Raw genomic sequence first — 288,358 nt, 5'->3', positions numbered from 1 at the left:
AAGATGAGGAGCTTCGGAGATGAACTGGGGAAGTAAAATGTAACTTGAACATCTGAAGAAAACCACTCTAGTTTCTAAATGCATTGACTTTCCTTGAGTTACAGTAAAAAAAAAAAAAAGAAAAGAAAAGAAAAAAGAGAAAGAGAGAAAAGCACATCTTGGAAACTGCTGTGGGTGCACATTTGTACTTTGAAGCCCTCCACCCCAAGACAGTCATGCAAAACATGTCCCAGAAAAGTGAATATAGGCAGCAGGATGAAAGAGGTCCTCCCAGACCACATCCATGTGTCCTCTCCTAGCTCTTTAGTTGGGCATTGAAGTTTCTTCCCCTCTGGTCTGCTTTAAAAGACTTTTTGTTCTTGAACAGAAAATGTCTGGGCAAGAAACCTATACCCTGACTGCTTGGTACCTGGTCTTGGGACAGAAAAGGAGATCACAATCACTTCCTCACCTTGGTATCCAGAGAGGTTAGGATCCTTCCCGACTGGCTTTTATCATCTTCTCTGGAAAACTGAGCCATGCTTTCTAATGACCCACCCCCCATCTTTGGCCACCTTTGACCAACTGTCTGTAGCCATGTCCATGGGAGGTTATAGGAGGCAGAAAATATAAATACTTCCCTGAGGATCTCAGACCTGTTTACCACGAAAAACACTTGAGGTTTGGACTTGCATTTCAGATCCATTGATCCTTGGGTTCCTTCCCCTCTAGCTCTGTCTGAGGAGCAATATACAAGAACACAAACTTTGGTCAAATAGTCCTAGGATCCCAGGAGATCCTAAAATATTCCAGATACAGTAATCTGCAATAAATTTACAAAGCTGAATAAGACAAAGCTCTGCTCTTGAAATGCTTCCAGTCTATTGGGAGAGGAAGGGGGTCTAAGAAAATGTTTTACAACATACTATGAAAAGAACATTTTGGAGGGAGACATGAATCTGAATTAACCTCACCTGTGGTTCTCAGGAGAGCTAGACAGAGATGGGAATGTTTTAAGTGGATTTGGAGTATGAGTAGGTGTTTTAGTTAGAGTTGGCTATTTTATTTTACAGGAACAAAAATTCTCTAAGTGTAAATGGATAAACACAATAAAAGCTTATTCCCTGCTTGTGCAAAGTCTAATTCAGATGTTCCTAGTCAGGCAGCTCTCTTCTCTGCAGTGATCTAAGATCCTAGGCTACATCATTCAATCAGTTCTACTGTTCTTTAGGACCTCAGAATTCTTCTTCTGGATTTTCACTGGATCCTCTTCCTCTTCACAATGAAGACACTGGATATAGACATCTCAAGAGACTTCAGGGGCCAGCCAAAAATTGCCTTATATCACTGTTATCCGCATTATGTTAGCCAGAAATAGTCACATGGCTCCATCTAACTGCAAAGGAAGCTGGGAAATGTATTTTTCCTGTATGCCAAAGGGTGTAGAAAAATGGGTCTGGTTAATTCATAGTACTGATTGTGCCAGAGTAGGATTTACCAAGGAGAAAGGGAAAGACATGTCATGGAAGCTTTAAAAATGCAAGTGTGTGGTTACCCAATGTGAGCACTAAGTAGAACAGTCTCTCAAGAAAAATATATTTGGAAACCAGCCAGGAAAACCAAAGATAAGGCTTGAGATTTTGTGAAAGAGGGTTGCAAAGGGTAAAGTGGAAAGTTGGTCCGGGGGTCAGCTGAGATATAAGCTAAGCTATCCGACTGGGGCCAATTCTTTCCTAAGGAGCCCACGTGGCCTTCTTTCCTCGCACAAAGGGACAAGTCCCCAGAGAAGCTCCCACAAAAGGTGGCTTGGTCTATTTAAAAACAGAAACTATTCTTTCCTTTTCTTTTCACATGTCCAGATCCCAATGCCAGAGACCTAAAGGCCTCCAGGAGAGGCCAGGGCTTACCTCTCAGCGCAGGAGCTTTTACCACTGCCCTGAATCTCATGCAGCTACTCATCCTCGTGTGCGCCTAGAGGGCCTAAAGTCATGAGTACTTGTGTCCTTGAGTCATGGGTACTGATAGCTTCCAGTTGGATCCCAGATGTTGGGTTCAGAACAGGGAACTTTGAAGACCACTGGAAGCATTGTCTGAGATACAGTTCAGAGGCCTTTGCAGGAGAACTCTTTGGAAGAAGATGCAAACCATGGCAACCAGACCGGATACCTACACTCTGTCTTCTCACCCATCTTTGGCAGACTTTGAGATCTGACATATTAACTAACTCTAATTCTCAAATGATCTGTCAAAGAGGATTTTTTAAGTTTAAATGATTATTGACTTTAATTTCTTTTGATAATACAAGATTATTAGATTATTACAAAATTTTTTTCATGTAATACAGAAAAGTATTTTTTTAAGTTACAAAAAATCTCACCACTTAAAAAATGAGCATTGAAAAATCATTTTCCTAGATTTTTATTTATATATAAAGGTGGAAGGAAGAGAGAGAGGGATGGAAAGAAGGAGGGAAGAAGAAAGGAAAAGAATATGTTACAATGGACTGTACTTTTTCCTGGTGTGGTACTTTTATATTTTAAAAAAGTAATATTTATTGACTATTCAAAAAAATGCAAATTCAACCTCAAAGAAACTCTTCAACTCATCCTTCATGTTAATAAGAATTCCTAGACTTCCCTGGTGGCACAGTTTTTGGGAATCTGCCTGCCAGTGGAGGAGACACGGGTTCAAGCCCTGGTCCGGGAAGATCCCACATGCCGCGGAGCAACTAAGCCCGTGCCTCGCAACTACTGAGCCTGTGCTCTAGAGCCCACAAGCCACAACTACTGAAGCCCGCGTGCCTAGAGCCCCATGCACCTCAACAAAGAGTAGCCCCCGCTCACTGCAACTAAAGAAAGCCTGCGTGCAGCAACGAAGACCCAACACAACCAAAAATAATAAATAAATTTATTTTTTTAAAAAAGGAATTCCTTCACCTAAGAATTCTTCATACACTAGCCATGGGAACCACTATGCCATCCATCAATCTTCTGACTTTCTAAATTTCTTCATTGACCAAATAGTTCTTGAGGGCCTACCATGAGCTAGGCACTAGGCTAGTGCAGGGAAAAAGCAGTAAGCAGTCCACATTCTCACAGAACTTAGGAGCAGAAAGGTGTTTCTTGGAGCAAACTTCAAGGTCTTAGGGCATCTGACTTCATGGTATAGTGTGAGCTCCAGGAATCTGCATTTTCCAAGCTCTCCAGGTGATTTGGGTGCCTACTGGAGTTTGAGAACCACTGTGCTTGTAGAGTTGTGTGCTAGTAGAAAGAACATTGCCCAGAAAAGACATGGCAGGAGTATAGGACTGGCCCAAGTCAGGAATCCAGGTCAAGAGTAGGCAAAGGTCAAGGCTGATGGAGCTAGACTGACTACTTTAGATAACCCCATGGTATAATTATGAGTCCAGTCTGATCCATGTGCAGATCAGAGTTACCACTGAAATGGAGAGAAAGCACTTTTGCAGGTAATGGACTTTGGCAGGTGTTCATGGCAGGTTTCATCCTTAGGGTAATCTGGTGGATACATTTTCAAGAATTCTGATGAAGGAATGTAACCCCAACTTTTATGACTATTTGCCAGCAGTGACTTCTTTGTGCCCTGGCAAATGTCCTGAGGACTTAGACTCTTTAGCACAAAGATTCTCAGAGGAAGAAACAGTGAACTGCTAAGGATTAGGGTCAACTTCCCACTAGAATCTGAGTGCTCTCCTTGAAATATGCAGCTAAAAAAAAAATTGTTTTTCCTTCTCTATTTCGTTGAAATGTTAATATCCAAACTAATGTGCAGGAGAGGTTAAGACCCAATGTTTATCCAGGGACCATCCAAAGAGAGGTTTAGGTGAGAGGGGAATTGTGCTTTCCACATTTAAACAACTCTGCTTAACATGGTAACATGAGACCAGGCGGGGAATCCACCCACGGGATTCATGCAATTATGTAAATTGAATTAACACACTATTTGGAGAATATATTATATTCAGATGGCAACACTTAGTTTTTAATCACCCTCTAGCCTTTTAAAGATACATGTTTCTAGAAATATAGATCAATGGAACAGGATAGAAAGCCCAGAGATAAACCCACGCACATATGGTCACCTTATATTTGATAAAGGAGACAAGAGTATACAATGGAGAAAAGACAGCCTCTTCAATAAGTGGTGCTGGGAAAACTGGACAGCTACATGTAAAAGAATGAAATTAGCACACTCCCTAATACCATACACAAAAATAAACTCAAAATATAAGACCAGACACTATGAAACTCCTAGAGGAAAACATAGGAAGAACACTCTCTGACATAAATCACAGCAAGATCTTTTTTGATCCACCTCCTAGAGAAAGGGAAATAAAAACAAAAATAAACAAATGGGACCTAATGAAACTTAAAAGCTTTTGCACAGCAAAGGAAAACATAAACAAGATGAAAAGACAACCCCCAGAATGGGAGAAAATATTTGCAAATGAAGCAACTGACAAAGGATTAATCTCCAAAATTTACAAGCAGCTCATGCAGCTCAATATCAAAAAAACAAACAACCCAATCCAAAAATGGGCAGAAGACCTAAATAGACATTTCTCCAAAGAAGATATACAGATTGCCAACAAACACATGAAAGGATGCTCAACATCATTGATCATTAGAGAAATGCAAATCAAAACTACAATGAGGTATCTCCTCACACCAGTCAGAATGGCCATCGTCAAAAAATCTACAAACAATAAGTGCTGGAGAGGGTGTAGAGAAAAGGGAACCCTCTTGCACTGTTGGTGGGAATGTAAATTGATACAGCCACTATGGAGAACAGTATGGAGGTTCCACAAAAAACTAAAAATAGAACTACCATATGACCCACCAATCCCACAACTGAGCATATACCCTGAGAAAACCATAATTCAGAAAGAGTCATGTACCACAATGTTCACTGCAGCTCTATTTACAATAGCCAGGACATGGAAGCAACCTACGTGTCCACTGACAGATGAATGGATAAAGAAGATGTGGCACATATATACAATGCAATATTACTCACCCATAAAAAGAAACGAAATTGAGTTATTTGTAGTGAGGTGGATGGACCTAGAGACTGTCATACCGAGTGAAGTAAGTCAGAAAGAGAAAAACAAATACCGTATGCTAACACATATATATGGAATCTAAAAAAAAAGAGTGGTTCTGAAGAACCTAGGAGCAGGACAGGAATAAAGATGCAGACGTAGAGAATGGACTTGAGGACATGGGGCGGGGGGGGAAGGGTAAGCTGGGACGAAGTGAGAGAGCGGCATGGACATATATACACTACCAAATGTAAAATAGATAGCTAGTGGGAAGCAGCCACATAGCACAGGGAGATCAGCTCAGTGCTTGGTGACCACCTGGAGAGGTGGGATAGGGAGGGTGGGAAGGAGACACAAGAGGGTGGAGATACTGGGACATATGTATATGTTTAGCTGATTCACCTTGTTATAAAGCAGAAACTAACACATCATTGTAAAGCAATTATATGCCAATAAAGATGTAAAAAAAAAAAAATACATGTTTCTAAAGATTAATTATAGATATTATGTCTTAAATGCTGAAGCTGTAGAGGTCTGTATAAACCTCTATTCGATAATAATATTTATTATTGTAATGAGTGAGTGAATGAATGCTTGAGAAAAGTAAAATTAAAATATCGGAAATTCGTTTTTTAAAAAATCTCTGAAATGTTAAATAATTATCGTGAGCTCAATAGCTTTTTCATACTAGACTATAATTTTTGTTTATACATACTGCTAGCAAGAATTAGTATCTCGGGGGTGGTGGGTGGCGGTGGGATGAATTGGGAGATTGGGATTGACATATATACACTAATATGTATAAAATAGATAACTAATAAGAACCTGCTGTATAGCTCAGGGAATTCTACTTCACTTTGCTGTACAGTAGAAACGAACACAACATTGTAAAACAACAATATTCCAATTAAAATTTTTAAAAAAAGAATTAGTATCTCATTTTTTACTGACATCAGGCTAGGCAAAAGAAAAGTTTAGTGTTTCTAGACTCTAAGAAAATAAATATTGATGGCCACAGGGGGTTTAATTGATAACCTGATAATGAGGGGGAAAAGGAAAAAGTGATAAAAACCAGATTTAAAATTCTAAAGTCACAGATGTCTGGTGGCATTTGGTATAGAGACAAGCAGCCTGAATATCCTCTAGTACAGGGGTCCCCAACCCCAATATCCTCTAGTACAGGGGTCCCTCTAGTACACGGTACCGGTCCATGGCCTGTTAGGAACCGGGCCGCACAGCAGGGGGTGAGCGGTGGGTGAGTGAGTGAAGCTTCATCTGTATGAAGCTTCCCGCTCCCCGTCGCTCACATTACCATCTAAGCTCTGCCTCCTGTCAGATCCGTGGTGGCATTGGATTCTCATAGGAGCGCGAACCCTACCGTGAACTGCGCTTGCAAGGGATCGAGGCTGTGCGCTCCTTATGAGACTCTAATGCCTGATGATCTGAGGTGGAGCTGAGGCGGTGATGCTAGCACTGGGGAGCGGCTGCAAATACAGATTATCATTAGCAGAGATGTTTGACTGTACAGAGACCATAATAAATCAATTGCCTGCAGACTCATATCAAAACCCTAGCAGTGAGCGGCAAGTGAAAACAAGCTCAGGGCTCCCACTGACTCTGCATTATGGTGAGTTATATAATTATTTAATTATATATTATAATGTAATAATAATAGAAATAAAGTGCACAATAAACGTAATGCACTTGAATCATCCTGACACCATCCCACCCCACCCCACCGCCGGTCCGTGGAAAAACTGTCTTCCACGAAACTGGTCCCCGGTGCCAGAAACGTTGGGGACCACTGCTCTAGCAGATTTGACTACATCACACACTGTAATAATTAATATTCAGGTTATCAAGAAAGTTTTGTGATGCAGCCATATATTCTAATTCAAAAGACAGGGAGATGTATATACAATTAATATATCCTTCATGGTTATTTTTGAAAGTTTTGGTATTATATGGGTTTGGCTTCCTTCATGGGTAAAATTCACTTGGCCAAAAAAGCTCTTTCTCCAATGACTAAGGTTGCCAGGTTTAGCAAATAAAAGTACGTGACGTGCAGTTAAATTTGAATTTCAACAAAACAACTAATCACTTTTGGTATAAACAGATCACATCCAATATTTGGGGTTTACTTATGTCCTATGGGATATTTGGTACACATGTATACTAAAAAACATTGCTGTTTATTTGAAATTTACTGTAATTGGGCATCCTGTATTTTATCTGGCAACCCTACCAGTGACTCAGAAGGAACCCAGTGTTGCATCTCAGAGTTAGTACATTCTGGAATTGTTGCATTTGAGAAAGCCTGGCTGATTCTATGAGTCAGCTCTACAGAGCTTTTCAAAAGAAATCTGTAAACTTGAGGATAAAATAACCTCCTAAAACATTAGCTTACCTCTGAAAGTCTCAAGTCAAGCTAGATTAAAGCTTGAAATAGACCTGCAGGTATGCAAATAGAGATAAGCTCTAGGGCAACAGGTTATAAGGAGTAAATTAACTCATTATGGCCCCTTGCAAAATCACCTCCTTTGAACCGAATTCTATAGTGAAAACTTTGGCTCTTACTGATGGAAGCCCCAGGAAAGAGTCGTTACTGCAACTGCCACAGAATGTTGTTGAGGACACTGTGCTCTGTTGTCCCCCTTCAGGCCTGACCTGCCCGCAAGTCTTGTCCAACTCTCCTGGGCTGCTCCCTTTTCTAGAAACCTCCCTTTTAGCCCGAATTCTGTTTCTGTAATTGTCTGTGTTGTCCTCTCGCTAGATTCTTTAAAGGACTAGGAATGTATCTTTTGACTTTGTATTCCCAGTGGTAGAACATTGCCTGGCCTGCAGTAAGTACACAATATGTGTTTGAAAGGATGGCAGAGAGGATAGCTGGATGGATGGATGGATGATTGATGGTTAGACGGATGGATTATACAGTTGAAAATATTACATTGTGTTTATGGAAAGGAAAAAATTAACTCTTCTACTTGTACAAGAATATTTATATTCACTTTATTCATATTAGGTAAAAACTGAAAAATTCAATGTGTCCAAATAGGAGAATGGATAAAAAAACTGTGGTATATTTAACCAATGGAATTCTACCTAGCAATAAAAAGGAATGAACTACTAATACACAACAGGGATAAACTTCAAAAATATTAATATTATGCTAAGTAATAGAAGACACACAAAAGAATACATACTATATGATTCCATTTTTGTGAAAATCTCAACAGGCAAAACTAATTTAGGGTGGAAAAACATATGAAAAATTTGTCTGGGAGGCAGAAGCGGGTGGGGATTGACTGGGAAGGGACATGAGAAAACTTTCTGGGTGATGATATTGTTAAATATTTTGATAGTTATTTGGGTTGCCTACGTGCATTTATTTGTCAAAATGCAATAAATGTACACTTGATATTAATGTGTTTCACTGTAATAAATTTTACCTCATAAGAAGAAAAGTCTGTAAACAAATATTGAACTCTGGTTACATTCAGAAGTATTTAGGAGAAGTAGAGTACTATTTGCAATTTGCTTTGAAATGCACCAAAAAATAGAATGGATTGGCGGCTAGAAAGAAGAATACATCAATATAAGACAAAGCAGGTACAATAAAATGTTAATGGTAGAATGTAGTAGTGAGTATACAGGTGTCCACTGTAAAATGCTTTCAGTTTTGCTATGTTTGAAATTTTTCATAATAAAATGTTGGGATAAAAAGAAACTTCTGGTTCACCTGTCAGCAGGCTTCACTTAGAAAGAACTCTGATGTTCTCTGAAGATGTTTGAGAACTTTTCTCAGGGTGAGCAAATGACATCTGAGGCTTTTTGGGGTATTGGTCCCTCTCTCATGAGAACCCCACATACCATTTGGCCAAATTGAGTACACCTGGTGAAAATTCTACTTAGTTTATTTTTTATCAACTCCAATGATTCCAGCACTTTCTCCCCTGAAAACATAGTACGTTTTACTTAGAAGTAGGAAGAACTCCATCCCCAGGGCTCCCGTCCCTTCTCCTGCATCCATTGGTTTCGATCCTTTACTGTTAGACTGAGGGAGGTGTCAGCATTGATAAAAAGTCGATTAGAGGTGACTGACCCCTGAAGTTCGTGCCAGGTGGAGCTGCTCCTCCTACAGAAGTAGTTTGTCTGAAGATCACTCTCCCTGACACGTTCCTGTAGCTGCTGAAGGAGAGGATTTACTTGGGGGAAATTTAGGCCTCAGGGGGACTTGAACATCATGCTCACAATTAGAAGTGACATGTGACCCAGGATTAAAAGCTGGCTGCCAGAGAAAGGAGTAAGCTGATTCTTTTGAGTTGGTCAGCTTCAGGAAAACGGCCTTTGTAATTCCATCAGTGAAAGGTCCAGAAAGTTTTCAGGGTGATCAGTTAAAAAAAAAAAAAGAGGTGAAGATAAGGAATCCCTTCTAAAAACAAACAAAAAAAAATGTCACAGGCTCCCTATAAAGAGAAGACAGAAGGGTAAAGAGCTCAACCACATGGAAATTATCTGTGACTCTGTGTCTCGCTGTGGCTGTAGGATGTGGAAGGTAAGTCACAGTTGGGAATTTCGTTCTCCAACTACAGAGTCTGCCTCCATCAAGGGAGTTGCACAATCAAGATGCCTAATATTCCAGCACTCTCTTCAGGAAGTCTGGGTCCTGTGACCTATTTGGGGACAGATTTAAGCTCTATCCACTAATGACCTTGGGTAGTGCATCCCATACACTCGGAGGTATTCAAACTGACCCTGGACAGTATATGAGGGATCACTAAAGACAATAAAAGGGCAGAGTGGTATTATGGGCGGAAATGCGTCCCCCCAGAATTCACATGTTGAAGTCCCAAACCCCAGTATCTCAAAATGTAACCATATTTGGAGACAAGGTCTTTAAAGACGTGATTAAGTTAAAATGATGTCATTGAGGTGAGACTCTAGTCCAATATGACTGTTGTCCTTACAAGAAGAGGGAGAGACAGCAGGGGCACGTGCACAGAGCGACAACCAGTGTGAAGAGCTGGCAAGAGGGCCACCATCTACACGCCAAGGAGAGAAGCCTCAGAGAAAAACAACGCTCCCGGCACCTTGATCTTGGACTTCCAGCCTCCAGAACTGTGATAAAATAAATATGTCTAAGCCACACACCCAGTCTGTGGTATTTTGTTATGACAGCCCTAGCAAAATAATCGAGGTGGGGCTTGGAGTAGATGGCTTTCCAAGTTCCATCTTTGAATGTAAGCTGCATAGAGGCAAAATCTGTGGCTTGTTTACTACAGTATTCCAAACACCTACGATACTCATTGACCAATAGGTATTCAATAAATAACGAATAAATAAATTGTATTAGATTTTCCAGGGAACTCTGTTATTGGAAGTTCACTACCAAGCACAGAGCCATTTAAATTTACATGTTGGCCCTTGATATAGTTCTATTGAATTGATTACAGCATGCAACTTACTTTGATTTTAGAAAATGTGAAAATAAAGGCATTAATAAAGAAAATAAAAGTCTTCTGAAATCCCAATCCTAAGATTTAACTATTATGAGCATTTTTGGTTCATTTTCTTAATTCATAAAAATATATACATAGGTAAGTTTAAGCCAAATTGTAAATGCAGTATATTTTCTTCTTTTTTATAGATGATTACATTTTCTTATTTTATTATATATTTTCTCAAATGGGATCTTTAACATATGCATATTATTCCATCATCTAAAAACTGACTGAAACATAACAGAAAGAATGAAATGAATCTATGTCCAAAAAAATCAATTTTTGAAATTATTTTTAGGGAGGTTAAATATTTTCCTGTGTTTTAATTGGATATTTGAATATTTCTTTTGTATTTTATGATTTCTTATTGTTTTATGTTTAGAAAAAATTTCCCCATACCCAATTTTCCCCATAACAGTTAATTAATCACTTCTATTTTCTGTGGGGTATTTCCATTATCAAAACAATATATGTTCATGATACAAATTTTGAAAATATTTGAAAGCTGAAAGAATAAAAAAAGATCATCTATAATATTCTGATCTTTTATTGTTTTCCTTCCCATCAATTAGTAGTGTATATTTTTACATATTTGCTATCATATAGTATCTATAAAATGTATATATTAATTTTAAACTTATCTATATGATTATAAATGAACATCTGATCACTGTATAAAATCTGGAGACTGCACAGTGCTACTCGGAGAAAATAAAAACAACTAAATCCCAATCCCCCAGACAGAGCCACTGTTAACATTTAGTATACAATATTTCCTTCCAGGTCTTTGTTGTATGTATTTTTACATAATTACAGATGTGTAATATACACAAAATTATACTGATTTTAATCTTTTTTTCATCTAATATTAATACATATTCATAGTAGAAAATTGTGTATCTAAATGCATAAAATAGAAAATTAAAATCACTAATAAGAGTACCATTTCAAAGAAAATCACTATTAATAACTTGGCATATTACCTTATAGAGTAATAGTCACATATCTTATTTGAAATGTAACAAAAGATATACATATAAATCATACATATAATACATATGAAGCAATATTCATAGGTTTCCTATATAAGGAAATATAAATAGAAGCTTAGTGATTGGTATAAACTAATGAAGTCATTTAATGTTTGTTCTTTTCCTCTGTATTTGAGTTTCTCAACTTTGCCCTCCAAATTAGTGACTTGATTTTCTACAGAGCAATTCTACTCTCTACTCCCTCCAATAATGATTTTAATTATCATTTTGTAAATTAACTTCCTAGGTCAACAGCTCTTTGCAATGTTTTTCTCCATTTATTTTTGTCTTACGATTTTATGCTCACCATTCAGGGCTCATACTGGGTTTTTTGTTTTTTTGAATTTTTCTGTGGTTTATTTGTTGAAGTTTATTAATTAAACCTTTCATTTTTGATAATTGTGGTTCACATGCAGTTTTAAGAAATAATACAGAGAGATACCATGTACTATGGCCAGCTCCCCCCAGCGTTAACATCTTGCAAAACCATGTATAATATAATCTCCCAATTCCGTATCTTTCTTGTTGTTCTTTTTATACCCACACCAACCTCTGTTTTCCTCTCTCTGTCTCCCTTTACACCTGACCCCTGGCCACCATTAATCTGTTCTTCATTTCTATAATTCTGTCATTATAAGAATATTTTATAAATGGAATCATATATTATGCAACCTTTGGAGGTTGGCTTTTTTCACTCAGCATAATTTCCTGGAGATTCAAGCAGGTTGCTGTCTGTGTTTTTGTGTTTTGAAACATTTACATAAATGATACAAAATTGTGGGGAACAAAGTTTAAGGTGGTTCCCATAATCACCACTTCCTGGTATTCATACATTTGTATAATCCCCTCCCGTTTAGTATGAGCAGGACCTGCAACTTCCTTCTAACCCATGGAATGAGGCAAAGGTGATGTGATGTATGTGATTCTGTTTATATGATTATATAGAGGGTAACACCATCTTGCTAGAGTCTCTTTATCCCTTGCTGTCTTTGAAGAAGCATCTGCCATGAGGAAGAGGCTGTGTTCAGGAAGCACACATGACAAAGAATCATGGGTGGCCTCTAGGAGCTGAAGGTGACCTCCTGCAATAAAAAAACAAACCCTCAGTCTTGCAGCTATAAGGAAATGAATTCTTCCAATAGTCTGAAAGAGCTTGGAAGTGAATCCCTCCCCAGTAGAGCCTTTGATGAAACTGCAGCCCTTGCTGATACTTGGGATACAGCTTGGTGAGATACTGAAACAGAGAACCCAGTTAAGCCATGACCACAATTCTGACCTACAGAAACTGAGATAATGACTATGTGTTATTTTAAACCACTAAGTTTGTGGTAAAACCAATACAATAATCTACTGCAACTCCCTTTCCCACTCAATGTTGTTTTTGAGATTTGATATATTAACAGCTTTACAGAATTTCAATACTTATACAAACCACAACTTCTCCATTCCACCCTTCAAAAAGGATGTATTTCCACTTCTTAGACATTAAAAAGCAAATGCTATAGAGACTATCCTTATACTTCCTCAGTACATATATAACAGCTTCTCTAGAAAATGTATCTTGAAGTAACATAGCTGCGTCAAAGTATATGTGCATCTTTGACATTACTACATATTGCCAATTTGCTCTCAGAAGTGGTTTGGTTGCATACATTTTTTGTAGAGGAGAGTTCCTGATTCCCTACATCTTCACCAACACAGTATAATCACACTAAGTAATTTTTACTGATGTAATCCTTATGAAATGACAGTGCTTTGTTCCATATCTTTGATTACGATGAGGTTGAGCTTTTCATATGTTAATTGTTCTTTGGGGTTTCCTCTTATAAATATCAAAATTAACTATTCATGTCCTTTTCCCTTCTTTCTACTGACCAGCTTTCATTTTTCTTGTTGATTTGTAGGAAGCTCTGTTGTATTCTGAATTTTTAGCCTTTGTTGATTTTGAGTTGGTAGTTTGTGAATGATCTTTTAAGTTGGTTTATGATAGTATGTCTATATTTTTTTTAATTTTGAAGTCAAATATATCAAAATTTTTCTTTATACTCTGTACATTTTGAGTCCTGTTAAGAAATTTTCCCTTCTTCAAAATCATAAAGATATTCTAAACATTTTCAAGTTTGCTCTTATTATGAACTTAGAATTTATAGTTTCATAGTGAAGTAAGAATTTACTTTTGTCTTTCCTCGTGGTTAGCCAATTGTTCAAGCTCCATACATTGAGTAGCTCATTCTTTCTCACTGATATAAATGCTATCTCTGTCAAAGTCCAATTTGATTTTTATATGTGTGAATCTATTTTGATATTCTCTATTTGTTACATCTATCTAATATGTCTATCTGTGAGACAATACCACACTATTTTAATCACTAATATCTTAATAAGTCTTGAAGCCTGGTAAGCTTGGTTCCAAACATTATATGTCTTAAATTTTTACTATATTGGTTTTGACTCTTTATTCACCCATATAAACTTTAGGATCAATTTATCAAGTCTAATAACAAATAAACAAACAAAAAAATCCTGTTGGGATTGTCACTGAAATTACATTTAACCAAAAAATTAATTTGTGGAGAATTGCCAGCATTATGATATTGAGTTTCCTCTCATTTATACATGGGGGCGGTGGTAGATAGAATAGTGGTCCTCCAAAGATGTCAGCTTCCTCTGAATATGTTAGGTTGCAAGGCAAAAGGGAATTAAGTTTACAGTGAAATTAAGGTTACTAATCAGCTGACTTAGAGATGGGGAGATAATTCTGTATTATCTGGGTGGGTCCAGAGCAAACACAAGGTTCTTAAATATGGAGGAAAGAAGTAGAAGGGTCAATGTAAGAGTGATGCAAAGTGAGAAAGACTCAATCAGCTGTTACTGGCTTTGGAGATGTAAGAGGCCATGAGCCAAGAAATACAGGAAACCTCTAGAAGCTGGAAAATGCAAGAAAATCGATTCTAAGAGCATACAGAAAGGAAGGCTCTGACACCTTGATTTTAGCTCAGTGAGACCCATTTTGGCCTTCTGACCTGAAGAAGATAAATGATCAATTGTGTTATTTCAAACCCCTATATTTATGGAAATTTGTTACAGCGGCAATAGAAAATCAATACAGGGAGATATTAGGTAGGTAGGTCGGTAGGTAAGTAGGTAGGTAGATGGATTACAGATCAGCAGTAGGAAACTAACATGTATGTGTAAAAATTTATGGTAATAGTTGACTATCTATTTGCATTTTGCTTAGAGACTATTCTCTTTGTGATATGACTTAAATTTATTCAAGACTAGTCTTGAGGCTAAGCATGTGGTCATGATTTTCATTACAGTAATCTCTCATTTGAGTTTAGGGAGGGTCTACCACTATGTGAGATGACGGATGCGTAAATTAGCTTGACTGTGGTAATCATTTCAAAATATATACGTATATGAAATCATCATATTGTACACCTTAAATATCTACAATTTTTATTTGTCACTTTTACATCCATAAAGCTGGAAAATAATGCCATTTATACCAGACACAGCCCTTTGATATCTGGCATAAGGCTATGTGTGTGAGCGTAAGAACATAAGATTTACTAAAAGTATGTTGACAAATCTGGAGAATCCAGTGGAGTATTATACTCAGTGAATTGTTTTACATAGCATATCGTTGACTACTCAACTTATTCTGAAAAAGGGAATCCAAAGTTTTGTCACCATTTTATAGATGGTAAAATAAACAAGCCATGGCTAGGTAAGTGAAAGACATTTCAAAGGCCATTTCCTTTACTCCTTGACCATATTGGTTCACTTCTGCTTTATTTTTTCAGAAGTCTGTTTTCCCCCTGACCATGCTGAATTCTCTGATGACTGGTTAATGCTGCCAAGTTGGCAACTTGAAACAAAGTAATTTTAAAACCTGCATTCTAATAGTGGGAGCCACTCGCTTTTGAACCTATAACTAATTCAAAAGCAATTGAAATCTCCCAAAGAGAGCACATTGTAGTGGGAAGCAATCCCCCAGCCCCCCAGAGTGAGGCAGTGAGTCAGGCGAAGTCCATCAGCTGGGCATGCAGGCAGAAAGACTCCTAAAAGAGAGGGAGAGAGACCAAAATAGAATGGGGATAGAGTTGATCATCCCATAGTCAGGCTACTTGATTGATCCCCTTAAAAGTCCATGTTCCCACAAAACAAGCCAACCTTGTTGAATTGCACTGCTTGCAAGTGGGGCTCATACATTGGTGCATACTATCAATCAACAAATATTGTTTAAGTGCAGGGCATCCTATGTACTGGATAACAATAGAGACTATATATATAACTGCTCTATATAGTTTTGAGCAGCCCACCATGGTTTCTTTAAAGATTTACTGAGTGACTTCAGTGTGTTTGATACAGTGCTATGTAGGCTTCTCCTACCAATATTGAGATTTCATGAAGATGTACACACGGAAAATAACAATTACCACTAAACATAAGTGTCCTTAACAAAATATATGGAAAGGAATGGGAAAAATCGGCTCTAGCAGAGTAAATGTGTGACAACTTACAGAAAAAAAGAGATGCTATTTGAATGAGATAATTCCCCAAAGCTATGAAAGGTAGTGAAATATCAACTGATTTAGAGATTTTGCTTCTTTGCAGCCCTTTAGACTATCCATATGGCTGGCTTATTGCTACCAAGAAAGGGAAAACAGTTTTCACTGCTCAACTCCAAATTTCAATCCAGACTTATAAGTCTACAGCAAATAGTCTTAAGAGTTATGCTTTCAAAGGAGAGAAAAAGGCTTTCTTAAACCTCCCCAAACTACATGTTTACATATCAGGAAGTACAACTTGGAAAGAATAACCATATAGTATGTCTTGAACATGGAGAGGCATGAAAATGGTGAAAGGAAGTGTCTCCACACAGGAAGGGTTCAGTCATCCCTGTGCTAAAGGGGGACAAAAGAAGGTAAAGAACAAAAGTTTAAAGACTAACGCCTTCCTCTTCACACCTTCGAGGAGGAATAAACCCCAGTGGTCAGGAGTTGAAACATCTAGATCAGAAGGCCAAATGTCACCATGAGGATGCATAAACTCTCCACTGCATTCACATGCTCTCTTAGCAAGGAAGTAAGACAGGAAGGATAGAAAACTAGGTGCAAAGAGAAAGGTCATCATGATGCCTGAGTCATCAACCAGAAAAGAGGGAGGTCATGTTTTAAATGGGTGATATATCCTTAATTGGCAAGAAAAAGTATTGTTCACCAAAAGAGTTCCTGGTGGTTTGAAAACAAGAGAGATCAGTTATAGAAAATAAAAGATACTTGCATTCACTTAGAGATAAAAAATAAGTAATTTAAAACTCAAATTCAAGTATTGGTGAAATGGGGAGCCCTTTGACAGTATGACAAGGCAACCTTAAATTATCTAGATACTTAACCAATCAAAACTTCTCTTCCTTTGGGTTCCCTAAAGAACAGCAGTGCTCAAGAGCATAACAGTAGGTGGGAAAAGCATTTCTTTGCCCCTAACCACAAAACAGAGAATCACATTAACCTGTGATGGATCCGGTGGAGACTACTTTTTTAAAGATGATTAATTCCAATTGGTTTCACACCAAACCATGTCACTGGGGTACAAGAAAAGGTGACCAATACACTAGGTAATTCCCAAGAGAGTGTGCATCAGTTCTCAGTGCCCAATGCTGAGTTAATCCAGAGTGGATAGGGGCAGTGATGCTTTCTGGTTGCCATGTAGAAGCAAAGAGATAGAAGCCTCTGATGGTGAGAACACATGTGATGATACCAGATAAGCCCTAAAGGAAACTCCTGCTGCATGGAAGAGTGAGAAAGCCAGCCCCACTTTCTCAAACTCATTTAATACACAATGACTCCATGCACCACTGTTTCCAAAGATAGCCCCAGCAATTCATTCTTTTCTCCTTCACAATACGAATGTGAATTTCCTGTCATTGAGAGGTGGTTTATTTCCCCTACCTTTGAGCTTGAGTCAGGCTGGCCTTGTGACAGTTTTGACCAATAGAATATCAGTGGAATTGATGCTGTGCAGGATCCCAGCCCACACATCAATAGACCTTGCATTCTCTGGCTTTGTGCTCTTGGATCACTACCCTGAGACCATCATGTAGACCACCAGTCTAGCCTACAAAAGGTAAGAGTTCACATGGAGGTAAACTCAATCATACCAGATGACATCCATCTAAAACACCGATTGCCAGACTTAAGAATGAGACCATAAAGTTTCTTCCAGCTCATTGAACCCCCCAGCTGAAGACTGTCACTTATGTGATCCCAGTTGCAGCCAGCAGAGAAACTTCCCAGCCAACCCACAGAATTATAAGAAAAAATAGATTGTTGTTGTTTTAAGTCACTAAGTTTTAAGGTGGTTTGTTATATAGGAATAGACAAATATAACGACTAGCAAACATGGTCTATTTCCTGTATCTGACCTTTGTGATCAGCACCCTGGATTCTAGAGAGTGATAGTAGGTGCACCAGTAGAGGTAGAAAGATGGGCAGGGAAGGATAAAGCAAAGCAGCAGCTACCACCTGAACAATCAAGAAGGGACAGATTTGGGATTAACTAATAGATGCTGATCAGCTGGATTTTGCACGGGACAGGTTCAAGTTTCCCTTTTACTTTGTTTCTTGGTGAGTGCAGAGAGAGGGACACTAGCTTGGGAGTCAAGATCTGTGAGTTCTAATTACTCACTGTGACCCTTAGATGTCTCACACAAGCCACCTGTGCCTCAGTGTCATCACCAGCAGAATGTCCTCAACCACACTGACTATTTCACAGCAAGGGCTGCTGGGAGCTTCCAATGAGAAAAACTACTCCAGAAATTCTGAAGCATGATGTAAACTTGAGACATTGCTATAAATTAGATCCAATATTATTAATTAGATCCATTGCTATTTATTGAATCCACAGCTCCCTCAAATTATTTGATGGGATTAAAGGAAACATTTTATAGCTGAAAACCATCAGTACCGTCATCTCACAAGTACATGCCTTTACAAAAATTTGTGTCCAGAATTGGAACCCAGAAAACAAAGATCATGATGTCCCAGGAGCATCCCTCAGCCACAGAAAAGAAGAGACTTCTTAGAAACATGAATCATCAGAGCCTCCTGACCTCGTTTCCAGATCTAGAAAATTGGAAGACATAGAGCACTGTTTACAGAGCTCTTGACATGCTCCAGGGATGGAAAATAAATAGAATTGGCCCTCACTCATCACCTGCTATGTGCCAGGTACTCCATGAGATATTTTCTATGTATACTGTTTATTATTCCTTCCAACCACACTGTGAGTTTACAGATTGATTTTTAAGGAGATAGGTAATATTATAAAGTGCAAAGGAGGAAGATAGTAAGATTAGGACAGTTTCTATGGATGATAGAGAATATGAGGTGGTTTCAAAGGTTAGGTAAAGTTTTAAGTGGAAAATAAAGAGTTAGGCAAAACTTATACTGGAGAAGAAACAAGCATGAAATACAACGTGATAAAATAGGATACTCATGGAGGTACAATTTGGCGGCGGATACTTGTGCATAGATAGTAGAGGAAGATGAGATTAGAACATGGGACTGGGACTCTCTGCCAGGGTTCAAAGAGAAAAGCAGAACCAACAACCAATGGGTCACCGAAGAAATCAAAGAAGAAATTTTTTAAAAACACCTGGAGACAAATGAAAACAAAAACACATGATCCAAAAATCTATGAGACAACAAAAGCAGTTCTAAGAGGGAAGTTCATAGCAATACAAGCTAACCTCAGCAAACAAGAAAAATCTCAAAAAAATGATCTAAACTTATACCTAAAGTAACTAGAAAAAGAAGAACAAACAAAGCCCAAAATTAGTAGAAGGAAAGATCGGAGCAGAAATAAATTGAGACTTTAAAACGTTTAGAAAAAATTCAATGAAACTAAGAGCTAGTTCTTTGAAAAAATAAAATTGATAAACTTTTATCAGACTTAATAAGAAAAAAAAAAATAGAGAGAGGCCCCAAATAAATAAAATCAGAAATGAAAGAGGAGAAATTAAAACCAACACCACAGAAATACAAAAGATCATAAGGAATTACTATGAGCAATTATACATCAACAAAATGGACAACCTAGGAGAAATGGATAAATTCCTAGAAATGCACAATTTCTCAAGACTGAACCAGAAAGAAATAGAAAATATAAACTGACCGATTACCAGTAATGAAATTAAATCGGTAATTTAAAAAAAACCCTCCCCCCAACAAAAGTCCAGGACCAGACTGCTTCACAGGTGAATTCTACTAAACATTTTAAAGAAGAGTTATCTCATCCTTCTCAAACTATTCCAAAAACTGAAGAAGGAACGCTTTCAAACTCATTTTATGAGGCCAGAATCACCCTGATACCAAAGCCAGACAAAGATACCACAATAAAAAAGAAAACTACAGGCCAGGATCTCTGATGAATGTAGATGCAAAATCTCAATAAAATATTGGCAAACCAAATTCAGCAGCACATTAAGAAGATCATTCGTTATGATCAAGTGGGATTTATTCCTGGATGTAAGGAGAGTTTAACGTATGCAAATCAATCAGTGTGATACATCACATTAATTGAATGAAATAAAAGAATCGTATGACCATCTCAATATATGCAGAAAAGGCATTCAACAAAATTCAGCATCCATTCATGATAAAAATTCTTAACAAATTAGGCATAGAAGGAACATGTTTCAACATAATAAAGGCCATAAATGACAAGCCCACAGATAACTTCATACTCAATGGTGAAAGAATGAAAGCTTTTCTTCTATGATCAGGAACAAGGCAAGGGTGCCCACTCTCAATACTTCTATTCAGCATAATATTGGAAGTCCTAGCCAGAGCAATCAGACAAGAAGAAGAAATAAAAGGTATCAGAATTGAAAAGGAAGAAGTAAAATTGTCTCTATTTGAAGATGACATAATCTTATATATAGAAAATCCTAAAGACTCACCCAAAGAACTGTTTGATCTAATCAATAAATTCAGTAAAAGCAGGATACAAGCTTAACATACAAAAATCAGTAGCATTTCTATATATTCATAAGGACATTTCTTAAAAAGAAATAAAGAAATCAATCCCATTTACAATAGCATCAAAAAATAAAATGCTTATTAATTAATTTGACTAAGGAGATAAAAGACCTCTATGCTGAAAACTATAAGAAATTGATGAAAGAAATTGAAGACACAAAAAAATGGAAAGGTATCTCATGTTCACGGATTGGAAGAATTACTATTGTTAAAATGTCAATAGTACTGAAAGTCATCAATAGATTCAATGCGATTCCAATCAAGATTCCAATGGCATTTTACAGAAGTAGAAAAAACACTCCTGTAACTTATATGGAAGCATAAATGACACTGAATAGCCAAAGAAATACTGAGAAAAAGAACAAAGCAGGAGGCATTACACTTCCTGATTTCAAGCTATACTATAAAGCTATAGTCATCAAAACAGTATAGTACTAGCATAAAAACAGACAAATAGACAAATGAAACAGCATCAAGAGCCCAGAAATAAGCCCAAGCATATACAATCAACTAATATTTGACAAGTGAGCCAAGATTATTCAATGGAGAAAAGACAGTCTCTTCAATAAATGGTACTGGGATAATTGGATATTCATATGTGAAATAATGAAAATGGACCCATATTTTAGACCACTCACAAAAAATAAATCAAAATGGATTAAATACTTAAATGCAGGGCCTGACATCATAAAACTCCTAGAAGAAAACATAGAAACAAATCTCCTTGACATGGGTCTTGACAATGACTTTTTGGATATGACACCTAAAGTACAAGCAACAAAATCAAAAATAAACAAGTAGGACTACTTCAAACTAAAAAGCTTCTGCACAAGAAAAGAAACCTTCAATAAAGAGAAAAGACAACCTACAGAATGGAAAATATATTGGCAAACCCTGTATCTGATAAGGGATTAATATTCAAAACGTATGATGAACTCAAAAACTCAGTAGCAAAAAAAAAAAAAATTTTTTTAAGGGCAAAGGACCTGAATAGATGTTTCTCCAAGGAAGATATATGAAAGGCCTACAGATACATGAAAAGATGCTCAGTATCACTAGTCATTAAGGAAATGCAAATTAAAACCACAGTGAGATATCACCTCACACTTGTTAGAATGTCTATCACCAAAACGACAAGAGGTAACAAATGTTGGTGTGGATGTGGAGAAAATGGAACACTTTTGTTGGTTGGATTGTAAATCGGCACAGCCGCTATAAAAAACAATATGGAGGATCCAAAAAAATTAAAAATAAAACGACCATATGATCTAGCAATTCCACTTTGGGATATATATCCCAGGTATATTTCCTTGTAATGAAAGGTAACGAAAACACTAACTTGAAAAAATATCTTCACCCCTATGTTCACAGCATCATTATTTATAATAGCCAAGACATGGAAACAACCTAAGTGTCCATCAGTAAATAGATGAATGGATAAAGTAGTTTTTCAGCCGTAAAAAATGATGAAATCTTACCATTTTTGACAACATGGATGGAGCTTGAAGGCATTATGCTAAGTGAAATAAGTCAGACAGAGAAGGACAAAAAACATATGATCTCACTTATATGTGGTATCTAAATTAAAAATAAATAAATAAATAGAAAAAAAGATCTGCCCTGTGGTTACCAGAGGTGGGGAATAGGTAAGGGAGAAGGAATTGAAGGAAGGTGGTCAAAAGGTAGAAACTCCCAGTTATAAGGTAAATAAGTACTAGGGATGTCATGTACAACATGACAAATATAATTAACACTGCTGGATGTTACACATGAAAGCTGTTAGGAGAGCAAATCCTAGGAGTTCATATCACAAGGAAAATTTTTTCATTTATTTTTTCTTCTTTCCTTTTTATTGTATTTTTATGAGAAAATGGATATTAGCTGAACCTATTGTGGTAATCATTCTACAATATATGTAAATCAAACCATCATGTTGTGCAACTTAAACTTATGCAGTGATGTATGTCAATTGTTTCTCAATAAAATTGGAAAAGACAGAGAGAGACAGAAGGAGAGGAGGTGGAGGTGCACCAATCTTATTCTTCAGTATAATATGGAGACTGTTAATATATTGGAGATCAAAGATAAGGTAAAGAAAGAAATGAGAGAGAACACTGAGCTTTTAAAGCTCCAAGACAAAGAAAGCGGGGATACCATTAACAGAGGCAGCAATTCAGGAAAAGGAGCACGTTTGAGCAAGAGATAATGAACCTGAAATCCCTTCTGGAGCTTGCAGGTGATGGTGTAACCCATCTGGAAGTCAAAAAGTTAGGAGAAAAGTCAGAAGTTTGAGATATACTCTCTGAATCAGCCTCCTTGGTGGTCATAGACCAATGGTTCAGACCACCAAGAGGAAAAAGACCCAGAAAGAGCAGAGGAGGAGGGTCACTGAGAGCCTGAGAGGAGCACTCAGAGAAATAGCAAGATAACCAGGAATGCTAGGTATCCCAGAAACCTGACAGTGATCGTGATGGTTAATTTTATGTGCCAACATCCCTGGATCATGGAATGCCCTAATATTTGGAAACATTATTTCTGGGTGTGTCTGTGAGGGTGTTTCTGGATGAGATTAGCATTTGAATCAGTGGACTCAGTAAAGCAAATGTCCCTCCCCAAGGTGGCAGAGCATCATCTAATCCACTAATGCTTGAAGAGAACAAAGGTGGAGAAAGGAAGAATCATACTCTTTTCTTCTGCCTCACTGCTTGAGCTGGAACATAAGTCTTCTCTTGCCCTGGAACTGAGATTTATACCATCAACTCCCCTAGTTTTCTGGCCTTTGAATTTGGACTGAATTACATCACTGGCTTTTTTCTGGGTCTCCAGCTTGCTAACAACAGATCACAGGACTTCTCAGCTTCTATAATCATGTGAACCAATTCCTCATATGTGTATATATACACACACATATATATATGTGTATATATATATGTACACATATATATATGTATATATATATATATATACACACATGTATACATATATACATCCTATTGGTTCTGTTTCTCTGGAGACAGTTGTCTAATTCAATGATGTTTCAAGAAGACATAGGTAATTACTTCCAAAAAATGAAAGCAAGACCAGGGATAAACTGTGGTTAAAACACCAACTAGGTTGGGGCCAAGAAATGATGTAGAATAAGAGGTGGATTTTTTTTTAATCAAGACTCCCATTAAAGAGTTGAGCTCCCAGGTCTATAAATAGAGTGGGTAGACAAGATGTGCAAGGTAGGATGTGCATTACTCGAGAAGAAAAGGAAAATATATTCCAATAGGTGATTTTGTTGATGTTACCCATTAACTATGCTTCCCTGTGTGGGATTTTTGAAGCCACTTAATGAGGGATCCAGATCTGGCTTCTGACACCAATCATGGCAGCAGCTTTGAAGACTCTTCACAGAAAACACAAGTATCAAGAGGGACAGTTGCTTAAGATTCTTGAAGAGCTACAGGGTAGTTTTATAGAATGGTGGAAGGTTAAGCATATTGCAAGGAATCAGAATGGACAGAACTCAGCCCAAAACCAGGATGATGTGGTCTCATTCTGGAAACACTGAGGATATGTTGGAGAAGCTGATGAGATCGCAAAGGTGAGAAACACTGGGAAAACATCAGGGTCCATGGGATTTCTGTATGTGTTTGTCATCCACCCAAAAGGTACAACTCACTCACTGGTCAGGAAAGCTTCAAGTCTTGTTTTCCTCAAGGGAAGCCACATTATTGAGAAAATCATTCTTCCCTGGAAATTCCTGATCCGGATGCCCACTTCTCTAGAAATGATATCTTAATTGACATTTAATCATTTTCATTTCTCAAATTTAATTATCCTCCCCAGTTCCCATCATGGCCGAATCACTCTGCCTGCTTCTGCGTATGTGTGAATGGGTGTGTATGGGTGTGTGGTTTGTGCAAATAAATGTGTACATGCAGCTATAATGACCTGTGGTTTTCCTTCTTGGTCAAAGATAATTGTCACAGTATCGATACTACACATGTGAATAGAGCTGAGAACAACCTTTTGGTAAAGGGAAAAAACATCGGAAAATATCTTCATGCTTGTGTCTAGGGTAGAATTTCCTACATTTTCTCAGTTTATGACATACTTGTCTCAGTAATAATTTCACTGCAACCCTAGGCCAGAAGGAAAACCTGTTCCCTTTACTAAGTTGTTAGATCCAAACACCTTAATAAGTAGTTATGTTCTAACAACTTAGCAGCCATTTGGAAAAAAAACCAATTCATATAAAGGAAGTCCCCAAATCACTTCCATTATCTGCGCTCTCAATCACTCCATTTTGTTCTGTCACTCCTCCCTACCTGAAGCATCCTCCTGCCCGCTTCTTTCCCGACACACAGCTCCTGTCATCATGACACAACTCAAGCATTACCCTACCCGCTTCTCATGCCCTCCCTCCACTCTGCCGTGAGAATTGCTCACACCTTCCTCTACGCTTCCAAAAGACTCTGCCCATGCCCTTAACACACAGCATCACAGTTACACACTGATGATAGACTGCATAGCTTAAAGTGAGGGAACATGTTTAATTCATGGCTCTCTCCTCATCTCCTAACAGGGTCTGCCACCTTATAGGTGCTTGGTACATGTTTATTCATTGAGTGAATGATTGATGTTACCAAACTCACCAAACAACTTTGAAGTGACAACGTGTGAGAACTCTAGGTGCCAACATACGTATAAATGCACAGCTATCTACACACATGCAAGTCTACATATATACTTGCCTTTATAATATACATATGCATGTTGACATAAACATCTGCCCACATCCCAGCTGCCTGGCTATTGGTTGCGGGTCCTCTTCCTGCGCAAAATACAGAGAGACTAAATGACTTACTCAAGGTCACACAGCTCGTATGTGGTAGAATTAGAATTCAAACTCAGGCAAATTAGCTCTGGGTTCTTAACTGATAGGTCTCCTGCCTCTCATTCCTCTTGGCTGAAGTTCTTTCTTAGGAGTGTGTCTATAACCAGGAAGTCCTTCCCAAAACAAGTGAAGTGAACCACTTGTACTTTACCCCCACCCTCTGCCCTGCTGCCCAATACTCCCTGAGATACCCATCAGCATAAAATCTACGAATTCAACACGTTCAGCAAATGGGCAAGTAGAGCCCTAATCTATACCAGGCACAGAGGTACTGATCTCAGCAGAGCACGGCCCCTGCCATGGCGGAGAGGCATTGCAGACATTAGGAAGACAATACACAAGGGGTACTGGGAGCATGGAATAAGACAGAGCAATTCATGCTGTTAAGATCGCAGAAGGCCCCAAAGGAGGACATCAAGCTCCCAGAAAGCAGGGTTCCTATTCAAACCAGCCAGACTGAACTCATTCCAAAATCATTAGTCTAATTCCAAATGAGGCTGGTACATTTGAAGCAACGTCACACTGCCCCAAGACAAGGGGACAGGGAAGCCCACCCAGCTCTTCCAAAGCCTTGAGCTAGCTGTTCCCCAACATTGTGCCTTAGTTTCCTCCCCTGCAGACGCTCCGTGGAGCGGTCTGGACTCTACATACACTGTCTTTAGCTCTAAAACGTCAGCTCATCCTTTATTAGAATCCAAATATGTGATAAAATATTTATCATGGTTCTCCAAAAATAAGGGGAAGGCATATAATTTAAAGTAGTTGCATTTATTTTAATTTTTGGCAAAAGAACCTGGAGGCCAAGGGAAGAGGTCAGTGGCCAAAGAACCCACAGGGACATAGTCTTTCATTCCCGACCCATCACTCTTCTTGAGTAGCAGAGCAAGAACAGTCAGATTGCTCCCTGCTGCCCCCATAGTCCAAAGCTCACCCCCCGATGAGCAATGCTTAATATCACTGAGCATCTCCCCGTGTGGCCAGAATTGTGCTAGACCCTTCATATCTATGTTGCCTTACTTCACCGTCTCAACAACACTGTAAAGAAAGGGTTATCCACGGGGAGTGGGAAGGGTAAGCTGGGACGAAGTGAGAGAGCGGCATGGACATATATACACTACCAAATGTAAAATAGATAGATAGTGGGAAGCAGCCGCATAGCACAGGGAGATCAGCTCGGTGCTTTGTGACCACCTAGAGGGGTGGGATGGGGAGGGTGGGAGGGAGGAAGATGAAAGACGGAAGAGATATGGGGATATATTTATATGTATAACTGATTCACTTTGTTATAAAGCAGAAACCAACACACCATTGTAAAGCAATTATACTCCAATAAAGATGTTAAAAAAAAAAAAAAGAAATGAGTCAATAATAAGGGATATGATCTGAAGACAAAGCCCAGAGAACCCCCAGACTGTATTACCTCAAAGCTTTCACAGCATATTCTGATCCCCTGTTAAAAACATAGCATGCAAAAAGAAACAAACCTGTATTATTCCCTTTCGATGCCTATTTGCTGCTGCCTTGCTTTCTCTCAGTTGCTGTCCACAGCTGTTTTTTGTTGTTGTTTTTTGTCCTCTTCCTTTTTTCACATTTGCTCAAGAAAATGCCTGCCCTGGATGCAAACACCGAGAAGGGCAGCTCCTGGCTCCCTTGAGCGTGGGATAAGGTATACAGAGCATCACACTTAACATTCCACAGTTTGTTAGACCAGCCATTCAAGAGCCAAGGTGATGTGTATCAGTTTATGTCCTCTGAGAAGCAGGCACCAAGGTGGAATCAAACGTGCAAGAGGTTGATTGGGTGACACACCTATAAAGGATAAAAGGGAGAGAGAATGGGAGTAGATTGGGGAGAACCTTCAGACTAGAGGGAGGGAGGGAGGAAGGAAGGGGAGGAAGGAAGGAAGGGGGAAAATCTTCCAAAGGGACAGATCTGTGGAGAATCATCCTCAGCCACAGAGTTCTCCACATAAAAGATGACACTAATATTGATGGAATGAGTGAACCATCTCCGTATTTCATCTACTAACCTTTGATTTAATTGAGGTCTTCTAATTGAGGTCACTCATTCAGCAAGCAGATACGTGCACCTACTATGTGCCAAATATTATACTAGGTGCTGGAGATGCTGAGATCCCTTTCACAGTTCCTGCCTGCAAGACATAAAGAGTGTGAAGACCCTGAGGGTAATCAGAAATGTGAGCAAATGTTTACTTTTCTAAGTGCTCTGATAGCAGGATACACAAGATTTTTAGACGATTGCTATGATTAACAGGCATCTATTGCAAGAAACACAAAACCCAACTCAAGTTGGCTTAAATAGAATGGTTATGCTCTTATAACAGAGTTGTATTTTCCTCTCTTTCTGTGTTTGGAAAGGGCACCTGCAACCTAAACATTCTTATTTACAGACGCTTCCTATTCATGCACCAGCATCTCTATTTTTCCGACCAAGGCCACTAATGCTACAACCTTGATAGTCTCTTTCCCAAAGTGTAAGAGGAAGCTGACTGACCAAGTGGATCCTCTACTATGCCCTTCATCCCACCTCAACGAATTTCACATTTTAGAGTTCGTTATTAACAATGCCTCAATTTATGTACCAAGTTCTCTATCATTTAAGATGCCTTGAGTTGTAAATAATAGGAAATTTTTACTCAAAATGTTTTTTTTTTTTACTATAAAGAGGATACAGTGGTGAAAAATGAAGGCATTATTATTGAATAATGAAGGTATTGATGTAGGTAAGTGTTGGTTTGATTCAGCAGCTCAACAATCTAATCATTTCCATCCCTTTTCTGCTTCCCATGGAGTCAGCTTCATCCTAAGGCAGGTTGCTCTTCATGGTTACAAGATGGCTGCCAACAACTACCAAAGATCCATGCTTTCTTGAATTATACCAAGACAGATGGGGAGGGGATTGCTACTAGAAGCTCTCTAACAGGAATGAGGAAGTACAATTCCAGAAACTCGTAGAAAACATCTCTTCTCATTTCATGAGTCCAAATGGGACCATGAGGCCAGCCCTGAACCAATCACCATGGCCAAGAAATGTGGCTTTACTAATTAAAATAGCCCTGAACCATATACAGCATTCAATCGTTTTCCCCACAAAGTCTATGGATTTGGATAGAAAAGGTGTTGATATCTGAATAAAAATTGGGATTTTTATAAAAGTGGATGTTAGGGAGATAAACACAATTTCCACTACCATGATAATAGCAATAATGACAGCAAACATTTACTGAACCCTTCTATGCATGAGGGCTCTCTAAGAGCTAGTGATCACCAGCATGGAAACATCAATGTTCACAGTATGTTCCACAAGAAATATAGCCAGAGAAGACTGAGCCTAGCCCTTCCGCAAGACTCCTGCTGAAACAAAATCCCAGCGAGGCTCAGCTGAATCTCCTCCACCTCTTCCCCCATCTCTGAGCACCCATATTTCACTGCTTTGTTTGCTTGAAGTGTGAGTCAGACATAATTACTGAATTTAGGCAAGATCCTGAAAGGACAAAAAGGTCTTTTTACCAAAACAAATCATTTGTTCTAATGAGCCTCACTCATCACGTCCTGACCTTGGAGCTCGATTAATTTTTCATAAGAAAAGTGCTGGTGCATCTGACCCCTGCTGTTGAAGATAGTCCCATTACAAAGTCATCACCTCCCTCAGCAGGAACGGGACTGGAAGCTGGCTGTAAGTACTCTATACTCTGGCACTGAAGGCAGGAAACTGGGTTTTCTGAAGCACCTGGGGGAGAAATGGAAATCAGGTTCCACCTGAGCCAGAGTGGCCTCCTCGGTTCAGAAGCATCCTTCTGTCACTAGAGTGCTCAAGGACACCATTGAGAAACAAGGATTTTCCTGGAACTTCCTCCCCATCTCTGCCTCCCTTCCCTTGGCTGACTCCTCTTCATCCTTCAGTACTCACCCTGGTTGTCTCTTCCTTTGAGAAGTCTTCTTGGCTTTTTCTTCAACCTTACAAACTGTGTACATTCCCCCTACAAATTGTGTACATTCTCTCCACCATACATTTAATGTGTGTTAGCAAAATGGCTTGATTACTTGTCTATGACCCCCACTAGATTATTGGTGCCTTAAGAGTAGGAATACAGTTTATTTTATTTTCAACTATATCCTTAACTTCTTAGTGCAGTCTCTGGCACACATTAAAGGCTCAGTAGTTATTGTGGAAGGAAGGAGAGGAATAGATAGACAGATGCCCAGAGGAAGAATGACTTGATTTTCTTTTCACAGTTCCATATCATAGAGCCTCATCATAAAGTCTTGAACTTGGAGCTGTCTCTTTTCAAATACTGCAAACCTTGATGGTGATGAGGAATTGTCTCTGCCTGCTTTCTCCAGCCCTAGAATCTGGGGGCTCAAGGCCGTGTCTGGCAGACGAAGCCTGAAGAGAATTGTGTGATATTAAAATTCAACTGGGAAAACCAGATATTCTACTCCTGGAGGTGTGGAGTGCAGGTGGGGAGTTGCCTGACATCCCTCACTCTTAGAGAGTTCTTTCTCTCTACCTTTCCCACAGGGTAAGGCATTCAGGGGAGAAAAATATTTCATGCCAAACCCAATTAGAGAAACACTAGCTTAAACAGAACTATAGAAGCTTCTATAATGGAGAATTTCTTAGAAGTTTAATATGCTGTGAGATATAAATCTATGAGTGAGATAAGGATAGAAGATTCCATTTATTTCCAAAATTAGTAACCAACTGAATTTTTTTCAGGAGTTTATTTAATCATTGTCCTATAGATTAGTGCTTCTCAAACCATTTGCGGCATAGAACAAGTTTTTTTTTTTAATTTCTAATTTGCAGTGGACCTATACATGGCCTTACTCTGCATGACTGCATGCCATACACCACATGTGTTTGACAACACCTGTACTCATTATACCCTGTTCGAGGAGATGAGTCCATCGCACCTCTCTCTCTCATCAAATCAGATGTCCAATAGTATCTCTTACTTCTCGCTCTCTCTGAGAGGAAAAACAGAGCCAAACAGTGATCTGATAAACCACTACCTCTCCATTCCCCACATTAGGAGCTACTTCTGTATCACCTAATCCAACAGCAGAAACATCTGGAGGAAGAAACAGATTTCCCTTAACCCATCATTTGGGGAGTGAACACCAGGACCAGCACTATGATTTGTTAAATGGCCAGGGTGGCCTGATTTAGTGGGAGTTGAGAGCATCTTTTTTCCTAGGCTCTGCCTTTGGAAGCTTAAGAGGAGAAACCCTCAGACCAAAGAGGCTCTAAAGTAGGATCCTGGAGAGCTGTTATGTGCTCTCATGCCCAGCACGGTGTCTGACGCTTAGGAGAAGTTTGCCTGAGAAGGAGTGAAAAAGGATTAGTTATTAGGTAGAAAATATTTCAGAGTCAAGAAAGGACTAATAGGGCACAGAAGTGCTCATACGTTAAAAGAGGGAAGCCAGAGAGGAGGAGATTTTGTTCTGACTAAATAATGCAGATTATTAGATTATTAAATAATAGAGGCAGTTAGCGTTTAATGGGGAAATTTTCACCTGTTCTCTTGCTGTATTCAAGAGCTAACTGTTGAGCCAGCCATACTTGTGGTAAAGAAAAACTCAACAGTATCTCAGTCCTTCCTATTAATTTCCAGGCTTCCAATCAATTGATTTTTCCTCATTGAAACCCCATAGTAATAAGTAGCTTGTATATAAATATGACAGGTATGCTGGGTGGTTAAGAGTATGCCATGGACATATAACAACAATATAAATGATCTTGTCATCAGTAAAGTTGCAATATTTTAAAAAATTAAGCCTTAAGCATAGCTTGGGTGTGTGTCTGAGACCATCTTTCATGCCTTTAAAAAGTTGCTGATCCTAAAGATTTTTTTTCTCTGAGTTACAACTTGAGCTTCTTTTGATGTTTACCTCTTTGGATATTACTTAAATAATTAAAGAAGGTAACTTTTACCTACTTTACATATGGAAAAGTTTAATTTCCATCGTTGAATTAGAAAATTATTTAATGGCACCTTATTAAATAGAAGATAGATAGATAGATGCTGGATACTTTTATCAAAATGTACATGCCATGAAATCCAGATGGACACAAAGCCCCACTGTGATTTTCTGAAGCCTCCAGGTGCTGACTTCCCACTAACATCAAAGAGAATTGAGGAGGAAGAAAGCCCAGTACCTTGAGAATGCACCTGGTGAGAAGCAGGTTGCAAGGTTCATGTGGCTTATTTCTACTAAAGGACCTGATGGAAAAGTTCATCTGCCTTCATGGGCAGCCCCCAGAGCCAGTTCTGTCAATGAAGAAGGAGTATGGCTACAACCACAGGCCACTTTTGAGTCTCAGCTCTGTCATTTAGCAGCTATGGAGTCCTGGACAAGCCGCCTAACCTCTTTGAGCCTCTGTTTCCTTATTTATAAGATACAGATAATAAAACTGAACATCTAAAGTTGTTCTGAAGAGTAAAAATAAAGTTTTAAAGTGCCCAGACAGATGTTCAGAAAGTGGTATTTATTATCACCATTATGATTATGAATAACGAGGGATTCTCCTCTCTCAATATGAGATCCACAAAGGTCTTCCCCCTTAACCTACTTTTTCATGAAATGCTAACCTTTACACACTCAGTCAGCCCAGCTTCCCTTGACAATGGCAGCCTAGAAGGGACCCACTTGACCATGACTCCAATGTCACTAGCAAAGCTGTTCTCCTTAAAGTGGGTGTGGTGTCTCCTCACTGGTCTTACCCCTCTCTTTCTAGTTTTCAGAAACATTCACTCACTCAACTTAGCTATAGCCTTCTTACTTACAGCCCTGTTGGTGACAACTTGAGTGCACCATGATTTCACCACCTAGGATGCTACTGGAAGATGGTTAGGAGAAACAACTGTGCATGGCATACCTTTCTTCTCATCACTCAGAACAGAACCCAGGGAACTCAGCCCTAAATTTTATGACTGAGGGAAGGGGCTCTTTACCCATTCAGGCAGGAGTGGTCTTTAGTCTCTCTAGTCTCAGGTTCTCTTTCCTGTGTGTAGTGGACAGACACTCATCCTGATGTCCTCTTCAGTTTTTCTCCCCAAATGGACCCCTGGGCAGCCTGTCCTGTTAGGCTATGCTACCCTAAACGAGAACATTAAACTCTCATTGTTATTCATGCATATTCAACAACCAGTTACTGAGGGTCTCTACAATGCCAGGCACAGTTCCAGGCTCTAAAGGAATCAATGATGAAAGGGAAAATAAAAGACACTAACCCTACCCTCATAGGAAAGGCAAGACATTAATCAAATAAATAACAATACAATTGTGTGAACGTGCTCTGGAGAAGATGCACACGCTGCTATTAAAGGAAATAATAAGGGGAGTTGGCCCGGTCCAGGATATCAAGGAAGGCTTGTCCAAGGCAGTGATCCTTGAGCTTCAACCTAAAAGATGCAGAACATGAACTAGATGAAGCGAAGAGGCAAGGTGAGAGATTATTCCAGGTAAAGGAAATAGACATTCAAAAGCCTAAGGCAAGGGGTTATATGGTGTGTGCCATTGAATCACCCAGAAAATGAGGAGGAGACTCACGAGAAAAGCAGGCAGCATCCATATTATGTAAGACTTTGTAGGACGGCTTAAGGATTCTGGTCTTCTGCCCAATAGCAATGAGAAGCCACTGACATGATGTAAGTGGTTGGAGTATGACATGATCAACTTTGCACTTTCAAAAAGATGTTTTGGAGCCTTTTGCTAGTTGGACATCAACCATCTTTACAGATGGACTTCCAAGACCAACCTTTCAGCTGGCTCTGAGACAGTGAACCAGGAGGAAGCCTGAGTCAGGGGCCCCTATAACTGGATGCCACTAATATCTGCTGTCCTGTTGCTGATGACTTGAGTGCACCATGATTTCATCACCTTCCTTATCTTGTTTTCTGGTGCCAAAGAGCTTTCAGCATATCCAACTTCTCTCTGCCTAGAAGGCAAGAAAATCGCCATCCTTGATATCAGCATCTTCCTCTCCTCAGAAAGGGATCAAAATACTGCATTTCAGCCTCATTAAAGGTCAAACCTATTGAGGAGTTAATCCCCTATTAAAAACTTTTATCATTTTGGATTATAGTCTCCCTTGTATTTATTGGCAATAAAACAACATGCTAATAACTAAACCATCAGATCCATGAAAAAGAGACCTCTTTTTGTCCTGTTCTAGTTCCAACCTCCTGTCCAGTAGTTGCTCAATAAATATTTGTTATATAAATGAGCCTTTAAAAAAATTTACAAGAAGTAAAATGAAAAAAATCACTCATCATGCAACCATTTTAAAATAACTTTCTGTTTTAGAATACCTTTGTTTTTATGAAGATAGACATGTATATTGAATTAATATTTTGGCATGTAATCCTAGTTTATATATGATGTACACACTGTTTACAATATTGTCTTATCATAAAGACATGAGTCAAACTGTTAATTAGCTACTTGGATCTTCCTGGTGTGTATGCTGATGGACACGATTTATATGCACAGCAATATATAAAAAGACATGTTTATATGTTTAAAGCTATAACCCCACTACTTCACTGGGGTTTTTTTCTCCACACAGAGGCAAAGAAAATGAAGGATACTTTCAAAGGAAGAAAGAAGAAAAGAACAAACTGAGTTTTAGGAATCATAACCAAAAGTTTATTTTAGTCTTACTGAAAACTTTGTCTTACTGAAAACTTTGTCTTACTGAAAGCTTTTGTCTTACTGAATTTTGTCTTACTGAAAGCTTTGAGCTGACTTGAAAGTATATGTAGCATTCCTGGCAAATACCTGGGGGAAGGTATTTGTAAATACAATCTTAGATAAAGAAAGAGAGATGTCTAAAGAGAAGGACTTGGATTCAAGGGATCAGAGAGATACAAAACTGGTAGGGACTCCCCACTGGCTGCCCTGCCCCCAAAATGTGTGCCTTTCTCTCCCAATGACCTCAACCCTCCCTGGAGCTCTCAATCCTTCACAAATGGCCCCCATCCTCTCCAGGTTAAATGAAGTGAGTTTCTGTTCAGATCCTCAATACATTTGCCGGTTTAAGAAAGGTTCTCAAGATTAACTCTTCCACCCAGAAGACGAGTCTCCCACCTACCCTTCCACACAAGCATACAACTGACCTTGTGGTTAGTGAGGGCGGTGAGCTCAAGTTTACTGTCTAGTGATGACTAAAGCAAGACAAAGAAAGAGGTGTCATGGCCGTCAGCAGTGTGGGGAACTATACCTCCCTAGAAGTCCTCAAAGGCCATACACTGGGGCTTTCCAGGACTGGAGATTAGAATTCAAAGGGGCCAAAGACTGCCCCAATTTCTTATGTCTTTGTAGCTCCAGGGCTTTGACTATCTTAGCTTCCCAGGAGGAGAGATGATGTGAAAAATTCTCAGGAAGTATTGATTGAATGAATGAATGAATGAATGAAGTCCACTGTTTCCCTAATCTCTATAAGCACAAATTACCTCTTCCTTTGAGACAACCGGATGTTACAGTTTTTGATGTCAGGCCACCCTGTGAATCCCAGTTTGGGTGGCTTTAATCTCTCTGAACCTTCTTCCTCATCGGAATAAAGAGAATTATAATCCATCTCAAAGCTCACTGTGAATACTGGAAGGGCTAATTTATCAAAACTACCTGGCACACAGAGGGAGGGACTCAGTGGATGCTGGTTCCCTGATCTGAATTTCCGAGGTCCTAATGCTTGGTACCACTGAGCCAAGGTCAATGCCAAGAGAGCCCTCAAAATCACAGGCTCTGAAAGTCAACTGTTTCCAATTGAATACTAGCTCCATCCCTTACAGCCGTGTGACCTCGGGTAAGTTACTTCACCTCTCTGAACATCTGTTTCTACATCTAAAAGATGGGGATAATAATAGTACTTACCTTGAAGGGATTTCATGAACACATGTAGAGTGTAGAATAATGTCTTGACTTAGAACTGTTCAGTTAGTGTAACTATTATGTCAGGTGTATAAATCTCTACTTGAAATTTAAACTCCTCAAGCCAAGAACTAAAATTTCTCTCTCTCAAGCCTACCATCAGTGCTTTCTCATCTTGTTGACTCCCTATGCATACTCTGGGATTTGGGCTGATGATGGTTTGCTCTACTTTGCCCCGTGCTACCCAACACCCCATCTCCCCAGACCCTAGAGAACTTGGAGCAAGCCCAGGGCCTGGAGTGTGGTGGCCCCAGGGTGAGCCCTGCAGCCTCTCTGCAGCACAGGGAGGCTTGAGTGTCCCCTGAAGCTGCTTCCAGCCACACACTCTGCTCCCTGTTCAAAGAACTCCACAGGTCGGGTCGAGGGTCATGTGGATGGAATTCATGAGATTTTTAGCTCAATGATAGCACCTGAAACTGCAACTCTCCCCTTCCATTTTTCTCTGTGTGTGTATGTGGGTTTTTTTAGGTGAATGGGTGCATGAGGAGACATTAAGGTTTATTAAGTAAGAGGCAGAAATGCTTGCAAACTTTATTGCTCCTCTCAGGCCTGTAAACTATTCCCCTCAATCCTTCTTTCCAAAGCAATAAAAACTAGAGGGAGGTGAGCCCTGGGACCCCGGGATGAGGGTGTGTCTGCTCCCAGCCTGAAGCTGAAACCCAGGTTGAAGTTATGGCAGCCCCTTCACTGCTCCATCCTTCATGGGAGGGGGATTAAGGGGAACCCACAGAGCTAAAACTGCTGGGAGCCCAGAAAGCCTGAGTCCCAGCTTGTATGTAAAAACTAGAGAAGGAGCCATCTCAGGGAGGCTGGAGGCAGTGCAGGGACCCAGGAGGAGCCACTGGAGGCTATGCAGCCACAGTCCTTTATACACAAGAAGGTATATAGCTTGGGGGTTCTGGGGGAGGGAGATTAAGGGCCATGAGTCAGAATGCTGGTCCTGATGCAGGCTCTGTTGCTTACCAGGCAAGTGGCTCTGAGCAAGTGACATAACCTCCTTCAGCCTCAGTTTCCTCATCTGTCATGAAGATAATAAGATATCTGGATGAATGCATAAGGCAATCAATGTAAAGCAACTAACACTATGACAAGACTATAGTATACACTAAAGACATCATGTCAAATCATTACTTAAAATGTGGGTTGAACACACATCCTGAAGGATTTGGAGCATGAAGCCATATGTGGTTAATAATAATCTGAGAGCCCAGAGGAAGCCCCCAAAGATATGGGCAGACATCAGTGGTGCTAAGAAAACAGGCTTGCAGGCTCTCCAGGTGCTGGCACCCGAGGGGTCCACCTGTCATGGCACCAGCTTCCTCCTCTGGCTGCTTCCAGCACCAGGAGGCCCTGATACTGCCCAGTGAGCACTGTGAGGCCAGGGTCCAGGCCTAGGAAGGACTTAAGGTGACTTGTAGCCTGGTGGCAGGCCAAACAGTACCTGATGCACCTTAGCAAGGAGGAATATAAAGATCCACACCTGGGTCCAAAAACATACCTGCACGAAGAGAAAACAGGACCAAGTACCAGCAGCTGAAGTGCAATGACAAAGTTAAAGAGTCCGGGCTCCTGGTGGGCAGTGATTTCTTGTGTGATCCTTGACAGAATTATGTTTCTTACCTCCTATCAGTTTTCATTTGTGGGGCATGTTAACAAAACCACATTTCCTTTCAAATATTCAGGGGATTCTATAATAAATCACTGATGCACTCTTTTTGGAAAAGTGACATGGATATGTGCTCTGCCTAACTGAAAGTTAAAGCAAAAACCAGAGCTCAAAAATGGTATTTAAAAGGCTACTCCTGGGACTTCCCTAGCGGTCCAGTGGTTAGGACTCCATGCTTCCACTGCAGGGGGCATGAGTTCAATCCCTGGTAGGGGAACTAAGATCCTGCATGCCATGCAGCATGGCCAAAAAAAAAAAAAAAAAAAAAAAGCTACTCCAGAGCAATAAAATCTGTTAAAGTTTAAAGTACAGGTAAGATTAAATCATTGTTTTAAGCTTAAGACCATATACTAAAGTCAAAATTATTTTTGCAAGACTCAATATTTAGAGTAAAAGACAACAACAACAATAATAATTCTATACCAATAAGTTGTATCTAAAATTCCTGCTAAGAAAACTGTGAAGTGGAAGAGAAAAATGGGAGAATGGTAGAAAAGAAAGCAAAAGTATGCTAAAACTCCTTCATTCAAACAGGAAAAGCTAAATTTAATGCAGGGTACATAATGGTAAAAGGAAAGGAAAAGAAAAAGAAAGGCATTAAAAACACCCAAAAAAAGCAAGAGAAATCAACGTGATCAAAGAATGAATTTAACAGTTATAATTTTATATGTAAGCGTGACTTTAAAATATATAAAAACAGGGACCTAATCAAACTTATAAGCTTTTGCACAGCAAAGGAAACCATAAACAACCTATGGACTGGGAGAAAATATTTGCAAATGATGTGATCAACAAGGGCTTAATTTTCAAAATATACAGACAGTGCATTCAATTCAGTAACAAAAAAACAAACAACCCAATAAAAAAATGGGCAGAAGACCTAAATAAACATTTCCCCAAATAAGACATACAGATGGGCAATTAGCAAATGACAAGATGCTCAAGGTCGCTAATTATTAGAGAAATTCAAATCAGAATTACAATGAGGTATCACCTCACACTAGTCAGAATGGCCATCATTAAAAAGTCTACAAATTGGGCTTCCCTGGTGGCGCAGTGGTTGAGAATCCGCCTGCCAATGCAGGGGATATGGGTTCGAGCCCTGGTCTGGGAAGATCCCACATGCCGCGGAGCAACTGGGCCCATGAGCCACAATTACTGAGCCTGCGTGTCTGGAGCCTGTGCTCCGCAACAAGAGAGGCCGCGATAGTGAGAGGCCCCGGCACCGCGATGAAGAGTGGCCCCCGCTTGCCACAACTAGAGAAAGCCCTCGCACAGAAACGAAGACCCAACACAGCCATAAAATAAATAAATAAATAAATAAATAAAAGTCTACAAATAATAAATGCTGGAGAGGGTGTGGAGAAAAGGGAACCCTCCTACACTGTTGATGGGAATGTAAATTGGTACGGCCAGTACAGGAAATGGTATGGAGGTTCCTTAAAAAACTAAAAATAAAGTTACCATATGATTAGCAATCCCACTCCAGGGCATATGTCCAGAAAAAACTTTAACTGGAAAATATACACGCACCCCAATGTTCATAGCAACACTATTTACAATAGCCAAGACATGGAAGCAACCTAAATGTCCATTGACAGATGAATGGATAAAGATATATATATCACATATTTATCCATATATAAATATATATACATACATATACATACATAAACACAAAGGAATATTACTCAGCTGTAAAAAAGAATGAAATAATGCCGTTTACAGCAACATGGTTGTACCTAGAGATTATCATACTAAGTGAAGTAAGTCAGACAGAGAAAGACAACTACCATATGATATCACTTATATGTGGAATCTAAAAGATGATGCAAATGAACTTATTTACAAAAGAGAAACAGACTCACAGACATAGAAAACAAACTTATGGTTACCAAAGGGGAAAGGGGGGGATAAATTAGGGGTTTGGGATTAGCAGATACAAACTACTATATGTAAAATAAATAAAGTCCTACTGTATAGCACAGGGAGCTATATTCAATATCTTATAATAATATATAATGAGAAAAAATATAGATGTATAAACAAAGATTCTTCAATTTAATCAGAATCTAAATTTAAACAGAGAGACATCAAAAATTTTAAGTGGATTATGAGTTTAAAATGAAATTTAAAAGGAAACAGTAGTCACAATATTACTATCAGACAAAAGATTAACTAGGGTAGAGAAGTCCACTAACTAAAGATAAGAGTTCAACACACAAAGAGAAAAAAAGGAGAAAACATGAGAAATAATCATCCTTAAAAAAAAAAAAGTTGAGTGTTCATTTTTCAGGTTTTAAATTATGTGAGTTTTATTTTCTTAGTTTGGTTTACCTGCATTTTCTCTATTTTCTTCAATATACACAGAGGAAGAGTTACAATGCCTTCCCTTTACTACTCTCCTCGTTCCCAAAGAAACTAATACAGCTCAAGTGTCTCCTCTTCTAGGAAGCTTCCCCTTATGTTACAAATCCCACTGCTCTATGGACCAGATTATGTGCCCTTTTCAGGAAGGTGCTGAGCCAGCTCCTATGAGCTAGAAAGCAGGGTGTGTACATCTCTTCCCAACTCCATGTGCAGCAATAGAAGGTTGCTAGATTGAAATCTGCCAAGATGGAAGTATTTACACCGTGGAAAGCAGCAAAAGCTACAAATCAAATCAAGTGCCCCCCCCCCAAATCTCCCACCCCCTCACCTTAGAGCCGGTTGTTAATCGTTTATCAACACATTACTGTTTATGTTCCCAGAAGTCCATGCATGACCCTCTATATAGTCTCGGTCGTCTTGTACTACAATGTTTAACATGGTTTTTTCTACCACTAATTTGTGAGCACCTAGTTGGTAGAAGGAAGGAGAGGAGAAAGAAGGAAAGAAGGTCAAATGGAAGAAAGTGAGGGAAGGAGGCAAGGATAAAGGGAGGGAACAAGGAGGAAGGGAGGGAGAGGGGGAAGGAAGGATAACTGTTTTCTTTCCTCAAATGTAATAATATTGCCTAATTATCCCTAAATATCAACCACGGCCCATTCTTTGGAGCATGAAATTCTCCAGCTGTCATCAAGAGGAAGATCTAAGCTTCCTCACCCCTGATTCCTAAGAAGGAAAAGGCAGAGCAGGAACTAGCCTCTGGGACTCCCAGCCAGACTGGTCAGGAAGGTAGAATGAGGCTATTTTTAAAAAGACATCTCTTAATCTCAATTAGGATGGCAAATCCCAGTTTTGCTTAGAACATTTCCTGAGAATTAACAATTCTGAGTCTGTTTCCTCATTCAGCACATGGGAGCCACGAGAACCCTCTTTGTCCATAACTTCTATCATTTCATGGAGGACCAAGTATTAAGAAAGGGCTCCATTCATTAGTGGAAAAACTAGTGAAATCAAATAAAGTTTGTAGTTTAGTTCATAGTATTGTACCAACATCAGTTTCCTAGTTTTGACCAACGTGCCGTGGTTCTCTAACATGTTAACATGTTAACATTTTAACATTAGGGGAAGCTGGATGAAGGGTATATCTCTGTACTATTTTTGTGGCTCACTGGTAAATCTAAAATGATTTCAAAATAAAAAAGCTTTAAAAAAAGGGCTCCATAAACATAAAGTACTTGAAAATCTTACCTATTTGGTTCCTACCCCCTTTCAAAATGTATAGGAATCTCTTCAGGAATCATTTTGCTGTCATAGCTAATTAGGTACATTTTGGTAGATTTATCCAAGGAATGTGCTCATTATGTTAATATACCCTATTATATCATCATTAATGTGAACTCCCTGTCTTCATGAATGTGGAAACCCAGGCCAGAAGAAGCTCAGAGGCCAAGGAACTTGTTGAAGTTAAACTAAACAAAACAGAAAACAGTAGCTAGACCAACTGGCTCAGCCAGTTTTTCTAATACAAACTAGGAACATCCACTAAGCTGTTATTTCCATTGTCCTATTCAAGTTCCTCCAGGTTGAGTGTGCCAGTATGCGTGCATGGCAACTGCTGCTTAGAAGAGAGAAGGAAATGAAAACCACTAATTATTGAGTAGCCGCTAGATCCATTCATTGGTTCAACAATTATTGATGGGACGGTGTGCCCGGCACTGGCCCAGCCCCTGAGGTTACAGATGAATGAAACAAACTTTTGGAGAGTGCAATCCATTGGAGAAATGGGCCCAAGAGAATAAAAAGCCAATAAATAACATAATTACAGATTGTAATAAGCTCTAGTAAGTAAGGAAACAACGAGTTGTAGTACCTTGTAAAGGAGAGGGATGTATGTAGGAGGGACAGGAGAGAGTTCTCTGAGGAGATGACATTTAATGCACAAACAGAGGGATGAGAAGAAGTCGATCATGCAAAGGAGAAAAGCATTCCCAGCAAAGGAAAAAACAGGAGCAAAGGCCTTAAGATGGAGAAGAACTCAGCACATTCAAAGAACATAAAGGAGGTCTGTGAGGCTACAGGAGTAACAAGAATGGGAGTAGGAGATGAAGAGGGAAGGTGGGCATGATAAAGAATTTAGATTTTACGTGCAAAGGGAAGCCATTGATGCATTTGAAGCCACAGAGAGACAAGAGCTGGTTTCAATAAAAGTTTTCCTGTGAGTGTTGAGCAGAGGGCAAAAGACCGGGACTGGGAAGACAGCAGAGAGACCAGTTAGTTGAACTGCTGCATGGAATTCCTTTATTCAGTGTTTGGACTCAGAGGCAGGAGCCATGTTCACTAAATCCAAGTTTTCAAATGTGGATCCATTTGCCCAAATGAAACGTTGGTGTCTTCATGCCTTTCTCATACTTTTAGCTGTGAAATCTTGAAGACATTACATCACCTCTCAGAACCTCAGTGTCTTCATTTGCAAAAGCAGTTTAGCTGAATCTCCCAGAGGATCCAGTAAATGTTATACTCTTTGTTTTCTTGGAAAGGAAAATGACTCATATCTGCTGGAAATAGACCAGGTGGCTCCAGGCAGTTCCCTGGGCCGGGTGACAGCCAAGCTTGGGTGGAGCTTGAAAGGGGTGAGGGTGGAGACCTACAGCAGCCTGGGTACCTCATTATGAAGTGCAAAGTCCCACGTCCCAGGCTGCAAACCCTCAGCTCAGGAATGTTGCTTAGGTGGGGCCTGCGAGCGATGGAAAGAGCAGAGAGAAAACCAGGAGGCCCTGGAAGAAAAAATATAGATGATTATTTAAATAATTATAGGGTGGGGAAACACTGCAAAATTGAAAAGCAAAGGCAGAAGGCATAAAAGCAATTATTGATAGAATTTATTTTATGAAAAATCCAAGATTATCCTATAAATCAAAAATAAAATCATGAGTAAACCAATCAAAAATGTGCAAATGACATGAACAGGCATTTCACAGAAAAAGCATGCATAGTCAGTAAACTTTTGGCAAGTCTTTAAACAGTATTGGTGATCAGAAAAATACAAATCAAGCCGACTGTGATCTATAGTTTTATGCACATTCAATTGGCAAAAGAAAGAAAGTTTACAATACTAAGTTTTGGAGGAGATTTAAAGCTACAGGATCTCTTACACACTTCTGGTGAAGTGTAACATGGTATTATCACTTTGGAAAAGAATTGAGTAGTGTCTTCTAATAACAAATATGTATATGTTCTATGGTCCAGCAATTCCACTCATGGATGTAATTATACATGTATAATCAGGACATACAGCCAAGAGTATTCAAGAGCTACATTGTTCTCAATAGCAAAAACTTGGAAACTATTCAAATATCCATCAATGGGAAAGTGGATCAGCAAAAATGATATATTTAAACAATGGAATAGCATACAGTAGTCAAAATGAATGAAGCATAATGACATGCAACCATATGGATACATTTTGGTAAAATGATATTAAATGAAAAAAGTACCAAAAGATTACAAACAGGTCCTTTAGGCAACTGGAAAAGTTCTTTATTATATGTTGGAATGGGAGATAGTTACATGGGTGTTTACATAAATAAAAAGTTTTTCTCCACCAAAAATTTATTGAACTATATACTTAGTACTTTGTGTATTTTTTTCATTTTTTAAAAAATTTTATTGAAATATAGTTGATTTACAATGTTGTGTTAGTTTTACATGTACAGCAAAGTGATTCAGTTATACATATATATATATATTCTTTTTTATAGTACTTTGTGTATCTTAATATATGTATATTATAAATTAATAATAATTGTCTTAAAAAGGATTACATACGCTGGCTACAAAATTTAAAACCACAACATTTTAAAATCTACCTTTTAATACTACAGCTCTACCTTTATTTAATAAAACTGAATAAAAAGATTCAGGATAATGGAGACCTCAGAGTAGAGGAGGCATGGGATAGATTAGGAGAGGAGAGACAACCATATTCATATGTAGCTTTTTTGTCAAGGGACTAGCTGAATTTAGAGAGGTAGTTCACAGATGTTTATTGCATAACTGAAAGTAACTAACAAAAAAAAATGACAAACACAAACAAAACAACTAAATAAAAGGAGGCTGGGATAGTTAATTTTATGTGTCAACTTGACTGGGCTATGGGGTGCCCAGATATTTAGTTAAACATTATTTCTGGTGAGGGTGTTTCAGAATAAGATTAATATTTGAATCCATAGACTGAGCAAAGCAGATTGCCCTCCCCACTGTGGGTGATCCTCATCCAATCCGTTGAAGGCCTGAGTAGAATAAAATGCTGAAAAAGAAAAAATTCTTTCCCTCTGCTTCACTGTCTTTGAACTTGGACTTCGGTCTTCTCCTGCCTCCAGACTCAGCTCTCTTGGGTCTCCAGCTTGCCAACTGTAAATCCTGGGACTTCTCAGCCTCCACGACAGTGTGAGCCAATTCCTTATAATAAATCTCTTTATATATAGGAGATATGGATATATATACCCTATTGGTTCTGTTTCTCTGGAGAATCCACACTAATACAGAGGCCATGTATGGACAATAAAACAATGTGTCAGAACCAAGGATCATGATTAATTAATTTTGTTCACCTGAGATCTAAAATGAAAAGAAAGAAAGATATGTTTTTCTATGAGAAACAAAAGCAGAATTAAAGCTCATATTCTTAACATCTGTTGAAGAACTCCAAATCACAAAGGAAAAAGCAAACACTTCAACTGATAAAATATGTAAGACATTTGATCCGATATTTTTTTAATAAAATGTAAAAGGCAAAGACAACATGTTAAACCTTATTTGGAAACAAAATAAAAATATCTTTTCCACATATGTCTGAATATTGGGAGCCAGTTTTCTCACTATCATGGATGTTTACAAATATAAAAATGGAAAGGGTAGTATGTTTACACTGAGAGGGCTAGAAGTAATGACACACTCGTAGCTTTCAGATCTTGGCTTCTAAATACCATGCTCCACTAAAAGGAGCGAGGACTCCTTGGGGGAAAAAAAAGACAAGTTCCAAATATGATGCAGGGAAAATAGAAGAAAGCATCCAAAGAATGATAGGGACATACCACAAGGACACAGAAGCCAGTTAGAAGTGACTCTGACTAATGATATTTGCAACAATTTGAGCATCAAAAGTGGATTGTAACGCAGTAAATAAACTAAGAATCTATGAGTCTGTGACAATATAAATACATGCATGCATACCTATATACATTCATACATACCTAGGAGAGATGAGAAAGCTCTTCCTTACAGAAAATCACCAACTAATATGTGTAAACCGAATAATGGAAAGTAGAAAATCATCAATGGATGCTAGAGCTAGAGGTTGAATGTTTGATGTGAAACAGAGTATTTGCATAGGGTCAAAGTATTTACCTACAAAGAGAGTACTAATGAAAAACCAGTAACTTTATGGTGGAGAAACCTGGCAGAAATTCCTTGAGCTAAATGATCAAAGCTAATATCTCTAAAAATCAACAAATGAACATCATGTGCATCCTGATATGCTGTCCCAAGAAGGACACAATATTAATTCTTTAGTTTTTCTACTGAAAATGCATACCCTGAGTCAAATCATGAAGAAATATCAGAGAAACCCAACTTGACAGGCATTCTGCAAAATAACTAGTTTATACTCTTTATAAATATCAAGATCACCTTATCTTTGATAAAGGAGGCAAGAATATATACTGGAGAAAAGACAGCCTCTTCAATAAGTGGTGCTGGAAAAACTGGACAGCTACATGTAAAAGAATGAAATTAGAACACTCCCTAACACCATACACAAAAATAAACTCAAAATGGATTAAAGACCTAAATGTAAGGCCAGACACTAAAAAACTCTTAGAAGAAAACATAGGAAGAACATTCTTTGATATAAATCACAGCAAGACCCTTTTTGACCCACCTCCTAGAGAAATGGATATAAAAACAAAAATAAACAAATGGGACCTAATGAAACTTAAAAGCTTTTGCACAGCAAAGGAAAACATAAACAAGATGAAAAGACAACCCTCAGAATGGGAGAAAATATTTGCTAATGAAGCAACTGACAAAGGATTAATCTCCAAAATATACAAGCAGCTCATGCGGCTCAATATCAAAAAAACAAACAACCCAATCCAAAAATGGGCAGAAGACATAAATAGACATTTCTCCAAAGAAGATATACAGATTGCCAACAAACACATGAAAGGATGCTCAACATCACTAATCATTAGAGAAATGCAAATCAAAACTACGATGAGGTATCACCTCACACCGGTCAGAATGGCCATCATCAAAAAATCTACAAACAATAAGTGCTGGAGAGGGTGTAGAGAAAAGGGAACTCTCTTGCACTGTTGGTGGGAATGTAAATTGATACAGCCACTATGGAGAACAGTATGCAGGTTCCTTAAAAAACTAAATATAGAACTGCCATACAACCCAGCAATCCCACTACTGGGCATATACCCTGAGAAAACCATAATTCAAAAAGAGTCATGTACCACAATGTTCATTGCAGCACTATTTACAATAGCCAGGACATGGAAGCAACCTAAGTGCCCATGGACATGAATGGATAAAGGAGATGTGGCACATATATACAATGGAATATTACTCAGCCATAAAAAGAAACGAAACTGAGTTATTTGTAGTGAGGTGGATGGACCTAGAATCTGTCATACAGAGTGAAGTAAGTCAGAAAAACAAATACCGTATGCTAACACATATATATGGAATCTAAAAAAAAAAAAAAATGGTTCTGATGAACCTAGGGGCAGGACAGGAATAAAGACGCAGACCTACTAGAGAATGGACTTGAGGACATGGGGAGAGGGAAGGGTAAGCTGAGACGAAATGAGAGAGTAGCATTGACATATATACACTACCAAATGTAAAATAGCTAATGGGAAGCAGTCGCATAGCACAGGGAGATCAGCTCCGTGCTTTATGACCACCTAGAGGGGTGGGACAGGGAGGGTGGGAGGGAGACGCAAGAGGGAGGGGATATGGGGATATATGTATACATATAGCTGATTCACTTTGTTATACAGCAGAAACTAACACAACATTGTAAAGCAATTATACTCCAGTAAAGATGTTAAATAACAATAAATAAATAAATAAATAATACCAAGATCAAAAACCTTCAAGAAAAGCAAAGAAATTGTTCCAGATTAAAGACAACTAAAGAGACATGACAACTAACATAGTATGTGTTGCAGGGTTAAATCCTAGACTGGGAAAAACTAAATAGCTAAAAAGAATATTATTAGACAATTGATGAAATATAAATAGAGGCTGTGGATTAGCTAATAGCAATAGTATCAATATTAAATTTCCTGATTTTGATAATCACACTATGGTTATATAGGAGGATGTCCTTTTTCTCATGAAATACACACTGAATTATTTAGTAAATAGTGTCTCCAAACTAACTCTTATATGAATCAGGGGGAAAAATCATATATAGAAAAAGAGATAGAAATATGCATATGTGTTTAGAAAGAAAGAGACAAATACATATATAATGCTTACATGCACATACATGTGAAACAAATGTGAAAAATGGAAGCAATAGGTGAATCAGTGTAAAAGTTATACAGGAGTTTCCTGTACTATTATAAAATTTAAAAGTTACTTTATAATATGTACATGTACATACATACAAATGACTATACCCAAAGTACGTGGGAATTCAAGGAAGTAGGTACTAAAATATACTGCTAGTGGAAGCATATAAGTTGATATTACTTTTCTGAATGTTGACAATTTGGCAATATATATCAGAACCCTATATTTTTGCATATAATTTTCACCTCACAATATAAATATGAACGTGGATGCACATAAATCCAGAGCTACAATTATCATTACACAGGAAACCTGGGAAAACCTAAATGCCCAATAATAGAAAACCAACTGAACAAAATATAAACATCCATTCAATGAAATAGAGGTACAATCCATAAAAGTGCTAGTGCAGAAGACTATTTTATTACATGGAATTTTTTTCTGCACTATATTAAGTGAAAAAAAGCTAGGAACTATAATAACAACAACAAAGAACGTGTAATTTAGCCAATTTTTTCAAAACAAAATTATATGTTATGATAGATTACGTTCTTGGCCCCAATTCTTGACTATTTTCTGATTCTACGCCCTTGGCCCCTAGACCTTGGATGCAGTCATGTGACTTGCTTGGACAAATAGAAGGGGGTGACAACATGTGTGAGCCAGTTTTATCCTAGGTCATCAGAGGCCTTGTACAGTTCCGCTTGTTCTGTCGCATTTCTGCCCGCCTCCATGAGAAGAATATAACTGGGCTGACGTCTGTTCCCAGGAGGAGAATGAGAGCCACATGGGGCAGGGCAGAAGTGCCCAGCCAAATTCGGCCTCGGTCAGCTGACCCCCAGCTGCTCAGATTCATCAGGGATTGCTATGTTAAGGTCTGAGATTCGGGGTGGCACATTTTTCTGGCAATAGCTAATTAATATACATCTGAAGCACATACCTAAAGTATTAGGATTGCATTATTGTAGATAATCTTTATTTTCTTCGTATTTCATTTATTTTCTAAATAAAGTGTACATGTATTACTCTTGTAATAAGGGAAAAATGAGTTAACAAAACAGAGAGAAACAGAAAAACAATGACAAGAGTAAATAATAAGCTCAAATTCAGGATCTCAAAGGATTGCTGGAAAATGTTTCACTACTCAAATAAATATATAGCTTCCACTCATTGAATGCTCACTATAACCCAGACATTTTAATGTGTCGCCCCGCCCTGTTTTGTTTTTGTTTTTTTTGGCTATCATCTTTACTATTTACAAAGTAATAAAGTAAGACAGACTTATTTCCATTTTACAATTGAGACTGAGATCTGTATAAGTTAAGTAGCACACCAAAAGTTACTCAGCTATAAATTATCAGAGCTGAGATTCAAACACATGTCAGCCTGATATGAATTCACCATCCTTGATCAATGTTAGGGAACTCCCAGATCTCTGGTCCTGCCAGAATTCCGCTGCTAACCTTAGGAAATTTATTTTGAGTTCCGTGGTATCCTGAAGGTCTGCCACTGCTCTTTTACTGTGAAGTTACTCACAGTACATGCCAACCTCCCATAAGGGGGAGGGTGATAGAGTAAAGAAAGCCGCAAATTTCCTAGACCAACTAAATGCTGTAGCAATGAGATTCTGGGCTTCTGTGGTGTCCTAAGGAGCCTTGAGCATCCCTCTGGACCTTTTGGAACATTCTTGGAACCCTGCCATCCTGTTCTGAAAAAGTCCAAGGAGCCACGTGGAGAGGTCCACTTGAAGGGAACCGAGTTCCCCAGCTGACAGCACCTGGGGAGCCCCAGCACCAACACCTAGCCCTGAATGTGCCATCTTGTAAGTGAATCCTCGGGCCCCAGTTGAGCTGCCCCAGCTGACAGTGTGCGGCAAAGAAGAGCTGACCCACCAAGCCTTGGCACAGTTGCTGATGCATGAGCAACGTAAATGATTGCTGTTGTTTTAAGCCACAAAATTTGGTGTCATTTCCTATGTAGCAATAGATAACTGGAATAGTGGGTATTTTTTCTTAAGTGATAAAGGAAGAAAAGAAGGAATTAGAGAGGGAGGGAGAGGACAAGGAAGACGTATTTGCCACTTCATTCCATGGAGAAAATTGCATAAATGAATAAAATTCTCTTAGTGAGGAAAGCACGCTGACTCCTGGACCTCTGTGATCCTCTGGGCAGAGAAGGGTGTAGTTTGGCTCTGCATTAGGCTCTCTCTGAGCTGCTCTCCTCGTCCTCAGCAGAATGAAAATGGTGAAAGGACTGAATTCTTAGTGCAATCCTATGCTTACCCAGGCAACAGCAGAGAGGCCGAAGTTTTATTTCTACACTTTCTTGGGTATTTATTTATCCTGTCAAAAGCATTTTCAAACTTGTCATTTTAACCCCAAGGAATTTTTCACCTTTTCGGAATTTCAATCACCATGTCACCGAATGGTGATGGTGATGTAGGGGCAGCCCAGCTCCTTTGAGCAGCATAAATCCCACGGCCTCTGCCTCCAGGTTAGCTAGTCCCTGGTGACCTGCTGCCAAAAGCATTCAACCAAAGGAAACTGGACCCTGGCTATGAAGTGACATTCTTGGGCAAGATGCTCATGTGAATCATGGCTTCCTTCTTCTCCTTGAATTGTGATTAAATCCTAATAAAATAGACTCTCTTCTCGGGGTCTCTAACTTCTGGAGTGGCAAAAGGAACCTAAGAGTCCATCTTTGTCCAGACATCTGACTCTAGGCTGAGAAATAAATAAATATTCCAGGACTCCTAGAATGTCATTCATTTGCCCATCAGATTCATTCCCTAACCTTCCTCTGCTCAGCTCTATATTGTACAGAGCCAAGTCCTGAAAACTGCATTTCCTAAATCTCTCAAAATTGGCTTTTTATTAGGGTTGACCAATCGTAATCAGAGGTACGAGTGGGAGATTGGAGGAGAGAAGGAAGAGAGAAGCCAGAGTTTTTCTCTCCATCACTCTCTTTCAGGCCAGTGACTGGAACTCTTCCATGACTCCCATTGGTACAGGATGGCCCTAGCTCCCAGGTTCCCAGGCTCTGTTAATTCCGCCTCCTGCCTTTACTCAGGGACACCATTTCTAAGCTATCGGTATCTTATTCCCGACGCTCAACACCACACTCATGCGTCTACCACCACTTCCTTAACTTCTTCTCCTCCAGATTGGACTCTTAAAGTTCACTACCTTAAAGTTGTTGAGATATTTTATAGTCTAAGGAAGACTCTCATCATTCTATTCTTCTTCACCCTGGTGCAATCATGCATTTTCCCCATCCACAAGGACAGCCATCCCATTGACATGCATTAGATCACCAGGGCTTGGATCTGAGTTCCATGAGCCAGCACTTACTTAGCTCTTGAAACGTCCCTTTTTAGAGTGTAAGTGTCTCATGGGTAAGCAACTCCAGGTCAGTTTACATATGTCCTTGAAGGTTTTGAACTATGCTCCATATGTATTTTTATCACCATTACCCTATTGTCATCAGGAATTTAGAGTCTGAGACAGAAAGGCATAGGAGGAAAATCCTGGTCCCGTCTACTTCTCCCTTCCATCCATCCACCATCCAACCCCTCATTGATTCAAATGAGTTTATGGATTAAGTATAGAGACTTTGGAATCTGAAAGAACAAGAATTAATTATTTATTAATTAATTAATATGATATTTCACCATTTTTTTTAACTGTGTGAACTTGACAAATTATTTACCTTTCTGAGCCTTAGTTCATTTTCTGTAAAATAGAATCTACCACATAGGATTGTTATGAGGATTAAAAACTATGATGTATAATGTGCCTGTACCTAATAAATGATAGTTATTCTGTTATTCTAATAAACATCTACTCACTGGGTGTTTCATGCATGCCGGACACTGTGCTGGGTGGTAAACCCTCAGAGTTTCTCAAGTTGATCTGGGACAGTTTAGATTGTCAGCAATCAGAATGGAATACATCATTTATCCACTCTGAGCCTCAGTTTTCCGCTCTGTAAAATGGGATTGGTAATGATAGCTACCAATTGGTAACTGTCATGAGGGATGAATCAAGCAGTCCCTGTAAAGTGCCTACCACAGGACCTGGCTAGCACCAAATAAAAGTTTGTGTTGAAGAAGAAGGAGAAGAAGAAAGAGGTAGAGGTGGTGGAAGAGGATGAGGAGGAGGGGGAGGAGGAGGAGAGGGAGAAGAACAGGGAGGGGAGGGGAGGGGAAAGGGGAAGGGGAAGATGACAATGATGATGCTGTTCCCAGGAGAAATTCAAAGGTGCCTCTGCCTGGAAGTGAGTCCAGATAAACACTTTGCAAACCCTTGAAAATTCACATGAAGCTGTCTGTCCAGCTCCTGTGGTCTGAGCAATGCCAAAGGCCCATGGAAAGCAGAATGCATGATGACAGACCCGGTCTGATTTCCATGGAGAGCAAAGTATTACGAGGTTGAAAAAGGCACTTATGGACCACCAGTAGGGGATGCCAATCCTCTGTGTGATGAGAGCCAAGATCTAAACCCTCTTTGAACATGAGCCCTCTCTGTGAAAAGGCAAAAGTACCACAAGCCCAGACCAGATTTACGGTAACAGAGCAAGAGTGGATTAGATAATGTCTACAAAGTACTTTGGACTCCTTGAAGAATGGCCATCTATAAAAATAGCAGGTGGCGGTATTATTATTAATCAGGCAACCTCTCATTGAAGCTAATTGCTACTGAAGCAAATGGGACATTTACCTGGGTGTAGCTTAGGAATCAGGCTTTACAGCAGCAATCCATTATTTATTCATCATTAGATTAGTGGCCAAGAAAGAAATGCATCTGATAAAGAGCAGTGGTATTTATTGTCTACAGGAAGGCCCACAAGAGGAAAAACTTATCATCTGTTTTTCTTGTTATGAAGACTTGGGTTCTAATCCCACTTCCACCTCTGACTGGGTGCATATTTAAGGTAACTAACTTTGCTTTTCTGAGCCTCAGTTTCCTCATCTGTAAAAGATAAATACAGTTCTCACCTCAGACAGGAGTTGTGAAGATGAAATGAGATAATGAATGTTTAGTCCCAAGCCTACCATCAGGCATGGGATAACTGTGGCAGCTTAAAAGACCCACTTCAAACACTTCGGGTTTGTCATTTGTCACCATAAACTTCTAAGCTATTTTGTCTACACCACCCTTTGCCTTATCAAATCTGGGCTTTTGTTACCAAGGAAATGGACCCACTTTTCAGGCCAAAGAAGGAGCAGGGAGATATCGCAACAAAACTCAAAGAATAGATGCACATTGTGCCCTATGCCTTACTCTTCTTTGAATAAGAGGGAATATTTACTCCCTAGTTCCCTGCCCAATTATAACTCCAACCAAGAGGAAAGGATGGCTGTAGCTAAATGGCTGACTTTTCTGCTGCCTGAAATAAAGCCAATATCTGCCTTCCCCACCCACTCCTTGCTTGCTGGTGATTGGAGGAGACATTGGCTCACGTGCTTGGACTGACCAATGAATGACAAAAGCCACTATGAGAGGCTGCCTTCTAGATCTGAAGAAACCATAAAGCTGCCCCCGAAAAGCACTGTTGGCCCATCCTCTGTGAGGAACCATGGACCGCCATATCACCATATTGTGTAACACAGTCCCCGGGGCTCAGCAGAGCACAACTAACAAAAAGAAGGGAGAGGAGGAGAAGGAGGAGGATGGGAGAAGGAGGACAGGAGAACGTAAATGCTTAAGTTATGTTACAGCCCCTTCTTGTCCTCGGAGACTCTTAATTATTTGTGGGTCTTGGATCCATCTAGAAATCTATTTCTCTCCTGGGAAAATGTTCACACATTTTATACACAAGTTCAGGGGGTTCCCAGAGTCCCCAGAGTCTATCCATGGACTCCAAGTTTATAACCCCTGGGACACCAAACCACCAGACCACACCGTAGAACTCACCGACAACCTCCATGTGGGTGAGGGGGGAGGAGAGAAAGAACCAGAAGAGTGGCCCAGGGAAGGTGCTTTGAGCTTGCCCAGACTAGTGGAAGCTGGAGTCAGCTGGGGGAGGAAGGCAGGCGCCAAGCACACTGCCGCAGGAAGGGGAGGAGGAGGGAGATGCAGGATGACAACCGGAGTCAGGGTAGGGTGGGCTGGCCCCAAGCCAGAGGAGCACCTCTGAGGAGCCCAGAGCTTCTGACTCAGGATGGAGGTCATTGAGGTCATAGTGCCTCCAGGGAAACATCAGGGAGAGGCCCAACAGGAGCCAGAGCTGTGTGCAAGTGACAGCAACAGCAGGGATCAACCTGGGCCATGGGGCGAGGTGGTGTCAGGACAGCCCAGCCATGTGTCTACAGACCAGACCAGCCCTGGCCTGGGGAGGCTTGGGGAGGACCTGGCAGGGCTGCCTTCCCAGCAGGAGGTTGACCTGAACAGAGTCCCAGGAGGCCTGGGGTGGGAATGGGGCTAGGCCAGGGGGAGGCCGCTTCCCAACAGCCTGTGCGGAGGAGGGTCCCAGGCCACCCTGGGAGGATTAATTCAGCCCATGTCAGGCTAGGGCTTGAGGTGGGTGACCTTCTACCATCTAATCCAGAAAGGCCTATAAAGGTTATTTTTTCTGGTGAAGGTTTTGAGTATTATGAAGTTGTTTGTTTTTTTTCAACTTTTTATTTTAAAATGATTATAGACTCACCAGAAGTTATAATAATAATAATAATAACAATAATAATAATATAATAATAGCATACGGAGTCCCTTGGACCCTTTGTCCAGCTTCCCCCAAATGGTAGCATCTTATGACTGTTATACAATAACAAAACCAGAAAATCAACACTGGTAAAGTCGTGTTGACTAGGCTGCAGCCCTTAATCAGTTTCAGATGTCCATGAAGCTTTAAATCAATGGTTGGCATTTACAAAACAGTACTGAGCCATCTCCGGAGCCCGTAAGTAAGGTTGGGAAGCAGAGCAGGAGACAAGCAGAGATCAAGAGAGAAAATCAGACACAAGCAGCTGTCATGTCTTCGATTACAATTGTGACCATACCATGTGGCTCAGACACAATGAAACTTGACCTGGCACCTTCCGTGAATCAGCCACAACATGGCACACAGACTGGATGGGATCTTGGCACATACCTGGTGGCTTCTATGGCCACTTGCTTTGCTTGAATGGTGGCCTCCCAAAAACCTTGCCCATGTCCTAACTCTCAGAACCTGTGAATGTGATCTTATTTGGGAAAAGGGTCTTTGTAGATGTAATTAAATTAAGAATCTTGAGATGGGATCATCTTGGATTATCCACATGGGCCTTAAATCCAATGATAAGAGAGGAAAACAAAGAGAGAAGAAGAGAAGTCCTCCAAGACAGGGATTGACAGAGGCAGGAATTGGAGTGATGCAGCCACAAGGAATGTCACAGCCACCAGAAGCTGGAAGAGACAATGGAGGATTCTCTCCTAGAGCCTCCAGAGAGAACACAGCCTTCTGACACCTGAATTTCAGACTGCTGGCCTTCAGAACTGTGAGAGAATATATTTCTGTTGTTTTAAGCCACCCGGGGTTGTGGTAATTTGTTATGGCAGCCCTGGGAAAACAATACATTCCAGAATACAAATCACCCATCCACACAGCCCTGGCCTTTCACCAAGCAGGCAGACAAATGTTATCTGACTTGTTCCTTAGCCAGGCAGGACTTCTGATCCCAGTGTACAAACCAGGAAACTGAGGCACAGAGCTCTGCTTTGCCTGAGGACACACAGCTGCTTGTGGCTGCTCTGTGACTCAAAGTCATCTCTGGCTCCCTCCCAAACCCATGATCCTCAATAAGATCATTGAGGGCCATGTAGAGGGACAGCTGGTTGCCTTTTGGAGCAAGTTTGTGTTCCGAAGCTTTGACCGCTCTCTATTTAAAAAGAAAAGTACCCACCAACGGGTCTAGGAACCTGGAAAAGGACAATTCCTGGGTCATCCTCTCACTGGACGTGTCTCCCTCCCAGACAAGGATGATGTGAATTGCTGAAGAGGAAGATGTGGGCACCCCGCACAACAGGCCTTGGGGGGTGTTCCCGACTATGTTCTTCAACAGAGCATCCACTGGCTTCCACTGCAGCTGTGGGCAGCTGCTCTCTCCCAGAAGGCCCCTCCAGGGTACCCTGAAAGCCAAGTTCTAAGCCAGACAATCCTCTCTGTGTCCCTGGAGACCAAGTCAGGCCAAATCATCCTCACAGCCCTGTCCTGGCCTATCAGAGCCTGTTCCTGCTATACATTTCCCCTCAAAGTCCAAAGACTTTTATTTTTTTATGTTTTTAAAAATGTGTAACATATATATAGGAAGAAGAAAGTCCAACAATTCAAAAAGATAAAATAGGAAACATCTCCCTCCCACCCAAGACACCAGTTCCTGAATTCTCTTCCCTAGAGAACAACTCTAACTAGTGTCTTGGGTTAATCAGGTCTCTACACAGCATGGGCAGCTAAATATGTCCTCCTTTTATGCAAATGAGAAGACCCATCTGCATGGTACTACACCTCTTCCCATTTGACATAGTGTGAGAATTTCCCCATAACAGCACACATTCTTGCTAACAGCTTCTATTGTATTCCCTTGCATAAATACACTGTAATTTCTATAACCTACCCGCTGTGCAGCAACTTAGGGTGTTTCCAATACTTTCTCACTATAAATAGTGTTGCGATGCCTATCTGGCACACTTACCTTCACACGTATGAAAGCGTGTATCTGTAGGATCAATTTCTGAAAGAGGAATTGTTGCCTCGATGGGTACATGCGTTTTAAAATTGAATAGATAGGGTGAAATTGCCCTCTGTAGGGGTTGTAAGAATTTATACACCCAGCCAGGAGTCAGTATCTGTTTCTCCATGATAGTGCCATAATGGTATATTATCAGATCTTTTCTCTTTGCAAATCAGATAAATAACAATAATCATATGAATGCTTACGGAGGAGCTGGTGGTATGAAAAGAATGTAGGCACATGTAAAACTCATTGAACTGTACACTTAAAATTTGTATGCTTATAGTACTTCATTGTATGCATGTAATACCTCAATAAAAAGGAAAATAAAGATGAAGGAAAAACAGGATGCTAAGATTAAAGAGTGATTGGGTCTCTTCCTTCAATAGGGTGGTCTTGAAATGCCTCCCTGAAACCCTAAGGATGACGAGGCTCCCGTGCAGAAGTCAAACATGTGAAAGAGGGTTTCAGACACAAGGAAGAACAGTCAAAGGACAGGGAAGGGGCTGACTTCTTTGAGGAAGTGAAAACAGCAAGCTAGGGAGACTGGTCCCAGATGAGGTCCAAGAGGTTATCAGGGGCCAGATCAAACAGTCTCTTAGGCAAGAAGTTTGTGTTATTTCTTTCATTGCAATGCGAAACCATTGAAGGGATTAAAGCACGTAAGTAGCATGATCCATTCTGTTTTTTAATTGCCTGGTTACTATATGAAGAGTAGACTTTAGGTGGGCAGAAATGGAAGCACAGAGTCAGACTGTGTTCTCCAAGCTGAGACATGGGGGTGGCTTGCATCAGAGTGGTGATAAAAATGGGGAGAGGTGGGAGGATTGTGGCTATTTTTAGGATGAATGATCTATGGGATGTCTATACAGATGACCTATAGGATGAAGTATTAAAGGGAATGAAAGAGAGGGTGGAGTCCAAAGACACTGTGAGCTTTCTGGTTGGGTCGTGGCACCACCATCCAAAACTGGAGAAGGTTTACGTAGGTGTTGGTTGAGGCCATGGGGAAAAAAAATAATCAAATGTCTGGTCTTGATCATATTAAGTTGTAGATGTCTAAGAGGCAAGAGTTGCCAAACAGGAATCACTCAGGAGGGAGTCCTTGGAGGGTTGTGAAAAGTCTGCCTCCGCATGCATTTGCACAAAGACTCAAACCACCCTCACTCCTGCTTTAGTCTGAAACCCCAAGGATTTGTGGGCACTGTGTCCTTTTGTAGCTATGGAATCTCCCCTTCATGGACACAGCCCTTCTCTTCACAATTTGACTCAAATCTCCTCAAAGGCAGAGACTGAGTGTAAACTTCCTAAACTCACAGGACCATAGCACATGTTCCCAAAATGGGTATGTATGTGGCCAAACTGATGGTCCTTCACAGATTTAGCTCAAGCACCTCAGAAGAGAGGCAGTCAGCTGAGCTCAGATCATCATCCAATAGGGGCAGCATGGAGCTGGTCATTGTCAGGAGGAGAGAAGAAAGCCCCCTCAAGCCCCTAACCCTGTTGGAATTGAAGAACCAGTGGCATTGCTTCCAGCATGCAGATGACCAGACCCAGGAGAGGCCATGGTCAATGGTGATGGGCCTGGTGCCACCTTCACCAAGTGGAAACCATAGAAAGTTGAGGCAGTCCCTCAGAAGACCTGGCCCATCTTCTTCTGGGCCAAGTCCCACCACCACCCCATCAATCCCATGTCAAATATGCCATCAAGAAAGTCAGTAAGTTTCCTGAACATGGCTTCTTTTGCCCATCCCCACAAATAGCCATTACCTTCATCTTTCTACCTTCCACTCTATCCCCTGCAGGGATGCTAACACACAAATCTGATCATTCTACCTCCCTTCTTAAAAGCCTTGTTGGTTCCCATTGTTTTTAAGGTAAAGTCCAACTCCTTACCCAGGCACACATGACCTTTTATGATCTGGCCTCTGCTAATTTTTCCACCATCTTCTCCACCCATATACCCTGAGTTCCAGACTCATAGAATTTCTCCCTGTTCCCCAAACATTACAGACCCCACAACCTGATCCCTTGGCTCTCTTCTCGAAAGGGCTAGTTCATATTTAAAAGAAGAAATATGGGAAGATGCTATCAGTGCACAGAGGAGCAAAAATTAGAACAAGATAGTCTTTTCCACCTATAAATTGCTAAACATTCTAAAAGATTTAGAATATCCGGAGGTTAAAGAGGGAGAAGAGGCTGTGCATTATTCTGTTGGTAAGAGCATAAGTCCTTGTAACACAACAACATTTAAAGGCAGATGTGCTCTGACCTCAGCCAACAAACTTCCAGATTCTTTCCCATTGAAGTACTTGGGCATGTATACATGTAAAACATGTTTACAGCAGACTTATTTGTCATAACAAAAGTAGAGACCACTTAAATGCCAAAAAAAAAAAAAAAAAAAAAAGAGCTAAGTCATTTATGGCACATCCAAACTGTTGACATCTATGAAGTTGTTAAAAAGAATGAAGTAGATTTGTATGGACTGACTTGGAAGAATGTGCATGGTTCGTTATTAATGCCAGAAAAGTAAAAAAGTTGTAAAATAGGGTAATATGATCCTACTCTTGGTGAAAACTGAGAGAGAAATAAAGACAGAAATCTGGTATACACATCATTTCTGCTGAGGGTAGTTTCCCCAGGCAATGGGAGGGGAGAACTGCGAGCAAATAGGAAAGACTTTCTCTTTGTACACTGCTTTATAATTAGCATATTTTTCCACAAGTATGTACTCCTTTTGAAATGAAAAGAAAACATATATAATGAAATATAATTAAAGAAAATCTTTTGAGGGCCCCAGGGCCCAAAGAGTTAGCAGTGACAACTCAAGAAGTTCAAGAAAAATCAAGCCTCAAAGAACATGGGAGATGGTTCCCCGAGATCTGAAAGGAACTGGTACAGGAGGTGGAAGAAGGGAGAAAGGGCCATTTGCACTGGGCCTTAATTTAAAGAAGGCTGTTGGGCACTTCCAGTGGCATGTTTATGCAAAGGAGCAGCAAGATGTCACAGGAACTGAGATCCAAATGTCAACAGTGTCTGGGCCCCTGTGAGGATCACTCAAGACTACCAATCTCCTAGGACCCTTCATCTGGCCTTTGCTTAGAGCCTCAGCTCTGTATCTGCCCCTGCTAGGAACAAGCCTTGTCCCTGCTCATTTGGCCTTTGGGAGGATCCTCCAAAGGCAGAAGTTCAGGGTGAACATCTTGGGAGAGAAGCCATAACAAAGGAAGATAGGGTTGGGCTAGAGCAGAGTACAGTCTGCTGTCTAGACCTCAAATCCATCCCTAGTCCTGCCCCAAATTCTCCTGAGTCCTGGGGTGAGATGGGCCATAATGAATGGGGATGGATGGGTCACTGCTCACATTCTTTGCCTTGATTGGGAACTGGTCACATGAGTGTGGTCAGTTTGAGAAATTTCAGCAGCTATACACTTAGGATACGTACACATACATATTATACTTCAATAAAACTTATTTATAAAATAAACTAAATAAAATAGAGCTGTATCAATTTTTTTTAAAGCCACAGAAGATAGGGAGGACCTAGGAGGGAGGATCCTTTAAACACTAGGAGAACAAAAAGAGAGGAATGTGCTGTGTGCTACAGCATCTTGAGTGTACCAGCATCAGTCCCAGCATCAGTGGAGGCCAGGGCGATGGTGGTGCCTCCCAAGCCATATTTGTAAATGCAGAGACAGAGTAACAGATGTAGCTGCAAAGACAGATAAACGGGGGTTATACTCATATATCTGATGTTAATAGAAAAATGTCTCAAAAGATACATACTAAACTAAGGACAATGGTTACCCTGGGTGAGTCTTTTTTATTTTTTACTTCATTTATTTCTTCATCATTTGATTATTTTTACAACAAACATTTTAAAAATTACTTTACAACATTGTAAGATCTTTTCTCCTCTTGCTTGTTGACAAACCCTTATCCATTCTTTAAAGTGCAGTGTTATCCCCTTGACATTTTCTCTGACTTCTTGGTACAGATTTTCTCAATGTGTTGTCCTTCCACCCCAGACCACTTGTCCCAGAATCGCGTGGGGAAATGGCTAATTATGTAGGTTCTTGGACCCCCTTCCCAGACTTTCCAAGGTGGAATATCTGGGTCCCCTGAATCTATATTTTAAGATGATTCTATTGCTCACTGAAGTTTGAGAATTTGAGGTTAGATGGAAAATGTTTTCTCTTTAATGTGCCCCAGGCTCCTTATTGCATTCATTCCGTGGCCCAGGGTTTACGTGGTCCCATGTGTGTCCTGTCAACTAGACTCTAAGCCCCTCGAAGAAAATGACTACATCTACTTCAACTCCATCTCCTCAGGATCTAACACGAGACCCATGACATGGTAAATACATGTTGAATGAATGAATTAGTCAACCAATGATTCAATCTCCACCATCGCACAACCACAACCACTGAGTTCCTAAGGATAAGACCTTCCTAGTGCGCCCAGTGTAGACCCTCAACTGGGCTTGGTTCAGGTACGTTTTTGCCACTCTGAGAAACTCTAGCCTGTGATCCCAGGCTTCTCTGGGTGGAGAATAAGCCAGACATGGCCAGACAATAGGGAAACCCCAAAAGCCAGTGGAACCAGCCAGAAGAGTGACCCAGTAACCCAGATTACGGGGTTCAGCTGCCATGTGTCGGGCTCTCCATTAACCTTAAAGGGACTGTGGCATAAATCACAAGTTACACGATTGGTTCCCAAGATTAAGGGCTCCTCAGTCCAGCAAGTCCAAACTCTCCTGACATTACAGAACAGTGGCTATGAGCCTGCACTGCGGGGCCAGAGACCTGGGTTCAATTCCATGTTCAACTTCCAACTATGGGTTTGGGGTAGGCTCCACAGCAAGCCTCAGTTCCATCATCTGTAAAATGAGAAAAAACAATAACACTTTCAAATATTCAGTAAGCTCCTACTGTGTGCCTGGCCCTGTGAAGAAGACAGTGGCAGACAAAACAGGCAAATAATCCTGTCCTCAAGGGGCTTAATTCATGGAAAGGAGCATCCCTAGCACAAAGTAACTGCTCCAGACGGCCAAAGGGGACTCTTTTCATATGACTTGCCTTAAAGAGGAGACTTGAAGAAGCCTATCAGCTCCCAGAGCTAAGAATTAAGACATTCAGAAAAGAGGGTAGCAAAAGTCACCCCCAGATCCTTGGCAATGACCAAGGAGGCATTGCGAATGGCCAATACATAGAAGCTTTAGAGATTGTAACTGTATTCTGCAGTGGCACCCAGAGGTGGTGCTTCTTAGGGCCCCGGAGAAACAGGAGCTGTGTAAACAGAGCATCGTGGGAGGACAGGATATCAAAATGTGCCAGAGCCAAAGCGCGGGTTCAGCAAACTCCCCTGGCTCCACTTCTTGGAAATAAGTAGCTCCCTTTTGCCAGAAGAAAATAAACTTAAACAGGAAAACACTTCGTGATTCAGTGGGTAACTCAGGGGCCTTGAGGGGTGAGTGGGTCTGAGTGTGTCGGCTGTGGCTTTCCATGCACCCCAGCGCGTAGGGGAAGAAGCAGGGTTTCCTGGAAGTGAGCACAGCCTGCATTTGTGTTTGTTTATGCCTGTGTCCTGCTATGTATGCGTTTGTTTACACGTACCTCTGTATTTTTGTACACGGGTGTGTGGATGTGTCTGTGTACGTGTGTATGTGCTCCCAGGTGGGTTTCTGAGTATATATACCTCTCTATGCTTTTTGCCTCGACTCCTGAGGATCTGTGTAACTTTTTTTTATTGAAGTATAGTTGATTTACAATGTTGTGTTAATTTCAGGTATATAGCAAAGTGATTTAGTTTTTTATATATATATATATGATTATATATATATATAATCATATATATATTCCTTTTCAGGTTCTTTTCCATTACAGGTTATTACAAGATATTGAATATAGTTTCCTGTGCTATACAGTAAACCCTTGTTGTTTATCTATTTTATATATAGTCGCGTGTATCTGTTAATCCGAAACTCCTAATTTATCCTCTCCCTCTTTTTCCTCTGGTAATCATAAGTTTGTTTGCTATGTCTGTGAGTCTATTTCTGTTTTGTAAATAGGTTCATCTGTATCATTTTTTCAGCTTCCACATATAAGTGATATCATATGATATTTGTCTTTCCCTGCCTGACTTACTTCACTTAGTATGTTCATCTCTAGGTCCATCCGGATCTGTGTTACTTCTACATGTGTTCCTATGTACTTGTGTTCGTGTGTGTGTGGCTGTATGTACCTTCAAGTGTGTGTGTGTATGTGGCCTAGGTAATTGTGAGCATGCTTGGGGGATGAGCAGAGAGAGGAGAGGTAGCAGAGATGCGAGTAGAGGGTGTGGGTCAGAGCCTGCTTGTCATTGCCAGGGATGTGATGAGGAAACAGATTCACAGGGTCCAATTGGGGCCTCCAGAAAGAGCCTTTGGGTCTCTCTCAGATGGGTGGCTGCTCTGGCCTCAGGGACTAGGGCAGCCTCCTGGGCATAAAAAGCCCAGCAATGTCTCCAAGGGGCTCTCTGTGGCCCTGCCCAGGGAAGCTGGCCCAGTGAGTCCTGCACAAGAGAACTTAAGAGGAAGGGGAATCAGGAGATCACCTGTCCCCCCTCCTCCAACTACGGGAATTAAGACTCTCCTACAGGAGGGGAACAAAGTCTGCCCCCAGCTCATGGGTACTGATCAGGCATGTAGGAAAAGAATAAGCCTATGAACCTGGCCTGTCCCCTCTCCCCCGGGGGCCATCAGCAAGCAAAGCTTCGTGGATGACGCTGCACATCTTCCAGTACCCTCCCACCCACCCCAGGGGAGCTGGGCCCAGGCTTGACAAAGGAGAATGAGTTATTCCCAGGCTGGAGATGCTGCCGGCAGTGGAGGAAGCAAGGTCGTGCAGGGGGGAGAGCCTACTGAGAATCGTGGCATCGGGTTGACCAAGGAGGGTGACAAGGTGGGTGCCAGGGCAGTGAGGTGAGAGAAAAGAATAGTCCCTGAGAGAATGTGCAGGACCCTCTGTCTCGGGACAGCTGGGGAATTTAGATCCAAGAACACTTCATTTCCTCTCTGATGGTGGCAATTGTCCTGCGATGATCCCTGAAGCTGGGAGGGCCTGGCAAAGCAGTTTACAAGGACAGTTGCCCTGGATACCAGCTGCCTCTGTCCTGGGGGGCTAAGCAACGCCCTCCTCATGTCACTTCCTTCTGAGACCTCCCTGAGCCCCCGGCACCTGCCCTCTCCCACACCAAGCACACAGCATCATGAGGAGAAGGGGTCTGTCCTACCTTTGGTCCCCAAGCTCAAGCATGTAGAATGAGGCCCCGTCCTGAGAGTCTCTCAGATGGGTGGTTGCTCTGACCTCAGGGAAGGTCCAGCCCCATCTTAGGGTTTTCTGGTGGCACTCAGCTTCAGTGTCTATTTTCTGTGAGATTGGTGAGCACAGGGCCTTAGATGTCACAGTGGGTCTGTAAAGAGTTGGATTATCCACCCTGTAGAAAGGGGGCATTCAGTGAGTACGGGGTGAGGATCGAGAATCTGCCTTTTCCACAAACACACTCAGACCCCACTAGCAAGAAGCCAGCTCAGTGCTCCCAGCCATCCTGCATCCCATCCTCACCCAAGGTTTCCTTCTGACCAGCCAATTCTATGCTAGGACCCCAGGAAGCCCCACGTGTGTCTGCCTAGGATTCAGAGCTCAGAGGGCATTGGAACTCAAGCCTTGACCGTAGAAGGTCCGGCACGTCTTCTTCCCCTGTATGTGAGTCCTTCCAGGGAACACATTTGGAGAGAGCCTGAGGTAGGGATTATGGCTATTTTACTCTCACTGCATACCAATTACTGTCATCAGGAAAAGGGAGAGAGAGAGAGAGCGAGAGAGAGAGAGACCGCTGTGCCCTGGCACTGAGACCAACGAAGGGTAGTGAGCATGAATTATGTATTACACAAGCAATAGAGATAAGAGTGGAATGGGGAAAATCATAACCCTATTAATAATGGAAGTGCAGTTTGTAAACTCTCCGCTAGGAATAATTTGCATTGCAATATAAACAGGGAGTATAACACAGAGCAGCCTACAATGGTGCTTCAGGAAAATGTAAAAGCCACCATTCCAAACATTAAAAGTCATGATTAAATTATAAGAATTTGTTCAGCTGAATGTACAAGGAGAGGGCGTGTGCTTGGAGTCCATCTGAGCATAGGGTCAGCCCTGCCTCCCCACGTCTGCCAAGAGCGTGAACAAGGGGTCTGGGTCTCGGAGACCCTGGCAGTTATTATTATCATTATTAGTTGTCGTTATTGTTGAGTGCTTACTACATACTACATACATCACTGTAAGCATGTCACCTGCAGTAACTCATTAAATTCCAGAAGCAACCCCGTGAGGGAGTCATTATAACATCTCTGTCTTTAACAATGAGAAAACTGAGGCCCGTAGAGGCTACATGACTCATGTTAGGCTTGTATTTAATAAGTTGGACTTGTTGAAGAACAAACCCAGACCTTCTGACCTCTGAACCACCCTCCCATGCTCTGGTATCTCCTGGTAGCAACTCAGACCCCCCCTTCATGTGCCTCTCAACCAGGGCTGATGGAATGGAAACTTGGAACCACCCTTTTAATAAATACTTTTGCAGCACATTAGGAACTTGATCAACCTTTGATCAAGTTGTCCTCCATTGTAAAACAATCTTTTCTGAAAAGAACTTAATACCATTATGATCTCTATTAGCTATTGAGTAGAGTCTTTTTTTTTTTTTTTTTTTATTGGAGTAGAGTGGATTTACGATGTTGTGTTAGTTTCAGGTGAACAGCAAAGTGAATCAGTTATACATATACATGTATCCTCTCTTTTTTAGATTGTTTTCCCATATAGGCCATTACAGCTTATTGAGTAGGGTTCCCTGTGCTATACAGTAGGTCCTTATTATTATTAGCTACTTATATATAAAAGTTCTGGGTACGAAGATGGTTTTTATTTCCGCGTTATCACGTGAAAAATTTGGAAACAACCCAAATGTCCAATCATTGTCGAATGGTTAAGCAAACAGTGGTGAACTGCTATGCATCCAGAAGGGGCTGTTGATAAAGAATTCATAATAATGTGGAAAATGCACTTGTTAAGTGAAACAAGTGAGACATAAAAGGATAGACTCAGTACGGTCTCAACTGGGTAAAACATTATAGAGAAAAATATGGGAATGTACCTATGAGGTTAAGAATGTTTGTCTCTGTGTTGAAAGTATGAGTGGTTCCCTTTTCTCTCCTATTTTCTGTATCTTCCAGGTTATCTAGAGCAAGCACGTATTACTTCTTTTATAATAGAAAAATGCTATAGACAGATATATGTGTGTATACATATATACATACATAGATGTTGTGGTACTTAGTATATGCAAATGTGAAGGAGCCCTCACCATCTCAGTTAGAAACACTACAGAGAATGAGAAGGGCTCTCTGTGTCCCCACCTAGTCATCCCCATCCTGCAAAGTCCTGTGGTTCCTGCCATCCCGGGAGCTTCTCTCCCTCTCTGTGATCACCTCCCTCACTGACCTGTCAGCACAGAGCTTCCTGGACCAGAGGACTAGACACTCTCTTTCACACAGGTGAGCAGTGCCCCACGTGTCATAGACTTTTCTAGCTCATTTCTAGAAACATCCCCAGTGGGGAAGCACCTACAATCATTTGTCTGCCGAGCTAGAACTTGACAACCCCACGCTTTACTCCCAGGCAACTAACGCGAGCAGAGTTTCCCAGAAGCTGAAGCTGGGTGTGCCTGCCTTGTGGTGACACTGAAAAGGCTCTGGTCTAGGAGGCAGTGCTGGTGCTACACAAGCCACCTGGCCATGGGATCTCAGGTAAGTCACCTGAGCTCCATACACTGTGCTGGCCCTACCCATAAGATGAGAGCATTTGCCTGGAACCCACCAAGGCCCATTTCCTACCATTAGACGGTATAAACATAAGCTCACGTGAATGCAAGATAAATCTAAATGGGAAACATTTTAATGTCGCTTCCGAGCATTCGAGTACACGATAACATAAAGTCCCAGCTGCCTTGGCCAGTTCAGAGGCTGGCTGCGGAGACAGTGAGGGGAGTTGGGCTGGAGCAGGATGGCACATCAGTGTGAGACTCTGGTGAGCCTTGGACAGGGTGGCCGGGCTCCCAGCCCCCCTGAGTGGTCCAAGTGTTGCCATCTGGAGCAGGCTTAGCTGGATTTTGTCACCGATGGTCGCTGCCCGTCGTTACGAGGGAAACCCTAGCAGGGGGTGTGTCGGGCCTCCTCCTGGTGGATGTTGGAAGCAGGGAAGACGGCCTGGTTCCTCAGAATGGGAGTGATATACAAAGAACAGGATGCTACAGGCCTGGGGATCCACATGCTCCAAAACAAGAGGGCTTAGAGGCTCTGAGTCCAGCATGGGGAGGGGGCTGGCAGCCAACTGCACTGCCCACTGTCCTCAGCACATTAGTGACATTCCAGAGGGGAGAGGCAGAGAATTAATTTCATGCTGGCTTCCTCCCCCCACTCCCATACCTCCCCTGCCCACACAGTCCCCAGCCAAGTCCAAATGAGGGTCTGTGTCTTGCAGGAAGACAAATGATCACAATTAGGAAGGTGCTTCTGAGGTCCCCACATTCCATTCCCCCATCCGCTCCTCCCCAGCATCCCAATGAGGCCATGTGCCCAAATGCTGGGCAGTGTGGCATGCGGTGGGTGCCCAGGAAACAGCTGTTGGCTCGGAACCATAGGGGTGTTCTCCTAGCTCTGCTTCCCTGAGCCCCAGCTTGCTGAAAAAACCGCTTTCTTTCTATTCTTCATTCTTACCTCTTGTGAATTCACCCCATCGTTTTTCATCCTGTTTGTCAAATCCTAAATGACTGCAAGAAAAATTGGAGGAGATTTTAAAGGTTTTTCTCTTTACTTAATATCAGTCATTCAAATAACTCATTCAAATAACTACCCTTACTGCCTGGCTTCAGAAGGATAAAAGCATAGTCTCTGTGCTTAGAAGTTTAATATCTCAATGAGAAAGAAAAATGAAAAGGAGTTGCATAGAGAGGGTAGAGAGAAGAGGAAACACTTACCGAGCATTTATTATGCTCCAAGCACGGTGCTTTGCATATATTATTTCTTTTATCCATGATAATAAGCTCACGAAGTAAGCCTCTTTATCCCTATGTGATATATGAGGAAAGTGAAGCTCAGAGACCAGACATCACTGACCAAGTGTCGCTTTCCTTCTTCCTGCCTGGCAATGAATCAGCTGGACCTTGACCTGGGGTAGACCAGAGCCTTGCTACTCAAAGTGTGGTCCATGGACCAGCATCAGTTTTATCAAAGAGCTTGTTAGAAACAAAGAAACTCAGGTCCCACCCCAAACCCACTGAATCAGCGTCTGTATTTTAATAGATCCTTAAGTGATTAGTATGCACGTTATAATCTGGGAAGCCCAAGTCTAGATGGTTATCTTCAGCGCATGGATTTTGCCTGGAGGTGATGCAGGTCCAGAGTTTCCGACTCAGGAGGACTGGGGTAGGAACCCGAGAATTTGTACTTCTCCCAAGTTGCTAGCGAATGCTGATTCACTGGTCCAGGGAGCACATTTTGAGAGCTTCAGAGCTAAAGACATCCCTAGGAGCTCCAGCCATTCACCCTTTCTTCCATGCAGCTAGTGGGTATCTGTTGAGGTCTGCTAGGCACCACTCAGCACCATTGCTAAGCCTTTGGGGATCTGGACACGAGAGGGAGTCCCAGCTCATGTTCCAGTAGAAGAGGCAGATATGATAAAAACTGAATCGAAATTGCCCCTACATGCCATTGGAATCCGGGTGCTATCAAAGTACTGAGGAAGGAGGTACCAGGTGAGTCTGGGGACTGAGCAGATAAGGCCCCACAGGAAGGGTTTGAACTTGGGACACAAAGAAGCTGGCAGATCCCTTTCTTGAAAGTTCACGAGATGGCAGTTGGGGGGCCGGGGGGATTATCCAGAAGGTATTATAGACTCAGGCTTATGGGTTTATTCAAGGGCCTCCAAAAAATATTAGGACTTTAAAAACTACGGTTCCAATAGATCATGAGAAGAAAATGTAAAACAAAAATAAGTAATCATTCATTAAATGCCTGCAAAATAATGTAGATGGCAACTACAGAATGCAGGTCAACCTGCATCCTTAATTTGAGATGCGAGTGCCTTTTAAATGTGTTTGATGATGTAGGATGGGATCTCCAAAAAATTGGAGACCCTTACAAACTACAAATCTGCTCAGCCTGTCCTGGGGAGGCCACAGCCCCAGGAGGGAGGAGTGCCAGGCCTTAACTCCGTGCTTACTCTGAAAGGCTACCCCCTTTTGCTGCCTCCACCTGGCAGTGAGGTCTCCCCACTGACAGTGTCCCAGGGGCTCACAGTGGCAGGAGGCCTGGGGGGCTTTCTCAGAGCTGCCTTTAACATTTCCTTCTGCTTTCAGCATGACTGTTCTGTTGACTGATGTTGTTTGTCAGTCACCACCCAGGGGTCATGGAGAAAGCTTGCCCAGGTGCCTGTCACATTCCAGGTACAGCCATAGGTGCTGACACCTTGTCACAACATCACCCTGACCTGATCTTATTGACCTTTACATGTCACTGCCCAAATAGACATCAGGAGACATCGGTGGCTGAGAAAGGGAGTCTCAGGAGCCCCAGCTCACGTCCTTCTACCTGGGGCAGGAAGATCGTGACAAAAAAGCAAGAGCACAGCACATGTGGAACATTGAAAGCCCTAGGCTCCTGGGACAATGAAGGAAACCAAGCGAGGAGAAAAGTTCAGGGTACAGGGTCTGTCCAGATGTGGCACAGAATCACCTGAGTATCCCCCTTTCGGGAATCGATTATTAGGTAATAATCAAGCACATGGCCAAAGGTTTAGGTCCAAAGATGGGCTTTTCTGTGCCATTATAAAAGTGGAAAATTAGAAGTGCCATCATTGAATGTGTTACTTTGGGCAAGACACCCATCTCTCCAAGCCCCAGTTACGTCAGCTACAAAATGGGAAAGATAATAATACTCGCTTTATGAATTGACTGCAAAGATTAAATGAGGTAATGAATGGAATGTGCTTTACATGGTACTTGTCACAGAGGAAGGGTCACTAAATAGCCATTGCTAAAATTACATCCAAAAATAATATGTCAGTTGCACAACTGGTGGTATGCCAAAAGAGCCTGAAATCATACAGCAATTCAAAGCGGTTTTCTTTCCAAAAAGATTTACTGATAAGGGGGTCAAAGCTACAGTATAATGCATAATAATATTTACCTGTATTTTTTTCAGATAAAAATGTGCATATTTATAATGGAGAAGTGGACTTTATTTTTCTTTCTGGACCTTCAGGTTTGCCAGCTAATGTCACGCGTGGCTGAGGACAGGAACAGCTTGACCAAATGTGGGAGGGGCCTGGGAAGCCAGGTAGAGCCAGGGAGCTTGCTTCTCCTCAGCAGCTGACCTTCAACTCCAAGAAACATTTTCTGGTCTCCCATACTGACCTTTGGGGGTGTGTGTGTGTGTGTCTGTGTGTCTGTGTGTGTGAGAGAGATAGAGACAGAGACAGAAAGTCCCCGACCACATAAGGATTCTCCAGAGCCGTGTTTCCAGATTGTTCTCCCCCATCAAGGGGCTTGTTCAAAAGGCAGATTCAAAATCCAGATGCCTGATCAGAATCTCTTGGGAGGAGAGAGGGCATCCCAAACTCTGAGTGCATGATTAACCCCACAAAGCATCTGAAGTGTTGGGTAACTCTCAGGATAGAGATCTTATCCTGTTCACTTTCACATCACTGGTGCCTAGCACATCACAAAAGGCTCAACAAATGGTGGATCAATCACTGGATCAATCAGTCAAGTAATCAGTCCGCATATTCTCCCAGCTTTGGAGGAAATACACACATCCTGAGGTGCCCTAGACTGTAAGTCCCAAAGGATAGGAACCAGAAACACCCTCTACATGGCGGAGTAGATGTCTCACAAATGTATAGAACTAATGAATTAATTTTTACTAGTACTATGGAAAAAATGTAAAAACTCTCTTTTTCCTGGAAGGACTGTCTTCCTTCACTGAGCAGCTCATGGTCACAGGGGACCCACATAGGAGCGAGGATGCGCCCTTGGCGGAGCCCACCCATCCAGTGCGGACCTGAAGACTGTGAACGTGAATGGCCTGACAGTAGGAAGATGCACACCCGTGAGAATATCGCCACATCTCACCCCCTTAAGAAAAGACTGAATAAGGTAACAAAACTGGCAATTGTAGTCGCAGTCACCTGTCAAACGTACATGGTTCTCCAAAGCTGACAATTTGCTTCATCTCATTTGAGCTTTGCCATGACAGGGGTGAGTACCATTTTCACAGGTAAGAAGATAAAATGACTTGTCCACGTTTCTTCAGCTACTCAGTGGCATCACCAGGTCACGTGAATCCTAGTGGTCTAACTCCAATTTCAGAATTCTTTGCCAAGACGATGATGAAAAGACCATAATTTTCCTTTGCTTGCTCTTCTCAACCCAAGCACAGACAGACCCAACTGCAGGAAGCACCCAGCTAAAAGTGTTCTATGTGCCTCTCCAAAGATTTAAACAACAAAAGATTATTTCCCAGGTGTCTCTGATTCACCAACTTTAAATGGCGGGACTGGTTCAGCTAGTTTGCACACAAATGCAAAGCCATTAGGAAGCCCCACTTCCAACACTGTGGATTTGTTTTAAGTACCAATGTCCCAGAATGGTTTCCATTACCAATCTGGAATCTCAAAATCGTGCCTCCAACGTTAAAAGTTACCAAGAAAATAAAAAATAATAACAGCAATGCTAGAAAGGAAAACACAAGGAAAGACAATATTTTTCCAATATTTTCCCAACTGTTATTTTAATAATGGTCTAACAACAGGGTATGCTAATTTCCCTCCACAGATACCTGCAAACGCAAATGCAAAACAAATAGTAATTAATGTCTCAGTGTGAAAACCAAGCGATTGGTATTAATTTTGCATCAGACCTGAGATTATGCACATTCAAAATCATGATCTGTTTTGTTTTCAGCAGCAAGTGTGACAATCATAATTAAAAAATGGTGAGGGGAGACTCTGAGGTTAATAGAATCCACACAGCCATCCCTGATAGGACCTCTCCCAGCTTTTCACTAAAATACACATGAACACTCTCAGAGCTAAGAATCATAATCAACCAAGTCTCCAATTCTTTTTTTTAAATTGAAATATAGTTGATTTACAATGTTGTGTTAATTTCTGCCAAGTCTCCAATATTGAGCAAAAGTTTTACTAACTCTATTCATGGCAGGGAACTGATAAAATTAAATCATTCTTCATGGCACATCTTGGCTTCTGAAGAAGAATATCATGGCTGGCAGGTACTGTCAAACCCTACTTCACAGGAAGAGACCCCAGAACTTCCTGATTAAAAAAACAGACATCCGGGCTTCCCTGGTGGCGCAGTGGTTGAGAATCTTCCTGCCAATGCAGGGGACACGGGTTCGAGCCCTGGTCTGGGAAGATCACACATGCTGCGGAGCAACTAGGCCCGTGAGCCACAACTACTGAGCCTGCGCGTCTGGAGCTTGTGCTCCGCAACAAGAGAGGCCCCGCGCACCGCGATGAAGAGTGGCCCCTGCTTGCCGCAACTAGAGAAAGTCCTTGCACAGAAACGAAGACCCAACACAGACAAAAATAAAATAAATAAATAAATAAATAATAAAAATAAAGGAATTCCAAAAAAAAAAAGCAGACATCCTATACTATGCTCAAAGAGTTTTATAAAATCATCCTCCCTGAAACCACCAGGAATGGTTCTCCGCTTCAGCTGAGAGACTATTCTATGACCACACAGTGGAGGGAAGGGGAAGAGGTCCAAGGTGGGGTGTTAGGCAGACAAAGTCATAAAAGGAAGCCTGGAAGTTATGTTCCTTAGAGGTTGTGAGTTTTCAGATACTATTTCTAGAAAAGGAGAGAGAGAGAGAGATTATCTCAGAATGTTCAGAAATGAATTATCTGTTTCATAATCATAGAACTGGGTAACAAAAGATCCCAGGACAGTCCAACAAAGGACACTGCAGTCAATGCATACTAGAAAATAGAAATCCACGCAGAGCTGTGCTGTCCAATAGGATAGGCACTAGCTCTATGTGGCTATTTAAATTAAAATTAATTAAAATTAAATAAAATTAAAGATTCAGTTTCTAAGTTCATAGCCGCATTTCCAGCATTCAGCAGCCACATATGGCTAGTGGCTAGCATATTAGACAACATAGATATTTCCATCATCATAGAAAGTTGTATTGGAAAGCTCTGATTGAGAGCCTATAAACATAAACTCCAAGAGCTGATGTCTTTCACTTACTCACTGTGAGCTGTGCCCCCAGAAAGCAGATCTGTGTGGGATGCAGTAAGTGAATCCTTTGTCCTCTGGTTTCTGGTTGACTTCAGCCAGCATGGCACCCTAGGACAGGAGTGAGATGACATTTGTTACTCTGGCTTCCCCACTACTAGTCATTGTGATATACATGCATCTCTCTATTAAAAGCCACAACTCTTGTCAGGCAACTCTCCACTCAGCTATTCTATCTGGGTTCTGGTACCCCTCCCCTCCTCCCCTTAATCCTTCAGACCTAGGGTAGTAAGCTACTAGACTTGGTATCCTGCATCACTAATTTTTGGAGTCCCTGAACTCTTCCCACACCTTTGGAAATAGTCCCTTAATGAATCTTTTATCAATTACCCAGTATGAGTATGTTATCTGTTTCCCACGGGTACCCTGATGGTAAGCTCCCTGCTCTAACTTAAATCTGAGAGGACACCTTTATCAACACCTACAGAGACAGTGTGATGGATAGCCCTCCAGGGTCAAACAATGGATTTAGAAATAACGTTCTACCTTTAACAATGATTTAACAGTGGAGACTAGCACAGGGGTTGGCAAACGTTTTCCATAAATAGCCAGATAATAATATTTTAGATTGTGGAGGCCACACAGTCTCTGTTGTAATTATACTGTAGGGTGAAACAAGCAGCCATAGACTATATATATATATATATATATATATATATATATATATATATGCTGCTGTGTTCCAATAAAACTTTATTTATAAAAACAGGGAATGTGCCGGATTTAGCCCATGGACCATAGTTTTTCAGGTATTGCTCTAGCATAAGTGTTTCCCAAAGATATGGAGAAAAGGCATGCCTTTAAATTTGTTTACTTTAAAAAATTGAAGAAAATCTTAGAAAGTCCATATATTTTGTTCTCAATAAATTGCAAGAAGGCATGACTTCTAGAGAGGGAAAGGAGATGAAAAATAAGACAAAATGCAAAAGTAAACTGCAGGCTAAGATGAAGGAAAGTCTGGCTGAGATACCCAAGCAGGCCAAGAAACTGTAAATGCACTCTTAGAATCACAGTTTACATTAGAAGTAATAAAGAGCAGAATTTATACTGCAAAAAACTGAGTTTCAGAGAAATAGTAAATTTGAAATATATCTTTCAGAATCTAGAGTTGAAAATAATGAGGCAACAGATGGTATGTATGAAGAACAGAGAAAAGTGATCCAATTCACAAAAAGAAAAAAGATGTGTTCCTTAAAAAGTCTTTTAAAAAGTAATGACCCTGAAACACCAATCAAATCTATAGTAGAACATTCCTGAAACGACAAAAAATGATCTAAGATTGCAAAACAAAACAATATATGCTGTACCAAGCATAATTAATAAAGAAAAAAGAAACCCACAGCTTGACAGCAACAAAAAAATAAATTATAAGTATCTCAAGCAGAAAACAAAACAAAGCAAAGCAAAAGTAATGAAAACCATGTTTTTTGCAAATGAGTAAAAAAAATAAATAAAATATTTTTTAAGGCAAAATCAGACTGGGCTGACCTCAAAACTCTACTTGATAAAAAATTAAAAATAAACAGCTTGGTCCACAATGTGGAAATGTTTAGGTGTACTTACAGTGTAACCATATGTTAGAATATTATGCAACTATCAAAAGCAATGTAGAGCAGGTGTTTTTAATGAGATTGGAAAGTGGTTATGAAAAAATGTTTAGAAAGCAAGTCAGACACTAAAAAATACGTTACAGGCATGTAGGTGTATTAACACATCTATTGTACTTCTTTCTATTGTTTTGCCTGCCCGTGTACACAAGTAGAAAAATACCACGAGTTCTATCTGGGAGCCAGATGCCTTCACCTCCTTTACCACTCATAGTTTAATTCTCCCAACAAATCCGTGATGTAATTTGTGGATATCATGTCCACAGTCCAGTTAAGGACACTGGGTGTCAGAGAGGTCATGGGCTCATCCAAATCATCCAGACAGTGGCACAACCAAGATTCTATTCAATATCTAAAATGGGCATTTTTCCATGAGGATGGAGACTGAGACCCTGGGTGAGGGGAGGGGAGGAGATAGGAGGGACTAGGGGAATTTAAGTCCTGAGGCTACAGCACTAGGGTCCTGTGCAATCAGCAGTAGTAAAGCTGGTCAGATGGGACCAGTTTTCCTTTACCCACACTGCCCTGAGATTTCCCCTTCAGAATATCAACAGTGATCCATCTCCCTCGAATACTGATCTCATCCCTGAGAGGCTGGAGGAGCCAACAGAATTTAACAGAAACCCCAGGGCTGGCTAACTCTGAGGATGATTGATGTTTCTTCAATGTGTTGAGATGTGAATTTAACATTGTAACTTCCTTAGACCTCTGTGATAATTTTGTTTAGCGTAAAGAATGCAGCTCTCCCCTGTTTCAGGAAAACAGATCTGGAACCCAGCTACAGAGATCCCACCCAGTTCTGAAATGCCCACCTCTTCTGAAGGAACATTGATAAAGTCAAATTTCTCTGCTGGGCTTTCTGATAGACTTAAGTCTCTGGGGACTTTTAGAGATAGACATTGACAGAGCAGCCAAAAAGAAGAAAAAATAATAAGGACACCTTCTCCCAGTGTAGGAGAGGTTGTTTGTTCTGGATTTTCAAGTTCTCCATGATGTGGGGAGCTTTTGTTATGTTCATTCATTCAATAAGTCTTTTATTCACCCAGTTTTTTTAAGGAAGCATCAGACGCAGTGTTAGACCCACAGGACGTAAGGAAGAATCAAACACTGTCCCTGCTTCCAACACCCAACAGTGTGAGAACAGGGGAGCATAAGAAGGAAAGGGACACATAAACCATCGTGTGGTTTAGGAAGCTCGCTCTGTGAAATAAGCAAGTGGCAGGACTTTTTTACATTGTGAAGTCATTTATTTAAATAAAAACAAAACACATCCAAAGCAACTGTTTTACACGTATGTAAACATACAAGGCATGAACTGAATATGTATAACACTGATGATGTGTGGTTGTCTTTGGGGAAGGAAAAAGAATTAGAAGAACTAAAACAAAGAGGACATCACATTTATCTTTAAAAATGTCTTTCTCAAAAAGGAGAGTCAAAATAAATACAACCCACAAAGGGCATATTGTGTGGCTGCATTTACATGAAGTTCGAAAGTTCGCAAACCAGGCTATGCTGGTAGATTCAGGATAGTGGTTCCCTTTTGTGGGGGTGGGTAGAGGGGGGTTGACGGGAAGGAGGCAAAAGGGGAGGCTGAGAATTCTCTGTTTTTGTGTGGTATTGGTTACATAACTATGTTCCTTTGGTGAAAATTCAACAGCTGTACAATTATGGTAGGAATGTCTTTCCATATGTATGTTATGTTTTAATAAACAATAGGGAGAGAGAGAGAGATGATAGATAGGTAAACAGATGATAGATAGATGATAGGTAGATAGATAGATAGATAGATAGATAGATAGATAGATAGATAGATAGATGATAGAGATAGAACATCGCAGAAAGTTAGCATCTGTTGATTTGACACGGCAAATATATGGGTGTTAGCTATAATATCCATCTAGCTATATAATGTACTTTTCTGTATTTTTTTACATTTTTCTAATTATGTAAATGATGAAAAATAGAAGAGACAACTCTAGCTGTAATATATAGTGTGTAGAGATTGAGTCAGGCAGACCAGCTAGGAAAGCATTGCAAGAGCCCGAGTTAGAAAACATGAGACCTGATCCAGGAGAATGACACAGGGGTGGAGAGAAAGGGATGGTGACCAGGAGCCATCCCTCCTGGTTGCTCTGCAGACTTTGAACACTCCATCTGCATGATCAACGCCACTGCTGTCTCAGCATCCTTGAACATGGACCAGCCCCTGTCATTTGTGGGGTGAGATGTGTTTGGCCCCAAAATCCCCTTCCCCAAATGCTTGCCTTTAACCTGCCCTCCTCTGACTCTGAACCCCCCAACCCAAGTCATTCCCCCAGAGCCTTTTAATTGGTGTAAATATTAAACAGGAGATTCCCTGGGAGGGATGATCCATTCTTGAACCAGCCCTAATCAGCATGATTAGTTTGTCTGACTAACAAGATTTCTCTACCTGTTATCACCTATCTGAGAGGGGGCCATGCAAGCTCTGACAGCAGGTAGGCAAAGGCTCAGGGCCAGATACCTTGGGCAGGGGGAGGGGGACACTGCAGGAGGTGACTCAGAATTACAGGGACTACCAGGACCACAGCAGTGCTTGTCCAAAGGTTACTATAAAAGGGCAAAGGAATGGGAACGCCAGCCCTCACCAGCAACACTGCAAACGTCCACCTGGTAGTGCCCTGTGGGTCCACGCCCATCCAACAGAAATGTCCATGAGTTGGGAACACTTCTCCTCTTACCTCATAGGCAGAGGGATTCTGCTTTTCCTCCTCAGAAAGGGGCAGTAGGCATGAACACCTGCCATTCCTCTCCCCATTCTCTCACTGCCCCATCCTATGGGAAGAAAAATGATTGATCTGATTGGTGAATGGAAGGAGTCCATCAATCAGGCCATATTAACCAGGCTGGATATTCTGAACCATGAGGATCTTTGTGCATCTCTCCCTCCTCTATTCTCTCTTCTTTAGGCATTCATATTTTCAATAAGAGTAAGCCCCCTTCTCTGCATCCTGCTTCTAGTAGACAAAACTGGCCTGTGATCTCTTCACTTTTCTTTCTCAGCCTGCATCTGGCTGAATAAACTCAACTAGCCCCCACTAGAGGTCTGGGGGAGGAAGAGCAAACCCCCTTTAGCCTAATGCTCCCTGAGATAGATTGCACTATTGTTTCCAATTCTTGACCCCTTCCTGTATCTATGCCCTTTGTATGTGCCTTTGGTGTACTTCTCACTCAAGACAGAGTGTATTTCCCTGCCCCATTAAGGCTGGGCTTGTGCATAGGACTTGCTTTGGCCAATGGAATGTGGGTGGAAGTGACAGTGTACCAGATCCAAGCCTTGGTGTTAGGAGGAAACATGTTTCCACTCGTGTGCTTCTGTTCAGCTTCTGCCCTTGCCATGAGAAGAGCTTGTCCCAGTTGGCCCACTGGCCTATGGGTAAGGACAGACATGTGAAGCAGAGCTGGGCCCAACATGTAGCTTGGATTCAAGCCCAGGGTAGATCAACCAACCTACAGACAGAAGAGTGAGAATTAATGATCATTGCTTTAAGACACTGAGTTTGGGAGTGGTTTGTCTGATATACCCCACCATCCTTTGTTCTCCAGTTAAATAGTGAAAAACACTGCTTTGGGTTATAATCCAATATGTTGGCTGAATTCTTTGTGTTTTTACTCCATCAGTCAGACCCGTGGGGGGAAATTTCAGTAAGTTGGAGGATTAAAGCATTAAGTCTAGGGTAATCACATGTCCCAGTCAGCCTAGACAATCCTGATTTACACCTGTTAACTCAATATAATTAAAAATAGCACTCACCTCCCCCAAAATCCATCAGCTTGGATGTTTAAATTATAGAGCCACTCTACTTAAACCCCAAAAGACCCAACATGAACTATGGCCTCCCTACAATAACCACAGGCACCTCTTTATTGTCAGTAGATACTATAGAAATTTTGTAAAGCCATGCTCTGAAAGGCTGGAGGCCTGGATAGTGATTCCCAGGGCACCAGATGAGGTAAAAATAATTCTTCTCCTAAATGCAGTCTCTCTGTGTAAGGTTTCATAAAAACGCTATGGGGTATTTTCTGAGAAATAAACTCCTTAATATGACTTCATGGTAAGAGTTCTATTTCCTTTATTCTCTGGAGTCCTGAGGAAGAAAAATATGCCCCCTGGCAGTGTTCCATAAAATTAATGATGTGGGAGAATACGTGAATAATTGCCTGAATTGTGGGGCTACGGATCTATTAGGAAATCTCTTGGCAATATAAGGAAGGGGCTCAGGACAGTTAAATTGGAGTCAAGTGAAATAAACTCCTGCTGCATCAGCTAGACAATATTGTGGGTCAAGAGAACTATAGTAGCCATCTCCATAACTTGGGAGATTTGGGCTTCTAAATATTCACTGTTCACAGCAATGGGGACATAGAATGAGGGAGTGGAAGTGAGAAAGATGTGGGTAAGACTTTGCAGAGGCAGAAGAGCAAGACAAAGCAAGGCAGGCAGGGCAGTTCCTGAGCTTGGAGATCAGAAACTTGGACTACCGCCCCAACCATTAGTTTGAAGTGATGGAGCAGCCAGAAGTGATACCTGAAAGGTGTGTGTGGAGTGTTGACACGATGGTAGACATCGTCACCAACTAAGGAGCACTGAGCTTGCTTCCTTCTGGGTCAAGAATTAGCCCCCAATCATGGACAGTCCAAAGGCGCCAGCTGACCAGAAATAGGACAAAGTACCTGAGAAGAAATTACTTGACAGGACAAAGAATGACATATCCTAACCTCATTCCAGTATGTGATTCAGTGGTTGTTAATTTCCTAAACCGTGGTACCTGATGGTTTCCTGTGGAAAATTACACAAGGTAATCTTCATCATCAATTGGAGAAAATCTGGCAATGTTCAATAAATGTTTGATGCATGCATGATCAAATTAATATATTCTACAAATATTTATTGAGCACTCTTTCTGTGCCAGACACTGCCTAAGGCACCGGAAAAGTGGCAAAAATTAAAGAGACATGGTCCCTGCCTTCATGGAACCTTGAGTTTCATTCCTAGGGGCACATTAGAATCACTTGGAGAGTTTTAATACAATGCCAATGCCTGGGCCCCGCCGAAGATGAATTACACTAGAAACTTCACTTATCGTTGAAAAACACTTGATTAGTAGGTGGGTAGATAGATAGACGATGAATGAATGAGTGAGTGAATGAAGAATTCTAAGTGTGAGGTTTTTCCTTGTGCAATATTGATGTCATGCTTCATAATATTACACTTTCAAAATTACTAGAGTGAAATAAATAAAGGCCTTTAGAGAATGCCAAGTGATGAAACCTAAAGGTGACTAAAGCAAGGCAAAGTTCAGTGTACTGTGTACTAAAAACTCCTTTCTCACCCCCTCCACCCTCAGCCACCAGAAGAGGATTGACATTTAGAGCATCAGAGACCATCCAAGAGAATATTTTAGAAAATTCAGGGTGATACAGAGATTTGGATCAAAGTCTTTGAATTCTAACATAGTAGACGACCAGTTTACACAACCCAAGACACCAATCCATATCCTTTATCTGCAGGTATTTGGTGCTGATGCACATGTGTGTCAGCCCAACTTTATAAATCATATTTCTCCCAGCTGCCTCTCTGCCTGGGATCTCCCCTTTAAATACACAGCAACCAGAGCGATCTTTCCAAAACAGAAATTGCCCACATTGGTCCTGAAACCCATCGATAGCTTTACACTGGGTTTACAGGTTGAGTCTGAATCCTTTATGAGGCTCTGCACGATTTGGTCTCGGCTTACTCTTCCAGCCCCATCTCTCCCCACTCCCTGTTCCTCAATTCCTCCATTCAATGGCATCCTCAATTCCTCCTGGCTCCTTGTTCTTTCTCACTCCCTGTTGTTGGATATCCTCTTTCATCCCCTGGAACCCAACTGCCCACTCATTCCAGTCCTACTTTACCCACAACTTCACTGCACACCCAAGATTGAGAACTGCAGCCCCCATCCTTGCTCAGGTCACACAAGTTGATAACAGCTTCTCCTTCCTGGGAATTTATTGAGCACCTTCTATAGGCCAAGCATTCTGTGAAAAATGTTCATATACATCATCTCTTTAAAAGTGATCATGCCATTAATTTGTACCCTGGTTTGAGCCAGGTTCAAACATCATTACCTTTAATTCTCCCACAACTGTATTGATAACTGCATTGAGTAAGAACAAACTGTCCTCCTTTTGCCTGAAAGATCAGAAAAGACAGAGCCCAGGTCAACCTTGTTTGTGATTGCATTTCCAGCACCTAGTTCAGTTTCTGCCCCAAAGCAGGTGCTTCAGAAAGGCTTTTTGAATGTCGAATAAATGCATGAGTGGAAGACAATTGTTTATTTACTCAACATGTGTTAACTGAGGGCCTACAATGTATCAGACACAGTTCTCAGCCAGTTGAATGCATCAGCAAACAACAGGTAAATCCTGCCTTGGTTCAGCTGACTTTCCAGACAGAGAGAGACCTTTACTTATGTATTCAACAAACAAACATTTATTGGGCAAAGAATCTTAGCATGCACAAAAAACGGGGTGGCTTAGCTGAACATGTGTTACAGGTCAGCATTCAAATACTTTTATTGTTTTTAATTTCTACCTCAATGAAAAAAAAAGTGGTAATCATTTTAGTGTTATAGTCCTGGAACTGACCATCTCTTCTTTATCTGCTTAATGTTTTTCTGTAGAACTTTTCACCATCTAATATAAAGAGTAACCCATAGGGTTTGTGCTCATCCAAGGCTTGTGGAATTAAATAAATGAATGAGGCGTTCATTCAATAGTGAAACTTGCAACAGGTGAGAAGTCCACGCAAAGCAAAAGAGAGAGAGAGAGAAAAAGCAATTTTTCAAACAGCCTGAAAAGGTTGAAAAGATTTGCAAACTTCAGAGAACCAAGAGCTCTGTCTGATTTTTATGATTCAGGGCAGAAATTGAGAAAACGACAGCCTATCTCATGTTTGAACATAAGCTTATTTACATAGTGGCCTAATCATTATGTCTCAATATAGGAAAAAGGCAAGTGTTTTTCTACTCTCTTTGCCTTAAAGCTCCAAGGGTAATAAGATGTTGGTTTTATTCTTAATTGGTACATGCTTCTTATTTCTTTTATTAAAAAAAATCAATATGTGGTTTGTGATACCTTCCATGGAGAGGAAAGAACGGTGGCTGACTTACTATCCTTATTATCAAGATAATCTGTCAGCATTTATTCGTTAAAGGGACGTCATGTAAGGCAGACTCGTGGTCAGTTTTCTGCAATAGCAAATGTCAAGCCATTTCTAAAGTTAAAATGATATGAAAAGTATAACCGATTCAGGCTATGCTTGATTTAAAAAAAGGCACTGCTTCTTTTACAAAACCCATGGGCTGTGGGTCTGATCTGTCGAGGCGGGGCTCCCAACATCTTGGAAATGTGGTGCTCGGCCACTGCCCACCGCCCTGGCCCCGTTCCTGCCCCCACTGAGCTTCGGGAAGTGGGAGCTGCTCTTCCCAGCGAGTCTGGCCAGAGGCAGAGGCCGCTGGTAACCTTAACCCCACGTGGGCAGGCCCTCATCAGAGCCTCTCTCCAACCCTAAAATTAGCTGGCAATTTTTTGGAAGGGGAGGTGGACACAGAAGCGCGGGGCCATGTTTGCTCTTCGGAGCCCAAAGGAAACAGGATTCTGATAACTGGCTCCTTGGACCTGAAAACAGACATCCTTGAGGGAGTTCAAGGGAACAAGAGCTTCCCTAGCCCGATCTGCAGTAGTCAGAGCCACGTGTGCAGGGTCCCACACACTCTGAAGGAGGTGGCGAGGTCCAGAGTTCATTCTGGGAGGGAGGAGGGCGGAGCGTGGGAAAGTCTGAAATCCATCGGTAACCTAGTACGTGACAGAAGCTGGATTCTGGTAAAGGCCTGCGTGCAAACCTAACTCACATTCCCTGTACTCCCTCATGGTGCCTGCGTGGACCGGACAGTGTGCTACAATTTAACATCTGCAAAACTTGTGTGATGTGGGCATTTTTATGCCCATTTTATAGATGATGAAGTCAAGGCTCAAAGAAGTGAATTAACCTTCCCAAGATCACACAGGCAAGTGGCTGGGCTGAGATACACACGCTGTCTATTCTAGGGCTCATGCTATCTTTACTGTACCAAACACCACAAGCAAAGAAGGCAGTAGGAGTAAATATGAAGAGCGTGGGCTCTGGAGCTAGGAAACCTGGGTTCTAATCCTGGTTCTGCCCCTTAGTAGCTGTGTGACCTCGGGCAAGTTACTTAACCTCTCTGTGCCAGCGTTTTTCTCATCTGTAAAACAGAGACAAGAGCTGTATCCTTCTCAGACCACACCTTGATTAGAAGCTTGGAACTTTCAGTCCACTCAACCCGCCTCCATCCTCTGGATTGAATTAATGATCAATCATGCCGACACGATGAAGCCTCCATAAAAATCCCAAAAGTGGGGTCTGGAGAACTTCTGGGTTGGTGAACACATCCATATATTAGAAAGGTGGCACACCCCAACTCCATGGGGACGGAAGCTCCTGTTCTTGGGTCCCATCTTATGTGTCTCCTCATCTGACTGTTCATCTGTATCCTTTTCACATCCCTTATTATATAATAAACTGGTAAACATTAAAAAAAATGTTGTATCTTTCTCATTGGGTGATTAGGGGAATTTAAATGTGTTAATATTTATCAAGTACTTAGAAGACTACATGGTACCTATGAAGACTGTTTACATGTTTCATGCTTGTTCAATAAATAAATGAAGAAAGGGATCTTTTCATTCTCACCACCATATAGCTCACTTTCCAATCACTGAACTCAGAACATGCCTTACATTTTCCTAACATCACGGCACCTGCAAAGCGCTTTTGCTGCCATGACTTCATCTTACTGTTACAACAGCTGTCTGGGGAATGAAGATGGTACCCAGGTTACAGAAGATGCCTCAGAGACCTGACGATGTGAGGGTTTTCCAAGGTCACTGAGCAGATAAGTAAAGAACAAGGACTCCAACTCAATCTTTCTGACCTTGAATCCTGAGCTCTGCATACACTCCAAATAAAAGCATGAACTTCAGGAGTTCGTAGATGAAAGCTTGGCATTGCATCCACCATGGGACCTCAGGACAGACTTCTGTCACCATTTTGCACCGGCTCTCTGATTTCACGTGCTCTGGTGAAATTCCTCAACCCTCCATACAAAGTTAGTGACTTCTGGTTTCAAATGCTGTTGTGAACTCCCCACTGTGTGTCTCTCCTCTGTACTCAAGAAATGGAAGTTTCTCTAGCACTGACACGTTCTTGATCTCTTTGTACCAAAGAAAATATAGCATTCTCTTTTTGCACATAGGACAAACAGAAGCTTCAAGAGTGTGAGTGATTTATCCAAAAGTCACATGAGTTCAGTGAGTAGGGAACTACTACATCAAGAGAAACATCTTCCAGTTAATTTTATGAACCTTATATGAATTGCCCAATTTGAGTGTTCAACCCCATGGTTCCTTGTTTTTTGTGTGTGCAATCAATGACCCAAATTCTAAGGAAGTTGGACTAGGGCAAGGGGGAGATAGGGAAAAGTAAAAGAAAACAAAACACATTCAGTTTGGTTTGAAGGAGCAGCGAGGAGGCTGGAAGAAGATGGAGAAGGTTTGGGGAACAGAAGAAATCAAGAGCGTTGATGTCCTTGGCAAGAACTAAAGCCAGAGTTTTCAAGTGCATAGAAAAATGGCTGATAGCCGTGCTCGTGGAAACCCTACAGCAACCAGCGATACTTGAACCTAGAGTCAATCCTGGCGTCTTAATGCTGCTTATGGTTCCAAAGTAAACTGTCTAGTGCTCAGGATCTGAACCATTCCTCTGATGGGGAAACTGAGAAGCAAGATGTGTGAGTTCCAGAGCCCATTCTAGATGGTTAGATCCCAGGCCAATGGCCACTAGCCTGATTCTGGGTCCCTAACTCTCCAAGGGGTGGTGCCTAAGCCCCTGATCCTCCCCAGTCAGGTCAGGACCCCAGTCTGCCACTCGAGGGACTGACAGTAAAAATGCCCACATTTTAAATGCATGCATGCTACAATTTTCTGATGATAAAATCAATACAGGTTTATTTGAAAAAAACTTGGATCTGCTGGCATATGCATATATTCTGCAATGAATCAAAAGGATTTATTATCAGTGGTTTCATTTGGGAGGCTTGTGGATCAGAAGGAAGACTTTTGGCTTTGTTTTTGTACCTTGTTGTATTGTTTTAAATTGAGAATTAGGTTCACGTGTCAGTGTGTGTGTGTGTGTATACATAAGGTATCTGGGATGTGAGATTGCAGGCCATTTTGTCTTTTTGTTGTCATCCATCTACTCCTCTGTATTGAGAGAAAGAGAGAGAGGGAGAGGAGAAAGCTAATAATGATCTATCTTAAATAGTTTGAAAACTAAAGACAAAATTAAAATCAACAGTAATCACATCATTCAGATATGAACAGTCTTATCATTGTAGTGTATATCCTCTGTGCTTAGATAATGAGGATTATTTTATATCCAAATTCTAAAATCTGTTTCTTATGTATTCTTATTTTTTTTATTTTTTTACCATGAACGCTCTTTCATATCTAAATATTCTTCAAAAGCATCCTTTAATAGTCTTTTAATGAGTCTTTTTAATGAGTCTTTCTACAAAGTATTTTTTTAATTTTTTTATTTTATTGAAGTATAGCTGATGTACAGTATTATATAAGTGACAGGTGTACAATATATTGATTCACAATTTTTAAAGATTATACCCCATTTATGATTATTGTAAAATATTGGCTATATTCCCTGTGTTGTACACTACATCTCTGCAGCTTATTTTATACAAAATAGTTTGTACCTCTTAATCCCCTACCCCTATCTTGCCCCTCCCCCTTTCCTTCTCCCCACTGGTAACCACTGGTTTGTTCTCTGTGAGTCTGTTTCTTTTTGGTTATATTCACTAGTTTGTTTTATTTTCTGGATTCCACATATAAGTGATGTCATACAGTGTTTGTCTTCCTCCGTCTGCCTTATTTCACTAGGCGCAACTGATCATTCATGGAACATTTTCCCCTGTGCTCATGCCTCCCACGGCTTCCTCTGGGAGGGCTAGTTGGTTCTCCATACACAAAGCACTCAGCACCATGATAGAATGTGTAACTACACGGGGTTTTGTCTGAGACTACATACTCAACCACTTTCCTTCTAGATGTAACGTAACTTCTTTAGCCAACCATCTTTAGTAGAATATTTATACTGTTCCATATTTTTCACTATTAAATAATCCTGTGATGAACCTCTTCATCCATAAATCTTTACGTGTCTGAATATTTCCTTCAGTGGAAACTCTTAACCAAAGGATTGCTTGATGCATAAGAATAAAAAATGTTAAGGCTCTTGATAACATTTCCTTAAGTGACCCACTTCTACCTCCACAACAGAGTTTGTTTGAGAGGGTAAATATTAGATCTCATTGTTCACTTACTTGTAAATTATTTTATTCCAGTGAAGAGGATGTTTCCAGTTTGTTAGCCATGTACATTTCCTGATGGTTAACACATTGTTTTATAAGACCGACCTCACTGATACAATAATAAATTTGGTGTCCTTTAGCATAGATGTGGGAGTCTCTTTAAAAACGAGCAGAGCTCTTGCCTGGAGAAATGAGTTGTTACTTTCTGGAATGTGGATCACCATAGGATTGTAACAGTGAGGGTCCCGGGAGGAAACAGATGGTACACTCAATGGAGGTAATTGAGGAGAGTTTATTAAAGGGGTATTCACAGGAGTGAGAGCAGGATTAAGGAGACCCAGAAGAGCTAGTGCAGCATCCCGGGGCCAGCATCACTGAGGACCCTTTACCTCCCCAAGCCTACAGGGGAGGGAGCAGTTGCAGGAACCTGGGGAGAGCAGCTGTGGCTGGAGGAGAGGACCGCTGGGCAGGAGCCATGCTGGAGAGAGGCAACCGGCCCTCAGAGAATCTGCAAGGAGGAAGCCAGGGCATCAATTATCCCGACTTCACTCCCACTTCTTCTAATCACTGTGCCTCCCACTGGCCAATCCAAGCAGAAAGCAGAGGAGGAGAAATCCCCACCAGATGGCCTGCCAGCCTCCTGGAACACAGAGCAGGGCGGGGAAGGGTGGAGAGTGGATCTGGAGAGGGGCACACGGAAAACATGCAAACATCGTGTGCCGTATGCCCTTTTTGATCTTTCTGTTGCTTTCCAGACCCCACCAGGACCCCACCGGAATTGAAACTCCACCATGGAAGGACCCAGGGACCCTATCAGCCTGGCTTGCCGTGGGTTCCCGGAACTGGGAACAGCACCCGGCACGTAACAGGTGTCACGGAATGCGTGAATGCATGCATGAATGAATGAGCTCCACATCAGCCCTACTAGTTCTCGAACCTTCTATCAAAGGAAGCCCCTTGTCAAAAGCTGGCGATGCCCACACGGGGGGGAAAAGAAAACCTTATTTCTCGTTCCCTGAAGATTATCTGCCAACATGGACTCAACGGGCCACCCTCCACCAGTTCTGGTTCTCGGGACAGGAGCACTCAGAGCTTCCGCCCACCCCTCCTCCAGCTTTCCCCCCACTAGGAAAGCCCACCTTAGGGATATGTTTTGGCCACTGCTGCTGGACAGGACTCTTACAGTGACTGGCAGGGGCCCAGGGGCTGCTCTCTCTCCCACCACCTTGCCTGACAGTGGACTGGCTCCCTCAGAGCCCCAAGGCAACTTATGGAAAACAGAGATTCCTGGAGCCCAATCCCAGCGATTCGGATGCAGTAGCTTGGAGTGAGGCCTGCCCCTCAGCACATTTATATTTTTCAAAAGACTTAAAGGTCATTCAGAGGACCAGCTCTGCTTTCAGGAAGTGGGGCTCTGAGTGCTAAACTCGGGAGAGTCCTGGGGGAACCAGGCCAAGTCGGTCACCCTACCTGCTGCTGTACTGGGCCCACAGGCTGCCTCTTGTGCTGTCTCTTCCTTATTGCTGGAGGTTGTGGCCTTTTCTCAGGGTAAAGCAATGACGTCTGAGAACAGCCTCAAATTCAACGTTGAGGTGTTTATTTGGAGCAGAAATGATTCTCCATACACAGCTCACAGGGGACCTGCAGAGCCATTCAGGACCAAAGCCAGAGACCACTAGACCACAGAGCATAGCTCTGATTGGCTCTGCCTCCCCCGTGTTATCTCCCTCCCTTGGGACTCTTGAAGGAAGTTGCCGGCTGGTAGAGGGTGGGACGTAGGTTTTCAGCAGGGCAATTTTTAGGAAAGGCAAATTGCTACATTGTTCTTTGGGCAAATCCCCCATCCTTCACTGGGCAACTCCAGTGACCCCCTCAGACCACCACCAAATGCTCCGGGACAGGGGCAGCCATGAAGCCCTACACAGAGACCCAAGGGAGATAGAGTAGCAATTCCAGCCAGGATGAAAGAGATCAGGGAGTTACCCAAAAGCAAGTCCTCAGAGCTCACTTTTGTCCACCGGCTGACTTAGGGGTCTGTCTCCCGTCTCCTTTAAAGGATGGTAGGCAGTATTGTGTAACAATAACTGCTCACATTCACTGGGTCCCAACTCCAGGCCAGACACTGAGTCAACCACTTCATCATCAAAACAGTCCAATGAGGTGGGGGCTGTTTTTATCCCCATTTTACAGATGAAGAAACTAAGGCCCAGAGAGGTTACAACTTGCTCGAGTTCACCCAGCTAGTAAGTGGGGGAGCAAACATTCAAAGCCAGGTGAGGCGAGCCACAAATCCTTCACATAACTCCATTGTAGTGCCTCACTCTAGTGGACATAACACGGACCTGGGTCTCAATCCCAGTTTAGCCTCAGACTCGTCTCTGTTAAGAAAATTAATCTTTAAAAAGCCAGTGCCGTTAATACTCCCCAGGCTGTTGTAAATGTTACAGGCAATGCCTGCACTCCCCCCCCCACCCCGCCACCGATGCTATTATCACATGACTGTAATTTGTTTGTTCTGGTCTCTGCTTACATGTGGTCTCATCCTCAGAGGGGTCCCTGTGACCCCAACTAAAAGAGCAAAACCCCAACCCCTGCCCCACTACCCAGCCACTCTCTAGCTCCTTACTCTACATTTCTTTCTATAGCACTTAACACCAGCTAGCCCTGCAACGTGACAGAGTGCACATGCGTGTGTGTGCCTGTGTGTAAGCAAGTGCGAAATTTACATGTTTAGCGATGGATTCCCACTCTGTATGTTGAGCCCTGGAAGGCAGGGACCTTGGCCATGTTTACCAAAGTCTCCCCAGCACCGAGAATGGCAGCTTGACCTATGGGAGGTGCTCACCAAATATTTGAGAATCGGTAAACAAATAATGAACGGATAGTGAACAGGGGCATAAACTGTATATACTTGGCACATACTAGTCACAACGTTTTTCCTCTACCCTCTTAACAGGTTTTGAAGTGTACAATATTGCTAATTTTAGGCACAATGTTGGATAGCACATCTCTAGAATGTATTCATCTTACAGAAATGAAATTTTGTACCCCTTTATTAGCAACTTTCCATTTCAGCCCCTGGAAAACACCATTCCAATTCTTTGCTTCTATGACTTTGACTATTTTAGATGCCTCGTATAAGTAGAATTGTGCAATATTTTATTTTATCTGAATCCTAGGTGATTTTATAGTAAGAGGTCAGAAAAAAAATAAAAGTTTTTTTTAGAAGGCTTGCCCAAAAGAACCAGCATGTAGAAGACAAAGGGAGGAGACTATTCAAGATCTTCTTTTTTAATAACAGTTACAGCAACTGAGTATAAATCTGCTGTATGAGCATCTTAGCAGCCAAGGCAAAGAGGAGACCCAGATGAGATACCACAAGTCTGTTATCTGCAGAAAGCAGCCTGCTGTCAGCCAGGTGTCTCAGCCAATGCTCCAGGTAAACATGAAGGTATTATGATTCCCACTTGGCCTCAGCAGATCTGCTTGAAAGAAATAACCCAGCATTCAACTTTTGCTGCATGTGGTCCACTCAGACCCCCATCTCTTCTTCCCCTATCTGCAATCCTATCAATCACTCCTCCTTAGGAGGAGAATGCCTGGGGTCTTCATAGTTTTCCCTTCTACAGCTGAGGTGCTGAATCGAATGAGATACGTGCCCATCTCCTGGGTGTGCCAGACACCGTCTGAGACGGCTATGAGATTTCCTGGCAGGAATCACTTTACAAATGTAGCATGCCTCCTCCAAAGTACCAGGACTCTGAAGGAGATACCCCTTGGGAGACCCAGGGAAGTTAAAGGCAAGAAACACCACAACCAGGGCAACCTCCCAAAGGCAAAGGTCATCTTCCCTCGGAAACAGCAAACTCGCTCAAACCAGAAGGCTCCACGAGGCTGTACATGAATGCTGATTGATCCTCAGCTAAGACTAGAAAATGGGAGGCAGCTGCAGCCCAGGGTGTCGGCTGCTCAGGAGCTGGGAAGGGGTCAGAGCAGAAGCTTCCATGACATGCTACTGTACTGCCTCTAGGAGGTGCCCCAGTGCAGTGGGAGGACATTTGGAATCCACTGAACTTGGATTCAAATCCACCCCTCCTACTCATTAGCCCATGTGCTTCAACAAATGACTTTACCTCTCTTTGGACAGTTTTTCCTCCATCTGCAGAACAAGGTCGTTCTCATCTTCCCTGTGCAGTGCAGGGGTTAAGAATGCAGGTCTGCAGCAGGGCAGGAATAGAGACGCAGATGTAGAGAACGGATGTGTGGACATGAGGGGGGTTGGGGGGTGGGATGAACTGGGAGATTGGGATTAACATAAATACACTGCCATGTGTAAAACAGACAGCTAGTGGGAACCTGCTGTATAGCGCAGGGAGCTCAGCTCAGTGCTCTGTGGTAACCTAGATGGGTGGGATGGAGGTCCAAGAGGGAGGGGATATATGTATACATATAGCTGATTCACTTCGTTGTACAGCAGAAGTTAACACAATATTGTAAAGCAACTCTACCCCAATTTAAAAAAAAAAAGAGAATGCAGGTCTGGAGCGGGCTGCTGGAGTTGAACTTCTAGTTTACTGATGGGGTGCCCTTGGGCAAGGACTTTTATGTTCTTGTCTTGATCTCCATACTATGACTCTGGTGAGAACTATACGTGCTGAACCAGGTAAAGCCTTTAAGAAAGTGCCTGTCGTACACCAAGTGCATCATGGATGTAATCTTTCTGTTCTCCAATGTTTGGGGCTTGTTGTGAGGCTCATGGAAGAATATAGACAGCACAGCGCCTGACTCTTAGGGTTTGCACCCTGGAGGAAGTCAGACCCTGAGTGTAAACCCACCTGGAGGGCAGGGTCCCTGCTCCAAATCCTCAAAGTGTTCCTGGGACAGCCCGCGGAGGAGGGTCCAGGCCAAGCCTTTTCCTCGGATGCGGCAGAGAGAAGAGACCACGCTGGAAAGGAGCTGGCCAGCGCCTGGCCCCCAGGGAGTCAGAGAAACAGAAATAGGAAGCCCGGGGCTGGTATTTACAGTAACTCCTCAGCCCCTAACCACACTGTCTTGTCTGTGGTGCATTTATTTTGGGGACAAACACTGAAGTCATTGCTGCCCGAAAGTGCTCCGGGCAGGCCCGCCTCACCTCTGCTTTCCCAGGAGAGCCCTGGGGCGAGGGAATCAGACCCACAGGCAGGCCCAGAGGTGCCCCCAGTCTGGCAGACTGACCGCAGGCGGGCTCAAGCCCAGGCCCGGGATCAGACTCAGGCTCCCTATGTGGCTTCAAGAGGTGCCCCAGCAGGAAGCTCTGAGGAGGCGGTGGTAGGAGGGGCAGCCCCATTCCACCCACCCTTGCCCTGGGTCTCACTTTCCTTTTCCTCCCAGGGCTGCCTCAGCCTGTCTTCCTGACTCTTAGGCCTCCTCTCTCTCCATTTCTTATAACCCAATAGGAAAAGGGGAAGTAGATTCTTCAAAGTCTCTCGCTGGTCTTAATGAGCACACTCCCAGGCCCGAGGTCCAGCCTAGACAGGCCTCTGTTAGCTGCTCCCTGGGCTGAATGACAGATCATTCTAAAATGCCTCAATTCTGGACATCTTTGGGTAGCAAGGGCCGCTGAATTTCTCCCGAGACAAGCCTAAGGCTCTACCGGTGACAAGGTTGTCCTTTCTGTGAGGTTGTCCTGGCCAGAGCCTCCCCTTCCTGCCTTGGCATACTGCAGAGATGGGACACAACCCTAACCCACGTGCCTGTCCTACCCCGGTCCTTCCAGGCCAAAGGATCCTGGGTTATAATGCCAACTCAGCCTCATTCTCACAATGCAACCTTGGTTCTCCAATTGCAAAATGGAGAGGTTGAATAGGGAGCTAGCTTACATCTCTCTTTATCTTTAAAGAAAACCTTCCACAGAATCCCACTTAATACCACGGGACTTTTCTAAAGGCAAGTGAGCGCTATGGCAACATCTACTTGCCAGCATCCCTAACCTCCTTCCAAAATCACCTCTAAGGAATCCCTTAGGTAGAGCCACCACAGACAGCTGTGCAGGTTACACACTGCACTACCTTAGGAGATGCCGTTCACATTGTAGACTAGAAGGATGGCTCTTCCTAGGTTGCTCAGGATACAACCAAACATAATGGCTCCATCTGCAGAGCATCACAAAGTAGAATTTTTAAACCATTGGACTTACATCGTTACCTTGCAAGCTTGGAAAGCTGACTCTCTATCACAGTAGTATTCAGCCACTACTTCACTAACTCTTACTAAGGTGTGAGTACATAAGGGCTTAAACCCACTAATATTCCTTATTAGGAATATCTGTATACTCACTGAACACATTAAAAGCCGTTCTAATGCCCATGATTACAGGGCATATTTGGAGAATTCTGGGTATTAACTAAAGCAGGATAAAGATGCCAAAGGTCCGGGAGTCTTCCTTGTGCCTGACAATTTATTCCAGAACATAAATACCCTCCCTGTCTGTGACTGATCCTTTCTTAAGGCCAAGAATTATGCCTCTTGGGCATCTTTACTTCCCCAGAAGACAATGTCATTTTTCCTAAACCAAGGAGAGGAAGAAAACAGATTTATCTACCCTCTACTTGGGACCAGAAATTACTTTAGCAGGCTGACCAGAATCATCTCATTTATTTTGACTATCACCAAAATTGTGGTTCTCATTGTCACTTTTGAAAACAAGAAATGTGTGGCTAAAAGCATTCAAGCATATTGCCCAAAATGACAAAATAATTAGGAAGCAAACCCATGGGTAGAACTTGCATCTGTGTAAGCCCAAAGTCTGTCCTTGCTCCCCGTCAGATGGAATTCCACCTGCGTGCTGGGAGTCAGAATCCCCTGGGGATTTTATTAAAACGTGTGTTCCTATCTGAATTTCTCAAGGGGAGTCCCAGAAATTTCTATTTAATTCCCCGGGAGATTCTGACGCATAACCTGGTTTGGAGACTGTTTCGGAAGGTAGACTGGCAGTAAAAATAAACTCACACAGCCTACCTTCCATACCTTTGTTCATGCATTCTCCCCTGCCTAGAGGGAGTTCTTCTGTCTTTCATCCTCCAGGGTCCAATCCTAATTCAACGTTCTATAGGAAGACTTCTTGGACTTCTCATCCTCTCCTCTGTTTCCTGTCACTATCTCCTTGGGCCGCCCTAATGCAGTAACCACAGCACACCTCATTCAGGAGATCTGCACACTTTTGCCTGTCCTAACTTCAAAACCCCTCCTGGACAAAACCTGAGTCTTGCATGTGAGTCTCCATTTACCCCCATCATCACGACGGACACCAGACACATGGACAGAGCCCTAGATGTGAATCAAAAAGCATTTACATTCTGACCGGTGTGAGATGATACCTCATTGTAGTTTTGATTTGCATTTCTCTATCGGATGAATGGATAAAGAAGATGTGGCACATATATACAATGGAATATTACTCAGTCATAAAAAGAAATGAAATGGAGGTGTTTGTAATGAGGTGGATGGAGTTAGAGTCTGTCATACAGAGTGAAGTAAGTCAGAAAGAGAAAAACAAATACAGTATGCTAACACATATATATGGAATCTAAGGGAAAAAAAAAAAAAAAAAGAGGTCATGAAGAACCTAGTGGCAAGATGGGAATAAAGACACAGACCTACTAGAGAATGGACTTGAGGATATGGGGAGGGGGAGGGGTGAGATGTGACAGGGTGAGAGAGTGTCATGGACATATATACACTACCAAATGTAAAATAGATAACTAGTGGGAAGCAGCCGCATAGCACAGGGAGATCAGCTCGGTGCTTTGTGACCACCTAGAGGGGTGGGATAGGGAGGGTGGGAGGGAGGGAGATGCAAGAGGGAAGAGATATGGCAACATATGTATATGTGTAACTGATTCACTTTGTTGTAAAGCAGAAGCTAGCACACCATTGTAAAGCAATTACACTTCAATAAAGATGTTTAAAAAAAAAAAAAAAAAAGCATTTACAGTATTGAGTTGGTTGGGCTGGTTCATCGATACACTTCATTAGAAACTGGTTTATATGTGGTCAGCCTGTAGCCTGTTCAAACCCCTTGACTATTGCAGGCTTCTTTGCCTTTAATGACCCAAATCCCTTGACCAGAAAAACGTCTCTCTCAAACTCATCCACCTGGTGAATTTCTCTAGCTGCTTCAATCATCATCTCCTTTACAGAATCATTCCCAACCAAGGCAGCATTTATTACACTGGCCTCTGTGAAAGCTCAGCTAGGATAGTACCTCTCCCAAGTATTGTATATTTTCTTGTACCCCTTTCCCACTGAGCTACAAAGTTGCTAAACAGCATTAGGTTTTCTTCATTTTGTATTCCTGGGGCCTCAGCACTTGGCAAGGCACAAATAGAGGCTAATACGAAGAATGAATGAATGAACCAATGAATGAAGGGGAAAATAACTTGGTACCAGGTGACACTGCTTGCTCAACAGGTAAGTCAGTCTTTCTCCCTAGATTTAGGGTCTCAGAGCATGAAAAAAGAGCAGCTGCCCACTACCCAGACTTGGGCTGCACAGACTTTCATGGTTGTCTTTTGGTAGTTCTGGGTGGAAAATGACTGTCCCTAAAACTGGTTGCCTTTCTGCCTGTCACAAATGGTCCTGCTGCCCAACACCTGGTACAAGACTGGAGACATGGTAGAGGAGTCTTATCCATTCTTCCTTCTCACCTTCCTCCTTTCCCTCTTATTTTACTTCTTCCCTCCCGTGAGATGCATCTTAGGTAGCATGCTTTTGACTACCGAGGACATTTCCTGAAGTGGACCCCAGAGTGCAACAATGACCCTCATGAAGCAATTCTTCAACAGAACAAGGTCCTGGCAAGGAGGGACTATCCTTCCCCTGCCCAAGCTCCATGAGCACCAGAAAGTGACACACACTCGAGTCCCTGAGATTTCATCAACATGTTCCAGATCCAAGTCACAAGGGTCAATATCTGTCCCCATTTTTGACCATAATCAGTAACAAATGCAGCAAAGACCGTGAACTTGCTTTTCTAGTACTTTTTAAGAGACCTTTAACCACAGAATTTTTATTAGCTCTTCTTTTTTTTTTTTTGGTCATTTAACAAATGAGAAAATCCCAGCAAATGGAAGCCAGATGTGTGTTCAGGGGCTATCAAAAGCTGTGATATTTTTATCTAGTTTGTTTTTATTTATTCAGTCTCCTTCACTCTCTAGTCATGGGGTTCCAGTGTTTCCTCATTATTTTGAAAGCCAAGAGATGTTGGCTTGTGGTGTGAGTTGATTCTCCACCAGACCCATAAGTCTATGGGTCTTTGCTTCTTTGTTGGGGAAAGTAGGGAAGCATGTGAAATGAGAATCTCTGGTCCATTTTCATGGACTCAATCAAATACGCCATCTCGTACATACAATTAAGCCCTGATATATATCATAATTGTGAAACTGGCACAACTTTGTGTCTCATTAAAGTAAACGGTGTGATTAGAACAGTATAATGAACACTGTATAACTTCCTCCTCCCATGTACCTACAGGGCCAGGTTTTTGTGGTGTTCCAGGGCGTTTACATAATCAGACCATCCCAGTGAGGCTGGAGGCTCATGGAGCCCACCACAAGCATTCAAGGTCATTGGCACTCAAGCACTTTGGCACCACACTCACTAGCTTGGTGTTCAGACTCAGAAAGACTCCATTCAGTGCCATCCCAGGCTAAAGGAAGAGAAAAATCAATATTCCTAAGTGGAAAAAAGACCCAATAAGTTGCTGTAAAAGTTGCTTCCATTTCTGCCTCTGCTACGAAGTAGGCACTCCTTTGGGCAGTAAAATGGCAAAGTGGTCAGAGCACTGAGTAGGTAACCAGACCAGCTCCCCTCTCGGAGCCAGCAAGTGCTCTCAAGCCGCTTTGCAGCCCCAGAAACTCAATTAACCTCGCCAGGCCTTGCTTCTCTGTCCATTAGTATTTATTTATTTGATTTCCTTAAGTTTGCTCTTTGTGGTTAAAAAAAAAAAAAAAAAAAAATCACCTCGGGCACCAGCACAAGAGAGTAACAATTAATTAAAATACATAAAACAGAGCTGAGATGGCCAACCGCCTTGAACTTGGAAACAGCCAGATAAGCCTTTTTAAAGATCGATCCCCGGAAATGTCCAGAATTAGAGGAGGAGGCCAAGAACACAGCAATGAAGAGCTCGCTAACATGGGGACAGAGGCTTCAGCATTCAGAGGTCTCGGCAAGTGTGAACAGCATCACCCGGCTGACAATGCGCTCCTTGCCAAACTGATCTCAAAAGTGTGGAAGGGTCTTCTCAGCTTTGGAGTCAATGTTGGAGAGTCTATCATCGACGCAAGGCACTGGCGCTCCCCACATGAGTGACCCCTATTCAGAGCCAAGCCAGAAAACCTGCTAGGGCTTAAAAAGAGGCAGTCAGGCTCAAAATAAGGTTTCTCGTAAGAACTGGAAATGTCCAGCAAGAGAGCAGTGCAGTGGTGAGCTCCATTCCTGAAGGAGTTCCTGCAAAGTTGGAGACCCACTATATGTCAGGAGCCATACCAGGTATTTGCACAACAGCTCCTGGGGAACCGGAACACCCAGATCGGGAGGGACCATGCCCAGTAGGTGAGACACAGCTCAAGCTAAGGCTAATTCAGCACAAAGCTCTCTGCAAGGAGACATTTTTGCAAGACTACTTCAATGACGCCTAAAAAGATTCTCTAGTACTTTTTAAAAGACCCTTAACCTCAGAATTTTTATTAGCTCTTTTTTTTTTTTTTTTTTTTTTTGTCATTTAACAAGTGAGAAAATCCCTGAAAAAAATCCTGTATATATCATCCTTCCCTCGGTTTCTTCCACTGGCCAATCTACCTTGAATATCATTCCCTATCAGTCCATGAACAGTGTCTTAATCCTTTACAATGGCTGCAATTATAGGCATCTATAAATGTATCGTTTTTTAAATTTAAAAACTCCCAATACATTGAAGTCATTTACGGGGATCTGTTATCACAAACTTGGATTCAATAAATAATCCTTGCAATTCGCTGAATAAAGGTATATCTTTAGGTCATGTTTCTGGAAGTAGAATTGTTGGTTTAAAGCGGATGTACCTACTGAATGCTGATGGATCCATTGCTTGCCTCAGGGGCTGTGCCTTTATTGAACATTCTCAGAGAACTGAATTGCCACATGGTGTCACTGAAAGCTGACCGCCAGATGTGGTTATTTGGCTACACATGACCCCTTCTTGTAGAAGTCTCGCCAGGTTACCAATTCATACAGTCATGGTGCTGCACCCCCAGAGGAAACATAGACTCCTATTCTTGGAAGCCCTTGAACACACCCTGAATATTGATCCTGAGAGAGCAAAGCCCAAAGAGGGGATCTCTCTGATCTGAGGTCTGCTTTCCACATTCCCACATCTTTTTGTAAGACCTGCTTCTTTGGGTGATTCTGATCCATAACATTCATTTCTTTTCTTTTATGAGGATACAACCCTAGCCTCAACCCCTAGGCAGACACAGCAGAATACACTACCCCAGCATCCGGACAAGATTTAAACACACGGTGCTTCATTCTTGGCATTATTCTCTCTCTAGTCACTGCTGCCTTCTAAAGAAAATGTGTCATATTTAATAAAAGGTCCTTGTCCTGCTGAGGATGTTGATGAGTTTGGATATATAAATATTGACCAAAAGTACAGTTGGAGCCAAGGACAAGCAAACATTTCTGCACAATATCAGAGGAATATGGAGATTTTGAGAGCAATGCATGAAAGAGGGTATGAGGAGGAGAGATGGAGAAGGGGGGAAGGAATTAAAGAGCCATCAAGATACAAAAAGGCTAGGGTTGTGTTGGCTGGGGGAGGGACCAGTGAGCCTTCTCTAGAGGTCCAGGGACCCAAGGATATTTTGAACAAGCAGGATACCTCATGTTTACTCAGAAGCAGCTTGTGATGCTCTGATGTAAGCTCCCTCTTCGTACCCCTACTGCCAAACCATTTCTAAAGTCTACCACCCTTATAAATGCTTGGAGGACTAATGGATTATTGGTTCTTCATTAGCAAGTTCTTCCTCTATCTCTGTAACTACAACCACAGCCTCTGACCCATCTTCTCCACCCTCAAACCCTATTTTGTTTCTCATTAATAGTGCATCTCATTAACTGGCATTGTCCATTTGTTTTTTCCTTTACTCTTTGTCTCCCCACTAGAATACAAGCCTTGTAATAATAGGAATCTGGTCTACTTCCTTTGTTTCTTTGCTCTCATTGCCTAGGACTATGCCTAGCATATACTAGGTACTCAATAAATATTTGTGGAATGTACTATGTAAACAAAGAATGACCACAGTTCATGGAAAAGAAAACACGAAAGCATTTGGACATTGTTTAAAACTCAGCAGACTAAAAATTTAAGTGTCCCCATGTAGCTGAGAAAACATCCATTTTATAAGAACAGGGTGAAATTAAAGTCTGAGGGTTTAAATTAAGAAGAAAGCACTGGCCCTGTTATCCTCATGTTTCACAGACTAATCACATTCACAAACTTAGGTGCAGAGAAGGACAATTAATCTCACATCTTTCGGCCTCATGTGATTTCCTGCCATGAACAGGGAGGGTGTGAGTCCTGGTGCAGATATCCATGAGCATCCGTGAGTAATTGTGACCAAAATCCCCTTACCAGGCCAAGCTTTACATTAGGAATTAGGCGATGACGCTGAGGTCAGCAATTGGCTCTTGGGTCCTCTGTTCTGTGCCAGCCCAGACAATTTACACCCCACCAGCGATAATACAAACTGTGCTCTCACATTCTCTTCAACTGCAGAAGTGGAGAACGTGTCATGGTTTGGAGAGGGAAGGAATAGACCAGTGAGTTTAACCCAAGAGTTCTCTGCATTTCCACCATCAAACTATTCCCTTTTCACTCATCCTGACCTGTTCGCCATTCTCCCCTGTGGATTCAGAACAACCATTTCAGCAAAATAAGAAGATGTCATTAGCCAGGTACGGGGGTCATTGGCTCCACCCACACAGAAGGGCAGGGAGGCCAAAGGCAGCCTCTGGACATCAGCTGTGGCCAGGGTCATGCTCAGGCAACCAAAACGATGAGAATTCAGGGCAACAGAGTCTCTGGCCCAAGTAATCCAGGGCCACATGAAGAGAAGCAATGAGCTGAACAACTGTTTCATGGCACAAGACAGTGTAGACAAGTGATCTAAACTACTCAGAATACCTGTCTACACAACCTCAACTTACATGAGGATTGTTCTAGGCTTCAATGAGATCGTGGCAATAATAGAGTCGGTGGAAAAAATATCATAAACACCCATCCCAGTGTGTAAGTGGTCTCCTTAGAAGGGTGGTAATAAAGTCCTGTTTGCATTCCTCGACAGCATGCACCAGTGTAACAGCCTGGCATTGTTTTTGAGACTGAATTTGACACTTGTCTGTTCAAATAAATTAACACTGTCATTTTTTGACTGTCTTTTTTGGCAGAAATAAACCGGTTGCCTTGCCAATTTATGAGTTGACCTACCAGATCTCTTCTGAAAAATAAAATAAAAGCTATGCAAAGTACTTCATTATATTTTAATGCCAAAGTGAAAGTGTTTTTTTCTTTTTCCTCCTCTTCCTCTTCATCTAAAAATCCCTTGTTCTATCGCACTCCGTGTAACACAAATGAGATCGCAGTCATAGGAGGAGGAAGAAAGGAAAAGGCAAATGGGCAGGGGGCGTGTAGGAGATGTATATTACAATTTATCAAGGGAAGAGAATGACACCTCATTTTCTATATTAAGAAGTACTGGAAATAAATCAATCAACCATTCACTTAGTTATTCTCTCTGAGCATCCAACATCCGGTATGATAACATAATGTGTGCCTTTCTATATTTCCATACTACTTTTTTTATGAATATAGTTGAAATGAACTTAATAGCCGTTTAAAAAACAAAAAAAAAAACAGTTGGGAGTAACAAGTTTGACTACTTTCTCCTAATTTTTCTATTAAGCTCTATTATTTTATGCTTCTTGATTGAGGTTTAGTCTATAAACAGTTAAATATACAGTGCAATGAATTTTATGTATAAACTCATGTAACACCCACCCAGGTCAAGATACAGAACATTTCCACAGCTGCAGAAAGTTTTCTCACGCTCCTTCCAGGCAATGTCTACCTCTTACCCCAGAGGTAAACGCGATGTGACTGCCTTCATATTTGTTTAATTTTCCTCATTCTTGAAATTCATCTAACTGGAGTCATGCATTATGTTCTCTTTTGTGTCCATCTTCTTTAGCTCAGGAGGGCACTTTTGAGATTCACCCATTGTTGCATTTATCATGAGTTTATTATTTTTAATTCAGTGTAGTAGTCTATTATATGAACATACCGCAATGTGTTTATCCGGTTTCCTACTGGTGAGCATCTGGGTGGTTTCCAGTTCTTGACTATTATGAAACAACTGTTAGGAACTTTCTCGGACAAGTCTCTTGGTGGACATATGTACTCATTTCTCTTGGGAATGACATTGCTGGGGCGTAAGGGAGGCACATATTTAATTTCATTAGAAACTACCCAGTAGTGTTCCAAGGTGGTTATACCATGCTCCTATTTGCTTTTTAAATGATTGAGTCTTTAAATACAACCTGCACCCCCGTTTTCTGATCCCTCCCCTCCCACGAGTAGTTTGTTCATGAACATGTAGACATTTGAGGGGTATCATGAGAGGTTGCAGTCTCTGGAATCAGATAAACCTCAAAACCCTGTTCATTATTAGTTTACAGACTTCAAGTCAGATATTACTTTTAATCATATCAAGTCTCAGTATTACTTCGTAAAATAGCTACAGGATATCTACTTAACTCTATAGGTTCGTTGTAAGGATGCAGTGAGCTGATACAGGTGGAAATATCTAGCACAAGTTCAGACACAGGGCAAGCACTGGACAAAAGCTAAGTACCCCCCACCTCCCTGCCTTCCTTGACAAGCACCTTCCCCCCGCTAGTAGGTTTTTGGATCTTACAGTTTGTCTCTCTTTATCTCTCTTCTAAGCTTCAGGGGTTGAGGAGGAAGGCGTTCTAGAAGAGACAGACCTCTCAAGATGGAAGGTCAAGGAGCCGGATGCCGACGAGAATCTGTCTTCCAGCAGCAGAAAAGAAAAGCTCTGTTTACAGTAGGACCCAGATGGAACTGATTTGTTCAGAGCCATCTTATTCTTGAGTGTGATATTTGTCCACATCATAAAACCACAGGCTACAATGTGTCTGACATTATACCAAGTGATATAACCCCTCCTAATGATATTATAATAAATCCCAAATGAGGCAGCCATCACTGGGCAGCTCTTTCAAAGTGTTCCTGAAATAGTTTTTACAGAACAAGGGATCTGTGTGCCAAATGCAGACACTCACATGAGGCTGGAGGAGTTAGGTCAGGCTTACACATGAACACAACTCTGGCTTAGTCCTTGGCTGGGAATGTTTCCTTTTTATATGAACCTGTTGGCTTTTATGAAAATCAAAATGCTTCTTCTTTTATTTTTTTTATATGAAAGATGAAATTGAACATTTTCTAAATGCAATAAAATATCCCCCAGGGTGCTTTTTTATTATTATCCTTTAAATCAGCAGTTTCTGTGCCTCTTCATTAGTAAAAGCCAACGACCTTTCATCTTGGCCTCACCTCCCTCAGTGCTCAAAGAAAGCTGACCACATTTCCTGCTGTCCTGGTGGTGGAATCTTGTTTTGCTCTGTTTTTCTGCTAACATACATAGGTATGCTTCCGAGGTACCGTGTGATCTGCTTCCACGAGACTGGGGAGCTTGCTGACTCAGGAACCATTGAATGTCTTCTAGGACAAATGTGCAGCCCTTTCTGCCCTTAATGGCAAGAACCACAGGAAATCATTTGTTTCCACTAACGGGGTTGAAGGCACCATCCTGCTGGATTGTGGTCTTGGAATTAGTAGGGCTGGAGCAAGAAGGAATATCTGTTCCCCTCACTCTCACAAACACCAGGCTTACACCACCACCATAACCAGCAACACCACTTCCATGACCAAGTTCACAGCACACCGTGTTACTCTCACCCTCATCATTTCCCTGCCCATCTTCCCCACCATCATTATCCTTCTGGCCATCCCCACTGCAGTGGATCATCTATTCTTTGGATCTTCCCATCACACCTCTTTCTTCTCTCTTTCCCATCCCATGTGTTTCCATCACGGGTCCAATATTTGGGCCCAAGGCTCAAGTATATTTGTTTTACAGAAACTGAGAAAGATGGCTGTTGTTTTTATTCTCTCACTGGGATCACGTAGACGTACCGAGTAAACCTAAAACTGCTAGACATCACTTACTGCCATCATTAAGGTAAAGGGACCTTACTTAAAATGAAATACACACAGAAGGCAGCAGATCATAAAGACAGAAAGAAGCCCTGATAAAATTAGACCCCTCGGATCTAGCCATGCCTATATTTTCAGTTACTTATGTCAAAATGTTACCTGGTTTGAGTTATGTAAACTAGTTTGAGTTAAGTTTCTTTCAACTTGAAAATGAAAGAATTCTGACCAAAATAACCATCCTTGTCACCTGGTCTATATTATCCTTCCCCACCCCAAGCATACTTGAGGTTGGCATTCCATATCTGAGTTTCCGCTGGTAAGCCAGAGCCTGGGGTTGAGATTCTAAGGGCTGACTATGGTCTTTTACTCAAGGTAGCCCAAAGATAGTGAAATAAGATGAAGTCAGATTCCTTAAGGAAAAGCAGTCACTTCGTACCAAAAAGATTAAATGCAAACGCCTAGAAGAATTAGGATAAGACCAAGTTTGCAACAGGGGCAAATGATCCGAGACCATTTTTTCCAGCACTAATGGAGTGCAGTAAGTTTTCTTTATGGGCCAGCATTTTTGGTGGTAGAGATTGGGGGCTGACTTTAAAAATACAAATCAAGATGGGAGACACAGCCCTCACCAACATCAGGATCCACCAAGTATCAAGGGCGTCATGGTGGCCATCAAGCCTTTCATCGTTTCCTAAAGTTTTTAGTTCCAGAGTTACAAAAAGGGCCTCTGCTTTCTGTATTTCTACCTCCAAAAAGGTAGAAATACAGAAAGAAAAATTTAACAAATAAACACCTAAGAACAATAAAAGGTTATTTGTCCTAGAAACAGTGACTAAGATAAGAGGAATACATGAGTCTGACTACAGCAGAAACACAAAGAAGGACATGTATTCTCCTTGGGTGATCTGAGACACACAGAGGTGCCATTCGCATCAGTCACCTCCAGGTACTCCCCAAAATCACTTCCACCACCATTCTCATCACTTCTACCACCCCTAGAATGAGATAGCCCAGGATCAAGGACTCAGAGAATGATCATTCCTTTCTCCCACAACTGGTAATGCTTGCTAATAGCATGTGTTCTCTTTCTGATTTTAAAAGTAATGTGTGTCTATTATTTATTTGTTAAACACTCTTGGCTACAAATAGCAGAAACCATCTGAAGCCAGCTTAAGCTTAAAAGGGCCTGTGATAGAAGGCCATATGGGGTCACCCAGAACCCAGAGTACAGGCTCCAGCCAGGTCTCAGTACAAGGAACAAGGCAATCCTCCTCTCTGCTTCTCGGAGTCCTTTCTGCAGTTTTCTTCCAGCTTTCTCCTAGCAGTTCCCAGAAGATCAGGAGCCTGGGAAGAAAAAACAATGGAAATCAATGATTCTTGTGGAAAATTTGAGAAATGTACCAGAGGAAACAAAACGTTACTCTAAAGTAACAATTACCTTCAAAAGGTGCCTGATCCTGTTATTTAATTTTCTTCTGGGTGTCACTAAAGGAAGACAGTACAGCACGTAAGGTTAGCACTACGTGACTTTGGGCTAGCTTCTCATCTGCGAAAATAAAAAGAAATAATGCCCTCCTCAGAGCCATGTTCCATGAATGTTGACTACTATAATTACAAAAGAAGTAGATGACCAATTCTTTTGGCTAAAACCACCCTGCTGGGTTGTGAACAGTCACAGAAAAGGCAAGAGCCAACTCCCAGATTAAGAACCAGAGATTGCAGAATCACTCATATTAACAGTGAGAAGACTTCCACATTTCCCAGGACAAAATGCCAGGGGAGAAAGGGAGAAAGAGAAATGTAATATGGTAAGAGAATGGGGCTTAACATGGCATGGTATTGAAGAACAGGAATGCCTAATACAAGGGTTCTCAACCCAGGGCCCGTGGATCCCAAATGGTCCACAGAAAGAATTCAGAAGTTCCTTGAACTGAGATGGGGAAAGGATTACATCTTTGTTTTCACCAGTCTCTAAATGAAAACTAGCATTTTTGTCTATTACAAATGTAGACAACCCATAACAACAGTATTAGCAGTTTTTATAGCTTTGCAATCAATAGATCAATCCCTATTTTCATACCGTATTATAGCTGTTGTATATATCTCAAAATATCACTTATACTTATCACTATTTTGTCATATAGCCTACTTTCTAAAATTTATTTCATATCCTCAGACATGACATTAATGATTATGTAATGTTCCATCATATGGAGATGCTGTCATTAATTCCTCTAATACTTGACATTTAGATTGTGTCTAGTTTTCATTTACAAATAATGCTATACATGAAAAGTCTTGCACATAATTTTTGTGTATGTGTAACTCTGACTGTTTCCTTAGGATAAGTTCCAAAGTACAGAAAAACTAAATCAAAGTCCATTCACATTTTACCACTCATGAAATACATTGCCAAGTTATTTTTTTTATCATACTATTAATAGGCCCATCAGATATGTATAAGAGAGTCTATCTTGCTGTATCCTTATCAGCACTGGGTATCACCCTTTTTTTTTTTCTTTCCATAATCTGTATTTTTTATAGCATATTGTTTGCAAAGTTGTCTGCAACATCTCCTCCCATCCCTGCATGCATCCCACTTTTTAATGTGACTTTGCAGCCCCCTCCTTAAAGAAGAATGAGTTTATCATTTTAAAATGTGTATTAAATTTTAGGGAAGAATAACAAAATGGACCCTTATTCCACCATCCAACACAGAGGAGACCACTGCTAACAGTTTGATTTATTTTGTTTCCATCTCTTTTATTTCAGTATGCATGGACTATTTTAATATCAGAACTATAAACTAATCTTGCTTGTAAAGATTGTTGTAAAAATTCTCAAAGCTAACACCAGCAAATCTAATTTGTTGAAGTGTAAAAGGCATAGTTATTTATAACCGTAATAAAGAGATTATTTAATACTAGGGGATATGTTACAAATATATGTATCAGATCAATTAAAATGTGATCATCTTTATAAATATGAGAAACTGGTAAGTTTGATGCCCAATCCTCCAAAAAAATTATTGAATATAAAAAGTAAGAATATCCAAGCCTAATTTAGCATGATTGAAATATCTGTCTCAAATATGATAGTCAATTTTACACTTATGGCAATATATAAGCAACATTGTTATTAAAAATAGGAACAAGACAAGAATATTCCCTATAATATCACCACGAATAATTGCTCTGGAAATTCTAGTCCGTGCAATAAGACAAGAAAAAAATTGAGGTGAAACAATTAAAAAAGAGAAAACAAAATTATGAATGTTTGCTCATGATATGATTGCCTACCTCAAACCCCAAGATAATCAGCTAAAAGTGCATTGTATTAATTTAAAGGCTGAGTAAGGGACCTTCATATGAAATAAATATATATTTTCCAATATCACAATAATAACATATTAAAAAATTGTTTGAAAATCTACCAGTTTTACAACTATGAAAATATGGCTCTCCTATGTCTATTTTAAAACATAAAACATCTAGTAATAACCTATCAATAAATGTGAAGGGCACTTATTAACAAACTATAACAGTTTCTACCAGTTATGAAAGAAAATAATATAATAGAAAAACACTATTTTACTACATGGTAATGTGAATTGTCTTTTCATTATTTTTGTCCCATTAAATAATCTTCCTTTATGTTCCTTAGACATAGGCATGCAATTCCAACCCAGGAAAGCTGTGGAGACAGAACCACAGCCCCAGTGGGTCCTAGAGCAGAGGATCAAGCCAAAGAAGCTTATTCTCAAGCTTTAAGCTTTAATGTTGTTTGCCCTATTAGGTTTTGGACTTACCTGGGATCTGTTATTCCTTTATTCCTTCCTATTTCTCCCCTTTGGAATGGGAATATCTATCCTATACATGTCACACCATTGTATTTTGGAAGCGCATGACTTGTTTGGTTTCACAGGTTCATAGCCAGAGAAGAGTTTGCTTCCAGATGAATCATACCTGGAGTGTCACCCATATCTAATTTAGATTATATTTAGATGAGACTTTGGAATTTTAGACTTTAGATTTGGTGCTGGAATACGTTAAGACTATGCAGGCAGTTGGGTTGTATTTTGCCTGTGAAAAGGACATGACTTTTGGAGGGCCAGGAATGGAATGCTATAGACTGAATGTTTGTGTTCCTCAAAAGTCATACATTGAAACTTAATCCCCAGTGGTATTTGGAGGTGGGACCTTTGAGAGGTGATTAAGTCATGAGGGCAGAACCTTCATGAATGGGATTACTGCCCTTATAAAAGACACCCTAGAGAGCTCTCTTGTTCCTTCTGCCATGTGAAGACACAGTGAGAAGATGGCCATCTATGAATAAGGAAACAGGCCCTCACCAGATATTGAATCTGCTGGTATATTGATCATAGTCTTCCCAAACTCCAGGACCATGAGAAATAAATTTCTGTCGTTTGTAATCCACTCAGTCTATGGTATTTTATTATAGTAGCCTGAATGGACTGAGACGCAGACGGACTCCCCTTACCTCCATCATGTAGTAACAAACCAATTTCTCTTTCGCATTTAGAATCAATCACCCAGCCAGCACAGAAACTCCCTTTCTTGCTGGTTCACTGGCATGAGGAGTCCAAGGAGACCAGGAAGCAGTCTCATTTTCCATCTAGCTGACCCACTGCTGTATCCCCTGGTGGGAGCACTTCTTCCTTGGGCTCTAAATCTTCTAGACCAAGGGAGCTTCCAGTCACTGGGGCAGGATGCAAGACATTTGCTCTGGAATCATTAGGGTAGTAGTAAGAAGAGCTCATTCCCAGACCAGTGAATCCCGGCTATGGAGAAAACCAGTGCCACTTACTGTTCACTGATGTAGCATAGTGACTGCATCCTGGAGGATGTTACTCCAGCCCCACAAATTGCTACCATGCAGCTAGTGCCATAAAGAGTCTTCAAAAGGCTCATTCCAGAATTCTATCAGGCCAACTGCTTGAAGGAGAGGGAGAACATTGCGAGGCCAGTGAATTTAATAGGCATGAGCCCATTGTTGATCTTCATTGGCTCTCAGATGGGTTCCTTGGTCAGAGGTGATGCTGGGTGGAACACTGTGGTGGTGAATAAGGCCTTCTGTGAATCCATGGTGGTTTTGGCAGAATTGCTGCCAGCAGGGAAGGCAAATCCATATCTGGGGTAAGTGTCTATTTCCAATGAGAACAAAGAACTGCCCCTTCTATGATAGAAACGATTCAACGTAATCACTGCCACCAGGCTGGTCCCTTGGGGAAAGGCACCACATTAGCGACTCAGAGTTGGTCACTCCTATTAGCAGGTAAAGCACCAAGCAGTTGCTTTAACCAGATCAGCCTTGGTGGGTGAGAATCCATATTGCTGAGCCCATGAAAAACCTCCATCCCTGTCACTATGGCCATTTTGTTGATGAGATACTGACCTGCAGGTGGTAGAGGGGGCTCCAAAAGACTCCGGGGTTACATCTTATTGTGCTGTGAGCATAAGAGCAAAGCAGGAAGTAGGGAGCAAAGCTAATAGGAGGTTCTAGGTACTTTCCCGTAAGCATCTTAGCCATAGACATCACTGTCACAAGCATTTTCGCTGCACACATTTTCACCATATAGCTAATTGGCCTTAAGGCAATTTTGCTGTAAAAGATAAAATAATGAAAAATTTTAAAAGGGACATTAAAAAGGACATAATGAAACATGAGAAATGAATAACTAAATTTAAAAGACTTTATTGCAAAATACAAAACATTTGAATACATTTAAAATGTGTGTAGATTCATGGCAAGACTGCACAAATAACTGATTTTATTTTGTGGGTTTTACCGAAGCACTTGCCTTCCAAGTCTTTCATTCATAGTATTTTATACATTTTCTGCTTGCTGATTCATCTTCTTTTTCAGCACCACACTTTTTCTTTTTCATCAGAATTTCTTCCTTCATTAAGAGAGGTATCAATCTCCAAACACTAGTATGCATGTTTGTAATTGAGCTTTCTATTGCATTGAGAAAACTGCTACACCACTGTGTGTTCTTGACATATTATCACATGTCCACTAATAGATGTTCCAAAGTTCTGTGGGAAATGTGGGTTCAACTCTGCACCTTCTAGGCTCTCGGCAAAGATGCCTATGGCAAAAATACATGCTAACAGGGATCAGGGCGACCCAGGACTTCAGGAAACAGACTGGAGTGCCAGAGCTTATAGCTGTTGCATGGGTAGGTCAAAATAGTCAGGATAACATTATCTTTCTCCCAGTGTGTTCTGGAAGCCTCTCAGATGAGCATAGAATCTGTGAGTGATTGGTCGTGTGCATCTGCTCGGACACCCCACTCAGAGGCAAGAACTTTCCCCACCCCTCTTACTGGCAGCGTGATTTGGGGTTCCCATGGAGAGAAGCGAGTGCATCAGAGCTGATGGGCCTCTCCTGTGGTCCACACCATTCTCTCCTCTGCAGCCTTCATAGACTATTGATGGCTCCGTTGTAATGGAGCTCCCAGAATACCAAATCAAAGCCAAGATGCGAGCTCTATAGCTCCCTCTCTTCCACCCTGGCCATGTTTTAACTTTAAAAGCCTCAGAGAATAGGCTTCCACTCCTATTGTTTTACCTTCCACCCCTCCCTTCCAGACATGGTACTGAATTAGTATTATTTGATGGCACAAAATAAGGAAGTGCTGAGTGAGAAACCCTCCTATCCTTCCCTCCCATCCCTGACCCCAGCCTTCACTTCCCTTTTTTCTGCCTTCTCTCTTTTCCATGAGATCTCATGGGAAGGGACTATGCAGCCTTGGGACTCTTAACACACATCCCATTGGCCCCCTGGAAGCTCACCGCCCTCCAACCCCTTCTTTAAAATCAGGAGAACAGTGGTTAACATTTGGGCAATAAACAATAAACAAACTTTACCAGAGGTCAGAGAGCTGGATTCGTAGCCCAGCCTCTACCATTTACCGGCAGTGAAACTGTACTTTGACATCTCTGCTTCCCAGTTCGCAAAGTGGAAATGAGAACAGCCCCCCGGAAGAGCTTTGTAAGGGGTAAAGATTTATCAGCTTGTAAGTAATGGAATTATTTTTTAAGGAGGGGCAGGTGACAGTGCATCCAAGTTACAGCAAGGCCAGGAGAGGTGATGGGCTGCCCTGACTGTAGAAGGTGGCAGACAGCCTGGCCTCAGCCACCCTCTCTGGAGGGTCAACACCAGAGTTCTTAAAGCTTTGAGTTCCATCAAGTTTCTGGGTAAAAAGTGTTTGTCCTTGGAACGGCTCCTTACTTCTTCAAGGTTATTATTTCCAAGGTGGCTTTATTTTAAGAAGGAGTAAAATATGGTTTATACCCTAAGACCCAAGTCATAATCATAAAAGACCATCATTCCCTAAGTGTGACCAAAACCACCAACATCAAAAGGAGCCAGAACATTTTTGTAAATGCAGATTCCCAGGACCTGGCTTTGAGCATCACTTAATTTCTCTTATCTTTTCCACTTCGAGAAAAACAGGCTTAATAGTAGTCCTTGCCTAAAAGCTCGGTAAAAGAGTTTAGGTGGAAAAGCGAATAGGTAAAAAGATGAATGGCTTGCAAGGCGAGGGGTATAATTTGCAACTGGAGAAGATGACCTCTAATGTCCCCTTCAAATCAGACCCCGAGGATATCTTGGGCCTCAAACAACCAACAGAGTGGTCCCCATTCCTGTCCACAATGCATCCCAGCCAAATCACAGAAAGTGGACCCCTTGGCCGGGCACTCAGCCAAGGCTGGAGCTGTTAAGAAATAAGAATGTGTGTATTTATTGAGGAAAATAAAAATGTGCACCCGACGTTGCACAGAGGCGATTTACGAGGTTTTATAGAAGTGTCACCAAAAGGCCCACTCAGTCACTGCCAGTGTCAGGTCTGTGGACACCTGGGAGCTTAGGCAATAAAACCCCCTGCTGGAGATGGTGAGTGGGACATGCTTTGCGGGGGAAGGGGGAGCCACGTGGTGCAGGTGCCTGTACCCGTGGGGTGTGTGGGAGTGTGTGGATGGGTGAAAGGCAATGTGCACACGCAGTGGGTGTGCAGGAGAGCGTGCATGTGTGTGGGTGTCATGAGAGTGTGTGGTGTGGGTCACCCAGGAGGCTGAGCCACTATGCAGAAGGGCACCCATTACTCAAGCTCTCTTCAGAGGACCACAGGGTCCTGGCTGCTCCCAGGAAGGGGTTATTCATCACCTACTGCTGAGACTGAAGACCATGGGGTTGTCAAGCAAAGCAGATTCTCAGGGGCAAACATCTCCGAGCTGAGCATTCAAGGATGGGTAGAGTCTGGCCAATGGCAGGAAGAGTGCGGTCCTGACTTGCTAACTTCCTTCAATGGGTCTAAACCCCCCATGGGTGCTACAGCCTATGTGTTCGAGGTCTCTGAAGCTTCTGGAAGTTCCATGAACCAGTCTCATGCCTTGTTGCTCTCCATCATCTGTCCAGCCCTCCTGCCAAGCCCAGCAGAGCCTGGATGTATTCACTGTCTCACTACTATGGGAGAAGGTTCAAGGAAGTAAGATGTGTTATTAAAGAGGAAGAGAAGCAAGGGAAGGAGGAGAGGGAAAAGGAGAGGAAGAAAGACCTTCATGGCAAGGTCTGGACCAACCAGTATCCATCTTCCTAAAAATGGTCTTAAGATCCCAAAGCAAGTAGATCCCTGCAGACCATGCAGGAAAGAGGGGCGCCCACTTCCTCTCTCCCTTTCATTCCGCTGCAGCAATGAGAAAATCATGAGTTTTGCAAGATCCTTTCGTCGCCTGGGGCACGCCAGCATCACATGCATCTTCTCAGCACATGAGAAAGGTCACTTCCCTGCAAAACAGGGAGGAGCTCTGGGCAAGTGTGGTTTGGGAAACGAAACCAGACCCTTCAGTTTACAGCCCCTGGTGCACCAGGATGATTGGCTCAGCTTGGAGTCTGAGGTTAGGGTCCAGGAGTGTACGAATCCCTACCTTGTGCTACATCCTCACCTGGGCACTTCCACACACCACACCGAGTCCTCATCCAAACTCTGAAAGGGGAAATTAGCATAACATTGACATGGGATCAGACTTTGAGGATCCAAAAGGCTGTGATATTTGCTCAAAGATGTAAAGGTGGCAAATGGCAGAGCCATCTTCCACTGGAAACGAGAGACTCTTTCCTCTTTTTCCCCCAGCCCTGACTGCTTCCCTCTCTCGAGGCCTTTAAACCATGACACTTGCAATCCTTTTGCTTGTCTCTTCTCCTCCCCCCACCAGATTTGGAGCTTCTGCGATCAGGGACCAGTTCTGCCCTCCCCACCCCTAGAGACCAGCACAGGCTGGCATGGGACGAGGGTGCTCATGGAACAGCTTACAGAGGAAGAAGGAGAGATGGAGATATCGGGTCAGCTCCCTTTCTAACTAGCATCACCACTTCTGACTTCAGGAGCTAACTAAGACTCCCTGAGGGCCAGGAGGAAAATGCAAGGGCCAACATCTCTGTAACCTGAGACTTCTGGATGCTGACACCCGGCCCCAGTCTTCCCCCCCAACCCCAACTGATGCCCAAAGCATCTCCTAAGGGATCAATTTCAGGCTCCCGGCCCCTAACTCAGCCAGAGAAAGCCCCTGGCCTAGTCAAACATCCATGTCTTCAGTTAGTCATTATGTGAGCTGGACAAGGCCGGGGTGGGTCTGTTCATCTCTGTACCTGCCCCCAGGGACTAGTGCCCAGTCTTATCACACCGTGGACTGTCAGGGAATGAAGGCTCCGTGACCCGTGGTGTCTGCAAGTGGCCCATAAAACTGTCATTGAACTGACATGCTTAGAGTTTGTGGAGGGAGGTGGGTGAGAACCAGGGCTGGTTCAAGTTCCAGCGCAAAGGGTCCAGGCTGCAGTCACTAGAACAATCAAGAGAAGACGATCTAATGGAGGATCACAGTTATTTGATGTTACTGACCTCCAGTCTTCCCCAAAGCTCAGGTTTTTAAAATTGGAAGCTCTCAGTGGAAGGTCTTAACTGTGAGCAAATATGATGAAAGTTACAAACTCTGTGAACTGCAGTGTGCTAGATCAGTGCTTCCAAATGTTTTATGTGCAGACGAACCACCTGGGGATGTTGTTAACCTGCAGATTCTGACTTGGTAGGTCTGAGGTGAGCCCTGAGATACTGCATTTCTAAGCAACTCCTGGGTGATGCTGTCAGTCCACAGATCACATCCAGAATACCAAGGGGCCCAAGCTCAAGGTGCCTGGTGCTGGCTAAATCTAATCTTCCTCCCCTTCCATGTTTCAACATTCAGAAGGAGGTCCAGTACCTGTGAGGGAAGACCCAAGCCCCTATGATGCAAGTTCTTTCCCAGCCAGGACCCCACTGCACCCTGTCCACCCCAGCTATGCTCTAGACCAAATGGTCGGCTGCACCCCAGGCTTCTCAAGCTTTATACCACACATCTGTCCTTACAGCTGCTGGTCCCCCTGCCTCAAATGCCATCTCCTCTGAGGCTTTAGAAACTCCTACTCATCCTTCTTCCCTCTCTCTCCAGCACCTACTCTACTTCTGCTACTTGCTACTGGTATAAACTGAAGCAAGGTACTTCACCTCTCTAAGCCTCAGTTTTCTCATCTGTAAAATGGGGATAGTAATAATGTCCACCTCACAGGAGGGTTTTCTAAGTATTAAATGAGATGATACACATAAAATACTTAGCAAGCTTCCTGAGACATACTAGGTCATCGAGAAATAAATAAATCATCCAAATTGAATGTCACTTCCTCTGGGAAATCTTCCTGGATTTTTCCATATATCTGTTTATTTGTTTTTTGTTTCGGGGGGTAAAAACCATAATACTTGGTTTTTACTTCTTTGATTGCCCCTATCACACAGCACTGCAATGACCTATTGACTGGACTATCTTGCCCAATAAATCATAAGCATCTGGAGGTCAGGACAATGTTTTACCCATCTCTGCTTTTCCAGAATCTAGCACAGAGTCAAGCACGGAGTGAACACTCAGAAGGGGTGCCAAGTGGCAACAGCCAGTAATATTCAGGGGTGCTCTGTGTCTAAAGGTGGCATATCTCACAGAAACAGTACGGTTAACTGAAAGATCCAGGAAAACAGAAGTTCTGTTTAAATGGGTTTTCCAGATAACTGAAGATTTCACATCCAAAAAACATCACCCTTTATTTTTAAGCAACTTTTCAAGATTTTCTTAAATGTGTCTCTTACTTAAACAGAACACAGTAGTCCTAATAGAACCTTCCCAAGATGACTTGGGAACATCATGAAAACATTAATTACTGTCCCCAGGGATAGGGTGACTATACACCTGGTTTGTCCAGGGCAGTTCTGTTTTGCACTCATTGCCTGGTATCATTATTCACAGCATCCCTTTTCATTCTCCTAGTGTCCCTTAGTTTGGACAAGAAATTATTAGGTCACCCTAACCATGGATAGATTATACTGGATCTAAGTGATGGTCCAAGGGACCCCTAAAATGAATATTAATATTTGCTATGGGGTTTTTCAAATATGGCCCCCAAACCCTTTGACCCTTCTCCCATTGAGAGGTGAGGTCTCTGCCCCCTTCCTTGAATCTAGGCGGGTTTAGGACACCCAGACCAATAGCACATGGCAGCAGTGGCCTTGTGCTGTTTCCAGGCCTGAGCCTTAAGAAATTGACACATCTCCCCTCCCGTCTCTTGGGATGCTACTCTTGGAACCCAACCACCATGCTGTGAGAAAGCCCAAGACACGCTGTGGAGAGGCTTCTGTGGAGAGAAACCAAGAGCCAGAACCAACCTGCCAGCAGGGTGTGAGTCATCTTGGAAGCAGATCCTCAGCCCCGCTCGAGCCACTTAGCTGACACTGTACGGAGGACAGCTGTTCCTTCCAAACCCTGCTCAAATTGTAGATTTGGGAGCAAAGTAAATGATTGTTGTTGTTTTCAGTTACCCTTTGGGGGGTATCTTTATGTGATGATGGATAATCAGAGCGTTTGCCCCAAAAAAGAAAATCCTGCTGGAGCATTCAGTTTTTGGAATTCTGGAATTTGTTAAGAATCAGTCTCCTGCCTTCTCCATCAAGGTCAGACTGACATTGTCACTTCCAGGAGAGCACAGCAGGAAAACAGTTTTGAAGATAGAATCTCTGGGTTCTAGTCTGCATGAAACCTCAAGGAAATTATTTGTCCTCTGTGAGCCTCAGTTTCATTATCTGTAAAATGCAGAAAATGAGACTTAACGTCATCATGTCGCAATAACGAATATAAAGCAGAAATTGGCAACATTATTTGTGAGAGGCCAATGTTCACAATAGTGAACATTTCAGGCCTTGAGGACCATACAGTTTCTGTCACTACTATTCAATTCTGCCATGGCAGCAAGAAAGTAGATACATAAACAAATTGACATGGCTGTGTTCCAATAAAACCTCTTTTACAAAAACAGGATTTGGCCTGTGGGCCATGGACTATAGACCCCCTGCTGCAAAGGATTGGGAAAGTTCCTGGCATAAATGCCTGCTATTAGCGTAAGTATTATTATTATTGATATAAATACAACTTTCCTTAGGCAGAAAATTTTCTTAGGGATTTCACCAGCTTCATAAACACAGAGTTCACCAAAAAATGTTCACCCTGAGATAATTAGCAGCAAACCTAGTAACAAGATGAGTCACCCTAAAGGGGTGACATGGAGAAGTTTCATAAATTGCACTATCATCTTCCTTCTCATAAGTCTTGACCAAGTCATCTTATTTCTTGAATCAAAGTAGTTCATCTGTACAATGAACATATGCATTGCAACCCTTTCTGGGCAAAACTGAGATTTCAGATCCAGAGCTAAGAAATTTTCTCATGTGTCCATCACTTCTTTCAGATGAGAGCCCCTGGGCAGGGATTTTGGAGGTGTTCAGCTTTAGGTTTAAAAAAAGGAAGTAAATAAGGGAGAAGGAGAGGGAGGGCGAGGGAAGAGTCGGGAGGAAATGTGCCCCTGATAAATTTAATCTCTCTTGAGTTCCCCATTCATTCATTAATTCATTCAGCTCTTGGTATTCCCTGCCAGCTATGTGCCAGGTCCCAGGCTGAGAGTCCGGTCGCTAGAAGCTGGATCAGGACACTCCCAACCTCTGCCCTCATGGATGGGCCCCACATCCAGTGAGGGGAAGAGACCATTAAGTAAGACACGGCAACAATAGTGTTGTGCATTGTGAAAGGGGAAGTGGAGGGCGGGGACCACCATTTGGGGCGGGGGACATGACCCAACTGGGGATCAGGGGAGGTCTCCCCAAGGAAATGACATCGAAACCAAGACCAGAGGGACAAGTGGGGATTAATCATCCTCCCCTGCCTTCCTCTTCTTCTTACCCCTGTGCTTAGAGAAACACACTTCCTGACATCCGTGCAAGCATGAGATCACTCCTCCCTTCTCCTGCAACAAGTCTTCCCTTGTCTGAACTACCTTTTAAAACATCTCTTTTCCTCACCTAAACCTTTGCCTGAATTGTCAATGCTCTTAGGATAAAAACCAAAAGCCTTAACATGGGCCAATAGGCCTTATGTGACGTGGTTCCTGATACCTCTCCAGCCTCATCTCACAGTCTCCCATCACTAACTCTGCTCTGGCCACCCTGGATTACTTTCCAGGCTTTCCTACCACAGGCCCTTTGCATATGCTCTTCCCTCTACCTAGAATACTCCCCCCACACACAATTTACCTAATTAACTCCTACTTATCCTTCAGATCTCAGATCACTTATTCCCTCAGGAAAGTCTTCTCTGACCTCCCAACTCATTAAAAGCCCCTGTTTTTAAACTTTCCAAGTCCCATAGACCTGCTCATGCTTAGAACTTGCCACAGTGCAATCTCCATGGTCTATGGGAAGATTGGACCAATGCCTGTCTCCCCAAGGAGACTGCAAGCCCCAGAGGAGCCTGGACTTGTCTGCGTTGCTTATTGTTTCACTCCAGCACCAGGGTCTAGCACAGAGTGGGAGCTCAGCTGAAGCATTTATTTCCATGAAAAAAATGTTGGATGCAAAGGTCTGGTGCCATCACATTTCTACTTTCAAACCCTTGAGAATATCAAAACCCCAACCCATTTAGTGCATATATGTTCTCTGGTTTGAGTTCGTAAGAGCAGGTGTGGTACAGTGAGGGAAAAAAATCTACCGTGGAGTCAGGAAAACCAGTTACAGCACCATCTCTAATTGCTCTTGGGTCTAAGTTTCCTCATCTGTGAAAGGGTAAGATAACAGCATCCTCTCCAACCACCCCTTGGAGTTGCTGAGCGTAATGAGACCACTTCAAGGATGCAGGCTTATGAGTTTATCATGGCCCAACATCCACCAGAGAATCAAAAAAGAGTCATCAACACACAGGGCCCCATTGCTCTGTACAGACGCTGCTGGGGCAGGTGGCACACCCTCTGGGAGGGACAAGAAGAGGGGGACGCCTGAAGCTGCCTGTGCCACCCAGGGCCCTGCAGTATTGATCATCAGTCTTGCAGAGGGAACATTTGCCTTTCTTCCTCTTCCAAATAATTAAAGTATAATATTTTACGCCCTGATAAAATTTACTGGGACCCTCGGCACGTAATTATAGTGCTTCTTTAACGGAGACCCCATAAAAGATGCATGATGAGAAAGTTAAGGAACTGGATAGAATTACAACGATGTGGCAAATAATTTACAAGTGATAAACAGTCTGAGGGGGAAAAAATTCCAATAACCTCTGATGAAGGCTAACAATTAAAATAATAAATTCCCCAAGAGCAAGGGTAAACCTTTCTTCTTGGTCAAAGGCTTAAACTCCATGAGCCCAGGAAGAAGAATAAGCCTTCTTGTCAAAGCCAAGTCCTGGACTCCCTGGGCATCTATTCTTTCTGTATGTATGTATTTGTTTTTGTACTTAAGTACTTACTTATTTCATCTTTTTAGTAATTTATTCATCCACTGATTATCATGTTTTATTTCTAGCCATTCTTTCATTCCATTACCAATTCTACTTATTCTTTCTCCTATTCTTCTATCCACCCACCCCATCTACCCATCCTCCCATTCATTTATTAATTTATCTACCCATTCATCTATTTCCATCTGTTCATTTGTCCATTTATTCTTTTATTTTTAATTCATTTATCTATCCCTTCATTTATTTTTATTCCTCATTTATCCATCCATCCATCCCAACCACATGTATTGCTCACTTGTGCTAAGCAGATTTTTTACCATGTTCTAAGGCAACCCTATCCAAAAGAACTATAATGTGAGCCATGTGAGCCAAATAAGCAATTTTAAATTTTCTAGTAGCCACATTAAAGAGTAAAAAAGAAACAAGTGAAATCAATGCAAATAATCATTATATTATTTAGTAATAATTTTCGTTATAAAATAGTGTAAGTATTTTAATACATTTCATGTATTTATTTTAACACAAAATATAAATGCTGTCTCATACATATTAATTTTATTTCAATACTATTTAATACAATCACTAACTTTATTTAACTCAATTTATCCAAAATACTATCATGTATTTTGGATTTCAACATGTAATCAATACAAATATACTAACCAGTTACATTGCATTCCTCTTTTCATCCTAAGTCTTCAAAATCCAGTGTGTATCCTACACCCGCAGATCAGGTCAATCCAGTGTGTATCCTACACCTGCAGATCAGGTCAATTCGACCAGCCACAGTTCAAGTGCTCAGCAGCCACATGTGGGAACCATATTGGACAGCCCAGTTCTACGGCTTCAAAGTTGAATCAGATAGAGCTTTTACCCTTGAAGTTTACATTCACGTGAGGAGAGAGAACTAAGATTTGTCAACTATGAGACTCAGTGCATGTTTCACACATTATCTCATTTAATCTTCACATTTAAGCTATAAGATACTCCTATTTATAAAGAAGATGTGGTACATATACACAATGGAATATTACTCAGCCATAAAAAAGAATGAAATAATGCCATTTGCAGCAACATGGATGCAACTAGAGATTATCATGCTAAGTGAAGTAAGTCAGAAAGAGAAAGACAAATACCATACGATATCACTTATGTCTGGAATATAAAATATGATACAAATGAATCTATCTATGAAACAGAAAAAAATCACAGACATAGAGAACAGCTATACTTCTATACTTCTATTTAAATAACAACTATACTTCTATTTAAATAAATAAATAAGTTTTTTTAAGAAAAGATACTCCTATTTTACACTGGGGGAAGCTAAGGCTCAGAGAAGTGATAAAAAGTTCTAGAATCAAATCAACTGAGCATCCCAAAACACTGTGTCAAATGATTAGATGGAGTGAGGGCTGAGCAGCTATGGCAACATGAAAGGGGGCTGTCTGGCTCTGCCCAAGTTCTGCAAGGGCTGGGCATCAGGCACTGGGCCAGCTTGGAGCTAGGGAAGGAGCCACACAGCAGAGAAGTCTTTCTAGACCAAGGAGACAAAAGGAGAAAGAGAAGAACTCACATTCCTTTATGTCCAAGCATATCCCTGAATTCTTCAAATATCACTGGGCAGAGACCCAGGGTGTGAAAGAACATATTTGGGAGAATAAAAAAGTTGACACATGTCAAAACTAGGTTTTTGCACCCAAAATCATAATCTATTCATCCATAATGAAGAGAGCCAGGATTCCATAGCCAATTAACTGCATGGTACCTAAGAGTGAAGAGTTGGATGATACTGCTTATGCTGAGGATGAGGAAGACCATGGTGATGAGAGTAAGGGGAGCTCACATTACTGAGCATTTACTGCAATGTTCTAAGCACTTCACTGCAGTGTTTCACTGATGCCCTTATTTTAGAGGTGAGGAAACTGAGGCACTTTTCCAAAGCCTACTAAGTGTCATCTGCCATGTGCTACTTGCATAGACCCCCTGTCCCATGAGCATTTCACTGGAAACTGGCTAAGCCAGACAGGACAGAGCCTGCGGGATGGCCACTGGGGGTGTGAAGTTGAGTACTGCCTGAATGGTGTTTCCACAAAGTTCGTAGTCCAGAGGGGAAGAGGAATTTGTAGGCAAATAAAGACCCTGCAGATTTCCGGTGCTGGGCTAGAGCATCCCAACACAGTAAAGTAGAAACAAAGAAGGTCAGCTGTCACTTCTCTGTGGCAGAGGTGGTCAGGAGGGCTTTACAGAAGAGGTGACACTGCAGCATCATGAAACTTTCTCTGACACCCCCAACGAGAAGTAATCTCTCTCCCATCTAGAGATGAACGTCTCTGTCAGGTACTTGGACCACAGGCCCCGGCCGGGCCCTTTGGGACAGTTTCCTCTCCCTCCCCCCTCCCTCCCCAGCACAGCCGCTCAGCCTGTAATCCCCCTGCAGGCACCAGGGAAGCTTTTACACTTACTCAATGTCATGATGGATCAATGGAGAAATACAATTGCTGGGACTTCTGAGAATGTATATATTGGTTTAAAAGCCCCTGTCTTTCTCGGGTACAGACAAAACACCGACGGCTTAACACCTCCCAGAGATGCATGGTGGGAATGATTTCAAGGCTTTAGTTGTCAGTAGCAATATCAATCAGATGGTCTACCCCATGGCCTCAGCTCAGGAACAGAAGAGACATCGCCAGAGGAGCAGAAAGCACGCGGAGAGAGATGGAGCCAAAGTTAGATGGAAACAGAGCGATAGAGAGAGAGAGAGAGAGAGAGAGAGAGAGAGGCAAAGGCACTGAGGAAACAGGAGGGAACTCGAGAAAAGACAAAGGCTGAGAAAAGGCTATTCAGAGTTAGGGAGACTGAAAGAGTCAGAGGGGTGAAGAAAACAGAGACAGAGCCAGACTCAGACTAAGTAAATCAGGCGCCAAAAGAAGGACGGAGACCAAATGTTCCATGAGACTGGGAGAAAGAGAGAAAGCAGAGACAGAAAAGAAAGAAGGGTGAGAGAAGCAAGGCGGGCTGCACCGAGGCTCCTCAGCACCCAGCTCCTGCCTCGGACCTTGGCTCCCTGTCCCTCTGCCTGGAAGCCTCTTCGCCCAGCTCCTTGCATCGCTGGCCTTTTCTCCTCTTCCCGGCCTTTGCTGAACTGAGACGTCCTCAGAAAGGTCTCCAGTGGCCAGTCCATGCAACTGGAAGTCTGTTCTCCTCACTCCTGCCTGTTGTTCTCCATCAGAAAAGAACACCCAGTTGATTTATTTTATAAGACTTCTTGGCTTTTTATTATTCACTTGTGTGTTATCCACTCCCAGGGCTACCATTGTCTTGCCATATCCTCAGGGTCTGGAATCGTGTCTGGTATAGAGTAGGTGGCGCTTCATAGTTGAGTAATGGATGGATGGATGGATGACCATGAAGGCAAGTCATTCACAAGAACTCCTCTCTGGATACTTAAGTTACCCAGGTTGAATGAGCATGATTTCGTGGCAGGGTTGGGTGCTGATTTGGAATGCACACCCATCCTCAGCAGCTGTGCAAAGGTAGAGGCCACCTGTGATGGAGATAGGAGTGGAGGCGGCAGGCAAGACCCTGCTTCTGAGGCCCCCCAGGGGGTCAGCCAGGCTGAAAAGGATCCTGGGAAGAGGGTGACGGGGGAGCGACTCTGCTTTAAGGGCCCCTTTGGAGTTCCTTTCGGACAGAAATGGTTCCATCCATGACTTCGCTTTGTCTAAAGTTGGAAATGGTTCTGTGGAAAAGAGTGCATGATTCCCACATGCGCTTCTCAGGCAAAGATCCTAAGTTAACGGGCTGCATTGGCCCCATTAGGACTAACGCAACCTCCCTCCCAGGCAGGGCTCTTGCCTCTATAGAAAGTGCTCTCAGGAGCCTTTGAACAAGATCAGCCCCTGCTGACCAACGCTGGAGAGCATGTGGGGGTCGGGGGTGGGGGGGGCCTTCCAGTCAAGATCAGAGTGCTTTGGCCTCCCGGAAGTCTCTGGGCAAGACCAGACAGCTTTTTGGAGCCAGACAAGAGACCCATGTACAGTCATCCCTTGGTATCCAGGGAGGATTGGTTCCAGGACCCCCATGGGTCCAAACTAGATAACAAACTCCGAGGTTGCTCAAGTCTCTTATATAATACTGGCCTAAGAGTCGGCCCTCTGTATCTGCACGTTCCGAATCTGTGGAGTCAGCCATCCGAGAATGGAGGCTGACGGTACCTGTGTCTTGAGGCCTGCGTAGAAGCTATACCTGGGGAGTTGCTGGGGTGACCTGGCTGCAGGAGATGCAGAGAGGGGCTGGACAGCCTGGTGGGATGGACCCTGGGTGTGAAATCCCAAAGTCAGGGACTTCTCCAGGTCACTCACAGGGTGACCCAGGAACGGTGACTCAGTCCAACAAGAGCAGCAGAGACAACCCACAGGTTCCCTGCCTCCCCTCCACAACTCTCTTTATCTTTGAGCTTTCTGTCCGTGCCCACATTTACTTAAATTTAACACAGTTGCCTTCCCAGGGTAAATTCCAGTTCACATCCTGCTATCCAGATAACTGTACTATAAACATCTTTAATGTAATTAAAGTATGATTCTAGGAGGCCTTCATCATTGACATAATTGACAATTACATTAAAGACCACGATTGGACTTACCATCCCCTGTAAATGGTCCTTCAAGTGTTGTCTGGGTTTTGCTTTTATAGATCCTGATGTGACAAACATCTTCTGCTTATAGGTGTTCCTTTCTTCAAGATGATTTTCTCAAGATAAGTACCAGAATGTGACAGTATAGTATCATATTATCCCCAAAGTTTGTAAGAATTTGGATGATCACAAGTAGTGTTTACGTGTATGATTTTTCAACCCAGTCTCACCAGCACTGGGCATTAATAAGATCTTTCTTTTTTTCTTATGTGGTAGATATAATTCATGTAAATTTCCTTGGTCAGAATTAAGAATGAACATTTTTTTAAGTACTTGATTACCCTTTACATTTCCTTTTTATGCAAATTTTTGTTTATAAATTTTTGATCAGCTCATCTGTTTACCCACGTTCTTCATCTGTAAATGTAAGAGTTAATCACCACCTTCTGAAAAATCAGGAATGGTATATTCAGGGGATGGAGCTATATATCATGGGTAGCCGTCAAAGCTTCTAATCCGGTCCTTACAATGGCATCAGGGCAGCCATATTGACAAGGGCAGCGATGCTGGGTTAATGGTATTAATGCACTCTGTGCTGAGGCACTTTACATAAATATTTCACTTAATCCTTACAACAGCACTGAGAAGTAGACATCAGCATCTCCATTTTACACATGCACCTGAGAGAAGTTAAGGAATTGACCCAACATCACCCAGACCAGCTGGGATTCAAACCCAGATCTGTGTGTCCATAAAGCCTGTGATGTAACCACTGCACTAACCTACAGATGGCAAAACATGCTCAAAGGAGTTTAAAAATAATTGATGAACATGACGCCATCTGTATTAGTTAGAGCTCTCCAGAAAAACAGAACCAATAGGATATACAGCGATATATGTAAGAGGGGATTTATTATAGGAATTGGCTCACATGATTATGGAGGCTGAGAAATCCTACAATCCACCCACGACAAGCTAGAGAACCAGGGAAGCTGGTGGTGTGATTCAGTCTGAGTTTGAAGGCCTGAGGAGTTCCAGTCCAAGTTGGAAGGTCCGAGAACCAGAAGCTCCAATGTACGAGGGCAGGAGGAGATGGACATCCCAGCTCAAGGGAAGAGAGAAAATTCGCCCTTCCTCTGCCTTTGTGTTCCATTAGGGCACTCAGTGAGTTGGATAATGCCCACTCACATTGGTGAGGGTGATCTTTACTCTGTCTACTAATTCAAATGCTTATCTTCTCTTGAGACACCCACACAGACACACCAGAGATAATATTTTACCAGCTCTCTGGGCATCCTTTAGCCCAAGTTGACACATAAAATTAACCATCACATTATCTTTACCCTAAAGGAGCTCACAGTGCCCTAAAGAAACAAGTAGGAAGTGTCACTAAACCTGGTGGCATGTGTCAGTAAAGAGCCGTGGAGGGATTGTGAGAATCCCTCTCTGTGGAGCTAGGAAGGCTTTCTGGAGGAGGTGATACACCTGGGGTATTGAAGGATGAATGAGATCTTGCCTCGTGGACTAGACTAGACAGAGGAGTGAAAGGAGACCCGTGGGCTGGGCCTCACAGGGAATATGTGCCTGCAAGATGAAAGGGTTTCTGGCTGACTACAGAGGGTAGGTTCCGGAATCATATAGACCTGGCTTTGAACCCTGCCTGCTGTGGCCGGCTGTGGCCTTAGATAGTCATTTCACTCCCTGAGCCTCCGTGTGCCCATCTGCAAAACAGGGACGATGGTTTCACCAGTTGTTGAGGGGACTGAGGAGCGTATGAAAGTGCAGTGCTCAGTCCAGACGTGGCAGGGAAGTGCCCAGAAATGGTGTGTATTTTCCTCGCTGCCACCTCGGAGGACCTCCCCCTTCTCTCTCCCGACCTTCCCCTTCCACCGGGAAACCAGAGAGCGTGACCCATGAGAAGTGGCCTCCATGGGCACGTCCCTGTGAGCACACACCTTTCTAACCAAAGGAAGCAACCAGAGTGCAGTGAAAGCCATCTGGGCCCTGGATTCCAAGCACACCTGGTTTCCAATCCCATTTCGGCCACTTACCAGCTTGGACCTGAGACCTTGGACAAGTCACTCACCTCCATGGAGGCTCGGTTTCTGCATCTGTGTGATGGAGCCAGCAAGCCCTGTCTTAGAAGTTATCACGATTCATGACCACGCTGCCCTGGTCATAATAGGCAATCAGTGTTTGATGGAAACCTTCCAAAGCCCCTCCTCACCATCATCACGCAGGCACTGATGTGATGGTCTGAAATAAAAGTCCAGGGTTGTGTTCATCTGCATAGGAAAGCAGCAGCCCCATGGGGACTTCCCCAAAAGGCCCCTGAGGCCTATCACCCTCCAGGGCACCCAGCCTGGCAGGGCTTATGGGCAATAGCCTCTGCCCCAGAGACCAACTTCTCCACATCCTCCCCCAGCTATTGCGGGAAGGAGCATGAGTCATTCGAGGGAAGAGGGTTGGCATCATCTCCCCCCGCCGCATGGGGCCAGCCAGCAGGCTTGTGGTTATAGGACCTGCCTGGGTTGCAAAACAAGCCAGTTTGCTGTGCTCTGGCGTCACGTGACGCGGGTGGGCGCCAGGGGTGGCCTTTTCTCTCTCGCCCACTGACTCACTGCACACTGGCCTGCAGTCACATGGCTCCCTGGGCCTCAGTTCCCTCTGAGAGCTCCTAGCTGCTGAGATCACTTGCAGAAGAACTAAACTGGAGCAACCACTTCCTTTTTTTTTTTTTTTTTTTTTGGCACCACGAACGTATATATATATTGCCAATATGAAAAATGTAAAGACTATCAATTATAGAAAAATAGAAATCAGAAACTACCCTGTACCCTCACCACACCCTCTGCAGCAGTAAACCGGGTCAATATTTTCCTGAGTATCTTCAAGGGCCCTATCTTATCTTTTAATTAATTTTAAGTTACATAAGAAGTATACAAATGCATTCTTCTCTTTTAAAATCTTAGAATATTACTGAGAAGGGAAGAGTCCCCCTTGACAGAGTTCACCTCCAAGCCTGGGTCCCTGGCCAGAGGTAACCCCTCTTATCAGTGAAATATTTCTTCCAGATCTCTGGGTTTTGTATGGTATGTAGGTATTACATCAAAGCTCAATGAAAAGGCTGGGTGTCAGAGGGCTTCCCGTATGTATTTTCAGACTGAATATATCTTTCTACAGTTGGCTGTTTAACCTACCAGAATGTCTCAGCGGTTTTCCATTTTGTTGTATATAGATTCCACTTTTTTTTTTTTTCTTAAAGCCTACTTAGCATTCCTTACTATGGACTTGCCATAATTTTTAACAGTTGCCAAGGTGTGGACTTTTCAGTTGGCTCCAATTTTTTCACTATTTGTAAACAATGTTAAAATAACAACCTCTTACATTCCTCCTTTGCCCACATGCAGAGGATGCCAAGTGGCAGATTCCCTGCATCACAGCATGCAAATATTTAGGATTAATAGATATCGCCCCATGGCATTACCAAGTTGGCAGCTCCTACCCCCGTCTAGGTATTTACAGATATGGGTCCACGTACACAGGGGAACTCACTTCCAAGTGTTCGTGTTAGATGGTACAAGAGAAAGATTGAGAAAGAAAATTTCTTTGCCTCTGGACTGAGTGTCCTATTGAGAGGCAGGAAGAGCCACAGAGCATCTAAACTAGATGGAAATAATCAATCATTTAATTCAGACTCACTCTAGAGAGGGGGAAACTGAAGACTGGCAAGAAGAATTGACTTGCCAATTAGCCCCCAGCCACTTTTTGCCAAGTTTACTCTCAGCAGTAAAGAGGAAACATCGTCAAGAAAGTATTTTCCAAATTCAAATCATGTCTTCTCCTTTGCTTAAGCTATTTCACTGGCCTCCTGTGCTCCAACTTCAAGACACCACCCAGATATTTTATTCTTTTTGTTGCAATGATAAATGGGAGTGTTTTCTTAATTTCACTTTCAGATTTTTCATCATTAGTGTATAGGAATGCAAGAGATTTCTGTGCATTAATTTTGTATCCTGCTACTTTACCAAATTCATTGATTAGCTCTAGTAGTTTTCTGGTAGCATCTTTAGGGTTCTCTATGTATAGTATCATGTCATCTGCAAACAGTGACAGCTTTACTTCTTCTTTTCCGACTTGGATTCCTTTTATTTCTTTTTATTCTCTGATTGCTGTGGCTAAAACTTCCAAAACTATGTTGAATAATAGTGGTGAGAGTGGGCAACCTTGTCTTGTTCCTGATCTTAGTGGAAATGGTTTCAGTTTTTCACCACTGAGGACGATGTTGGCTGTGGGTTTGTCATATATGGCCTTTATTATGTTGAGGAAAGTTCCCTCTATGCCTACTTTCTGCAGGGCTTCAGCCATAAAAAGAAACGAAATTGAGTTATTTGTAGTGAGGTGGATGGACCTAGAGTCTGTCATACAGAGTGAAGTAAGTCAGAAAGAGAAAAACAAATACAGTATGCTAACACATATATGTGGAATGTAAGGAAAAAAAAAAAAAAGGTCATGAAGAACCTAGTGGTAAGACGGGAATAAAGACACAGACCTACTAGAGAATGGACTTGAGGATATGGGGAGGGGGAAGGGTAAGCTGTGACAAAGTGAGAGAGTGGCATGGACATATATACACTACCAAACGTAAAATAGATAGCTAGTGGGAAGCAGCCACATAGCACAGGGAGATCAGCTCGGTGCTTTGTGACCACCTAGAGGGGTGGGATAGGGAGGGTGGGAGGGAGGGAGATGCAAGAGGGAAGAGATATGGGAACATATGTATATGTATAACTGATTCACTTTGTTATAAAGCAGAAACTAACACACCATTGTAAAGCAATTATACTCCAATAAAGATGTTAAAAAAAAAAAAAAAAACCAGGGTAAAAAGAATAGTAGCTTTGTGGGATGTACTCAGTGATCAAACTAGCTGTTGCTGCTTTAGATAGTTTTGTGGCTTTAAATAAAACTGCCAACATTTAAAAAAAAAAAAAAAAGACACCACCCAGCCCTTTGGTCTCTGTTCTCCAGAGAGCACCTGGATCTCTTCTGCCCCAGGGCCTTTGCATATGCATTTGACTCTGGGGAATATTTCTTGCTCCTCCCCTTCTACCTTCACAATCCCTTCACGAATCCCTACTCATGTTTGAGATCTCAGCTGAAGTATTCCTTCTTCAGGAAAGCCATCTTGACTTCCTTAACCGTGCCAGAACCCTCTCAGAATATCTCTTTGTACCTTGCACTTCTTCAGAGCACTGCTCACGGATGCAATTTACATTTATTTGTGTAAACTTGAAAAATATCTTACTTACCTACTGAGTAAGTCAAGGCCTGGGTTTCTTTCTGCTGGATCCCCAGCATTGAGCCCAAGGGATATGCTCATTATCTGAATGAATGAAGGAGTAGCTTTCCTCCTTTTCTCTACCCCATGGGCCTTCAGTCACACCATCCCCATCTCTCCCCTGGGCCTCCCCCTTCCATCATCAAACCTGAGGAGGTTGCCAATGGGAAGCCTCCTCGGAGGGCACCTTTCTGATAACAGGAGGCAGAGGATTGTCTGAAAATCACCTGGATTTCAGATTCTCCTCACCTGATTTCAAACCCCATTTCAGCAACTTGGACTTGGGTGTGTCACTTTTGTGCACTGAGATTCAGTTTTCTCATCTGTAAAATGGAGCAGCAACTTCTGCCTTGCAGGACTGTGTGAGGCATGAGCACAGGGCCTAGCCCAGTGCCCTGCATATCATGGGGCTGTGTTAGGGGAAGCCCCCAGCACCCCATTTGTTATAGTCCCCCCACTGCGATCTGAAGCTGGTTCCCACACTTGTTTTAACACAACGTTGACCTTCCCCGTGTTTCAGATCCTCGCCCTGAATCCAGCAAGGGGATTTCAGCTCCACCATTGGATGGAACCAACCACTGTCACCACCAAATGCAAGTGCTAAGGGCCAACATGGGATTCAGATGTCCCCAGGGACACCCACGAGTCTCTGAGACCTGGAACATTCAGCTAACTGGGAGCAAATTGTACCTTAAACCCACGAAAGCTTTCTCACTTAAGAAAGAACAACCCTGTTTTTCCTTGCAGAGTACCTGCAAGGCTCCCTACTGGGCCAAGGGATCTTTGTGGGTCCCCAGAAGACGAGTTGGTCATAATGGGAGAAGGAGAGCCATTGGCTGAGCTGCAATCTCAAGAATGAGTAAGGGAGACCAGGAGGGGCGTTCTGCAGCCCTTTTGGGGGGGACATCCCAAGACTCAGAGCTGGGACCATGACCAAGAACTCTGGAACTTCCCAGAACTTTGACCACTGCCTTTTTTGTTTCATTCTCCCCTCTGGATGTGGACCTATGTTTTCAATGAGCACTGTCCCCAGGCTTCATCATTCATCCAATATTCAGTAGTGCCAGGTCCCTGCCAGGTACCTGGTGAGCAAGACAGACGTGGCCCTGCTCTCCCAGAGCTCCCAGGCTGGTGCTTGGCTTTAGCAGCAGCAGCAGCAAAGGGAAGTGGAGGCTAGTGGCCTGCTTTGCCAGGTCTCAGGTATCTGGGGTCTTCAGGACAATGGCATGTTAAAGGGTATTAAAGGAAACAAGAAGGGGCTGACCATGGCAAACAAGCAGCCAGCCTGCCGTGAGGGGGCTTCTCCCTAGTCCACTAGGGATCTGGGCAGCCTTCAACCTCTCACCCTTCTCCAGCTGCTGGGGCAAAAGTGGTCAGTCACCCGCAGTGAAAAATAGTAATTAGTTAACACACAGCAGACCTGTTTTGTTTCACTAATGCATCCCTAGGATCTAGCATAGTGTCTGTCCTAATAAATACTTGGAAGGAATAAAAGAAGGAAAAGAGGGAGGGAGGGAAGGAAAGAAGTGGAGATGGAGGAAGGGAAAGAAGGAAACAGGAAAGAAAGAGAGCAGTGAGTGTCCTGCATTCATTTTTTTCATTTATTTATCCACTATTTATTGGCCACTTATCTTGAGCCAGACACAGTGCTGGACTCCAGGGATATGAATAAAACAGATGAGATCTCTGCAGTCGTGGAGCTTGTATTGTGGCACTTTCAGGGCGAACACACTTAAAACAGCATCCTTTTAGTGCATCCCGCAGAACAGCAGTCCTGCAAAACACCCACCAAAATGCTTCTCTGTCCGATGACCTTGAATCTGCTCCAGTCCTGCTCCAGGTCTTGGAATGTCCCGTCAGAAGAGGAAAGGTTCTGAGAAGTTTTGCAATTACAAAAAAAAAAAAAAAAAGCCTGATTAACCAGATCCATTCCAAGCTTTTTTCAGCCTGAAAAGGAGTCTTAGAGGAATCAGACGAGGTCACCTCCCAGTCTGCCTGGGTGAGCCTCGCCCTCCTGTTCGGCCACATTCCTCCTGTCTCTGCGATTCTTACCAACAGCACAGCCTGTGGATGGAACCTACAGCCACAGTTTCCGAGGCTTGGGTTTCCTGGCACCCGGGGGGACTGCTGCTTTGACAGCGCTCCAGGAAACCGTGCTTTGTGCCATCTTTCCCCAACACGTGATGGGGCTGTGGAGACACCTCCTGCCATTCTGTCCCCAGGGCTCAAGGGCGGGACAAAGCAGCAGGAGAGGCCACAAGAGGCCGAGACTCTGATTTGAACAGCAGGAAGGCAGGCGGGAGGCCTGGCCTGGCCGGAAGGGTCATGCTATCACACCAGAGCTCCAGGTTTTAGCAGCACCCGAATCCTGCTTGCCAAGGGCGCCTGGAGACTGCCAAAACCCCGTGCGCATGAAGACAAACATCAACCTCGTGTTTCTGATTCACTCCTGCTCAGCTCATCAAACTGCTGTTTAGTGAAAGCTGCTTACGATTCAACAAGTCGAAGGACTGGCTTTGGAAATGTGATTTAGCTTTGTCCCAAGATCTCTTGGCTGGGGAGGAAGGATTCAGGCCCTGCCTCTCCCACTTTAGAAGGAATTACAGCCACAAGATGCACTTAGAGGAACGTGCTTCACCTGTCTGAGCCTCAGTTTCCTCATCTGTAAACTGGGGATGGTACTGACCTGGCAGAGTTGCTGAAAAAGTCAAATTACTCATTGTATTATTTAAGCCCCTGGACTAAATAAGTACTAAATAAAATGGTATACATTATTAAAAATAGTATTATGAGTACTCTCAGCATCTTCATCATCACCATTCTATGATTCAGTGAACCCACAGTTATAAATTTCTGAAATGTTGCATAGACTTATTGGGGTAGATCATCACATTAGCGTCCCCCAACAAATCCCCCTTCTCAGAATCCTTACTTGTGTAGACCCCTTCCCCACACTGACTCTGGGCTTGGACTTGTCACTTGGATTGGGCAATGAGATCACTTTGCCCGGAAGAAGGTCGGGTTGACCTCGGGCCTTGAAGATTGGCCCAGGCAACCCAGACGTCCACCAAGACCCAACTGAATGGAGTCACATGATGAGCCGTGGTAAGACCAGCAGAAAAGACTCTCAGTCAGATAAGTCATTTTTCTAAGCCACTAAGGTTGGGGGATGGTATTTTACACAGCAATAGATCACTGATAGGATGGGTTAGCTTGAAGCTGATCTACCTTCTTGCCCATTCCTCTGTGGACAAAAAGTGTCACCTGCCATTTCAGTAAACAAAGAATATTGCCTGTCATCAGACCATCAGCCACTGCAGCTGCCCCCAACGGTGCCCTGAAGGGAATTCAGGACAGAGAGAAACAGCATCCTGGCCCTAGATAGTTAAGATGTATATCAAAGGAATAATTTCAATGAGCCCAGACTCTTGTATCTTCCCATACACAGAAAAGCACTAAAATCATTAACTTGAGATGTCTGGTTTTTGTGATTAGCAGCAATCTTTGGATGCTCGACTACATGTTTGTTTGTTTGTTTGTTTTCAGCAAAGACTCCTATACATCCTTGCTCCTCCCTTACCTCTTTGGAACAGTCCCTCGGAGCTGTCTGAGAGGCTGTCTCCGGGGCTATAGTCTTCCGTAAGGCCACTGAATAAAACATAAATTCTCAACTTTTAGGCTGTGTGTTTTTTTATCAGTTGACTCTCTTCTTTCACTATTCACTTTCTTTATTCTTCTTGTTCAACCAGACTCTTTGCATGGGAGAAATACAGAGCCAGGAGCCTGGTTAAGGAAGAATCATATGTTTATCATCTAATTTGCATCAGCCCCTCCCCAGGCCACCACAAACAGGCTCATAAAACTACAGAGGAACGTGCCTCTCACGACAGGCTCTCATACCCATCTTAGAGAATCGTGGGCTGCTGTTTAAACCACAACACAAGTGAGTTCAAAGTGACTCCAGGCTAATGGGAAAGAAGACCAGTCAGAATAAGGAGAAGTGAATTGCAGTTTTTTTTAATGGACTGTCTTTTCATTGCTCCAGAACACATGCTGTAACTCAAACTAAATACTGAAATGCTAACAACAACTAGTCCCTGGGGCAGTGCTGAGGAGTGGAGTAGCTTGGTTTGCAATTGGCATATTAATTGTTCAGATGCAAATCAGTTCCTTCAAAGAATCTGCAAGGATCAGTGAAGAGTTGATTCTCTTAAAAGCTATGACATTAACCTTGCAAATATTTATCCTGAGGAGGGGAGCCCTGACCCAGGAAAACAAATCTCACATCTTTGCCTTCAGCCCAGCTCTCCCTCTTGGACTTTAGACCTATTTATTGCAATGCAGGTGTTTACTGAAATGCATCAGAATATTTTTAACCAACAGTGATAGTTATAGCGTTGGCATGTGTCGATCACAGTACTGAGCGTGACTCATTTCATTGTCACAACCACCTGTGCAATAGGTACAGTTTGCACCCCGACTTTACAGATGAAGAAACTGGAGGTCAGGGGGGTTCAGTGACTTGTCCAGTGTCATACAGCTGCATGGTTCCAGAGTTCCACACCTTGGCCTCAACAGGTTCAAGACCTCTCCTGTTCCTCCTCTCCTCCCTGTGTTTCTTCTTTCAGTGTGTGTGTCCATCCACTGGTTCATCCAAGCCCCACTTAAACCTTTCAGAAGACCTCCTGAAGATCTCTCAAACCTCACCACTTCTCTGCACCCACTCTACCACTGCCCCAGCCCTGGACAACCACACCGTCCCCTAACTGGCATTCTCCCTCCGAGCAGTCTTCCTCCAATCCATTCTCTTGGCAACAACCACTGGGTCTGCCTACCTAAGCCTGAACACTGTAGCTTAGAACTCACATGGTGGAGGGGGTAGAGTTTTCCAAAGAAAAGCCCAAAGGTGGTGGGGGCATTACCAGAAAAGTAGGGGGACATGTAGGTGGGGACAGGGGAGGGGAGGTTCTCCTCCCTGAGGGAGGAGAAACAGGCTCAGAAGGGAGAGAGACGCCCACAGAGATCACTGTCCTTGTGAAAGCAAAACACAAGAGAAAGTCAAGGGTAACCCCACTTCCATCTTTGCTCCTCCTCTGCAATGGTGTACCTCTGTGATTGACCTGACTCTCTAGAAAAGGACTATGTGATTTAAAAAAAAAAAAAAAGTGGAAATGACCCTGAAGAATCTGGACCCTACAGGCTAGAGGATATCCCAGCTAGATTCTTCCACACATATCCTCCTTTACAAACATCCCTAAATCAGTTTAAACTTGTGGCTTCCCGAATGCCCCATGCTCTCTCCTACCTCAGGGCCTTTGCACATGCACTCTCCAGAATCTGGAACACTCTTCTTTCTCATGAGACCCTTCACTAGCTAATTTCTACTCGTCTTTTGAGTTTCAACTTATGCATCAGTTCGTCCTAAAAATCTTGCCGGAGCCCCAGGTCCCAGTTAAGTGCACTCAAAAAATATCATCCTACTTGACTTCCCCATCATTAATTGTCATCATGCTCTTATTCTTATTTCTTTTGATGGTGGTGCCCAATTAACTATTGATAAATGAATGAATGAATGAAGATGTGTTTGCCAACACCAATTTGGTCTTGCCCAATCTGTGAAGCCTGGGGAAAAGGGGGTGCCCCAGGGCACACCGCATCAGAGATAGACAGACCTCCATCTGGGGGAATCTTCTCTGAGCTCAAGGTCAAATAACAACTTGTGTCCAAAAGGAGGTCTTTGGCTTCTTGGACTCAGCCTTGGGGCAAGCTGGGAACAGAGTGGTGTAGGAAGACCTAAGGGGACATGGAAGGAAGCAGAAGATGGCAAAACTGGATATGGTCAGGAGCAGGACATGGGGAGCTGCTTCCATTTTCAGCAGGAATCCAAGGTAGGCAGCATTTGGTACAAATGTAATGTCCTACCAGGCCATGGGGAATCATGATAATTCAGGAGAACCACAGGTCTTCTTTCTGTTTCATGAAGACACCGAGCTCTTTGTTGCCTCATGGCCTTTGCACTTGCTGTTTCCTGTACCTGGAATGCCCTCTCCCCAGTCCTTGCATGGTTGGTGCTTCTTCACTTGGATCTGATCTCAAGTGTCACCCCCTCAGAGAGACATTTTCTAAAGTTCCCCCAGCCCCTCCTGCAGTCATTCTCTACCTTACAACCCTGCCTTATTTTCTTTGTGGCACTTGTCAGTGTCATAAGTAATCTTATATATGAATTTGCCTACTTAGTTTATTCCGTGTCTCTCCTGCTATAAAACAATATTCAAAAGGTCAGGACCATATCTGCTTGTTTGCTGCTCTATCTCCAGTGCCTGACACACACCCAAACTCAGTAAGTAGCTATTGTATAGATGAATGAAAGATTTGAACAAATTAATGAATAAAGGAAGCCAAAGTGAAGTCCCAGCCTTTGGGAACAGGGGTTAGTAGGGAAGAGCAGAAATTCAGTGATAACACAAGGACTCAAGGGCAACCCAAGGCATGAGTGGATATTTCGCTTTGGTAGCACAACACCCTCCAGACCTACCTGTGATTTCCTAATACAAAGATGGGAAGTGCCCTAAGCCAGCTGCTAAACAGAGCAGGGCGGTGCCTCTGTCTTTTGCTTCTTGGGCTTAGAGATTGGCTGCTTGTTTACTGGTTTCCAAACAACTTCAAGGCTTCACTCATTCCCTCACCACCCTCACCCAGCTCCTTCTTCAGCCTGATGAGTCTATCATGGGCATTTGAGAGGGATGGGAAAGCAGTGTGGTTTTGCAAGGAATGATTGATAATCCTGCATAGCAACTTTGGGAAAACAATGTCCCATCCTTCAGCCTCAAAGACATGACAGTGATACCATGCCTTCAGGTTGATGTGAAATTAAAACCTCTGAGCAGCTAGAAGCCGCATGGTGGATAGGTTAAGCATGCAGGCCCTTTTGTACACACGTGTTCATAGCAGAATTATTCACAATAGCTAAATGTGGAAGCAACCTAGCAACCCCAGGTGTCCATTGACAGATGAACAGATCAGCAAAAGTAGTCTATCCATACAGTGGAATATCATTCAGCCTTAAAAAGGAGGGAAATTCTGACACATGCTACATCATGGATGAAGCTTGAGGACATTTTGCTAAGTGAAATAAGCCAGACACAGAAAGGCAAATACTGTATGATTCCATTTATATGAAGTACTTAGAGTCATCAAATTCACAGAAACAGAATGCCAAGGGTTAAGGGAGAAGGGATTGGGGAGTTAGTGTTTAATGCATACAGAATCTCTGTTTGGGAAGATGAAAAGAATTCTGGAGATGGATGGTGGTGATGGTTGCACAACAATGTAAATGTACTTAATGCCACTGAACTGTAAACTTAAAATGGTTAAGACAGTAAATCTTATGTTAAAATTTTTCTTTAATAAAAAGAGTGCAGGCCCTGGAATCAGACAGACCTGGTTTGACTTCCAGTCCCACCACTTGCTAGCTCATGATTTTGGGCAAGTTTTCTATCTCCTGTATCTTCCAGAATGCAGTCCCAAATACAGAGATTCAGGCATCTTGAGCAGAAAGGGATTTAATTCAGGGAACTGGGTGATTACAAAACCTTTGGAAGAGTTGGAGGAGAGAAAGTCAGAGTCTGCCTTACCGTTCAGGTCTGTTGTCATATCCGTGGTCCAAAGTCAGCAATTTCCTCCTGCTGCAGCAATCAGGAGATTACAGGAAGCTACTACTGACCACCACAGTGGCCCTCTGTGCAGGTCCGGGACCAATGATGGGCAGGGAGAGCACAGGCTCACGAGTCTGCCATCACTGCTCGAGAAAAAGATTGGCTTCTGGGCCCATCTTCCTTCTGAATCTTACATAAGCATTTCACTGCTCACACAGAGAACTCTGGAGGGAACCTATAGAATGGGGTTGCTGGAGTTCTGGTCCCTGAGACACAGGGGAAAGCCTAGAAGGAGATAAGAATCAATACTGACCACCATATATATCTTGTATAGCTCCCTGACCCTGAGCTTTCTCATTTTTTCCATGGAGATATTAATAGCACTTATCTCCTAGAGTTTTATTTGGATGAAATGAAATAATACGTGGACTGCCTTATTTCCCTCGCTCCTTTCTTCTCTCCTTCCCTTGTTTCTTCCTTCTCTCCTTCCTTCCTTCTCTCCCTCCTTATTCCTCATCGACTCTCTGTGTCTCCCTCTGCCTATGGATCTCTATTAAGACTCTGTCTCCAAACAGTCTGTAGATTGGCTGGCAGTCAGCCTCCAGCCCCTGGAAGCCATATCAAATCTCACTGAGGGGATGATTTCTGATCCAGACCATTATCTGGGCCATGGGAGACCTACACTCTTTGAAAATGACCACCTCACTTTGGAAAGAAACCAGACTTTCACTTGTATCCAAGGCAAGGGAGACCCTAGCCTAGGTCTGGAAAGACCCAGACCCCAGGCACATCCTTTGCCCCAGGTTCTAGGACCAACTGGTATCGGCCAGACAAGTTGGGTTATCGGCAGGTCAGGTGTCACCATTCAGAGCAGAGATTCAGCAAACTGTGGGAGGAGAGAAAGCAGGAGGTGGATGTTCAGATGAAATGGTGTAATTAATGCCAATTATGAAAATGACCCATTATCACCATCTAGTCACCACCATCACAGGCGTGTCCCCTGGACACCCACTGGGGTGCAGCCATTAAATGCGCCCGCCCTCCTCCTACTCTTCTCCTATCCCCTGGGGGTAAGGGCTGTTCCTCTGGCTGCACCTTTACTCAGGTAGAGCTCCCTGAACCAGAGTGCCTTGAGAGGTGGTGAGCTCCCCATCTTAGGAGATAGTCAAGACAGTGATGACTTAGTAAATTTGGGATATAATTACCCCAAACTGAATTACCTTTCAAAGCCAAGACCCAAGAATCTTCAGGAAAGATACTAATTAAATATTTATTTATTTATTTATTTATTTATTTAAATTCCCACCCTAAGGAAGTGGGCACCATTATTCAGAGAGATTAAAAGGCAAGGCTCATGCTTTGAGGTCTCAGAGTTACATCACTGTGACACCAAAGATACCTGTCTTTGTTCTCCCATACTTTGTTCAAAAGAGGCATATGGCTGCTTAGAGTTTAAGAGTACAGGTTTAGGGGCCAGACAGACCTGGATTTAGATCCTGGATTTAGACCCACCAGCTATGCATCCCTCAACAAGTCACTTCACCCTCTCAGCCTCAGATTCCAAATGGGGACAAGAGCTCCCCTCATTGTGGTGAAGAATCGATAAGAGTATGACTTTCAGGCTCCCAGCCAGGTTCCTGGCACACGGTAAGTAAGTGCTCAGTGAATGGTTGCCATAGTAATACAGCAGAAATGAGGGTTTGGCCCCAGAAGGGGGTCTAAGAATGACAATGGTGGGTGATATGCCCCATAGCCCCATGACCCAGATAATCTAAGAATCTTGGCTTTAGCCTGAGAAGACTCTGCCAGAGCCTTTGTCCCTGCCTTTCCATGTCGCAATGTCCCCTGGTTGGTCTGAACCCCCAGCATCCCCTGCCCTGCCCTATGCCAACAACCCCCAGGTATCCTACTCTGCTCCAGACTTGACATGAACCCTTTAACCATTAAGCACTGAACATTATGTTTTCCACCCTCAGAGGTTTCCAAACAGTGATTAGGTAGTGGAACACCCTGCTAGGATGGCAAGAGTCAATATCATTAGTGTGGGAAGGAGTGTGGGGTAAGTGGAGGTGCTTGGAGGCTTGGCACACGGCAAGGACTGGGCTGGCACCAGGGTGCAAGGCTTGGTGGAGCAGTTCCATTGCCAAACCCCCAGCTGGCTAGCACTCTCTCTTGAAGGAACCGAGCTGTGAAGCTGCAAGGACAGGTGATAGAATCAAGAGAACACTGGCTCTGGGGTCAGAATGACCTGACTTTAAAATCTATCCCTGCCATTGTGAATTTAGACACAGTACCTAAGCACTCTATGTTCATTCCCTCATCTACAAAATGAGCATTACTCTTTCAATCTCATCGAGTCATGGTAAGGATTTAATGAGAGTACACAGTGCTTAGAACAGAGTAAGCTTCAATAAATGGTACCTATACTACTCAAGTAGAGTCACCAGGATGTAGATTCTGAAGTCACAACATGAGGTGACAATCCCTTTAAAATTAGTAAAATAAAGTACCCAAAATTCCCCTTTGACAAAAGCTCTGTATCAGTCGGGATGTGTTGGGTTATGCTGCTATAACAAGCAAACCCCAAAAATCTCAGGTAAAACCACAAAGATTTATCTCTCATTCAGCAGCACGTGTTTCTCGCAGATAGGCAAGGAGGTTCCATTTGTCGCAGTCACTAGGGATCCCAGGTTTACAAAGCAGCCACCAACTGTCACCATGCCAGAAGGAAACAAACATCTCTGGACATTCTTGCCCTGGCAATTAAATATTTTGACCCAGTAGTAACGTACATCACTCATTAGTTAGAACTTGTCATGTGGCCCCACCCAAACATAAGTTGTTCAGTCTTCTCTGTACTCAGAGGGAGAAAAGAACTGGGTGCTGGTAACCATCATTAATCACTACCACAGGATCCATACTGGGGACTCACATTCTTTTCTCAATCTGTCCACAAGGCCAGATTTTCTCTCCAGTATTGGAACAAATCACCATTTCTTCACTTGAGTACTACAGGATAAAATAAATGTGCACTTGGGGCAATGTTGCATGAAAATATTAAAATCTTTCACTATCAGAATCATAGTTGGTGCTTCAAGGCACTCACACATAGAGAACCACTCGGACTTGCAGTTGATGCCCAGCTACGAGATTAACCTCTCCCCACTCAGGGTCACTCTGAGTCTATGCTCACTGAGATTAATGGCCAGAATCATCTGTGTATTTAAATGTTTGTTTTTCTCTCTTCCTTTTTGTTTCAAAGCTGAATTGTGTAAGTCAAATACCTGTAAGATACAAAGCTCTTTGCTAAGATAACTTTCTGGGGTTTGGTTGGCTCTCATGGCAGAAAGGAGAGATTCTCCAAGATTATCTTCATTAAGTTCCCATCCTGAGAGCTGAGCTGCTAAGGGCTCTATGGTCTCCCCTTCAGAGTCTCCTTCTACAATACAACTGGAGCAGAGGGGTTTGGTCCCAGCCTCCTATAAGACCATGATGAACTGTCTTATTGACCAGCCTCCTGTCAAGGGAATCACTTGGCCAGTGACTAAGGGGACAGAAGATATGTCTTGAGGCTCAAGATTCAAACTTCCTGTGGCAGCCCTTAGAATTCAACTTCTCAGGCCCTTGGTCAACTAAATTGCTGAGGGTCTTCAGCTTGTGGATACCCTGGTTCTGAAAGTGGTTTGGAACCAGAAGTCAGGATTCAGTTTGAAGTGGGGCAAGTTTCTGCCTATAAGATAGTTTAAACCATAGTCTACAACCAGTGTTTGGTAGATAGATAGATAGATAGATAGATACTCTGAATCTCAATGTCCTCATCTCCAAAATGAAACATGAGCATTACAACAGTTACCAGACACAGTTACTTCTCTACCTAAGAAATGACTTGGGGCTACATTAGAAGCCAAAATCTAATGGAAGCAAATGAACACTTATTAAGCACCTACTATGTGCCACGCCCACAGCTAGGAGTTTTATATGTGGGTTATCTTATAATTTCACTACCTTGTAAGAGAGGCACTCTTGCATTTTATAGATGAGGAAACTGAAGCTCTGTGAGGCAGAGAGGCTCACCAAGCCTGGTGGAGTTTACACCTGAGTCCTGATCTGTCTACTTCTGAAGGCCATGTCTCTTCCTCCCCACTCTCCTGGATGCACCCTGAGAACCGTGTCCTAATGGCCTCCACCTGCATTTCGAGCCAAGCAGGGAGGAGCAGTGCGTTGAGAAAGAGGACAGTACTGCCAGGTTAGTCCTTGGAGAACAGAGTCTGTGTGGGAAATGGAAAGCAAAGCTGGAAATGTGGATAAGCCCCACCCAGATGCGTGTTCTGAATCCATTGGTCCATTTCTTCAGAAAGAGGCTTCCAAGCCTGGACTTGTAATTAATGGCAGGTGCAATCACCCTGCTGTGCACACAGATCGGGTGTCTAGGCATAGGGTATCCATGTGTGCTGTGCACACAGATCGGGTGTCTAGGCATAGGGTATCCATGTGTGCTGTGCACACAGACCGGGTGTCTAGGCATAGGGTATCCATGTGTGCTGTGCCCGGTATCTTCTTTCATGATCAACTTGGCAAATGAATGAACACTGGTGAGCATGTGAAGCCATTTAGCCATTTCCCCCACCTGTTCCACCTTGAAATAGCTCTGACATCCATTCCCTCCCTTCCATCGCCAAGGTCGCACCAATTCAGGTCACACTGTCCAGGTGTTCACAACAGTTTCATGACTGGTTTTCTGGTTACCAGCCTCTCCTTGCATCCAATCCAACCTTCCTGCAAGCCACCAAGGGTCATCTTCCTAAAATGCCAAACTGATCCCATCTTATCCAAATTAAAAACAAACCCACCAAAAAACCTTCAATGGATTCTATCACTCTTAGGATCAAGTCCAGATTCCTAGTCATCAGCCTCAAGGTCATTCACAATCCAGCTCCTTTTAACCTCTTCAGCCTTCCCCCTTCCCACTTCCTCATGAGCATCGCCAGCTCTGTTCACACCTAAATGTATAACGTTTTCTTATGTGCTTTCATGCCTTTGTACAAGGTACCTCTTTGCCACGGTGCCCTTTTCCCAAATTCTCAACTTAGTGAAACCCCATTTAACTGCAACAGGAAGAGAAAGCATTAAAACATGAGTATTCCAGATCTTCTCCCCTCCCTACTTCCTTAGGAAGCAGAATCAGGGCAATATTCCTCATTAAGATATCCACAGAATGCAGAGACTGAGCTATGTAGTTAACAAAGAGCTGAGGTATAGACACGTGTTTTTGAAATACCAGAGAGCTCAGAGTAGGCGAAGTTTGTGGTATTGAGAGTTGAGATTGGAAAATAGAGGGAGTTTGGGGGAGCCGCTGTGTAGAGGATTTTGAGTGGGGAAACAATATAGGAGAAGAGATGTTTATAAGAGCAGCCCCGTCCCATTTAGCACTTCCTCCAGGAACTGAATAAAGTTTACTTTTTTCACTCTCTCTTGTGTCACAACCCCAAAATCGTACTGAACCATGTGGGTGTCAAGATTTATTCAGGTTACACATTCTTTAGAGTTTAAATCAAAGCTCTTGAAGCTTGTCCCAACTACCTTCTCTGACCTAGCAGAATAGTCATTCCTCTCTGTGTAAAACCACAGCACTTTATTACATAAATCTTGTTTCAAGTCTTCACACGGGGATATCTTATTTGACTGTGTATTCTCTCTGGCATCAGTTCCGATGTCCTGAGAGATCAGGGTTGGCTGCATCCTCACCATCTCTGAATCTCCAGCTCCCAGAACAAGTCCTGGCATCGAGAAAGGGACCATCCATTCTTGTTGAATATACTACTAAATATTGGGCTCTCTTATGAAGTCTTCACCAAGCTGACCCAGCACCCAAGTCTCACCTTGGCCAGTCTGAGATGGGGGACTCCCCTACGGAGAAGTCAGCCTCATGTCTAGATGCCACCATTTTCAGTTTTGGTTCTGACCCCGTCCAGCTGAAGAAGGAAAACACAAGTTTAAAAAAAAGTGTCCGAACCTTCAGAACCACGAAGAGGAGTTGTCTACTTCGGTCCTTAAAATGTGCCTTGTGCCTCTTCTCCTTTTCACCGTCCAGATTCAACTAAGCCCAGTAAAAATTCACTCAACCCTCACCCTGCCTGGATGATCAAGTCCCAACAGGGTGCCTTTGTCACAGTCATGCACGCAAGCATCTCTGAAGTCTGGAAACAAAGTAAGTTCCAACACCAATCACCCTCCTAGAGGTCAGGCTTCATGCTATCCCTAAGTCTGGGAAGATTTTATGCCACAGGGCTGTTTCTCCTCCCCTGTGGGCCTCTGGTATTGTCTGAGTATTGGAGGGACCTCAAACATATGCTCCCTCCTCATTCACTGAGTTGATGGGCTGGTCTCTGAAATATTCTATAAAGACCAAGGTGACAGCTCAGAGAGCTGGAGATCCAGCAACTTCTTTCATCCTTCACTCTTTAGAGGAGTAGACCTCAGGCACCTCCTCAACTTCAATGGACACCAAATAAAAAGGGAAAGTTGGAAACACCATGGGAGACGTAATTACATACATGGTATGAGCCTCCTAGAGAAAAAACTTCCCAGGAATTTTGAATGAATCCAGAGGTTGTGTGTCCCTGAAGGAAAGTGACAACAAGGTGACCAGTCAAGGAGAAGAGATGAAAGTAGCCCTCCCTCATTTCTAGCCTTTCCTTCAAGTGTGTCTACTTTTCCAGCATCTCTCCTCCTACATTATGAGAATCCTTTCATGCCCTTGGGGTTGCCCTTGGTGTCACTCAGGTTGCCAATCTCCAAGCAGAGCTAGTTGGAGCCCAGAGTTCCCTGAGTCTGTGCACTGTACAATCATGAGGTCTTGAATCCAAATCTGACTTCACCACTGGATGGCCAAGTGACCACAGGCATTCCTTCACCTCCCAGAGCCATAACTTCTTTAAAGTATGTATTTCGGTGGTTGCTCTGGGGATTTGATGAGATCATGCATGCAAAATAGGGCTCACTGGCAGATAGTGAGCCCTCAGTAATTGTTAGTCATTATAATTATTATTATTTAAAATACTAGCATGCTTCATTTGGGAGACTGCACCAGACTGTGCTAGATTTCCTTGGATTCAACCCCCCCAGCACCCTGAACATCCCCCTTTGTAGCTTTCTCCATATCTGTTATTTCTGCTCAGGGTCTGGCTTCCCTCATGGCCTGTGAGCTCTAGGAGTGGATCACAAACCACTGCTCCACTGTCACAGATACATAGAATCATAATAAATGCTCAAAAAAACATTGTCAACCTAATTCATTCACATTCCACCCATTCCCATCACAGCTTCCCTTCTCTTAAGTTTTTGCCCGTTTCCATGTCAACCTCAGCCACCCTCTGCTTCTCTTTCTGCCAATCCTAAATCTGAAGATACCTAAGCTCTTTGGGAGTGAGAGGGTTGATTTCTACATTACAAATGTCAACAGATGACCTGCATAATGAATATAGGGTTCAGAGGACAGAGACCTCTTGGGTGTTTCCTCTGGAAAAAGGAGGAGGGCCAGACTTAGGTGGACTGTTCTGAAAGCTTACAAGTCCCCTTCCTTGGAGGAGAAGCAAGCATGGTGACCAGTTCCGTGTAACACTGGCAAATGCAAGATGAAACGTGCCTACCGCACACTCTAACAAATGTGAGAGTCAGCTGTCATTATTCCCATTTTGCAGATGAAGAAACTGAGACTCAGGAAGTTGAAGTCACTTGCCCAGGGCATTCCAGCTCCCCAGACACTGACTGAGATGCATTTGAAAGAGAGCATCTGGGGAGGCAGGCAGCTGATCTCACTGACACATGCCCCCACCTCCTCACCGTGGCTCCCGTCCCATCAGGTACTGGAGGATATCTGGATCCAAACTGCAGGTCATCTGGCTTAGTCTGGTGACATCAGATGCCAGATTGAACCACTCAAGGATCCCTCCAGCTTTGAATTGAATCCCCTTTATTTTGGATATACCACATCCTGCAGCTCAGTGATGGTTGGTGAGAGAAGGACAGGAGCCCCCTACCCTCTGATCCCAGAAGGAAATGTGAGAGTTCAGACACCCTGGTAACCCCCATCTTGAACATCCCAACACTGAGGCAGTGGGCTGGCTTTTACCCCATCAATGGAAATGAGGGCTGGCTCTGTCCTGGGGGCTCCACACTGCGACCAGACAGAGGCCAAACACACTCCCACAGCTGGATCTCTGCCCTCACTGCCCCTAAAGATCTCTTAACTATTCCCAGCTCCCCTTCCCCCTCCACATCTTCCTTCTGTTTCCTTCCATCTCCCCAGTTCTCTCCCTTTTTATCCCAGGGGAAGCAGCACCCGACTTGAAAATATATATATATTATTTAGCGTTTCATATATGCACATCACTAAATACTCACCTGACAGCCACATCTGGACCATAGAGATGTTTTATTTATGCCACATACAACGTTTTAAGAAAACTTGAATGTTTTGCCAACATGAAAATTTGAGGGATTTCCTGTAAAAGTCCAGATTTCTACCTTCTCTTAAATAATCGGAAAGCTAGCAGTTCTGAGCTCAACTTCTCACGTAGCAACAGTTGGCTGAAGTTAAAGAACATCTGCCCCATTGGGTCAGGATATTTTTCCCACGGCAATCTTCCCTAAAATTAGCCTCCTTCACTCATTTGCCCACCTGACCTGGGTATATGTTTCTGTTTAAGACTCTCCGTGCTACTCTTAACTCCAAAATTCCCATCATACAGAAGAGAAAACTGGGGCACCAAGAGCTTAACAAATTGCCAAGGTCACTAGTCGGTGGCATCCCTAGGGTCTTCCCTGATGACTGCCCTTCAGCAGTTCCCAAGGGAGTGAAGGAAGTCCCCTCAACCCACTACGTTCTCCACCTTCTACCATCCTCTTGTGCTGAGCCTAGAGGCTAGGAGGAGCTACAGAAGACCCAGGGGGATGCGGGTGAAAGATGGACTCAGGTGTGTGGTACTCGGCCCTCATCACAAACGAGGTCACCTCCCCCTGCAGGTGTTGTGGAGGTGGAGCTACCACCAGGGCAGGTGAGGACAGCTCTGAGGGCTACATTGTCCATACATGCCCTCGTAGTGCCAGGCGATTCACTCAGGGTCCTGTTCCTCAAGCATGAGAGTCTTCTGTGCTGGAGGTAAGCACAGGTGCCTCACTTGCACGCACACAATACATGCACAAACATGTACACAACATACACAAATACACACACAAATACACATATCCACACACACAAACACATATACACATACACAAAACTCTTAGAGAGTGAGGAAGTGAGCACTAAGACGGGGGAGGGAAGAAAGGAAGGAAAGGAGGGAGGAAAAGAGGGAAGGAGGTAAAACTTTTAAAATTAACATATAACGAGTATTTGCTCTGTGCCAGGCATTGTGCTGTGTTTTCCGTGCTCTATGTTATTCAATCCTCTCAACATTCCTTAGAGGTAGGTATATTTTTATTTCCTCTTTTCAGATGAAGAAAGAGAAGCTTAGAGCGACTAGAAAACTAGCCCCAGATCTCAAAGCCATGATAGTTGGCCAAAGAGCTGAGGTCTGAACGAAATTCTCCTTAAGTGCCAGACTCTGCGCTAAGCCTTGAGAATACGGAAGTGGGAAAACATTCCTGATACCTACCCTCATGGGGTTCCCTGGTTGGAAGGAGAGGCAGACAATATACCAAAAAATCACACAAATAACCACATGAATACAGATGTGATAGGTACGATAAAATTAAAGCACAGAACACCATGTATTGTTTTAACTTAAACTTAGGGTGAAGGAAGGCCTCCCTGTGGGAGTAACTACACCCCAGCCTGGTCTCCCCAGATACGGTTAAGCACCTTCCCATCATCACCCTCCTGGGATGGAAGAGAGGATGGAGCACCTATAACCTCAAATCATGAAGACCAGTTCAATAACAGTTTTAGAGAAAAATCTACCTTATTTGACATAAAGGCTTGGGTATCCAACTGCTGGGATCTTGCTGCAATGAAACCCTGCTTACCCTGGCCCATTCTGGGACTCCTCACACCCGAAGCCCACCTCTGTGAGTTGTGCAGGGGTTTCGGCCAGCAAGGACGTCACTAGTTCAGTGTCCCCTAGTTCCTTGGGCTGTACAAGACTGGTGTTCAACAGCGCCACCATGTGGATAGGACCTAAATGATACTCCCATGAACTGGTCAGAATTTCTGATTCTCTCGTGCGACATCCGGGAACAGAATGGGCCACCTTCTAACTAAACAAGACCCCAGCTGGTCCTTGGAAATTGGGAACTTCATCCTAAAAATGTAAGTGGGGATTCAAGAGATTGATAGGAAAAAATAAAGAAGCAGTGACCCTACTGTCCCTCAAGCTGGTCAAACGGTTTCTACTGGCTTCAAATGAATTTCCAGAATGTCGTCTGGGCTTCCCAAAGAAAATTTGCATTATTCTTTACCTTCCAGAACTGGAGCTCCCACACATGGCTAACCTCTTTCCCAGCAAGGCTGCTCACAAAAGTCCTCACCAGTACAATGGAAAGAGAATGGGTTCGGTATCGGATAAACCTGATTTTGAACCCCAGATCTAGTACTCACTGGGTGATAACCATGGATATTTCTTCGGTCTCTACCAGAATCTGTTTTCTTAAAATTAGCATCTTCTTCATAGGCTGCTTTGGAAGGCTGCTGTATTAGTTTCCTAGAGCTGTCATAACAAATAACCATAGACTGGGTAGCTTAAAACAACAGAAATTTATTCTCGCACAGTTCCAGAAGCCAGGAGTCCAAAATCAGGATGTTGGCAGGGTCATGTTCTCTTTTACGGTTCTAGGAAGGATCCTTCCCTGCCTCTTCTTGTTTCTGGTGGTTGCTGTCATCCCTTGGCATTTCTTGGCTTGTAGCTGCATTGGAGGATAAATAAAATGACATATGCAGAGAGCAAGGTATGTCATACAGTCTCAGTTAACTTTATTCACATCTGAATCTGTGTTTACTATGCCCAGTTTTGAAGTCCTTTGTTTCTTTCACCAGTCAGTCAACAGTCTTCTGATCAAATCATAAATATGACCGTGCCACTCTCTATGCTTATAGTCCTCTATAGTCCTCTATGGCTCCCCAGTGCCCTTAATAAAAAGTACATCTTTAGAATAGCCTACAAAGCCATTTATTATCCAGCCCAGCCTGATCTTCTCCTATTCTTCCATATACCCCTATTCCAAACCATTCATCAGTCCATGAAAACTCTATGCATATTCACACTTTCAAGTCACGCCCTATTTTCCTATCTCTAATACTCCACTCCACTCCCTTCTCCACTGGAGAAGCATTTCTTCTCATTGTTCAAGACCCATCTTGCATCCTGTCCTCTGTGAAGCTGTCCCAGATATGCCTGGACAGAGTTAGACCCTCCCACCTGTGAGTTCCTGCAAAGCTCTGTACACAACACCATTATGATCTGCCCATATCCCATTGTCATTTTCACTGCCTTTATGTTCTCCACCAGACTGTGAGCTCCTTGAGGACAGGGGTTTTATTCACTCCTATCCCCGGTTCCAGCCCAACGGATCATAGACCTCAATAAATACTTGCTATAGTAGAGGTCAGATCTGAACAAGTTCTGAAGATCCCCAAATCCCCCAGGGATGGAGAAAGAAACCACCAAATTCCCTCTGATATCTGTGACATCACTTTGAACAGTGAAGAGGACTGAATCTGAATGACTCAGGAGACCTGACTTCTCCCTCCTATATTTTCCACCCCTTGAAAACTTTGGCAAACCCCTTAACCTCTCCAAGCCTCAATATCCTCATTTGTCATCCTGAGGTAACACATGTACCAGCCAGGGCTAGGCATGTTTAGATACGTCATCTCTCTTAATCTCCCCAACAGCCCAGGGACATAGTCATCTGATCTCCATTTTACAGGTGAGGAAACTGAGGTCCAGAGAGATTAAGTAACTTTCCCACAGCTAGTAAGCAGCAGAGCTGGGATTCAGAGCTCCCAGCCCCCAAATCCAGAGATTTCACTTATTCATTCATTCATTGCTTCATTCAAAAAAAATTATTGAGCATCTACTACACATCAAACATGGCTCTAGATGCTGGAGATACAGCAGTCCCTAAAAAAGGCAAACATCTTTACGTTCAGGACACTTATATTTCCACTCTGTCAGGCTGTCCTTCTAAAACTGGTCGCACAAATAAGAGGGGCAAGAGAACCGCAGTGACCCTGGTCAGCCGCTCGCATTGCACAACAGCTTCAGAATGAGGGTGGAAGACCCACAGGTAGATGCTAACCCCGCCCACAGGCAGGGATGGAGCCGGGTGAGAACCACTTCCTGCAGGCTGCGAAGGGCAGGTGAAGTTCTGCACCTGTGGCTGTGCGGAGCCGGGACAGAGATGGGGAGACAACCTGGAAATGGCAGGTCACAAATCTGCTCTCCTGCCACCTGGAGCCCCCTCCCCTGTCCTGTCCTCAGCCAAACACAGGAGCAATCGCTCAAGTTTACGATGCTCCCCGTGCAGGTTGCAGACCTACCATCATCAGTAATGGGTTGTTGTTTTTACTTTCCATTTATAGGAGAGCCTGAGTTACTACCTATGGTCACCATGGCCATTAAACTGCTCCAAGGACTGAGATTTACATATCGGCCACATGACCTGCAACAAGCTTAGGGGGAATAAAAGGATGTTTACAGTCTAATTAGAGCTGGTGATTGATACACAAGGACAGCAGAGAGCAGCCTCGTCAAACCCCAAAAGCCCAGAAAGCTCTCGCTCACAATGCACTCCTGGGTGATAACCGCGGTGGAGTGCAGGCTTGGGTGTGCTGGAAGGAAGGACCACAGGTAAGGAAAAGGGTTCAGAACAAGTGGACACACTCCCCCAACTGGACTGGCCAGGGAGAGCTGGGAAGTGGGTGGGGTGGAAGCGGGGATAGGAGGTCCTTCACTCCTCCACTGCATCCATTTAATATAGTAATTAAGTCTATTACCTGAACAAAGGTTGCTGACAACCAGTTAATAACATGCTGCAGCCGCCACAGCTTTCATCCCAAGATCTCAAAACACGTGATAAATAATTAAATGCTATTATTTAGTGATCTGTGTAATCAAAGAACTTTACAACCATCATTTTTCTCTTTTGCTGCACACAACTCAGTACCATGCTCTGTAGTAAGGAAATTGAGGCACAGAAAGATGCCTGGTGACCTGGCTTAGATCACCTGACACCTCACTCACCAGGTTTTTGGTACCCACCACCCTCCTTCCTTACCCATGGGCTCATGGACCACCCCTCAGCCTGACCGCACTCCCAGACACCATTATGTGAATGTTCCTTGTAGGAATCATCCTTATTGTCCTGGGGCAGGGGGAGGGATCCAGCAGGACAAACCAGCCACTTCCTATTCTGACCTCTACCATGACCTCCCCTTTTACAGTCTGAACCCTCCAACTTGAACATGGTCACAGAGTGTGCCCCTTTTACACGTGGGTTAGTAGAGGGACAGGTTTTGATCGTTACAAGCAAAGTAACATGTTTCCACTGAGTGTCCAGAAGCTAGTGCCTTCTGCACCTATTTAGATGCTGCTTCCTGAAAGTTATCATTTCCTATTTACTGTGACTGCTGTGCGTTAGGAGCTAAATTCACACGTGTGCAGGACCTCGCATCCAAAGAGATGTTTCCTCATTGTCTGCTGACAGAGCTGTAGAGTCCAAGCTGGGATCCACTCAGGCCAAGGGCTGTGGGAAGCTGAGAGCATCATATTTACGCAGGTGTGGGCATAAACCATCATGGCCCTTGTGCCCTGCACAGGCCAAAGCACAAGGTGGGCACTAATAATTAAGGATCCCACAGTTGGTCTTGGACTGACCTCTGCCAGGATACAGTTCTCATAGATCAATTTTTTTGGTTACTTTTCTATCTCCTCCATCAGCATGAGCTCCTCATCTCAGGATCTTTCCTACAGTTCCTTAATACTCTGAACAGTGCTATATGGTAGACATGATTATACCCATTTTACAGATGTGGAAACTGAGGTTCAGAATTTCTTTGTTTTTTACCCAAAACCATATAGGTAGTAAATGCCATCATCGTGATGAGACTTAGTTTCTTTGGCCCTAAGTTTCATACTTTTCTTATAATCCCCCAGTTAATCTATCATCCAGTCCATTTGACTAATTCAGACTCCCAAACCAGTGCTCTGGGGATTCAAGGCCACATCCCTAGAGTACAGAGCAAAAAGGAGAATTGGAAAATACCCATCTCAGACATCCAAACCAGAATATTTTTGAGGGGGAGGAGAATTCTTATTATCATCATGATTACCAACACAAAATTAATAACTAGATTGTGCCAGATTTCTTCATTACCTTGAAGACATTTAGCTGTATCTGTACGTAAGTGAAATTACAGCAAGTCTTAGCCAATCATCTTGTCTATAAGGATGAAGCAACTGTAACTTGTCTATGATCTATACCTCGTTTTCATTCGTCAGATATTTACTGGGTACCAGTGATGTGCCAAACCCTGTGCTAGATGTCAGGATGACACGGATGACTGAGGCACTCCCCACCCTTGGGAAATTCCTGGTCCAGAGAAGCCATGACATGCAGCTCCCAGGAGGAGGGCACTGGGACAGGTGGAGGAAGGCGGGGAAACCATACAAGTCCAGGCAGACCAGGCATAACTGCAGTGAGGATGAAGCTAGCTACTGACGTGGAGGTTACCAAACAGAATAAAGGGAACTACAAGGGCTTAGATGTCTCTTTTCTCTCCTCAGGGTCTGGGGTGACCACCAGTAAAATCTTCCCATAATAAGTAGCAATCCTCATGGGTAAGAGGCTAACCAAGATGCTGGCCTTAATGGTGCGCCATTTTGGCATCACCCCTCTGCTCCTTGCCAGAGAGGGCACTTCTTCTATTTATCCCCCTATGATGATGTTCTCCCTGGGTTGGAATGACCCCATTCCCACCAAGGGTACACATCGTTGGGCAACTCATCAAACAAGAGTCATTCCCCACTTAAGGCAAAGTCTTACAGCATCCTACCTGGGGTCTTGGGGACTTGGGCACAGGTTATTCTGAGGCTAGATTGGCTGACAGCCAAATGTCACCTCCTATTAACACTCATCCTGGACATCTGGAAGCTCACCTACCTCAGGATGAGTCCATTAATTTATTTAATTTACAAAAATCCAAATTAAAAAAATTGACCACAGATTTGATGTCCATATCCGAGAATCTTAGTGCTGGTGCACTGGAGTCTTTCCTTGCCCATTGGTCTCAGAAGGCACATTAGGGTCTCATGCAAATTAGGGTCCTTGCAGCTACCCTAGTGATGCCAGAAAGCTTCATATAGGCACACAGATGAGCACCACATCATCAAAACCTCTCAGGGAATTAATTGCTTTGACATCCAATAATTCCCTGAATGTTGAGCCATGGAGACACTGAGGAAATATATTTGAGATGAAGTGAGCCGTGGAGACATTACCCAGATCCTTTAAGAGCTACACCCTTGTTAATTGGTTTACAGTGTATGATTAGCCATCATCACTCTGCTGCAATGGCAATTCAGAGGATTAGAATTCAACACCTACTTTTATTGCAGGAATACATTGGTATAGATGGAAGAACAGAGTAATTGAAGGCTGTCAGCCCTACTAACCATTAGCTGGGCCTTGAGAGAGACAATAAATCCCCAAATAAGTGAGCTCTTGACAACAACCATTGGTGTCAATAATGGGGGCCCTGAGCTGGGCCTTGGGAAGCAGACACATCACATCAAGCGGGGGGAGACTGCAGCCACACTAGCAGGTCATCATAGTAAAGGGGCATGAAAAATGCAGGGAACCAAGAACTAGGAAAACACAAAAGAGAGGGCTGCAAATTCTATGAAATCCAAAAGGCTTCAGAGAGGAGGTGACTTTTGAGGTGGGCTTTGATGCCTAAGTAGAAGATCATTGGATAAATGAGAAGAGAACCTTCAAAAAGGCAGCATAATGTAATGCCCAAAGTCACGGACTGTGAAGTCAGACTTTGTGGGATTGTACATTAAGCCAGTTATTACCTTGGTGACTGAAAGATTCCTCTAACCTCTCTCTGTCTCAGTTTCCCCATCTGCAAAATACGATTGTTCTGATTATTGAATTAGGCAGTGTATGGCAAAGCACTTGACAGTGTCTGGGAACTGGCAGGTGTCCAAGAAACGTCAGCTATTGTAGTTATGTGCAGAAGGAGAAGCAAGTTGATGTGGCTTAGGGCTTTGATACAAAATGAAGGATGGTAACTGCCCAGTTTAGGATTTGGGTGTTTATGCCATAATTGATAGGGAGAATCAAGTGGCTTCTGATGTGGATTATATCATACTGGAATGGATTGGAGACCATGGGCTTGGATGCCGGCATACCAGAAAGGAGCCATTGGCTTGTAAACGAGGATGGTGAGAGGTGGGTGGGGGTAATTCTGAAGATCTGGTTTTGGTGACTGTGATGGTCAGTTTTATATGTCAGTTGGCTAGGCTACAGTCCTCAGTTATTTAATCACACACTAATCTAGGAGTTGCTGTGAAGGTATTTTGTAGATGTGATTGAAGTCCATAATCAGTTGACTTTAAGGAGATTTTCCTGTATAACTGGGTGGGCCTGATTCAATCAGCTGAAAGACCTCAACAGCAGAGCTACGGTTTCCCTGAAGAAGAAATTCTGCTTGTGGACAAAAGCTATAGCTCATGCTCAAGAGTTCCAGCCTGCCCTATGGATTTCGGACTTGCCAAGCCAGCCCTCACTGTCTCATCAGCCAACTCCTTATGATAAATCTTAATACGTATCTCCTACTAGTTCTGTTTCCCCAGTTAAAGCCTGACTTATATAGTAACTGATTAAAAGTAAGGGGAAAAGAAACCACATCAGTCCTAGAGATTCCTCACAAAGCCTTGGACATACAGTTCCTGCCTCGTCCTTGTGCCGAAGTCCATAAAAAATCTCCCTTTTATGGGGCTGCCTTTTCTGGACAAAGCAACATTCCTGCCTCAGCTGGCGACTCTATAGAGCAGACCACTGAAGTTCAGACTTATCAACTCTGACATATGGATTGTGCTCCCGGGTTGGGTTTTTTTGTTTTGTTTTGTTCCTAACATATATAGTTCTATACAGTTTCTTTTATGTTGGGCTGGCTCTTTGATCTCCCCAGGAAAAATTTCTCCCCTCTGGAGTTTCTTTTAATCTACAAAAATCACTGACCATTGCTGCGGACCAGGAAGTGTTCTCCAAAAAGACAGGCTAAGCAGCGTGAGTAAGTGTGGACACAGAGAGATAACAGAGGACAACAGTGCATTTCTCTGAGGCCCCTGCAATATGTGTTGGGAGCTTTCCGCAGGCCTTCCAAACCCTGTGTTCCAGGATGTGTGGTTAACGAACGGGGACGGGAGATACAGGCTCTGGTCCCTGTGCCAGGCTTATCTCAGATACCTGCCGCTCTAAGTCCTGGCAACAGCCTGGCCAGGTAAAGACCCTGATCTCTATTTAGCAACTGAGGAAACTGAGTCTCAGAGGGTGTCTGAGGTTGGGTTCCCTGAAATCAGAGTCTGAGACAAAGGTTCCTTTCATTCTGAGGCAATTGCAAACTTAAAGAAAAATTGCAATAGCAGTATAAGAAGCTCCTATATATCCTCCACCCAGACTTGCCAATTGTTACATGTTGCCCCCCCTCCTTCTCTCTCTTTCTCTTATGAATCATTCAAAAGTTACTTGGAGACATCATGCACCTTTACCACTACATACTTTGGTGTTTAAGTCCTAAGAACTAAGACTTTCTTGTATATAATTACAGTACAGTTCTCAAAGTCATGAAATTGAATACTGTTACAATATACTATGACCTGCACGGTCCATATTCAAATCCGATCAGTTGTCTCAATAATGTCTTTTATAAGCTATTTAGTTTTCCTAGTTCAAGATCCCCTCTAGAGTCATGCATTGCACTGAATTATCATGTCTCTTTAGTTTCCTTTGAGTGGAAATCTTCTCAGTCCTTCTTTGTCTTTCTCAACCTTGACTTTTTTGAAGAGTATTGGCCAGGCATTTTGCAGAATATCCATCCATTGGGGTTTGTCTGAGGCAAAGATGGTTGAATATGTTCCCAGGAAGGAGTGGTGGGGCAGCAAGAAGCCGAACAGGTTGGAGAAGGACCAGTAGGAATGCACTATTAGGCAAAGACCCCCAGAGCGTAACTCTGGCTCAATCCCACAGGGAAGCTCTGCAGACAGTATGGGTAACACCTCAGAGTTGTCTCGACTGGGGAGCAAAAGCTGCAGAATATATACCCCCTGCAACCAGCAGGCAGTTTCAGCACCAGCTCTTCATGCACACAGGCTGAGAGAGGGGGTTCCTGCAGCCAGAGGGCACATGGGCTGGCTGTTGACTGGTGGGTACAAAAAACAGTAAAGGGATCTGAGGGAATAAATTTTGGTGCCCTGACAGTGTATGCTACAAAGGGCTTGACTTACCCAGAATCACACAGCTTATAAGGGACAGAGCTAGAATTCCAGCAAGTTCCATGCCATGGACCCAAGGTCCATCACTTCTCTGCAGAATTAAATCAACCGGGAGCCGTGGATAATCCTATGGCCCAAAGAAACAACAGGTCAAGCAACATTATTTTGCTGGAGATATGTGATTTTTTTTTTTTTAATTTTAAGCAGGGTCACACTGTCTCTGCATTTTGGATTGTATGTGGTTGGCTTTTCTTTTCTTACCTTTTTTCCATTATTTTAAAGTATAGAAGGAGTGTGTGATAACTGATAAGAGAAATGACCAAGGTGCAGAACACCCATATATCCACAAGATATTCAGGTGACTGGATAGCACAGTGTCTGAGAGCTTAGGCCCTGGTGCCAGACTACTTGGGTCCAAACCCTGACTATGCCAGTCACCAGCGGTGTATCAACTCTCAGAGTATCTGTTCAGCATCTGTAAGGGATAATAACAGTGCCAGGCCAGGAGGCTGGTTGAGAATTAGATGAGACAAAGTTTATAAAGCTCTTAACATAGTACCAAACATGGTGAGTCCCCTATAAATGTTAACTGTTTCATTAATACCCTCGATTTACCCATAGGGTATGGCAGTTCTGCCCTACCCTCATCTAATTCACCTTTGTCCCCACCCCCACCCCCCCACCTCAATCCCTGTTGAGCAGGGACTTGCTTCACATACAGTGGTTGCCTACGAAACGTTCTGGGAGGGGTTTGGCGAGAATAGTGAGAATATCCAATGACAGGTCCGCTGAAACAAAATTGGGGTCAGAGGGCTAGAACCCACAAGACAAAGCTCTAAGGATTTAGAGAAGAGGGCTGGCCATACCCAAGACACCACCTCTTGCTCGGTCTTCATTCTCTTGATGGAAGGTCTACCAAGACATGCAAGGCCATGTAAAAATGCACCAAAAGCCCCATGCAGATCATTTTTCCACATGTCACTCCACTCCTGAACACCTCTCAGTGCCCCCCATTGTCCTAGGACTAAAGAAGAAATTGCATGAAGGGTTTTCAAGGCTTTTCATGGGCTAATACCCACCTTCCATTCCAACGTCATCTGCTGTCACCTCCATGTGCAATCACCAACCAACACATTCTCCTGTGAACTGTCCCTCCTGAGACACTTGCCTTTTCCTAAACATACCACACATGTTCACACCTCATGCCTTTGACCGTGTTCCCTCTTTCCATAAGAAACTTCTCCAATGTGGTAGGCAGATTCTAAGGTGACTCCCAATGGTCCCTTCTTCTGATATCCTTGCCCTGTGTAATTTCCCTTTAAGTATGGACTAGACCAAGTGGCTTGCTTCTCCTGGTAAAAGCGATGGGATGACACCTCTGAGATTAGGTTACAGAAGACTCTGGCTTCTGTCTTATTCATCCCTTCTTACTCGCTTGTTCTGATGGAAGCCACCTTCCACATTTGGGAGAGACCCATGTGGCAGGACTGATGGAGGCCTCCAGTCAACAGCCAGTGAGCCCCCAGCCCAATGGTCCATGAGAAACTGAATCACACCAACATCCACATGAGTGAACTTGGAAGGGGATCCTCCCCCATTTGAACCTTCAGATGAAACCTAAGAACCAGCCTTGTGAGAGATGCTGAGCCAGAGACTCAGTTAATTTATGCACTGATTCCTGACCCACAGAAACCATTTCAGGCTGGTGACCCACTCTGGTGACTGGCATAGTCAGGGCTTGGACCCAGGTATCCTGGCACCAGGGCCCAAGCTCTCAGACACTGTGCTATCCAGTCACCTTGTAGATATCTTGTAGATATATGAGTGTTCTGCACCTTGGTCATTTCTCTTATCAGTTATCACACACTCCTTGTATACTTTAAAATAATGGCCATACATGTATTAAGCATTTACTGTGAGATAATAAATGTTTGGGTTTTTTTCCATATTGCATCAATATTCTCTGCTCCCCAGCTTTAAAAAAAAAAAAAAAACTTATTGGAGTGTAGTTGATTTACAATGTTGCATTAGTTTCAGAAAGTACAGCAAAGTGAATCAGCTATACCTGGATGGACCTAGAGTTGTCATACTGAGTGAAGCAAGTCAGACAGAAAAAGACAAATATCGTATAATATCACTTATATGTGGAATCTAAAAAAATGGTACAAATGAACTTATTTATGAAACAGAAATGTTTGGATTTTAAGACTCTAAGTTTGGAGGGTAATTTGTTACACAGCAATAGAACTAATGCATATAGTGCTATTAACCCTTTAACTTTAACTTTAACCTTTTAACCCTTTAACTTTAGTCATACTGAAGTCTTACTTTTCCATAAAAGTTCTTCTGTGGCTTCCTGTCCTTAACCTTGGCTGGCCTAGGTGGCCCTCCTGAGTGGTCCCACCGTGCCCTGTTTCCCCTATCACAGCTCCAAACACATTGCACTATAATTGCCTGGCAATTATTCAGCCTCTCCCTCTAGAATGTGGGTCCTTTGGAGCCACGGACTGTGACATATTCACCTCCATAATCACAAAAATAAGCCCAGTGATTGACACCCAAAATAATCATCATCATCATCTTAATATTTATTGAGCATTTACTGTATGCCAAGCTAATTTTGCTTTTCAAACTTTATCTCACTAAAGCCTCCAACTAAGCATCATTAATCCCATCTTACTGATGAAAAAACAGAGGTTCAGAAAGTTTACCCGAAAGTTAATATGTGGCAGAGTTGGAACTTGAACCCAAGCAGTATAGATCCCAAATTTTGGCTCTGTGTATAAAGTGCTTGTTGCCTGAATGACCCACTGAAGCTCTGCTGTGTGGTCATAGGATTGACACTGACCACAGACCCAATATGAATGGCCATTCATGTGTCTGCCACACAGAGGAGCGAGAGCCCCACAAAGTTTCAGAGATCAGTTAGAAGAAGCAAAGTCAAGACTGACAACAGCTGGGTTTGGATTTCCTGGAAAGCCTGGGCCAGAGGCCAAGACCAAATCCAGGGAGGAAAGTTGAGTGTCCAGGTTAGGGACCAGTAAGCCCAAGATGAGCTGCCCAGGGGTCACTGTCTCTGGACCAGGCAAGGCCATCGCAGGGGACCCGGGGTGGAGGACAGCCCTCTGAGAGATCCAGATCCCTGAAAGCCTGTGAGTATTTATTCATCCAATCAATTCCACTGATATTTATTGATATTTATTTGTGTGTCAGATACTGTCTAGGGTGGGGCATACAGCAATAAATGCATAAGACAAAAATCCTTGTCTGGGTGGATCCATGTCTAGTGGGGATGGAGAGACAGGCAGACAATTAGAAAAATGCATATTATAAAGAAGAAGGTTTTGGGCTTCCCTGGTGGCTCAGTGGTTAAGAATCGCCTGCCAGGGCAGGGGACACAAGTTCGAGCCCTGGTCCGGGAAGATACCACATGCCGCGGAGCAACTAAGCCCGTGCGCCACAACTACTGAAGCCCACGCGCCTAGAGCCCGTGCTCCACAATAAGAGAAGCCACCGCAATGAGAAGCCTGCGCACCGCAACGAAGAGTAGCCCCCGCTCCCTGCAACTAGAGAAAGCCCGTGCACAGCAATGAAGACACAACGCAGCCAAAAATAAATAAATAAAATAAATTTTTTAAAAAAAGAAGAAGAAGGTTTTAAGTGCTAGGCAGAAATAAAGCAAGAAAGGTGGGGAACATGGGGTGAGCGGAGATGCGGATGCATTTAGTGGGAGAAATATCACATGTGGAAAATGTAAAGAGCTTGGCCGGATGCATAGTAGCATGCAGTTAAGGTCAGTGGTATGATTCCCACTGTGAGAAAAGGGGAAAGTCTTAATTTGTCCTAACGTTAGTTCAGCAACCTTTTAGGAGAGTTCTCTATCTTTGGCGTCAGGAGTCAATAAATCAAACTCATGGGTATTAACCCGGTTGGTTCCAGTTAAAACAGATTTCTAAGCAACCTGGGAGACTCTGGTGGGATCTGGGCAGTGACAAAAATCCAAGCAGGGCTTCGTCTCTGTGGGTATAAAGACCAGGAAGCAGGTGGATTGAAAGTTTAGAGTTCCACCTGACTAAGTCAGCAGGACACAAGCCGACAGCTGGGACTCTATGTGATGGCAGATCCAGACCCCAGGCTCTAATCCCATCAGGCAGGAGGTGTGCTGGTCAAGGGAGCAGAGACAGAGGCTGAGACGTGAAGCTGGTCAAACAGGTTGAGGCAGGGAATGTCAAGGGCTGCCCATGGCCCCGCTGGGTGCCCATCAGCAACACAAGTGACTCCAGCCCATGTGCAGGCTTGGCTGAGACCTCTGGCAGCTGCTGCCCTGGTCAGGGCAAATAGCAGCCCGCAGTTGGAGTTGCCAGTCCAGCTCCTGAATTCTTCCAACCATTCTGCAACATGCATCATTGGGTACTCTTAGCCTGAGGCTTTGCGTCATGGTCAAGTCTAGAGCCTAACCTCATCTTTCTCCAGCCTGGATCCATCCAACCATCAGGCCAACTCTATTGAACTCCACTTTGACCCTCTTTGGTATGGTTTCAGAGGCACCTACGGGATGCCAGGTGTGTCTCAGAAGCACAGATTGGCTCTTCCCTCCGCTGTCCCTTTCTTGTCCCCAGCAGTCTCCTGGGCTGACTTCTTTATGGGCACCTCCTAAGTGCCAGGCACTGTGATCGTATAGCCCTAGAACACCTCTGCAAAGGACTGACATTATCAATTTTACAGATGAGGAAACTGGAGCTCCAAAACAATAATACTCATGAAGGAAGCATGCACTGAGGCTTGCAACCCATGCTTCCTCCATAAGCCCATGCAGCCTCCAGCCCATGTTTCTCAGCTGTAAAATGGATTCAGTAATGCTGATCTCATACAGTTGCCATGAGATTTCAGTGAGAATCCAAAAAGCCTTCAGCACAGAACCTGGACACCGTAGTAGATGCTAGCTGGTGGTAGTAAGAGAAGTGGCATCATCTCTTAGCCCTCCTAAGAAATTCTGCTCATTGCCTTGAGGAAAAAAACAAGGCAGAAAGGAAATGGGTGTTGAGTACCTTTGGGAATCCTCAGTTTCTTCTCCCTAAGAGGGAAGCCGCTCTCCAGCTCCTGAGCCCTCGTGGCTCTGATCAGACAGGGGCTCATGGGTGAGAATCAAGGCTGCACACAAGCCCGGAGCATTTGTTCAAGAATTAAAAGTCAGCCCGTGTGGCCTGCTATTAAATTCCCTGTGGGTGAGCTGGTTAATGTGGGGTCTTGTGTGATAAGCCATTAATCTCTGTGTGTAATGCAAGCGCCGTACAACTTATTTCAACCCTAATCTCCCATGAGTTACAGCCTCTTCTATGATTCATAAAACAAATCAATCACACCTCCCAGGCTCTCATCTATTTATTACTGCTTTTTAAATGCTCAGAGAGGGAGAACCTGGAGGATGTTATTCATCCCTTCCCCAGCCCAGCTGACCTCCACGGGCTGCAGGAAAATGGACTCTACACCCTTCCTCGGGTCACAGACCAAGGTCAGTTGAATTCTGAGGATTACAAGGAGCTGACAGTTTTGCATCCATCCAGTAGGAAGAACCCTCCTTATTGCTAACCATAGGGGCTGGAAGCATAGTCCTGACAGAGTGGCAGGCCTGGACGTCATTGACTTAAGTCTGGAAGGCTTGTCAGTGTGTCAGATTTAAATCAGAGCCACGAATTCTTTGACACTCTTCCCATGGAGAGGTAAGGCCTGGTTCCCTCTCCTTGGATCTGAGTGGGCTTGTGACTGTTTCAATCAATAGGGTATGGCGGACAAAAGGCTATGTGACTTCCAAAGCTTGTCATAAAAGACCATTCCATTTCCATCTCATTCTCTGGAACTCTGCGCTACCACGTAAGACATCATGCCAGAGTGGAAATGTGCCGCCCCAGCTGAGTCCAGCTTCCAGCCATCCCTGCCAAGGCACCAGATCCATGAATGAAGCCAGTCATGGAATCCGACTCCCCAGTCTCCTGCCAGCCAAGTCCTCCAGCCCTTTGAGTCTTCCCTGTTGACCCAAATCCTACAAGGTGTATGCTACTGACGCCACTTCACAGAAGAGCAAATGATGGTTCTGAAAGGCAAGACCACACAGCAAAGCAGGTGTCCACCCAGGAAACTGATTCCAAACCCCACGCGTGCTCCTCTGTTCACACTGACTGCTAAACAGCTTTGCCTGAGTTCTGTGAGTCTTGCAATCACTTTGCCTGAACTTTTCCAGGTAGTTTAGGTATTTGGCTTCAACTGCCTGAGTATTTCAGCTATTTTGCCTGGCTTTCTTGGTATTTTAGCAGTTTTTACCTAAATCATCTGTTGAGATTTGCCCCTTGGCGGTGGGTGCAGTCAGACCGTAAGGGCTGTAGCGTCTTGCCCAGAAGTTCAGGAGCTAGATGGGGGTGGATACTCCACGGGCCACGCCCACTGGAGAGCGTCCTTAGGAGCCACCTGAGACCAGGTGGGACCCCCCCCCGCACAAGGTGGTCCCACGAGCCCTGGAGAGCGTAGCTCCTGCCTCCCCGATTCCAATAAGGTTGACTCCCAGACCCAAGCGATGGTCTACCGGGTTTCACTTCCTGGAATTCCCACAGGGAAATTGCTCAAATATGGGTTTTTGCAAAAACAAGTGGCCCTACAGTGTACAACCCCCACAAATAGAGGCCCTAGGAGGGGAGGTTGAGTAGGCAGCAGCCTTCAAAGTGGAAGGGGAGACGGCGAGGCAGGAGCGTGGAAAGGTGGGATGAAGATGGCGTGGACGCCAGCCATTAGATGGTACCACCAGCCCGATTTAGACACGCCTCTCCCCTGATTAAAACTCTCTAATAGGGCTTCCCTGGTGGCGCAGTGGTTGAGAATCTGCCTGTCAGTGCAGGGGACGCGGGTTCGAGCCCTGGTCTGGGAGGATCCCACATGCCGCGGAGCAACTGGGCCCGTGAGCCACAACTACTGAGCCTGCGCGTCTGGAGCCTGTGCTCCGCAACAAGAGAGGCCGCGATAGTGAGAGGCCCGCGCACCGCGATGAAGAGTGGCCCCCACTTGCCACAACTAGAGAAAGCCCTCGCACAGAAACGAAGACCCAACACAGCCATACATACATACATAAAAATGTAAGCAGACAAGAATATCATTAAAAAATAATAATAATAAAATAAAAAAATTTTTAAAAATTAAAAACAAAAAAAACCTCTCTAATAGTGTTTTCCCATGCTGGGGGTAAAATTCCAAACTTCTTCCCCTTAGTTCAGCAGAGAGTCTCAAAATCAAAATGGCTCCCCTGCAGGGTCCCACGCCTAGAGTTTCTGATTTAGTAGATCTGGGCTTTGCTTCAAGCGTGTGCATTTCTAACAAGTCTCCAGATGATGCTGATGCTGCCAATGCAGGGGCCATACTTTGAGAACCACTGGCCTACAGTATCCAGTAGATTTTGTCTTATGCTCACCTTTTCTTACTCTGGTTAGAAACACCAATCTAACTCTGGTTCTCCCTGCTCAAGCCACAAAGACCCCCACTGGGATCTATAAGCCCACCAGGCAGTTTCTGGCTTTCAGAGTCTTATCGCTCAGGACGTCACTCTACCTGGTCCATCTCCTCCAACCATGGACCCCTTCTCATCCTTCAGGTCTGGCGAGTACCATCTCCTAAAACACCTCTTACTCAACACCCTCACTCTCAAGGATGCTTTCACTGTGTTGCCTTCTATCACTGTTTCCCATCTGTTTGCTTCTTAGCATCATCCAACATGCAGTGGGAATTTATGGCTCTGTTCATTTGTTGGACTATCTCTGTGAATGTGCGTGAGAGTTTTCTATCTCCACCTTTAGACTGCAGGCTCCTTCCAACCAGACTCTGTCTTGATCACCCTGTAACCCTAGCACACAGCTCAGTGCTTGTCACATAGCAGGTGCTCAGAAAGTGTGTGTTAAACGGGTGCATTGCCTGAAGTCACTCTTATGACAACCCTGTGAGAAAGGGAGTATCTAACCCATCTTACAGATGGTGAAACAGAGGCCCAAAGAGGTGAAGTCACAGGTCCAAGGTCAAACAGCTAGGTATTGAACCCAAGTCTGTGGACTCCCAAAGTCTTAACCAACACTCTCTGCATATCTTGGTGAGGGGAGAGGGGAAGAGGGCTACGGAAGGGAGATGGTCTGGCTGTGAGGTGCTGAAGAACAAGACGAGGCAGGCTGCAGGGGGCAGCTAGGGAGGCAGGCAGGAAGGTCAGCTGGGAGACCCGGCCTCCCCGTGGAGTTCGGGAAGCACTGCCCTGGAGCGCTGTGGGGTCGTTGTTGCAATTCTACCTCCAGACATGAAGGCAATCCCACCCCCACCCCCCATCAGACTCTCCTCTTCTAGTCTCTCATTGGTCTGGGCAGTAGGTGGAGCCGGCCAGGGACACTGGGAAGGGCCAGGGTTCAGGGCAAAGGCCAGTCCAGGGCACGAATGGGGGATGGGTGGAGCAGAGGCAGGCTGGGAACAGGGACAGAAGAGGACATCACCACTGTCTCAATCTGTTTCCAAAAGGTTCCATGGTCAAAGGTCTTCAGCTCCGTGGCATGGGTTTCATTACTGGTTATGCAATGACCACCCCAAGTTTGCTCCAGAGGGCTGGGGTTCAGGGGTCAGGCCCCCTTTGGGACCGCAACCCGGCCTCATGCCCTCGGCTGTGTGTTGTCTGGGCAGCAGTTGTGAAATGCCAGGTAGTCTCCTGGAGACCCTGGAAGGAGGGACTCTCCTTCTGAGGCGCCCTGTGGGGTGAAGGGACGGAGGGAGGGAAGCGTGGCCTCAGCCACTGACCTCCCAGTCTGAAGAGCAGCCCACATGGGGGCAGGAATGGGAGAAATGGAGCCCCAGGGTGTGAGCTTCAGGGAAAAGGAGGCCTCCCAGAGGGGAGAGACAGATGCACAGATAATCCCCAGGGCGCCCGCAGGAGGGTAGGTGCTCCCAGAAAGCAATGCATCTCTCAGAAGCAGCATCCCCCCACTCTTCCCTCTTGAGACCAGTTCAGAAGCCAGGCCTGCTAACAAGGGCCCAGGGGCTCCGGCCTGCAGGCAAAGAGGAGATCTGAAAAGACACTGCTCACCCTATGCGTGCACGTGTGCGTGTGCGTGTGCTCACACGTGTACAGGTGTACCTGTGTACGAGTGCACACTCACAACACAGGAGGAGGAGGAAGTGGAAGGTGGAGGATGGGACAAAAGTGCCGCCCAGCCCGGGTTCAAGTAGACACCAACCGTGGCCAGTAAGGAGCAAAGACCAATCCACGTCTATCAGGAATCAAAACCCATTGATATTTATTGAACGTTACGTCGTGCCAAGTATCGTCTTGAGCCCGCGGGACACAGTGGGAAACGGCACAGAGGTGAGGCTCTGCCTTCATGAAGCTTAAGGTGTGAGGGGAAATAGGTGATAAATGCGTGCATGGATGAGTGTGATAAGGCGGATAAAGGGAAGGCACAGGGCACTGTGGGAATGTATTCCAGAGGATTCCTCCAATCTGGGGCATCAGGGTGACCTCCCTGAGAAAGGGCGATTTAAGAAGACAGCTAAAGGATGAGTAGGAGGTAACTAGGAAAGCGGCAGGGATGCAGGGAAGAAAGGCTGAAGATTCTCAGATGGAGAGCAAAGGGCAAGAAAGAACAGGAGATGGCCCGAGATGGAGCCAAGAGAATTAGAAAGAGTCTCAGAGAAATAAAAGTAGTCATTCCGATGCGAAAGCGCACACTCAACCTACTTTAACAAAATGTTGCCTTAGTTACATCTACCTTAATGGACAGATTAAAAACAGTTTGTAATTAGTTCTGTAATCGCTTATGTGAAAAGAGATGCTCCTTCGAGTTCTAAAACATGTTGTCCTGTAGACAATTTATGAGAAAGGAGATGGTTCTTCAAGTACTAAAACATGTCGCCCTAAAGAGCTGTCACATTGTCGTGCCTTGTATTCATCATTCCTCATGGCTTCTGCAGAGGTGGACTTTCCCCTCGTCATCCTGGATTGGAGACCAAAAAACTATAAAGAGCTTTTACTCTGGATGTGAGTGAATCTACCGTATAGTATAGAAACAGACAAAACTGGGTTCAAATCCCACTCCTGTCCCTCACAAGGTCTGCAACCTTGGGTGATTTCCTTACCCTCTCAAGACTCAATCTTTAAAAGGGGGGTGATAATAGTACCCACTTCACAGAGTTGTTATGAAAATCAAGAAAGCTCAGACATGCAAGTACGTAGCACAGTGCCTGGCACATAGAAAACATTCAATACATGCTGAATGCCACGTGGACCCATCCATGTTGTGCTAATTTGCTATGACTGGCATAGCCAATTACCATGAACTTTGTGGCCTAAACAATACATATTTATTATCCTGTAGTTGTGGAGGTTAGAAGTCTGACAACGGGCTATAGTCAGATGTCTGCAGGGCTGTGTTCTTTCCTATGGAATCAAGGGGAGAATCCATTTTCCTGATTTTTCCAGCTTCTAGAAGCCACCTACATTCTTTGAATCATGGCCCTTACTTTCATCTTCAAAGCCAGCAATGTTGCCTCTCTCTGATCATTCTTCCCTGGTCACATCTACCTCTGACCATAGCCACAAAAGGTTCTCCAATTTTAAGGACTCATGTGATGACCTTGGGCCAACTTGGATAATTCAGGATAATCTCCCCATCTCAAGGTCATTAACCTCAATCACATCTGCAAAGTCCCTTTTGTCTTGTAAGGTAACATATTCACAGGTTCCAAGGGTTAGGACACGGACCTCTTTAGAGGGTCATTTTTCTGCCTACTACGCATGTATATGTTACCTGCAATTTTTTTTTGGTAAAAAATGAATGAGATGTTATTCCTCATAACCCGATACATCGACCCTTTTACTCTTCTTCTCTTCCTGTGTCCTTTCCCACCTTCTTGTACACTTTTGCAAATGAGTTTCCCACAGTCTCAGGTATAAATCAATTGTACAGCTATTTGAGAGGCTTGGGAGCCCCCAGTCCCTCTGACTTTTGGAGACTCCCTCATCCAACATCATGAAACCACATTAAAATATATCCATATCCTATACTGAGTACAATTTTTATATAACTATAGGAGTTGAGTTGGATTGAACTGGTTTCCATAATGATATGTTTTATATACATTTAATTAAACACTCATACTTTGCAATTCTCGTTACTTATTCAGATATGAGCTATTTTCATAGATTCCTTGAAAGCTGATAAACACTGTTCCTTAAAGACTCAGTGAATCAAAGGGCCCAAAAATGAATGGATATTCCTCTGAGGCACAATAGTGGAGGAGTGAAGAAAAGAAGGAGAAATGGGAGGAAGGAAAGAGAAAGAAAGAAAAGGAAGATGGGAGAGAGGGAGAGAGGGAAGAAAAGGAAGGAAGGAAGGAAGGGAGGGAGGGAGGAAACTTGACTCCTTCTTTTATGAAAACACAATGACCCACTTTCTTTTCCAGTGTCAGGCCCCATGGATCAACCATGAGTACAAGAACTTCTTATTCCTGTCAAGTAATTCCATTAAGAGTCATTTGTTTATTATTACTCAGCCATAAAAAAGAATGAAATTTTGCCATTTGTAACAACACCAATGGACCTGGAGGGTATTATGCTTGGTGAAATAAGTCAGACAGAGAAAGACAAATACTGTATGTTTTCACTTATATGTGAAATCTAAAAAATAAAACAAACGAATGAATATAACAAAACAGAAACAAACATAGATACGGAGAACACACTAGTGGTTACCAGTGGGGAGAGGTGTGGGGAAGATAGTGAAGCAGATTAGGAGGTACAGACTACTAGGTATAAAATAAATAAGATACAAGAATGTAACGTACAGCACAGGGAATAGGGCCAATATTTTATAATAACTTTATATGGAGTATAGTCTATAAAAATATCAAATCACTCTGTTGTACACCTGAAACTAATATAATGTTGTAAGTCAACTATACTTCAATAAATAAAATAATATATATTATAAATAAACAATATATATTTATAGATGTATAAATATATAAAGAGTCATTTGTTTATTCATTTATTCAAAAAAATATTTGCTTTGCACCTGTTAAGGCCCATCCCCACACCAGGCCCTGGGAACACCATGATGATAAAACCTGTCTCCACCTCAAAGACCCTTAGTCCCGCTGGGAGTAATCATGAACATGAGGTGGCAGGTGTCCCCTTTACTTGAAAAAGCAGGGCCAGACCCATTGTCCGGGAACCTATTGTCACAAAGAATGACTAGAGGTGTAGCAAGTCTTTAAGAGTCTCCAGAATGTTTCCTTTTTCACTTGGTATAATTTATATCAGTGAAATGCATAGATTTTTAAGTAGGCCAGTCCTTCCATTTTAACAGAAACCTGTAGAACTTTCCCATGACCCCAGAAAGCTCCCCTATGTCCTTTCCCAATAAATCCATCCTCTCCCAGAAGCTACCACAACTCTGATTTCTTTCCCCATAAGTTAGTTTTGCCTGTTCTAGAACTTCACGTCAATAGAATCACGCAGACAGACACTTTCGTGTCTGGCTTCTTTCCCTCAGCATGATTTTTTTGAGATTCACAGGCATTGTTGTGTGTATCACTAATCTATTTATTTTTATCGCTGAGTTGTATTCCATTGTACAAATAAACCATAGCTTTTTTTTTCTTTTCTCCTGTTGATGAAATATTTTGGGCTATTTCCAGTTTTACGCTATTGTGATTAAAGGTGTTACAAACTTTTTTTTAAAACGTTTTACATTTTTTAACTTTTCTCAGATAAATACCAAAAAATGAAATTACTAGGTCACTTAGTAGATGCACATTTAATTCTTTAATGTCAAACTATTTTCCAAATAGCTCTACCACTAATAATCTCACCGGTGATGTGTTGGTTGTTCTACATACTTACCAACATTTGGTCTTGCCTTCCCCATCTTTTTTGCTCTAGACATTTAGGAAACTCAGCTCAGGACTCTATTTTTTTATCTTCAGTGGGAATGCTTGATCTAGAGAGCAAAGGATGTTTCAGGGAGCCTCTATACCCCTCCAATTGTATTTAAAAGTATGTGTGTATTTTGGGGTGTCCATGCTTCTGAGGGAAGAAAGCACAACTTTCAAAGGCCAAAGAAGCACTCCTCTAAGAAAGAGATTGACATTTGCAAAACAATTCTTAAGAAGCACTGGGGCTCAGATTCTAAGATGGGACCAGACCTAGGATGTAATCCACAGCCTGCCCCTCCAGGGTGGTGGAAGGGGTGATCACATCCTCCTAGCAGGAGCCTCTTTAGGGCCAGTCTGAAGTTTGTTCCATTAGGATTAAGGCTTGTTGAGACTGCAGGCAGAAGACACACCTTCTCCTTCTCTGAAAGTCAGAAAGAGCCCCTCCCCAATCACACCCATGGATATTCTTCCTCACGGTCCGACTGCCCTACAAAGGTGAACTATGACAAAACAGTCCTTTCCTCCAAGGATCTACATCCCCCAAATAGCATCCCCAGAAAATTTTAGTATCACACCTGGGCAATGACGTTGAAATTCACAAACACACTTTCATCCTCAAGGACCCCAAATATCCCCTCAAAATAAACCCGCTAAGATCTTGGAAGCCCTATCTGGATAAAATCCCTCTCCCCTTTCCTGAAAGTGCCTACTTCTGCTCTAATACAGATGCCACTAGCCACATGTGGCCATGGAGCACTTGAAATGTGGCTGGTCCGAATCAAGATGTGCTGAAAGTATGAAACACAAACTGGATTTTGAACACTTAAAATGAAAAAATAAATTAAAAAATAAATATCTCAATAATTTTTATTTTGATTACATGTTAAAATGATAATGTTTTGGATGATTGGGTTAAGTAGAATATATTATTAAATTTAATTTCACCTGTTTCATTTTCAACATAGCTACTAAAACCTTGAAAATTGCACATACGGCTTGTGTTATATTTCTATTGTATACTCAGGTCTAGTTTATTCTGCTCTGTATAAGTGTATCCCCCCAAATCCAGGCCAGCTCTACGTGGCCACCATCACAACCTAGTAATGCAGACTCTCTGAGGTCCCCACAGCTGTAGGAACCCCTGCAGAACCTCCCACGGTCTTTAACGCTGGGTTTAAAAGGAATAACACGAGTCCCTTTGGTCTGGCCAGATTCACAGGCGTGAGCTGACTGCTGTCTGTCCCCAGCCCCAAACTAACCCTGAGCCCTAAAGAAGATGACAGGCTTGTACCCAAAACGATGACAAACTGGCCAGGATTCAGTGATGTAGCATCCAGTGCTGAAACTAGTCACTTAAGAGCAAGAGTTGCCCAGCCAGGGTGGACAACTCCCCCTGTTTGCCCAGGAATGAGGGTCTTTCAGTTTTAAAGACAGGACAGTCTCAGACAAACCAGAATGAATCAGTCACCCTGGACCAACATATGCATGTGAGACTTGATTCCCAGGCTGACCTTCCCACCCACCAGCCAAGCCCCAGGATGTCTGAGGATGTGCAGGACAGATAGAAAAATTCCAACGGCTGTAGGACTCACCTGCCACTGCCTCTTCCGAATCAGATGAAAACCGAAATTCTCAAACCACACCCTGAGGCAGCAGGAGAGGGTAGGGGAAGCCCTTTGGCTGTATTTGGGGATCAGTGGTGCTTCCCTGCACTCCTGGGGGGCTGGGTCAGGGGTGGAGTCGCCCTGGCTCACTTCCTGTGCCTGGGGACCTGCCCACTCCCTCTCCTCAGCTGGGTCACCGGCCACAGGCTGTGCCCCCAGAGGGCACATGGTGGGGTGGGTTTCCTTGGCTGGGGTCGAGGAAGGGGCTTTCTGTCTGGAGTTCTGCTCATCAATCCCTCAGTCTCTTTTCAACACACACCAGTGTCTTCAACACTAAGTCATTCAGGAAGGGGAAGGGACAGAAACTCACATGCTTCTCTGCTTCCTCATGGATCTGGAGACTAGCGAGGCAGACATCCAGGTGAGGAGAACAAGCAGAGTTTCATTCATCCTTTCAGATAGTCACTATGCAACTACGATACATCAGGCACTGAGAAAAGTCCTGGAAGTACAACGATGAACAAAGCCCCTGTCCTCATGATGCTTATAATCTAGTCAGGGAAACAAATGATAGAGTCATTACCAAAAAAAAAAAAAAATATATATGAGTTATGGAAGGAGAAGTAGATCTGGATGCTATAAGAACATATATTCAGTACCTATCCCAGTCTGGGCAATCATGGTGGACTTCCCTGAGGAAGTGACCTTTACATCAAGATGCAAAAATGAGCAAGAGTTAACTTACACTTCACTCTATTTCTTGGACCCTCAAGGATGGGGACTCAGTGAGCAGACACAGCTAGGCTTCTGGAGGGGTCCCCATGCTGGGTTTGATTTACTTCTTCCAACACACTCAGGCCTCAGAGCAGGGACTAGGCTGTCCCCAGTCAGGACTGATCTAATAGGAGACCCAGTCAGGATTGATCTAGGACTTGGGGGTGGGAATCCCTGTAGGAGGAACCCAGAGGCCCCAGGTGTGGGTGAAGTAACCTAAGGAAGTAGCCTCAGGAAAGAGCACAGATCTCAGATTAACATTTTGGGCTGTAGAATCCAATCAACCTGAATTTGAATTTCCGGACCACCACTCACTATTCTTATATCACATCTCTGAGTCTCAGTTTCTTTATCTGTAAAATGGGGGTAAAATAACACAGATTTCATAGAGTTGTGTGAGAACCATAAAGCACAATACACGCGGAGAGCTTAGCGTGGTGTCTGGCACATATAGTAAGTAGTAGATAAAAAGTGAAATTTGCAGTTTTAAATTATTAGTGCTTCAGTTAAAAAAAGATACAAAGTGCCGTGGGAACCCAGTACCTCCTGTCATTTATCATACAGTAACAATGATTTAAAAGAAACTCAAAAACTGGCAAAATGCCATATTGTGTCTCAAGGAAGAAATATTGGAGCCGAGCCTTGAAGGGTGGGTATCTGACTTGCAAAGATCAAGGAGAGATTTCCAGGCAGAGAAGGAGTATGAAGAAAGGCATGAAGACCAGGATGGGTGGGGTGCTTGTAGGAGCAGCCCCAGAGCACTGGAGGGGAGAGGAGATGGCAGGGCCCCAGGCTCGGGGGCTGGGCAGGGTGGCGTGAGAGGACCCGCAAGGCCATGCTAAGAAGTTTTGACTTCATCCTGCAGGCAATGGTCAGGCTACTGGAGATCTTGGAGCTGGTCAATGATTTGTTGGGATTTGTGCAGGCAGGATGGAGGTTGCCTGGGAAAGAAAAACACAAGTCAAGGGACCAAGGAGGAGGGTGATGTCAGTGTCCAGAATAAGAGTCGGCAAATTTTCTCTAAAAGGCCACCCCAAACACCCCCAGCACCAGCACATCCAGTGCTATTTCTTGGCCCCATACCTTGGCATATGCTATTCCGTCTGCCTGGAATTCCAACAAACTTACCCTCCAAAATTAACCAAGTTACTCATTCATTTAACTTAAATTAAGTATTTACTCTGTGTGAAGTGCATAATCCCCACTCTCATGAAATTGACAGCCTAATGCAAGAGTCGGCAAAACTTTTTCTTTAACGGGCTGGAACGAAATATTTTAGGCTCTGTGGGTCATAGGTTCTCAGTCACAAATACTCAACTTTGCCATTATAGAGCAAAATCACTTTAAAACACGATGTAAATGAATAAGCCTGGTGATGTTTCAATAAAACTTTATTTATAAAAATAAGCAGGGGGCCAGATTTGGCCCCAGGGTTGGTCAACCCCAACAGAAATATAATTCAAGCCACAAACATGAGCCATTACTTATTTAAATTACATACGTAATTTAACATTTTCTACACATTTTGAAAAGTGAAAAGAAATGGGTGGGATTCATTTTAATATGTTTTTTTTAATCCAAACTATCAAAATATTACCATTTCCACATGCAATCAATATAAAAAAATATGAATGAGCTATTTCTCATTTTTTATACTAATCAATAGAATATTTTTTATACTAGAGCTTTGAAATCCGGTGTGCATTTTACACTTAAAGCACCTTTTAATTCGAACCAGTCACATTTCTAGCGCTCAGCAGTCACATGTAGCTGCTGGCCACTGTACTGCACAGCACAGGCTTAGCAGAAGCAGAGGGACGAGGGGTCCTGGTGGGGGTGGGGATGGAAGGGAGAGAAGACAGGGAATATCTGACATCAACTGAGGGCACGAATTCATTACCATCCCAATCCGGCTTGGCCACCTGCTTGCTGGGTAATTTTGAATGTGGTTCTTCATCAATCTTGGTCTCTCTCAAGCTCAAAGTATCTGCCCCTAGGTTCCTGCCAGTTCTGTTACGTGGATGTTCCGGGATTCGGGGTTTGGTGGAAGGGGTCATCAACTGGGACTTTCTTCGCTAAAAAGCACCTTCAACAATACAATCATCTTGTGAAGCTCGGGCTGAGGCTCTTTGCGGCTACCCCAGCACTCACCCCTCCTGGGGTCTTGGAGGATGCTTGTCGGCTCTTGAGGAGTCAGGGGCTATAAGGAGGGGAAGGAATAGGAAAACCATCTCCCTAGTTCCCTGGGGTGGGGAGGTGTGTGCTCCCACCACACACACACGCGCACACACAAGCACATACAGGAATCCAGCTGTTCCCTCCCCAACACTGAACCAGGGGTGAGAGCTGTGATCTCCAGCCTGTCAGGGAGCAGAACGTGGGAACAGAGAGAGACCATCTGAGTCAGAGGATGAGTCAGAATGTTCTGGAGAGCTTCAGAAGGGAAGAGCAGGAGGGGTAGATGGTGGGGAGGGAAGCCAGGTCCCCAGGGCAGAGGGAGCATGGGCTGGTTTCCCAGTTATGGAGCCAGGGAAGAATGTCCTAGAAGGAGTGGGGTCTACTGCCTTGGCCGACCTGTGTCCTGAGGGAAGGCCGGGGCTGGGACGTGCAAAGTGGACGTGCGTTAGGAGAAGGAAGTGGCCTTTTGGGGGGCCATGCAGGGAAGGATTCAAACAGGGGTGTATGGAGGCTTCTCTGAGCACACAAGACGCCTACAACGACTGTGCCCTGTGAAGGCTCAGTCCCAGACCCTCTCACTTGAGAAGCGTTTCCTGATGCCTGCCTTGCTAAGTGGGTGAGATACTGCTAATAACCCTTGCTGAACTGGGGAAACTGAGGAAGACGTGATGCTGGGTTTTCTATTTGACCCAGGCTGGGCCAATAGGGCAGGACCAGCTCCCCCATGGTGGAGCGTAAGTCCCCGGCAGAGTGTACATCCACATGGCCCAGCTTAATTCAGGCACGTGGTCAGTGCCGGGGACCAGTCATGCTACCACGTGGGGACTCTCAGAGAGCTCGTCAAACCGTCAGATCCAGGCCGCAGACTTTTTAGAACCAGGTGGGAGGATGGGATGAGGATGCCCTTGGGAAGAGACAAGGTCAGAGGTGAGAGGCCAGCCTAGAATGATCCGCAACAGGAGCCCAAGCCCAGGTCACCACAGGGGCCTCTGGAGTGTCCCCACAGCAGGACACTGGGTTTGACTTACCTCCTGGTTACACTCGGGCCTCAGCCTAGGGACCAGCCTGGCCCTAATCAGGACTAATTCCAGGACCTGGGATGGGGGTCCTGAAGGAGAAACCGAGGGCCCAGGCATGGGTAGAGGAAGCCAAGTAGACACAAGTGGCTTCTCCAACCCATTCCCAATCTTCCAGTTCTCTGCTCACAGCACCCCATATAATTGATGCCTTCAATTTTTAATTCTTATTTCCATATAAGTTATGTCATTGTACACTTACTTAATTTTTCATAATGGCTGTGTTAAACAACCAGCTCACAAAACTCTCAACTTTTTAACAGTCGTCTCTCGCAAGCTGTTGAGTCAGCCCCAAAATCGCTGAAATACCCATGTTCTTTCCCTCCATACACCTTTCAAGATGTGCAATTATTTTTTCTCCTTGTTTGACTCTCTTTATGCTTGCCCTCTGGAATGTGGGTTCCGTGAGAGTGGAGGCTGTGACAGATTTATTTTCAGTTGTATCCTCAGAGTCCAGCTCCATGCCTAGCCCACGATAGAAATGCAATAAATATTTGTTGAATGAACGTATCCACGCGTGAATGAATGGGAAAATGAGGTCAATGGATGTCACAGGGTTGGGCATCTCTGCTGTGGATTGAAGAGGGAACGCTCACCTCCAGCGACCCACGACAAATCCCACAAGGCTTACTGGGGTGCTCCTGACAGGGTGTGGGGAGCAGAACAGGCCCAGAGTTTCCAGATAGGAGAAGCCAAGCTGCGGTAGCAGAGGTGAATCTGGAGTCATTGCCGGAGGGTCTTGGGGTCTTGCAGGGATGGCCTCTGCTAGGGCTTTCCCCCCTCCCCCACAGCTCACCTGGCCCAAAGGTGGGCGGGGCTTTCAGGTGCATGAGGAGATAGCAGTTGACCATCACAGCCGTGCCCGTGGAGCTTTGCGTGGGGAGCTGAGCAGACCCATCTCATCCAGCGTCTCTGGGATCCTAGCTGTTCTTGACCCCCGTGCAGGCAGCACCCTCCACCTAGGGAAGAACAAGCACCCCAGGAGGAACAGCAGATTCAGCCAGCCTGGGCTCATCGGCTCTCCAGTGTGTGTCCCACCTCCTGTCAACCCCTCCAGCCTGGAAGCCTGCTACCCTAATACACAGAAGACACTCGACTTCACAAGCCTGTCTGTAGAACTTGCACAGGGGGAGATGCAGAGGAGGCTTGCGGCATGAATGAGCCAATGAGTAAGGCAGCTTCCCAGCCGAGCAGATGTGAATCAGAGGCATTTCCCACTCAGGCCAGTGCTAGGCCTAGTACTGGGAAGGAGCACAGAGATGCCAGGCCAGCTCTACCCATAACTGCCATCCAGGGTAGGAGTTCAGAACTCAGCCCTAAAGGCAGCCAGCCTGGGGTCACAGCTCTGCCACTCTCTAGCTTGGGCTTACATTTCCTCATCTGTAAAATGGGAATAAATCGTTAGAGCACCTACCTCTTAAGATGGCTGGGGGATTAAATGAAATGATACAAATAAGGGGCTTGCAAATTTCCTGGACCAGCAAAAGAGCTCAACGGATTGATCTGCAATTTGTAAAACACTTAGCTAGCATTTTCCTTGTGCCAGGAATTGTCCTAAGCACCTTATAAATATTAACTCATTTAATATCATGCTTGCATTGAGGTCTTAACATTGTGCTATACTGCCTCCCGCTGTGTTTTTTCTTTTGTTTGATGGATAGGTTTGGTTTGGTTTGGTTTTGGTTTTTGACATTGTTATTGTTACCAAATAAGTTTCTTCCTCTCTCTGGGCCTCGATATCTGTAACAGGGCATTGGATTAAATGACCTCTAATCCAATGTTTCCATTGTTATCTATCTCTGATTTTCCATCTCTTGGTTGGCACCAGCAATGCAGACGTTTCTAAGTCCCAAGTGCACAATGAACTCTCAGTGCAGGGATCTGACCGAGGAGACCAGCCTCTGCTGCCAAGAGAATATGGGCATGGTGGCCACTTGGCTCAACTGTAGGGGTTGAGCCATTCTCAAGCCCGCCCACGGTGGGTGGTGTCAACTCAGCTCTCACCTTCCTATATGAGTGAGTCCCAGGAGATCAGCATTGTGAGATGGAAATCCAACACCACCAACCCCATTCATCCTTCAGTCGGTAAGTATTCATTGAGCCCTGACTGTTCACCAAGGGCTGTACAATGGGAACAAGGCAGGGAAAGAGACAGGAAGGTGGCTACCTTCATTGAGTTCAGTCTCCTGGAGGAAACAGAAAATAAACGAGTCAACAAATAAATAAACCAGCTAATTTCACAAAGAAGCATCAAGGGCTAGGAAGAGTGTAAATTAAACTACTAAGACAGACAGTGGCTGGGAGGGTTGGGAGGGTAGGCTCGTCTCTATAGAGGTGACTTAGGAATGGTGATGGGAACCAACCGTCGTATGAGCCGAGGGGCGGTGGGATGGTCTATTAAAGAAACAAATATGTGGGGTTTTTTTTTAATTGTACTATTTTGTAGCTGCTGGTAAATCATCTATTGTTAGGAAGCATGCACATCTTAGGCTTTTTTTTTACTTTTTTCCCCCCCAAAATAAATTCTGGTATGTTTTCTTATAAGGTAGGCATACCTCTATGGAACTGAAATAGTAATCTGTTATATTACCATATTCAGACATTTTTGTCAGAAAAAATTTTCCGTTTTTAAGGAAAACTCAAGATCAATGTTCCTCTAGGGAGAAGCTTGAGTGGGGAGAAGAAATGGCTGAAGTAGGATTCTAGATGTTGACCCCAATTTAGGTCAATATCAACCTATGCAATCTGGGGAATTTCCTGTTTCTCTGTCTGTAAATAGGGTGTTGACCTCAATAAGCTTTATGAAAATGTTCTACTTCTAAAAAAATTAATGCTAAACTAAATATAAATATTTTTTTGCTCAAAAAAAAAAGAAACAGGTCGGGGTGCCTGGAGTTCAGGAAGCAAGGTGGAGAATGGCCGCGGAGCTCAGCAAAGCAGCAGGGGCAGATCAGGTAACACCTGGCAAGTCAGCATAAGGAGCTCGGATTTTCTTCTAAGCATATTTGCCTGTACACAAGACCTGCTACCTAATTTGTGGGACCCAGTGCGAAATGCAAATAAAAGACCCTTGTTCAAAAACCTCCAAGAGTCTCAAGATGGCAAAAGCAGAGCATAGAACCAAGCATGGGGCCCTGCCCGTGGAGCCAGCCCTGTCTCTACAAAACTCTGTTGGCATTAACAAAGCTTTCTTTAATTTGACAAATATGTACTGAGGACCTCAAACAAACCAAGCGCTGTGCCAGGCACTGGGAGTACAAAAAAGCGAATGATCTAAAGAAGAAAGCCACTTTGACCTTAATTTTTCCATTAGATTTTCTCCACACACATACAAAGCCAGAAGACTGCCCTATCTTCACGTATCTGATGGTGCTGAGACCCACAAAGGTTCACACCATCCGTTGAATGGATTTGCCTTGATCCCTTAGTAATAATGGGGACAATTATTGCATAGCTGCCATGTGCCTGTGTGCAGACATTATTCCACTTAATCCCCCACCACTCACCACCTATTAACAGGAACCTTGCAAAGAAAGCAAGAGATGAGAAATCAGGCTCAAAGAAGAGAATTAACTTTTCCAGGTTCACACAGCTTACCGCTAAGTGGGGGAGCTGGGATTTGAACCCAGTTCTGGTTGGATCCAGAGCCTTCCCTCTCTAGGTACACAATCCTTACTCACGTACACTGTGTGTTCAGGTGATTGTTCAAACTAAAGATTCAGGTGCAACCTTCAATAACCTTGAGAGTACCTAATGTCTATTGACAGCTTACTGTATGCCAAGCCCTACCCTAGCTCTCCACGTAGATTTCCTCTTTTTTTTTCTATAGACAATCCACTTGTGCATAGAGCACAATTTCCCCATTTTCCTGGTGAGGAGACTGAGATTCAGAAAGGTTAAGTAACGTGTCCGAGGCCTCCCAGCCACTGTGCTGTAGAACTGGGGGCCTAGTCAAGCTGTGTGTCCCAGGGTCTGGGTCCCCGGCTCTGTTCTGCTCCTATCCCTCCCTGCTAAGACCAAGACACAGTTCTTGCGGCTGTGGGACCCCTGGCCCGTTGGTCAATTTCTTTTTGGAAGGTCAGAGCTCAGAAGTCCAAGGAGCCAAGCCCCAAGAGAAGGTCTGGGGGTTTGACCTGGTGTCAACATCAGGACTGAAGATTGCTTCATGCCCGGCCCAAGAGAAACAGGGAAGTCTGACTTCTCCCCTAACCATGGGAAAGAGCTCCTTTTCTAAAAAAGGCAAAGCCAGAACCATGAGTGTGACATGTCAGGGTCCTTTCTCCACAGCCTTTCCCTTTGTCTTGGTCTTTTGGCCAATGGGGAGGGCTATCTTGAAAAGAGGAAGACTTGGTCACTCTTGGTTTTCTGACCAAGGATCTGAGGGACTTCCCTAAAGAAAAGCGCCAGGCAGGAAGAGTCTGGGGCCGGCCATGGCCTGGGGGGGCTTAGCCCCTGCTCTGTAGGGCAATCTTGCAGGGACCCTCAAGTCAGGATTGGCAGCCTCACTCTGGTATTACCCAGAAGCAAGCACTGGAAAGAGGGCAGGAGCCTAGGGAGGCCTCTCGGGAGAGCCCCTTGTTCCCAAACCAACCACAGGAAATCCAGGCAGCCGGGGAAGTAGAGGTCCAGGGGTCTGTATCAGGCCCAGATCTGCTCTGGTGTGGTGGACTTCAGTGTCAGGCAGACGTGTCTGGGAGAACTCAGTTGAAATCCTACAATACCACTCACTTGTCGGACCTGGGCAAGTCCACTAACCACTTTGGGTCTACTAATCCCCATTTTCCTGAACTAAATGATATAACCTGTATTAAAGGACAGACACAAATAGTAGGGAAATATAGTTCTTGGTCTCAGTGAAGTTGCAGAAGGAGAAAGGCAGATGAGAGAAGTAATGAGGGTTAAACCCAAGAGCAGAAGTATAATACAACATCCTCCTGGATTTCCGAATCTGGGGTGTAAGTTTCAAAAAGAAAGAACTGCATGTCCTGTTATACCACAATTCCCCATTCCAACATTCTTAATGTTGATTTGTCTTACATCTCTAGTGTGAGTCTATTTTGAGTCTTTGGATCACTAAGAATGTCTACCTATGCCCTTTACTAGGAAGCCTTCAAAATTCCTTAAGTTCCAATCTTCTTTCTCCAAAACCCTGTAAGTCTCTTCCATTTTGGAGGGCAAAGGAAAAGGCAGCCAATTTTCATGTTCTTTGTAAGGAGTCTTTCTTCTCTTCTTTGATGCTCATAGTCTAAAAGTAAATTATCCTTATAATTGAATATTTTGTGTTCAAAACAGTGAGAACCCTTTTTATTTTTCCTTAGGAATGTGAGTCCTTCCATTTTGCATATTCAATAACGTTTTCTGAACATATTTTTTTAAAGCTATCACTTATTGAACATCTAGGGCCCCATTTAAAAAATTAACTTATATAATCCTTACAAAATCCTTATCAGAATGTGATTAACGAATGTCATGGCTAAGAGTATTGGATGTGAAGTCAAGCTGTCTGGATTTCCATCCAGACTCAGAGCCTTTCCAGCCGTGTGACCTTGGACATGGGACCCAGGCACTCTGAGCCTCAGTTTCTTCATCTGTAACATGGGGGCGGTAGTGGTACTCACCTCATTGTGGCTGGGAAGATTAGATGAGGTGACACAAAACACTCACACTGCACCTGGCACATGCAGGGGCTCTACAAAGGTGACTTTTCGTGTGAATCTCCTTTTCCTTTAAAGGAAACTGGGACTTCAAGGAGTTGAGTAACTTGCCCCAAATCATACAGCAAGAAGTGATAGAGAGGGGATTCCAACCACCTTTGTAAACCCAAAGTCTACACCTATGACCGTCAGTATAGAGCCTGTGCCCAGCACCTGCCTGGCATGGAGGAAGCTCTGAATCAGGAGAAATTCCTCTCATCAACCATCTAGCACAGGAAATAGAACAGATGCTAAAGGATGGCTTTAAGCATCTTCCCCTTCCAGGCCTTGGGAACAGCAAGCTTAGCCTCTGTGCACTGACAAGGCTTAGTGGTCCAGAAGCCATACTAGCCGACAGGCTGACCCATACATGCCTGTCTACACGATTACCCTTTATCACTAATGTCACGTTCTTGAGATTTCTGCTCCCTCTGATAAACAGAAAAAAAGTATATATATATAAAATACGTATTTTATATATATATTTATATTTATATATAAAGTAATATATAGTCGATATATCTGAATATAATACGAATCCAGCTGGACACTGCTTCAGGCAGTGGTCTGGCAGCAACATCAGACAGAAAAGGATTGTAAAATTCAATCTACTTCTGAACCCCGGCAGTCCAAAAAGAAATCAGATACATATAGTCATTGAAGTATTTTTCTTCTGAGCTCACAAGTACAGGATACTGTAGAAGCACAGAGGAAGAAGTGAATAAACCACACAGGCTGAAAGTAATCAGGGAAGGCTTCCTGGAGGAGTTAACATGGGTGCTGGATCTTGAAGGATGAATAGGAGTTGCCACATTAAAAAGAAAAAAATGAGACCCACATCAACAGAGACAGAGGGGTCGAATGGGCATGGTGGGATGTAGTTAAGGAAGATACCGTCATTTACATCTTTACTTCTTCATTTGGTCAAGGAAATTAAAGAACCCCAAATAGAAGCCAGATCCTGTGCTAGCTGAGAAAGTAAAGCTTAATCTAACCTCCAGTAGCTCCCAGTACAACCCGCGAGCAGATCATAACACACAGTGTGGGAGGAGTGACATGGCTGCTTCTGATGTGTGTAAGGAGAAGGGATTAAAACTGCAATACAAATGCAAAGAAAGAGGAGGGATTTTTGCGCTCCATTTTTGAAGACAGAAGATGCAGGATCCTATAACCCATTGTATTCCAGGGACAAGGGAAAGGCAGAAATCTGAGAGATTGTCGGATCTCCAGCACAGAATATCAAGAGGAGGGAATAAAAGACGAGAAGTATGCTTGAGAAGTTAAAAAAAAACAACTCAGCTTTAGAATCAGCTTTCTAAATTTGTGAATCTAGGCAGCCTTTAGTCTAGAAACTCCTTGCGAGCCAGAATGAAGATTGCAGCATCTAGAAGGCCCTGCATCTCCCCTTAGAGGACCTAACACCATTCTGGCTATAACTAAGTGCTCAGTGAGTTCTTGGTGACTTGACCTGTCCTACCCACGCTGTACTTGGATCCAACCTTTCTCTGCAACCCCGCAGAGCCGTCCAGAGTGTGGAAGGCCGGGTTCGCAAGCTGCCTTCTGCCAAGCCCACCTGAGCCGTGACTCCGGGGTACCAGTACCAGAAGCTTCCATGCATCACGGAATGACAAAAACCGTTTCTCTTTACAAAAACCGAAACGCCCCAAGATTGAACGTGCAAATGCTTGTGCAGCTATAATCTCTGCAAACATCTGCTACCTTTGTGTGGCAAACGCAGCCCCTTTAGAACAGTGTCTTTGATTTCAAGGAAAGACAAATCAGCCCGCATGTTTTTGTTCTGAATGCATCTCATCACAGGAGGAAATTTTCGGCAGCTTGGAATTCTGAATGTATGAAAAATGCATTCTTTTTTTTTAACAAGGAGTTCATGATAGAGAATCAACAAGATTCCTGAAAGAGATGCAGTCAATTCTCTATTCCTGTCCCTTTCCCATCCGCTGCTTCATCTTTTCCTGGATTCTCCAAGGTCTGGCTCTGGAACAGGGTCTCATCTGCATCTCCATCTTCAGATCTGAGGTGGCAGCTTTTCTGGCCTAGCTGGGTTGGGTCAGGGCCGGCAGCGGCCTGAGTCACCTCTCTACTCAGAGAGAGCTACGGAATAAGGGCAGGGCTCTTCTCTCCTGGCGTCCGACCTCACAGGGTGTGTTTGTAAATAATCAAAATGGAGAACTGTTTGCAGTGCAGAGTGTGTCTAAGACGTAGCCCTCACCTTCACGGCCCAGTCAGAAGGGGCCGGTGTCACTGTCCCCAAAGCAGCAGGTGTGGAGAAATAGACTCAGCTGTCCTGTGTTCAACTCCTCTCTTTACTGCCTTCTGGCTGGGTGATCCCGAGTGGATGTTTCAGACTTGTTGGATCTTAGGTTCACTGTCTATCAAACGGACAATGGCAAAACCAACCTGCTGTCAGAAGCCAGTGAGTGAGACTGTGCACAGCTGACTTACAAACAGCAAAGGAACATTTAGATGGAGGGTGACCGACTGTCCCAATTTGTCTGGGACTGAAAGGTTCCCCAGGATGTGGGATTTTCAGTGCTAAACCCAGAGGAGTACCAGAGTACAGAACAAACCAGGACCATTGATCACTCTATGTGTCTTCAAACACAGCACGACCCCAATGTGACAGGAACAAGGACTAAGGTCAGCAAAGAAGTGAAATGAATTTTCTGGAAAAGTGTACACTGATCACCGACTGATTCCTTAATATATTCTGAGAGCTTTATGACAACGTTAAGCAAAAGGCTTTCTTATTGTAATTTAGTCCCCCATCAGCAGAGGGGAACTAAGAGAAATAAGCTAAGAGAAATAAGACTTACAGATTGCTTCATGGAAAGAAATACTCCAGTCACCCTTCTTAGTTTTGGAAAATACCCATGGTGGTTGCTATGGAGAGCAACGGATGACAGATTAATTAGAGTCCCTCTGGGCATGGGACATTTGTCATCCATATAAGCACACAGAAGAAAGGCTTGAGAACCATTGACCACCACCGCCATCTTGGTCCAAGTCTCAGTACCTCTTCCTATGGACGCGACTGCAACGCGCTCCTCATCAGATCCCTTACTCCTACGCTTGGCCTTCCAACAATCCATTTCCGACACAGCAACCAGAGTGATCTTTTTTTTTTTAAGGAATTCCTTTATTATTATTTTTTTAATTTATTTTTAATTTATTTTTATTTTTGGCTGTGTTGGGTCTTTGTTTCCGTGCGAGGGCTTTCTCTAGTTGCCGCAAGCGGGGGCCACTCTTCATCACGGTGCGCAGGCCTCTCACTATCGCGGCCTCTCTTGTTGCGGAGCATGGGCTCCAGACGCGCAGGCTCAGTAGTTGTGGCTCACGGGCGTAGTTGCTCCGCGGCATGTGGGATCTTCCCAGACCAGGGCTCGAACCTGTGTCCCCTGCATTGGCAGGCAGATTCCCAACCACTGCGCCACCAGGGAAGCCCCAGAGTGATCTTTTTAGGTGACAAATCAAGGCAGATCATTCCCCTGCTTCAAATCCTTCAGTGCCTTCCCAATGTGCTTAGAACAAAATCTATCACAGGCTGCATGACCCAGCCCCTGTGGCCTCCACAGTCTCATCTCCTATCACTCTCCCCTTTGCCCACTGAGCTGGCACCCTGGCCTCCTTTCTATTCCTCAAATATGCATCCTCAGGACCTATGTGTGGATGCTTTCCCAGCTGCCTCCAAATTCCTACCCAGCCCTTTGCACGGCTGGTTCATCCATCAGTCTCCACTCAGATATCACTCTTCAGGGATGCCTTCCCTCATATGACTGACAATTACTTTGTTTGCATGTGTGTTTCCTTGATTTTTGCCTGTCTCCCCACCTGGAGGGCAATCTCCATGAGACTCCCTCTGTCTTATCCTCCATAGCTAAAACAGTAGACTCAATAAAAGTTGGTTAAATGGATCAGATAACAGATGAATGACATTATTAAAAATTATAAAAGAGGGATGTGTATTTATTTGATCAGAGGAAAGGTAGATGCCACCTCTGACTCAGTAGAACCCCTTCTACCACCTCCATGTAGGTGAGACAAACCTCTTCCAGCCCCAGGCTCAGAGACTTCTCTCAGGGTCATATAGCCTCAGGATTTACCTGGAAGCCCTTTCAAGTTGGCACTTCATTTTATCTCCTTAACAGTAGTGACAAATAGAACCAGATTCACCTCTTATTAGGAGGACTATATTTTCTCATTCAAAAACCTTAATGTGAAAAACGAGAAACTCAAAAGCCTTAACTATGACCTGATCAAAACCTAGCAGCAACAGAGAAACTAAATGAGTTTTCATTAGTTCCAGGATTGATTCTCTAGAGAACTTCAGAGTGAGAGGGGCACAAACATACGTCTAACTGCCCACTAGCATCCACACTCAGATGTCCACAAGTTCTGAAGCTCATGGGGTCTAAGACCAGGTTCATTATCAGCCTCCCTCCACCCACTCATCCTCACCCTCTGTCAGCATCCCTGGCCACCATGCTTCCAGTTGCCAAACCAGAAACCTGGAAGTCTCCACTGACAACTCCCCTACCCTCAATCCCCGCGTCCTACTGATGCTACCTCTTAAGGATTCTGCTCTCCATCTCCACTATCCCACTGAGTCCAACGAACCATTACCTCCCCCTGGCCAACCTCATCTTCTCCTCACTGGTCTCCCCACATCCACCCAGGCATCCTTCATCATCCCCATGGCAGCCAGAACAATCTTTTCAAAAAATAAACCAAATTGTTCCCTACAGCTTCTTAAGCCCATTCTATGGCTTCCCACTTTTCTTAGAACAGAAGCCAAATCCTTAACTTAGCCTGCAAGGTCCCATGCAGTCAGCCACCACCAGCCTCTCCAGCCTGACTCATACCCCAAGGCCCTTCCACTTCCAAGTTCTTACCCTACAGCCTTTGTTTAGTTCCAGCTCTCCACAAAAACTTTGTACATGCTGTTCCCTTCGTCTGGAACAACCACTGTCAACCACCTTCTATCCATTCTTCAGATCTCTACTCAGTGTTACTTCCTCAGGGAAATCTTCCTTGATCATCCAATTTGGGTCAAGTCCTCAAAGAACTATCTTTTTCCTCCTGAGTACTTATGTAATTATGGATTCATAGATGTGACCATAGGACTATCATCTCTACCTCTCATCAGACTGTAAACTCCAGATGGCAGGGACTTGTTTCTTTTTGTCCTGCATCGTGCCCTGGTGCTCAGTATAGCGCCTGGCACAGAGCAGAAAGGCAAACCACTGAATGAATGATTGAATGAATGAATGAGGAATAGCTATCCTATGGATTTGGGCTTACCTTCCATGAGCTGGCCAAGGTCCCATGTTTAGCAATTCTCATGGGAGATGGGAGAACTGGATAAGCTACTTTACTAAAAGTAGAGGAAAAAAAAACTGAGTCATCGAAAGATTCAGAACCCGATGCTGAAATCAGCCATTGTTTCCCTGTAACTTGCATGGATGCATTGTACTTTACATATTTCTGCACCAAGAAAGTGCATAACCCACTCCAAGTCTCTTCGAGATGGATGGCACATTTACTTTCTCTCTTTGGAAATCTTAGGTGGTTTCTTGGGTTCCTTACAAATTAGTGGAAAGAGTGGGCAGCAAGGAGAGGGAAAATAGGCTGTGTTAGTCATTGTCACTATGCCAAAGAAAAGAGACCTGCTAACATATAAAGGATGTCCCCAGCTACCCACTTTATTCATTATTTCTGAGAAAGAACACACACACATACACACACACCCTCTCACTATGAGAAAGAAATGAAACCAACTTAACACCACTGGGTCAAATGGTCTTAAATCACCTATCCGTCAGCATATGTACGATCAGCTTTCACCATGTACCCTGCTAGATACTGGGATCACAGCAGAGGACAATCCTTTAGACCCAGAGCCTGTCCTCATGCACTTACAGTGTGGTGGGGGCTATGACCTTGAACAGGTACTCGCACCATGCTGCAACCAAAACTGAGAGGAAGGTATAGGGGCCCAGGTGGCACAGAGAGGGGATACCTGACCTGGCCTTGGAGATGGGCAGAGACTTGCCAGAGGAACTGAGAGCAAAGCTGCACCGCCATGACCCCTCTGAGCCTTGCCCTTCTCGTGCGTAAAATGGAGACAATAAGTCCCATCTCTCAGGGTGGTTGAGAGTGTTAGATTTAAAATAATAATAATGCTGGCTAACATTTAGTGAGCACGTATTCCGGCCCAGTCACTGGGCTAGGCACCTCTTATGCATTAGCTCATTAAATCTTCATCACAACTCTAGAAAGCGGACACTAATATTATCCCAATTTTACCAACGGGTAAACTGAGGTTTAGGGAGGTTAGAACACCTACCTGCGCTCTGGTGACCCAGGTCTGCTTGGTGCCATACTTTGAGGCAGGGCACCCTGCCACCTCCCCAATATGACCATGAAAAGCGCTCAACCCAAAATAAACCATCAACGAATTTTGGTTCCCTTCCTCTACTTGTCCCCTCCTCCTCTTTCCTCCACAGAGGAAAAAACAACAACAACAATCCCAGAATTATGTGCCTTTAGCTGGTTTCTCTGGATTCCACGAAGCCAGTTTATAAATATAGTCTTTGAAAAGGCCTGCAAAGGGGAAACCAGAATATTGAGAGTTACTCCTACCTCAAGAACAATAAACTAAATTCCTGAGTCCATCTGTGGCCTCAACCCTCACCCAGGGGAGATCCTGGGGGAAAAAGCTCCAGGCTTTGCTGTCCTTGGGGTGGGAGGTTACTGAGTTCCTGGTTGCCAAAACATTCCAACGATGCAGTCCAAAAATTAGTCAGGCCCCCAAGGTGCTTGGAGCCAAACTTCACCGTGGTCTCCTGTGGCTTGCATTCTAGAAGATGTAGCTTCAGCTGCTGCTCTGCTGGTCCCTCTGGAGGACTTGGCACTATCCCATTCACCAATGCATCATCCCCATTGGCCTGGCTGCCCTCCCCTCTTTGACCTATGCCGTGTATTACAAGGTTAGACCTCATAGAAAATATATTTATTCACCCATTTGACTTATTCATTCACTCATTATTGGGAGCCTACTATGTGCTAGGCCTGTGTTCATGCATTTGTCAACTCCCCATTGTACTGATATTCTGAGTATTTTTACAGATAAAATCAGGAGAAGACCTGATTTCTGGCCAGTTGCCACATCTCTCACTTGGCTGTGAGCAAGTATATCCAGCTGTCAGCCGGCCTCCTCCCTGCACTTGATCCCAGAGCTGCAGAGGTCAGTATGGTGGGCCTGAGATGCTGAAGCTACTGGGATGGTGGCCCTGGCTTCCCTAGTCAGCTCAGCTGAGAACAATCAAAGTCAGCTCCCCAAGTCAATCCAAGGAACCATGGGAGACCCTGACACCAGCAGGTAGGAGCTGAGCTTGCTTGTTCGCTTGCAATGGCAGCAAAACTTGGTGGTTGCTGGGCCTTAGAGAGCCCTGGGCTCCTCAGATACCTCTGAGAATTGGTCCCCAAGCCATACTCTTTGTCCTGACCTACACGTTCAGTTGGCCCAACCTTTTGGTTTCCAAAAAAGTAATCAAGTTCACAGGCTTTGGAGTCAGGCAAACTTGGGATCATAGCTTAGCTCTGTCACTTTGTAGTTTGGTGAATTGCTTTGTGCATCTATTCCATAGTTTCCCCATCTATAAAAGGGCAATGGTAATAATAGTAGTACCTTCTCATAGGGTTGGTTTGGTGACTAAATGAGATAATGCATGTAGAGTGTTTAACCTAAAGTTTCTCAGCCTCAGCACTAGTGACATTTCAGGCTAGATTTGTTTGTTGTGGGATATCCTGTGCATTGTAGGATATTTAGCAGAATTCCTAGCCTCCACCCACTAGATACCAGTAACACAACCCCTCTTTGGTTGTGACAGCTATCAATAAGTATATCTCTAGACATTGCTGAAAGTCCCTTGACATCATCCCTGTTGAGAACCACTGGTTTAACACAGTGCTTGGAAAATATACTTAATTAATGTTTGCCATTATTATTACTGGCCACTGGAACCCAGTCTGATTAGATGGTCTGTGGCCCTTGTCCAGATCTAGCCAGCCCCACAACCTGAGAGTTATTCCTAATCCCAGTTTTCTATGTACTAGCAGGACCCTGATTCAAGATATCTGGAATCATGGTACTGTAAACAGCCGGACAATGCCTAGAAATGTGTCTGCTATGCCATACTGAATAGATAAGACCTATCCCTCTGAAAATATCACAAACAAAAGAAAATTGTGGGAAGGATAGAACTGAGAGAGGAATTACCCGAAGCAATTTGAGGCTAGAAAGAGAATGGAGATCAAAGTTGAGAGGGCTCAAGAGCACTAGGATGATGATACCATTCAGCCATTGCGATAAGACATGAAAAGATATAGAGATGATGATACACTGTTAATCCTATCAGCATGGGGCTTACCAACCCTTGATGGTAGACCTGTTCTAAGACAAAATGTGTTTATGGGTATAAAAACGCCTAGACCACTAGCCCACGACCTGACACACTGTAGGCCCTCAATAAAGGTTGTTTAAAGCTGTCATTCAGTTTGACCTATTTTTTGGTCAGGGAGGATGATGGGTCAGACTGAATTGGCTCAGCATCCTAGAATGTCAGAGTTGGGAGGGATCATTGAGACAACCTGACCCAGCTCCTTAATTTTATGGAGAGAGGAGAAGAAGAGTGTACAAAGTCACACCGTGTGTAAATGACAAAAATTGGAAATGGAACTAGGTTTTCCAGACTCTACAGGTGAGTGCAATGCATTTTGACATGCGTCTACTGACTTGTCCTGAGCCTAGCATTTAGTTTACCTGGTGTCAGACTCAGCTGCTGGAAGAGAAGTGATCGGATGCATTTGGATACATAGTCTTAGACCACGCCCTACCCTCTGGTCTTGGCATCCCCCAAACTGCCTCTTCTTGACTCCGTTCTCCTGTGCTCCTGGGCTTGCTTCCATTTTTATGCCTCTCTCTTCCCCTAACCTCCTCCCTGCAAAGCCTGGTCAAGCTTTATGAGTACCATCTAATCCCATGAGAGTACACAGGCGTAATCTGACTCCTCGTTATTTGACTTAGTGTCTCCTCCCTGACAACAACTAACAACGAACTTGAGCACTTACTGTGTGATAAGAATCTTATATGCAACACCTGTCCGTACAATAATGTTCATTACTACTATCTCCATTCTACACTTGAAGCAACAAAGGTTCAGAAAGTTTCATGTGTGGAAAAGGAGAACTAGGGTGTTAACAAAACAGAGCTAAAAGACTAAACAATTAAAGCACTAGCTGTGGAGAACACAACTGTCCTAGAGTAAAAAATAGAGATGGTTGAATTCCTGGAGAGTGAACTAGTTAATCTGAAGGTCATAGGGAGATGGTGGCTGGTGAATGCTTCCTGAGAGCTAATCTAGAATAGTCTTTTTTTTCCTTCATGTCTGGAAAATACAGATAAATTGAGGAATGGGTTGGCAGTAATGCTGGCGTTCCTGGTTGGTGGGAATCACAGCCAGGCAGCATCTCTCTGCTCTCTCCAGCCCCCCCCGAAGTTCATATCCCATTCTGAGGTCAGGCCTGTGCCATGGCCAGGCTCTTGTTTTTCCTCACCAGGTTGCCAAATCACAGGCAGGGTAGGGATTACAGGACTCCACCTGTCTTGACACTGGACCTCCAGGTCCTGACCCATTTCTGACTAACCCATCTATGGAGTCGTCCAAGTCTATGACTCACTTCCCACAGGGCTCTTACCCAGACAAACCTCCCTGTGGACCTTCTCTGTGCTCTGGAGTTCCTGCAGCCTGCAGGCACCAGCACTGCCTGTTCTGGACAGCTCCACCCAGCCCAGCCCTCACCTGGGTGTTGTCCTGGACTCCACACTTTCCTTTCCCTTCTCACCCCAAGTCTTCCTGCCCTATCTGCTCTGGCGCACAAATGTGTCTCTCTCTCTTAAGCCTTTTTAAGGGGTGTTCTCCCTGACACAATTTCTCCCCCTCTGATATACTCATCCCTCAAAAACGCAAATTTGTTCATATCAGGTTGCCACTTAAACACCTGCTATGGATTCCCTTTTCCTCTAGGATAAAACCCAAGCCCTGTGGGTTGGGTGTCCCACCCTGCAGCTGAATCTATCAGTCTAGAATTTTTTCTGCCAGGTGAGTCTAGAGAAGATGGAGTTACTTAAGCTAAACAACTAAGACTCCCCAACGTTTGCTCCCACACACAATAGCACTTAGATCTTAGAATCTTCCATTTTAAAGAGACCTTAAATCAACTTCTCACTACCACAAACTCAATCGTTTCTTTTATTTATTTATTTATTTATTTATTTATCTATGGCTGTGTTGGGTCTTCGTTTCTGTGCGAGGGCTTTCTCTAGTTGCGGCGAGTGGGGGCCACTCTTCATCGCGGTGCGCGGGCCTCTCACTATCGCGGCCTCTCCTGCCGCGGAGCACAGGCTCCAGACGCGCAGGCTCAGTAGTTGTGGCTCACGGGCCTAGTTGCTCCGCGGCATGTGGGATCTTCCCAGACCAGGGCTCAAACCCGTGTCCCCTGCATTGGCAGGCAGATTCTCAACCACTGTGCCACCAGGGAAGCCCACTCAATCGTTTCTTGACTGCTACCAATGACAGGAAGCTTGCAACATTGTGAGGCAGCCAGTATTATTGTGTAAAGAGCTTTTTTTATCATAGGGTCCTAGATGAATTACTGTGCCAATGCCCTCACTGCGAGGGAAGCTGGGAAGTTGAGCATGTGCCATCTTTAGTTTTATGGTGGAAGACAGACCCCACATCTCACCAAGATCCATAAAGGGAAGAATTCCCCCAAATTAGTCCAAAAGTTGGAAAGATGAAAAACAACAACAAATATCCACCCCACCAATCTAGGCAGCTTATTTTCAAGAGAAATAATGATATTTTAGAATTACCAGTTCTCAGTGAACGTATGATGGCTCCAAACTGATTCTCACTTCCTTTTCTAAGTGCACCTAACCCCTTCACCATTTAAATAACCCTTTCTAGTTCATTGCCAGAGTCTGATGTTAAGCCCATAAACTCTAGAACCCAGGTTTTGAAAATCAAGGCAAGACATGCCCATCCCCAGTCTTCTGGCCTCTCTCTCCCTCCACAGCTCCTCAAATAAGACTGACAGGGATTCCACAAAGACGTCTGCAAGTCCTTTCAGGACCCTGAGCTATAATTCATGTAGGACTGAGATTTGAATAAATTAAGAACAGAAAAGTGTGCTTTTCACCTCTCTCCTATCTTGAGTTTCCATCTTTCCAGATTAAAGGCTTTTGCCTCGATAAATTGAGAAGCTCTCTCAATTCTCTCTGATAACTGTCAACGTGGTACCATCATCATCATGCTCTGGACTCTCCTTCCTCCCTACAGTCTGTCTCCAAACAACAAAATAGAAACCCTCATTTTTATTTTCAGTGGTGTTTCAAAGGTCTTAGCTCCTCTCCAGTTTAGGCTTTCAGATACAGTTCTTACAAACGTGGGTCATTTCCCCAGGTGTTTGGCTATGTGCCCTTTCTAAGTATTTGTGTTTTTAAAACCCAAGCCCACGGGAGATGACACTATGGAGCCAAGTTGCTTCCAATTCACCCATATCGGGATTATACAATGGAAGGAACATGGATGCTGGGCTCAGATTCACAGGGACTTGAACTCCATCTACATCTCTCCCTAGCAGTGTGAGCTTTATCTCTAAATTTAAGGTAATACGAGCTATTCACTCTCATAGAGCTATACCACTGGGTATTTGTGTGGCAGCCCTTTGTGGACATGATTTTAGTCCACAAATTCTCTTGGGTATTTTCCCTTTGGAGAACATAGAGATTTGTCTGTCTGAACTCCTGCTATCACATCACTTAAAAACACCAGAAACTAACACATTGTAAATCAACTATACTTCAATTAAAAAAAAAAGATGCACAGATATCCACCAAATTTGGAGAGTTCTTTGAGCTAGTCCAACATAAAATATAGGCTATGTGGCGTGCATAATGTTCCCTGTGGGGAGCCAGGAACATTGCAAAAAATATATAAAGTCATCCTCCAGGATAGAGCTACCCCTAGGGTGTATGGGGCCCTGAGCAAATTGTTTTTGTGGAGCCTTGTCAAATAACCAATTTAATTTTTAAAATATATTATAAAACACATGGATCCATGCAAGGCATAGTGAATTATCAATGAAGACTTAGAATAATGGATAAAGAAGAGGTAATTACATACTGGTTTATTGTCCAATATTGCACATGAAGATTTTTCATAGGGTCCAGGCACTATCTCTTCCTGTTCAGGTCCAAGAACCACCTCTTTGTTTTCTTTATTGTCAAATGCACCATTTCTGGCTAGTTTTATATCTCTCACCATGAGAAGAAAAGATGAAATGCTGTATCTACTTCCAGTAATATGGCATTTCAGAACCTACTTATTTGGAAACAATATATTACACCCTGTGCCTATGCAGTTCCCTAATAGCATTTTTTAATGTCAGTTACATCATTATTCAATGCTGCCTCATCCATCGTGCCACCTATGAATACTGGCTTCCAACGACTCGAAGGTTGTACTGAATTTCATTGGTGAAGACCACAAATGCAAGTCTTAAACCAGAACATGCAGGAAAATGTGAATGATAATCCATTTTCCAGTTATGTCAAATTTACCATGTGGAATATTAGAAGCTACACATGGCAAAACACATCTTCCAATCATATCTGGAACTCTTTAAGTCATAATCACTGTCTCCCTAAAAATGGGACCTTTTTCAATGTTGATGACACGATTGCTTTCCACTCATAGGTGCCAGTGGGGGGCACAGATGAGGTGCCCAGGGGAAAAACAAGAAGAATGGTCCCATTCATCTGTCCCTTGCTCACATGGCCTAAGGCCAACTTGGAAGAGCACATCACACATCCTCAAGATAGGGCATTGGCAGGCTTCCCTGGTGGCGCAGTGGTTAAGAATCTGCCTGCCAGTGCAGGGGACACGGGTTCGAGCCCTGGTCTGGAAAGATCCTACATGCCGCGGAGCAACTAAGCCCATGAGCCATAATTACTGAGCCTGCGCGTCTGGAGCCTGTGCTCCGCAACAAGAGAGGCCGCGATAGTGAGAGGCCTGCGCACCGTGATAAAGAGTGGCCCCCCCTCGCCGCAACTAGAGAAAGCCCTCGCGCAGAAACGAAGACCCAACACAGCCAAAAATAAATTAATTAATTAATTAATTAATTTTTAAAAAAAAAAGATAGGGCATTGGCAAGAAGGGCTCATTGACTATCTCAAAAGCCCTCGGAGTGGATAGACATGGCCACCTCTGGAAGCTGTTCAGGGGATGAGGAAACTACCCTGGGTGCCAGCAGTGAGGGTTGCACAAAGGTAAGGGGAGCATGATTAGGTATGAGGCTTGAGAGGTCAACAGAGATCAAAGGTCAGCAGGGTCAAGTAGAAAAGTACCGGGAGGATGGACTAACCACGTAGCAGGATCAACATAAAGGCACAGACCTTTGAAAAAAGAAGGTGCATCCAGGAAACATCTGATGATCTCTGTGACTGAATTTGTATGTCAGGCTAGGAGATTTGAACTTTATTCTGTAAATCATGAAGACTTAGTGTAGCATCTCAAGCAGGAGAGACATGGCCAAATTGAGGTTTTAGGAAAATCACTGCAGCATCAGAGGGAAAGTCAAGCTGGAAGAGAAGAAAGTAGATGGGTGAGAAACCAAATAGGAGGAGGTTATTTTAATTATCCAGCAGGAGACAAAGAGAGTCAGAACTGAACTTGGGTAAGGAGTCATTGGGTAGGAGAGAACAGGGTGTACGCAAGACAGGTTTCAGGAGCCAAGCAGGTGGGGTGTGATGATTGACGGACGCAGGAGTGAGGGTCAGGGAGGAGCCCAGGGTGACTCCCAGGCTCTAGCCATGGTGACTGGGTGGAGAATGGTGTCATTCCTGAAACAGGGAATAATGGAGGAGAAGCAAGTTGGGCAGGAAAAAGGATCAATTCAGGCTGGGACTTTTCAAGTTAAAGGAATGCAGAATTAGAAGAAGAGGTTCCCAAAAGACAGGGAACACCTTCAAAAGTCAGGAGTGAAGTCTGGCCTGGAGAGGCTCTTGGTCGAGTTGGAGTCCATAGAGGGGATTCTTAGAATGAGATGAGAACTCAGAAGAGAATCTGGGAAACACTGAAATGTAAGGAATTTTAATGGAGTAAAAATCAAGAGTTAAAATTCAGGACACTCAGGGATAAAAGTCAACCCTCCAAGTATTGGAAGCCACACCCGGTTCCTTGGCTGAGTTTTCATCATCAGTTATTCACATATACCCACCCCTATTCCCTCTTTCTTTTCCAATGATGAGTAAAAACACAACCTGCACACTCATCACATTTACAAAATTCCTGTACAAAATTTCTCTAGAGCCTAAGCTGCATGTTCCCTTGAGTCGACAAATCTGAACACAGCCAGTGGGTTTGCAGAAGGTTGACTTCAAGAACATGGTAGGATAATGCAATGGATTGATCGTGACCATTGATCAGTCACAGTTACCAGCCCTGCAGGGGGTGAGCCTAGACCTTAGAGCCTCCCCCACCACTTAGATAAATAAGGAAGGAAAGCCCTTAGATTTACTTGTGTCTTTCCCATTTCCAGATGGAGAGACTGAGGCCAACACATTGGAAAGATTTTACTCAAGGTCAGTTGTGAAACAAGTTGACCACATCAGTGTGACTCAATCTTCTCAACTGATTAAAATGTCTTAATGGGCAAAACCTTTCCAAAGTTCCTCTGCCAATGCAACCAGGTGCCACAGGCCTCTTTCAGAAACTAATGAGTCTGCACTTCCTTCAGCTCGTTCAGAAGCTCCTGGGATGAGACACAATCCAGGGTATTTCTGAAGCACTCTTTTGACAATGTCACTCTCTGGGTGGAGAAAAGGTGAAAGTTATCACCCTCTATGGGGCTCCATAGACTGTGGTTGTCACATATCCCTCCCTCCTTGAGGCCACTAGGATCTGCATTTGTCCTGGGAAGGGTCTTTGGGGCCACTTAATGATCCTGACAAGGAGACTCAATGAGGAAATCCAAACCTGTTTTGCAAAAGTGACCTTTCTTGAAACTAGATTGTGTGGGATACTCCTCCCTGAAAATAGCTGTCCCTGGGTGGGCGTCTTCACAGCTTCCTCTCTGACACCCCTGCCTCTGGTCTTACCCTACTTCAGACCTTACTCCACACAGCTAGCTGCAAGAGGGATCTTTCTGGAGCACACTTTTGACAATGTCACTCTCTGCTTGAGAACTCCCAGGGCTCTCTCCCACCTACAAGCAGCCTGAGAAAGTATTCAAGACCCTGGTCCCAGTATAACCTTCAGCCTGTCCACCTATTATTTCTCCCAGGTTCCCCAGAGTTCTGCCCCTTTGGAAGTCTTGCAGTTCTTTAAATACACCAGATACTTTTATGCCCCAGAGCCTTTGCACATGCTTCCTGGAATTCCATTTTTCTTGTTAACCATTTTAAAAATTCCTGTTCTTATTAATTTAAATATTTTGTATCTACATTTTAAATTCCTCTAAAATGGTGACTGGTGTCTTACCTTGCTATCCCCAGCACATAATTCAGAATTTGTCAACATGGTGGAATGAATGTCTATGGGCTAATCAGACTACTTGCCAGAGTCAGAAAGAAGAGGAAGGCTGAGAGTAAATAATGCAGGATCAGCTTGCACATGAGTGTGGGAGAGGGGAGCAGCTAAAAAACTGACCATGAAGCGCCACAGTGGCCATGTTTCAACTCAAACCTTACTCAGGAAGTTACTCTTCCTACCAGAGAGGTAGCAGGCTAGAACCATCCCCTTCATTTCTTCCTCAAAACAACTCTAATCATGGCTGGACCACAGGGAGTTTAGAAGCCCTAGTTATGGATCATAGGTGTAACTCTGGTCCATTTAATAAAAAGCCAGAGCAGGCATTTCTAGAGTATACAAGAGGTAGCAGAGCTCCTTAGGAATATTTAGGAATATCATTGATGGTCCACAGAGTAAATTTTAGGCAAGAACATAAGCAGAAGCTGAGAATTTTCTGCCAACAAATGGTAACATTGAGGTCAGACATGTGTGAGCAAGAACAGTATACCTTCAGAAGGAATCAGAACAAGTGTCTCTGTGAAGAACCAGACATAACCTGCTCTCTTGGCTGCTCCCAAGTTTTCACCAGGTGCCTAGTGAGAGTAAAATGGGAGCTTACATAGAACTCCATTGAACATCATGGCCAGGTTATCCTACACTAGTGTCCTCAAGTTACCCATACAGGTTTTTCATTCTAGAATGTGCGCTCAGTATTCTCTGCTAAAAGTTTGGTTGTCTTCTTAAAGTTCTAAATTGCAGAGTCTCATTACTACTTAAGATTATCTGAGTTGGGTGCCTCCAACCTGACACAAGAAAGCATGGTTTGGATGCCCGTATGGGGCATGCATTCACTTAACAAGTATTTATTGATCACCTACATTGTGTCCAATACCAGAGGTATAATAATAAACAAGAGAGCCTATGCTCTTGGGGTCGATAGTCTAGTGGGAGAGGGGATATTGACAGGCAACCAGGACTTAGAATACAGTGCACTCTGTGCTGGGATGGAGAAGCAGAGGAGGCCACAGAGACACAGAGAAGAGGCATCTGATTTGACCAGTGGGGTCAGGGAAGACCTCCTGGAGGAATGACATCTGTGCTGAGATGTCCCATTAGATGTCCCATTAGACAATAAAGGAGGGAAATGGAAAACGGAAGCATCTTCCTGACAGAATGAGCTATGGAAAACTCATGTGCAAAGACGCAGCATGTGCAAAGACCCAGAGGTGAGAGAGGAGGACATGTTCTCATGAGGGGAACATGAGAAGAGCAGGACAAGTCCAAGTGTGGACCCAGCCTGGTTCAACCTGTCTACACCTGCTACCAAGGAAGAGACCAGCAAGTTAGGGGCAGAGCCTAAGGCTTCAGTTGCATCATTCTCGCTTCAGTTACAGGTTTGGAGATTCAGCTTCACCAAGGCTGGAGGGCCAAGGTGGCCCTTGAAGCCCCAAGCTCAGCAGCTCAGAGCTCTCCCAGCCTTCATCACACAAGGAAGGAAGTCCAGCCCTGAGCAGAAACCTTTCCTGTCCCTCTCCTTTGCCCTCCTTACTTCTACCTAGCACAGTGGTCACCAGCAAGAAGGCTGCCATTTCAGGACTGGATCCTGGGGTAGGAGTAGGGGTTGGGGAGGAAGACCCAAACTCCTGCCCAATTCCGTGGGGAAGCTATTTGTCACCAGATGGCCCAAAGAAGAGACAACTGGCTGCATTTCAGTCACCTAGTGTGGGCTGTGTAGACACAGTATAGGTCTGGGCAGGTGCCCAAGAGAGCTTTCTGAGAGAGATTACACCTCTCAACAGCCAAGAGTCCTCTCCTCAAGGAGGTGTGACATGTAGACTCAGAGTTAGGGGAAGGGCAAAGCTGTTTAACAATATTTTATAGTTTACAAACGTTTTGATGTTCATCAAGCATTTATGCTCCAGGCTTCTGCCAGGTACCTTTTTTTTTTTTTTTTTTTTTTGATTTTTACTTTATTTTATTTTTTGACAGTTTCAGTGTGCATTTTATAAAATATTGGCTATATTCTCCATGTTGTACAATATTTATCATGAGGTTGGTTCTTCACAACAGCCCCACAGGTTAGGTAGTATATCCCCATTTATCAGATGAGAATACTGAGGCCCAGGGAGGTGTAAGAAGCTTACTCAGAATCTCCTTCCTAAGTGACCGAAAGAAAATCTGAACCCTGGCCCTGTGCTTCCTCTCACTCTCATCCCCACATTAGCTCATGTAATCATCCCTGGAGCCCTGGTAAGATTGGCAAAATTAATAGGTTCGGCGGAAGAAAGTGAGGCTTGGACGGGTGGCAGAAGGTATCAGAAACATGTGTTTGGGACAGATAAGGTTCGAACAGTCAGCACATTTTCTGAGGCAGCTCCCCCCGACTGCGCACTACCTCCCATAATCTCTTTCTGACATTTTAATGAAAAATAAACGTCCCCCCACCTCCGCCCTGTTCACTAGGCCAGATCAGGCAATTATGCAGTATTTGTGTGGGAGGCTTGGTTCTGAGAGACCAGGTCAGCAGTGAGGAATAATAGCCGTGAGGAAACCCAGCTGGCCCATTGGGGCCTTCCCAGGCCCCCTCAGGCCCCTCTCCCACTGCCCTTTCCACTCTGAAGTCTGCTCACCATGCCCGGAACTGACTGCCCTGTGCCTCCCGGGAAAGGCAAAATCCACCAGCATACCCTTGGCTCCAGCACTAAGAATTTTACATGCTTTCCAACCAAACTCTAACCCAAGGCCATACAGCATAGTGGTTAAGGGCACAAGAACTGGAGAGACACTGACCTTCACCAACGCACTAACTCTGTGAGCTTGGACAAGTGACTCCATCTCTCAGAGCCTTGGTGTTGTCCTCTGTAAAATGGGATGACGGTAGCACCCAGCTCCCAGGGGTAAATGAGATAATCCATGTAAGGAGAGGGTACGAGGGCCAGGTACAGGATAAGAACTCAAAAGACAGTAGTTGTTTGACACTGTTTTTACTTTTTATTGAAGTGTGATGAACATATAAAAAATGCATCTATCGTAAGAGCATAAATCACTGGTTTTCACAAAACGAACACATCCATGAAACCAGCATCCAAGTCCAGAAACAGAAGACACCCACCCTCACCCTTTCTGGTCACTATTGCTCCCCAAGAGTAACCCCTAATCCTACTTCTAACAGCCTGGATCAGTTTTGTTACTCTTATTCAATATGTGCCAGGATCTGGGGTAAGTCTTTTAGATGTTAGTCTTCACAACAGTCCTCTGATGGAGGTATATTCACATTATCCCCATGTGCTCAATGAAGAAATGGAGAAGATTCTAAGGAATCCACAAAAATGCTGGTAGGACTGAGTTTCGCAAGGTCACAACATAAAAGATCAAAATAAAGAAATTAATTCCATTCCTATATACTAGCAACAAACAATTGGTAAGTGAAATTGAAAATACCATTTACAAAATACTGAGACATAGATTTTAAAATCTTGAAATACTTAGGGGTAAGTCTCATAAAATATGTACAAGAACTGTACAGTCAACATTGCAAAGCATTGCTGAGAGAAAATAAAGACAAATAAATGAGAAGATACACTGTCTTCATGGATTAGAAGACTCAGTATTGTTAAAATGTAAATTTATCCCGAGCTGATGTATAATCTGAAAGCAATCCCAATCAAAATCCCAGCAGACTGTTTTTTAAATAGACAAACTGATTCTAAAATTTATGTGAAAATGCAAAGGGCCTAAAAGAGCCAAAATAATTTTGCAGAGAACATTTTGGAGGACATACATGACCTTATTTCAAGACTTACTATGAAGCTACTGTGATCCAGGTAGTGTGGTATCAGAATAAGGATAGAAATCGATCGATGAAACACAACGGAGAGTCCAGAAATAAACCTATGTATATATATATGGTCACTTGATTTTTGACAGATATGCTCAGGTCATCCAATGAGAAAAGGATAATATTTTCCACAAATAATGCTGGAATAACTGGACATGCATAGTGAAAAAGAATAGATAAATAAATAAAAAGAAGAATCTTGGCCCCTGCCTTAAACCACACCTAAAATTAACTTAAAAAACTGATCACAAAGACAAATACTGTATGATATCACTTATATGCGGAATCTAAAGAATACAACAAGCTAGTGAATATAACAAAAACGAAGCAGACTCACAGATATAAAGAACAAACTAGTGGTTACCAGCTGGGAGAGGGAGGGGGGAGGGGTAATATAGGAAAAGGGGGATGGGAGGCACAGACTACTGGGTATAAGATAGACTCAAGGATATATTGTACAACACGGGGAATATAGTCAATATTTTGTAATAACTGTAAGTGGAAAATAGACTTTTAAAATTGTATAAAATTTTTTTAATTTAAAAAATAAATAAAAAGAAAAAACTTTTTAAAAAATGATCACAGACCTAACTGTAAAAGCTAAAACTATAACAGATCTATAAGAAACAAAAGAAAATCTTTGCAACATTGGGATAGGCAAATATTTCTTACATAGGGCCTAAAAAAATTGACCCATTTTAAAAATGATAAATTGGATTTCATCAACATTTAAGATATCTTCTCTTTGAAAGGCACCATTAAGATAACCAAAGAAACTACATGCTGGAAAAAAATATTCATAACACATATGTCTGAAATAGGATTTGTATCCAGATATTTAAAGAACTCTTACAACTCGATAGTAAGGAAACAGCCCCAAATTTTTTAAATGGGCAACACATTTCACAAGAGAAGATATACAAATAATCAATGTGCACATGAAAAGATTATTAGTCTTCAGGGAATACAAGTTAAAAGCAAAATGAGATAATATTAACCAAGTAGAAGTCTAAAGTTCAAAAGACTGACAACACCAAGTATTGACAAAGAGGTAGAGCAGTTGGAACTCTCCCACACTGCTAGTGAGAATGTAAAACAGTCCAGTCGCTTTGGAAAATTCTAGCAGTTTCTTAGAAAGTTAAACATACACTTACCATATAACCCAGCAATCTCACTTCTAGGTAATTACCCAGGAGAAATGACGACAGACGTCCCTACAAACACCTGCGTGTAAACGTTCAGAGCAGCTATATTCATGTCGACCAAAAACTAGAAACAACTCAAATTCCAATCAATGGTGAACAGATACATGAGCTATGGGCTAGTCCATACCATGACATCATACTCAGAAATAAAAACGAACAAAATACTGATCATGCCGCAGCGTGGATAAATCTCAAAAACACTTGCTAAGAAAAATGACCCAGAAGAAACAAGAATAAATACTGTATGATTTTATTTATAAATTCTAGAAAGGATAAATTTAATCTAAAGTGATAGAAAGCAGATCAGTGGCTGTCTGGAGCCAGAGGTGGGAGATCAGTGTGAGTAGTAAGAGGTACAAGGAAACTTTTGGGGTTGATGAAAATGCTCTGGATATTGATAGTGGTGGTGGTCAATGGGTATACTGATTTCTCAAAACTCATTAGACTGGACACTTAAAATGGGTGCATTTTATGATAATTATATGTTAATTGTTACTAACATGATTTTTGTAAATAAGCAAAGGGTGGAAGCTGTTGGTTTTATTATTATTACTCACTATGTCTTAAAAACTATGCTAAGCCCTTTATGTGTATCATCTCATTTAATCCTCTCAACAGCCATCTGATATATAGACACTCACATTACGCCATTTCATAGAGGAGAAAACAGAGGCTCATGAAAGGACGTGGAGTAACATGGCCAAAGTTTTCACGACTAATAAGTAATCCAGGATTAGACCTCGAGTAGTTTCAGTTAGTGAGTGTACTGCCTCCAAAACACAGAGGAAGTCCGCTCTGTACACATAAGTAATTCTCACTCAATTAATGGCTGTAATGGTTCGGGTGCTGCCATTTGCAGAGGTGATAATTAAAGTCCACCCCTGGGAATGTCAAGGTCACAGGCATGTGAGCATGTGGGGCGTCTCTAACTTGAAGGACAGCTCAAGAGTGTTGGGACCCCAGTCAGATGGGACAAATCTCAACACAGACCTCAGCAGAGAACTCAGAAGCTGAGTTGAAGAAAAGGCTCACACATAGATTAAAGCATGGCAGTCGTGAGCATCACAGGACTCCCACACCAGGCCTGGAACCCCAAGTAACAAGAAAAACTCTAAGCAAACCCCACCCAGGGTGGGACTGAGGTTCCAAATGCACTTCCCGTACTGGTCAGCAAGAATCAAGGGTTAGGCAGGGCTTGGCAGGGCGGGATGTGATGTCCTAGTGAGCCTGGGCTGACCAGTGGGGCTGTCCCAACCCCAATCTGAGACAGGTCGCTCCTGGCGGAATGCAAATTTCGCCTGTACATGGCTCCCTCTGACCTCAGATTCTCCTCTTGTTAACATCAGGAAAGTTTATCTTGGGAAATTTCCCCGCTTCTCTGACTCTGCCATTGCAGAGGGTGAGATAACACCCTGTAATCGTGACTTTGGTCCTGAAACAATTATTCATCCATTTCCACTTAAGGTTGGTGGCCCATGCTCACTGGTGACCAACTCTCCCCCTAATCCCTCTCCCCACACTTTTTCTCATGGTTCATTGCCTTCTGGCTTTTGTTGGATGCAATTGCATCAGGCTAAGGGGGAAGGGGGACAGGGGGAGGGCTTTGAGTATTGGGCCCCAGCTCAGGAATTAAGAACTGGATGAGAGGGAGAAGAAATGAAAAGACTTTTTTCTTCAAAGCCTTAGGAACTTCATGAGAGGATCTTCTCAACAGATTACCATTTGTATGGGCAGTACCCAGAGCTGCTGAATCCAGAGGTGTGGACGGCAGTGGTGAGATTTCTGGCCCAGTGGAGGAGATATTTGAAAACCCTCACTTAAATTGTCCCTACATAAGCCACAGGTATGCCCTGTATGTACCCTCAGTCCCTGCCCTCCTCTGGGACTCTAAGTTATGTTGGATCCACAGGAGGAATTACCATGCCATCCTCCAAACGTCACTGAGAAACTGTCATTCAATGGCTGTCATGGTTTCAGAGAATGAGGCTGAAGAACTATACAAAGGACAGATCATCAAGGACCACATTGGGTAGCTGAAGTGCTAGGACAATGAGATGCCATAGAAGGTCACTGACCAGACAGTGTCAGAACTATGCTTTAGAGGAAAAAGCTCCAACAGCCAGAGTGAGGATTGACCAGGATGAGACAGGTATGAGATCATGAGGTGGGTCTGAGGCATCAGCGGTGATGGTGGAGGGCACAAGACAGATTCCTATACTAAGAAGTTTGCAAATTTTTTGGTGTGACTGTCCATCACCTTTTTAACAGCCTCTGGCAATTGGGGGAAATATGACATAATAAGTTCCTGTCTCCAAGGTAGAAATCAGAACGCAAATCATTTCTGGACTCCCTTGTCACAATGCCACAAACACATGACCAGCCTTCATCAATCAGATGCTCCAGTTGGGAAGTGGCCAGTGTGATGATGGACTCTGCTTGGAGCTCACTTGCAGTTTTGCCGGCATAGGAAACAACAAAGGCATTCAGGTTTCAGGGCAGCATGGTTACCCAGTCAAACTGCCAGCTCAGAAGCAACATCGGGGCTGGTAAGAGCAGTGGTTTGTAATAAAGCTGGATTTCTGGTGTCTAGCATTCAGAGGCAGCTTCAATGATGGCAGTTTCACCATTGAGCCAGATTTGCAAAGTTTTGGATGTTCTTAGAAGCTTGTCCTCAAGCCAGTTTCTCCATCTTGCCCACCATTTCTGGGAGCTTCTCAATATATTTTCTTCCTAGTTATGTATTCTGCCATTTGCAACTAAGAAGCGGAGACAATTCTTAGACATTTAGGAGTAATATTAAGAGGATTTAGTGAGCTAGTGGCCCAACAAATTGTACAGTGACTGACACATAGTAGACACTCAGTAAATACTTGAAGTTCTTATTGAGTAAATAGAGAAAAGGAAGGAAGGGAGGGAGGGAGGGAGGGAGGGAGGAGGGATAAACAGTGTGTATGTAGTACAAGAAAGGAAAGAGTGTAGGATGACCCACAGATTTCTTTTTTTTTTAACATCTTTACTGGAGTATAATTGCTTTACATTGCTGTGTTAGTTTCTGCTGTATAACAAAGTGAATCAGCTATATGTACACATATATCTCCATATCCCCTCCCTCTTGCATCTCCCTCCCTCCCACCCTCCCTATCCCACCCCTCTAGGTGGTCACAAAGCACTGAGCTGATCTCCCTGTGCTATGCGGCTGCTTCCCACTAGCTAGCTATTTTACATTTGGTAGTGTATATATGTCCATGCCACTCTCTCACTTTGTCCCGTCTTCCTCTTCCCCCTCCCCGTGTCCTCAAGTCCATTCTCTATGTCTGCGTCTTCATTCCTGTCCTGCCCCTAGGTTCTTCAGAACCTTTTTTTTTTTTTCTTTTAGATTCCATATATATGTGTTAGCATACGGTATTTGTTTTTCTCTTTCTGACTTACTTCACTCTGTATGACAGTCTCTAGGTCAATCCACCTCACTACAAATAACTTAATTTCGTTTCTTTTTATGGCTGAGTAATATTCCATTGTATATATGTGCCACGTCTTCTCTATCCATTCATCTGTCGATGCACACTTAGGTTGCTTCCATGTCCTGGCTATTGTAAATAGAGCTGCAATGAACACTGTGGTACATGACTCTTTTTGAATTATGGTTTTCTCAGGGTGTATGCCCAGTAGTGGGATTGCTGGGTCATATGGTAGCTCTATTTTTAGTTTTTTAAGGAACCTCCATACTGTTCTCCATAGTGGCTATAACAATTTACATTCCCACCAAGAGTGCAAGAGGGTTCCCTTTTCTCCACACCCTCTCCAGCATTTATTGTTTGTAGATTTCTTGATGATGGCCATTCTGACCGGTGTGAGATGATATCTCACTGTAGTTTTGATTTGCATTTCTCTAATGATTAATGATGTTGCGCATCCTTTCACGTGTTTGTTGGCAATCTGTATATCTTCTTTGGAGAAATGCCTATTTAGGTCTTCTGCCCATTCTTGGATTGGGTTGTTTGTTTCTCTGATATTGAGCTGCATGAGCTGCTTGTAAATTTTGGAGATTAATCCTCTGTCAGTTGCTTCATTTGCAAATATTTTCTCCCATTCTGAGGGTTGTCTTTTCGTCTTGGTTATGTTTTCCTTTATTATGCAAAAGCTTTTAAGTTGCATTAGGTCCCATTTCTTTATTTTTGTTTTTATTTCCATTTCTCTAGGAGGTGGGTCAAACAGGATCTTGCTGTGATTTATGTCATAGAGTGTTCTTCCTATGTTTTCATCTAAGAGTTTGATAGTGTCTGGCCTTACATTTAGGTCTTTAATCCATTTTGAGTTTATTTTTATGTATGGTGTTAGGATCCACAGATTTCTGACTCAGACAGCTTTGTGGATGGCAATGCCATCATTGAGACATGGGAGAGAGAAGATGGTAGGGGTTTAAAGAGAAGACGGTGAGTCAAGTTTGGGAGCGTTGGGTTGAGTTTCCCCTGGAACAATCCAACTACTGATTTTCAGCAGCTAGTCGGATATTTAGATTCAGAGTTCAAGAAGAAGCTCAGGGCAGCAGATAATGATTTGGGGATGATCAGGACACAGTGACGAGTATTGCAAGTGGAAGAAACAACCTACTGAAAAGAGGAAAGAGCAAAAGATGGAATCCTGAAGGGTACCAGCGTCTATAGATGACTTGAGGAAGAGTTGCTCACAAAAGAGACTGAGAAAAACCGCCACAAGTTCAAAGAAAACCAGAACCTGTTCTTTAGAGCTGAGCCTTGTGGACCGAGATGCAATCAAAGACCAGCCAGCTGTGGAAAAACCCAGGCAAAAACAAGAAATCTTTCTGCTTCTGCTTCTACAGTGTTTGTGCCAAAACACCTTCCCAACCTCCTTGCTGTCAACAGTCATAGACAATTGACCTATGGACCCGCTCACTTCTGGCGTGGGCTAAACAATGTGCAAGGCCATTTACATTTGTTGTCTGTTTAATCCTCTCAGTTACACTGTGAGTGAATTGCTATATTTACCCCATTCATCTGATGAAGAAACTGAGATTCAAAGAAGTAAGGTCATGTGCCCAACTTCCCACGGGGCTGGTTATGAGAATTTGTTCAGCAAGAGATTCTGAGACTCTGAACAAGGGTGGAGAAAGGAAGCATCAAAAAGAGCAGTCAGTTTGCTTTATAAGAAACCGAGGCCCAGAACTGTTACTTGCCTGAGGTCACATGGCTAGTGACTGGATCTAATCTCTGGGTAGCTGCCTTCAGAAACCAATGGTGATAATGATGACGATGATGATGATGGTGATGATGACTGTATTAATAATAATAATAACAATAATTGCTGCTACATTTACAAGGCAACTATTATGTCCCCAAACCAGTGTTTCATGCTTTATCTCACTTCATCTTCATGACAACCCTATGAGGTAGGGGTTATCATGAACCCCCTTTGACTGTGGGTGTAAAGGGGCTCAAAGTGCCACCATAAGCAGTGATAATCCTTCGACTAGGGCTTGGGGCTGGAAGTGAACATGTAGGATGGGACAGAGGGACGGGCTGCCCAGCACAGCGGATGCTGGTTCCTCAGACCCAGAAGCAGCCTCAGGAAACAGACAGCCCAGCCCCAGTAAGGAAGACATTCTGCCCAGACAAACCGCAGAAGCATCTGGGTCACTGCTGTCTCCTGCCCTCTGTGAGCTTGTAGCAGCTTGTGCAGACCTCGGGGATGAGATGAGCAAGGCTGAGCCCTCCTGCCCCGAGTGCTGGCGGGGACACTGTCCTGTGTGCCATGGGGCTCATTCCTCCAGGTATGCCCAGACCCAAGACCTTGAAATGAGCCGGCCGTGAGTCTCCAGGTTGGGGCGGTGGGCAGAAAAGGAGCCCCAAATGGCAGACCCTGGAGGGGATTTCAACACCACCATGGGGGTTCTGTCCTTAGGCTTTTCTTAGTCTTTCTTCCAGAACTAGGACCACCTGGGCAGTTTATTATATCTGAAACAATATTTCAGTATTCCTAGCAAAGGTACTTGACTTGGTGAGGATCCTCAGTGCCCAGTGAGGTGCCAGCTATATAGTAAAGATAAATATTGATTGATCGCTTACTATGTGATAAGCAAGGTGCCATGAACCTGACTTCATTATGTCCTTTAATGTTCACTACAACCCTATGAAACCAGCTCTGTTATTATCTCCATTTTACAGATGAGGAAACCGAGGCTCCAACAGGTGAAGTGACTTACTCAAGGTCACATAATTAAAATGTGGCAGAACTAGGATTTGACTGGAGTTCATGCTCATAACTTTCCCACTACAATGCCTTGTTGGACAAATGAGTGAATACGTGTATGTGTATTCATGTGTGTGTGTGTGTGTGTGTGTGTGTGTAAAGGTGACCTAATTTGGTGGAGACATTTGAGAATCTTGGGCTTTCAGCTTAATTTTGCTGTATGAAGGCTGTGTGACCTTGGTGAAGGAACTTCACGTCTCTGAGCCTCAATTTTCTCATCACTTTTTCCAAATATACAGTTATGGGAAGAGGAAGACAAAAAGTGACTCTGAAATAACAGATATGAATGCAATAAAAATACAACATGTGTGAGTGTATGTACAGACACGTATGTGTGTGTATATCTGTGAATGTGGCAGTTTCCTAGGCAGGGTTGTGAATGTGTGTGCACATGAGTCAGAACTCATGTGTGCTTCCTCTCTGGCCCTGGTTATACACTAGGGGTACAGGAAAGGTATCCAGAGCTCACTCATCATACCTGTCTGCCTACCACCCTTATAAACCTTTCTTTCCTAGAAGATGGCAGCTGCCTCCCAGCTGCTGAAGTCTGGGCTATGACATGAGTGGGAGCTAAAGGCTGCTTCCAAACCAAAGCCACCACCTGCATGTGTGCTCAGCCCCATGCCCTGCCCACTTGCCTCCTCTTAGGCCAAAGCTATTCCCTGGGAGATCTCCCTTGACCTGGGTAAGTGGGCCAGTTCTGACCTCCTGAAGAAAAGGGAACCTCAGACAATGTGGAGGGGTTGGAGGAAGAGGGGACCTGCTCCAGGTCTCAATACCTGCTCTTACTCTCTCAGTATCCTAAGTAAATGCACCCTCCGCGAAGATGGGGACCTGGGCTTGTCCACACAGAGTCGATGTTCCATAAATATATGTTAAAGACCTCAACTAAGTTTCTGTGAACCTCAAGAATTTTGGCTTAGGCAAGTAGCAGCTTCTATGTAATCATCAGTGATTCCATTTTAATAAAGTCCAGTGATCAGCAAAAATTTTTTTAAAAAAGGGTCACTTTGGTAAGCCACATTTTACGGATAAGAGAACTGAAAAAGTTAAGTAACTTACACAAGGTCACACAACATGTAAGGAACCAAGACAACATTCTGACTCAGTCTATCCAACACCAAAGCCTGTGCTTGTTCCACTGTGCCCAAAAAGGTATCAATCTTAGGGCACCAGGTCAAGTCAAAGGTGAGAGAGCTGGAGTTTCCCAACCCACCCTGACAAGGCGCCTTAGCCAGGGAGACTGGGCAAGAGGGGCTGAGACCATGGCCAGGGATGGTAACTACTCAGAGATGAGCTTAGCAATACTCTGAGGGGCACAGTCCTGCCTGCATCCTCAGTTTTCTCATCTGTAAACTGGTCTAGCACACCACATCTCTCACAGCTGGCAGAGACGGGAGGAGTGTTCCAGGTGGAACACTACAAGATATGGCCAGAGTATGGGGTGTGTGTTAGGGGGTGGGGGAGTGTGACAAGGTTGGAGATGAAAGTCTGTCGAACAGCAGGTGGCAAAGCTGGATAGGAAGGTAGGACCAGATCCTGAGGGTCTGGGGAAGCCTTCTGTTTAGTTTCCCAAACTAGGTGGCTTAAAACAACAGAAACTTATTCTCTCCCAGTTCTAGAGGCCAGAAATCCAAAACCAGTTTCACTGGGCTAATACCAAGGTGTCAGCAGGGCTGCCCTTCCTGTAGGGGCTCCAGAGGAGAATCTGCTCCTTGCCTCTTCCAGCTTCTCGTGGCTACTGGCATTCCTTGGTTTCAGCCGCATCCCTCCAATGTCTGCCTCCATGGTCACATTGCTTCTCCTCTTTCATCTGTGTCCTTTTCTTCTGTTGGTGTCTAAAATCTCCCTCTTATAAGAAAGATGTTTAAAAAATAAATAAATAAATACAATGATATCATGGAGATAAGTAATTAAAAAAAAAAAAAAGAACATATATGATCGTATATAGAGCCCATTAGGATAATCCAGGATAACCTCTCCATCTCAAGATCCTTAACTTAATCACATCTACAAAGACTCTTTTGAAAGAAAAAGTTGGTGGGGAGGTGACATTTACAGGTTTCAAGGACTAGGACTTGATATCTTTGGGAAACATTTAAATAAGTTTATATTTTATCATGGTGGCAATAGGGGAAATTGGAAGCTTTCAGGTGGCAGAGTGCCATGATGAGATTTCTTTGCAAACGTAAATGTGGATTTCTCTCCTATATCCTGTGGGAAGTCCAACTCCATGCACAAGATTTCTGAAAAGTCCCAGAGACTTACAATCTTTGGTCACTTCTGGCTCCCTAGTCCCCTGGATTCACTTTCTCAGTTGTATGATCCCCTACACTCCTACTCAAATGTGGAGTTAAATCTTTCTTCCTGATCTTCACACACACACAGAAACACTCACTGATACAAAACAGTAATGTGTGCTAATGACTTTACTGAAGATTTTCAGTGTCAGAGGGAGTTTATAACACACAATGCAAACAATTTTAAATTAAGTGTTAAATATTGGGTTGGCCAAAAAGTTCGTTCGGGTTTTTCCATAAGATGTTACCCAAAAACCCGAACGAACCTTTTGGCCAACCCAGTACCTTGTTCTTATATGTCCTTGAGCCACTCTGGCCACCAGGTCTCTTATTGGCCACCTTTTTCTCAGACCTTCCCTTTAACTTCCTGCCACTTGCCCAGTCCTGTATCTCTCCACTCTTTTTTTTTTTAACCACTTCTCTTTTCCCTGCTATATCCCATCTCCAAATTTCTGTAACATCTAAGGCTGAGCAGTTAAGATATGTCTTATCCACATATCCAGGTGAAGTATTATTCTTCTATGCAAGGGTAACTCCACCCACAAAAAGATCTCTAATACCTGCAGTTAAAATAAGAATTTTTCATTCCACTGCTCATATGCATGAAAGCATATTATAGGTAAATATATTTAGAGGGACATCACATATGTAAATAGACACACATACACACACACACACATGGTCCAAAAGTCACAGCTCAGTTCCAACTTGAAAGAAGGATGTTCTAATGTCATCACTACAACCAACTACCTGTCTGGTTTCAGCTGTGGTTGGCAGCAAGTAATTACCATTCACCAGGATGGCCATGCCCAGGGTTTCACCATGGATCCCAACAGACTTCTTCACAGCAGAAGCCTCGGCTTTGGTGTAATTACCTATGCCCTGCACACCAGTTGCCTTGGTGTGATGTCAGCTCCTCCACAGTGTTTATTTTAATTAAAAGAGGAATTGCAGGTCTTAAGTGCTTATAATTACAGCCTGTGCGCTAAATTGACTGAGGCCCGTAATTAACCTGAAACATGTCTACCTGGATGGAGATGGAAGTTTGGACTTGAATGGTACAAGGCTTTGCATTGATTCTGAAAAGAGAACAAGGGAAGAGCTGGCAGAGACTAGGATAGGGCAGTTCTCCTCCAAAAACAACCACATGGTGGCCTGTACACGCTAGACCACATAGTGGGCTCAATTTCATTTCATTTCTAAAGAGACCTATTAGCACAGGACACATTCAACAAAAGTGTATTGATTACACCTGAAAATCAATTAATGGAGTACACTGTAGCAATAGAATAAAAAAAAAAACTCACACGATCATCTGAATAGATGCAGAAAAAACATCTGACAAAATTCAGCATGGTTTCCAGATAAAAACACTCAGCAAACTAAGAATAGAAGGGAACTTCCTCAACCTGATAAGGGGCATCTATGAAAAACCCACAGCTAACATCATACTTAGTGATGAAAACCTGGATGCTTCCCCCCTAAGTTCAGGAACAAAACAAGGATGTCCACTCTCACCACTTCTATTCAACATTGTACTGGAAGTTCCAGCCAGAGCAATTAGGAAAGAAAAAGAAATAAAAACATGGAGATTAGAAAGGAAAAAGTAAAACAACTCTCTTCTTTGGTGACATGATCCTCAGGAATCCACTTAAAAAACTATTAGAATTAATAAATTAATTCAGCAAGGTTGCAGAACACAAGATCAATATACAAAAATCAATTGTATTTCTATACACTTACAATGAACAACCCAAAAATAAAATTAAGAATATTCAATTCACAATAACATCAAAAAGACTAAAACACTTAAGAATAAATTTAACAAAAGACATGCAAACTTATACTCTGAAAACTATAAAACATTGCTGAAAAAAATGAAAGAAGACCTATGAAATTGGAAAAACATCCCATGTTCATGGATTAAAAGACTTAATATTGTCTTAAGATGGCAATATTCCCCAATTTGATCCACAAATTCAAAGCAATTCCTATAGAATTCCAGTTGGCTTCTTTAGAAACTGACAAACTGATTCAAAAGTCCATATGTAATTGCAACATGCTCAGAATAGCCAAAAAAAATTTTAAAGAAAATATTGGTGGACTCACATTTCCCAATTTCAAAACTTACTACAAAGCAACAATAATCAAGGCAGTGTAGTACTAGCATAGGATAGACATATAAACCAATGAAATAGAATTCTAATTTTACTGAGAATCCAAAAACAAATCCATGTGTCTATGGTCAACTGATTTCTGACAAGTGTACCAAGACCATTCAATGAGGAAAAATAGTCTTTTCAACAAGGGATACTGAGAGAACTGCATAGTTACAAGCAAAAGAATGAAGTTGGACCCTTACCTCATAATGCATACAAAAATTAACTCAAAATAAATCAAAGGCTTAAATATAAGTACTAAAACTGATAAAAACCAGGAGAAAATATAGTGCTCTATATTCATTACCTTGAACTTGGCAATGGAATCTTAGAAATGACACCAGAAGCACAAGCAACAAAAGAAAAAATACATAAATTGGACTTCATGGAAATTAGAAAATTTCGTGCTTCAGAAGACACTGTCAAGAAAGTGGAAAGAAGGGGCTTCCCTGGTGGTACAGTTGTTTAGAATCCGCCTGCCAATGCAGGGGACACAGGTTCGAGGCCTGGTCCAGGAAGATCCCACATGCCATGGAGCAACTAAGCCCTAAGCCCATGTGCCGCAACTACTGAAGCCCACGTGCCTAGAGCCCATGCTCCGTCAACAAGAGAAGCGACCACAATGAGAAGCCCATGCACCGCAACAAAGATCCAATGCAGCCAAAACTAAATAAATAAATTTATTAAAAAAAAAAAAAAAAGTAAGTGGAAAGACAACCCACAGAATGGGAGCAAATATTTCCAAATCATATTATCTGATAAGGGACTTGTACTAGAACATAAAAGAACCCTTACAACCCAATAAAAAAATACAAATAACACAACTGAAAAATGAGCAAAATTATCTGTATAGGCCTTTCTCCAAAAAAAGATACATAAATATGGCCAGTAAGCATATGAAAATATGCTCAATATCATTAATCATCAGGGAAATGCAAATAAAAACCGCGATGAGGTATCACTTCACGCCTACTAGAATAACCTAGATATCAACAAAAGTCAGAAAATAAACCATCAGTGTTAAAGCTGTGGAGAAACTGGGATTTAAATTGGGACTTTCATACACTGCTGGTGGGAATGTAAAATGGTGCAATCACTTTGGAAAACAACTTAAAATTTCCGCAAAAACTTAGACAGTTACCATATGACCCAGCAATTCAACACCTAGGTATATAAGTCAAGAGAACTGAATACATATTCCCATGCAAAAACAAAAAAACTTTACACAAATATTTATAGCAGAATTATTCATAATAATCAAAAGGTGGCAACAACCCAAATATCCATCAATGAGTGATGGATAAACAAAATGTAGTATATCCATACAATGGAATCTTATTCAGCGATAATAAAGAATGAAATACTGATATATGCTACAACATGAAGGCGCTTTGAAAACATTATGGTTAAGTGAAAGAAGCCAGTCACAAAAGACCACATATTATATCAGTCCGTTTATAGATAATAGCTAGAATAGGCAAATCTATAGAGACAGAAAGTAGATTAGCGGTTGTTCAGGGTTGGGGGAGGTGGGGGATAAGTAAGTGACAGTTAAAGGGTGCAGGCTTCCTTTTTAAGGTGATAAAAATATTCTAAAATTGACTGTGATGGTGGCTGCACATATCTGTGAATATATGAATATTTTTTAAATTGCATGGTATGTGAATTATACCTCATAAAGTTCTTTTTAAAAGTATATTGAATACCTACTATGTGCCAGGCTATACCAAGTGCCAAAATATAAGCTAGTTCAAATCTGTGACCTGAGTGTCTCTTTTGTTTATTTTTCTTCAATTTTTAGAAAATTAGGGAAAAAACCCAGAAATCATCCATAATCATACCATCTAGTGACAGCTAATATTTATATGTTCATACATTTTCTCTCTTTTACATGCAGAAATATTTTAATGTATTAAGTACCATTTCAACCATCTTAGAGATATTTACATAACAGACTCTAATGTGCTTACCAACCAACTTAAGGAATAAATGCTATCGATAAAACACCAACAACATGCATGCTCACCACAGAATCACCCTTAAGAGCAAAACAAGGAAAACACAAATTTAACAAAACTATCTCAAAAAGCCTTTTCTATGTTTGTGAATGTAAAAAAAAAAAATTGTATCTTTCATTTTTTATGTAAATTTTTCAGTAATAACGATATTTTTGCAACTATATTGTCTTTTTTAGAGAATATTTATTTGTAACAGACTATTTTTAGAGCGGTTTTAGATCACAGCAAAATTGAGCAGAATACTGTCTTTACTATCCTGACGACATTTAGGATTGTCGGTCTTTTTAATTTAGACCTTCTGAAGGATGTATAGGGGTATCATATTGTGGTTTTCATTCGAATTTCCCTGGTGACTATGATATTCAGCACCTTGATATTCAGCACCTAATGATATTCAGCACCTTCAACCACTTTAGCAAGTTATTTGTGCAAATCTTGTGATCATTTTTCTTTAGGTTTTTCCTTGTTTTCCCATATTGATTTGAAAGACTTTTGTATCTATTATGGATAGTAACACTTTCTCGCATATTTATTGCAAGTGTTTTTCCAATTTTGACATTTTTCTTTTTCTGTTGCTTATAATATTTTTGAAGACATAGAAATTCTCTTTTTTAAATGGCCAAATACAGTTTTCTTATCCTTTGGATTTCCTCATTGCTCTTGGGCTAAGAATGTCTTTTGCCATCTGAAAATCACCATCTAAAAACATTATTCTAGTTTTAATACAGGCAATCCTAACTTTTCACAAAGCTGTGTTAAGTAAAATTTACATATTTTATAACCATCCAAAGCAAGAATTGCCTGCGTTAAAAAAAATTAACTCTTTAATCCACCCACAATTTAATTTGAGAGATGATGTGAGCTGAAGTTCTAACTTGATTTCATTACAACATTTATTGAAAAATTCATCCCTCTCCAAATAATTAACATTTCTTTTATCTTCTGTTAAGCTCGTCGGTATCCTATTATGTAATTCAATACTATCCCTTCTATTTCATGGAATTGTATTTTAGTTGTTGCATAATGCCATATTGTTTCAACTACTATACATATAAAATACGTTAATAATTAATGATATTATTACTTCTGTTTTCTTGCCAGGGGAGAGGGTGTTTGTTTTGCCTGATGTAATTCAGAATCACTTTGAAAATCAAAATTCCAAATGATGTTAAATGTATGAATTAATGGGAAGACTAACTAACATCTTTGCAAAGTAATCTTTCCAACTAGGTAGATGATTGTCTTCCATGTATTCTTTTATTTCATATTTCTCAGTTAAAGTTTGCAGATTTGGATTTTAATTTTTTCCAGCATTTTATAAAACATTTCAAGTACACAAAAAACTTGAAAGAACTTTATAGTGAACACTTGTATAGTCTCTACCATTAACACTTTTCTTGCCTTATCACATCCCTGTCCATCTATCCATCCATCAATCCATTTTGATTGTTTTGATGCACTTCAAATTAAATTGCATACATCAGTACCTATCCCCCTAAGTATTTCAGAATGTATATCATAAACTAGAGTTCAATATTTGTTTACAGGGTTTTTTTATGGAGTAAAATTTACATATAATGAAAGGCACAAATCTTAACCATACATTTGCTGAGTTTTGACAAACACATACATCTATGTACTCAAACCTCTATCAAGATATTAACATTACATCATCCCAGAAAATTCCCTCGTGCCCTTCCCTGTCAATGCCCATCTCCCTGCAGAGTCAATCACTGTTATGATTTTTTTCCACCATACATTAGCTTTGTCTTTTTTAGAATTACATACAAATGAAATCATACAGTATTTACTTGTGTGTATGGCTTCTTTCACAGGACAAAATATTTTGAGATACATCCACATTTGTCCCTCTTTATTGCTGAGTAGTATTCCATTAACTGAATATACCATAATTTGTTTATCCATTCTCCTACTGATGGAACCTTGGCTGTTTCCAATTTTTGACTATTTTTAATGATGCTGTTAGGAACATTCTTGTACAAACTTTTCATGGACACATATTCTCCATTTCCTTGGATAATTACCTGGGAGTATACTTGCTGGGTCACAGGGTATATATGTGTTTAGATTTATGAAAAACTGTCAGGTTTTCCCAAACTCCCACCAACAGTGTATGAGAATTGCAGTTGTTCCACATTCCTGACGATATTTAAGATTGTCGGTCTTTTTAATTTAGACCTTCTGAAGGTTGTATAGGGGTATCATATTGTGGTTTTCATTTGAATTTCCCTGATGACTAATGATATTCAGCACCTTGCCTATTTTCATCGCCATGTGTGTATCTTCTTTTGAGAAATGCCTACCCAATTGTTTTGTCCATTTTATTGGGTTTTATTCTTTTATTATTGAATAGTAGGAGTTCTTTGAAATCTTGGATACCAGTTCTTTTTCTTTTCTTTTTATCTGTTTTCTTAATATTTTCCCTCAGCTTGCAGATTGCCTACTTGTTTTTTTAACAGTGTCTGTTTATAAGCAGAAATTTTCAAACTTTGATAAAATCTAACTTATCAGTTTTTCGTTTATGAGTCTTAAGAAACTTTGCCTATCTCTAAGTCATGAAGATACTCTTCTATGTTTTCTACTGAAAGCTTTCTGGTTTTGTATATTATATGAAGTCTAAATTTAGTCCTTTTCTTTTCCATATGAATAACCAGCTATTCCAGCATCATTAGTTGGAAGACTTTCCTTTCTGCACTGAATTGCCTTGGTGCCTCTGTGAAAATTAGTTGACCAGTTGAGTCTGCTTCTAAGCTCTGTGTTCTGTTCCACTGATCAATTTGTCCATCTTTATGCCAATACCACACTCCTGATTACCATAGTTTAAAAATGAGTCTTGAAGTCAGATAATCTAAATCTTCCAATTTTGCTCTTCTTTATCAAGGTAGCTTTTTATATTCTTGGTGTTTTGCATTTCTATATAAATATTAATTTCTGCAAAAGACTTTCTGGAATTTCTGCTGTGATTGTGCTGAATCTGTTCGTCAATTTGGGAAGAATTAACATCTTAACAACATCGACCCTTCCTATCCATAAATTCCCGCTAATTTTGTTCTTTTTTAATTACTCTCAGCAATGTTTTAGAGTTTTCAGTGTAGGTAAAGGTCTTGCACATGTTCTGTTCGATTTAATCCTCGGTAATTTTCTGTTTGTTTTTGATGCTCTGAAAAGAGATTTTTAAATTTCACCAAATATTTGTTGTTGGTATATCAACAATAAAATTGATTTTTGTATATTAACCTTGAATTCTGTGAGTTTGCTAAACTTGCTTATTAGTTCTAGTAGTTGTTTGGTAAATTTCCTAGGATTCTCCACATAGTCATGACACCTGAAAGTAGATATAATTTTATCTTCTTTTCATATCTGCCTGCAATTTAGGAATGGCAAGACAGGACATCTTTGCCTTATTCCCAATCTTAGTGAGAAAGTGTTCAATATTTCACCTGTAAGTATGATTTTTGCTACAGTTTGTTAATAAATAGCCTTTATCAGATTGAGAAATTTACCTTTTATTCCTAGATTGCTCAATTTTTATCATGGATAGATTTCATCTTTGTCACATGCCTTTTCTCCTTGGTGTATTTTTCTTCTTAATTCTGTAAGTGTGGTGGATTACACTGTTGGAATTTCAAATGTTAAACCAACTTTGCATTTCTGGAATAAACCCTACTTGGCCCTGATGTGTTAACCTTTTTATACAGTGCTAGATTTGATTTGCTAATATTTTGTTAAGGATTTTTGAACCTATGTTATGTGGATTTTAGTCAATAATTCTATTTTTCTCTCTCTTTCTCTTTTTAGAATGTCTGTCAGATTTTCGTATGATGATTTCATAAATGACTATCACAAAAGGAATTTGGAAGCATTTCCTCCTCTATTTTCTAAAAGAGGTAATGTCAGATTAGTTTTATTCCATCCTTAAATACTGAAATAATTCACCAGTGAAAATATGTAAGCCTGGAATTTTCTTTGAGGGAAGTTTTTTTTAACTTCTTTAGCCCTACATTAATAGAGAATTTGGTATTTGTTTATTTCTGTGTTTGGGGAAGGGATTTATTTTAAAATCTGTTATTCATTTTTTTTCAGTCTTTTGTCTAATAGAACTCTGCTCTACTGAGGTGGACTCTTCTCCAACTTCCTCTGCCTTATTCTCTGACATTCAAAACCGGCAGAATACAGAACACATGAAAATCTATAGTCTCCCACAGGCTCTGTTACTCAGTCTCTCTTTGTTTCTATCCTCATCTACATAACTTTGCCTATAGTGTCTATTCCTGCCAGTATCAGTGTACTATAGCCCCAACTTTTAGCCTATCATTTCATAAAAAACACAATCTCCAAAAAATTTAGGGAGGGTGGCAAGACTTGGCTTCCTTAAGCAATACTCACAGACTTGAGAGGTATTCGTGCAATGTTTTAATTGCTACAGATGTTGTGTCTCTGAGCCAGTGCAAAGAGGGGGATAGGGAAAGAGTGTCTCCACTTTTATGATGGTGGGGCTGTGCTGTTTCTATGTCTTCCTTAGAGAGGTTAATTGGAGAGCAAGAGAGGCCGGGCCAGGGGCAGCTATAGCTAGCCAGGTACCATTCTGAGCTGGAAGTTATCCAGCTGATTTCTTTGAGAACCTGCAATGCTTTGCTCTACAGACACAGTGCTGCTGGTGCTGAGGAAGTGACTGGCATAGTTTATGTTTCCCTTCTTTCTGCTGACATTCTACTCCAGTAATTGCCTAAGTATATCCACCTGCCTTGATTTTTCTTTGGGAGAATATGGTCAATGTGTCCACAATTCAAATAGAAACCAGATGAGCATGCCCCTCAACCACATCAGAAATGAGGGCTTCCCTTCAAGAATCAGAAAGGGTGGACAACTATGGCCTCATGGCTCCAAAGTGGTCCTTAACTCAGCTGCACTCTTGGTTTCTCCAAAGTTTTTATGATATCTGGAAACACCGGGCCATCTGAACTCACTCAATTTTCTCTCGTTCATGTGCCCCAACTATCATCAAATTAAGCCTTGGGTATGAGGTGTCTATGAGGAGAAACATTTTCCCATAACCGCTACAAATAATATGCAAGTATCTGTGTACTTACCTACTGACACAGTGGTTTAACAAGGGTGATTTCAAAAATCAAAAAGGACTGTACCCTAAGAAGGCTCAATCCTGAGGATCCTTGATAGTTAACAATGTTTCAGAATTCCCATTCAGTCAGTAAGTCCATTCATTCATTCATTCAATGAATTAAGCACATATCCATTGAATTAATGACTTCTATGTCCCAAGTTTTGTTCCAAGTTTCTAGTTATGCATCAAATCCACAAAAATGTGAGCTCCTCATCTAGAATGTAAGCTCCATGAGGACAGGGCTTTGCCTGCCTTGATCACCATGGTATCCTCAGCATACAGAACAAAGCCTTATACTTAGAAGATGCTCAATTAATATGGATTGGGTTCTTTGAATGAATGAATTGACTGGTTCAGTTGAGCTCCCAAAACAGAGGTCATCTGCAGCCACTTATTGGAGTCACATCTGCTCTGATGGTGCAGATACACTGTTCAAAGAAAGTAAACACCAACTTGCCCAAAGGACCTTTTTCAGTCATAGCTATCGAAACCCTTAAGAATTCTGTCTGCTATTGGAATGTTTAGCTCTGACAAATGGAATTCCTTAAGAGGAGAGACTACTTGATTTAGTCCATTCTTGGCCCCAGAATCCAGATTGAATTAATTAGACCCAGCAAAGATAGGTATTCAAATACTGTTGACTCCCTCCGGTGTGTGTGTTTTTCCACACTACCAAGAAATTCTCCAACACCAGCTGGGTGTCCTATAATTCAACTCAATTCCGACACTGTTTGCCTGGAGGTAGTGTCAGATCCCACAGGTTAAAGGCTCTGTCTTACAAGACTGCCCACACACACACACACACTTCAGATGTCAATTCCAAGTTCCGGTTGTCACCTGTGCTTCTGACCAACCAACTACAGATCAGAGGTTTCCATGCCCCCCTCCTTGGGTTCCATTAATTTGCTAAAGCAGCTCACAGAACTCAGAGGAACATTTCACTTACTAGATTACTGGTTTTTTATAAAAGGCTATAACTCAGGAATGGCCAGATAAAAGAGATGCATAACGCAAGGAATGGGGAAAGGGGCACAGAGCTTCCATGCCCTCTTCCCAGCAAGTCATTCTCCCAGCACTTTGACACGTTAACCAAGCAGGAAGCTCTCTGAACCCCATTCTTTTGGGGTTTTATGGAGGCTTTATTACATAGGCATGACTGATTAAATCATTGGTCATTGGCAAATAATTCAATCTCCAGCTCCTCTCCCCTCCGCAGAGGTCAGAGGGGTGGGAGTGAAAGTTCCAACCCTCTAATCATACAGTTGGTTCCCCTGGCAACCAACCCCTATCTTTAGGTGCTTTCCAAAAGTCACTTCATTAACATGAACTCAGGCGTGGTTGAAATGAGCTTGTTATGAATATCAAGACATTTTTATCACTCTTATCACTTAAGAATTCCAAGGGTCTTAGGAGCTCTGTGCCAGAACCTGGGATGAAAACCAAATATATATTTCTTATTATAAATCACAATATCACGCTCCCTTACCTCCTTTCCTGTCTCTTCTGGGTGAATGTGACTTTTTGGTGGATACCAAAAGGAGTAAGGAGATAAAGCAAAAGTGTGCCACAATTGATTGGGACTATAGCTAGTTTTCCAGAATCACCAAGAAAATGACCTCCACCTTCTTTAGGTCCAGTTTTTTTTTTCCTGAAATGGTGCTTTCAAGTAGGAAATGTGAGACAACAGTGGGGCCCTACAAATGCTTGGTTTATTTCCTCTTGTACAACCACATCAACAGAAGAAACTGGTGTAAGGTCTATGAGGGTGAGCTCACTACTATACCCCCAGTGCACTCGAAAAGTTGGAGTGAATGAACGACAGTTATGAACAGTACCGAAGACACAGGCTCAGTGGTTCCCTTATAAATCCACGGTTGAGCCGCTCTCCACAAGGTCTCAATTCTTGACCTGGAGTAAACTTTCCTAAGCCCCACTTGAGTTTTTCTCCCTCTCTTGTGGTCACCAGAGTCAAAACTACAGTTTTTTGCTCTTTACTAAGTCTGCATCTTCATGCACCTTGTCCACCAGGATATGATCAGTTTGTTCACCAAGTCGTGTCCATCTATTTCTTCCAACTAAATACAACATTTTTTTTAAAAAAAGCATGCTTGAACGATCTGCCTTTCCCTCTTGGTCACAGCTGATTGAAACAGAAGTCAACACCTGACTCAAAGCAGGCCAACCCCATCTGTCTCCCAGGACTGGGAATTGCAGCACACGCTAGGCTGGTCACTGGAAAGGAAGAGATCTTGAGGAGCTGGAGATCAGCCAGTGTGTGGCCAGAGAAGCAGAAAATGCTGGCCTGCAGAAAGAAAAAGGGAAGAGGTACAGACACTGAAGCAGAAGTGAGAGACAGAATGAGAGGGCTCCCAGGTCCCAGAATGCTCCATATATGCTGGCAGCCCCTCCCTGAGGCCAGGCTGCATTCTGTAAAACAGCCTTGGGCCCTCGTTATCAATCAGCCAATCTTGACAGCTTAAGCTCCTATAATTGGGTTTCCTGTCATTGGCAACTTAAGAACCCAAGCATCAGTGGAACAGTCTTCTGGTACCGAGCTGGACTGGCGTGCTTGGTTCTTTCCCATCATTGGCTGAGAGCTTTCCATGTACTGGGTAATATGCTATGCACCCTATGGTATATAGAGCTATATAGTTGTAAGCTATATCAGAACCATATTACAAAGCGGGAAGAAGTACATGCTATCGCTATTGCTCTTATTTTACAGATGAAGCCCAGAGAGTGAAAGTAGCATCCACAATCGTACAGTCAGCAACTGGCAGAGCAGGATTAGAAAGCAGGTCTGTCTGATGCCCGAGACCACACTCTCAACCACAGAGCCACAGCACGTTCATAGACACCCTTAGGGAAAGTGCTGGGGTAGCTGAGAGGTCTGAGGATAACCACCTGATGCCCTGAGTCTCTGCTTTTTGCAGCTGCTGAGTTCCCTCCATGAGATGAGTTCTCTGCTCCCAGCACAATGGAAAGTGCAGCAAGTCAACTTCAAGGGGCCTTGCTGAGGGGACAGCGTAGGTAGCATGGTGGGTCCCCCGCCCAGAGTAGCCCTTCAAGGTCACAGAAACGTTCACCTGTACAAGTTGGGAACCAGTGGTGGGGAACAGGCTGGGATGAACAGACCTGCACTGGGTCAGAGAGGCATTAGGTTCAAACTTGGCAGAGACAGTCATCCAAGAGACATATGAGATGCAGCCTGTGGTCAAGGATTGGGGGATGAAGCCATATAGCAATGTATTGTGGTCTCTGGATTTCCAAGTGAGTTAGCAAAGGCATGTGGTTGAGGGGGTGAGGGGCAGAGAAGCTTTCTCTGGAGGCACAGAAACATTCTGAACCTGATGCTTACCGTCTAATGCCAGGGGGGAAACTAATGGCCAAAATGCCCAAATAGCTTAGTCCTGCGAAGAACAACTAAACCAGCTATTAGAATTGCTAAAGTCGAGGCAAAGACAAAATTTCCAGGAATGATATTCCCAAGCAGACTTGCTGAATTTTTTTGAATTGTTTACAATGATCATGTATTATCAGGAAAAAACACCTTTTTTTTTTAAAGAGTGATGTACAGAAAGGAAGGGATTATCTACCACTGTGATGTCTAATATGGTAGCCACATGTGGCTATTAAGTACTTGAAATGTAACACATCCAAATTAATATGTGCTATAAACGTAATATACACACCAAACTCCAAAGACTTCTATGAAAAAAAGGAATGTAATGTATTTTACTAATAATGTTTCATATGGATTGCATGTTAAAATGATCAGATTTTAGATTAGATATTAGATTTAGATATTAGGTTAAATAAAATATATTACTAAAATTAATTTTACCTCTTTTTTAACTTTTTTAATGTTGCTACTAGAAAATTTAAAATTACATATGTGAGTCACAGTGTATCTCTGTTTGACAGTTCTGCTCTAGACAATTCAAATGTGGCACAGAAGGGAAAGCTCTTAGGCATGTATATTAGTTTGCTAGGGCTGCCATAATGAAGTATACAGATGGGGTTAATTAAACAACAGAAACTTATTTTCTCACTGTTTTGGAGGCTAGTTGTCCAAGATCAAGGTGTTGGCAGGGTTGGTTCCTTCTGAAGCCTCTCTCCTTGGCTTGTAGATGGTTGTCTTCTTCCTGTATCCTCACGTGGTCTTCCCTCTGTGTGTCTGTGTCGTAATCTCCTCTTCTTATAAAGACACCAGTCATATTGAATTAGGGCCTCCCCTAATGACCTCATTTCAATTTAATTACCTCTTTAAAGATCCTATCTCCAAATACTGTTACATTCAGAGGTGCTAGGGGTTAGTGTTGCAACATACAAATTTGGGGGGGGTGGGGTGGGTGCAGGGGACACAGTTCAGCCCATAACAGCATGACACTGTCCTGGGCTCGAAACTTGTGTTCAAGTTTCACTTGCTAGCTGTATGGTATTCATCAAAGATGCACCCCCCCCCCTCTTTACCTGAGATTTCTTACCTTTCAAAAAGGGATAATTCACGGAATGCCCCAGTGGTCCTGTGGTTAGGACTCCACGCTTCCACTGCGGGGGGCACAGGTTCGATCCCTGGTCAGGGAACTAAGATCCTGAATGCTGCACAGCACAGCCAAAAAAAAAGGGATAATTCATTCATTTCACAAATATTCTTTGAGTTCCTCCCATGTGATGAAGAGTGTTGGAAACTTGAATACAACACACTTGAACACAACATGAGTACACCAGACCTGAGGACTCTGGTGGGGGGAAAATGACAGTTAAAGAGACAGTAACCTATGATCGCCCTGTGGTTGGAGAAGGCTGTGAGAACACCAAGGAGGTGTCTGACCCCAACTGAGCACTGAGGGAAGCCCCTAGGGGACAGGATATTTCAACTGAGATCTGAAAGATGAGGAGTTAGCCGGTATAAATAGGACGGAAGTGTGAATTCCTTTGCAAAAACCCAGAGATGAGACACAGCTGACCCATCCATAAAAAGTTAGGAGGGCAGCTTGAGCCAGAACAAAAAGCTTCTGTTTAGGAATTTGGGCCTTATCCCAGGAACAATGGGGAGTCATTGATGAGTCTAGGTAGAGGAGGGACACAGGCTCATTTATGAGCTCCCTCTGGGTACAGAATGGATTGGAGACGTCATGTGTGAGCTAGGGGCCAGCTAGAGGCAGATAGCCAGGTGAGCAGGGACAGAGGAATGGAGAAAAGTGGATGCCCTTAAGCATTATGCTTTCAGTAAACACTTACTGAGAACCTTCCATTTGCCAGATAGTCTCTATGCCCCAGAGATTCTACAGAGAGCAAGACAGACAAGGTTCCTACTTTAACAAGCTCACAATTTAGTGGGGTCCACAGACATCATCCAAATAGCCACCCAAAGAAATTGTAAAGGGTGTTTCAGCCTGTTTAATAGGTAACCCTACCAGAATTACAGATCGAGTTAAGAGAAATCCATAAAATTCCATAAAATCCATATCCATAAAATGGATAAAATCCATAAAATGTATGCATAATTCCATAAAAATCCATAAAATTGAAAATTTTATGCTGAAATCCATAAAATGTAGGCATTAATTTTGCAGAAGTAAGCAAGGGAATGGCAAGTGTCAAGTCCTGTGCTTGAAGACACCGTGGAGAGCTCTCAAAATGGAAAGGTCTGTGTGGCTAGAGTATAGGGTGATATTACAGAGGTAGAATCAGTGGGACCTGGGGCCTGATTAGAGGTGAGAGGAAGGAAGAGGAGTGGCCAAGGATGATGTCAGATTACCAGCCTGGGCCACCAGGAACCTCATGGTTCCATGTACTGGGAGTGAACCCCCACACAGAGCAGCAGGTTGGGAGGGTGAGAGCACAGGTTGGGGTTAGTTGGGGATGAGTTGACTTGAGGTGACCGTTGAGACATCAGCTAGAGTCTAGTCACTAGACAGTTGTAAGAATTAATTAAATCTATGTGTAAGGCAACCAGCACATGGTGTGCACTCAATAAATGGTAGCAACAATTATTTTTCTTCCTATTATGAATCAGATATGATAGATCACACTTTGCACTAAAACTCCAAGGATAATGTAATTTGTTATCCAAACCAAGGTACTTTTGAGAGTCAAAGGAGACACTATTCATGATTGCACTGAGACTGTTCCCGGGCAAACTGGGATATCTGGTCACTTCAAGCATAACTCAAGTGCTCCTAGGGAAAGGGTGCCCCAAAGCCTACAGAGGAACAACAGGGGCCCTGGGGGCCTCAGGCCAGACTCCAGGGAAGAAATAAAGATGAGTTCTTGCTTGTCTTCCAGTTCCACCTGCTGGCCCTGCCCCTCCTACAGCGGCCATGTGGAGGTAGAGTTTCCTTTGAATGATTAGCAAAGAGAAGACTTGGATCCAGGCGTGCTGTGAAGGCAGGGCTGTAGGGACCAGGCAACATTCTGAGCCTGGGCCAGTACCAACTCCATCTGCCTGCAAGGAGGGCAGAGGGGCTGCTCTGTTCTTCCAGCATCTGCACTGCTCAGCCAGGGACCAAAGAGACACACAGGCACGTTTGCTGTGTTTCGCATGAGACTTTTGTCTTTCCTGTTGAGTCAAATGACAGCTGTACCGGCTGAGACTAGGATTCAGTTCCTTACCCGCAAAATCCACATGCAAATGTTTCATACATATACACACACACACACATACATGCACACACGTATGTATGCATTTTTTCCAGTTCTAAGACCTTTTCGGAATACTGAGCACATGCAGTTTTATCTAGAGAGAAACTTAACCCCTAATAACAAAATCAAAATAACAAAATCAAAAACTTTAGAACAACTTAAAATTCCTTTTTTACTTATTCAATGTATTTGAATGAAAAATAAAAAGCAAAAACAGGTCACCCATTTCTCCCGCCCCACTCCCACCCCTAGTTATTTATTTATTCGTTTATTTATTTATTTATTTGTTGCTCCATGTACGTGAGATCACATGGTATTTGTCTTTCTCTGTCTGACTTATTTCACTTAGCATAATGTGCTAGAGGTTCATCCATGTTGTTGTGAATGGCAGGATTTTATTCTTTTTTGTGGCTGAATAGTATTCCACTGTATACATATACCACAACTTTTTTACCCATTCGTCTATTTACTGATGGACACTTAGGTTGTTTCCATGTTTTTGCTATTGTAAATAATGCTGCAATGAACATGGGGGTGCAGATATCTTTACAAGTTAGTGTTTTCGTTTTCTTCAGATAAATACCCAGAGGTAGAATTTCTGGAGCATATGGTAGTTCAAAATTTTTTTAATTTTTAATTTCTTGAGGAAGCTCCACACTGATTTCCATAGTGGCTGCACCAATTTACATGCCCACCAACAGTGCACAAGTGTCCCCTTTTCTCCACATCCTCACTAACACTTGTGATCGCTAATCTTTTTGATAACAGTCATTCTAACAGGTGTGAGGTGATAGATATATCATAAAGGTCTATTCACTGTTTCTCCTGATTAACAAAAAACTATCTGGTTGGGTTTTCTTTAAGAGTTTTCTCGAAAATAGATATGGACCAAAACAAAACAAGCAAACAGCTTTAATCTCAGCACTCAGAAATAACTACTAATAATGTTTCACTTTCAGTCTTTTTTCTATGCATAGTTTTAAGTAAATTAGGATCATACTGAATAATGGCTTGTATTGTACTTTTTCTGCTTAATATTTTATCATGAGCATTTACTCAAGTTATTAGGTGTCTATAATCTCAAATTTTTTTAATAAATTTATTTATTTATTATTCATTTTTGGCTGGGTTGGGTCTTTGTTACGCGCAGGCTTTCTCTAGTTGCGGCGAGTGGGGACGACTCTTCGCTGTGGTGCGCAGGCTTCTCATTGCAGTGGCTTCTCTTGTTTTGGAGCATGGGCTCTAGGCGTGTTGGCTACAGTAGTTGTGGCTCGCAGGCTCAGTAGCTGTGGCTCGCGGGCTCTAGAGCACAGGCTCAGTAGTTGTGGCACACAGGCTTAGTTGCTCCGCGGCATGTGGGATCTTCCCGGACCAGGGCTCGAACTCATGTCCCCTGCATTGGCAGGCAGATTCTTAACCACTGCGCCACCAGGGAAGTCCTATAATCTCAATTTTAAGGGCTGCATTTTTCTATTTTTGTACCAGTATATATTAACCAATCCACTTTCAAGACATACTGTTTCTAATTTCCCACTATTCATACAGTGCCATAATGAATAACCTTGAATATAAGTCTTTATATTATTTACCTCTCTGATATTTCCTTAGCATAAATTCTGAGACTTGGAATTAATTGGGCAAAGAATATGTACCTTTTAAGATGTTTCCTATCTGTTGACAAATTCAGGAGGTTTAGACTCCTACCAAGAGTATTAAAATTTCATTTTTTTTCCACATCCTGTAAGAACTAGGTACTACATTCCTTAATATTTGTCAATTTGATGGGTGAAAATGGTTTCCTCTTATTTAATTCAGATTGTTTCCACTATTTCAATAATTATTTAAATTATTTCCCCAAAAAAATTATTTATAAAAGAATAGGGTCCTTGCACCCTGCTGTCTGGATAGTTTGAAATGCTCGAAAAGCTCTTTGGAGTTTTGATTCTTCATGACAAACCTGAGACTACAGTTCCATAGAGTTTTTCTATCACATCTCAGTTGGCTTATGTCACTTTCATATATGTAATCCTTTAAGTCTGGCAAATCTATATTAGTTTCCTAGGGCTGCCACAGAACTTACCACAAACTTGGTGGCTTAAAAACAACAGAAATTTCTTCTCTCACAGTTTTGGAGGCCAGAAGTCTGAAATCAAGATGCTCGCAGGACCGTGCTCCCTCCAGAGGCTCCAGCAGAGAATCTGTCCTTGGCTCTCCCAGCTCCTGGTTTCTTAGCTGGTGGCAGCATCACAATCTCTGCCTCTGTCTTCACATGGCCTTCTTTCCTGGGTCTCTCCATGTCTTCTCCTTTGCTGTCTCTTATGAGGACATCTGTCATTGGATTGAGGGTTCATCCGAATCCAGGATGTTCTCACCTCAAAACCCCTACCTTAATTATATCTGAAAAGACCCTATTTCCAAATATGGTCATAGTCACAAGTTCTGGGGATTACGGCTTGGACGTATCTTTTGGGGGGACACCATTCTGGAGCAGGGCTCTAGCTCAGAGCCTCCTTTGAGGTTCCTCACATGACAGGTTCACTCCAGTCCCATTGGGTGGACGGTGAGTGCCCCGTCCCGGATAAATTTGGTGTGAAACCAAAGAGAAATGGCTACAGCAGAAGAGGGAATTGTTTGTTTTGAAGAGATGAAGATGAGTTTCACTTTCCTTTCCCCCCCCCATTTTCATTCCACATTTGTTGCTCTGAATAAGGCAACCTGCTGACTTAGGATGAGCCCAGGCCAGAGAGGAGTGGGTGTCACATGTTGGTCAACACAGCTCCCACATCAAAATCTCTATCAGAAACCTCAGACTCTAGAGGGAGAGTTGGACAAAAATAAATCAATTCCAATATAAGACAATACGATGAGCATTCATGAGAAATATAAGCCAAATGCTTCCTAAGGCAGAGAAAGTTCTGAAAGACTCCAGAAGGAAGGAGGCATTTGACCTGGAAAATGACAGAGCAGCCAGAATCCTCCAAGTGAATCAGGAGGGAAGGGCATTCCAGGCAGAGGGAACAGAGTGTTCAAGGCATGGACTCAGGCGTGTACATGGGATTTTTATTGTCCTGGAGGGGCCTTCTCCCATACCCAGAGGGTGGGTACAGCAGCAGGGTTGGATCTGGTGTATCCAAATTGCGACGTCTTATTTAAGAAAAAAAATACAAAATTGTGAATAACAGAAAATGACATGCAATGCTGGGCCATCTCCCCCCAGTAAGAGGCAGATACCAAAGGGTACATGAGTCCATTTATAGGAAGTTCTAGAACAATCAAAATCTAGCGTGATAAAAAGAAGATTAATGGCTACCTGGGGCAGGAACATGGCAGGGAAGTTGACATAATGAGGAGGAGGGAAAAGTTTAGGGGGTGACAGAAATGTTCTATAGCCCGATTGGGGAGGCAGTGGTTATAAGGGTACGTACATTTGTCAAAACTGACAAACTCTGCCCTTAGGTGTGTGCATTTCATTGTGGTTAAGTTATATCTCAATAAATATGATTTTTTCAATAAACAAATTAATTAAAATTTAGGCACAAAATTCATTTAGAAAAGAAATCACAACTAATTACAACTTTTAAAAAGCTGACAAATATCACAAACATTGCCACAACCAGAAAAACGGCCATATTGTGCATTAATTAACCACCTGACGTACATCTATAATACTTTTTCCCTATGTACTTTGGCTTCATTCTCTTTGTCTCTGCACATGTCACTAATATCACAACAATTTTTTAATATCAATGGTTGATCAAAATTTTTTTTTATTATTGAGGGGACTTCTCTGGAGGTCCAGGGGTTAAGCGTTCGCCTTCTAATGCAGGGGATGCAGGTTCGATCCCTGGTTGGGGAGCTAAGATCCCACATGCCTCTCGGCCAAAAAACCAACACATAAAACAGAAGCAATATTGTAACAAATTCAATAAAGACTTTAAAAATGGTCCACATCAAAAAAAAAATCTTTAAAAACAGTTTTTTATTATTGATAATTTAGAAAATGTCTCTCTGCTTCATAACTGTTAACATCCTCTCTGTTTTCAGGGTTGTTCCAAAACTTGGCAAGGTCTTTATCAAGTTTTTTCACATTTGAGTTCTGAGACTTGTGAGAATTTTCTATGGATTAGCTTCTGGCTCTGTATATTTCAAACTCAGTTTCTCCTCCATACTTTGGATGCCACAGGACATGTTCATGTCATGACACAGCCTCTGGTCCCAAACCTTCATGTCACAACACATCACATGTCACATGTGAATCGGCACAGTAGGTGGTTCAAGTTTCCCTGGAGGAGATTTCCACACCAGAATGACTGGCCATTACTCAACTATACATAGAAGAGACTGCAAGTCACATAGCTATAAACCCAAGCTAAGTGTATCCCCAACTCACTCTTAGCCAGGTCCCCAGAGCCACTCTTACAGTAAGAGATGGAGGGATAGTACAGAAGTCAGAGAGAAAAGACAGTAGCCTTAACGTACTTCAGTTAAAATATCTTACTTTTGCAAATTTTATAGAAACATATGACCCTGGGAACAAATCACTAGGACCCCCAAAACTCCAGGCTTACGTCATTCCTACTTAGCAAACCCAGAGGGAAGAGAGATGATCTGTACATCAAAACTGAGGGAAGAGCTCGGGCTGGCTTGGCCCATGTGGCCAGGGTTGGTCGGATTCTGTCCCTGGCAACTCCACCACAACTCCAAGGAGGGAAGGACAGGTGATAGTCTCAATAGAAGAGGTGAAAGCAGGCAAAACAGAGATGATAGACACCACTTCACAAGGGTTATCAAGGTGAAGGCCAACCAATGGGTCTTCACCTCCCAACACCACAATTTCCATTTCAAGGCCCACGTCCCATCCACGAGATGCAGGTTTCCTGCAGGCCTCCGACCGTGGGAGTCTGTCACCCACCCACACTCCAAGGCAGACTGCCACCTGCTTGCTATGAGAGGCAACCTGGCTCCAAGGCCCGGGCTGCAGCTGCAGGCACCGAGTCGGGCACTGGGCGTTCTTGGGCCTGGGAGGTTGCTGAGTCAGAGGGCCCCAGGCTGAGGCTTGGGCTGTACAGCCCTGCTCCTTTCACATGGGCAGTAGAGGAGGATTCGGAGGTGGGCAGGGCAGCTGTGGGCGTCCACTAATTGAAGATGATGAAAGAAAGTCCAGGGGAAATTCAGGTGCCAAATGCCTCTCCTAGAGGTGCGTTTAAAGTGTCTGGTAATTGAGCAACCCCTATAACAGGCGTCCCTGGGGAGTTTCTCAACAGAGGCCGCCCTGGATTAAGTCCCCCCACCAGAGGGAAAATCCCAAGGCATCCACATCCGGGTCTGTCTCCACGGCTTCTAAGGCATAGACTCAGGCAACTTTCTTTACCACTCTGAGCCTCAATTTTCTTATTCATAAAATAGAAATTATAAATTTTATCTAGAATAAGAAGATCCTGAATATAGGTCTACTTGGGTTTTTCTTAAGTCGGATTTGGTAAATTAATTTTACCAAACTCTTTCAAAATGATTTCCAATATCTCAGTATAAAATTATTCACATATTGTCTTGTTACGGGTGTTGTCTGTCTGCTGTATAGGTAGTCAGGCTCTCTTTTTCATTTCTTGCTTTTTCAGAGAGTCAGCTTGGAACAGGTTGATCCCCCTAATGTTTCCTATATTATTAACCTTTGCACTCATTTTGTTATTTCCTTCCTCTGTTACTAAACCTTTTTTGGGTTTGATCTATTATTCTTTCCCTATCTTCTTAAGTTCATGCTAAACATTCAAGGCTAGAAATATCACTCCAAATATTGCTTTAGATACATTCTACAAGTTTTGATATGTAGAATTTTTATTACTGTTCATTTATAAATCTTAATTATATTACATACTTTATGGTTTCTCATTTGAGCCATGACTTATTTAGAAATGGGTTTTTAAATTTCAAATATATATATACTTTTTTTAAGCTACCCTACTCACCATTGTATTTTCATTGTTTACATAGCAGAATACCTGGCATATAATAAATGATCAAAGATTATTGGGAGGCAAAAAGGAAGAGAGAAAAGAAAGGAAGAAGAGAGGAAAAGAATGAAGGATGGAGGGAGGGAGGTCATAGATTGACCCTAATTGGTTTGACCAAAAATTTACCAGGGACAGTTCTGCCATCAGGATGAATGTTAGGATGGTTAGATGTAAGCAGAGGAGAATAAATAGCACATGCCCCCAGTCCCAAGCCTGAAAGTCTCAAAGGATTTCGGGAATATCTGAGTCTTAGACCCAGATCTCATGCCCTCTGTGACTTCTCCTCCACATTTGCCAGCCAGGGTCCCATCACTAACTGGAAGAATACAGGGCAGCCAGAACTTCCCAGCCATCCCCAGGACACTCACTCAGAGGCAGCAGCATGGAGAATAAAGGAAGAGCCTGCATGATTGGAGCAGAGTTTGGGAAGAAGTCAGCAGGTCAGGTCTATGGCAAGTTCCTTGCTGGCTGTGGAACTGACTGCCTTCCTTCTGTGTCTCTTTCAAACAGATTTCTTATACCCTAAGAAGGCTCAACAGCCAAGGAACTAAACACAGTCTTTAACCTCCATTTCCTGGCAGTAGAATGAGAGTGGTAGCCAGTAATCAGCCAGGCTGGTCACACACAGTGTGCCCCACCCAATGTCATGCTCTGTCCCACATGATCTTCTTTAGTACTCCCAACAACCCTCACCCCTGAGCTGGTCAACTGCTCATCTGGTCTCAGATGTATTTTGTACCCTTCCCCTGCTCTGCTCTGGGAACTACCCTCCCCAGTGTCCCCTGTCCTCTGGCTTCCCATAGTTTCAACCAATGAGAAGCACTAGAGGAAGATTGGAGGAGAGAAACCAAGTATGTCTCTCCCTTTCTCTCTGCTCCCTGCAGCATCTCTGGCCGAGATTACATGTTCTCCATGGCACCCCCTCCCACTGGGCATAAACCTCCAGGGTTTTAGCTTCTGCTGATGGCCTTGCTCTTGAGATCTAATAGCAACACCTTCTCCCATTGCTCCTCCAGCCCTGAGGGTGGTAACAGCTTCCTGCTCTTACTTAAATCTGGAGTGTCTCTCAGCTTCTTCAGTCACCTGTGTGACCAATTCCCTTTATTAAATTCCCTCTGTTTGAAAGACCTAGTGCAATTCTCACTTCCTGGCTGGAAACTGATGAATACAAACTGACTTTATAGATGAACCCTGAGGTGACATTCAGAGCCGTTAAGGAAGAAAGTATGAAAATTCCAGTACAGAAAATATCAGCACAGAGCCTGGGATCAGGTCTAACTCTGACAATTGCTTGCTCTGAGATCTTCTGAGCCTGTTTTCCCATTTGCAAATGTGGGCGGTGAGAGATGGTTACAACAACTGTATAGGTTGTTGCATTCCCACAAAAGGGCTTCCTGTGGACCTTGTGGGATGGATCATGGAACTGACCTCCTGCTTCCCCACTAGATAATTGCAAATGGCCCTCAAGCTGGTTTGCCCTTCCCAAATGCATAAGGGGCCAGACCCCAGGCATGGCTGCAGAATGTAATGCATTCTCTTGGACCTCCAGCAGCCAGGAAATGTGACAGAGACCTCAACACATGGTCCTAGGTCCCCATGCCCAGGAGCCACCAGGATCAGCCCAGAGCTATAATTAAGTGACCCTTGAAGGCAGCCCTGCCAGTATGAAGACAGCAACCTCACCCCTAACCCCAGGGAGCCAGGTCTCTAATTCCCCTTGTTAGGACCAGCTTAGCCACTCACCAAAGAGGAAGAGACTGCAGCGTGTGAGCATAGACCCTTGAATCCTGCCCTGGCTTTATTTGGATCTGATCCTTCAGGCCCAAGGACTCTGAGTTTGGTGTCTAATGAGTCTTCCCTCCTCTGAAAAAATACTTCCCAGCCCATCAGGGTTGAATCCCCTACCCTCCACCATCAGTTTCAGGAATGAACTTCTGGGATCCCCCGGAGACTTGAACCAAGAAGGAAGGTTGTACTGATGCAATTCTCACTCATCTACAGCCAGGACATCCTGGAAGACACACTGCAGTAGCTGCCACTCAATGCATCCCCATCTGGAGCCTCCCGGATGGTTTTCTCCATGGGTGCAGATCCCAAGAAGCAAGAGTCTCAGCCTTGCTTATGGTCACTAATGTGATCATTCATTCACCAAAACAATCATGAGTTCCAACAGCATGTGCCCTGTAGACAGGAGAAACTCGGACCCACACCCCCATAGGGGGTTACACATGCTGAAAAACGAAGCAGGAGGAAGTCCATCCCTTTATGAGCTGAGTAGTTTTCATTATTTCATGGCATTTCATTATTCCTAAAATCACATCCTCTTAAGTAATATAGAAATGCTATCAGAAAGCTAATAATCTCCCTTAACCTTCAGAAGCACCCCTGTCTTAATAGCCTCGTATCGTCTTATGTACTTTTTTACTATATTTATAAAACATATATAGGGCTCGAGGTTTGGGGAAATGGGTTGTTTTATTTTATTGTCCATTTTTGTTTTGTTTTACAAATTTATTATATCAATTACTTGCCAAATTGCTTTTCCCAGGCAACAGACCACAGATTACACTCCAGATCATTCCATGTATATCTGATTCTTTCCAGTTGCTGTATCATACACAAAAGCACAACGTATTCAACCATTTCCCTGTTAATGAAAGGAAAGTATACTTTTACAGGGTTAAGCCTCTGATATGTGGGAGTTTGTTTCTTATACCAGTTAGCATTACTGCAACCCAGTAGCTCTACAAGTGTGGTTACCAGACCAACCAGCAGCAGCACCTGGGAAATTGCTTAGAAATGAGCAATTTTGGCCCAGTCCCAGACCTATTATATCAGAAACTCTGGCAGGGATGGAGGGGTGGAGGTGTCCCAGCAATCTGTGTCTTAACAAGCCCTACCAGTGATTCGGACACACGTTCAAGTTTGAGACCCGCTGCTCTAACTTACACCACTTACACTATGTCGTTCATAGCCCACAAAGATCAGGTCTGTTTGTTTGCCTAGCCACGAAACAGTTGCAGCTGGGTGCCAGCTTCTCTGCTGAAAGTGTTTTCTCAGTGTGAGAATCCGAGAAGTTTCTAGTTATGCAAAGTTAGATGAAATGTTCAAGCAAGCTACACAGCTGCCCATTAATTAATTAACCCATGCATTCAGTCTTTGAGGATGTACTGAAGTCACAGTCACAGCCATAAGCAAACATACACCCCTGTCTAACACATTCAGAAATGTGTAACAAGCAAGTGTTCCCCGAATGGGCTGGATGCCTGATGTGATTCTTCCTTAGGTGCAAAGAGATTGAAATTGGTGAGTTCTGTCTGCAAAAGGCCAACCCTCTGGAACGTGCAGATGTGGGAGTAATAACAGTGCCAAAAGAATGTGGAAAGTGGAGGCAGAGAGAACCAGGCTTGGGTCCTGGTCCCGCCACTCATCAGCCCTCTTGGAATCTCAGTTTGCGCATCTCTAAAACTGAGGCGGGGGGGGGGGGGGGGGGGGGGTAATAAAACCCACCTGCGGGACTGTTGATCCAAACTGTACTTTGTAGCTCCCCAAGAAAAGCTTGTGATTCAGTCTACTGTCCAACACCAGTGACAGTCCAGAGAATGAAAAAATGAGGGAGGAATTAATATTATCTCCTGAGGATGCCATTTTGCTGCACTGTCTTCATTTCAAGAATTATAGCACGTGTCACCGCTCTGCTCTGCAAGAGGCCCGGGGGAGGCGAGGGTGGGGCAAGGTGGGTGGCAAGGCGAGGGTGGGGGGCGGTGAGGGCAGCCATAGGGGAGGTCCTAAGTCTGGCTCTCCTTTCAGGACTTATAAATAAAAGGTGCTAGATTAGGGCAGGATGTTTCAAACTTGAATGTGCATCAGAATCCCCTGGGGGGCTCGTTAAAACACAGCTGGCTGGGTTTCACCTGAGAGTTTTCAGATTGAGTAGATCTGAAGTGGCACCTGAGAGTGTGCATTTCTAACTCGTTCCCAGGGGATGCTGGCGCTGCTGGTCCAGGGACCACACTTTGAGAACCACTGCTACCATAATCACTGTGTTACGGTAATGCCAAGTGCTGTAACAAACGCCAAAACGTCGATGGCTTATCAGAGTGAATGTCCATTTCCCATCTGGGTAACTGTTCACTCAATCCAGTTGCTCCTCCTGGTTGCTGAGGGTGGGGGACTCCACTACACTTGGTCACGTATTGAAGGCTCTGCCTTCCAAGATCCATGTGCCTTCCAAGATCACATGGCTTGTTGACATCCCCCTCACCCCCCAATAGATGGGGAAATAAGTGGAGAAGCTCTACCTTCTTCTTAAGCTCCTTGGCCAGAAAAAGATGCACATCATTTCCATGCACATGTCATTGGCAAGGACTTGTCACTCAGCCCCACCTCATGCAAAAGAACCTGGGAAATATATTTCTTGGATGGGCAGTTGCTTATCCATAGCAATCCACTTCTTCCTAGGCTGTGCAAGGGAAGGACAAGCTTTCTGTCTGTCACTGTCACTGCTGTGCCTGACAAGTTCTTTCCCACCTCCTAGCCTCTGGGAAGTGGGTTAGCCCAGCCACAGCCCCAAGCCAGATTTCCAGAGCTGAAAATCTACTACCAACAGAGTATACCATGGCAGCAGTGGGAGAAGGGAAGCAGAGTCTACAGAGAGATGGATACCGAGACCCCGCCCCTCATAGATCCCTTCTCAATGACACAGGCATAAGCTCACCGATGTCTCGACTCCCTGTTCCGTCCTCTCAGGGTGCAGCGTGATACAGCAGAACCACGGGCTTGTTGTAGTCAGATGGAAGAACCATCACTTACCAGTTGTGTGAACTTGGGTCCCTGTGATCCTGGCATTTATTGAGCACCTACTATATGCCAGCCCTAAGCCCTATGTAAACTCCACTACTCCCAGTCACTTTCCATATGGATGAATGACCCCCATGCCCAGCTGTACATTAGAATCATTTGGAGAATTTTTAAAAACATGGAAAGCAAAAGTATTTATTTTAAAATATGACATTTACTCTAAAGTTCTAAATCACTTGGCGACCAAGGAAGCCATCTTCAGGCCCAAAATGCATGCTAGGTAATTCAAAAGAGAAAAGATATTGAGGTCAATATATCGTGATGGTGGGGCTGCTGTGGCGTATTTGTACTGAGTGAATTTAGCTCAACTGGAATTATGTTTCCCAGAATTCCTTTCCCTGCATAATTAGCTTGGGCCCCGAAAGGCATTTTACATGAGATTTGGAAGGCAGAAGGGAAGCAGCAGCAGCCAGATTCTGTTTAGTTTCAGAAGGTCAGCACTGGTCCTCTGGGCTGTTGGGGTGCATGCATGTAGTTGCTGGTCTGCAGTCTCACCGGGGTGATGCAGGGCAGCACCTGGACAGAAGCTCCTCTCACCAGCTCTCCTCCCCTGCTTCCCCACCTCTTGGGCCAGGAGCATGTTGAGCTCTGGGACACAGGACATCAGCTTCTCCAGCAGGGCACGCACATCATCGAAGCTGGAGACTATGAGGGGTTGAGAGATGGGCATGGATCCACAAGTCCTTGTGTGGTCCAGCTCGGATTCTATTTGCCCTTGCCCTCCAGCTAATGTCTGTCTTTCTTTCTCGACTGCTGGCCCTGTTGACTTCAAGCCCAGACACAGACGCAACGGCTTCCCACAAACTGTTTAACCAGCTCCCATCACCGTGTGGGACCAAATCCTCAAAATCAAGCCCTTGTTTGACATAGAATACAAACTTATGGTTACCAAACGGGAGGGGAATAAATTAGGAGTTTGGGATTAGCAGATACAAACTACTATATATAAAAAAGATTAGCAACAAGGTCCTACTGTACTGCACAGGGAAGCATATTCAATATCTTGTAATAACCTATAATGAAAAAGAATACAGTAAGTCGCCTACATATGAACCTTCAATTTGCGAACTTTCAAAGATCCGAACGTACGTTCACATGTCCAGTCACATAAGTTAGTACACATGTCTGGCATACATTGTCACGTGCATGCATCCTCTACAAGTGGTTGTGCTTTTGTGTACTTTGCTGTACAGTACAGTATAGAGTACAGTAGTACAGTATCTTTATTTCAAACCCAGGATGTCCAGATGCAAGCGTAAAAGTAGCGGTGATGTCGCTGGTACTGTACTGTACTTTTCAAGGTACTGTACTGTAAGATTAAAAATGTGTTCTTTATTTTTTGTGTTTGTTTTTTATGTATTATTTGTGTGAAAAGTAGTATAAACCTATTACAGTACAGTACTATATAGCCAGTTGTGTTTGTTGGGTACCTAGGCTAACTTTGTTGGACTTACGAACAAGGTGGACTTACAAATCACTTTGTTGTACACCAGGAGCTAACACAACATTGTAAATCAACTCTACTTCAATAAAAAAATAATTTAAAGAATATAAAAATAAACCCTTGTTTTACTTCATTCTTAGTTGTTTTGCTTCTCTTCTTGAACCTTGACTGATAGAAGTGTTTTCTTTCAGCATTCTCATTTAATTTTCACAACAACCGCATTAGGAAGGTCCCATTTTAGATATGATTAAAGTGGGGATCAGAGAGGCTGAGATATTTGTCCAAGATCCCACAGCCAGGGACAGAAGAGGTGGGCTAGGACTTGAACCCTGACCTCTCAAACTCCAAAGTGCTCTTCACCATTATTTCTCCTAAGAAGAAAACCGGGTCCCATGAGATTGGCAACACTGAGTTCTCACCTGTGTCTGTGCCAGGATCCTGCCCCCCCGGCCCCCCATTGCTACAGGAGAAGGGTCTTCCTTGGTCAGAGCCCGTAGTCTGGATGGAGAATGGTCGATGTCTTCCCTTCCTTTTTGCCCCCCCCAGCTCTAGCCAGAGTTCCCTGTAGGTTAATTACGCTTTTATCATAAATCAATAAAAGGAGGAAAAACAATTTCTTGGAAGATTCTAAACAGAACTCAAGGCCCAGGAGAAAACCTCCCTTGAAACTGTTCTGCTTGCGTGTAAAAGAAGACACGTGTTGGTAAGAGAGACAGTGCTGCTTTGGGAACAGCTCCTGGTTGTGAAGTGTAGAGACCTGGCCGCCAGACAGAAACAGAAAGGCAGGCAGGACAGAGGCAGAAATGGAAACAGATCAAAATGAAGAAAATGACAGAGGGGAAAGCAACAGAAGCAGTGAAGAGGAGCAGCGAAGAGACAGAAAGGGAGAGCAAGGGAAGGAGGCATAAAAAGAGAAACCAGAGAAAGAGCCAGGGACAGAAAAAACAGAAAATAAATAGAATGGGAGAAACTGGAATAGAGGAAATAATAAAAGAGGGAGGAAAAGAAGGAGGAGATAGGGGGATGTATGTATATGTATAGCTGATTCACTTTGTTATACAGCAGAAACTAACACACTATTGTAAAGCAATTATACTCCAATAAAGATGTTAAAAAAAAGAAAAAAAGAAAAAAACTGAGAAGAGAAGAAAAAGAGACAGAGAGACAAAGAGAGAGACAAGAGGGAAAGGGAAAGAGATGCCTGTCAAGTTCCTACCAAGTGAGCATCTCCTTCCTGGCCCCAGGTTCTTTGGGGGAGGCTAGGATGGGACCCAAGACAGCCAGTGGGGAAGGGAGGTTCCTTGGGGCACTGGGCCTGGCACTCTGGACACTGGCCACATTTGACACACCACGGAACAACAGACTTCTGCCTCTGAGTCAGCTCCTTTCTTCAGAGCCTCGCCTGCCCCACCTCTTGGGCTAATATTCCAGAGATAATTACAGAAAGCCTGCCCGACTGGGGATTTATGAGCCTAGAATGAGCCTGGCTGCTGGAGGGGGAGGGCATACCTGTGGGGGAGGATGGTCACAGCCACTCACTGAGCCAGGCACTGAAAGTTTCTGCCCTGGAATGGACCCTCAGACACCCACAGACAAATGGTGTCTGAAGCCAGAGAGATAAAGGGAGGTCTGTCCACACTGAAGCCTGGGTCACAAAGCCAACTCCTCCATCGTTCAGACAACTTTTACCCTTCCACCAGCCCCTCTTTCTACCAACCCTTCCATCTTTCCACTGAATGTTTCACCCATCTGCCATCTTTCCGTCTCGTTGAAAATCCTTCTCCCCATCTGCCAATATCTGACATCTCCTCTACTTACCCACTATCTTCCACATACCTACTTTCACCCATCTGTCGAACCATCCATCCATCAAAAGCTCCATGATTCAGCCCACACCCCATCCATCCATCAGCTGCTCCACCCAACTGCCAACCCCTCTTCCATCCACCCACCCTCCCTTATCAACCAATGTTTTCACCTCTCTACCAATTCCTTCACCCTCCACAAAACCTTCAGTCACCACCATTTCTTCTACCCACCTGCTAACCCTTCATCCATGATTCAGCCTGTGTATCTACCAACCCCATCTCATATTACCTCCACCCACGTGCCACTCTCCATTTATCTTCCAAACACTTCCATCCATCCACCCACCAGCCCCTCCACCCATCTGCCAACTTCTCCATACATTTGCCAGCCCCTCCCCCTTCCTGCAACTCCCTACCTTCTAGCCCATCTATCACTTTGCAAATCCTCCATTCATCCACCAAAATCTCCAACCCACCCCATCCATCCCCACACCCACACATCAACTCTTCCATTCATTGGCCACCCCTCCCTCCATCTAGACATACAACTCCCTGTCCAATCCGCCAATACCTATCCCCATCCATCTATCCATCCATCCATCCATCTAGCAACTCTTCCATTAGTACATAAACCACTTCCCGCAATGCTTACTCCTTCACTCACCAAGCCCTCAACACTTCAGCTACCTCTCAATGTACCCACTGACTTCACAAAGGCCCCAACCCAGCCCTCAGGGTGGTTCAGTGAAAAGAAACTGGATGAGCAGGCCATGCAGACCTGGGATATAATCTCGGTTTGGCACACACTGGCAACATAGCTCAGTGCAGTGCTCCCGCTGCCTAGGAAGAGCCTTGGGAGGGTCCCCAAAGCCATTACGGAAGCTGGACAGAGTAGAAAGGGGAGTAGGGGAAAGGTCTTCTCACCTCTGTTAAGGACACTGGTAAAGTAAATTACAGCCATCTCCATACCCTCTCAGCTAACTGGACAGCACAAAGGAAACCTCACCCCACTGATTTCTGCCCTGGCCTGTCCTGCCCATCTTGATGGGGCACATCCAGGCCACAGTCCCCTCCTCCACCTGGGCCCTGGGGTTCTGAATTAGCTCCAAAGACTCTGAATAGGCAAATCCATGTTGGTCCAAGGCCTGGGGTTGCAGATGGCCTCTACACCACAGCTACCCACTCAGTCCTACATGGTCCCATCCACTCTCTTAAGTACAAACAAATCTCTTGATGACTTATGGACCAGGGCAGACCCAGGCAGATAGACTGCAGGTAACACAGAGAAAGGAAAACTACATCAAACCTAGATATAGGCTATGGAATCAGTAAGACCTATGTTTGTATCCTTCTTGTTACACTTCCTAGCTGTGTGATCTTCCCAGGTCACTTAACCTCTCTGAGCCACAGTGTCCTCATTTGTAAAATGAGGGTCCAAAGATTCCCACCTACAGCATAAGATTTGATTAAATATATGTACACGTCAGGATGGGACCTGACACACAGTACACCCGCATCAGAGATCAGGTTGCCTTGCCTTCACTTGGACTGGCCCTGGGGGCTGAGGCCTGGGCTTCTGGGTACAGAAGGGAAAACAGGACATGTTTCTACCCCTATTCCAGGCTGCCTGGGCCACAAAGCTAAAGCCTTCCCCTTAGAGCCCCCCGGATCAGCATTTCCACTGGAAAACCTCTGTTTTCAGGGAATCTTACATGCCTGGAAAATTCTGCTGTGGGGTGAAACCCGGTCAGAGACAGAACAAGTTTCCTTTGCAAATCCCAGCCCTCCTTTTTGGCGTGTGCTGGCCCCTCGCCGCAACGCGAGCTGTGAGTTTCTGTGACTTGGGTGTCTAAAGTGGAGTTCGTCGAGTGATCAGTCTAATTGCTTTTGATATCTAGAAAAGCTAATTAAGGTAATAATTCTTGGCACTGGTATAATAATAATAAAAATAATGACCCTTTATATGTAAGGAGCATGTTTCATCTGAGGATCACAAAGCCTCTTCAAACATTAATTAATCCTCACAACTCACCTGTGAAGTGGGTGTAATTAGCCCATTTGACAGCTGGATGAATTGAGGCATGGTTCGGGTAAAGGATGTGGCAATAATCACACCCTGCATCTACGGTCAAGACAGGGATGGCTCTGAAGATTCTGGAAGCTCACTCAGAGCTCCTCAAGCTCCCCGGTAGGATCCTTCTGCCTGTCCCATGAGCCAAATCTCCTTCTTGACCAACCACAGAGAAAAGCAGAATGCCAGGGCTGCCTCTGGCTGGGTGACCTTGAGCTAGCCCCTTTCCCTCTCTGAGCCTTTATTTCGTTGCCCATAAACCAAGACGATTGGGCTCCATGTAGCCTCACAGCCCCAGTATCCATCCCCAGGCTTGTCATCCTGTTTCTGACTTCACTGGCAAGTTTTCCAGGCCTTGAAGCCACCAACAAAGACCCAGGTTCAGCTCACATCCCTTAGCAGCTGGGTTGCCAGAATTAGCAAATAAAAATACAAGACGCCCAGCTAGATCTGAATTTCAGAAAAACAACAAATCATGTGTTAGTATAAGTATGTCCCATGCTTATACTAAAACATGATTGGTTATTTACCTGAAAGTCACACTTAACTGGGCATCCCAGATTTTATCTGGCAACCCTGCTTATTAGCCACTCTGTGCTAGGCACGGGCTGGATGTGCTCATGTCACTGATCTCATGTGATCCTTAGCATAGCCCTGGGAGGCAGGCACTGCTATTCCCTGGAACTTCCGCTGACAGCCCCAGCTATTCCCTAGCGCCCAGAAAACAAAGTCCAGACCCCTTGATGGAATCCCTTTCAGGCCCTGCAAATCCTGCCCCCAAACTTCTCAAGCTTCATGTGGACCCCACTGGTGCCCATCACATGCACATCTAGGCTGGGTTTACTTAGCTGGGCCCTCCACCCAGCATCCTACCTGGCCTCTCTCTGGTTTCCAGCCTTTACCTCTGCTACTTCCTCCACCTGACCTGCTATTCCTCCATCTTCTGGAAAAGGTCTACACATCTACAGGACTCCACTCAATGTCACCTCCTCAGAGAAGCCTTCCGTCCCCAAAGAGTTCCTTTGCTTTGTTAATCTCTTGGCCCCAATCTTCCAACAAACAGAAGTCCAGGACCAGATGGCTTCACAGGTGAATTCTATCAAACATTTAGAGAAGAGCTAACACCCATCCTTCTCAAAGTCTTCCAAAAAATTGCAGAGGAAGGAACACTCCCAAGCTCATTCTATGAGGCCACCATCGCCCTGATACCAAAACCAGACAAAGATACTACAGAAAAAGAAAATTACAGACAAATATCACTCATGAATATAGATGCAAGAATCCTCAACGAAATACTAGCAAACAGAATCCAACAACACATTAAAAGGATCATACACCATGATCAAGTGGGATTTATCCCAGTGATACAAGGATTCTTCAATATACACAAATCAATCAATGTGATACACCATATTAACAAATTGAAGAAAAACCATATGATCATCTCAATACATGCAGAAAAAGCTTTTGACAAAATTCAACATGCATTTATGATAAAAACTCTCTAGAAAGTGGGCATAGAGGGAACCTACCTCAACATAATAAAGGCCATATACGACAAACCCACAGCAAACATCATTCTCAATGGTGAAAAACTGAAAGCATTTCCTCTAAGATCAGGAACAAGACAAGGATGTCCACTCTCACCACTATTATTCAACATAGTTTTGGAAGTCCTAGCCACGGCAATCAGAGAAGAAAAAGAAATAAAAGGAATACAAATTGGAAAAGAAGAAGTAAAACTGTCACTGTTTGCAGATGACATGATACTATACATAGAGAATCCTAAAGATGCCACCAGAAAACTACTAGAGCTAATCAATGAATCTGGTAAAGTTGCAGGATACAAAATTAATGCACAGAAATCTCTTGCATTCCTATACACTAATGGTGAAATATCTGAAAGAGAAATTAAGGAAACACTCCCATTTACCATTGCAACAAAAAGAGTAAAATACCTAGGAATAAACCTACCTAGGGAGACAAAAGACCTGTATGCAGAAAACTATAAGACACTGATGAAAGAAATTAAAGATGATACCAACAGATGGAGAGATATACCATGTTCTTGGATTGGAAGAATCAATATTGTGAAAATGACTATACTACCAAAAACAATCTACAGATTCAATGCAATCCCTATCAAATTACCAATGGCATTTTTTACAGAACTAGAACAAAAAATCTTAAAATTTGTATGGAGAAACAAAAGACCCTGAATAGCCAAAGCAGTCTTGAGGGAAAAAAACGGAGCTGGAGGAATCAGACTCCCTGACTTCAGACTATACTACAAAGCTAAAGTAATCAAGACAATATGGTACTGGCACAAAAACAGAAATATAGATCAATGGAACAAGATAGAAAGCCCAGAGATAAACCCATGCACCTATGGTCAACTAATCCATGACAAAGGAGGCAAGGATATACAATGGAGAAAAGACAGTCTCTTCAATAAGTGGTGCTGGGAAAACTGGACAGCTACATGTAAAAGAATAAAATTAGAACACTCCCTAACACCATACACAAAAATAAACTCAAAATGGATTAGAGACCTAAATGTAAGACCAGACACTATAAAATTCTTAGAGGAAAACATAGGAAGAACCCTCTTTGACATAAATCACAGCAAGATCTTTTTTGATCCACCTCTTAGAGAAATGGAAATAAAAACAAAAATAAACAAACAGTACCTAATGAAACTTAAAAGCTTTTGCACAGCAAAGGAAACCATAAACAAGACAAAAAGACAACCCTCAGAATGGGAGAAAACGTTTGCAAACCTAAAGACCTAAATAGACATTTCTCCAAAGACATACAGATGGCCAAGAAGCACATGAAAAGCTGCTCAACGTCACTAATTATTAGAGAAATGCAAATCAAAACTACAATGAGGTCTCACCTCACACCAGTTAGAATGGGCATCATAGGAAAATCTACAAATAACAAATGCTGGAGAGGGTGTGGAGAAAAGGGAACCCTCTTGCACTGTTGGTGGGAATGTAAGTTGATACAGCCACTATGGAGAACAGTATGGAGGTTGCTTAAAAAACTAAAAATAGAATTACCATATGACCCAGCAATCCCACTACTGGATATATACCCAGAGAAAACCATAATTCAAAAAGACACATGCACCCCAATGTTCATTGCAGCACTATTTACAATAGCCAGGTCATGGAAGCAACCTAAATGCCCATCGACAGACGAATAGATAAAGAAGATGTGGTACATATATACAATGGAATATTACTCAGCCATAAAAAGGAACGAAATTGGGTCATGTGTAGAGACGTGGATGGATCTAGAGACTGTCATACAGAGTGAAGTAAGTCAGAAAGAGAAAAACAAATATCGTATATTAACGCATATATGTGGAACCTAGAAAAATGGTACAGATGAACCGGTTTGCAGGGCAGAAACTGAGACACAGATGTAGAGAACAAACGTATGGACACCAAGGGGGGAAGCGGCTGGGGGGGTGGTGGTGGTGTGATGAATTGGGAGGTTGGGATTGACATGTATACACTGATGTGTATAAAATGGATGACTAGTAAGAACCTGCTGTATTAAAAAATAAATAAAATTTAGAAATTAAAAAAAAAAAGTCTCTTGGCCCCCACAGTCACCAGTGTGTGTGTGTGTGTGTGTGTGTGTGTGTGTGTGTGCACTCCGTCCACACCACGCACCACATCACCAGCACACCTCTTGCTAGTTCTTGGCCCAAACCTTGGCATACCCTATTCCCTCTGCCTGGAATTCCAACAAAGTTACCCTCTAAAACTGAACAAGTCATTCATTCATTGAACTAATATTTATTAAGCACTTACTATGTGTCAAGTTTATAGTCCCCACCCTCAGGAAATTGACAGTCTAGTACACAGGTCAGCAAACTTTTTCTATAAAGGTTCAGATAGTAAATATTTTCGGCTTTGTGGCCCACAGGGTCTGTGTCACAACTACTCACTGCAAATGTAGCACAAAAGCAGCCACGGAAAATACATAACCGAACAGGCGTGGCTGTGGTCCAATAAAACTTTACTTACAAAAACAGGCAGCAGGCCGCATTTGGTCCACAGGCCATAATCTGTCAACCCCTGGTCTAATGTTAGAAACAGACATTGAAGAAATATTACACAAATGCCTAATAACTATAATTAACAAACTTTCTTAAATGCTGTGAAGGCCAAGATTCTGCTGCAGCTCTTCCTCCCCTGCGAGGCCCTTATGTCAGAGGCCCTTGCTCTCTGCTCCCCAAGCCCCTGAGTGTGGAGTGAATGTCAGCGGTCATTCTGGGCAGAGACACCTCCCTTTTCCAGTCCAGAGGCTTTGGACCCATCATTGATGTTGCACCTAATCCTGGTTGAGGTCCCCCTCGCTGGCACTAGATGCACCAGGGCTGTCATGGCCCCGTCTGGCTGCCAGGCCTAAGCCCCAGCCCCAGCAAAGGGCAAGCTCTGCTCACCCCTCACCCATAAAGACGCTCCTTTTGCCACTCCTTCCAACTGCCCAGCTCTGATTAACAATCCGGGCTGAGCAGGCCTGGGGTTGTTACTGAATAGAGAGTACCCGTGCTCGTGTATTTGCTTGAGAAGGATCGCATTTATTGGCCAGGAGGAAACACAAAACCCTCTCCTGAGACCCCAGCCCATAGGAAGGGCTAGATGTTTCCAGCATCACAGCTTTTTATCCCCTCCCTCAGTTGCTTCATCCTACTGGGCTGCAGGATGGTTTCTCAGGACACCCACGCACATAGGCACTGAGATCTTGTCCTCTATGCATCATACACATGCATCTGGCACACGGCCTCCCACCCACCTTAGGCAGATGCATGTATAAGAACGCACATGGGCACACACAAATCCCTGCTTCACATCTAAGCCAAGAGCACGCATATACAGGCAGACAAACTTGAGCACAGACACAGACACTCTAGAGACACACAATCCCTGAATTTTTGCCTCCCACCTACACATGCACACACGCATATTCTTGGGTGTGCACGCACACACCTGCATGTACTATACGCATGTGTGCATTCATGCTCTACACGTGTGTGGACATACACTATGCACACGTACTATACACGTGCCCACACGCATATATAGCACGTGTGTGCACGCACGCATACCCTCTGCTCCTATATACTGTGAAATCCAGCCCCACCGTGTGTCTTGCAGGAGGAACTGGCCGTGAAAATCCCAGCTTTGGCATCTCTGGGCTGCCAGCTCTGTCTGGGTTCCCGCTGCCAGCCTCAGCTCTGAAGCAGGCCACAGAAAGTTGTCATTTCCCTGGCCGCCAAATTCCAGTCACCTCTGACCCCCAGAGAGAGAGAGAGACTCCTCCCACTTCCCGAGCCGGAGAACCGTGTACCCACCGCTGCAGCCGGCGTGTGGTGCAAGCAGATAAAGCGGGGCCTGGTGTCCATGCTGCTGCAGTCAAGGCAGCTTCCTTGGCCTCCCCTGGGGGTCAGGGCCTGGCACGCTAGGGCTTCCAGGGAGGGAACCTTGGGCTGAGCCCAAGGTCAGAATGTCCCTGTTATCTGAAGGACGCTGACAACTTTCCTGCTCTGCTTCCCAACACATCCAGCAGCCTTGAGGGACTCACCACCCTGGCAGCCAATGCCCCCTGCTCCTTTAACTCTTCCTGAGCAATCTCTCTCCAGTCTCTGCCGCCTTCCTGGTGAAGACTGGTGGCACAGCTGGCAGTGACAGAGGCAGGGATTCAGAAGCTGGTGAGCCAATTCCCAGCCTCTCTGTTGAACTGGGCAACAGGATTTGGGACACCCCACCCCCTCCCCCGCCCAGTGGTGTTCTCACATTGAACAATTCATTCATTCATCAAAAGCGCACGCACCGAGGCTGTGCCTGGTGCTGGGGATTCCAGGGTGAACAGACGCAGGTCACCGGTCTCACTGTGGGCATAAGAACCAGGGTGCTAAGTGAACCCACTCACAGAGGCTGCTGCAGTCAGGAAGGCTTCACAGAGGAAGTGACATTGGACTGGAGTCCAGAAGGCCAAAGAGGAGCGTTGTGTGAAAGAGCAGGCTAAGCAAAGCCAACGGCAAGTGCAAAGGGCCAAAGAAGCTGGGTATGATGCATAATGGGTGCTCTAGAAATGTCGGTTGGCTGAATGAATGAAGCAAGGAAGGAAGGAAGGAAAGAATAAGGAGTCACTGGAGGCTTTCAAGGAGGGACGTGACATTGACTCATTGATAAGGAATACTTCTCACTCTTGCTGGGGACCACCAGGACTCCACCTCTCCCTGGAGGGCTTTTTTGCAGAGGATGGATGGGTCGTCATCTCCCAGGAGTTCACTGGCCCCATGGACTTTCTGTATCCTGTGCCCACACACCTACATATAGACCCAGATGAATCACAGGGCTGCAGATGCAACTGTGCGTACGTACGGCAACCACAGATGTGCAACCACATGTGGGCCACGTCCACGAGTCTGAGAAAGAGAACAGTAGCGAACACTCATTACACACTTCCCCATGGGCCAGGTGGCCAGGCACCATTCTACCTTCTCTGCATTTATTAACTCAGTTAACTCAGCCCCCTAAGGTAGAAATTGTTACAATCCCCATTTTTACAGATAAAGAAACAAAGGCGTAGTGATGGGAGTCATTTGTCCAGTTATCTAATTGGTAAGTAGCAAGGCTGGGATTTGAACCAAGCCACCTGATTCCGGGGTCCAGGCTTGTAATCACCAAAGCAAAGCGGTCCCAACCTCCCTCCCTCCCCACTCCTTCCACACTCCACCCATCCACATTGTAGTCCAGCTACACCAAACTCCCCGGGGTCCCTCAAACACACAATTCCCTGCCACAAGCATCTCTTGGGCACATTTCCACCCACCTTTCTCTATGGTGTGTACCACCTTATGAGATCTGTTTTTATTGTTTCTTTGCCAAACATCTGTGAAGCACAGACTATGGTCCAGGCTTTAGGCTAAGCATTTTATGTACATTCTCTTAGTCAATCCTTACTGAGACCTAATGAAGGTTTTATTATTGTTAGCCCCATTTCTCAGATGGGTAAACTGAGGCACAGAGTAGTTAGGTCACATGTCCAAGGTCACAGAGTGACAGAGCTTGGAAGAGACTCAAGCTATCTTGACTCATGAGCCTCAGCTGTTAATCTCATCTTGGACTGCGTCCCGCTCAGTTTTGGCTTCTGTGACTGAAAGTTTGAGGGGGGAAGAGGTAAAGAAGGGAAGGAGGAAGAGGAAGAGGAGAGGAGCAGCAGGAAATCAACAGGCAAAGCTATCGGCCACGAGGCATCCTGTGTTTGGGTGGGGTGAGTAGTGAGACTTGCAAACTTTCTGCCCACATTTACTTCTGAATAGTTTGGAAATATTTGAAAATATGGAAAAGTTGAAAGAACAGTGCCATGAACATCCATAAACACACCACCTAAACTTGGCAATGAGCGTTTCCCTGTACTTGCTTGCTCTCACCCGCCATCAGCCACTTAAAATGGCAGACACTGGCAGATTTTTCAAATCGGAAGAGGTGATCAAGGCTGAGCTTCCTTGGGAAAACCACTATAGGTAACCCAGTTACGGGGGTTTTACTGAACCAAAAAGCCCATGTGCAGTCCATGTGGACACACACAGGTGTGCATGTATGCAAAAGTGCATCCACCGGCCACATGTGTGCACACACACACACACACACACACACAAAGGAACAGGACGCAGAGGATGAGGACAGCCCCGGGATTTGGAAAAGGGCCAGGGACCACCTCAAGTGGTCATTCAGCCACTCCTTCCTACCTGCCATCCCCACGGAGGCCACCAGGAGCCCTGGAGCTCAGGGCCAGGCTGGGGGGTGGGGTGTTTCCCTAATTGGCCCGCTTGTCCTTCACCAGCAGAGGAAACAGCCCCTGGCTGCAGCCTCCAAATGACAGGAAACACCACGGAGGGCTACTCGGGCAGTAATTACTACTTTGAGAAAGGAGGGGAAAAAAGCTGAGGGGGAAACAGTTCCAACTAAATAATCTACTCATTGGGGGATGGAAGGATGTTTCACGGAAAAGACATTTTGAAAAGCCTTCAATCAATCTGACAAGCAATTATCTGCTTAGCTACTGGTACAAATCCCCCAGTGAGGACCGGTGCCCCTCCCAGGAAAACAAGAGCCCCAGACCGACACTCAGCCCCACAATACACATCCCACCCCTAGCAGCCAGAAAGGTGACCAAGGAGACTGAGATCGTGCCTGGGAAATCTCAGGCTCTGGCGGCACCAGTGGCCACAGGGGAGTGGCTGCCTGATTCTTTCCCGCCACCTTTCACGTGTGTACACACACACACACACACACAAACCCAGTGTGACTGCATGCCCTGCCCCATGTGTTATAGACTAAGCCTGTTTCAAATCATCTCTCCTTCCCCAAGCAACAGTAAGCATTCTCACATTTCATTCATTCATTCAACAAACATTTTCTTGAAAAGGACATTCACTAGGACTTCCAATGAGAAGGATGAGGGGGGACACCCATGGCCTTCTGAATACAGCTGGGGAAGATAGTCATGGTCACCTGCTTCGTGGCTCCGAACCCAGTTTGGGGAAGCAGCACAGAGGACTGGAGAGAGCCTCCCTGGGAAACAGCAGGAGAGCTGAATTCAGACCTAAGTATGAAAAGCAGGTGCGGGGGGGCCCCCTCTGGAGCCCTGGGAAGCCAGGCTGAGGAAGTCTCTTTTCTCCTCTGCCTGCCCCAGCCTCAGTCTCCTCCTCCAGCAGCCCCAGCTCCCAGGCCCTGGCCCTAGCTCTTGCTCAGAGAATCATGGAATTTCTCTCTAATACAAGCCACGCAGGACAGAGAACAGGAAGGTTTGACTTCCCTGCCAGGGAGGGGTCCTGCCCTTGCCCTGCAGTTCTGAGCAGAGGCCAGGAATGAACCCCCAGCAGCACAGAGTAGGGGCGTCACCAGCTAATCCCCATCCACACTGCCCTGCACACCTCCTGACCCAGTGCTTCTCTCTCTCTCTCACATACCCACATACACACATACACACACACACACACACATGTACTCACAGAGAAGAGAAGAAACCTCAGGCCTGGTAAAGGCCCTGAAAGGGAAAGAAATAACCACCGACTGCCCTGCCCCAAGGCCAGTGGAACACCTGCCAAGGACAGAGGCACAGTCAGCACCGAGGAAGGAAGTCAGGATGCCAGAAGCCAGGACAGAACTGGCCAAAGGAGCCCCAGAGTCAAAGCTGAAGGCGTGGGAGCAGCGTGAGGAGGGGCAGAGCCCTGGCCAGCAAGGAGCTGGGACCACACGCCTGGCGGAAGCACAGCGCCTCCCCTAGAGCAACTCCAACAAGGCACGGGGCCCTGAACCCTGTGGGTGGGCTCTCCCTTAACCCCGACCACCACCACTACTTGTGAGGTACGAAGACTCTTACCCGTCAGGACATTCGGCAGGTGGAAAGACAGAGTTCAGACAGGTGAAGAGACTTGCCCACTCTCACAGAGTCACTAGCAGAAGAGTCCAAATTTCAACCCAAGTCTCGCTGGCTCTAACATCCCCGCTGCTGACCACTCTGAGATGTAACACGGAGCAAAGGCACAATAAATGCCAGCTATTCTCATTTCTTCAATGTCCACCTTGAAGCCCAAGGAAGGTCACATCGGTGAAGCCTAGTGTCCTGATGGGGAAGCCAGGCAGCATGCGCATGAAAGTCGGACTCTGGATACAGATCGAGAACCAAGCGCCACGTCCAGCCTCGTGGGCCCCGCACACAGAGCTTAGAACAGAAGGACGAATTCCAGCTTCGACATCGGTAGGCCAGAATCTGCCGGCCAGACACTCAGGCTCTGCCCAGATCTGGGTAGAGAGGCAGATGCTGAGAGAAAAGAGGCTGCTGCCTGGAAGGGGGTTGAGTCCACCCCACCCAGACACACGGGCCCTTGCAGCACCCACCTCCTTCACAGCAGCCGCTCCCCACACTCTGGGATACGCGGGACATGGCCATCCACAGGGAGAGGAGCACGTGGTCAGATGGGGCAAAGTGATGCCGTTTGCCCGGCCCTGGAAGGAGGCCGCTCTTGGCTCTCCCAGGACATCTCATTTTGCCTTCGATGTTGGGCAAGATCTCTCTGAGGCACTGGCGGGCCGGGACATTGCTCACTGTGTCCCCACGGGGACACACCCTCATGTTTTACGGCCAGAACAACTCAGGTACAAGATCAGCCCCAAGTTAAACCCAACCCCATCTCCCAGCTGCAGTGCACAAAAGCAGAAACTCCCCACTTGCAACAGAGCCGGGGCAGACATCCAACCGTCCATCCATCCACCTATCCATCCATTTCAACAGCATGTACTACCACCTACCCATGCCCAGCCCTGTGTCAGGCTCTGGAGGTGCAGGGACAAATGAGACACTATTCCCTCCCCTTCAGAGCTCGAGGTCCAGAGGTGGAGACCAGGAGGGTGATGCCATTAGGAGGTGCTGCCTAGCACAGAACTGGGTTCAGATCCCAGCCCTGTCCCCTCCCAGCAATGAGACCTTAGCAAATTATTGTCCTCAGCAAGCCTCAGCCTCCTCCCATTGGAATGGGGACAGTTGGTGTCTCCTTTTGTTATTGGGGACGATCACATGGGGAAATGCTTGTAAAGTGCGGGCACTGTGCTGGGCCCACTGAGACGTTCAGAGTGTTAGCTGGTGTCGTTCACGATGACCTTCTGTGAAATGGGTATTACAATGCTCAGCCTATCTGCCTTTACAATGGAGTCACACCAAGTATGAAAACGCATGGGGAGAGTGTCTTGTAAATGGCCAACTGTTGATTTTATCACTCACTCTTGCGGCAAACGTTCCTTGAGCGATGTGCCCAGGCGGGTACTGGGGAGGGATGAGGGAGGCATGGGTGTGGCCACAGATTTTAGCAGCATCTGAGAAGGAGGATCAACCTATGAACAGATCAATCACGGACCTGGTGTGATAAGAACAGCAATAAAAGCTTCTGCGGAGAAGGGCAAAGGAGTGTGTCATTAGCAGACAGGAGAGGTCAAAGCAGGCTTCCTGGAGAAAGGGGAGCGACAGTGGTGCTGCAAGGATGAATGGGCACAGAGGCTGCTCAAGTCTGAGCAACGAGCTTGTTCTCCAGTTAGAGAATCAGCATGCCTTGGGTGCCATAACAGGGGTGACCCAGATAGGTTTTGCTCGTTACCCATTCAGGGTGTAGAAGCTCTGAGGGCAGAACTCCAAGAAGCCTGGAGGCAGCTGCACTGGACCTTCAAACCAGGAGGAGGACAAGCTGTCCAAGGGAAGCCTTGTACCCATGACTCAGGAGACGGAGCCATGCTCACTAAAGAGCGGTGAAGACACCAGCCTGGCCAGGAGGTCAGCAAAGGGGACAGGGTGTGCTCCTGGGTTCCTTGTCATCCCTCAGTCCACAGTGGCATCTTCTGCCAGCCTCGGTTGGTGGAGCCAAGATTGGAACCTGGGTCCGGCTGTTCACGGGTCTGATTTTCAGACCCACCAGGGATGCTCAGTTCTGGGCTGGGTTATGAGCCTCTGATAGGGGATGGCTAACCTAGCCACCACTTGGCCCTGCCTCAGATATTCCCAATTGGTCCGTTCCTGCACCCCCTGCAAACTCCTCTCCCGTGAAAAGCTTCCACATCAGTCCTTTCCTGCTCTCTGTAGAAACCAAACTCCGCCCACCTGCCCCAAACTGCACCCTCCTCCCCAGCCCCACAGGCATCCTGTCACCTCCCCCAAGTCCCCCAACCACTTATGGCTGTCACTGGGACCTAATGCAAAGTCACAGGGGAAGCCCTTGGCTGACAGCCACCCCGGGAAGCCACATTAGCAGCTTCATTAATCAGGGTCAGGTTTGCACTTCTATTGTCTGCTGTAATCATTTGTTTATTTCAACTTTGGCGGCAGCCCCAGTGTATTACAATTATTACTGTCTGGCATGGGATAGAATAGACTTGCCTTTCACAGGCACACAGGAATGCCAATCTTGCATTTTGTAGCAAAGGACTCATTCAGTACCACCAAAAATATCGGATAATGTTAAAAAGAAAAGGAATATAAATTCTTTAAAACAGGGGCTTCCCTGGTGGCACAGTGGTTAAGAATCCGCCTGCCAATGCATGGGACACGGGTTCGAGCCCTGGTCCAGGAAGATCCCACATGCCGCGGAGCAACTAAGCCCGTGCGCCACAACTACTGAGCCTGTGCTCTAGAGCCCGCAAACCACAACTGCTGAAGCCCACACACCTAGAGCCCGTGCTCCGCAACGAGAAGCCACCTCAGTGAGAAGCCCATGAACCGCAACAAAGAGTAGTCCTCTCTCACCGCAACTAGAGAAAGCCTGCGCGCAGCAACAAAGACCCAACATAGTCAAAAATTAAAATTAAAAATTAATTAATTTTTTAAAAATTCTTTAAAACACATTATATATACATCTTTGAATCCACAATCAAAGAAAAGAAAAAGGAGTAACAGTTTATCTCATAGCAAACAAAATTATAAACAATAATACCTAATTCTGGTGAGGTTGCCCTGAAACTGCTAAACAGGCCAACTTTGCTGGAGGCAAGGTAAATTAGAACAGCCTTTATGGAAAGTAAATTGGAAAATATGTATCACAAACCACAAAAATGTTCCTATCCTGAGACTCACTGCTTCCACTTCTGGGAATTTATCCTAAGGAAATGAGACAAATAAAGAGAAACATTCTGTGGAAAAAGAAAAGTGTTCATTAAAGCATTATTTGGAAGAGGGGAAAATTGAAAGTAAAATTCAACAATAACCAGCAGCAATTTGATGAAATGATAGGTAACCATTAATATGATAATCTACAAGGCTGGTGCAGCAGGCAAAGGCACTTTAAATGATAACAGTAAGTGGGAAAGCAGTGTTCACATTTCAAGTTTATGATCAAGGCCAGTATGTACAAACTGGATTAACATAAAAGTCACTGCACTTACAATGCTAAGCTGGTAGCCTTATGGGAAGTTTTTTTTTTTTCCCTTGTTTTCTAAATTTTCAGTTGGATTGTATATTTGTTTTATAGTTTCTTTTAACTGGAGCTAACAAATGATCATGCTTCACAAAAGAACCACAAACAGAGCTTAATTAGACAGCGCAGCTTTCATAAGACCCTCGGCCTGTCTGCGCCTCATTTCCATTTTCCTTAAGATCATCTGCCCCGTAAATGTCATGTGAGTGGTGGACCGACCTGAGAAGGCTTTTTAAGTCTTTGAATCAAGTCCTGCGAGGAAGAATGGGTTTATCCAAAATACTGGTTAATGGTTGTGGAGCACTTAATACCCATGCAAGACAGCCCTGAGGCTTGGATGCACTGGAGACTTGACCCAGAACAACTGAGTAGAGCCCGGCTCAAATCCAGGCCCCTTTGTTGTTGTCGTGTTTCTCAAACCATATTGATGATTTTTCTCAAGTGGATATATTTTAAAAGAAGCTGATTCATTAGAAGAAGTTGGAAGTTGTGGCTTGAAGAGAACTCAAGGTGGCCCATTCAGTTTTCCCAGGAGGCCTTGGAAGGGAATGTCGTCTCAGGGGGTGGCTGGCTTAGCTTGAAAGAGGACCGGCAAGGCCAGTGGCTGCAAAACCCATTGGGTCCAAGCCTTCCAAAAGGCATCCACTTTACCAGGAATGTACCTCGACAACCACAGAGACAGGCCCCAAAGAAGAAAAAAGGGCCAGGGGGGCCCCCAGTTGGCTCCCAGTGATGTCATGCCCCCACCCAGAATGCCCGTAAAAGCGGCCTGCTCCGGGGCAATTTTATGGGGGCCCTGGTGTCTGCACCTTCCCTCCCTGGCGGCCAGGTGGGCGTGATAGCTCCCGTTGGAACCCCACCCATCCCCCCACATGTCCCCAGCCTCCCTGCCCTGGGCCTCTCGCAGCCTATAATTACCCGCAGTGCCTGGCTTTAAGGGCTCCTGGAAACGGGGGACCAGGCAGCAAGAGGAAGTCCCTTGAAAGGGACCCGGGAATCTTCCCAGCAGGACCTCTTCCTCCTGAGGGGCTTTGAGAGAAGACTCCCGCAGAAGACCCTGATGCCCAGGCCTCTGCAGACACCCTCCCAACTCCCAGGTTCTCCACCTGGCCCCATCAGCGTGCACGTCCCCTGCCAACAATCCTTCAGCTGCTCCCTAAGGCTCTTAGAATAAAATATGAATTGCTCCCTGTGGCCGCCAAGTATCTGCATGGTCCATGGTCTGCCTCGTCTCTCACAACACCCCTGCCCCACTCCACAGGCCGGCTGCAACAACTTCCCCACCATCACTCCCATGCATACTAAACCCTCTCTTGCCTCTGAGCCACCTCAGATGCTAGTCCCTTTGTCTGGAACACTTATCCCTCCCTCTCTCTCTGATCACTCCCCTTTAGCTGTCTAACTCCCACTTATCCTTGAGGTCTCAATTTAGATTTCTCTTCCCTCAGGGATCTTTTCTGGACCTCTGTCCCAGCTTGACGAGGAGTCCTTCTTCTGGACTCACAGCATCCTCCAGGTTTGTCCCATGACTTAGCCAGTGGGGTTCTCCCAGAAGCAGATGCTACAACAAAGATTCAAGTGCAGGATCTTGAGAAAGAAAAACAGAGCTGGAGGAATCAGGCTCCCTGACATCAGACTATACTACAAAGCTACAGTAATCAAGGCAGCATGGTACTGGCACAAAAACAGAAATATAGATCAATGGAACAGGATAGAAAGCCCAAAGATAAACCCATGCACATATGGTCACCTTATCTTTGATAAAGGAGGCAAGAATATACAGTGGAGAAAAGACAGCCTCTTCAATAAGTGGTGCTGGGAAAACTGGACAGCTACATGTAGAAGAATGAAATTAGCACACTCCCTAACACCATACACAAAAATAAACTCAAAATGGATTAAAGACCTAAATGTAAGGCCAGACACTATCAAATTCTTATAGGAAAACATAGGCAGAACACTCTATGACATAAATCACAGCAAGATCCTTTTTGACCCACCTCCTAGAGAAATGGAAATAAAAACAAAAATAAACAAATGGGACCTAATGAAACTTAAAAGCTTTTGCACCACAAAGGAAACCATTAACAAGATGAAAAGACAACCCTCAGAATGGGAGAAAATATTTGCAAACGAAGCAACTGACAAAGGATTAATCTCCAAAATTTACAAGCAGCTCATGCAGCTCAATATCAAAAAAACAAACAACCCAATCCAATAATGGACAGAAGACCTAAATAGACATTTCTCCAAAGAAGATATACAGATTGCCAACAAACATATAAAAGAATGCTCAACATCATTAATCATTAGAGAAATGCAAATCAAAACTACAATGAGATATCATCTCACACCAGTCAGAATGGCCATCATCAAAAAATCTACAAACAATAAATGCTGGAGAGGGTGTGGAGAAAAGGGAACCCTCCTGCACTGTTGGTGGGAATGTAAATTGATAGCCACTATGGAGAACAGTATGGAGGTTCCTTAAAAAACTAAAAATAGAACTACCATACGACCCAGCAATCCCACTACTGGGCATATACCCTGAGAAAAGCATAATTCAAAAAGAGTCATGTACCAAAATGTTCATTGCAGCTCTATTTACAATAGCCAGGACATGGAAGCAACCTAAGTGTCCATCGACAGATGAATGGATAAAGAAGATGTGGCATATATATACAATGGAAAATTACTCAGCCATAAAAAGAAATGAAATTGAGTTATTTGTAGTGAGGTGGATGGACCTAGAGTCTGTCATACCTAGTGAAGTAAGTCAGAAAGAGAAAAACAAATACCGTATGTTAACACATATATATGGAATCTAAAAAAGAAAAAAAAATGGTCATGAAGAACCTAGGGGCAAGATGGGAATAAAGATGCAGACCTACTAGAGAATGGACTTAGGATACGGGGAGGGGGAAGGATAAGCTGGGACAAAGTGAGAGAGTGGCATGGACATATATACACTACCAAACATAAAATAGACAGCTAGTGGGAAGCAGCTGCATAGCACAGGGAGATCAGCTCGGTGCTTTGTGACCACCTAGAGGGGTGGGATAGGGAGGGTGGGAGGGAGGGAGACGCAAGAGGGAAGAGATATGGGGACATATGTATATGTATACCTGATTCACTTTGTTATAAAGCAGAAACTAACACACCATTGTAAAACAATTATACTCTAATAAAGATGTTAAAAAAAAAAAAGATTCAAGTGCAGCTAGTTTATCTGGGAGCTGATGCCAGCATCTGCTGGCAGAGAAGGGGAAAGTGAGACAGCGAAAGGAAGGCAGCCAACAAAGGGTGTGTATCAGGCAAGTTACCACAGTGGGCAACTGGGAGTTCATTCTGCTGGGAGCCCTGTGCTTCAGTGCAGAGCACACCTATGAGTTATCTCAGTCTTAGCTCGGGAAGGAGCTGGGGTATTAATCCACCAGTCCCATCAGTCACTGATTGGGGGCTACTCCTGATGGACATCAATTATCTGGCCTGCCACAAGCATGGTGGGCTCAAGCAGCCAGAGAAATTTTCCTGGAAATCAGGTGGTGAACGCTATGATGCTGAGATCCGAGGGCGTGTAAGCCCACACTGGGGTGCACTTACCCCATCACAGCCCTACCACCTTGCACTGCGGTTGCATCTTGCCCGTTCTCTCCTGGACAAGACCACAAACTTCATGCAAGCAGGCATTGCACCTGTTTTGCTTGTGGCTGTATTCCCAGGGGCCAGCACAGTACTTGTCACAAAAGCATATTTGGTGAATCAAAATCGTGTCCTACCTTGGGTCGGTCCCCAAGCCCACCAGTGATTCAGGGGTCCTATCAACAGTGTCCTCAGTTTTCTGGCCGGGAAACCCAAGGATCCAGGAGGCAAAGCCACAAGAGGAAACCTGGAACACCTTTCATTATTATCAGCATTGGACAAAGACTCCAAGGGTCAATCTTATACCTCTGTCAGATCCTTAGGCGAGGACAGCAGTGAGCAAAACCAGGTGCCTGTGTTCAAATCCCAGCTCTACCAATTACTGTGTGGCCTTGGGCAAGCTGCGTAACCTCTCTGTGCTTCAGTTTCCTCAACGATAGTAACCCCATAAGCTCTGCACAATTATTAGCATTATTACAAGGTTCAAATGAAATAATGTACATAAGATGCTTGGTCATCATTAAAATAATTCTTACCTCCTTAGCAAACAAGAGGCTGCCTGGATCCAAAAATTGATTCTTACCAAGCAGCACTAATCCTAAACCTTGCAGGTCCTCTGATACAAGCACTGACTCAGTGCCTAGCACTGTGCTAGAGCCATTATGTTCTCCAACAGCCCACCCACTACAGGCCTGACTTCAGCTGCACTTCTAGAGCTACATGGTTTGAATACTCCCAGTGACAGGAGGCTCACTACTTCACAGGGGAACCAGATCGGTTTTCAGACAGCTCTGAATGGCTAAAATTGGGCCAAGTTCTGCCTCGCAGTGAGCATGAGATTCTCTTTGCCCTACAACAGTCCCTTGGAGATTTGAGGGAGTCATCTCTGCCCCATGAGTTTTCTCTCTCCCATAGTAAGGAAAGCATTCCCCCCACCCCCCCCCACCTCAAAACATAGCTTTAGGGTCCTACGTCTTCAAGGCCTCTCTCCTTCCCTCCCCTGGATGGACTCCCCTGGATGGACTCCAGTGCCTCGGAATTCAATGAGAACCACCCATGGGGGTGATCGAACTGCACAGAAGGCAACGCGTCTCTGCCATGCTCAGGACCCTTTGCTTCCATTCCTGCAGGTGGGGTTGCATTAGTATTTTGGCAGCTCACACCCCATGTGTCTGTGGGCAAACCACTTGGCTTCTCCTCAGTTTCTATCTATAAAGTGCAGACAATGCACATACCCACCTCATAAAGCGATCAGGGTGATTCGGTGGAATTATACAAATAGCACCTAACACAGTACTGCAGAAGCATTAGATAGTATCAGTGGTTGGCTAGAAGCCATAGCTATGCCTTGTTCACACCGGTTCTTATTAAACTGGGTTTTCCCCATCTTTGGTCATCCCAGTGAGGTCAGCAAGCTGTCAGACTTTCACCAAATCATTGGTAAATATATTGGCTGAGATCAGCCAAAGGAGATTCTGCCGAGAGTGTTGTGAGCCCACGGATCCCCATTCTGTGGGAATGTTCCACACCCAGCTGCCTCCCTCCCTCTCCCTCCCCTGTCCACCAGATGCGGATGCTCCAAGAGCTGTCAGCTCTGTCCGCACTCACGTCTGTATCTCCAGATCCTTGCGGAGCTACTGGCCCAAGAACATAAGTTGAATTCACCCCTATTCATGGATGGCTGAAAGCACGGAAGACAGGTCATGAGGTATTATTCTTACTCTCATTGTGCACGTGAGAGCATTAGTGATAACAAAAGGTAGCACCATGCATCGGACCCTTCCCTATTACTCCCTAAATCCTCACTACAGCACCGGCCTGATGGGGTACTATTACATCCATTGTTCAGGTAACTGAAAATTCAGGGAGACCAAGGCTCAGGGAAGTTAAGTGACTTGCTCAAGACCCCAGAGATACCAAGTGCCAGCACCAGGATCTGAACTCAGGCCTATGAAGCTACAAGCCTCTTTCCTCCTCTACCTGGCAGGTTTTTAAATGCTTTTCCAACGCTAACAATTGTGTCGGAGATGTATTTGGTAATCCAGCTCACCATCTGCCCATGGGTCTGACCCCAAAAGTCTACAATGGCATAAACCACCCACTGTGGTTTTAAAACATGGCCATAAGTTCTCTGATGCTACTCCCATTGAGATGTGGGGTCTATACTCCCTCCCCTTGAACCGGGGGGATTTGTGATGGCTTTGACCAATACAATATGGCAGGAGTGAACAGGCATGACTTATGATGCTTTGTGACTTCTTAGGCTATGTCATAACACACCATGCAACTTCCGCTTTATTTAATCACTCCAAGTGACAGTCCTACCTGAGCCCAGCCTCCAGCCAACCCAGCCCAGGCACCAGACATGGGAGGGAAGATGCCATCTTGGAAGTGGATCCCCAGCCCTGGCCATTGGAGTCATCCCAGCTGAGGCCCCAGACATCTCGGAGCAGAGAAGAGAAGTCCCCACTCTGCCCTTCCAGAATTCCTGACCCACAGAAGCTGCGAGTAGACAGAAAGCGCTGCTATTTCACACCAGCAGGTTTGTGATGGCTTCTTCTGCGGCAGTAGATAATCAGAACACCATCTGACAATGGGCCCTCCTTTCTCAGTGCTCTGAACTTGTCAGTGGAAAGGCACGTCTTTTTCAAAGTCGGAAGCTCCAAGTAGACCCTGTGGAAAGTCATGTCTGGCCTGGGTGTTTGGGCTGAGTCAGAGGCCAGGCTTGCTGGAGACCTGGACTTCAGCATCCTGAGGATTTGGGGGCCCATCCTTTCATAGTCGCTATCGCATGGCTGAGTGTGCCTGGCCCTGTGCTAGGGATAGGGATACAGTAACCAAAAAAAAAAAAAATGCATGCAGGCTCTGCCCTCAGGACCTCACAGTCCAGTGGGGGAGACTGATGTCAGAAAGCAATTTAAGCTAGAAATGGAGATGTATAACATTAGGGGCATCTAACCCTGTCTGGCAATGGAAGCAGAGAAGACCTAAAAAGGTGATCATCTAAGGGCTGATCAACAGTTCATTGTCCATCCGAAGGGAAGAAGGAGAGCAAACTACAGGCAAAGACAACAGCCCATGGGGAGGCCAGGGTTGAGAGCACTTGGGGCATTTCAAGGGCACACACAACAGAGGGCCAGTGGCAGGTGCAAAGGTCCTGGGGCAGATGGTGAAGGAGATGCTGGACAGGGCTGCAGGGGCTGACTGGCAGAGTCACCAAACTGCTGGACCATGACCCACCCTCCTTCTTGGATCTCCTTGGCTGAGCTGCCCTCTGACAGTCCCTTCTCCATTTCTGTATCCACCTCCTCATTCTCCCCTCATCACCGCAATGTGAGCCTTCCCTCCTCTCCAATCATCAGTAGTTCTCAGCTGCCCACACACTTTTCTGATAACCTCCAAATTTTAAGATGCACCATATGAAAGGGCAATATTCGACTGTGTTTGACTTTAAAAAAAAACCAGCAACTTCGATGGTTCAGCTTAATGTTAAGCCATCACCCCTTTCAAGATACCTTCTGCAAAGTCCCCACTCAGCAAAGCAAGTCTTAACACTCATTATTTTCTGTGGTTCGTAGTTTTAAAATAATTTTGCCAATAGGAAATTATGTCATAATTTCAAATAAAATTATATGATATGCACGTTTTGAATTCCATCTTGCCCCTCCGGATGTGGTGACACGCATCTCCCAGATGTGAAACTCACCGGTCTGTTTTGGAGCGGGTGTTCTCCCTCCCTCTCAACTCTTTGGACTCTATTTCTTTGGGACAAGGGACACATAATCCGGGAGGCCCCCCAAGAGCCTGAGAAGTCCTAGAGGGACTTGAGAAAGTTGGCAGGTTGGGGAGTTTGCAACTCAAGATGAAATGAGTTTGGAGGTGATTCCAGAAATTGCTAAGGCAACATGGTGGGTACATAAGAAATGTGTGCAGAATCGAAATCTGAAAAGATCAAAGGTTCTTCTCTGGCCCCAAAGCCAAGAATTTGATAGCAAAATAAAGGGACTAAAAGGGTTCCAAGCCTTGCTTCTCCTATGAGCCAGCCAAACCCTGGTACAAATAGGGAAACAGAGACAAGAAGGGATGGGCACCAGATCATGCCTTGAGGTTGGGGTGGGAGTGAGAACCCAGGTGTCCAGGTCTCCTGTGCTCCTCCTCCTCTGTGGAATGGGGGTGGGTGTCCCGAGTGACTGGCTGGCCTTGTCCAGACCTGAGGCCAAACGCTGTTTGCATGCACTGTGTTTGCTCAAGGGGGCGGGCGATGGCCATCTGGTCACATGTCGGTTATTGGAGTGTGAATGACCAGACAGAGGCACAGGAGCGGGGGGTGGGATGGGGGATGATTCTGTAATCTGCCCTGCATCACTACCCCCAGAGATTCCAAGAAACTGGGTGAAAGTGTACCATGTCTTGGGTCTCGGCCACTTCGGGTCAGAGGTTGGGCATGTCCTTCCCCAGGGCAACCCACACCCTCCTGGAGCTGAGAATCCTGAGTTGCTGGCACTCTTGCTTAGCCCTAGCACCTGCCCACTCAAAGGTGGAGGGTGGTCCTGGACCTTGGAAGAGACTGTGAGGTCAGGCCAAGCCAGATCTGACCGTGTGTGTGTGTGTGTGTGTGTGTGTGTGTGTGTGTGTGTGTGTGTGTGAGAGAGAGAGAGAGAGAGAGAGAGAGAGAGCACCACAGAGATGGGCACAAAGTCCAGCTCAGCCATGCTCAGTACCAGCCAACATTTGTTGGCACCTCCTCTGTGCCCGAGGGAAGAGAAAGTACATGGGAACGATCCCCCACCCTGAAAAGGAGCTCAGAATCCAGCAAGGAAGCGGGAGCCCGGGGAAACCTACGAATGAGCCCCTGCCAGGCCCCAGTGCCTGCTGTGCCTTCCAGTTTAATCTACCCAACACTGAGGAAGGGGGTGTTACCCACATTGCAGCTGAGGAAACCGAGGCTTGGGAAGGATAATGGGCACATGTATGGGGTTCCACGGGCGGCCAGCACTGATCTGCTATTGCTCACCATTTAAGTGACTGGCACATAAGAGGCAGATGCCCAGTAAATCTTTGCTGAGTGAGTGAATGAGTGAAATGTCAGAGGCAAGATTAGAACCCAGGTCTGCCTCCTCCAGAGACCCAGATTCTCCTTGATTCGCAGAAATATAGTCGTCAATGCAAAGCAGTGTGGGAAATACAATGTCAGACACTGCTGGGGGGATGGGGTGGCACAAAGAGCTAGGACATTTGATTGGGGCTTTGAAGTATAAATAGGAGTTTTCTAGACTGACCATTCATTCCCCCAAATATTTAATAAGCACCTATTATGTGCCTGGCATTCTTTTAGGAACTTGGGAGCCATCAATGAAGGATATAAGATTTCTGCCCTGTGAGACTTTATATACATTCAACAGGATCAGAGGAAGAGGGCATCTCAGACAGAGGGAACAGCACACAGGTAGGAGCAAAGAGTTATATCTTGGGGATGCAGAAGAAGGGGTTCACTATATATATGTATGTGTGTATGTATGTATATATATATATATATATATACACACACACATACACACACACACACACACACATATGGTGTTTTTTTCCTACTTTAAGCCGTGAATACCACTGTGGAAAATCTGGGACTTCAGAGGTTTTTAGTGTCATTTAAGAGAAAGGAAATTATGTTTCCTTATTATTCATCTTTTCATATTTTATATTGATTTTGGTAATTGAAAAATATTTATTTCCACGTTTAAAACTGAAATCTTTATGTCAGGTACCCAGCCTCCAGCACGGATGGTTAAGTTGCTTATAAAGTATGTGACATGTTTTAATTTCTTTAAATCAATCAATCAATCATTCGTGATGTCTCTGGCAGGGATAAGATAAAAAACAGGCTTCTATTTTATTAGGAAGCTAAGGTTGTCAACATTTCAAATGAGAGGTTGCCTGACCCCCTTTTCTGCAGATTGTTGGGGAAAAGTTAAAGTAGACTACTCCAGGGTTGAATTTGGATGTGGCTCTGGGGAGGAGGGGCGAGCAATGGGGATCTTGGGTCCCAATGGGACCCACTGGGGCATGGGGATGTGGGTGGAACAAAGGGTGGGGCAGCTCCTCCTGAAATGAACAAAAATTGAGGTGATGACAACTGACTTCTGCCGGGTCCAGGTGGTACTACCTGGCCAGCTCAGGAGGAGAATTCCAAGGATCCAGTGGCAAATAAGGAAGTAGAAGTGAAGGAGCGCTTTGGCAGGAACCGTAAGGGTCTCTGTAAGCCAGGAATAGGGAGTCAAGTGATGGGGATACAGACATGGGTGGGGTAGGGACCACAATCTGCAGAGGCTGAGGAACAGGTAGGGGCTGAATGATTAGGGTGCCCAGTACAGAGCCTGAGCCATGGCAGGCACTCAGCAAATATCTATTAAGTGCATAGTCTTGAATACCAGGCTGATTGCCTTAATTTAGCTTTGATAGGTTGGATGCTTTTTATGTGCTCAGAGGTAACCTTGCTAAAGGCCTCTCCTTCCTTCCTTCCTTCTTTCATTATCTCATTTTATAGATGAGGAAACTAAGGCTCAGAGAGGCTAGTGGCTTAGCCAGGGTCACAAAGCAGGCAAGTGCTAGAATCAGGGCTTGAACCCAGTTCCCTGTGGGTCCACACCTAAGTCCTTTGTCTCTTGGGACTTTGGCCTGCAGAGAAGGAAGTGCAAAGACCGGGCTGCATCATGACTTTCATGGGACCTAGGAACTGTTGCTTTCATGGGCTCTGACCTCCACGAAAATATATTTAAAATTGTAATGCATGACTGTGTTGGTATAAAGAAAAATATAATCCAGGCTGAACGATATTCACTCTTTTTCTTCTGACTTTAAAGAAATGAAAATATTTCAATGGGCCCCTAAAAGTATCCTGAGCGGTAGCACAGGTCCCATTGTGCCTGCAGGAAAAGTCAGAGAAGTAGGCCCTGGGCATGCTGTCTGTGGGTCCCCTTTCAAACTAACCGAAGCCACTCTTTAGGGTGTAGCCCAGTGGGTCAGGGGGGTATCCCATGGCACATGCCAGACCCCTCCAGGTCATCCCCCGGGCGGTGACTCTCCTCCTGGAAGCATTTTCGCCTCTTCAGCTACACAGTCAGAGAGGAGAAAGCCCCAGTTGCCCCAGGACTCAGGCCAATTTTGTGCACACGGAGAAACAGTAGGAAAATCCAGGCTGCCCCAGGTCCAGCCCCAGCTCTGCCTGTCCTCAGCTCCGGAGGAGGAGAGATGCTTGGGCTGCCCTCTGCCCTTTGCCCTCACCCTGGGCTTCCCAGAGCTACCTCCCTGGGAGGAACTGGGGCCCCATGGGTGACCTTTGGCATCTCTGATCTCTGTCTTCCCTCCCTCCTCTCCCCACCCTCATCACTCAAGAACTGCTGGAAAAGGGCAGAGGGCACAGGCAGGTAGGATGGTGGGACCTACCCTCAGTCTACCTGCCCGTCCCCCTCCTCTCATCCTGGGCTCCGGGATACCCCACCTCATCCTCCTGCAGCCTCAGTATGTCTTATGTAGAAATCAAAACCACCCTTCCTAGGCTTCCTGAGAATCCCCCACACCAGCCCCAGACGTTAGATTTCTGAAAGAAAACAGGAATAATTTTCAACTGTTTTGTGTGCCAGGTTCTGCGCTAAATATTGTAACTATTCAATGCTCATAACAACTCCACAGAGTAGATACTATCTTTGCCTGGCTAGGGAGCAATACTGGTTAAGAGACTAGCTCAGGGTCACATGGCGGTAAGCGGCCAGGTCAGGATTCAGACCTGCCCGGCTGGCTCCAGAGTCTGCTTGATCCAAGCCAAGCACCAGGCCCCTGCTGCTTCTCAAAAATAATTCTTCCATGCCTCCCAGTTCCCGATTCCCGAGGCTGACTCTCAAGACTCTCCTCGCCTAGCCTTTGCCAAACGCCTATAACACCCACCCCCGCCCCCTGCCACCACTGCCCCACATGGCATCAGGCACATTCCAGCCATCCAGAACCATTGATGATTCTTCAAATTCCCACCTACTTCATCCTCTCCTGCTCTCAGCTTGGAACATTCCCGATGGAAGAATTTCTCTAGTGGATTGAACATGAAGTTTTGACACTCTGACCTGGGTCTGAGTCCTACCTCCGTGCCCCTGGGTCCAACTGTGTGAACTTGGGCAAGTCACTGTATCTCTCTGAACACACTGATTTCCTCAATCATAAAACTGGAGCCATAAAGCCTATCTTGTACTCTTCATGAGAATTCACGGAGAAAGAACAGGAGGAGAGACAGGGACAGGGTGGGAATTCAGTGGGTATTCTCTCTGCTGGCCTCCACCATCATTACCTACCCCCATTTGTTCATCCTTCAAACCTCAGCGCAAACATCACCTCCTCCGAGATGCCCTCCGGGAGTTTCTCAGACAAGCAGGCAGAGTGCTGCCCCCTGGGCTGCGAGCTCTGGGAGGGTCGGGGTCTCCTCTGTACCCTGACCCAAAACACAAGGTTGACTGTGTTGCTGGAAGGAGAGAAGGAGGGAAGAGGGAGAATTAAATGGGCAAGAAGAAAGCGGCTGGACACTGATAATGGGATTGGAGGTTAATAATGGGAAATAACTTAGATCTTAGTTATTTTAGTAATTAGGTCCAACGTGGCTGAGAGCAGAAAGAGGGGCGTCTGCTTTGTCAGATTACCCAGTAACCCGGCTGTGTAGACGGCCCCATCAATTCTCAGGGTGCCCATTTAGTGGACCCCAAACCCCACCTACACCCTCCCTGCAAGCACCTCAGACTGAATTAGAGCCCCCAACACCCCTCACTGGCCTGAGTAGGGCCAAAAGGAAGCAGAGTCAGGCTGGACCCTCACCTGGTGGGCTTCCCGCTATCTGGGGGGAGATTAGCAAAGTGGTTTTCCATCCTCATTAAATACCAGACCTTGAACTAAATAGAGAATCAGATTTGGTCCTTCTTCTGGGACTTGGAGTGGGGAGTGAGGGGCGGGAAATGAGGAAATCTGCTGGCTAAGCGGGGAGTGAGCAGAGACAGAGCCTCACCCCTCTCCTCTCACCCCCCATCCCCCCATTCCCAGCCCCGTTCGTATCTCCATGCCCCCCTCACTCACACCCTCTTTCTCTCCATCCCAGCCCCAATCCCACCTCTTCCCCACTCTCTCCCATCCCCCCAAGCCCCCCTTCCCCCATTCCCACCCTCCTCCAGGTCTCCATCCCATCCCAGAGAGCCACAGTAATAACAGCCTCCAAACCAGCCCGACAGGTTCCAGGGGACCCAGCCCTGCCCAGAGGCAGGTAAGGAGGTGGAGCTGTGAACCCCCAGCTGCTGGCTGCCTGAAAACACCAATTATCTCTGTGGTCCCCAGCCAGCCTGGCTTGCTGGCCCTGGGGGGCTGTGGGGAGGTGGAGGTCAGGGGAGGATGCCCCGGGTTTGGGAGACTGCATCTCCAGACCCTGAAGTCTAGGATCACTCCCACGAAGGACGCAGCCTCTACTGAGAGCTGACAGGTCTGAAGAATCCTGCCAAGCCAGACACACTGACTCACGTTTAATTACACATGGAACCCATCATCTGGTTGAAACGAGTGAAGTTTCACAAAAAGAGATGTGAAATTAAGGGGGGGGAAATTAGCAACTTTTTTTTCTTATGAATACATTGTTCGAAGCTTTGACAGGAACTGTCCGTGAAAATCTTCTTTTGGAGCCAGGGTTTCTGAACTCAGCTTTCTCCACCCAGTTCTCTCATGCACCCTGGGGCCAATGAGGCTGGTCAGAGCCGTGAAGTGCTTGTGTGATTTTCTGTGCAAATGTGAGGGGATGTATGTGGTGAGCAGATAAACATGAGTCAGATGGCCAGAGTTTAAATCCCAGCTCCACCTCTTAGCTGAGTGACCCTGGGAGAATTATTTAACCTCTCTGCCTCTCGATATCTCTATCTGTAAAATAGAGTTACTAAGAGTTACTTGCCTCCTGGGGGTGTCATAAGAACTATAAGAATTCATAAATATAAGCACTTAGCCCGTGCTCATGGCGGGTTGATTTCAGTGTTTGCTATTGTTACCACCATCAGCATCAGCATTAATAGTATTATCATTACTTAGCACCATGCCTGGAGTCATAAACCGTACTCAATCCAAGTAGCATTGACTGTGTGTGTGCATGTGTGTGATACAACCAAGGAAGGGCCCTGTGGATGAGTAAGTGGATTTTCCTGGATAAATGGTGTTTCTGTATTATAGTTTTAATTACAGTTCTATAGATTGGAAGTTTGACATGGTCACATTGGGCTAAAATCAAGGTGTCTGCAGGAGGCTCTCGGAGAGGATTGGTTTCCTTGCCTTTTCTGGCTTGGAGAGGCTGCCTACACTCCTTGGTTCACAGCCCCTGCCTCCTTCTTCCAAGCCAGCAATGTTGTGTCTCTCCAACCCTGCTTCACACCACATTTCTCTGTACACAAGTGGGAAAGGTTCTCCACCTTTAAGAACATTGTGATGACATTTGCCCCACCCGGAGAATCTAGGGTAACCTCTCCATCTCAAGGTCACAAACTCTAATCATAAAGGCAAAGTCCATTTTGCCACGGTAAGATAACACATTCACATGTTCCAGGGATTAGGACAGGGACATCTCCGGGAGGCCATTATTCTGCCTCCACAAATGGGAAAAGGCAGTCCTAGCTCTACATTTGTGGCGGTCGAATCCATCAGTAAGCATCTCTCTTCGGCATCTGTCCTGGAGCTCAGGACACTGGAAGAGGCTGGAGGTGGCCAGACTGGCAATGGACAAGCTACAGTCTCCAAGTTCAAGAGCATTCCAGCTTAAATTCCCAGGTCCCATCTGGCCAGGTTTGGGTAGATCCTCCCAGATCTGAAGGGGGCAGAGAGGTGCTGATCAGACTCGGCCACTCACCCTCTGTGTGTCTGTGGGGACATCGCTTCCTGGCTGAGCCTCAAAGTTTCCTCATCTGGTGGAGGACATCTCATTCTGAGGACCACACTCGATGACCCATGAAGTTCCTATGACACTGTTGGGCATCCAGTAAGGGCTCAATTGGTGTTTTAATATGCCCATTCCACATCCTTGGGACATGATGGTCAGGTTCACATTTACAACAGCAGTTACAGTGTGTGGCAGGGTGTATGTGTGTGTGTGTAGGAACGTGGGCAAGTGTGTTAACATATGAGCATGAAGGTGGGAATCAGTGGGTAAGAGAGTGCTTCCCTTGCACGAAGAACGGAGCCCCATGCTCCTTCCCACGGGCCGGGCACCTCCAACCCAAGTTCCTCCGAAGGCCAAAGCCATTGCATCCACAGACCCCACGGTTCTGGGAGCCTGACCACAGTGAGCTTCCCCAAGCAGGACATTTCTTTGAAGTCTCCTTTTTGACACATTCTGTTCCAGAGGCTGTCAACTGCTGCTTTATTATAAAGAACAATGTTTCAAGCTACAGATCTTTGGAACATGGTGCAACTGTTTAAAAGTGTGAGGTCAGACTCTGTACAGACAAGATGTCCAAAACATGTTGTTAAGCAAAAGAAAAAAGTTTCATAACACTGGGTGTAGGTTGGACCCATTTTTGTTTAAAACAAAGTGTCCATCTTGCCAAGTTTCAGAAACACAATGCTTTTGAGGCACAAGACAGGAAGTGGGGGGATGTAAGACTCTAGGGAGAAGTTAGGCTTGTGTCACCCTACTGTAAAAACATTCAAATTCCAGTTTGCAAAGTGGGTAGTCAGACTTTGGCCTCTGGAGCCTTTGAAAGGGTGTGTGTGTGTGTGTGTGTGTGTATGGTGTCTGTGTATATGGTGTGTGGGGGAGGTTTATAAATTCATGATGGTTTTGTAGTGAGACAGAAGGATTTCTTTCCTTTTTTTCTGTTTACATTGTGCCTCTCCTTAATTTTTTTTAAAGCAAGCTTCTACAGGTATCCCAAAAGTCTTAGTACAGTTTTAAGCTTAAAAACTAGGATTCTGGGCTTCCCTGGTGGCGCAGTGGTTGAGAATCTGCCTGCCAATGCAGGGGACATGGGTTCGAGCCCTGGTCTGGGAAGATCCCACATGCCGCAGAGCAACTGGGCCCGTGAGCCACAACTACTGAGCCTGCGCGTCTGGAGCCTGTGCTCCGCAACAAGAGAGGCCGCGATAGTGAGAGGCCCGCGCACCGCGATGAAGAGTGGCCCCCGCTCGCCGCAACTAGAGAAAGCCCTCACACAGAAACGAAGACCCAACATAGCAATCAATCAATCAATAAATAGATCTTTAAAAACAAACAAACAAACAAACAAAAACCTAGGATTTCCTTAATTATAAAACACAGAGGCCAAGAAGTCAATATATAATAAAGTATGTGTGTAAAAATGGCACCCCAGGAAAATCAGCAATGTTTGTCCCATGGATTCTAACACTGCTGGCTACGTGTGATGATGACACCGACCAAGGGCGGCCTGGAATCCATGCGTCCTCCAGACCCAGGGGTGAGCAGGCCTGCTTGGATGGGCTTCAGGGAAGATCAGCAGGGTCTCGAGCCGAGACACAGGATGTCCTGTACACTGGAACAAGCGCACACGCACACATACACACTCATGCAGGGTTCTGCGGACCGATCTCTCACGGTGTGTACTTTTCGTTCTCAGTGGGCACCAGTCTAAGAGACGACAGATCTGGCTTCCACAGCTGACTCTGCCCCTTGCCAGCTGAGTAGCCTTGGAAGTGCCATTTTTACTCTCTGAACTTTGATGCCTCCATCTGCCAAACAGGATAAAAGATGATGCATGCAGATTGCCTGATACGTGGTAGTTATTTAATAAACCAGGTTGCTAAGGGAGAGAGGCTCAGAGTCTGTCCCTCATCCCTGGGCTCCAGCCAGGTAGGAGTATGTCATCAGAAGCAGGCTGGCCGCCTGAAGAGAGCAGAGTCCACTGACCTGATAAGGCCCAACCTCACTCTGCCCCACACAGAGCAGCCTCTGTCCTCTGATCACCTGCAACTGACTAGTTCTAGGACACGTGCTACATGATCCCATAGCCCCAAGGCTCAGGAGGTCCTCACTGCCTGCCTGTGGGGGGAGAAGCAAGATATTCCCATTTTGCAGATGGGAAAAATAAGGCTCAGAGAGGCTATGTAACTTCTATCCACACATCTGCTTTCATTCATTTATTCATTTGATGTTTAAATGAGATGCTAATGAGGACCAGGCACTGTGTGAGGCTCAGGGCAGGAGGAGGCAGCAGTAAACCCAGACTTGCAATGTCTGTGTTGTCACAGAATCAGAACCAGCTTCACAGGCATGTGACCCCTGTAGTCACACAGGACCCCACAGCTAGAAAGGGCCATGCTTGCTTTAATGCTCTATTGCCATCTTAAATTTCTCCATAATTTTTTTAAACAAAAGGCCCTGTATCTTCATTTTGCACTGGGCCCTGAAAATTATGAAACTGTTGGAATTAAGAGGGTCACGAACCCAAATAAACAGTTCCCAGTAGATGGATATGGGGGAAGGGAACCTGGGCACAGCTTGGAGAGGTGGGGGCTGGCGATAATGGTGGGGTGCCTGGTCCAGTCGAGATCTTTAGTGTGGCCTTCCTAAAGGACTAAGGTTTTGGCTGAAACCTGAAGAATGAGTAGAAATTGGCCTGCTAAGGAGGTGGAAAATGAGACAAAGACGCAGTTTAACTGTACAATGGAGATAGTGATCCTGACTCCCCAGGACCGACCATTACAAGGTTTCATTCAGTTCATTCATTCATCCATTCATTCATCCATTCATTCAGTCAATATATTTCAAGCACCTACTACGTAGCAAGCACCGTACTATGTGTGGACCAACATAACAGCGGAGGACAAAATACACCACGCCTATGACCCATGTGTCCTAGCTGGGGGATGGATGTTAAAACAACTTATCACACAGACAAGTATTTATCCACTCCTAGGATTTGTGCTGGAAGATGCACAGGGGGCTGAGGAGCACACGGTGGAGGCTGAGCAGGGCTGAGGGGCAGAGTTGTCAGCCCCATCCAGGGCCAGGCACAGAGGAGGCCCTGGCAGAATGCGGGCTGGTGGAGCCTGGCTTGCTTTGTGTTAGCTACGGGCACAGTCTCAGCGGGGAGCTGAGGGCCCTTGCTCATTCCAGGAGACAACATGCCAGCAGCCACCTGGCTGTGCCTTGGTCCCAAGGGTAGTGAGTACACCTTGGGAGGAGCTAGCCCACGGCAGGAAGAGGTCAGGAGAGCAATAAGAAGCTTAATTAAAGGGAAACAGCTTTCAGACAGAGGTAGGGAGGGAGCCTAGCCTTACTGACGGGAACTGTGGGCCTGGTAATTCCATCACATATGTCAGTCCATTTTCAGAGCCCTTGAAGGCAGGTGCCCCATGTCACAGTAGGAAACTAAGTCTCAGACAGGCTAAGCAACCATCCAAGTTCACACGTGAAGTTAGGACCAGAATGCGGTCTCCTGACTCCCAGAGCAGACTCTGCTACTTCTACTCATCTCTCCCCGACCAAACATCTGTCTGGGTATTTGACCGTCCACCAGAGAAATTTCTCTCCAGCCCCAGGGCCAACAATGCTTATGTTTCCTTGAGAAGTACTATGGGTCTTAAAGGTGGTCTTTTTTGCCTCTTCCCATTGGCCACCAGGAAGCCCAGAGGCAACTCTGTGGCCCATCTCAACATGGACTTTATGCCACATGTGAACCATAATGTCACTTCTGGCTCACTCTCACTCTTTCACCCTGCTTTCATGTACTGCCTCCTATTTTTCACTGATTTGTAGTAGTTCAGCTCACTCTATTATACCCAGCTCCATGAAGCCATCCTAATCCTCTTCAGCTTTCTCTATATGCCAACTTCATCCTTCCCTCTCTGCAGAGAGCCCTTCTCCAGCTCCTCAGGCACAAGGACCAGCTGAAGCTGCCCCGACTCCCCTTCCCCACCCTTTCCCCCTTCCCAGCTCCCACCACACTCTAACCAGCACCCCAGAATCCAAACTCTAATTTCTGGGAAACTGATGCTTCTTGGCCCAGCTGGGATCAAATATCCACTCTTAGTTCAAGCAGCTGTGTCCCTGGGTTCCATGACACAGCAGTGATATGGCAGCAGGATTCCATCACTGCAGGGTGATCCCCAAACTCCTCATCCTGGAATTCAAGCCCCTTAGGACCTGTGTACAGACCCCGGTTCAAACCCTAGCTCAGCCACCTAGAAGGAGGACTTGGGCACAATCCCCAGTCCTTCACAAGCTGCCACCTGAGAGCACAGACTCACAACCACTCAGAGTTACTGTAGGATGACACGGGAATCAGAGAGGTTGGGGGTGCAGAAGTGCTGAGCACAGAGTGTTTGTTGAGTGAAGGAGGGGGATTAATGCCTGAAGATCAGCAGGGTTTCATTCACTTACCCACACACATGCCACTCCCAAGTGCCGGGCAGTGGCCCCTATACCTGCTCCTGACCCTCTCAGTTCCCAGGGACACCAGGAAGGGCATGGTGAGCAGCCCCTGACCTCTGGCTCTGTAACCTGTGTCCAGTAGGTAGAGGTGGTGAGCTCACACACACAGCACATGCAGAGGGGTGGGTCTCAACAGACCTTGGGCTCAGGGCCCACCCATCCTTGTTCTCTCCCCCAAGAGGAACGCACCCTGTCCCTGCTTCCAGAAGGCCCTGTTGGGGAGCAGTTCTGAGCCCTTTGGTCCATCTGTTATGACCATCTCCTGGCCCCTGGGATCCCCCAGGACTGGGAGGGGGTTGGAGGGGAAGGCAGAAAGGGCCATATTTTCTGGTGAGAACCTGCCCCGTGCAGGTCGCTGCACTTACTGCTTTATGTGCATTTTCTCATTCACTCCTCATCTCTCCTTTACTGCCCCGCCAGATTAATATGATTATAGCCATGTTGCAAATGAGGGACGTGAGGCTCAGAAAGATTACCTGGCCTCCCCAGGCCACCCAGCGTGGTGGAGCCAGAGTTTCAGGTCAGAACTGGCACACTGCAGAAGCTGGGGTCTTGCCAATGTGGCCGGAAGAAGCCCCTGCCTGGGTTGGAGGAAGAAGGCTAGCCCTTGCTCTCCTGAGGGATGAATCGGAGGCCCTTTATAAGGAGGCAGGACTTCCCTGGTGGCGCAGTGGTTAAGAATCCGCCTGCCAATGCAGGGGGACACGGGTTCGAGCCCTGGTCTGGGAAGATCCCACATGCCGCAGAGCAACCAAGCTCGTGTGCCACAGCTACTGAGCCTGTGCTCTAAGAAAGCCCATGAGCCACAACTACTGAATCCCGCGCGCCTAGAGCCCGTGCTCTGCAACAAGAGAAGCCACCACAGTGAGAAGCCCGCACACCACAACGAAGAGTAGCCCCTGCTCGCTGCAACTAGAGAAAGCCCGCACACAGCAACAAAGACCCAACGCAGCCAAAAATAAATAAATAAATAAATATAAGGAGGCAAATGTGGACACCAGTCAGCTGTTCAGGGCCCGGGAGGCTGGGCCAGCCAGGCTCTTGCACCCCTCCTGGCTGGGGAGGAGCCAGGTGTCATTATTAGGAGGCCGACTGGGGTGTGGAGGTCTAGCTCCTCACCCACCACCCAGAGTGTCTTGTGAGGGACAGGCCGTAGCTGACAGCGCCTTGTGAACAGAGGGACCAAGGCAGCAGGGCAAGACTTGAACTTGGGGCCGCGTGCTATCCTAGATGATGCCTGGAGACTTCATCAGGCCTTCTCTATGGTCTGAGCATGGACTAATTGCCTTAGAGCTCCCCTCACCCACAGACTTTCCCCTAGAAGAGTAAGTGGGTACCAACGGTGGCTAACAAGGCAATGATCACCATGGTGAAGATGGAGTTGGAGATGAAGACGGTGATGGTCACCGTGGAGATCACGACGGTGATAATAACAGCACCTAACACACAGAGCTCCACGTACCCCCCAGGCACTGACTGTTCTAAGCACCTTATGACACAGCAACCCTGTGAGACAGGTACAAATATTATCATCCTCATTTTTACAGATGAAGAAACTAAGGGAGCAGTTAAGTAACTTGTGCAAAACCACATGGCTAGAACGTGTTGGAACTGACATTCCGGTTTGAAGGCAGAGTCTACACTCCTGCCTTCAATATTACCCATGTTAGATGTATAATACAATGAAAATAGCGATCACTCTTTACTGAGCAGCTATGCATGAGGGACCATGTTAAGCACCTTACATGCACATCTAACTTAATTCTCATGAGAGCTTTAACTCCTCAACATTATTAAAATTATATTATATAAAATTTGAAACCTTGCAGTGGAAGTAATCTCTCTGATATCACGGGGCCAGCAAGTGCAGAGGTGACCATCAAACCCAGGCAGCCTGACTCTGGGTCCCCCATCTTAACCACAAAGGCACACTGTTTTTCTGTGGTTGTGTACACACGTGCACACACACCCTTCCAGGGGCCCTTGTGCCCACACACGCATGCATACCAGGACACACTCACCACACAGACTCACATAAAATACGGCTACCAAAAACTGGCTGTGTTGTCACCAAGTGAGGGACCCAAGCCCTCAGCCTAAAGACTCAAGATGTTCTCTCCAAAAAGTGGTTCCCAAGGCGGAAGGCAAGCATGCATTGCGACCATGCCAGAAAAATGCTGGCTAGCCCTGTGAGTCAAGGGTCCCTGGGCTCTGAGCATCTGGAAAAAGCTGGTGGGGGTGAGACTATTCGCACTCAGGGCTGAAACTCCAGCTTATTTCCCACAGTACGTTCAAGGCTGTAAATCCCACTTCCCAGGAGATCCTGCTGGGGTTTGCACACTGCCTTCCAGTGCCTTCCTTGCCAATCAATTTCCATGCAAATTGACCCCGAGATCCTGGCCAGAGGATGGGACCGGTTAGACCTGCTTGACAGTCTCCCAGCTGCAATGTGGGAGTCTGGCTTGTGGCTAAATCTAATCCTTCCAGGTTACTTCTAGGAGTGTTTCCTGAGCTCCTGCCTCCTACCTGAAAGGCCGGACCCTTTCAGAAAGACACTGCTGGGGACCAGAGATGGCTCAGATCCAGCCCTCTCTCCAGAACTTCCATCATCCGAGGGAGACTCTGACCAGCCCAGCCACGCCCTCCCAGAAATCACACCACCCACCAGCCATCACTGACAGGCCATATCCCATCAGATCTCCCCTGAATCCAGAAGAAGTGGGCAAGATGCTCCCCATTTTACCAAGAGGCAACTGAGGCTCAGAGAGGTGAAGTCAGAACCTAAGTCCCCACAGCCAGTAAGAGGAAGGGCTGGGTTTACACCCGGGTCTACCTGACTCTACAAGCTGAATTCCATCTAGGCTCCCACTCCAGCTCCAGTAAGGATGTCAGAAAAAAATCCCAGCACTGCCACTTACTAGCTGTGCATCCTTGAACAAGTTGCTTAGCCTATCTGTGACCTAGAAGCAATTGAAGAAGGAGGTGATCTAAAGAGGGGAGGACTGTGGGTGACAAAGAACTTCACGGGGAAACACACCTCCAAGGTGTGGAGGCTGGAGAACCCAGGGCCAGTTCTGGGGTCAATTTGGCCCGAGCACAGGACGCCGAGTGAGGAACAAGGGCTCCCAGTGCTGGGCCCTGAAGGCCAGGCTAAAGAATTTGGAACTTGCCCAGGAGGCCAAGGGGAGCCATCAATGGTTTCTTGACTAGTTGACTAGTTGCCAATATCTCAGAAAAATTAACTTACAGGCAATGACATATACACATTACTATATATAAAGTAGATAACTAATAAGAACCTACTGTATAACACAGGGAACTCTACTCAATACTCTGTAATGAGTTATATGGGAATAGAATCTAAAAAAGTGGATATACATATGTGTATAAATGATTCACTTTGCTGTACAGCAGAAACTAATGCAACATTGTAAATCAATTATACTCCAATAAAAATTAATTTTAAAATAAATAAATAAAAAATTTTAAAAATTGGATTACAAAAAAAAATTTTTTTTTAATTAAAAAAATAAAGGTAAGATCCCTCCTCATCACAAGAAAAAAAAATTTTTGTAACCAGGTATGGTTATGGATGTTAACTAGACTTACTGTGGTGACCATTTCACAATATACACAAATGTCAAATAATTATGTTGCATACCTGAAACTAATATAAAGTTATATGTCAATTATATCTCAAAAAAAATTTTAAAGCAATGTCCCCAGTTGGAGCACAAATAGCTCAAGAGAGGGTGCAGGGTGGTCTGGGGGTGGCAGGCATACTCTTCCCAGAGTCAAGTCTCCACTGGATATAATCCCAGAAGCATTTTTCAAACAGTCCCAAATTCTACCTCACCTATCATCCAATCCTCAGTCTCAGAAGAGTATAATAGTTGAAAACAAAGACTCTGAATTCAGACAGCCTGGGTTTGAATCCCAGTACTGCCACTTACTAGCTGTGCGTCTTTGAGCAAGTTACTTAACCTCTCTGATTCCGTTTCCTCATCCAGAAGATCGAGATAATATTATTCCCCTGCCTCATAAGGTTGTTGTGAGGGTTACGTGAGTTAACAGTTGTAAAACACTTAACAGTGCCAGGCACATGGAAAGTGTCTGTCAAATAAGGTTCTTCAAGGCCACAGCCCCTGACCATCAAAGATAAAAATAGGATGAGTCTGACATGGTGTGTTCTTAGTGATCCCATTCTGGGTCCTAACAATCACCAATTCCTTTGCTACCTACAAGCCATCCTTTGAATAACATGCCCTGGAAGATTCCCAAGAACCAACTTTAGGCTCACAGGTTCTGCAGAATGAACCTATCACATATCAATAATTTCATAAGTTTCAACCTAATGCTTCTACTTTTCGAGAGCAGGACTTCAGGGCCCTTCCTGGTCTTCTGGTCACTCTTCTCCATCATGCCAACAGAGAGAGGAAGGTGCCACCCAAGAGAACACAACAGAGTCATTCTTTTTAGAGATCCCAAGCAAGAGAAAGGTTTTGTAGATACAAGATGCCTATAATCCAATTCATATATAACTTTCCTACTACATAAAAGTATAAAACCCAGAGAAAGTTCACTCTCTGTTGACCTTGAAGGAGACAGAAGCTGGACAGGCCGACAGGCAGGCAAATATGGGTTCCCTTTAGAGGTCATCTGAAAGCCAGGACAGACTTCCCAGGGGCCACTGCACTTCGCTTCTGACCTTTGACCTTCCCCAAATTACCTCAGAATCTGGGCTCAGCATCTTGGACTGCCAAAGTCACTGTTTAGATGGAACTGCAATTTGGAAAGTCGCTCTCTTCCAGGGCAAAGACAAACCAATGACTTGTTGATTTTGCCAACAAGACAGTGACATGTTCACAGGTAAGTTTTTGAAAGAGGGCCCAGGCAGTCTTGGAGGAGTAGGGTGGGGCCTGGAAAACGAGTTTATTAAGACTCTAGGAATTAACCAAAAAAGAAGCGGGGACATTCCAGACTAAGGTGTGGTGGTGGAAAAAGCCAGAAATGGGGGATATAAATGCAGATTTGGCCCCAAGAAATCAGCTTATTTTTCAAGAGCTAAAACAATAAGTTGGAAGAGTTCACTGGCCACGTGGTATTAACAGGCACCCGGAGACACATTCTCTCCCAGCTCTGCTTGGAGACAAGATGCCCTGACTCTATTTACCCAGCTGTGAGATGGGCAGAATGGCTGATCCCTTCCAGTGTGAGGTAAAGAGCCAAATGGCTAGGGAGTCGGGTCGGGGGCTGCTCACAGATGTGCCTACATTTCCCAGACCTGATTATCCAGAAGAAATGTCCTCCGGGAACTGCAGCAGCCTCGTCTTTGGTCTGATTTTAGAGAGCCCCTTCCTGCGTCAATGAAACACAAAGCAGGAGCTTGGGGAAGGTTGATTTTGACTGGAGGACACTGAATGCAATCTTTTCTGGATGTTTACAAAGTGTGTTTACCAAGCAGCCTGCTCTCCAAACCCTAGCAATCGCTTAAAACAAGAGAGCTGTTGATTTGTGGAGTGTTTTCTCTAAAAAAAAAAAAAAAAAAAAAAAAAAAATCACAAATGTTGGATTCAGAGACATTATTTCTTTTTAAAAATAACTTGTCAAGGGGACAAAGTATTTAGGAGGCTTTCTTCTCAGCTCAGAAAGCAACTGGGAGGAGGAGCCTTTTTTTCTGCCTGAGATTAGAGTGAGGGACAGGATAAACTGGGGGAGGGAGGGCAGTCAGCAACGGGTGGGAAACTGGCTAGCTCCCTGCCCTCAGCATCCTGACAAGACCCTTCTCTGATCCCCCCCACCCTGCCTTTTTCTCTTCAAAGACCCACCAAGAATCTAGGGGGAAACAATGAGATTAAGCTCTGCTCTGGCCCCCTCCCCAACTCCCCCTCCCCTGCTGTCGCACCCCAGCGCTCCCCGACCTGCCTCTCCTATCAGATGTCAGCCTTTCTCCTCAGGGACACCAAAATGTATCCCAAAGTGCACCACTGACATATACAAGATTTTGGAGCATGATTACACAACCTTTAAAAAAATTTTTTTAGCAGTATGTATTTTAAGGAGTATCAAAAAACTAGATACATGAGAAACAGATAGATAACTGATAGACAGATGATTGATAGATGAATAAATACATAGATTGGATGGATACATACATAATTGATAGACAGGTAGATGATTGATAGATAAATAGATTCATAGATTGGATGGATAGATAAACAGATAGATAATTGATAGGCAGATAGATGATTGATAGATGAATAGATACATAGATTGGATGGATAGATAGATAATTGATAGGCAGATGATTGATAGATGAATAGATACATAGATTGGATGGATAGATAGATAGATGGTTGATAAATGAACAGATATATAGATTGGATGGATAGCTAGATAGATAGATAGACAGGTAAATACAGATAGCCAGGACCTCAAATCCATGCTTTCACAGCTATTGCCCCTTTCCTCTTTAAATACATTTTACTCAACACATATTCATTCAGCCCATTATTGGGTTATTGAGGTCCTACAGTGCCAGGCACCACTCATCTTGCTTAGGAGCATCAGTGAACAAAACAGCCATCAGACAGTGACCTCACAGAGCTTATTTACCAGAAAATAAGCAATAAATGAAGAGGTAATCCAGTGTCCTAAGGTGATTAGTGCTATGGGGCAAAAACAAAAAAAGAAACAGTAGAGCAGAATAAGGCAGGTCAGGAGTGCCCAGGCAGGAGGAAGGGAGCAGGTTGCCAGATCAAGTAGGGAGGTCAGGATAAACTTGATCAAGGAGGTGAAATGGGAGCAAGGACTTAAAGGAGGTGAGGGAGTTTACCACAGTTTTATCTGGGGGAAGAGTGGTTCAGACTGAGGGAAGAGCTCAAGCAAATGCTCTAAGCAAGGAGGGTAACCAGCAAGTTCCAGAATCACCAGGCAGTCAGTGTGGCAGGAATAGTGAGCAAGGTGAGAAAGTAGAAGAGAAAATCAGGGAGGAGACAGAGATCCTGATCACTTATTTTAAAATTAAGACTAAAAGAAATTTAGACCTAGAATGTTCTTCGCCTACCCACTTGACTTGGATAACTCTTACCCAGGCTTCGGCTCTTTACTCAAACATCACTTCCTCCAGGAAGCCCTCCCTGACCACTCTTTTCCCAGTCTGTGTCAGCTTCTTTGTTGTACATAGGCTCTCAGAGGGCTCAGTTTCTTTCCTCCATAACAGTTATCTCCTTTTGAAATTATACCCTGGTTAGTGTAACATCTAACTGCATCTCTCTCTCTCTCTCTCTCTTCTCTCTCTCTCTCTCTCTCTCTCTCTCTCTCCTGCTAGACTGTAAACCGCACGAGGATTTGTTTGCTGGGATTGTCTCTGGTTTTGCCCATTGTTGTATTGCCAACACCTAGCACAGTGCCTGGCATCGGGAAGACACAACAAATATTTGCTCGATGATTGAATGAATGCTTTGAGGTGGCAGGATTGGAGGCAGAATATTCACTGAACTCAGGGTTAGAGCAGCTACGGCACACTGCCATTCAGCAGGCTCCTGGGACCCAAAATTTAGTAGGTGAGCTCAACCCCAGAAGCCGGAGTCCCTGCTGCAGTGAACCTGGATCAGCCCAGGACCCCCAGCCCTCTCTTGCACCCACCTGCTCTCCAAGGCCCTCCGGGATAACTTCTCTCTTCACTGGAGAGGACAAGGCTCAGATATTCACAAAAAGCCTCGCCCTTACCTCCCCCCACCCCAACCCTGCACTTGCAGTAGAAGCAGTGTTCAAATGCTTCCTTTTGCTACTCACAGAAGAATCCTCGGAGCGGGGACCGACCTTGGCACATCTGCTGGGATGCCTGGTGAGGCGGGGAGAGGGCCGTGTGCTCCAGCACGTATATGGCTGCCCTCATGGAACAAGTCCAGGATCACACAGCCCTGGATCTGACAGGTACCACACAGCAGCTGCGTGATTTACAGCGGCTTGCAGGGAGAGGTTTCGTCTCCCACTTTGAGAGCTTGAGTGCTTCGTATAAATATTTATGGGAGTCTAGGCCTCCATTAACCCCACCAGTGCCACATTTCACTTGTGACATGGTGCTTGTGTGTGAATGAATATGAAGGCCAGTGTTCAACATACAACGTGTGTGTTTGAGTATGTGACCCACGTGCATTTTGTGAGAGTGTAGATACATATGCAATCAATTGTATTTCAGTGCGAGTATAAATCCAAATGGGCATGTGCATAATTTTGCACATTCCATGCACACCGTGTAAATGGCTGTGTATGAGCATTTGGACATGCATGCACACGGGCACGGATACACACCTGTGGATCCATGTGCAATGTACATGCATGTGTGTGTGCACGTGACTCTGAGAGTGCATGTATGGCAAATAAGCACACGTGGATTCTGCGTTTAAGTGTGTGTGCACCTATGTGCCTGTCTCTGTGTATGTAAACATGAGTTACACACGTGTTTCTGCAGGTGCCTGCTTGAGAGTGTAAGCACATCTCTGTGCGGGTCCAAAGCTCCAATATCATACTGGAAACAGCTTTGGTTCATCTATGAGTAATTCCATTAAAATTGCCTCACCTAGAGGCTACTTCTTCTATAAACACTTGCTCTGATCATTACGATACATTTTTTGGAAAGTTCAGTTGAGAACAGATAAAAGGTGAAAGGACTCTGATTAATTACAGACAGCACCAATGTCCCAAGCCTAACAATGCCCAGGTGGGCCTCCCCCCAACACACACACACACACACACACACACACACACACACACACACATAACCACCCTGCTGGCTCCTCCATGAAGAGTCTGAAATGAGCAACAGACCTGCAGTGTCCTTCTGACCCCCTTGTGGCGTTTGTCCTGCTGCATCTCCAAGGTCCCATTCCCCATCTCCGTGCCTGGGCAGGGAGCCTTGTGGCTGGAGAGCATTACATATGCCCCCAAGAAAGTGACTGCCCTCTGCAAAGGGAATTAAAAAGGAAACTGTCCCCCAAAAGGGCTATTTCCCACCGGTCCATACTTTTCCCCAAGCTCTACCCCCCTCCCAAGTGTTTCAGATAAGGGATAGTGGACATATGGGGTTTGGTGGCAAAAATACAAATTTTGGCATCAGATAGGTGGGGATTCAAGTCCTAGACCCTGCACTGGGTGACCCTGGGTAAGAGATGACCACTCTGGGCCTACTTGCCCATCCCTGACCGGCATGGGTACTAGCAGCCCACACTCAGAGAGTTAAGGGAAATGTCGTAATGGGATTAACCTCGTGATCTGGTCAGACCTTGTATGCGCTGCAATCTGCTTGCCCCGGTACGTGGAAATGGACATGTACCAGGCTCGGATTCCCAGGACACAAAGGAGGGCAGATGCTGAGTCCTGCCCTGGGAAGTGCAGCACTTTGCTGTCCCCAGACCAGCCCAGGCCCGTGGGCTCTCCTCGGTAGGACACAGATGGAGGTAACCCTGGCAGGGTCAGGGCAGTGAAAGTGACAGATCGGAAGAAACAAAGGGACTTGAGAGTAAGCTCAGGACAGCCTCATTTCCTGACTTCTGATGGAGTCACAGGCCAGGCTCAATGCCCACCTCACCATCCCCGGCTCCGAAATGGACACCCTCTAGCTTCCCACCCCGTCTATTTACTGGACGAAATGCAAGTCCTGATAAAAGCCCCCAAGCTCCAAAAAGGAAAACACAACAATATAAACATTGGATCTGTGGGCTTCAGCTCTCTTCTCACGCTGCAACTGGCTTCTTCCAAAAGTTGCAGGCCTCCTCGCACTGCCTCTGTGGCGGCCCCTCCAGCCTAGACGACATCATCTTTTTTTTTGATACCAATAAAAAGGAATGTGTAATGAGTGGCTATTTTACATGAAAGTACCTTCACATGCAAAGAATGCAGAGACGCAGCTAAAACCAAGTTTTGCTTTGGAACAAATCATTATTAATAAGGTAGGCTGTTTTCCAAACTGGAGCAGCAACTTCTCTGATATATTTAATTTCCTCCAGCTGAGAACAGTTAGCTCTGATGTTCTTATCTAAAGGCATCTTTTAAGATAATATGTGCAGGACAAGGGAGAAGGGTACAAGATATTAAGAACACGTGTAAGGCACAGACAATGCATGTAGCACACGGTGAAGACACACAAGGCACAGAGAATGTGGGCTCCCCAGGTGAAAGGGGTGCTCTCCAGGGTCTGGACACCTTGCTCCAGGGGCAAGAAGTGTAGAAATGATGACATTCCAGCAGCAGAAGCATCTGCCTTCCCCAAGAGGAGGCTAGTCCTCTGAGCCTGGTAAGTACCAGCCTGAGACGGTTCATGGTGGCTGCTTCCTCAAACCAGGTACACCCTGCACGTGGGACTCTCCCTCCATGGCAAGCTGGCATGTCTCCCCCAAGTATTGTGCTGGGCACAAGCTCCGGAGCAGCTTTTCTACCCTGACTGAATTCTTTCAGGAGAGCTGCTGCTGCAGAAGACACTGTCTACAGGATGCGCCATGTGAGGAAGGACTTTTATTTTGGTGGGGGGAGGAGGGGCAGAGCAAACCTCTAATCCTCCCGTCCTTACATAACAAATCCAAACACTGCTATCTCAGGGTTGGGAGGCCAGGCGGGCGGACAGAGGGCTGTAGAGGGAAGGGTTACGCAAGACGCCAGTGCTGGGTTTTCCTTTCTGAAAACAGAAGGGCTCAGAAGCGGGTTTTGCATCTGAAAGCCTGCAAGGGAACTAGTCTCTAAACCCAGCTGTTTCCCAGGCCTGGAGAGAAAGAACTTGAGGAGTGGGGATGGGTGGCTGAGGGTTTTGCCGGCTGTGGCAGAAGCTGCATCTCTAGGTCACAGAAAAAGTGAAACGACCATCTTGGGTTGCCTGGCGTGGTTATGGGCAGCTCCCACTGTGAGGCCCCTGGGTAGGCACAGCTGGAGTGGGCAGGGGGCAGGTGGGCACCTCTGACAGGGGAGGGGGTTGTCCTGCCACAGAAATGCCCAGAGACCCTGGACTGAAGGAAGCCTGGCTGTGCGGAAAGAAGGGTCTGGGTGTAGGACCCAGCCCCAGCTCCCCAGGGACCCCTTTCACGGAGAGTGGAGACCGACCGGTCCCCTCTCGCACCAGCCAGGACCTTGCTCCGGGTCCATCCCCAACCAGCCCTGCCGCTGGGGGAGGGATGAGGAGGGGAAAGGGAGGATAGCGGAATCGGGCCGGCGGGAGCCCAGAACAGCTGGCCAGGGCTCCGGCGCTGCGCGGTGGCTCTGGGGACGCCAGACTCTCATCTCCATCCCTCCACTCCTCCCCACACTTACCCGGCACCTCAGAGCCCGCTCTCAAAGCCCTCTCTGCCAGTCAGCGCCGGAATAAAAGGCAGAAGAGAAAGGAAAAAAAGGGGGGGGGGGAACCGGAGGGAGAAAGTTTTCTGAAATGATGAGTGTCCCAAAGGAAGAGCTGAGGAAAGGGAAATGGCAAAGAAAGTAAGGACGCGAGCGGACAGGAGAGTGGAGCTGATGGCGCCTTCCCCGACCGGTCCAGCCAGCACAGCCTCCCGCGCGCCCATGAGATTCCAGGGTCGCAAGCGGGGGCCTGCGCTCGCGACCCGACCGGGGCCTCCCCAGCCCGGGGCGCGGGCTGCAGCGGAGCCACCGTCTCGAGGCCCGTGTGTCTGTCTCGGCATGCGCTCCCAAGGGCAGGCGCCAGCCTGTCTGCGTGGGACCCGTGCTGGCGTGGAGCACACCCGACGTGGGGACGATTATTTCCGCCTGCTCACGGAGGGTCGCGAGGAGCCCGTGGGTGGCGGGGAGTGGTGGGAACCGAAAGGAGCCTCCGGCCTGCAAGGCGCCGTCGGGGTGGGACGAACCCAAGGACCTCGGGCCCCCGGTCGCTTTCCGGAGCTTCTGGGCGCCGGGTCTGCGGCGAGGCGGCGAGGCTGCGGGCAGGGACGTGGCCGGAACTTGCTTGCTGGAGGTCCCGGCCTCCTCCGACGCCCTGCTCTCCTCTGCGCGCGCCCGGGCCGGTTGGTGTTCCAACGGTGGGTTGTGCAGGGGCTAACAGTGCCTGAGAGGGCATCAGTGTGGATGCAGGATGTGGATGTCTGTGTATCTGTGTGTCAGTATGTCACTAGGACTGTGTCGTGGGATTGTCAGCTTCTCAGAGATGCAAATGGTCACTCTAAACCGGCCTGAGCCACCGTGTCGTTCTGGATGCAGCGTGATGATGTCGGTCACTGGACTGTGTGTGTGTCTCTGTGCTCTGGGGAAGGAGGAACAACGCTTTACAGTTTGCGAGCCTTCCCAGCCCAGAGGCTTTTCTGGCGGAGTCCAGGTGACTCTAGAGGTGGAGGATGCCAGTCGGCTTGGGATGATTCCAAAGGGAGTCAAGTCTCCACCGCATGGAGTCCTGGTGATCTCCCTTGGTCCCCCGAGCCACGCATCCGGATTTCTTCCAGAGCTCCACCTGCCAGACCTTTTTTGCCCCAAAGGGGATACACCGTTCATGTGGGCACGCTCTTCCCCCTTCTGTGCATGTGCACTTGCACACGCAGTTACCCAACTATCATACCCCCTTGCTCCTTCCGCCGTGCATGCACCGGTAGAGTCACCCCACAGCCAGACTCAGCTTCCATCCTACTCCCAGATCACAGCCAAAGCCCTCCCTGCCAGGTACCTCTTCGGGTTGGTGAAATGAACTGGGCCTTGGAATTTAATTCAAGCTAGAATTTCTGACTTCTCTCCTCCCGAACAACACCAAAGTTCTGCTAAATGTAAATTACTCTGGTATTATTTGCATCCTTACTGTCGGGATTTTCCCCCCTCTTTGCCATACCCTGACCACCAATCCCAGGCCTCCAGGGACCTAGGCCAAAATCTATTGCCTGTTAGTTCCACCGTCCCCTTTCTTCTCCTTGGCTCTTTCCAGCTCTAGTTCCTGGCTGGGGTTCTACTGCTTGGGTTTCCTGCATCTCCCCATTCAGGTCCTGAAATTCCACATTAGGAATCCCGGGCCAGGGAGCCCGAGGGCTGGAAAGCTGAGTCTCCCGGACTGCAGATACTGGGTCTGAGTAGAGCAGAAACCCCTTGGAACCTGCCATTGCCAAAGAAGCAGAGAATTCTTCCAGAGGTGGTGGGAGGGGGCGGTTCCTACCCAGAGTTATAGATGGGATTCCGAGAAGGCTGAGAGGGGCTTGGAGGAACCTAGACAGACGACCTTGCCTCCTCTAAGAGTCTGGGAAAGGAAAGGTTCTGGGACCACCTCCCTGTCGAGGACATATGGGCAGAGCTGCCGCACCAGAACAATGCCCAACCCCCTACGACCCCCGATTTGTGGAGTCATTGAGATCCTGGTCCGATGGTGCAGTGCCCTTCCTTGGGGCTGAGGGCTCCAGGCCTGAGTGGCAGCAAACGGCTTGCACAGATGGGCTTCCTGTCTGAAGGGTCTTACCCCCCAAGACCTCGTGCCGGATTCCACCTGCTTTCACAAGCCCTGGGGGAGAGGGGGCTAGGCCTCCACTCAGAGCCGGCATTCTAGGGCAATTCTGGTTGCTCCCAGCAGGTGCTCCAAGCAGGAGGGCCAGAATGGCAGGGCCCGCGAGCCTGATTGCCAGAAACACCCTGCTTCCCCATCAGGGTGGCAGCTCTCGGCTTCCTGGGTTCAGCCAACCTCAGAGCCAGCAGGCTAGCAGACCAGTCCTGATGCCCAAGCCTGAAAGCTCCGCCAAAGTGGCGTGTGCCCCCTCTCCGCTCATCAACCGGCTCCTGACCGGTGTCCGTACCTAGAGTGAGAAGCAGAAGACACGTTTGAGGCTCAGGTACACACACACACACACTCACACACTCAAGGGAGAGCTTTGCCCAGATTTGTCTGTTTCCCCACTGGCCGGGGGGAAGGGTGAGAGTGCCGCCCAAACTGGGGCGATACTTGAAGAGGCAAGAGAAGAAAAGACAGGCGAATGCGGAGTCCTGTAAATAAACACCATTTCCATGGTTTTAATAAGCAAAATAGGAAACCATTTTAATAACCAAAAAACAGAAACCAGTCTGAATAAAACTACAATAGACTAGGTTTTAATATTTTCATATCATAAGCAGGGTTTGAAATTGATCCCTTATTGTACATGAAATAAAAACAATTTCTGTTGAGGCAAATTTGATTTCAACACAGTTGAATCCGTAAAAACCGAAGCTCGTTTCTGATGCAGGACAAATATCCACACTATTTAAAACTGCAAGCACCATGCGGTTCATACAATCTTGTTATTACTGTTAATTTATCAACTAATACAAACTCAAAAATGCATCCGGCCAGCAGCGCCAGCAATTTCAAATGAGAACTAAAAAATACGCTTTCATTTTGGTATTTTTGTCAGTGCAACTTAAATCCTCTTACTGACCTGCAGGGGAAAAAAAGTAATAATAAAGAAAAAACACCCAGATCTTCCCTATAACTACTATACAACTGAAGGGGGCGGGGGTAACACCACCAATAACTCTCCCGCTATCTCAAAAGCAGGGAAAGAAACACACATAACATGTTGGTCTAAAGAACGCACTTAAAAGTTGCAAAATTACTTGCCAATGTTTGGGTTTCTGGTACTTTCTGAGTGTGGTGATTGGTTCAACATAAGTTCGGGTCACCGTTGGGCAGTCTGGGCTGGTGAAGCCGGTCACCCGAGGAGCATTTCGGCCCCAGCAATTAGTGCGGGCCTGGAGAGTTTCGTGGGGACCCTGGGGTGATTCTGGTTGCAATAAAAAGCAAACAAGATCTGCTTTCCTTTCCTTTCTTGTTAGGGGTGTCAACGTAGCCCTAAAACCAGGTGATGTGAGGATACTCCCCGGCCTCCAGGGTGTGAAACTCTGCAGCTGCCCTGCCCTGGTACTAGGGAGCTGGGACCCCAGTCCTCTTTATCCCAACAAAAACAAAATTGAAAACTAGAACGGGAGGAAAAGAGGACCGAAAGGGGGCAGGGGAGGGGGAGAAAACATGCAATTTCCAAGGGTGCCCCAAGACAAAGTTGTTTTCTGATGCAAATGCCCAGAAGTTTGTTTTTTTTTTTTTTTACTTACAAAAAAATGCCATAATAATAAACCCAAACAAAGACACTCAGCTTGCTGCCAGGTTCTCTTAAGCGGTTTGGCGGGGCGGGTATTTACAAGCCTACAGCCCATAGACTGAAACCCGACAAGCAGCGGCCGGAGTTTCCGAACTGCGATCCCTTCTCACCCAAAGAAACAAGGGGATTATGATCCATGATCAACAACATGCTAAAGTTAAACAAGAAAATGGTACAAAATAGAAATTATTACCATACATGTCCAGCATGCAGGATTAATATTTTTAATGCAAATTTTCGTATTTTTTCTATATAATCGAGCAGGCAATAAAACTGATGAGATTTGCGCGCAGAACGTCCTAACTGAGGCCCGCGTCTTGGGGCTGAGAGCCAGTGTTCTCCGGACCCTGGACAGACAGGTCCGTCTGTCCTTCCTTCCTTCGCTCAGCCTCGCCTCGCGCCTGCCGGGACGCCAGGGTCCCTCTCCTTTCCTCTCCTCGCTGCTCTCTTGCTGGTCTGGATTACGCTCCGGGCCGCGAGGAAGCGGCCCCGGCTTAACGCGCAAAGTTCAGGAAGCCAGGAGTCTCCAGACGGCCTTGGCGACTCCTCGCGACTATGCCTTGCCGCCCTCCAGCCTGGAGAAAAGTTGCTCTGGGACTTCCCACCCCCTCGCCTCTCTCTGGCTCTGCTCGAGTCTAGGAGGCGCCGCTGGCGCTCACCGCTCTCGCCTTGGCCAAGGTCCCCTGCCTGCCCGCGCGCCCTCCCGTCGCCCGCGTCCCGCGCGCCCTTCCTCTCTCTCCCTCAAGTCAAACAGGTCATGGCTGGGGCCGTGGCAGGGACAGGGTCCGGGGGAGTCCGGGGCTGGGGACACGGGACGGGGAGTCCGGGCCGGGGCAAGGGCGGGGGCCGGGAGCGGCCACGACTCACAGAAAGAACTCGGGAGAGGAGGGGCTGTCGCTGGTGGAGCCCGCCTCCCTGAAGCCGGAGTTGGCGAGTTTCTCGCACTTGACCTTGTAGGCGTCTCTTTCGCGGGCCAGCCGGGACACCTCCTGCTTAAGCTGCTCCACCTGCTGAATGAGCTGCGTCTTCTCATTCTCCAGGTGGTGTTTCTGCTGGACGCGTTTATACCTGCACGACTGGGCGTAGCCCCGGTTCTTCAGGGTCCGCCGCTTCTGCTTCAGGCGGATCACCTCGTCCTTGGTGAAGCCCCGCAGGTGGCGGTTCAGCTCGCGCACCGACATGGACACGAGCTGGTCGTCGGAGAAGCGGTCCTCCACGCTGCCGCTACCACCAGCCGCCGTCGCCGCGGCCGCCGCGTGCGGCCCAGGCCCGGGGTGGCTGGTGGGCAGCTGCTGCGCGGGGCTGGCCGCGCTGGACGGCGGCGGCGACGCTTGGTGATGATGGTGATGGTGCGGGTGCGCGTGTGGGCCCAGCTCGTCGTGCGCCACGCCGGCGCCCGGGTACGCGTGGTGCGGGTGTGGGTGGTGGTGGTGATGGTGGTGGTGCGCGCCGCGGAAGCCGTCGAAGGTCTGCAACGGCTGTGGCACTGGGTGCGAGCCTATGAGCGCCTCCACTGCGTCCTCGGGCGTCAGGTTGAGCGCCTCGGGGTTCATCTGCTGGTAGTTGCTCGCCATCCAGTACAGGTCCTCGAGGTGGGTCTTCTGTTCGGTTGGGCTGAAGCTGGGCGACGAGGGCACCGAGCTGCACGGCGTGCTGAGCGGTGTGGACGACACCGAGCCGGCTGGCTGCAGGCGCGTGCAGGGCCGGCCCGGGCGGTCTGCGCGCCCCAGCGGCTCCTTCTTTACGTCGAACTTGAGCAGGTCGAAGTCGTTGACGTACTCCATGGCCAGCGGGCTGGTGGGCAACTCGGGCCCCATGCTCAGCTCCGCGGCCATCGCTCACGCGAGGCGCAGCCGCCGCCGCCGCCGCCGCCCGGGGAAACTTTGCAGTCGGCCGGGGCGCGCCGAGCCGGGAGCGGGGGCGAAGAGCGGCGAGCCCGGGAGGTGGGGAGCGGAGGGCGCAGCGGGCCGGGGCCGCCGGCCAAGCCTTTGTCTGGGGACGCGGCGGCGCGCGGGAGAGTCCCGAGGCTGCCTGCGCCGCCCCAGAGCTCGGGGCTGTGGCCGAGCCGGGGCCGGGCCGAGCCGGGAGGGGTGGAGAAGCGAGCGGGGCGCGCGGCCGGGTCGAGGGGTGGCGCCGGGCGAGCGCCCGCCGCTCGCTCTCTAGCTCTCTTGCTCTTGGGCTCTCTCGGTCTCAGCCGCTCGCAGCCCGGCGGTGCAGCTGTGCGGGATCCGGCGCAGCCGCTGCCTTTTATCGCCTCCCTGATGTCACCGGGGCGCGGGGGCCCGGGCAGCCCGGCGCGCTGGCCAATGGCTGTACGAGCCCCGCGGACCGGCGGCGCAGGGCGGGGCGCGCCTGACAGCTCCTCCGCCTCCCGTGTCAGCTGACTGGCGGCGCTAGCAGCCGGAGAGCCGCCGAGGCCTGCCGGAGGGCTGGAGCAGAGAGGGACCGCCGGCCCGGGCCCAGCCCCCCACCCCCTCGGTGTCCCGGCCCCCGCCCGCTCGCCTTCGGTGCCAGCCCCCCCCCACCCCCTGCACCACCATAGGCTGGGCCGCTTCGTCCACCCCTTCGCGCGCTCTCCTCCCTCTTTACCCTTGGCTCCCCCAACCCCAGTCCGTGTCACCCCCAGGAGGCTCAGAATGAGCGCCGGGACGACACCTCTCGGGTCCATTGTTCGCAAGCGTCCGCCGCCCAGTGGGGGACGCTCCGTGTGCAGCGCGGCCGCGGGCCGTGTGTGTGCAGTGCGTGGCTGTGTTTTTGCAGGGCTGAGCATGATTGTGTGTTGGGGGGCAGGGTTGGGGCTCGAAGAGTTGTGTTCAAATCCAACTCAGCCTCAGAGGACGCTCCTCGGGCCAAGCGGGAGCC

General features: G+C 44.4%; 1 protein-coding gene and 1 long non-coding RNA gene across 8 annotated transcripts; both read right to left on the bottom strand.

Moving 5' to 3' along the window:
- Positions 1 to 169,329: 169,329 nt before the first annotated feature.
- LOC133103924 (uncharacterized) lies at positions 169,330 to 278,382 on the bottom strand. Of its 7 annotated transcripts, XR_009703423.1 has the most exons (7): positions 278,196 to 278,382; positions 263,293 to 263,459; positions 219,969 to 220,083; positions 219,534 to 219,678; positions 205,522 to 205,712; positions 173,210 to 173,391; positions 169,330 to 172,164 (listed from the first exon to the last, which is right to left on the bottom strand). It is a non-coding gene; the product is annotated as an uncharacterized LOC133103924 (long non-coding RNA). The 7 variants fall into 7 exon arrangements; XR_009703421.1 differs by lacking the exon at positions 205,522 to 205,712; XR_009703425.1 differs by lacking the exons at positions 219,534 to 219,678; positions 219,969 to 220,083.
- Positions 278,383 to 284,434: 6,052 nt separating this feature from the next.
- On the bottom strand, positions 284,435 to 287,726 carry MAFB (MAF bZIP transcription factor B). Its single transcript, XM_061208801.1, has one exon. It carries the CDS (start codon positions 287,329 to 287,331, stop codon positions 286,360 to 286,362), a length of 972 nt encoding a protein of 323 aa, XP_061064784.1. The 5' UTR covers positions 287,332 to 287,726; the 3' UTR covers positions 284,435 to 286,359.
- Between the last annotated feature and the right edge of the window lie 632 nt (positions 287,727 to 288,358).

Source organism: Eubalaena glacialis, chromosome 13 (assembly GCF_028564815.1).
Source record: "Eubalaena glacialis isolate mEubGla1 chromosome 13, mEubGla1.1.hap2.+ XY, whole genome shotgun sequence".
Classification (NCBI taxonomy): domain Eukaryota; kingdom Metazoa; phylum Chordata; class Mammalia; order Artiodactyla; family Balaenidae; genus Eubalaena; species Eubalaena glacialis.
The sequence above is the reverse complement of the archived record's forward strand: the minus strand, read 5'-3'. Positions and strand labels throughout refer to the sequence as shown.

What these genes read in the sequence shown, in the direction of transcription:
- MAFB (XM_061208801.1), bottom strand. Translation starts at nt 287,331, where the DNA reads ATGGCCGCGGAGCTGAGCATGGGGCCCGAGTTGCCCACCAGCCCGCTG.